At 40.0% G+C, this 271,430-nt stretch overlaps 13 protein-coding genes across 20 annotated transcripts; 5 read left to right on the forward strand and 8 right to left on the reverse strand.

The window, feature by feature from the left end:
* The first annotated feature begins 3,161 nt into the window (after nucleotides 1-3,161).
* Nucleotides 3,162-16,829, forward strand: LOC102777759 (uncharacterized). Its single transcript, XM_087847275.1, has 30 exons — nucleotides 3,162-3,310; nucleotides 4,183-4,262; nucleotides 4,865-4,939; nucleotides 7,257-7,327; nucleotides 7,415-7,680; nucleotides 8,469-8,508; nucleotides 8,591-8,628; nucleotides 8,709-8,839; nucleotides 8,927-9,005; nucleotides 9,141-9,199; nucleotides 9,817-9,867; nucleotides 9,977-10,044; nucleotides 10,163-10,206; nucleotides 10,307-10,346; nucleotides 10,785-10,819; nucleotides 10,940-11,073; nucleotides 11,192-11,306; nucleotides 11,416-12,092; nucleotides 12,180-12,384; nucleotides 12,745-12,901; nucleotides 13,578-13,742; nucleotides 13,907-14,029; nucleotides 14,354-14,399; nucleotides 14,486-14,589; nucleotides 14,687-14,811; nucleotides 14,941-15,312; nucleotides 15,424-15,707; nucleotides 15,975-16,076; nucleotides 16,447-16,593; nucleotides 16,693-16,829. Exons 1-30 carry the CDS (start codon nucleotides 3,219-3,221, stop codon nucleotides 16,794-16,796), a joined length of 4,029 nt encoding a protein of 1,342 aa, XP_087703401.1. The 5' UTR covers nucleotides 3,162-3,218; the 3' UTR covers nucleotides 16,797-16,829.
* Nucleotides 16,830-19,766: 2,937 nt separating this feature from the next.
* On the reverse strand, nucleotides 19,767-26,026 carry sms (spermine synthase). The gene is made up of 11 exons (XM_087847276.1): nucleotides 25,885-26,026; nucleotides 24,708-24,828; nucleotides 22,772-22,859; nucleotides 22,369-22,433; nucleotides 22,113-22,288; nucleotides 21,827-21,983; nucleotides 21,568-21,655; nucleotides 21,224-21,338; nucleotides 21,050-21,129; nucleotides 20,712-20,827; nucleotides 19,767-20,187 (listed from the first exon to the last, which is right to left on the reverse strand). The coding sequence occupies exons 1-11, from the start codon at nucleotides 25,928-25,930 to the stop codon at nucleotides 20,157-20,159; spliced, it is 1,083 nt and encodes a 360-aa protein (XP_087703402.1). The 5' UTR covers nucleotides 25,931-26,026; the 3' UTR covers nucleotides 19,767-20,156.
* A 6,488-nt stretch (nucleotides 26,027-32,514) lies between these two features.
* On the reverse strand, nucleotides 32,515-35,587 carry LOC118454848 (uncharacterized). The gene is made up of 5 exons (XM_087846830.1): nucleotides 35,473-35,587; nucleotides 34,440-34,698; nucleotides 34,156-34,189; nucleotides 32,987-33,161; nucleotides 32,515-32,896 (listed from the first exon to the last, which is right to left on the reverse strand). The coding sequence occupies exons 1-5, from the start codon at nucleotides 35,585-35,587 to the stop codon at nucleotides 32,553-32,555; spliced, it is 927 nt and encodes a 308-aa protein (XP_087702956.1). The 3' UTR covers nucleotides 32,515-32,552.
* A 266-nt stretch (nucleotides 35,588-35,853) lies between these two features.
* On the reverse strand, nucleotides 35,854-89,006 carry LOC102781775 (ryanodine receptor 1-like). Of its 2 annotated transcripts, XM_087847277.1 has the most exons (107): nucleotides 88,849-89,006; nucleotides 84,239-84,358; nucleotides 84,050-84,148; nucleotides 83,895-83,915; nucleotides 83,660-83,734; nucleotides 83,490-83,568; nucleotides 83,291-83,403; nucleotides 83,109-83,208; nucleotides 82,939-83,035; nucleotides 81,814-81,888; nucleotides 81,574-81,730; nucleotides 81,305-81,469; nucleotides 81,100-81,221; nucleotides 80,793-80,979; nucleotides 80,537-80,672; nucleotides 80,327-80,422; nucleotides 79,989-80,107; nucleotides 79,726-79,859; nucleotides 79,388-79,629; nucleotides 78,693-78,885; nucleotides 78,359-78,575; nucleotides 78,182-78,286; nucleotides 77,980-78,083; nucleotides 77,813-77,896; nucleotides 77,549-77,708; nucleotides 76,988-77,135; nucleotides 76,656-76,861; nucleotides 76,402-76,576; nucleotides 76,110-76,318; nucleotides 75,661-76,019; nucleotides 75,430-75,559; nucleotides 75,082-75,242; nucleotides 74,810-74,972; nucleotides 74,535-74,621; nucleotides 74,192-74,418; nucleotides 73,669-74,107; nucleotides 72,973-73,542; nucleotides 72,680-72,880; nucleotides 72,328-72,439; nucleotides 72,101-72,244; nucleotides 71,559-71,832; nucleotides 71,338-71,452; nucleotides 71,095-71,227; nucleotides 70,902-70,996; nucleotides 70,692-70,827; nucleotides 70,390-70,576; nucleotides 70,194-70,305; nucleotides 69,995-70,115; nucleotides 69,629-69,798; nucleotides 69,310-69,530; nucleotides 69,137-69,227; nucleotides 68,906-69,046; nucleotides 68,585-68,748; nucleotides 68,415-68,493; nucleotides 68,157-68,246; nucleotides 67,932-68,072; nucleotides 67,757-67,834; nucleotides 67,608-67,683; nucleotides 67,397-67,520; nucleotides 66,742-66,857; nucleotides 66,583-66,650; nucleotides 66,370-66,491; nucleotides 66,177-66,226; nucleotides 65,929-65,989; nucleotides 65,714-65,840; nucleotides 65,518-65,629; nucleotides 65,137-65,218; nucleotides 64,921-65,051; nucleotides 64,510-64,830; nucleotides 64,181-64,421; nucleotides 63,951-64,038; nucleotides 63,770-63,862; nucleotides 63,313-63,327; nucleotides 59,997-60,167; nucleotides 59,830-59,889; nucleotides 59,586-59,720; nucleotides 58,572-58,684; nucleotides 58,271-58,367; nucleotides 58,082-58,191; nucleotides 57,919-57,970; nucleotides 57,739-57,813; nucleotides 54,816-54,915; nucleotides 54,665-54,744; nucleotides 54,501-54,577; nucleotides 54,337-54,410; nucleotides 53,571-53,588; nucleotides 50,662-50,742; nucleotides 50,479-50,567; nucleotides 50,135-50,263; nucleotides 49,949-50,053; nucleotides 45,885-45,966; nucleotides 44,468-45,789; nucleotides 44,279-44,361; nucleotides 43,812-43,971; nucleotides 43,632-43,718; nucleotides 43,244-43,516; nucleotides 41,328-41,458; nucleotides 41,171-41,213; nucleotides 40,957-41,090; nucleotides 40,813-40,873; nucleotides 40,584-40,730; nucleotides 40,368-40,502; nucleotides 40,127-40,283; nucleotides 39,853-39,917; nucleotides 39,680-39,780; nucleotides 37,402-37,453; nucleotides 35,854-37,304 (listed from the first exon to the last, which is right to left on the reverse strand). In XM_087847277.1, exons 1-107 carry the CDS (start codon nucleotides 88,894-88,896, stop codon nucleotides 37,209-37,211), a joined length of 15,249 nt encoding a protein of 5,082 aa, XP_087703403.1. In that variant the 5' UTR covers nucleotides 88,897-89,006; the 3' UTR covers nucleotides 35,854-37,208. The 2 variants fall into 2 exon arrangements, with proteins under 2 accessions (XP_087703403.1, XP_087703404.1); XM_087847278.1 differs by lacking the exon at nucleotides 53,571-53,588.
* Nucleotides 89,007-90,249: 1,243 nt separating this feature from the next.
* nfrkb (nuclear factor related to kappaB binding protein) lies at nucleotides 90,250-99,101 on the forward strand. Of its 2 annotated transcripts, none has more exons than XM_087847280.1 (26): nucleotides 90,250-90,339; nucleotides 90,677-90,808; nucleotides 90,919-91,120; nucleotides 91,217-91,344; nucleotides 91,429-91,600; nucleotides 91,786-91,890; nucleotides 92,042-92,115; nucleotides 92,203-92,284; nucleotides 92,710-92,905; nucleotides 93,030-93,141; nucleotides 93,227-93,353; nucleotides 93,460-93,537; nucleotides 93,630-93,706; nucleotides 93,853-93,899; nucleotides 94,043-94,103; nucleotides 94,200-94,374; nucleotides 94,475-94,581; nucleotides 94,780-94,903; nucleotides 95,389-95,468; nucleotides 95,570-95,763; nucleotides 95,886-96,153; nucleotides 96,248-96,427; nucleotides 96,791-97,519; nucleotides 97,993-98,099; nucleotides 98,268-98,403; nucleotides 98,533-99,101. In XM_087847280.1, the coding sequence occupies exons 1-26, from the start codon at nucleotides 90,250-90,252 to the stop codon at nucleotides 98,668-98,670; spliced, it is 3,921 nt and encodes a 1,306-aa protein (XP_087703406.1). In that variant the 3' UTR covers nucleotides 98,671-99,101. The 2 variants fall into 2 exon arrangements, with proteins under 2 accessions (XP_087703406.1, XP_087703405.1); XM_087847279.1 differs by having other exon boundaries at nucleotides 90,252-90,333; nucleotides 90,667-90,808.
* A 33-nt stretch (nucleotides 99,102-99,134) lies between these two features.
* tmem45b (transmembrane protein 45B) lies at nucleotides 99,135-103,556 on the reverse strand. Its single transcript, XM_006799980.3, has 6 exons — nucleotides 103,431-103,556; nucleotides 101,534-101,731; nucleotides 101,248-101,454; nucleotides 100,955-101,139; nucleotides 100,263-100,405; nucleotides 99,135-99,392 (listed from the first exon to the last, which is right to left on the reverse strand). The coding sequence occupies exons 2-6, from the start codon at nucleotides 101,721-101,723 to the stop codon at nucleotides 99,281-99,283; spliced, it is 837 nt and encodes a 278-aa protein (XP_006800043.1). The 5' UTR covers nucleotides 101,724-101,731; nucleotides 103,431-103,556; the 3' UTR covers nucleotides 99,135-99,280.
* Nucleotides 103,557-103,655: 99 nt separating this feature from the next.
* On the reverse strand, nucleotides 103,656-105,951 carry gng8 (guanine nucleotide binding protein (G protein), gamma 8). The gene is made up of 3 exons (XM_006799981.3): nucleotides 105,865-105,951; nucleotides 105,043-105,140; nucleotides 103,656-104,114 (listed from the first exon to the last, which is right to left on the reverse strand). The coding sequence occupies exons 2-3, from the start codon at nucleotides 105,124-105,126 to the stop codon at nucleotides 103,986-103,988; spliced, it is 213 nt and encodes a 70-aa protein (XP_006800044.1). The 5' UTR covers nucleotides 105,127-105,140; nucleotides 105,865-105,951; the 3' UTR covers nucleotides 103,656-103,985.
* An 8,490-nt stretch (nucleotides 105,952-114,441) lies between these two features.
* brd8a (bromodomain containing 8a) lies at nucleotides 114,442-133,505 on the forward strand. Of its 3 annotated transcripts, none has more exons than XR_004843915.1 (20): nucleotides 114,442-114,851; nucleotides 115,239-115,335; nucleotides 115,841-115,910; nucleotides 116,086-116,135; nucleotides 116,248-116,370; nucleotides 116,461-116,541; nucleotides 116,677-116,741; nucleotides 117,928-118,070; nucleotides 119,269-119,451; nucleotides 119,853-119,943; nucleotides 120,329-120,478; nucleotides 120,693-120,856; nucleotides 120,981-121,428; nucleotides 121,538-121,581; nucleotides 121,714-121,982; nucleotides 122,517-122,609; nucleotides 122,692-122,760; nucleotides 122,849-123,181; nucleotides 129,550-129,594; nucleotides 129,740-129,804. XR_004843915.1 is itself a non-coding variant. In XM_006799982.2 (20 exons), exons 1-20 carry the CDS (start codon nucleotides 114,833-114,835, stop codon nucleotides 129,797-129,799), a joined length of 2,547 nt encoding a protein of 848 aa, XP_006800045.1. In that variant the 5' UTR covers nucleotides 114,442-114,832; the 3' UTR covers nucleotides 129,800-133,505. The 3 variants fall into 3 exon arrangements, 2 of the variants coding, with proteins under 2 accessions (XP_006800045.1, XP_087703407.1); XM_006799982.2 differs by having other exon boundaries at nucleotides 122,849-123,131; nucleotides 129,740-133,505; XM_087847281.1 differs by lacking the exon at nucleotides 129,740-129,804 and having other exon boundaries at nucleotides 122,849-123,131; nucleotides 129,550-129,678.
* Nucleotides 123,191-127,030, forward strand: LOC148100888 (uncharacterized). The gene has a single exon (XM_087847282.1). It carries the CDS (start codon nucleotides 124,833-124,835, stop codon nucleotides 125,520-125,522), a length of 690 nt encoding a protein of 229 aa, XP_087703408.1. The 5' UTR covers nucleotides 123,191-124,832; the 3' UTR covers nucleotides 125,523-127,030.
* On the reverse strand, nucleotides 130,889-141,038 carry dnajc18 (DnaJ (Hsp40) homolog, subfamily C, member 18). The gene is made up of 8 exons (XM_006799984.3): nucleotides 140,550-141,038; nucleotides 139,689-139,857; nucleotides 137,652-137,797; nucleotides 136,937-137,143; nucleotides 136,595-136,707; nucleotides 136,212-136,321; nucleotides 135,922-136,094; nucleotides 130,889-134,117 (listed from the first exon to the last, which is right to left on the reverse strand). Exons 1-8 carry the CDS (start codon nucleotides 140,674-140,676, stop codon nucleotides 133,993-133,995), a joined length of 1,170 nt encoding a protein of 389 aa, XP_006800047.1. The 5' UTR covers nucleotides 140,677-141,038; the 3' UTR covers nucleotides 130,889-133,992.
* Nucleotides 141,039-144,238: 3,200 nt separating this feature from the next.
* Nucleotides 144,239-174,800, reverse strand: LOC102778048 (protein phosphatase 3 catalytic subunit alpha-like). Its single transcript, XM_087847283.1, has 14 exons — nucleotides 174,409-174,800; nucleotides 169,258-169,458; nucleotides 163,989-164,113; nucleotides 163,780-163,891; nucleotides 163,171-163,316; nucleotides 162,941-163,080; nucleotides 153,487-153,564; nucleotides 153,262-153,356; nucleotides 151,154-151,279; nucleotides 150,973-151,050; nucleotides 149,551-149,635; nucleotides 149,287-149,384; nucleotides 147,284-147,334; nucleotides 144,239-144,958 (listed from the first exon to the last, which is right to left on the reverse strand). Exons 1-14 carry the CDS (start codon nucleotides 174,461-174,463, stop codon nucleotides 144,780-144,782), a joined length of 1,569 nt encoding a protein of 522 aa, XP_087703409.1. The 5' UTR covers nucleotides 174,464-174,800; the 3' UTR covers nucleotides 144,239-144,779.
* A 9,098-nt stretch (nucleotides 174,801-183,898) lies between these two features.
* cxxc5a (CXXC finger protein 5a) lies at nucleotides 183,899-204,368 on the forward strand. Of its 3 annotated transcripts, XM_006799986.3 has the most exons (4): nucleotides 183,899-184,192; nucleotides 191,632-191,734; nucleotides 191,829-192,641; nucleotides 202,702-204,368. In XM_006799986.3, the coding sequence occupies exons 3-4, from the start codon at nucleotides 191,847-191,849 to the stop codon at nucleotides 202,744-202,746; spliced, it is 840 nt and encodes a 279-aa protein (XP_006800049.1). In that variant the 5' UTR covers nucleotides 183,899-184,192; nucleotides 191,632-191,734; nucleotides 191,829-191,846; the 3' UTR covers nucleotides 202,747-204,368. The 3 variants fall into 3 exon arrangements, with proteins under 3 accessions (XP_006800049.1, XP_006800048.1, XP_006800050.1); XM_006799985.3 differs by having other exon boundaries at nucleotides 191,632-192,641; XM_006799987.3 differs by having other exon boundaries at nucleotides 191,632-192,641; nucleotides 202,705-204,368.
* Nucleotides 204,369-254,702: 50,334 nt separating this feature from the next.
* On the reverse strand, nucleotides 254,703-269,897 carry zgc:100829 (uncharacterized). Of its 2 annotated transcripts, none has more exons than XM_006799989.3 (7): nucleotides 269,432-269,897; nucleotides 265,396-265,540; nucleotides 265,088-265,190; nucleotides 264,149-264,187; nucleotides 264,011-264,052; nucleotides 262,371-262,662; nucleotides 254,703-256,187 (listed from the first exon to the last, which is right to left on the reverse strand). In XM_006799989.3, exons 1-7 carry the CDS (start codon nucleotides 269,616-269,618, stop codon nucleotides 255,964-255,966), a joined length of 1,032 nt encoding a protein of 343 aa, XP_006800052.2. In that variant the 5' UTR covers nucleotides 269,619-269,897; the 3' UTR covers nucleotides 254,703-255,963. The 2 variants fall into 2 exon arrangements, with proteins under 2 accessions (XP_006800052.2, XP_006800051.2); XM_006799988.3 differs by having other exon boundaries at nucleotides 264,149-264,190.
* Between the last annotated feature and the right edge of the window lie 1,533 nt (nucleotides 269,898-271,430).

The raw sequence follows: 271,430 nt of genomic DNA on the forward strand, positions 1-271,430 counted from the left end.
AGGGATATTTTCTGTGAATTAACTGTTGTATAATTACTGTCTTAGCAATGAGTTACAAAAATGTTTTCTTTAATTTTACACAATTATTTCTTAAAATTTAAGCCCAAAGACTCATGCTGACAGGTTTCTTTCATTTACTACAGCAGCATTTCTTTTTCATGTAGAAAAAGTCACCTCCTTTTGTTATATTAAGATATCTGAAGAATCTGCCCCACTTATGATCAAACTGGGCTGTATAAATGGTAAATGGCCTGTATTTGTATAGCGCTTTACTAGTCCCTAAGGACTCAAAGCACTTTACACAACCAGTCATCCACCCATTCACACACTGGTGATGAAAGCCTGTCCTGAAAGCAACACAGGTTTTTCTATACGAAATGAAATATCTTGGGTAATATCCAGTGCACAATAACTGCATGGAAATAAAAGAAAGACATTTTCTGCCGCTCCCTTATTCACAAGGGGTCACAACAGCAAGCCATGCCGCATGTTTATTTTGGTGCAATTTACCTGACTTCCTGATGTAACCCCAAAGGGCTTTGAGTCTCCAAGGCAATTGCATGGAAATATGTTAAATGTATTAGTGGATGTAGAATGTGGGGGGGGAAATGGAAAAGGTTCACTCAGTTGCATAACAGTGTGCTGTGGAACAGAAAGCCAGCAGGACACCAGACTGATAATACCTGCAATGGAAGAGCTCAGCAGGAGGCATCTTAATTCAAATTATGTCTAAATGTGACCATTAGATATTAAAGCTTTAACATAAGAGCCAAAGCAATTTCAAAAAAAAAAAAAAAAGCCCTTCGTTTTTTTCCCCGTAAGTTTTATCGCAATAGTTTTACATCTATCTATCTATCTATCTATCTATCTATCTATCTATCTATCTATCTATCTATCTATCTATCTATCTATCTATCTATCTATCTATCTATCTATCTATCTATCTATCTATCTATCTATCTATCTATCTATCTATCTGTCTATCTATCTATCTATCTATCTATCTATCCATCCATCCATCCATCCATCCATCCACAGTCCTCACAGCCTACTGAAACACACTACACCTGAGCTCCATGAATATCAAAATCACTCAGCTTTTCATCCCTCTTGCTTGATGTCTTATGTTATTCAGATCCGAAACAGAAGCTCTGACAATGTCAGCATTTTAAAGCTATACCATGAATATTGTGCAGTGCTTTCACCCACATTTTGAGGTTGTAACTGTATTTTGCGGTGCGTTTCCTTGTTTACAGTTTTTCTCAGTCGCTGTGGTGCTTTTCTCACATCACTATTAACATTTGCACAGCAGTTAGTGTATTTCTCAAAACATTTGGTGCAAACCGCAAAACCTAGTGGATAACCTGCAAAAGCAGGTCACTTGCTCAAAATCGATAATCCATTCCTCAAAAGCAAGTATTCATGTCAATGAAACTGCCGGTGTCATCAAAGTGAGAAGTCTTGACACCATCTTTATGAACAAGATAGTCAAATGGCTTTGTCGTGTTTTCATTATGACAGTTCACAGTATTCTCTCAGTGTTTTCCAATGCAAAAAAGGTCAGAACTCGGTGACACTACCTGAAAATGCTCAAGACAGCACTATACACTTTTTGTACAGCCATTTACAGTAAAATCTACAGAAAAGTTAGACATTGCTGTAGTTAGGGAAGTAAGTGAGTACAAGACACTGAATATGTATGTTTCACATTTTTACTGTGTAGGCTGTTTGTAATTCTACAACATTGTGCAAAAGAAAAATACTCTACAGTCACTTATTTAGAATAAACATAAGAAACACCCTTTTGGTAGAGCTGTGCACAAATGTGAACAATATAACAGTACATATTGTAACTGAACATACGTAAATCATTCTGGCACATCCAGACGTCCCTGTCTGTCTGACCACATATTCTCATCTACATCACAGCGGATATCATCCCTTGCAATGCAATGAGGACAGTATCTCCTGAAGTGACGAATCCACCCTCTGCATGACTCTGCTGTGATGTCGTCACATGTTGCATCCACGGCTGCTAGCAGGGCCATTTGTGCATGTGAATGCCGGTCAAAAACCTTCCGCCTCCAGACAGAGAAAAAAAGGGTTCATGGGATTGATCCATGAGTGACTGTGAACAAGAGGCTTGTCATTGGTTACAACTAATACTTCACACACCTCCTCATCAGTGAAAGCTGAAGTTTACCCGAGAGAAATTGTTCAATTTCGGGGACATTTCCAGGAAAAAATCATTTAAAAAAGGTATAAAATTTGCTTGACAGCATTTGAAAACAAATTCACCAATTTTGTATGTAATGACTCAAGCAATGAAATGAAGACTATTAGAGAACTAATAGTCTTTCAGCATCCAAAAGTATAGTTCATTTTGACTGACATGACATAAGCAAATGATAATGTTGTCGACCGCAGAGAATTGTATGAAAGCAATTGATACATGTCCAAGAGCATTTGCAATTTGTTCAGAGGAAGGAGAAATTGGTACCATAATGTGCACAAATGACTAAATGTTATGGAGGTTGCGCTAATGGTTTTGAGAATTATTATTCTGATCTGAGAAAAGCACCAAAGCGACTGAGAAAAACTGTAAACACAAGCATAAGAGGCAGAACAGAGAAGGAAATAAGAGAGCGTGCTCATGTGGTGGTGTGTGACAGACAGACTCTGACAGACTGCTCACAGTCCTGAAAAACAGGCACTTACAGTGTAATGGCGCGTGACTTTTTTTTTTTTTTTCGTAGCAGTCACGGACACAATGTTAGAGGCCTGCATTGTTGTCCTGGAAACACTTTCAGTCGTGTCTATTACTGAAAACACAGGTTTATGACACACCCTGAGGCACACCTGTAGTGACAAACAAAAAAGAAAAAGAAACACACAAATCTCTTCCTTCCAAAAACCTACAGGGAACTTTGAAGGCAGACGATCGGACTGTGTTATTATTTTTGGGTCTAGTTTTACAATCAGACAGCTTCCTCTTTGGGTGGTGTTGAAATGTTGAACCAAAGGTGCCAGAGCTGAAGAGAATGTATGTGACGTCCACCCGCTCACCTTGACGTCTCATGGGCGTGCCACGTGTGTCAGCTATTGATTGTGCATGAGAAAGTGGTGGAGAATTGACAAAGCACACAGCCGAGAGCACTGGCTAGATTTGTGGCTGTTAATGTTTGTTGTTGAACGTTTTACTTCGCCCATCGGAAGCTATGTTCCACAAAAATGAAGACAGAGTCATGAAGGATCCAAGGATTTCTTCAGGCAGACTTCCTTGCCAGCAAATATCTGCTCCTTTAGTCAGGTAAAGTGAGATGGTGGCGGTGAAGGTGGTGGAGGTGGTGTTGGTGGCAGTGTATCTCCTTTTCCTTAATGTGGAGGGAAACACATCTTAACTCAGAAACAGCAGCTGGATCTGGTTTCAGTCAGGATTATTAATCCAGATCGTTCATACAGATACGCTCATATCTATAAATCACTTCCTTATGCGGCTGCAAACCTCTGATCTGCATCAAATAACATTAAAGTCATTTTTTAAATCACAGAATCGAATTATTTACATTTTTTATTTGTTGTTATTTTGTATTTACAAAGTAGTCACGCATTTTTTAAGGACTGATGTTACTGGTTATATAAGAATATAGGAGAGGATGCACCTGATGTGCCACTAACAATGACGCTTTACATGGATGTGAAAGAAGACATTTAGTTATACAGTCAGTCCACTTACTCACTGTTATTCTGCTTGTTATTTAAAAAAAAAATAGGAAGCAAAGTTTGGAGAATTGTACATGCAAATTATTTGCTGCCTAATAATAAGAGATTCAAATGAACATGAAAAAATAACTATTTGTTCATGGTGTATGTACTCCATACATCATGTGCGCTTTGAAGGTAATGAATTTGTTCTATTAGACCGCGTTCACTATCTTGAAATTGTTCAAGTGTTTCATTTGGCATTACACATTTGTTAACAACCAGAACTGGAGATAAAACCTTTAAGACACATTTTAATTACAGCCTTTCAGCATTTGTTAGCATGGGTGTGATGGTAGGGCTTTTCTAGATTAGTATGACTCAGTCTGACTCTTTCTTCTGTCACATGTCAGAATAAATAGAATAAAGCTTTAGCCCCCTGTGTTTATTTACTAAACTTAAACTTCTTCAACTTAACAGGGTGAAGAAGCCAGGCTCGCTTATCAGATGTTTCCACTTGTTGCAGACACACCTGGTGGTCATCGTTGTCCTCTTAGCAGGTATGCTCTGACATCAGCTGTGACACAGAAGACATGAAAAAACACAAAGACAATTGAGACAGACAATTGAGCGGAGGGGGCTGTTTAGTGGACCAACAGCTTTGAACCTCTAATTATAACCTGCAATGCATGGCATGCACACGCACACACATACAGTACGCACACAAATACCTTGAACTCTTTCATAATATACTGTAACCTGTTAGTCTAGTTTTGTTTATTAGTCATACAAAAGACTGCTATTCTGAGAAAGGCACAAATGGAGAAGACTAAAAAAGACCACACAGAGAACAGGAAGTGAGGGAATGGAAATGTATTTCAATGACTTTGTGCAACTACCAGAAAGTGCATTGATTTTTAAAGTGTTCTGTTTTTTAAAAAAACAGAGTTTATGTGCTGAAAAATTTCAGAAATCCCATTTTCCAGCGTGTAGGATTTAAAAACCACATTAGGAACTCTGAATTTGTACACTGAAACTGGATCATATTAATGTCCATCAACGTGGTGTCTAGCGTTCAATACACACGATTGGCTTTTGGTCCCAAAACTCTCCATGAAGTTGCCAACAGTGGTAACTGAGAACTTTTTTCTTTTCCAATCAGGGCAAGCCTCCTGCAACCAGACCACTACAACTCCTTCCCCTTTTACTGTTTCTGCTACAGCTCCACAAATATCAGGTAAATGAACCCTGATAAAATCTGCTCACCCCTTGGCTTTGTAGGAAAAACGTTTGTTTAATCTGTGTTACTGATTTGTATGTCACTCAGTGAGATAAGTGTTTGATCTTCAAGCAAAACTTGAATACTTGGTTGACTTAGTATTTGGTTGAGAAACAAGCACAGAGATAACAAGTTTACTGATAGCTGGTCACAAGGTTTGCACACACCTCAGGAAGGATTTGGGGCGACTCCGCACGATATGCGGAGGCAGATTGTGTGGATTCTTTTATGTGAGGACCCATATGCAGACCACAGTGAGATGAAAATGGTGTGCCATTTATTAAGGCAGATACACCAAATGGGGGAAAAACATAAATAACAAACTAAACAGAGGTACGCCTGAACTGGGGAAACAGAACACAGAAGAGCCACGGGGGTCAAGCAGACGCGACGACAAAGGTCAGGGGAAAACTCACACTGTCAAGAACCTCAGTGTACACTTACGATAAGGACCCTGGAAGTAGACTCAATGTGCAGCCACTCAGAACTATGTACAGGTTTATTAATAAACAAAGCAACTTGATGAAAACAAGGGAACCAAAACTACAAACTCAAGCCAGGGAAAAACTGGGAACAGAAAGCCCTGGAGCGCCGTAATCTGGACTGAGGGAAAACTGCAACAGAAAGGAGAAACACAATTACTAGAGTACTGAGGAATGGCGTGTAACAGCCAGAAAAAGTTAAACGTCAGGGCTTATGATTAGAGCCGGACCGTGAAACTCAGAGGGGGAAGAGTCCATGGAGGGAGTCCGAGGAGGCAGGAATGAGGATGGGAGGCAAACAGGCATGGGGACAGGCAGGTGGCAGGATTCCAGCGCTGAACGTCGTTCCCTAAGTACACAGACACAAGATTAAGACAAATTCCGAAGTTCTCCAGTAAATGCAGAACTTACGAAGAGCCTAGTTACCACCGAGGGGTGACTAACGGACTGGCGAGGAGCAGCCATCTGCGCCGGGTGAAGTAGTCCCCCGGCGATTACCTCGAATGGGGTGCAGGTGTTTAGGAGATGGCGCAGCCCGAGGGTGTGGAGCCCAGCTATGCCACTCCATGACCTTAATATGCTTCTTTAGCCACACCTTTGTTCCTCTGCAGCATATTTTAAGTCACTGTCATGTTGGAAGTTTCATCCATGACCCGTCTTCAGTATTCTGTCTCAGGGAAGAAGGTTCTCATCCTAGGTTTTATGGTACATGACCCTGTCAATAGCCGCTCAATGCAGCGAAGTCCCCTGTACTTAGCCCAAAGCATGATGTTTCCACCTCTGTGCTTGACTGTGGGGAGATTTTCTTTGGGTCATACTCAGCATTTCTCTTCCCTTTTGGCTTCATCTGACCACAGCACTTTCTCCCAAGGCTTATCCTCCCCCAGGATGATAATGTAGATCTACAATCTTGTCCCTGACATCCTTTGACCGTTCTTTGGTTGTGCTCATGATGGTGGAGAGGTTAAAATGAAAGAAACTGATTCTGTGTGCTTTATACACATAATAAATTGAAAGCAGGTGAATCTGCACTTGATTGATCGATGTATTGAAATCTGTGTGTCACATGGGAACGCAGTCAGTCTGCGGGAGCCGGAATTCTGGTTGGGTAGAAAAAATGTTTAATTCTCTAAATGACATACAAATGAATTCATAACTTTTATGTTATTTTTACTTTTTTTTTATTTATTTGAAAATTAGAGGCTGTTCATTTTTTTTGCAAGTGAGCACTTACACGTCCAGCAGGGGATCAAATAATTATTTCCCCCACTGTAGTTGACTTGTACAGGTAATAGTATTTAAGTAAATTAGGCTAAATAAAAATACAAAAAATTCTCAAAACTGGGGCACATTTTTGAATGGCCTGTTAACATTAACCACCATGAAAGCCATATAATTTGGAATGTAACAGAACAAAAGTGCTCCAAATGGCAAGAACAACACAAACAAGCTAACTATCTAAAACTTCACCCCTGTTAAGGGGTGATTACCCCCCATGTGGGGTAATCAGGTTGTTAGTTTTTAACTGTTGCAAATCGGCAACGCCTGCCTCGAGAGGGTTAAAATTACCACAGAGCAGAATATTAGCCATGGAAATTAAATATATAGCTTGACATTTAAAATGAGCAGCCAGCTTCAGGTGGCTATGTGAGTCACTTCATTTTTGGTATTTCTATTTTTGGCTCCCTTTCTCAGCCCTTAGATTGCCTCTTGGTTACAAGCAGCTGGTATGTTGTCCTCTGTTATAGAGTTTAGCAACTTTTGCCAATGATTCTCTTTGCTTTGTACTGCAGTATACTACTTTGTTGACATTACGGTGGATGTCACTGGACAGAGCAAGAACGAATCTGAAATCATTGCCTGGGTATGTAACATGTACGACAGCAGGCTTATTAAAACACCAGATGTAATGCTTAAATCCTGTCAGCAAACTGTATGCTCTTTTCCTCAGCTCAAGCAGGTTTTCAGCACCAAGCTGGAGAACTGCGTGCCTCCAAAGCCTCCAGAAACTACTGCCACACCGACCTCCCCACAAACTACACCTGCAAGTACTGTCAATGAGACGACAACTGCAGTAACCACATTACAGAGCAATAGTACAGGTGCAACATCCACGGCCTTAGAAGGCAACAGCACTACAGCAGCGACCAAAAGTAAAGGGAAAAGAAGCTTGATACGTGTAGCTCGGGATGTTAGTGGCAATGGGACACAAAGCAGGTATGAGTGCAACTATTTCTATCAAATAAATGAACAGATGAAAAATGAGATTATGAATTTTAATGGAGCATTTTCTGTAATATATTGTGGCAACTGTGTTGTCGAACCCACACTGTGAAGATTTGTTACGTTTATCATTTAAGGTGAGATTACATTCAGAGTTATTGTAGCTTTGTATTTTTAAAATGTGTTTTTATTGTTATTTCATTTTCGACTTTTTGTTTTAAATCAGTTTAGTTTCACTTAGTTTCTTTGTTTTTTCATTTCAGTTTAGTTTTTGTAAAAATATTTTGTTTTAGTTTAGTTTTTATTAATTTCATTCTTAGTTTAACATTTTTACCAAACTAAAAAAAGCTCAAACTAAGAATTTTTTTTATTTTATTTTAGTTCAATTTCCAAGTTAACAAAATCTTTTCAGCTAGTTTTTCATTTTTTCACATTTTTTACTTTTATTCTAGTCATGTTATAGTTTATTATTGTTAACAAAAAGGTTTTTTCACACCTGCTTTTACTTTAGTTTGAGTTTAGTTTTAACTTTGATTATTTCCTTTGCTGACAGCAGCCAAAAGTTGCAGTTGATGAGATGCCTGCACACTGAATTTCCAATATTTTCCCCTTCTTGAATCCCCTTGAATAAGCATTAAGCAAAATAAGCAACGCTTGTTTGACTTTTTCATAAAGCTGAAGATCATATGAGCAGTTGCACAATCAGTCCTAATTCCACTGAGATGACGAATCATATCAGTTAGTCCTGACACCCATTAACGTTATCTCCATTTACTTTTCAGTTCGAACACTAATGTCATAAATACAACGGGCCTATTTCAAGTGAGTGAGCACTTAATTGTATCCGTAGGTTTCTGTAAATGAAAAAGACCACATGAATTTAGCCTGATTTGTGTTTTACCAGGGAATGGAAGTGTCATGCGTGACAAAAACTGAAATAAGGTAAGTGAAGTAAAGACATTCAAGTCATTGAAATAAGCATATCTCACGATCCCTACATTAACACTGATCTTACGCTGCAGAAACACCACGTGCTCTGTGATGCTGAAGCTGAGTCAGGCGGTGTCTTCATGTTGTATCCTCCGCACTCTCTGCGTAGCCACTAACACTTCCTCTGATTTTCACGTGCTGGGGAAAAAGGCAGATAGAGTGGGTGAGTGATGCATAGTTACCTACCTGATACGTTTGCAGGATGTTATAAAAGTAACAATGTAATAAATCCTCTGTGTCGCTTTAACAGGTCAGCTTAAAAATGTGTGCAATAACAGCAGCACAGTGGAAAACAGCTGCATTTATACTGGTCAAGACAACGCAGCATGGTAAGATCCTCAGTACGGGCAGTCTGTGCTTTCCCAAGTGCTAAATGTTAACTGATTAATCAAAGATAAATTATACTTTTTAAATTCATACTTTAGTTTTGTGAAATTTCATGTTTGTTTGTTTGTTTTTTACAGTAACAAGTCTGCAGCTGCATATGTGGTTCCACCAAGTAATTCAACTAACTGCAGTGCAGGTGAGCTCCAAACTATTCAATGTAAGCATAGTTAAGCTCAGTTTAAATGGACCAACATCATTGCATCAATACATGAATTAGACTGTTACTGTTACTGAAACCTGATGAAGCAACACACTTGTGTTAAAAGACACCAGGAAGTACTTCAGGGCATGTCAGGAAACACACATTTCAAAAGAATAATATTAATTAAGTCTCAGTTACAGTTAACATTATACCTGGATACCAAATCGTGTGGACACGCTACAGAGCACTTGAGGATTATATAGGATTAATTGTTCTGTGAGTGTTTTAGCAGATGCCTAAAAATAGAAAATGGTTAAAAACCCTGTTCTGTACAAAGCATCTGGTTAATTTAGCTTATCATAATAACTGGAAACATAAGGAAACTCATTTGATTGCATGCCAGGCTAGCCAGCAGCTCAGGGTTGCTTCATACTTGCAATACAGACAATTAAAAACTGAACAAATAAGATTGTAAAAAAGCAAAATGCACAAGATTCTTCTTATAAATATTTTTTCTAAATGTATTTTTCCCCTAAAGTGTAAAAGTAGAGTCTTGAAGGTGCCTTGATTCGATCCACACTGTAAACCATCATGCTTTGACTTTGTTTCAGGCAACATCACCACAAGCAACTGCAACTGCTCCGACTACTGCAGTGGATCAGGTTAGTGTGATGTCACCTATCAAAACCATTTGCATTATGACGTAAATCACACAGTCTGAAAGCTTGGTGACTTGATTATCTTTCCTTTTTTTGTTTCTTGGTTTTTTAGATGCGTACTACACTTTTAACATTTCCATACAAGATCCCAATATAAACTATTTAAATGTCACCAACCTGGTAATCTTCCATTCACACAGAACACAAATACATATAAATAAACAAATCACTAATGTAAAAATCATATGAATAAATTCTTGGAGCATCAATGAATCATTAATATCTTCAACTTTAACAGAGTTCTCAGCTGCAACAGCTTCCACCTTGCTCCCCAAGTGCAATGTAAGTCTTGTTTTTATAACCAGCTTTTAAATAAATAAATACATTTTTATCACATGTAAAATACAAAAAATAATAACAATCTTGTAATATTCCCTTGCAGAGGTCTATGTCCAGTGTCCATTATTGCATCTGAGTACAAGGTATTCAACCACCAAATTATGAAATTTTTTCCTTCATGTTTTTCTGTCTCTGCTTTGATGATTTAGAGCAAAACCAAGTTTTCAAAATGTAAGTAAGGCATTTAGGTTGCATTTATTTGACTTAAAGGAGATACAGTAAAAACATTGTTATGTATTCATCTAGATTAACATCTTTTGAGTTTTTCATTTTTGAGGATATCAGCTGTAGAGATGTCGTTTTGTCAGTATTGTCATTTTGAAATTCGACAGTAAATACTCCAGTTTCACATGACAAGAAACTCACCATGTAATGGCATCCCACAGGAAAAATATAGTTTATGTCCAAAGGAATTTGCATTTCATGTGTTATTATTATACTAACATGTTAAAAATGTTTTAGTAGTTTCTTTTATTACATTCATTTAAAGATATTTTTCTAAAACTGACGTTTCTACACAGGACGCAAACGTGGCATGTGCAAACACGTCAACAAAGTGAGTCCAGTTATGTTATTTCAGAACATTTGTCTAAAGCTCACATTAAATCTCGCCGATGCATCTGTTGCATTTGAACACTAGGCTAAAATTGTTGTTGTTGTCTTTTTGTTTTTTCAGTTATAGCCTTCAAAGCTGTACCGTGATTTTGGCCTTTGCCCGTGAGGTCCCCGTCTGTGATGTAGCAAATGCTGTGGTGTATCTGCTCCAGTCTAAGAAACAAATCAGTTTCAACGGGCATGTGATCCGAGCGGGTGTGTATACAAACCAAAATAAAACAAGATGAGGACTGAAATATCAGCTCAAGCAGTCAAAAAATAAGTGTCGACTTGTGCTGCAAAGCTTCTCATTGGTGCTTTTGTGTTTCCACAGCAATTTGTGGAAATTTACAAGCCAATGTCAGCCTGCAGTCTGAGTTCACATGGGTCAGCACTGACATAAAGCCTGCAGATTTCTGTGCTGCAGCAAAGTCTAGCAGCCTTACTTGGTTTGTATGACCTTAATATCCTGCACACTAACCACATTTATACAAAATGTGCTGCAGCAGATCAAAAGGATCCAAAATAAAATGTTTCTTCTTTATTTCTTTTTAATAGTCAAAAACAAAACAATGTGGTTATGCAGCTGCAGGACAGTTGTGATCTTCAAAACGTGTCTACCACCACAGCCAACCCAAATGTGACAACCGTGCAACCGAACAGCACCACTACCACCAGCTCTGCTAATAGCACTTCAACTGCTGTAAATGCAACTTCAATGCCGCTGAATACAACACAAGGAGTGAATCTAACCACCACCACCAGTGCTGCTAATAGCACTTCAACTGCCGTAAATGCAACTTCAATGCCGCTGAATACAACACAAGGAGTGAATCTAACCACCACCACCAGTGCTGCTAATAGCACTTCAACTGCCGTAAATGCAACTTCAATGCCGCTGAATACAACACAAGGAGTGAATCTAACCACCACCAGTGCTGCTAATAGCACTTCAACTGCCGTAAATGCAACTTCAATGCCGCTGAATACAACACAAGGAGTGAATCTAACCACCACCACCAGTGCTGCTAATAGCACTTCAACTGCCGTAAATGCAACTTCAATGCCGCTGAATACAACACAAGGAGTGAATCTAACCACCACCAGTGCTGCTAATGCCTCCGTGCCAGCAACAGTCAACAGCAACACTACTACAACTACAACTATCACTACAGCCACCACAAATCCGAACACTTCTGTGACGACAACTGGAAGTACAACAACAAATTCGTCAGGTTTGTGATCACTTCAGTTGCGTGCACAACTCTGTGGCAGTGCTTTCCTTATCATAGCGTCACTGTCTCCTCAAATTGTGTTGACAGCAGCTGAAGCCCAAGCCAACGCACTGCTTGACGAGACAAAAGACGTGTCCAAACTGAACTCCAGCCAGGTGAATCAGCTGGTGTCTAAGCTGGAGGATCTGTTATCAGGCCCAAATGTCAGCATAGGGCTGGGGAACACATCAGTCAACATTGTCAGCAATCTCCTGGGTGCTTCTCCATCTGTGCTGTCACAGTCCTCCAACAGGTTACAGATTTATTTATTTATTTATTTATTGTGGTCTTTTTACATTATTATTTCATGGGGTGGACAATGCATTTGACCCATACTGTTTTTATTTACTGTTCAAAGTTGAATTCTTGTGATAATCAACTCATTTAGAAACAACCAAATCAATACAAGGTTCAAGAGCATTTTCACAACAATAACCAGATATGGGCTCTAAAGAACACCAACAAAACCCCAGTTTTCCTCTTCCATCCATAGGAGGACAAAACACCTCAATTACAACTCTTATTTTCATCTTTTTTTTTACCCAGTAATATTGCTTCTTGTTGTAATTAAAGAAATGACATGTACTATTATTTATTCATTTATTCTCACCAGGATAATGGGGATCGTTGATACAGTGGGGCTCAAGCTGGTTGTTGGAGGGACGGCTCAGACCATTTTGTCCCCGGCTGTTGCTCTATCAGTGAAACCAGCAGATGGCGCCAACTTTCAGAAAACAACTTTTTCCATCTCAAGCCCCACCAATGTGGAGGTAGGGAAGAATAACTTTTGTACAAGTGCTTTGTGTCTTATATAACACAGCATTTCCAGCTTTGTCTAGAGAAGCCTGTAGAAGATATTTAGTGCCTTTTTACTGTCGATTTAATTTTTTATGGTTATTTTAATAGGGAAGTTGGAGTAATTGTTTTAGGTTGTAATTGGCATATTTAAAAGAAGAAGAAGAAGAATATACTAACACAGATTTTGTGTATTTGCATGTGTAGTTCAGATTAAACTAAATTTAAAACTAAATTTCTTTCTTTCAGCTTTTCAGAATAAAGTGGTTCAGTCAAAAACAGGATCAATTCATAAATTACAACAAATTGGTTTAATCATGTGACCCTTTTTTGCTTTTAAAGACACAACCAGGTGATCTAGGTCAGAAATTCTGACGGTTTCTTTTCCTCACAATGATATGACATGATTTGTCAGTAAATCCCTGGATTACACTTGTGAATGTGGGTGTAATACTAAATGTTTTGAAGAATAAGCAGCCATTTTGTCACTATTTGGAAGAGCAAAGCTGCTCCTCCAAATAGTGATCTCTAGTAGAGAGATGCCAGTTGCCCCAAATAGAAAACAGGGTAAAAAAAAAAAAACCCCAAACAAACAAAAAACAACTCTCCCATGATCGAGTCTGTTAAGCTCGAGGTCCATGTGTGTTACAGGTCCGTGGGAATCCCAGACTGAGAAGGAGCGTGACAACAAACTCCTCGATCCCTCAGGGCTCCGTCACGCTGCCTGCCTCTCTCACTCAGAATCTCACATCTCAGGAACAGCAGCAGGTCTCCAGAGTTCAGTTCAATTTCTACCAGAAGAGCACCGTATTCCAGGTCTGACAGTTCAACCAGCAGCCCCCTTCTTATTCACCACTAACAAAAACACCTACTTTTAAAAAAAAAAGGCTGAAATATTTTTATTTTTAATGTAGTGTTTTAAATCTGATACTTACACACTCTTTACAAACTTGTTTTGTTGTCTCTAAATGGCTACACAGGACAAATCCCTGGGAGTACGCAGGCTTAATAGCGGGATCCTAGGAGCAAGTGTCGCCAACCTGTCAATCACAGGACTCCGAGACAATGTTATAATCACCCTAAAAAACCAAGAGCCTATTCCGGTAAGCCTGGTTTCGCCAACTGTCATTTTTATGGCAAATTAAAAGGCAATGGTTGTGTCCTCATAGAGAAATTATACTTCTGGAGGAAGCATTGCCTAAGTGCTTCGGCTACAGGTTTAACCAGACAAACCAAGCCAGTTTGTAGCAGCGCACACTTGCCGGAGCTATACGACCGAGCTACACATGTATGTGTGGTTGAATGTAGCAGCAATAGGCCACAAACATGCTGTAAAAGCAACACATCCTTAACAGAGCGAGAGAGAGATAAAGAGAAAACTATCATGTGCAATTAGAGATGATAAACTTTTTTTTCTCAAATTACAGGCAAATTTTGCGGCAACGTGTGTCTTCTGGGACTTTGCATTAAATAGTAAGTTGTCCAGCCATGAGTTAAGAACTTCAGTGAATACAAACAGATGTGTAAAAACACGACTCGTGTTTGTTTTCTGCCCACAGATGGATCGGGAGGCTGGAGTTCAAATGGCTGTTCTGTCCAAAATAGCACGGACAGTGAGACAATTTGTGGCTGCAACCATTTAACCAGTTTTGCCATCCTGCTGGTAAGATCATCAAAATACATTTTGTCATGTATGTTGTCATGTTTGGTTATTATTCATTAGAATAATAACACTTTTGGGGGGCATCTCCTTCATAAAGGACCTCTCCAGGCAGCCTATAACCAGTCGTCTCCAGAGCACCATCCTTACCTTCATCACATACATTGGCTGTGGAATCTCTGCTATCTTCCTGGCTGTCACCATCCTCACCTACTTGGCCTTTGGGTACGTATAGAAATCCAGAAAATAGATGATCTAGATCTGTTATTCATTACTTATTGCTAAAGCTCTATGCATTTTTTTTGCTCGCTGAGGTATTTTATACATGTTGTCATCATAATTTTGCCTCCACAGCAAGTTGCGCAAAGACATCCCATCCAAAATCCTGATCCAGCTGTGCTTTGCGCTGCTCCTGCTGAATCTGGTCTTCCTGGTGGACGCCTGGCTGGCGCTCTACCCAGACGCCGTGGGCCTTTGCATTTCCACTGCCTGGTTCCTTCACTACTTCTTGCTAGCTGCCTTCACATGGATGGGTCTCGAGGCCGTCCACATGTACGTGGCACTTGTGAAAGTCTTCAACGTCAATGTATCGCACTACATGCTGAAGTTCTCGCTGGCTGGCTGGGGTATCCCGATGATTGTGGTCATTATTGTCATTGCAATTGACAAAAAAAACTACGGTCTCGTTTCCTATGGAAGGTTTAGCGATGGCACTACTGATGAGTTGTGAGTACTTTATTCGTAATCTCATTATTGCACATTATCCTACATAAAATCCATGATATAAAACCTCAGAACAATAAGCCAACCTTTAATTCTCCTCCGACTCTCCCACAGCTGCTGGCTGAAAAATGACATCGCCTTCTACGTGGCAGTGGTGGCCTATTTCTGCGTCATTTTTATATTTAACTTCGTCATGTTTATTGTAGTTATGGTCCAGCTGTGCCGGATAAAAAAACAAAACCCTCAAAATCTCCAGCACCGCAGCACACTGCAGGATGTGCGCAGTGTGTTGGGGATAACTATCCTGCTAGGCCTCACGTGGGGCTTTGCCTTTTTTGCCTGGGGGCCCGTTAACCTGCCGTTCATGTACCTCTTTGCCATCTTTAACTCCCTGCAAGGTGAGCTGACATTTTCTGAGCTGGTTTGTGAAATAATGGTGATTTCACTAAAATCTGGTCAGTGTACATAGTAATTCTGCTGTTTTCCTTTCTTTTGTCCTCAATTTTAGCCAGTTTTTATTGACGTCATCCTCTTCTCTTATTTTAACAACAAAAATACAATCACATCTTTTTCTCTAATTGGTTTTTAAATGCTCCTCTAAGTAACAGTGCACAGTAACAACTGCACTGTGAAACGTGGCATTAACAAACACGCTTGTTTTGTAGGTTTCTTTATATTCGTGTTCCACTGTGCAGTGAAGGAAACCGTGAGGAGGCAGTGGAGGATCTATCTGTGCTGCGGCAAAATGAGACTATCAGAGAACTCAGGTTAGCGGTGTTCGTTTTATACTGTGTGCCTCAAACTGGTGAAGGTTCCTCCTTTATTTGGTTTCTAACTCATTTAAGAAATAAGTTTACTGACTGTGTGATTGCGTGGGTTCTCTCCGGGTACACGTAGACATGCAGTTAGTGGAGTTAGCTGAATTGGTAACTCTAACTTGTCCATAGGTGAATGTGAGTTCAAATGGTTGCCTGTCTCTATGTGTTAGTCATGCAACAGACTGGTGACCTGTCCGTACCCTGCCTCCTGCCCTAAGACAGCTGGGATAGGCTCCAGCGGAAGAGAATAGATGGACTGTGGGATAATTGCAATTCACAATCATGTTTACGTTCATCATATGGGTCTTTTTTTTAACAGAATGGAGTCGCACTGCAACACAGAAGACTGCAAAGAAGTCATCGCTGACCAACAACACATCTCTTCATTCCAGTACCTCACGTGGCAATAACTCTTCCAGCTCCTCTTTCCTCAACAGTGACATTTCAGAACAGGGTGATGGGATCGGTACGAACTGACATTTTTGCATTTCTTCTTTCATTGCTGCAACTCTTAGAATATATCAATTTCCCTTTTAGAAATAATGACAGTAGCACTGTTTTACAGGTGGTCCATATGCAGACAGAGTAATCACAGCAGATGAAGACTCAAATATGGATGTGGTCCTCAACGAGATTAACATGCGGCACAGACACTCACAAACTTCTTGATAGTGGAGGGACAAAGCCGCCTCTCTCAGCGCTCGTATATATGTATGTATGTGTATATATATATATATATATATATATATATATATATATATAGTACAATATAATGTAATTGAACAGAGTAATTTATGTACAAGCTATTTGCAGGCCATATGTATTAGCTAAATGACTTTATAAATGACACTTACTGTTTTAACATCTTATCTCCCCTATTGTATTCTTACAGATATTCTGAACATTAAAGTATTATATATTATTTATATTCAAAGTAAATTTCACTAATGTAACCTACTAAATCTTTCACACAGACCTACATTTCTAATAAAAAAAATTAAAACAGTGTTTAAATGTATGCATGCTTACATAATTGCTCTAATGGACTAACATACAAATTTAAAAGCACCTAAAGTAAAGTAAGATGTTTTGATGTGTTACAGCAGGGGAAGCATAGCTGTATTAATCATGCTGCATTTCCAGTTAGTCTCCAAGAGAGCCGTGACAATGTAAACAGCATGCACTTAAGCAGGATGTCTGGAAAAGCCATTGGAGCGTTTACCCTTGATTGGATATTTGGTGGCACATATACTGTCTTTTACATTCAAGTGAAATGAAAGTTTTCACTGGTCTCTATTGCAGTGCTGTGAAAAGTCCAACCTTACTGCTTCCAAAGAAACTAATAGGGCAAATATCAGCCAGATGCTATGAATCAAATGCACTTGATTAACTGGTCATCAGAAAGTGAGCACCTCCATTAAAGCAGAAGCTAGGTCTCTTTGCTGGTGGGGCAAAAACACTCAGACTGTACAGGCGTCGGTATGTTCAGGTAATGACAGTACAGTTAGAAAAAAGTCTGAACCAGTATGACTTGTTTGGAAGAGTTCCTGAGAGGAAGTGTGTTCACTAGAAAAAGAATACAGCAACACAGCTTAGGTTTACAAAGTTGCATCTGGGGGGAAAAAAAACCCCCACAAGATCTGTCCTTTGGTGCTAATACGCCGTGTTTGGTTTTCACCAGAGATGGCACCGTGTGTTATGGCCAAATACCTCATACCGTTGTCAAGTACGGTGGTGGAAGGGTGATGATTTGGGCTTGTTTTGCAGCCACAGTACCTTTGAATCAACTATGATATCCTCTGCATATGTTCAGGACAATAGAGAATACAGCAGAATAATGAATTGAAATCTAATCTAAGGAAGTATTCACCAACAGCAAAGATGGTAGTAAAAGTAAAAGTTCCCTGGAGGGACCTCCCAATGTCAGACCATGCAATACTCAAACTGTGAGAGAAACTTTAAAAATAAATTAAAAAAAAAAAAAAAAAAAAAATGGACTCTACAGGCCTCAGCATGTTAAATGCTAAAAACTGAACAAGTATGGCTTGTTTGGAAACATTGCTAGCAGAAAACTCTCTCTGTAAAAAGAATATGGAAGCACATGTTAGGTTTGCAAAGTTCCATTTGAATGAATAATAAGAGTTCTGGAATAACAATTACAGTACCAGAGTACTCTGGAGTCAAAAAACAGATAACCCAGTAGTTAACTAGTGAAGTTTAAATGGTACACCAATTAAATTAAACCAGTTGGTAGTTACTGATCTTATTTACCTGAGTTTTCCTAACACACCACACAGCGGCACTAGTATGGCATCTGTGTAAACTAGTGGAAAAGTGGCAAATGGCGCCAGAAAACTAGTACAAAGTAATTCCAAGCTAGCGTTAAGCACTAACAAAGACCAAAATATGAGAGGAAACTAAAACCTGATGTAAAGGACAGAATAAATATTGAATTTCTTACTTGGACAGATTTTGTTTGAAGCAGTACTGAAAACAACAGTCATGTAGCTTCAGCCAGAGTCTGTAATCATTTTGTTTTTTTAGTGTAAGTAGTCAAATCACTTTTAAGAAACAAGACTTGAGAAGTGATGAAAGTGAAGATGGTTAATCTTATAGCCTCATGCCACAGAATGAGAAACACAACACACTCTAAGCAAATGCAAAAGCTGCTGCTGCAGTTTGACATTTTTAACCTCTGCCTTATTTTTTTAGATTTGATTACTTAAGCTTTAAGATTTTGACTGACAAACTGGTACTTTAAGTTTTGGACAAATATTAGTTCTTACGAGGAAAACAGTCACATTTTCCGGTCTCTTGCATTTTTCTTAAGATAACAGTGCTCAAGAGGAATGAGTCAAACACCACAGGTACGTTTCCCCCAAAAACAGTTTAATCATAGATGGTCAAAATCATCTCAAGCAGGAAAGGACAGCATTTGATGAAATAAATAAATAAATGTCCCACAGGGTAGATCAAATGTGCATTGTACTGTATATGCAAGCTACATTCACCGTCCTTTACGTGCACCTAATACAGTCTTAACAAAAACTTTATATCAGGAAAAAACAAAAAGGTGCCGATAAAACATGACAAAACAGCACAAGCAGAGGTGGCAGTAACTTCGGAGAAATAGTTTCCCTTTTAAAACACTTTGATTTAAGCCCCTCAGTCTCACTGGGCATGACCACCTTAACACACCCTGAAAGAAATCACATTTGAAAGGCAGCAACAAAAATTAAGCATAAAAGTGACACTTTGGGTATGCTGCACCTGTGCACTGGCTCACGCAGAGGCACGTTCATTCAACTTCATAACTCAAGATTACAGAAAATGAGTACATATGTATGGGAAATGAGTTAATCCACATTATCAGTGTATATAAAAAAAATAAAAAAAAAAATAAAAAAAAATCAGTGTTCCAACAGCTCCTTCAGAGCACATGCAAGTGGACAAGTAACAAACAATACAACTGACAAGTTGTAAAATTAAAAGAATGGGGATGATAAAACTGCAATTATGCCTCGAGGAGAACTCAGTCAGCTATAGAAAAAGACACACACACACACACACACACACACACACACACACACACACACACACACACACACACACACACACACACACACACACACACACACACACACACACACACACACACACACACACACACACACACACACACACACACACACACACACACACACACACACACACACACACACACACACACACGCGCGCGCTTGACTGGTTTAAGCTGGAGTGTTTTTTAGTCAGTGTTTGTTAACCGAAAACAGCAAATTAGTCAGTCAGTCGTCTTAGTCAGTCAGCAGAAGCTCACCAATGTGCACAGAGGCGTGTGAACAATTCAGACTTTGGAATATCTGAATAGTTTCTAACATTTAAAACTAAACTGAATTTTGTGTGGCCTCCAATTTTCAGGCTGCATTCAATTTGCGTACAACTGAGGGGTACAGAAGAAATTAGGAGCCTTCACATTCCAGCTGCTGAGAATTTCAGGAGATAACTTGTTTACTTTTTCCAAGCGGTGTAAAAAACCCATCTGATAGTCGAGTTAAGGACTACACATGTACACAAAAATAAATAAACGTTCGACTGGATTGAAACTGAGCTAGATAGATGTGGAAGACCATCTTTATTCATCTGCATGTGGCTTTGGTGTGTTAGTAGACCGTTTTTCAATTAGATCAGTGGTGTTTAGAGTGCATAGTGCTGCAGTGCGTGCAAGCGGCACCTGCAAACAGACGCTTAGACTGGATTATTAAAATCAGATGGTCCTAATGTGCCTGCTAACTAAACTACAATGGCAGGATCAGGTGACCACAACAAGCAAATATCCCAATTTTAATAATCAGCCCATATGCAATGGTGACCTATGACAGTGCCTGAATGTCTGGGGTTTGTTTGGTTGTTTTAAAGCAGACACTTTCAATTTCTCCCTCACAGTATAAGAACAAAACACCATTATTTAATTTCTCTTCTAATAAAGCAGAAATGATAACCTAGCCTTAATACTTCAATTCAGTAAACATTTTTATAAATTATGGGACTTGATAGAAAGGATACTGCTCCAGGTAGGAAGGAACACACACCACTTCTTTGCGGAAGTCCACTGGACACGAGAGCCTTCCCAGCCGTTCCTCAAACAGATTCAGTGCCTCAGTCAGATTTGCGCTGTTGCCCTGATGGCCAGTAGCAGAAAAGATTCATGAGACTCATACAGATAAATAATTAGGCCCTGACACAGTAGAAATTATGCGTTCTAATGCTTGGTCATTGTTTCCCCGTTATCCACTTTCTCACAGCATGAAGTCTTTCAAATAAAATATTTAGTTCACCTTTAAAAAAAGTATTGACAAAATCCCCCAATGATGAACTGTATGGTAAATTAGGAGCAGACTCACCTGTGTGAAATACTTCCCACTGGGATGCAGCACTTTTATAGATAGATCTAAAATGAGACGCAGGAACTCCCACGTAGAGTCTACAGAAACCAGACAGCATGTGACAAGTTAAACATTTCTTCACACTGCACCTGTGTGCCACCTTTCCTGATGTATGGCTATTGTTATCAATACCTTCTTCTGGCAAGGTGGATATTGGGATTGCAGTGAGGTCATTAATAACATAATCAAATGTCCTTCCTTCCTGGACATACTTCTTCAGCAAGGGAACACAGTCCTGAATTAATATCTGCAATCCATGAGACGAGGACATTATTCAAAATGCATCTTCAATTTACCCCTGCTTCAAAACTCTTGTCACTGCCTATTGCTGCTTTAAAAATAAATATTAATAACGCACACTAAGATTAAAGACTATGCAAGCAACACGTTTGTGCATGGTATAGTCATACAGAAAATACATTTTGAGCAAATGCGCACACACAAAAAAACAAAACAAAAACCAATTCAGCACTCACTTGGTAACAGTCTCCCTTCAGGTTATCCAGGATATCACCACAAGTCTTCCTCATGTATTTTTTGCACCCATCTATCACCTTCTGGTCAATGTAGAAGCTTTATTAAGGAACAGTCAGATGCACACACAGAATTACACTGAGAATAATGCAAATCTAAGCTCCTTGAGGTAGCCGCTGTTGTGATTTGGAGTGATCTAAAAAAAGTGAATGTTTGCTTTAATATGAACAAAGTCACTCAAATAAAAGCCCAGTAAAGGATATCTCCACCATGGTGATCATCTTTGGCTTTTGTTTGACCAACTCAGCAAGTATTCCTCCATCACCTCCTCCTAAAATCAATACTTCTTTTCCAGCGTAGTTTTCTTTTCCACTGCCTGTGATGGCCTGGGTGTAGGCAGAGTCACTCTCTGCAAGGTCTGCAAGAAAAATTTGTTTTTAAAGGCAAAACAAATAATTCTTATTAGACTGAATCTACTACGTTAAACAGTCATTTTGAAAAAACAAAATCTTGTGTGCAAGCAACATGCCATGATTTATATACTTACTAACGTCTCCATCCAGAACTAGAATATTCCCATACTGCTGTGAGTGCAAAATCTTTATGTTTTGGTATTCAGAATCCTCTTCATACACCACCTTGTCAATGTCATACTCAATTAGTCTGCCATCGGCTGTGGGCCAGTAGCGGTCAACTTTTGCTCCTCGCAAAAGGGCTGGAAGCCTTTTGGGAGGTGGGGGGGGATAAATAATACTGCACCATGAAGTACGATACATTTACGAGAACAATATAGTGATACTTACTTTTTAATCCTTGTAATATTGCCATTTAAGAGAACTTTTAGCTTATTTTCCAGTGCATTCAAAAGCTGTGGAGTAAGAACAGATGCAGCTTAAATGCCACTTTCACCAAATTTGTGAAAGGTTTCATATTGCTACACAGACAACCCTAACGCAAAACACATAGGGAGTAAACAACACCATAGTTGGTGTAATTTAACCCTCCATGTATGCACTAGCATTTAGGGATGTGAAAGTGTTTAAATACAGGAAGCCAGTACACAGACAGTAACTGTAAGCATCTTTTGACAGGCACTAAAGAGGCCTAAGGTCAAAAAGGGTTGGGTTATCATTATATAGTCCCAGAGATGTTTAACCTTATTAGTTTCAATGTTGGTAAAAACAAGAGCCCTGTGTATGCTCTTACGTTGTCTAGCTGTGCAATGTCGTCATCTTCGTAACACTGCAAATCAACTGTGACCAGCCCCTGGGAGTGCACACGCAGGACAACAAACCTGAGAATTGATGTAGGAAAGAGAAAACGATGCAAAACAAAGTTAGAGGAACACTAAACTAAAAACAAAAAAAAGACACCCAATGTGTGCAACGCGAACCCTCAGAGGAAGCTGTGAAAAGTTCCTCTGTTGCAAAGAAGTTTGAAGGGTAATATTTTTAAAGTTTGAAGAATTAACTGAAACATTCCTGCAATGCTGTCCAACTAGAAGCATGCTCAGGATTTATCAGGAAGTCCATCAAGAAGCCGTACACATTGTTTAGAGAGTCAGACAACAGAAGTTTTAGACCTCCCCAAAGACCCAAATTTGGTAAAAACACATCCTGGCTTTGGGATAATTAGTACACTTATTTATTAGGGGTGCAACGATACACAAAATTCACAGTACGGTTCGATATTTTTTTTCGATACAAAAAAAAAAAAAAAAAAATGTTCATCCTTTTTAATTTGTCATTTATTAAAATTATAAATATATATTTTAACTCAAAAGTACAGTTTTTAAATTTAATGTTGCTGAAACAACAAAGTAATAAAAAAATAAATCTCTGATTGAGGAATCACTCATCTTTGGAAAAGAGAGTTTATTACAGAGAAATGGCTCTTTCCAAAATAAAAGCTATACTATACGATTCTTCTGGGCTATATTCTCAGCAGCATATTAAACATATCAGGTCCCCATAAGGAGAATCATGTGCTAACGGCTGTCTAAATCAGCGGTCCCCAACCCCCGGGCCTCGGACCGGTACCGGGCCGCGAGAGTTGAGGCTCAGGTGTGAAATGTATAGTTTTTAATCGGTTTTCAGCGTTATTTTGTTATCGTTTACTCTGTTTTCCTTGGTCTTTTCACGTGTGTTATGAATAAATTATTTTTTTCGGTACCGGTACTAGTTTTATTTTGTTTTATTTATTCGCCACACCTTAAAGGCCGGTCCATGAAAATATTGTCGGGCATAAACCGGTCTGTGGCGCAAAAAAGGTTGGGACCGCTGGGCTAAATGACTCGGGTAAAGTTTGTAGCATGCGTGCTTGTTGTTTTTGTCTGCTTCCACTTGTCTTTGCACTAGGATGATGTCGGAGTAAATGTGCAGTCATAGTCGTTGTGTTCCCACTAGTGCTGTCAGCGTTAAACTCGTTGAAATGACGTTAACACCACAACACGGCAAATCTCCGTTAACGAGCTACCGCGGATCGCCCCGTGCGTGGGGCTGGACGGCCAACACGTTAACGAGCAAACTGCGCTAATGCACTTGTTCCCACCAATGTAACTGACAATTGCGTGGCACATCCAACATACCGTTTTACTTTTGTCCATGACGCGCTTACCTTCAGGGTCATACGTCACATGAAAACCAAAATAGTTTCAAACGGCAGATCTGAATTAGGGTGGGTAAGGTTCAATTTGCCATGTTGCAAGGAGAGCTTAACTTCTGTCTCGCTAGCTTGCCCTGCACTCAGTGAATCTGCGTTCGATTACTCCGCCTAGGCTGCACTGTCGAGCACAGATCCACTGAGCGCTCAACACAAACAGCATCGTCAGAAGAAAAGTTGATAAAATAAATTAAAAATTTTGTATTGTTCGATACATATGCGTACCGAACCGAAAGCACTGTATCGAACGGTTCAATATCAATATGAGTATTGTTGCACCCCTATTATTTATTTATACAGACACAAATCTGATTGAAGAAGAGCCAACAAGTACATTACGCTAGCCAGATTAGCTTTAAGTTATCACATCCTAATACACAAAATGTTTTGCCCAATTAGGATTTAGTAATCCAAGTTTTACTGCTACAGAGTTATAATTAGACTGAAGGAGTCACTTGTTTGTGAAAAATATTGACCTTACCTGCCATTCTTGCCCACAAAGGTAGCAAGGTAACCATGCCCATCTGTATCATGAATAGTCTCCGTCAGTTCCTGTTCATGAAATATAGACAGCAGACCAGACACTGTCGAGGCAGGGTCAACTGAAAGAGGGAGCAAATAAATCTGATGTGAACAAAAATATATTAATCAAATACAGCTGCACTTCACTTTCAGTATCATATACTTAATTTATTATCTGTGATAAACTTTGGTTCCTCTAAACAGACTTCTGAAACAAAGGGGTTTAAAAAAAAAAAGAAGAAAAAAAAAAGCGCCTATAATGACAGTTTGAGAGAATCTTCATAGCTTCATTCTCACACCACTATCAGTTAATGGTAAAACCACAACAATGGCAGAAATGCACGTCTTCCTGGACGATTTTATTGGACTATAAATGTCTGGCAGAGCCCTCAAAGCGCACGGGTGCCAATTTACTACATGTGTTTAATGATTATCGAGTGTTAACGGGGTCACAGACTTAGGTCGACGAAGAGCGCGTGCTGCATGATTAAACAACGATTACTCACACTTGATGTTATAATTTATACTTACGAAACAGACACACCTGTATAAGTCCTATAAGTCATAAAACATATCCGCATTATATTAATTCAAGCTGTACTTTTCGCAACTATTTGATGAGATCGCTCGGGCCCTCTGTTATTGATTATAGAGACTTGCTAACACGGCTAGGCTAATCATAGCCATGCTAGCCAAAGCTAACTGAGCTTGAATTAGAAGCTTATGCTGCACTGACAGTGATGTGACTTTGGTTTCAACCGTAGTTGCTTGCGCTGCATTATCCACAAAGATGCCTGCTAAACAGACATTTACGCTGACCTGTAAATATGTGCCATTGACATTAAATATGCATACTGATGTGACAGTTCACGAGCTAATAGTGGCCTACCAGTGTCAAGCCGTACCTGCCTACGGACAGGGGTTTGTACTGGTGGGCACAAGCAGCATAGCACTAGGGCAAATGCATATAGTGCCTAAACATGGGCAACGTACCAGTGGCACTTTATAATCCTGGCAGTATTGACTATCAATTAGCAGGCCAAAATTAGCAGGCTAGCAAAGCATGCAGCCCTGATGCATAACGAAATGTAACGAAAGACCCTCCTACAGTCAGCTATGCATCACCTTCCTCCTACCTGCTGTAGAGAGGTTGAAGTCGAGAGTGTAATGTCGCACTGCCATGTCTCACTACAACCGTCATCCATGCCTGGGATAGCAGACTGCGACCCTTTATCTGCAGAGACAGGGGGCGGACCCTGTTACCGCTACAGACTGCACTTGCTAAAGTGGGCAGGGCTTCTGCAATGACCGTGAAATCCTATTGGCTGCGGCTGACGTCAAGGTGGGCATTCACGACATCACCATGCGTTAATCAGGACAAGTGGGAATTTTGATTTTAATCTCATTCAATCAGCGACTGTTAAAACGTTTCACAGTCATTGCATTGAGCGCATGATGTTACACATCCTATAATCAAACACATCTGCAGATATTGTTACCATCTGTCCCACTTCGTGTGTGACTGCACAGAACTTTTCTCTTTTATCATGTCCTACAACGCATAATGGAAAAGTATCTTGTTTTTTAACTGACTCTAGTTTACAAAAGGGGAGTCTCATACATGAAAGATGGACATAGTTTCCAGATCTGCAAAGTACAGCCAGCAAACCTGAATCTTTCAAACAACCAGCAAGCCCTCTGTAACAAGGCCCTGGATTATAAGGAACCACTCTTGTACTCTTATGATTATTCTATATTTGTTTTTACTTTATTTTTTATCTTTATTTCTTTGTATGTTCTGTTCAACAATTTCATGCATATTAAGTACAGTGACTAGTTTTAAAGATATATTTCTTTTTTGTCACTTTACACATCATAAAAACACAATACTGAGCTACAAAATACACACAGGACTCCTACCTAAAGGTATTGCATATGAAAATGTGCGTGCACGCATGTTTATTCTTTCTTTACAAGTTTGTAAAGAGGGCTGATCTGAGATATTTAGACAGCCCGGGGGGGGGGGGGGAGAAACTGTTGCACATGCGGTGCCGTGTTACAAATTTACATTTCCATCATGAGGGCAGATATACGTAAACAGATGCGGGGTATTGTACTTGGAATACTTCCTCAGAATGCTGTAGGACGAGACTTTGTATTTTGTAGGCTCTAACTGGCTGCCAAGAAGACTGTACTTGTCAGCAAAGCTGCATATGACTATTGACACATTTCTTTTAAGATAGACTCCTGACTCCTGTCAACAAATTTAAAAGACCACCACCCAATGTGAGGCTTATGCCACAGCTGAACTGACAGCACTGGTAATTGCTAAAAATATATATTTATTTTTTGTTGCTGCAATTTCAATTATGATGCTTCAAATTAACGTTTTAGTTTTAAACAAGTTTTTAACAGATTTGTAAAAGATTTGTTTTCTTGTTTTTGTGACAGGCGGTCTAATAAATTTGTTAAGCACTACTTGAATGCCAAGCCTCTAAAATAATAAAATAATATTGTTATTGTATGTTCAGAAAAAAGGATGTGAATGAAAAAGACCTTTGTCAATGCTTGTTCAGCCAGTATACATCATTTATATTATGTTATTATATTACCTTTATATTACTATTATTATTATACATATGTGATTACACAATGTAAATTCGCACATGCAGTACAATCCTAAGATTAAACAAGACGTCTTTTCTTTGTCACTTTACACATTACACACCTTAAAAAGGCAATATTTACTTATAAATGTACACAGCATTCAGCATTCATGAATGAGTGTGTGTGTGTGCACGTTCACTCTTTTCAAGAGTTTGTCAAAAGGGCTAAATGAGTCCTTAGTATAACAGCCTGGGGGGAGAGACAGTTGCACATCTTGTTAGCTTTCAGGCTCCAACAATTTATTTATTTATTTTTTTTTTTAAAAAAGCCTTCTGGCCTCTAACTGGATTTGCAGTGGTGATCATCAAAATGATTCCTAATTTATTTTTGCTGTCATGAAAATGATTTTATTGATATCATTTTCATGTTTTCTGTCTTGTTTTAGCAACCAAATTTGCTTTCTTTGCTATGTTTGTTTTTGGTGGTGGTTTTAGACATTTTATTGTTATTTATAGTGTCTATTTTGTTGTGTACTTAAGTTACACAGACTGCTGTGATACTGATATTGTTTATAAGTGCCCAAACCTCTCTCTGAAGATATTTCTGTTTGTAGACGTTAAGAAACCATGGTCATGTGTGCTGCTAAATTAGTAAGCTAAACCTTAGGTGTCTTTAAATGCAGGCTAATTGTCTAGCTAATCTGGCTGATTTATGACTGTATGGCTGGCTTAGAAAATTTAAAGACCTGAATCCTGATTCTTCTGTGACTTTTTAATTTTGTTAAAAAGAAAGAAAGAAAAGATTTTGGTTGCTACCAGCAATTGTAAATAATTGTTTTTATGGATTCACAATAAAAGTACCTTTATTTTGAAATATTTGAGGGACTAGATTAGTTAATAGTTTGTTTATTCATTTTTTTTTAATCTTCTTCTAGTATTCCCAAGTCAGCTCACAGTTGCAGGAGACTAGGTGAGCACACCAGGGGTCTCTCGTTTCTCCCCAGCAATAGATTTCAATTTGCTGGAAACATTGCCAGGCAGGATTTTCCAGTTGCTCCATAACTTGAGCACATAGTAATCCCTCAAGCAATCTACAGCTCCAGCTGGTCATGCCTGGAAAACCTCCAAAAGAAAGTGTCCCAGATGGTATTCTAATCAGACGCCCGAGCCATCTCATCAAACTCTTTCTGAGCAAAGGAAAAGCAGCTCTATCCTGAGCTGTGGATGTGCCAGATCCATGGACTATTTGTAAGGCTGGGTCCCACCACCAAAGCCAGGTAAAGTGTTTAAGAATCCCTCCAGACCTAATTAGTAAAGTGGACGTTTGGAAGGCAGATTGACTGCCTGCTCAGCATCCTTTCTGTGACAGTTTTCGGTGCCTCACTGGTCTACCTGTCCAAAGGCCTCTCAGAAGGCAGCAACTCACTCACAACCCAGAGGAAGCAGTCCACCGTTTTCCAACAGTGAACCATGGCCTCAGACTTAACACTACTTTAAGACTTAACACTCACTTTCATACTTTATACTGTAAGCACATAGAATAATTTCCACTACGAAAAAATAACCCTTAAAAAAAAACAGAGGCATGATGTTGTTCTTAAACTGGACACTCTTTTCACCCTGGCTGTGGCCTGGGTTCATATCACAAACAGGAGCAGAGTGGAAAGTTTGGCAGACTCCAAGCACATGCTGAAAACCTGACTGACCTTGCGTAGAGAATACTCACAGATTTCACTCCACTGCAAGTAGGACAGAGGTACTGATGATGTTTAGTTACTTTTTTTTAACTTAAAAAACCCCAACTTAGTGCATGAACAAAGAGAGAATATTAAGAACAGTGTTAATTACAAACTCTCGTGAACCTTGGCTCTATATGGGTCTATAAGGGTATCAGTGAAGTCACACACAGGCTTTTATGACTGTCTTAAGCTGCTGCTGTGCCAGGAAGGTGATTAAGACTGCATGCATTTACACAAATAGAAGGAATTTGATTTCACTTCATAAGTGACTTGATTGGTGAGCAGCTACAGTGAGAGAAAAAAAACAGTCTGTTGTATTTAATTTAAATAAGAGAACAAGAGAAAACTCAAAGAGTGATGATGTGACCCATGTATTACAGTAGTTACCAAACAGTGTTAAAGCTATTTTTCTCAAGAAGCATAGCTTTGCAAGCTACCTCAAAAATAGTCGCATCACTGCAAAGCTACACTAGGAAGAAGTCTAGTTTGGTTAACTAATGCTTCTTATTAAAAGCGTTTTAAACTACAAAAGAAAATAATGGACAAAAATGTACTTTTAGTGCCTGTGTCACTTTAGTAACTATGTAATGATAAAAAGTATTAACAGTATTAACAAAAAAGAATTAATATGTGTTATTTAGTTTTCAACACAAATTACTGAAGAAACTGTATATACTTTATGTATTGCATACGTAGAATGGTTAAATTATTTTAGTTATAACCAGTGTTGGGACTAACGCATTATTAAGTAACGCGTTACAGTAACTACGTTATTATTGTGATAACGAGCATGGTAACTAGTTATTATGCCAAAATCAGGAACATGCTAGTCGTTACTGGGATTTAGATAGGGTCGTTACTCGTTACTTCGTGTGGTGGCTATCAGAGCTTCCACAGATTCAGTAACATTAGCAAGTGGTGGAGGCAGCAGGTGGATGAGAGAAAGGGGAGGCAGGAGGAGGAGCAGAGACCAGAGGCAGCCGCTGGTCCGAGTATCAGGTGCTATGTTACTGATGTTGAACTTTATTTTGTTCATAAGGTTAATTATTAGAGTTTCCAACCATCCTTAAAAAACAGAATCGTCTCGTATTCAGAGAAAATATTGCGCGTTTCGTATTGAGGTAAAAAGACACACAGTTTGTCCCGGACTTCAGCTACAATGAAAAAGACACAAAGCTGGAGTTATGCTGTGTCTTTGCTGCACAGCTGCCTCTTCTTCTCTCATCCTCCCCCCTCCCTCTCCTGTTTCTACTTCAATCATGAAAACTGATCAATGATCAGCTGATCGGCTCTCTTGTTTGTTTATCGCCCACTTTGCGCCAGAAAGAAACCAGCTGATGTCGCGCTAAACAACAGCAGCACGTTTAAGCTTGATCAGCTGTTGTTAGAATTTATTTAATATTCATTTCTAGTATCAGCTGATGTTTGCTGGAGCCACAGCTGTAAAGCTGCTGGTCTTGATATCGGTTTGGTTATGTGGTGAGAGGGAAACATGATGATGAAACCAGGAGATGTCCTTACTGAATCATCAGAGCTGAACAGGTCTACCTTTTAGGTCACATAAATGAGTTGAAGGGAAGTTATGAACTGTTTCTGAGAAATAACACCAGGATCCTTTTCTATGTAGCTGACAGCTGGTAACTGTGCAGGGGCGGATCTAGCAAAGTGTTGCCAGGGCGGCAGGTAGGGCATTAACAGGGAGAGGGGGGCACAAAGAAATACTTTTCTTTGTTATGTCATTTAAAATGTCTCGCTTTTAAAAAATAATTATCTGAATCTTACAACAAACGATTGATAGATTGATGCATATATATACCATCAAGACAGTGAACATCACTGTCACAACAGCGTTTGTTTTCATTCAAAGGCTTTATGATTTTTGCTATAATGGTGGGCCAGTCTCTAGTCAAAATGCCCGGGATGATTTTTTGTCCCAGTCCAGCCCTGTATGCAGCTCATCTGCAGTCTGGTGTTGCCTACATCTTCCTACTCGGAAGTCAGAATTTCCGAGTACAATCAAAAGCATCACGACTGCAGTTTTTGTGTTGGATGTAAAAAGCGCACATGATGCTGTGACGTAGGCTAGAATCATGGCCGCGGTCAACGATGGTCCAGGCGTGGGATTTCTCGCGTGGAAATATGCACGTTATTATTATTTTTTCTATTGGTAGGTGGCACAGTGCACTTGTTGCAAGTAAGCAAGCTAGAAGACTGTCAAAGTTATGGAAGCAACACATTAACAAGAGAATTCTGAGTAAAACCAAAGTTACTTTCCCTAGTAACTAGTTACTTTGAAAGTAACGAGTAACTTGAAGTAACTGAGTTACTTTTGATAGAATTAACTAGTAATGTAACTAAGTTACTAATTTAAAGTAACTTACCCAACACTGGTTATAACTTATAAGAAGCACGTTGTGAGCAGGGACCTCACTCCTGCCTTATGTGTCACACCATCAGGTGTCCTCTGACATAGCTTTAGTTCAGGTATTACCAAACTGCCAGTCACACAGTATTAAACTAGTTTAATGTTACTCTACTGCATAGTGTGATAATATGTATCCCCATTTGGGGTGGGGGGTTATTGTCTTTTTTCATTCCCTGCTCCTTTTTTTGTTTTAATTTCAATTTAATTTGGCTTTTATTGAGTTTCTTGGTTTCAGTTGAATGCAAAATGGATATTCTTTATTAAAAGTATTTGCAAGAAATTCAGTTTAGGTGGTTAGTAACTAACTGCACAAAGAGAACAAGTAAAACACATTTCCACACAAAGCTTTTATTCATTTAAAGGAAATGAACTCAGACAGAATTACTTTGAATGCAACATAAATCCAAGGACAATTAACAGCTGAATGTTTGAAAGGAACACAGTACTTGAAAAAAGATTAAGGGGAGCTCTAGTTGTTTGTCCTCGGTCAAAAGCTGAACACTGTCAATGTATCTATTACAGATGGATTTTAATCCAATCTGGGTTATTACATAATTTTTAAGACTCTTTCAACACTACGCACAAATGGTACTTAAGTGTATCATGCTATCAGTCTTCAATTAGTAACCATAATATCCAGAGCCTCCATTAAACACAGAGGAACATTTAAACCAAAACAGCACACAATATTCTTCCACAGGATGGAGTCACATGTGTTATTAAAGTTGCTGTAATTGATGTTTTTTATGATAAATGATAGTGACAAAATAACACAACAATAAAATGATGAACCTCAGTATTATTGCCTAAATGCACATCATATTTATGTCAGTGTTGAATTCACACTCACTGCCACTACACCCATGAGCAACAATGCTATTATTGCAGGTTTACTGACTGACGTTCAGGGTTATTTTATTGATCCCTTAATAAAATATCCTCACATGGTTTTGTCATTTTGACAAAATATGTGGGAACAACTTGTTCAGTACCATTAAATATATCCGTATCCACAGTCTCCAACGAGCAGATTATTAGAAAGTAAATCCACCACAATCAAAAGCGTCAAAATCAGAGTCTGCCACTTCAAAGTCAAAACTGTTAAAGTGGGGGGAGTCGAGTGCAGGAGTGCCAGTGTGGTACCCTCCTGCTGGTCCCATGCTGGAGAAATCTGTGCAGAGTGGCAGATCCGGGGCTTTGGCTTCCAGATTAGAAGATGAGCATGTGCCTAAATAACCCATGGCAGAGGAAGCAGCAGCCCCTCCCATCAGCAGATAAACTGCCTTCATTGCTTGGGCATTATTGATAGTGCCGTGACGCAAACAGCCTGCTGAATATGCACCTCCTTTATGATACTTAGTACGGGAAGAATTCCTGCCTGTTGAAATGAAAAGTTTGAAAAGCATGTTTTAATAAACTATCTATGCAATATTTTTTACATGAAAATAGAAGAAACACCAGTGCTCACCTTTCTCCTTCGGGGAAGCGCCAGTCATCGGCCCAGGGGAGGATGACTCTGTGTCGCTGACAGGTGGAGTTGGTGGATCTTTATCCAGGATTTGCTCAGGCACAAGATCTCGGAGAGTAATACGTGGTTGTGGCATCTGATGTCGCTTGCAAGGACTGAGAGGTGATGAGAGACTCTGTGGCAAAGAAAATGAAGATGCTGTTAAAGAAAAATAATGTTCCCAACACAATGTCTACCAGGAATTCAAAGAAATGAATTAATCGACTGATTACAACACCAAAAAAAAATCTAAGGATTAAAAGATTCTCTGAAAGTGCAGAGCACATTCTTTATGTAAATCAATCAATCTAATTTTCAAAGACTCCATAGTGTAGTGTATAGTCTGTGTGTGTACAGAAAATATGATTTTGCATGCTAATAGTGATTTTTCTGAAAATATATTCACACTTTTTCGCCCTACTGACTCACTGATTCACAGCCTTCTTTCTAACACCACTACAAGGTCTACATTCATTGTTTCATGTTAAACATCTCTTTGATACATACATTTAATGAATAGCAATCACATACACCAGGCAGAAACATTTAAACTACCTGTCTATTGTGTAGGTCTCCCTTTTGATTTTAAAAGCTTTGACCGTTGTGACATGGACTGCCTACACAGGTGCCCTAGCAGGCGCTTTCAGTATGTATCTCTAAGCTCTAGTTTTTTTCAGCGCTTGCAGATACATACTTGACTTCAGGAATCTCGATTTGGGGAATTTTAAGGACAAGTCAGCACATTGAACTCTTTTTCAAGTTTCTCATCATTTTTTCCAGTGTGGCTAAGGAAATCCTGCAGCATCCAGGAGTGTAAATAGTCTGCAAGAAGGTTTGATAGGTGGTATGCACCAAAGTAGATGGGGTCACCATGGCTACTCTGACCAATCTGCCATACAAAGCATGGTGTGATGCCCCATGTTCTTTGACATGGGGCATCACATCATTTCTTTTTTCATTAATGTGAAAAAAAAACCTGCTGACGGTCCTACCAAGTTCATCTATTTTGTTTGATAACAAATTACAATTATTAATAATGATGGTAAACATAGATGGTGAACATAGTAAACATTATTGGTAAATAATTATTACACATAATTATAAATAATATAAATATGTTATTAACTTACCTTTTTCACTTTTTTCAGCACGTTCACCCAATGGCTGAAAGTGAAAAAAGCGATTGTTATTACCTTTATGCAAGACATAATGTACATAAATTCATGTACAACAATGGAATAGCTGGAAATTTTGGAATGCATAGCTAATGTGTCTTTCACCTGACATATATGTTTCAAAATAGTCAAAAAGGCATATTCCCCAAACCACTCAAACTTTGTTATATTAAACTTAAATGTGTGCAGCATTAATCTAAAACAAGGCCCAAGAGTTAGCAGAGAAAGCCCCACAACACCTGCACTCTGCAGAGGTTTCCGCCAGCAGCAGCAGATATTTATTCTGGGGCAGGATCAGAGCAAAGCAGCAATCTCTGCCCCTGCCAGAGGGTAATTTAGGTAGGTCCAAGATCTCTTTGCCTTCCACAATCGCCTCACAACTGTTTTGCAAGAGTACCAGCTGGCTGGGAGGGGATGATGCATCATGGCACACCAGGAGACTGCCTTCAGCAGTTATAAGGAGAAATCTTTTCTTCCACTGTTTGAAAATAAATCCACCTGAACCAGAAATGCAGAGAAAAAGTCAACAGTCATTGTGTAGAAAATGCTTGTTGACAAAATGACAATGTGATAAACAATTCCAATCAGAACCACAACCCCCCAGAGGATACTGAGAGTGATCAAGATTGCAGAGGGAGCATTGTACACGTGGATTAAAGAATGAACACTGTGTCATTCCATCATCCCAGCAGATTAAAGGCAGTCAGATGGTTGGAGGATCAAGCATAAATCAGATCCTGTTGGCCACCGTGTGCACATCATATAGTGTAATTGCACGCACACTTTGTGTTTACTTGTTCTATATGCAAACGGTAAACAACATATGGGTATTAAAATACCAACTGTCTAAGCATCTTTTTAGCATTTTTTTCAAACTACAGCTTTCACGTTACACGTTTCTATCAGCATTTGTCACAGCTTTGGATTTTCAGTGAAACAATGTAAATATAGATTCGTCTGTACTTATTTGAAGAAAAACTCATAATATGGTTGCTATTAGATACAAAGATGAGAAAACTGATAGGTTTCTCTTATTAAAATTGTACTCAAGAGCATTGCTAACTTGTCCTATTTATCATCCTTTTTTTAACACCATCTCCATGCCATGATAGATAATGATGGAAATTATACATAAATATATAAACAAAATCTGCATTTGCAATAGCATGACAGGAAGTACACAACAAACTGGGAAATTACCATAAGCCCTATAAAAAGCAACACTTGCCAACCACTAGAAACACCCACACCTGAGGTAAAGATCCAACTCACCATACATCCTGAGCATCCCCTGATGTATCCCCGAGATGTTCATGTTTACAGTCGATGTGTGACTCCAACGGGCTGAGAGAGAAATGTTTGCACACAGAATGGCGAAAAAGCACATGAGGCTCAATGTGAGTTTTTAATGCTCAGCTTTAATCCCCAGTCAGCTGGGATGCTCCACAGAGTCAAAGTTCAGCAGCATGGTATGAAAATGGGCTGTGATGAGACAAAGAGTGCTGTAGTGCGTGCAGAGATACTGTGTAAATCAGGATGATTCGATTGTTTTTGAATGTTTGTTTTTAATACCCATTTGCTTTTACATACACCAAATGGATATTACAACTGAAAGTCATTTTAAATCATCAAACCATCACCAGACATCCATTTCTTTTATTAAATACACACCATGAATAGTAAGCCAACAATATAATTAATCTTCCAGAGGTTTTGTTGCTGTCATGAAAATAAAAATAATGACATTTTGGGGGGTTTTGGGGACAATTTAGTGCATTGTCATCTTAAACTGTGAATATTTATCAACCCGTGTCTAATCAGACAATAGTTTTTTTGCACTTACATTTACTTAAAAAAAAGGCCACGTTTAAAAAAATTGTAGGTTTATTAGAACCTACCAGGGTTTTAAATAGCTGGTTTTAGTAGCTGAAATGCAAACTAACTTGCAATGACTTTGCAAAGTTGCCAACAAATAATATAAATGTTGTTATCCTTTAATCGACTTTTATTATATAATCTAGTAAAATGCATCCATTGAAAAATAGTTAGAGTAAAGGTTAACTGGTGGGATGCACACTTGGGGATTCGGTGACAGCGAATAAATGCATTTATCATTTCAGGCTAAAGAGGATTACTGTCTAATGAATGTTGAAGTGCCTGATAAAACTGAGAAACTTTAAAAGCTTAAAAATGGTTAAAGTGAACATTAACCTGGTTTTAATTTTTCTGTCTTTTTCATTCTTTTTGAATTGCCGCTTTTGCTTGCTGCATTTTTGTGTGTGTTTATTGTGTTAAATACAATAACAAAGGCTACTAGAGTCACCGCTGATCAAACTCATCTTTATTACACATACTGTTTAATGCCAAGTCCAAGATCAACTAATAGTGATATTTCAGTCAAGCTTACCCTAATGTAATGTACTCTAATGTTTTCACTATCCCAGACTTTTAAATTAATTTAGGAAAAAAAACAATAAATAAAATTCAACATAAATACTGTAGTATGTGAAGAAATTAAAACTGAAAATATCAGCTGTTCTAACAAATAAATATGCTAAAGTTCCAATGATGCCACAACCACAAAAGCAATTGAGACTGAATAGTATGTAAGTACAATTAATACGCATTTGTGATATGTGTGGTAGTCTGCTTGAGTTACTGCACATTAACTGGTAAGCTGCTTTCTTTGAAACAGGTTAACTGTGAGTGACATTAGAAAACTAATGAGCAAAATCCATAAATTCTCTAAATTTGCGTCTGAGGCAAAGCTTTACAAATAAGTAGCTAAATGACTAAACTTTACAAAAAAGACTGGCATGAATTTCCCTTCTAGGGCAAATTATTATCCCTTCTTATTCCTAATTATCCATAGAAATGATTAAAGTTTTTATTAATAGTCATCTTAATAGTTCACAAACAGGATTTTCTTGATTTTTCTAGACAATTCCAGTTTGCTGTGATATGAGTGACATGACAACCTCATTTGTAAAATATTTGAAGGAAATATTTTAAGAGAGCTGATCCTCAAACTGTTTTCTGAAACAGTCTCCAGCTGGGAAGAAGTCCCAACAGCGCTCCTGGTACATCTTCCACACATATGACTCCTGAAAAGACACGATATAAGAACACAAGAGGTAATGTGAGGCCTTGAATGGAGCACACTAACTAAAGAAAAACTGTAATAAAAACCTTCAGACTGACCGGCCCGGTGTGCTCGGTGTCATCTTTGTTGATGAGGTACATTAAAAAGAACCTGAAAAAAAAAAATCCTGTTAATATCCATGCACAGATATACTACAGTTAAGCCCATAAATATTTGGACAGAGACAACTTTTTTTTCTAATTTTGCTTCTGTAAAATATCACAATGAATTTTAAATGAAACAACTCAGATGTAGTTGAAGTGCAGACTTTCAGCTTTAATTCAGTGGGTTGAACAAAAAGATTGCATAAAAATGTGAGAAACCAAAGCATTTTTTAGCACAATCCCTTCATTTCAGGGCCTCAAAAGTAATTGGACAAATTAAATAACTGAGAATAAAATGTTCATTTCTAATACTTGGTTGGAAACCCTTTGCTGGCAATGACAGCCTGAAGTCTTGAACTCATAGATATCACCAGATTGTTATGTGAAGGCTGTGTGCACGCAGGGGTGGTGATATGAAGGACCCAAAATGCAGACTCACAGAAATCAAAGGTGAACTTAAATACAGCTTTAATGCTGAACTCCAAAAAAGTAACAAAACTGAGACTCCAAGGTAAACTTTACACAGACAGAACACACAGCAAACTAAGGGTAGATTGCGACAATGACAAACTGAAACACAGGGCTTAAATACATAGAGGGAGCAATCAGGGAATGGACAACAGGAGGGAAACACAGCTGGGGCAAATCAGAACTGACGAGACAAGGAAGCATAAACTGAACACACTGAGATAAGACAGAGACCTTCAAAGTAAAACAGGAAACACATAACACAGACTGAACAAAAGACACAGACTCACATGCAGGCTTACAACAGAGGGAACAGAGACGTGGGACCAGGGCAGACACAGACACTGACTGGACACGGGGATATAGCAGACAGGGGAGACAGCAACTAAGGATTACACAGAGACAAACCATAAGACATAACTCTAACGAAAACCCAAAGACTAGAAATTATAAATAATATAATAAACTCAAAAACCCTGGGTCAACGACCCAGGCATCCTAACACAGATGCTGGGTTTCCTCCTTTTTAATGCTCTGTCAGGCCTTTACTGCAGCAGCTTTCGGTTGCTGTTTGTTTGTGGACCTTTCTGTCCAAAGTTTAGTCTTCAACAAGTGAAATGCAAGCTCAACTGGGTTAAGATCAGGTGACTGACTTGGTAATTCAAGTATATTTTACTTCTTTGCTTTAATAAACTGCTTGGTTGCATTGCCTATATGTTTTGGGTCATTGTCCATCTGTATTACGAAACGCCGCCCTATCAATTTGACTGCATTTAGCTGGATTTACATAAACAGTATGTCTCTGAACACCTCCGAATTCATTCGGCTGCTTCTGTCCTGTCCTGTGTCACATCATCCCAGGGCCACTGGGAGCCATGCATGCCCACACTGCCTTAGCCGTGTTTTAGATGATGTGATATGCTTTGGATCATAAGCCGTTCTACAACAAGGTTTCATTTGTCCAAATAATGTTTTTCCAGATCTGTGCTTCCTTTTTTAGATATTTTTAGCAAAGTCAAATCTAGCCATCTTAAGGCTTATGAGTGGCTTGCACCTTGCAGTGAACTCTCTGTATTTACTTTGATGCAGTCTTCTCTTGGTAGACTTGGATATTGGTACGCCTATGTCCTGGGAGGAGTGAAAGAGTTTCTTTTTAACATCGAAATGATTCTGCAATAATCCACAACAGTTGTCTTACTTGGACGTCCAGGTTTTTTGCATTGCTGACTTCACCAGTGATTTCTTTCTTTCTTTCTGTCTCAGGAGTACCAAACTGTAGATTTTGTCACTCCTAATATTGTAGTCATTTCTCAGATGGGTTTTTCTGTTTTTGCAGCTGAAGAATGGCTTGTTTCAGGTGAATGGAGAGCTCCTTTGACCGCATGTCGTCTGTTCAAAGCAAAATCTTCCAAATGCAAACACCACACCTCAAATCAACTCCAGCCCTTTTATCTGCTTGATTTATATTGACATAACGAAAGAATTGCCCACCTCTGCCTTTGAGTCAATTGTCCAATTACTTTTTTGACACCCTCCCTTTAAAAAGACAGTAGCACATGCTAAACAGATGAAACTCCTAAACCCTTCACTCAATTTAAATGTTCATACTCTCAAGTGAAAGCAGATAGTCTACACATTATGCCCACACCCATAATATAACTCAAATATGTTTTAGTAAATAGGTAAAAAAAACAAAACTTTTGTCAGTGTCCAAGTATATATGGACCTAACTGTATACAAGGTAAGACAGAAGAGGGGCACTCACATGTAATTGGCCAGGTTGTGTTCATCAAAAGTGTGGGTCTCAAAGCCATGTGGCGTTGTATCAAAGTAGTCACTTCCAATGCCACATATGAAGCATTTCGTCTGCACAAAAAAACAGTGGTCAATGTGGCATGATAAATGTGTGAAAAACATAAACACTGAACACGACTGTACCTCCATGTCTTCCTTGACTTGCTCTTGTTGGTCTCTGAGTTCTCCAAAGGCGTCAATGATCAGACCTGCAGTACACAATAACACAATCATCACACATGTGTATAAAATCTGAACATGTCCTAAAATCACTTTTCTGTGCCAACAGTAATCCAGATGTTCCTCACACTGTCCCATTGTGTTTCTTTACTTTTAGTTCAAACCAATTATACAATTATAACATTTGCTGAGTAATGAAGGATTTGATAAATGTCTCCCAGGAGAGGATTTTCTGTACCCTGAATGATGGCCAGCAGGATAACAATGACGAAGAAAAAGAAGGTAATATCAAAGACCACTCGATAAAGCTCGTATTCATCTCCAGCTGGGTCTTCAATCTCATCTCCAATGCCTCCGCCTGCTCGGACACCCACATACATGTGGAACAGATAACACTGTAAAGTAAAAAAAAAAAATGTGGGAAGTGGCAAAGTTGTGAGAGGAAGTACAAAGTTTGTTTATCATCCACAATCACGTACAGTCATCATATCGTCACATTTCATATCTGGTTCGTCTTCATCTTCACTCTTGTTGTAAAACTTGCGGAAGAAATTGAAGGCAACTACGGTGTAAAGATACACCACCACGGCCAGCAAGCCCACTGTCATCATGAGCTAGCAGGGAGAAGAAGAAAGAAGAGTGAGCAAAGTGAAGCTTAAACAACATTAGTGCAAGTGAGTATTTCCTGCTCTTGCCTGTTTGCCATTGTGTGTGACTGAGGACAGGATAGTGCGAAGAGTCTTGACACCCATCGCAATATCCAGCAAGTGACAGGCGAAGAAGAAGTTGTTGTAATGCCCAAACAAAGACATCACCAAGTACCAACAGAGATAAAGAAAAGTCTACAAAGAGATGTGTAAGTATAATTTAGTACAATGTAGTGCAGAAATAGTATAGTATGATATAGTATATAGGTTTGCTTACACCATCTGTGAACACCACACCAAATTTCCAGATCTGGTACTTGATGTCAATAGAAGTCACCCTAAATAAGACAACATTCTCTTTAATGTGCTTGTTTTAGTTTTCAGAAATCATGCCAAATGTGCATCTGACTGTATACGGTACCATGCAAACACAGAGTTATCTGGTTCTTCCTGTTTCTTCTCATGTTGTTGACTCACATCCAGGGAAGCTAAATCAACCCCCAGGAGCTCAGCAATTCTTTCTCTTCCATAAATGTCTCCGTATTTATCCAGAACCTGGACATGGACATGCCATTACATATGAACATGCTGTACTGAGCTCAAAGTTAAGACCACTTGAGTCAATCTTAACTCACCTTTCGCTTGACAAATTTATCCCAGTAGTTGTTTGGGAAAGAGCTGTAGGGAAATAGGATCATTTGTCAATTACATTACGAAAAAAGCTTTTCAGAATTTTCTTGTGAGCCTGCTTTATCTTCTCACTATTAAAAGCTGTTTTCTGTATCTACGTACGGTGTATTCAGGACTAATCTGTCCCACTGGCCCTTGATGTCATCATCCTCAGGTTGCTCAGTGATGTAGAGGCCATCAAATTCCAGCTTTCTCGCAAGTTCTTTCTCTCTTTTAAAAATAACCAGAGGAATCTGGCAGAAACAATAGCAAGTGCTGTTTCACTGAGGTATGCAGATGATTCAATACGATTGATCAAAATCTGTCAATATTTATGAAGAAATAGAGATGGGAATTGATAAAAAATTTGCAATTCCATTCCATTTTTTTTCCATTATCGACTTTCTGATTCTCATTTGATTCTCTCTGACTTTGCTTTGAGAGTCACCACAATTGCTAAGCAGTATAATTAATTACTCCCAGGTTAAAATGATTTATTATACTACTCTTTATATTACTTTGCTTTCTCTGACCTGAAACGTGCTGGATCATAATTACTATTTAACAGCAGACCTAACAACATACAACCCCATACACCAACACAAATCCCAATCCTAATGAGGACACATACATGATCTCATTATTTAGGTATAAACACAAAGCTGACAGCACAAAGCAACATTGAAAACCAGCATCAAGAGACTTTAAAGCCATCGCCACAGTATTTCTGCTGTAAAAACATGAACAGGTAGTAATGGAGGCTTCAGCCTGACTACTCTTTATCATCACTCTGGGTTCTTGGCTAGCTTAGCATTAGCGTTGATTATTATGGACCTTAGACCATGAGATCCAGTATTTCAAATTCTTATATGTAATTTTGCATATTATAATGTTTAATTAAATACTATTCAAACTACTGCCTCCTCCTAGACTAGCTAAGTAAATGCAACAACAATCATGGAGAAGACTACTGACAGTTCTGCAGATAACAAACATCAACACCCTCCACAGGAAAGGTAAGCTGCATAAGGTCAGTGCTGATATTTTGCAGCGCACTGCCTATTATTGATAATGTGCTAGGAAGAAATGCACAAGCAACTGCAATCACTGAAGCCTTGAGAGAGCTCTTAATAAAAGTCCACTCAAAAACTTGGGAGAACTTCATAATGAGTGAACTGAGGGTGCTGTTAATGCATCGAGAGCAACCACACACAGATGGCTTGGTAATGAGCTATAACTGTCACCTTCCTAATATCAAGCCACTCATGAACTAGAGACATCGTCAGAAATATTTAAACTGTTTGAATTGTCTCAGCTGAAAATAAATGTTGTATTTCATTTGGAAATTGGATCCCAAAGTCTGTAGGAAGAATGCAGAGGCACAGAAACCAGTATGTGTGAAGTCCAGTGTAGTTTCTGCCATCTATGATGATTTGGGGTACCATGATATTTGCTGGTGTTTTTGGTGGTTGGTCCACTGTGTTTCATCTACTCCAAAGTCAATTTAGGCATCTAGAAATTTTTGGAGTAATTCATGTTTCCATCTGCTAACAAGCTTTATGAAGACACTGATTTCCAACACGTAACACCTATCCATAGTACCAGAAGTACCAGGGTTTTCTGATCATGTTATGGATTGGCTACCCAATGCTGTCCTGACCTTCCTGTTAGGAGGAAGATGAGAAACACCTGAACCAAAAATACAGATGAGAGGAAGGCAACTATCAGAGCAACCTGGGCTTCAAAAAAAGACGTCAGCCGTACTGATGCGGATACTTATAAATGAGTCTCAGACAAATATTGAGTAAATAAATGAACATACTTTTTAAATATTGTAATTCATTTTAGGAAATATTCTAATAATTTGAGATACTGGATTTCTGACCTTTGTGATTCATAAAACCTGAAAAATGTATTTTACATGTAATGATTATAAATATTTGAAAATTTGCCTTTCTGAATTAAACAAAAATTTATTTTTTTCTATGTACTCATTTTTTACTATATACTAGTACATTTAAAATGTGTGTCCAGCCTACCTTCAGGCAGTTGTAGCCAATGATACAGATGAATGAAATGACTGTGTGAAGGATCGCAAGAAAGGACAAAGTAGGCTGCATGTATCCAGTGCTCTCCTCTAAATAGAAATAAATTGGAACATCTTCCTCATCTTCATCTCCTCCATCATTAATTCCGGATCCTTCAAGCTCTTCGCCTGAGCCTTCAAAAAACGCAGACCCTTCAAACAGCCCACTTCCCTCAGATAGTCCAGAGCCTTCCATCTCTTCACCCTCAGGCGGGCTGTCCGACACCTAAGAGTTGACAGGGTAAAATGATCAAAGAACAGACAGAAGCCACATTAAACAGATTCATCCCAGTTTCCAGGTAAAAAAAGGGATAGATTAAATTAAAGGTATTTCTTCTTACCTTATAGAAAAGAAGAATGAAGTTCAGGGCAAATGCAAGGAACAGAGCCAAAAAACGCAGGTTGTAGAAGTTTCTGGAAAGATAGTTCTATAAAAGACAGATAAATATTCTTCAACTGATCAATCACTTGATACTGACATTAAAATTGCACAACAAAATCACTTTTGACACAAATACTACCATAAATTTATTCCTTTGGGTTTCCAGCTCAGTCCAGATTTGAAAACCTCCATCCTTTTTCAGCTTCTTTTCTTTTTTGGCTGCTGATTTCTTTGGTTTTTCTGGTTCTACTTCTTCTTTGCTCTCACATTCTTTCTCTGTTTTCTCTCCAGTTTCAGCACTAAAAAATAAACAGTCTTGAGTTAATGTAATATCAATTCATTCCATCAATTTAAAAATCATGGTGCACTAAAACTTCCATGATCTTTTTCTTAGCTCGGGAAGTTGCTTCAATGCAATGAAAACCAACCCTTTTAATAAAAATGTGCATTCGGATAATCATTAACCTCCAACTGTTCAAAGTTGTTTTTTGTAATCCTCCTGGATTGTCCTGGCTAAAAGGTATAACCTGATTTAGAGCCATGGAAGGGAGAGGGAAATGCTTGAAGCACATTAGTATAGACACAACACCAACTACAGAGTCTTACTCAGCCTTTTCAGGCTCCGTAGGAGGTTCTTCTACGGGAGGAGGTTCTGGTGGTTTCTGACTAGCATCAGTCTCTTCTGGTGCCTGTAGACAAAAGAATCTACTGCACAAGACCTGATGTTTTCTATCCACATTTTTGGTAGATGTATAATCACAAACGACTGATAGATAAGACCAAGCTACTCCTTACCATTTTTCTCTTTGTTATGGGAGTTCCTTCAGGAGTTGGAGGTTCAACTGGTGCCTCCACACCCATATCTCCAAGTCCACCTGGACCATCCATTCCTGGTATCCTCCCACCCTCTTTTTCTTGGGTATCCTCCTCTTCTTCCTCTCCACTCCCAGTCTCACCAGTATCTGTTACACCTCCAGTGTCCTGTTCCTCCCCTGTCCTTGGCTCCCCTGGTCCATCGCCATGCACATCGTCCTGGGTGGGATCTGGCATGCTGGCTAAAATCTCAGTGACTGTGATATTTTTGGCTCCCTCTACCAAGCCACCTCCAAACAATGTTTGCCAGATGATCATAAAGATACCTTTGCATACATTGTAAATGAAGTGTAGTATAGTCATCAGTATGGTCCAGAAAAAAGTGGACAAGGCCACTACAATCTCCTTGAAGGTCATTTTTCTCACTCTACGATACTGTCTGCGAAGGTTGCGGAAGGTGAAAATGCCGAGGAAGCTTAACAGGCTGTTTATAAAATCTACAAAGGCAGAGGTTGATTCATGTGGACCTTCCCTTCCATTATTATCCTCATCTCCTCCTCCATTTCCTTCCCCACCTCCTCCACCCTCACCTCCTCCTTCTTCCCCTTCATCTTCTTCTTCCCCCTTTTCCTCTTCCTCCTGCTCTGAAATTTGTGAGGCTATATTCATCTCAAAGATGGTGTCTTCACAGAAATTGACAAACATCTCCATCTTCTCTGATTCGCCACCCTCATTGACGACATCAAAGATGAACTGCCGTTTGGACTCTCTTACTTGAGGCATCTCCCACTGTCTGCGGTTAACCTCACTGATTTCAAAGTAGATACGTTCAATCTTTCTACTGGCTCCCATTATTTCAATACGCCCCAAGAACGGACGGAAGTAGTTCAGCACACTCTCTGCTTGTTCCAGGAAGTTCTGTAGCCTGGTGTCATGAGGGACGTGCTCAGACAGATTGGTGAGCAGCACGGCAATGTTGAAGCCAATGTCTTTGGCGGGTTCCTGGAAGCGACTGGCAAACTCTTCATAATTGATCATGTCATTTTCATCTGCTTCTGAGCAGGACAAAAGAAACTGAATCTCAGAGGGGGAGTACTGCTTTTGACTGTCCATCGCCTTCTGGAAGTCCTTCTTTGAGATCAACCCTCGAGGATCTGTCACATAATCACGGAAAGCATCTGAGGCCACGATATCTTTCAGTTTGAGGAACATGTCAAAGAACTTGAGTATCATCTCCACATTGCTGGAGGACTCTACCAACATGTCTACCATCTGGCGAGCGATTGTACCATTTACCACATTTCCTGAATAAATACAAAGCAGAATTTAAAAAAACCTGAAACTGGAAAAGGATAAAAAGATGAAAACTGACATAAAAGCGATGAGAAAGTTATTTTACCCTCCAATAAAGACAGCAGCATAACAACCATATCTTTCTGTAGGTCAAGAAGCTCCTTCAGCAGACCAATCTGGCTGGAGTCCTGTGACCATGAAAGAAAAACAAGACCTTACAGTAATGACAACAATACTGTCTTGAAACATTAGAGGTTTACATAAAGACACAGTCTTTGATAAAGTTGAAAGCACAAGTTATACTGTAAGTGTCAGGAACCCAAAACCTTGTTATAATAAGAAGTGGACATTCAAAATACTGTGTGTTGTATACAATCACATTCATAACAAAGGAGGGTGTTAATGAACCAAATCGTCATGCTGAGAGAATTTATCAAAACGTAACAATGGTTTTTAAAGATGCCATAATGTGAACATTTTCCCCCATTTTTGTGATAAAACAGTGCTTAAATGTCATGTACCCCTTTGTGAATATTACATTTCTATGACAGTGAGCATTAGAAGTTAAAGCAGAAGCTTGTGTGTAAATGTAGAGTTAGGTCCATAATTTACTGGACAAAGATACCATTTTTGTAGTTTTGCCTCTGTGCACCACCCCAGAGAATTGCCATTTTTATACACAGCTACTCAGATACTCAAAAGTAATAGAACTAAGGAATATAATTTAACATTTAACAATTGATTATGATACCTGGATTAAAATAATTTGCAGACAATGACTCTGTTGCACTGTTCTTGAGTGTAACTAGTGGTAACACTTAGTTGTAAACTCTCTGTATTTACATTCAATAAGGCATCTCTTGATTGTAGAGCTTAGGAATAATGCACTGACTGTGAGTGTTCTTGATTTGGTTAGATGTTGTAAAGTTGTTTTTCTTCATCAATAAGGAAATGCTATCATCATTCACATCAGTTGTCTTTTGTGGTCTCTCAGGCCTTTTGGTGTTGCTGAGCTTGCCACTGCATTCCTTCTTTGTAGGTTTGTACCAGATATTTGATTTGGATTTGTCCTAAAGGATTATGTTATTTCTCTGATATGTTTATTTTTTCACCCTAATGATAATTTTACTTTGATTCAAATCAACTTCAGATATCATATCTGTTACATTTATCATGGAATAGGGAAGGACCAAACCTCAGTTGGCCATGAAACTGCTTGTCAGGTAATTATCTAGTAAATTTTGAGACAAAGTCGGGACTGTGTAATTCGTCAAGAGGTAAATCCAAATTGTTGTAAAACCCCTTGAATTAAAGCTGAAAGCCTGTTTGATTTAAACTGCACTATGGTGGTGTACAGAGGAAAAACTACAAAAAATTCATAGATATATAGTTATTTTAAATCGAAGCAACACACAAGCCACAGCTCAACACACTGTAAATGAAAAAGAAAAAAGTCAAAAAATTGTAATTTCTGTTAAATGTGTGCACACGAAGTGGATGTCACATTAAAGTGTATATACAAAGACAAAATAATTTTATATTAAAGTGTATACTCCAACAGTTGAGGTTAAAAGTCAGGCCCTCCCTCAGGAAGTTTTGTAGTCACCTGCTTTTTTTGTCACAAACTGCCTAAGTATAAACTATGTTTATTTTTTAATTATAAGGCTGTTACTTTAAAACCCATGGTGCTAACATAATTCTGAAAATCGCTTTATAGGATAAAAACTAAAAACAAAAAGACTATTGCAGTGTCTGAAAATATACAGTTTGCTGTTCATGGGGCCTAATGTGCTACAGAAAGGTTTAGTTCACTGTATAGTGTACTGAAAAAAAATAAAAATAAAATCTGATATATATATCAAACTGTTTTTCTATTTCCTCAAATGACTCAATGTGCTAGTATGTCAGTTTTGTTTGGAAATACACTGTAATTAGCATTGAGTAAATAGTGACTCTTACTGAGTTCTGTTTAAAGCAGGTGGATATAAAACAGCCTGATAAGAGAAACCAACACTGAATAAATGAAAAACTAGTAAACACAATACTGCATTAATAAATAAAAAAGTAGATACATACTTTACCCTGCAATGACCATGTGGAAGACAATTTCAATAATAAATAAATTATTCAGGTGTTAAACAAAATACACTCACATATGTTTTTTACATTTTGTGTGTGTGCTTTCTTTCATTCGACAGCAAAACAATGCACAAGTTTGATGTAGACTTTGAAACACAATGATAAATGTAAAACAGAGAAGCTGACTGTGAGACTATCAGCTGAAAAGCAAAAGCACATGGTAAGGTAATTTGTTTTAGGTGTGTAATATCTGTTAAAATATGCTGAGCTGGGAACTTATTGATCAAGCATGGATCATCTCTTAATCTGGCCACATGTTTAAAAAGATTATGCATGCAAAAGCTATCAATGATAAATGTTATTAGCCTCAGTTATCTGCAGAGGATTAATGCACTAAACAGAATGGAAATGTCTACATATGTAAATATTTTGACCTTTTGTTTATAGCACTAGCATCACAAATAGCTTTGTGGATTTTAAAAATCATCCAATTAGAAAACGCTTTAACACTGTGTATAGTTATAATAATTCAAAGCAACAGAAAAAAAAATCATGTTTGCTCATTATTATATAAAATTTCATTTGAAACTCCTGGTGCTAAACATACCTCTGGCAATAACCCGATACATTTTTAAATGCAGAGCTGCTTAAGGACCCAAAGATCTTCACCACACGACTGGTTTTCAGCTTTGTCTCTAGTGTACAGAGATGTCTTTGGATTCTCTAAAACTTTTAATGCCATTATTTTCTGTTGATAATGAAATCACCAAATTTAACACACTATTTACACACCAGCTATTTCACTGACTGTTGAACCTTTCTCTAACTTATTAAAGTCTGAAAGACTTAAGGAACACTCTCTGTAAAGCATTTCTTTTCCTTTGTTGGACAACATATAAATTAAATAAATCATATTATAAATAATTTTTTAAAATCATAGTATTTGATTTACAGTTTCCCTTTTCCCATGTTTTGAACAGTAGTCCAACTTTTTAGTACTTAATTCATAAATAAGTGACTGACCTTTAAGTTCATTTTAAAGTATAACTATATGGTATAGTTTTAAATTAAAATAGTAAATCGTATAGAATCAACTGGGCAAGTCTTATTATTAAATCTCTTAATGTGTATTATATTTAATGCTGATGAACTCTATTTTTTACACCAGGCAATTCACAACAGGAAAAAGTGCAGGTAGTCAAATACTGATCTCCCAGAAAGGGAAACCATTGTCACGGAGAGCCTGCATAAATAATACCATAACCCTGAAATGTAAGCAGTCACATGAAACTCACAAAATTATAATTTAATCTTTTACACTAATACTTAGGCAACATGTCAAAATATGACCAAAATGACCAATCAAATACATAATGAAATAAAATAAATATTTAAGAAATTAGAAATTGTAATATTTTCTGTAATATTGAGGTGTACTGTAAGGTGCTTCTGTCAATTGTTTCACAGAAACGTTTATGTGTTTACTGCCAGGTTTATAACAACAGAGCTTTTTCAAGTGCAATAAAGGAAAGAACCGTTGTAAAGTATAAAACCAGGGGAGGTACTTCACGTCTACACTGAGTACCAAAGTTTAACATACTATACAAACATCATCAGTGTAACGCTAAAGCTTTTTTTTGTAAAGCTGAAGCTTGATTTGGATTTATGCAGAACATCTACGTCCTAACTTAGGTAGTAACCAGGAACTCATATTTATCCTTACACTGCAACCTTCCACGCCATTTAACTCGTTGTAGTATGCATCCAGCAGACGTGTAGCTACATTTCTCAAAAGGCGCACGTCAGGTTACGCAGAAAGTTGTGGCATAGGGTTAAAATGCGGTTGCATTTTATGGCATAAGTTACAGCATAGATGTGATGCAGAAGTATAATTCACATGTAATGGGCATCACACCTTTTATGTTTACCACTGACTTTCTTTCATGGTCACTGAAAATAAAATGCAGCATGAGAGGTCAGGAGGTCAATTGATGATGTTACAGAACAGAGGCAACACTGTCTTCACCTCTACAGAGAAATTAATACATTTAATTTGGAATTAATTCGATTGATTGAATTATATGTACATACCTGTGCCAGCTTCATCATCATGTGGGCAAAGACATGAAGAAAGCCAACAATAGCATCCCACAGCCTGCTGTGGGCTAGGGACTGTTGGTTGCCGTTGCATGGACCCTGAAATAAGAGACTATGTGTTATAGGCAAAACAGCAAAAGCATCCACTCTGTATAAAGGTCTGATCTGCTCCAGTGTTACCTGGATATATTCAGTTAGACTGTTGAAAATCTGTTTTGCCACTGTCATAGCTTTGGAGAAATTTTTTTTGCCTGGGTCATCGATGACATCCTTCCCAGAGTAATACCAGTAGAAGTCACTTATAGACTCCTTGAATGAAAAATAAGGGGTCATTAGAGAAATTTTGATACCATACTGCAAACACACTTTAGAAGTAAAATTATTGCACAGTTTAAAATGCAATAATGTTTAAAAGAGAAACTCATTTTACGATATGTGTGGCTTCGCAATATCACAAGTCCCACCATAGCCTTAAAACCTTTATTTTCAGTCTGTATATGGTGCACTAACTGCAGCCAGTATACCTGGAGACGGAGAAGGTAGTCCACTGTACAGATGATGACATTGATGGTAGTTGTGCTGCCTGTTTGAGTCCGCAAGTAGTTCTGAAAATCTGCATTAAAATAGACATTTTGAATAAGAAGATATGTGCTTCACGAGTGTCTCAATTTATTGTTACTCTCATTTGACACATGAGTAATTCCCACCATTATTGTGACCTTCACAAAGCAACTGCAGGAAACGGAAGAGGTCACAGGTGAACTCATCATCTGACATCACTTTCTCATCTAAAAAGATGAGACAACTGAATGAATCAAAGAGATACATTCGAGCTAAATCAGATTACACGTAACGGTAAAAAAGTCTAACAACTTATCTTAGTATAAGAAATGTGAGGATAATAACTAAAATTCATTACTGAACTTACCATCATGAATACAAGGATTTTAGTATCAGGCACCTCAATAACCACCTCTGACTGAGTGCTGCTCGTTTCAATAAAATTAAGGATGATTTTTTTTTTTTTTTCAAATTCAACCCCATTTCCTAAAAAACGTGGGAAGCTTTTTAAAATGTCAGGAAAAAAGACCCTATACTATTTAATTGGTTTACTTTACAAAACATATGAAATGTTGAAACTGAGATTTTTTTTAAACATAATTTTTAGCGAACCCTTCAACTTAAGAAAACACCAGCAAATAGAAAAACAATGCAAAAGCACACAAAACACAATGGAAATTTAATAAAGCACAGTGGAAGTAGAAAAATACTGGTGGCCGTCAGTTCTACACCTCAGCGTACTAGCAGATACACGTGTGGTATCCATTTCAAAATCCTATATCACATTGTTCTCGAGTTATCGGATTCACAAGATTTTCAGAAAACTTGACCTCTGACCTTATTGTCATGGTTTGTCTGTTAGGTAATTGCTTTGGTGTATTGTGAAGGCCAATGGGGATGGCCTTATCAATAGGAAAAGCTGTAAAATAAAAAGTTCTAAATCTACAAACTTCTTCATATTCTTAAAGTTGTCCTGCGGGCTGAACTGGAGTCTTTGCTGGGCCAATTCTGGGCCCTAAGCCTTATGTTTGACACACCTGCCATAACGAAATGTGTGCTCTGCTTGCTAGCCATTGGCTTGTTACCTTCACACTTCTGTGTATTTTGTGAGGTTTGTTTTGTGCACTTTTGCAGCTTGTGTGTGTGTTTTTTAAAATTTCCATTGCTTTTATATGCTTTTTCATTGTTTTTCTATTTAATGGTAATTTCTTAAGTTGTAGTGTGTTTGACCTCTCAGAGCCACCATACTTTTGGATGTCATGACTGTAAAAGCTTTGATAGAGTTTAGCAGAAATGTTTGTCACAAGTAACAGATTTTATTTTAACAGTTTGAGTTTGGGAACTGATAACATAAATAATTTTGCATCAATTCAGGATCTCCTTCAATTGTCTATAAAACTTTTGTTCTTTTTTCATAACATGCTTTCACTGAAGTGCACCCGACTCTAAAACTGAAACTGAAAAGGAACATCTAAAAAACACTGCTGTCTAGTTGGCAGCATTGGCTGCTCCAAATTTGTAAATATTGTTCCATGTCACTTTTTATTTTATTGGGGGGGGGGGGGGGTGTTTAAACATGGTTGGGTTATAACTAGCATTTGTAGGTTCAGTTCACTGACAACTGTTTTCAGAAATGCTTCTGAGCTCTTGCAGTGACTTTCATTACATAATCACGGCTTCTATTAAAGCAGTGTTGTGTAATCCATTGTCACCCGAGGGACTGAAGATCACGTCCATTCAATCACAGTTTTGACCCTTGTGAACAGAGTTTTGTGGAGAGTTGCGAGTTTCAATGCTTTCCCTTGTGTTCTCGGGATGCTTCAAATCTTTGAATAACATTAAGTACTGCGGATGATAAAATCTTTTTCTGATAAAGTATCTATCTCCATTTTCTTTAAGTTTCTTTAGTGATATCATGCATCTTTTTCAGCTGTTTATTGTTGTATTCCAACTTTTTAATTTATTTATTGCTAAAATAAGATTCACAATGAGGATTTTAAAAAAAGAATACAATTTCTCAGTTCCTAAATTTGATTGCACTCCTTTTGTTTCAGTGTTTAACAATATTATGCACACTGTCCCAATTTTTTTGGAAACGGGGTTTTAATATAAATCAAAGAAATACAAATGACTGCGGTTTGACAAAGTCTGACATACAAGCACATGTCAGGCACCATACACGAGGCATCAGCATCACATGCATACACTAAATTTAAAGAGAAAAAAAAACAAAAAAAATTGAGACAGTAACAAACATTTGGTCACAACATGTATAAACTGAGACAATGATAAAGGACTCTTGTACAGACAGAAACAAAGCAATAAAGTGAAATGTTAGCAGCAGTCAGAGGTGAACCCGCGATATTACTTGATTTATTAATTTTCTCTTTCCTTTTCAATTCCCCGTTCACCGCTGGCTACATGGAACAAGCACACAAATGCAGAATCATGCAGCATATACAAGCTTTTAACGTAAATGTCAGAGAGGTTGGGGTTTTGTCCAACAAAAGGCTGAAGGGAATCCAGTGCATGATAGAGTACATCCGAGAAACCACACATTTCTTGTCACATGAAACTTAATTTGGAGGAGATATGTATTTGGATGTGCCACATTTATTCATAATTTCGCAAATTGAAAAAAATAACAATCGAGGAGACTTTAGCTCAATATAGTTTCGCTTATAGCATCTTTTGTGGCCATGTTTCAAGATAGGAATAGCCTCTTTATAAGTCATGTGATTAAGAAATGTGCAAGAAGGTATTAGGGTTGAGAAATGCGGAGCTCTATCACTATTCATGACAAATATCGTTCATGAAGGTTTCATTCCCCGTTTGAATAGTCGTTCATGGGCAGAAAAGACCAGATTCCATTCAAGGCTTTTTGGAATGAACAAGACACGTGAAGAAGGGTGCGAGCTGTGAGCATGAAAGATGGAGAGGCATCCAATCCTCTCTTCAATGTTAGAAAGAGAAATGAGGGAGCAAAAAAAGGACAGGGGAGTGAAAGAGGAGCAGCAGTAGGACAGAGAGGCAGATGGACAGAAACATGATTTACCCCGATCTAGGTTCAAGTCTGAGGGCCATGAAAGGAGGGACAAGGGAGAGGTGGCAGTGATCGTGGGGAAGGGAGAGAGGATCAGTGTGTTGACAACAGAAGAGGACTAAGAGATGAGGAGGGGGAGATTAACAACATTCCATGGCAAATTCATTCAGCTAGAACTTTAAATTAACCTCCAGAATTAGATGACAAAAGTAGGTGAAGCCCAATAGACAAACTACTAAACATACAGAGGAAAACATTTGAACCAATTTAAGTTAAATCATGAATATGTAATTCTTTAACAGTTATCAAAGGGTTAATAATACTTTATGTTAGGGAACTAATCACTCAATAAATGAAAATTTGTACAGTAATGGCACAGATGGATTTAAACAAAGATGAATTAATAGATGCTTAAAATGTCTTAAAATGAACAATGGCATGAATTGGTACTCACTTATTCTTCAGTTGAATTACAGAAAGTGATTTCTCGTGACCTTTCAAAACTCCTTTGAGTCTTTTTTACTTTGCTATTGTGGTTTACACAGGAAAAGAGTCTAAAGTATATGCATTTAATTCCTCCAGTGTCTTTTTACTACTCAAAGCGTATATTACTGTGTAATGCGATAGTATAACAGCAGTATTAACACCAACACCATAATCTGCATTTATAAATGATTCTGATCATCGACTATATAACAGCAGCTGCAGTGTAACAGCTTTTCTGCTGTATCTTCAATGTGAAAAGGTGATGCTTAAGAAAAACAGCATGAAGACTTACTGGTGCCTTCCTCTGAAACCATGCCCAGCCCCTCTGCCTTGTTCTGCCTCTCAAAGGCATTTAGATCCAGGACACTGCACAGAATATAAAGCTTTTTTTCCCCCTGTTTACTATTAAAAATTATAAACCACATTTACACTTTTGTTGAGTATTTGAAAACTGACCAGCAAGTCTGCATCAATGCCTGGACACTCAAAAAGAAGCCCACATCCTTCTTGTCCTTTAAGTACTCCAGCATTTTCTGTCAACAAATAAGGGTAATTCAATAAAGGGTCTTCTTTAGAGGTGGAAGTTTATAATTACATGTGTTTATATTAAAAAGGCATACCCGCTGAACCTCACTGTTCCCACCGTTAAGGATAGAAATACCCAGCTTGAGGGTTGTAGACACCATTGGGCCCGTTTCACCTGCAGGAAACAGGAAGCCATGAACACAATGCGGGTAAACAAAGCTGACCAAAGATAAGGATAAAGACTACCTTTGCAGGCACTGATCATTTGCAGGACCATTTCTGCAGCGCCACGATTATGCAGTCTAGACTGCTGGTACAAGAGTCTTTGTTTCTCCATTTCTTTTTCCTGCGGTCAACACAAACATTATGAGGATTTGCTCCCATTATATGTCACAGAGAGAAGGTAAAACGATAGGATGGACTATAGAATCAAATTACAAATATATATACAGTGCTGAACAAATGTCTTACACCCAATGTAGGATTTATGCCACAGCTGCTCTAACTCAACAGTATTATTAATTACCAAAATATTTTTATGTTTCTATAATGGTTAATCCACCAGTATGCACAAGCTCTTAACCTGAAATTACATTTTTAATACAAAATTATAATTATTGTTGTTTTCAATCGACTTTTTTTTAAATGCATGTTTTTAGAGAAAAGCAGAAAGAATAGTAAATTGTTATTAGCATTTTTATTTATCTTTTTTTACTAAGATGCCAAATTGTTATATTGCAGTATTGAAAAGAAACACTCGTTTTACTGATTGACTGTCATTGTGATTAATATCTGACAGTTCAGTTTGTTTTTTGATTAATAAATGTCCACATAATATTTAGTTTTAAACAATTTTTTGACAGATTTTTAAAATATTTTTGTTATCTTTTTTGTGTGACAGGTGCTAATAAATTTGTTAAGTGCTGTATATATTTGCTAAAAGTCATAAAACACTGGTTCATCAAAAAAAAAAAAGTCCATTCTATCAATTAAGATTTACAATTTAATTTCACATTCACTTGCCTTTCACACAAATCCCTACCGCTTTAAATCATCATCACCAATCAGTTTAACAGTTGTTTTCACTCTATGTTTGTAGAAAAATGAATGTACTTCAAAAAGAAAATCTACATTAATCATTAACCTTTGTGAATTATCAATTAATTATTAATGTCCTTTCATGGATTTTACAATAATTTTATCAAGATTCAGATTTTCAGTGTCAATTCAAAACCTGACTCTTGCACACATTCTCTCAATTCACTTCATTAGTCACAGGGTTGTTACACTACTTCTTCACGTTTGCTGGCTGGAGCAAGCGTTAGACTACAGGAAACAGTTCCACTGGCTTAGCATTTCAGCCATGTAGATACCCAAAGTTTCTTAAATGCAGCGGTCCTGCAAAGAAGATACTTTGGATCAAAGCCTTTATTCCTCTGTATCAGAGATATTTCTTTGGCTTTCCATAGCAGTCTGTGCTTACTTTGAGAAATGACTTCAAATATTAATGCAAAAACATAACATTTTTCTTCAGCCCTTCTTCTTCTTCTTCTCTCTTTTCATCTTTAAATCTAAATGTCTTTCAATATTCATCTTTATTCATAACACTGAGCCAATCGCATATTAAATGCCATTTATGGAAAAGAAAAAGAGCAAATGAATATCTCTGAATCCAGAAGGCAAATTGACATTACTCTATCTATCAGCCACGTTATATATCAATTTGTATCATAGTGACCCTAAAACAACAACAACCACTGCTCCCAAACCCCCCTCCCTCCCTCCCTACTCCCAACCAGCCTCCCCACTCCCAACCACCCTCCCCGCCACCCACGTATGCCTAGCCGAGCTCTACCCGCTATGTGTCGTGCAGTTGGACCTCAAACTTACCCTGCAGTCCCTGACTCTCTAGTGAAGCCTGACTGTGACTTGTGCACTATGTGAATTAAACTTTAAAGCTACGACTATGTGTACGTAGATACAGCTTTTAGTGTTGTATATTCTACACTGGCTTTCACTGTAGTCTGTCAGTATGCTATGTGAGTGGGGGAAGGGAACATTGAACACAAGCATTCAGTTAGCAAAGACTGGTGTTATGAAGCTGAGACCAATTAGATGGAACAATGAGGAAAGAGAGACGGAGAGAAACAAAACAGACAGCTATATAAACTGGGAGGAATGACAGTGTTATAAAATGAGTATATGTTTTTTTAATAGCCATTGGAATTTAAGAGGACTTTAACAGGATATCCAATGTAATTTTAGGTCCAGTTTCTGCATGTCTGACTCCCCAGTTTCATATAACACCTCACAAGTGTTTTGGAAGGCATTTTTGAATATTATATACAATATTTTAGTAGTTTAAAGCAATGATACATAATGATGAAGCACAACATCAATGAGCAAACAAACACAGCTCACTGGAAGTATGTAATGGTTCAGTGGCAGTTTCTTCTAAGAGCACAATCAGCACTGGGGTTTACAATGAACTACTGTGTCTGAGACGCTGTACACAACTGGATGCAATGAATGTAGTAAAGCCTGCACAGAGCAGCTGCTACTGCCTGTCAATGTTTAAAAAAAAATCCCAGCTAGCCTACTCTAATACTGTAGCCTTTATAGAGTACCAGTACCAGTACTTGATCTAAAATAGGAGGAATTGTTCATCAACCTGAGCCGATAATGATTTAAAAATAGATTAATTAACATCATGATTGTTAATTTGAGTTACAGTTATTATTATTGTTGATGTTAATTTTACATTTATTAAATCTAATTAGATCCAATCCAGGCGCAATAAATAGTAAATGGTGCATGAAAGTGACTGTAGTTGAGGTGTTTTAAGTTGAAGCATAATAACATTTTGTTGCTGATGAATTTAGGGAGTATACAGTAATTTACACAATTAACGCATACCTGGATTGGAGCTTTGAGTTTCTAAGTAAAGAAACTCAGAATGAATGAAGCTTAGCATACAAACAAAAGAAACAGCAGAGACAGAACATAAAGAAGCAACAAGGCGATACAAGAGAGAGACACAGAGACAGAGAAATGTGGTTGTGAATAAATGCTCCAATGATGAGGTCACTCAATGCGTCGAGAGCTACCGCTCCAATGTGTTCCTGGTCCCCAGCCCCTGGCCGCCCATTACCAGTTCTGACTGTCGCACCTCAAAGGACATCTCATCCTCAGCATTTTCCCCCATTTCCTCTCCACCTTCTTCTTCCTCACCAATATGACAACTCTAAATACACAAAGAGGGGAGAATAAACATGAGTGTTTCAGAGTACACAATGCTGTAGTTCTTTGCAAACTTCAGCGCACTTCAACACCTTCTGCGATGACTTACCTTTGCCATAATATCAGCATATGCCATATAAAGATGATCAGTATCCAGTTTACTGAAATGACAGAAGTGCAGATCACAAATTAGAAATAACATGCTGATTTTTTTCCCCACAGGTGCAGCACGTCTCTGCAGTTCACTGCTGTTGTATCAGTGAGGATCTAACCTCTTCTCTGTAAGAGCAGTACGACTAAAATGGAGAATTAGCTGATGAAGGGGATCTGGCTTTGTTTCCTTCTCCTCTTCCTCATCTCCCTCCTCTTGCTCCATTGCTTTCTGGAATGTTCAATAAAACAAAAGTGTGAGTAACGCTAAAAGGAAAACATCTGTAGATGAAACTACATATGGCACTCACAGATAAGTCGTCTATCATTCTGTCTTCAAATGAGAAGCCTTCAGGATGAAGCCAGTTGCGCCTGTATCCCTCAAGGAACATGTTTGAAGCTCTGTGCCTGAAAAGCAAAAACCAAAACAAAATAGACTAGATATAGTGCCTTGTGGTTGCATGGCTTCTCCAATCACTCAGATTTAGACCTGGGTCTTTTCAGATTCACAAACATAGAGACGACTTGGATGGACTTAAAATGGATATTTATTGTATTTATACTTAGCTTTTTTTTTTTACATACATGGCTCCATAGCAGTTGATTTTTTACCTTGGAATGTTATATAGTGGTGTCATCCTAAAGCAAGCGACCACAGCTCTGCGTCGTTGCTTGGACAACAGTTTGTGCCACACCATCTTCTTGGATTTAAACGGATGCTCCGTCTATCAGAAAAGACATGCACTTGTAAAGTGATCAAAAAATTTCTAATGGTATCTGACACTTCCAATTGATTTATATTAACAATATACTTTTTACTTTTTTCCATAACATAGAAATTTCTAAGGTATCTAACCAATTCTAAGTCTGACAGAATCTCTTCTAAATTCTGACCAATGCTGCAGGGCAGGAATATAAAACTCATTTCACATTGTGGACCGCATGCATCCCACTTTGATTGTAATTGGGCCAGACTGGTGATAATCCCTTTTCTCTCAGAATTTTAACTGCGTATTTAATCTCTGCAATATTTCAACAGAAGAAAATGAAAGAAATCTGTTATCACAACTCGTTGGGCTTAAGTTGTAAGTAAGTAAAAGTCTGACACTTCTGGCCTAGACTGACCTGTAATTACAAAAGGTTTTTTTAAGTTACAGAAAATGTCCCATTTTATTTATTAAACTTACTGTGGATGTATTTTAAAAACTGTATTTCCTATAGCAGATAATAAAAAAACTGGAACTTTTCTGTCATTTAATTGTTCATCTATTACTTCCTTATATTGGTGTAGTTTGTAGTCTTTGCCAGACCGGTTATGTCTGACACCCCCGCTACAGGAGGAGTAGCAATTCTTTTTACTTATGAAAGGATGGATGGAAACCCGCAATGCCATACCATAAGCTTACCAGTATTTCACCCACATAAGCTAAAAACTACTGAGACTAGTAACACCTAAAATTGTTTCAAGCCTTATGCTTTCTTTTCTGTTAGGACATGCAGCCTCTGTTATCCCTGTATTCATATCTATGTAGTACATGCTGTGTAGACATCTTTGTTGTGTGTATTTTTGAATATCTATATTTGAGACATAGTGCACCTGCTGCACTATAAATTACCAACACTCACCATTTCAAGGTGGTAGAGGACCGCAGAAACCTCCTGCACTCTCTTAACAACTTTCGGTGGGGCATCTGCATCTTCAGCCTTCCCTGCCATCTCCTTGTACAGCGCCATCTGCCAGCGCATGGATGGGTTGTCCACCTTTTCACAACATATGGATACAGAGTTTTCTGAAATATCTTGAGACTGATTATCTGTAGTTACAAATCTCATCCCTGCAGCTATTTTACTACCGGTTCTTTAAGTATACCTTGCCCTGTAGATGCAGGTTATTCTGCAGGAACTCTCTTACTTCTTCATCTGTGTCTCTCTGTAAAGTAAAACATTTTAGCAATTGTTTTCCTCCGTGTATATCATAATACAAATCATACTTCGGATGTTTACTAGAACCAAGTTCAAAGTGAGAAAAAAAACTACCAAAGAGTATCGGATCTTGGCCAAGTTGATAAGCTCCTGATCAGCAGGAGAGCACATGTTTAGGCCTATGGGGAGCATCTTTTTCAAGGCAGCCACAATAAGTGAGGTCTGGACTGAGTAACGATCTCCCCGTTTCTTCTTCTTGGTACGCTCAGTATCTGAGCCTCCACCCTGTGAAAAGGACGATAAGGCAGAGAGCATAAACAATATCTAATAACGTGCCAGCAGTACAACAGCTCAGACAAGGACTGATAAGTTTGAATATTTATGTCCTGTTAGGATTGACACTAACTTAACAAACTGATTTAAAATACTGTCTTGAAAAATTACAAAGTATTCTGAATATAAGGCTGAATAAAAATATATAAAATGATTGTGATGATACAGCCAGTATTCTTTACAATTGTGATGTGACTGAATTAATGCTAAATACTGAAAGTCATTCAACATTAGCACCAGCTGAGCAATACACAGTGCTGGAAATGTTTTTATTATGCACAGTAGGTCTCTCCAAGTAGAAACACACTACTACATCTACTAATAATATAATTTATAAAGATGTTAGAGTCAACAATCGGCACTAAAAAGACAAGTGCCCATATTTAAAGGTCAGAATCCGGTTGTTCCCCAACTATAGAGTTATTTTTTCTCTGAGCCCAGACTGGTAAGTAGAGGAGAGAGTGAAAATGTATAAGAAAGTGGGAGTATTGCTGCTTTTTTGAAGGGGAGGCTGAAAGGAAATGGGTCTTAGAATAAAATAAATCAGTCATATTGCACTAACAACGTGCAAGAGAAAATATTTCATTCAAGTCACAATCCATTCAAAATTCCATGAAAAGGACAGCTAAACAAAACAAATTCACTTTATACTATAATTGTAAATGAAATTTTCTAGGAACTGTAGCCCTTGGTGAAAACTCAAAATATTAGATGATGTTAAAGAACAAGATCCTCAGAGTTAGACTTATTAGTAGCATGCAGTTAAAATCACACAGCTACAATTAAACAAACTAAAGGAAATGTCTCTTCCCTGTATTTGAGTTCATGCTCTGCTTCTGTGAGAGTTCAGTCCTTCTGTTAGCTGCTCTTTCTAGAGTCCTCCAAAATGTGCAAATGGATGCTATTGCATAAAGTATATAAATACCTTTCATAATATTAATGTTTACTCTATTACATATTTGCTCTAAGAATTCTACTTTACAGGGTATTTCTTTTTGAACCACAAAACTGAACTGTGTAGATGATTCATATTGATCTTAGCCATATTATAGAATCTGTTTCTAGGAAGACCGCCATCATTGTGCTGGTGATTATTTATGTAAACCGTTATCTTGCCTTGTGAAAATAAACGATTGATTCAAAAGACTTGAGCCATCCTTCATTTCTTTCTATTTTACTTTCAAGATGACTTTCTTGTAATTTATTGTAAGTGGTCTGGAATAATAGTTCTCTAATAATCATCTGAGGGTCGTCCAATTTTTTGGGGGGGCAGTGGGTGCTTTTTCACTTATTTTCAGAAAAACTGGTAGGCCTAAAAAAAAAGCTACTGTATCTACTGTATAATAACACTATGTAAATGTCATGTCCTTAAGAAATAGGAAAACATTCAGCAAAGAGCTGACACAGGACCTGAGAGATGCATTTTATCCTTCAGTTAATCAATCTATTGTATGTAGATGCATATGGAGGTCAGGAGAGAGGCACAACAGAGCCCAGATCTCAACATTATTGAAGCAATGTGGGATCATCTTGATAGAGAATGGAACAAAGAGGCAGCCAACATCCAAACAAGAGCTTTGAATGTCCTTCAAGAAGCCTGGAGAACTATTCCTGAAGACTAATTAAAGAAATGACAAAAAGGTTTGCCTAAGAGAGTTCAGGCTGTGTTGAAGAATAAAGGTGGTCATGTCAAATATGGATTTTCAAGCTTGTTAGAATTGCACACTTTTTTGCCCTATAAACTGTATTTCCATGTTTACACATATATTAATCACCTATTTTCCTAGCAAAATACATAGAACTGAGGGGTGGCTCGGGACTTTTGCACAGTACTATACATAAAAGCTTAAATCTTTTTATTAAAGGGGTTTTGCTGAGGCATCACGGTTAGACATTAAAGTGGTCCCAGATTTTTTTCTTTTTTAATGAAATAAAAAACCTCTAAGTGTAAGGTGTATGTTTGTTATGGTGAAGTAGTTTAGAGGATGCAAAGTGTTTTGGGGAATATTTTAGGAAATAAGTGTGAATTAATATGTTGGTTAGGTTCATGGTACTTTGAGCACTTTTAAAAAGAGAACCTAACAAATGTTTCAGTAAATCTGCTTCAGTAACATTTAGCGTCAAGCTGTGTGTTAGTGTGGGTACTAGGGAGCATAAAAAAAACTAAAACAATGATGTACCATGGCATTTTAAGGGAGGAGATAAGAAAGAGCACAGAGAAGACTAACACCATCCCCTAGTGGACAAAATGCTACATTACAAATACCTACAGCTAAACCATCTTCCATGAAGTGAAACAAAAGGCATACTAGAAGACTCCAACTCAGCTATGATCAAAAAAGAGCAAACTCAGTGACAGCATGATGGCACTGTGCTCCCACTTCCACTTTGATATTTGTGTAAAGCCCAGTGCCATGAGCCGAACTGTACAGCTGAGTACTTTCATCAAACGCCTCCAGACTCCCCCCCACACACACTGGCAGGACTGGGGAAAGCCCGCAGGTGGGGCCTGCCCATTAGTCCAGTGATCCTTTATGAGAACTATATGAGTATATTTTCCCAGCTTCCCTTATGAACAATTCTGCACTAAAGTCTATGAAGAGATACAATATAAATGAATGATTTTGTGTAAGATATTGTACATTGTACTGACATTGTGTCAGTGTAGACTTAAATCGCAATATAATAAAGTTAATGCCAGTGTAAGTGTATCCAAACCAATCAATAATGAAATATATGGCTAAGACCTTGACTTTTAATTATATATAAATGACCAGATATGTGTAGTAATAAATTCACACCAGTTTTGCTTCATCGCTAAGAGGCTGCAAATCAAGACTTTGCAGAAACAACTACACATAGAGGCCCTTGTCAGTGGCAGTGAATTAATTCCACATCTCGATGATTAAAATCTGCAGGATTTTTTTGTGTGTTTCTGTGTACACAAGTTACGTGTGTTCACATGTGTTTGTGGATATGTAGTGAGTGTACTTGTGTGGATCAGATGTGCCAGTGTGCTGGGGAGGTTGATGAAAAGCTCCCCCAAAGTGAGGTGCCATGCGGTCAGCACAGCGGTCGTGCAAAAACAAAGTCTAACCTCTGTGTCCCCGCCCTGGAAACCCAGCCGCAACACAAAAGAAGAGAACAATGGACAGCCAAAGAGAGAATATCATTAACACAACTGCGAGCCTTCGCAAAGATCTGAATTAAAAATCAAATCTCAAAGAGGTTACAGCAGCTTTCACTATGTTTAAATAAGACCAAAAAACAAAAAATGGTGCGTAAGTGTGTTTTTGTATTAGACTGCTTCCCCGGCTTTCAAATAATTTTTTTTCCCTAAAGCTATTACCATTATGCTAAGAATAACAAAATGCTTATTAAATGACCAATTATAAGTGACTGAAACTGGTTGGTAATGTCATGAAATCTTCAAATTATACCATAAAATATTGCCACAAGGGAAGGAAGACATACAGTTGTTAAACAATATGTCCTAAAGTTGCCTGATTTGACATGTGGTCTACACTGGCATGTGCAGCCTTTCACTAACTCACCTTGCTCATTTTACTCTTGCTGTCAGCGGTGAGGAATGACATGTTATTGATCTCATTCATCACCACAAAGTTTTGTTCCTCTCGCTTGAAGTTCTGCAGGAGAGAAACAGAAGCATAATTATTGGATGGATTAAGTTTTTATAAACGCTTGCAAACAAAAAGGCCAAGTGAACATACTCACATGAGATTTGGACCAGAAAATAAAGACTTCTCCAACCATTCGGAAGAGCTCTTCTGCATCTGGGTCAGGACATGTCAGCCACCTCGCTCTGTAGCAGAATAAATTATTATAAGGCTAAACTCTCTTTATCACAAGTTTTGATAATTAACAATATATAAAAAGATTTATATATTGCAATTTTGTCAATATGAGGCAGGATTCATAGCTTGGTGACTGTAACATTATTCTACCTGTTATTGTCCACATAGCGAATAAGTAGAGGGTAAAGGGCATACAAGTCTCTACAGAGGACAGCAAACTCATCACGTATAGTGCCATCTTCCTCATCTCCCTCTGATTTTCCCTCCATCCTTAAATGGTCCTCCTCAGCCACCACCTTTGATGTGCGTTTCTTTAGTTTCTCCATAGTTGGGATGAAGTGAGACTTAAGCATTTCTGGCTTTGCTCTGCTAACAATGGGCTGTGAAAACACTAGTGGAGAAAAGAACTGGTTTTAACTTCCTTGCAGAGGAAACCAAAAAAACACTGGTATGTGAGCAGAGTTTAAAACAGCTCCCACCAGCCAATCTCTTCATCCAGGAGGCTTCATCTATTCCCAGGTTGTTCACTACAATTTTCATGATGCTTCCTAGCAGCTGATTAAGTTGTTCTGACGTGACCTCGGTGCACAGTCGGCCCTCCATCTCAGGAAAATTTTCAAGTCCTCTCTCCCACCAGCGAATGAGGTAGTTACAAAGCATGGGTAAAGTAATTTCAATCACATGAGGCATCTCAGTGTAACGAGCCCCCGACTCTGCCAAGTCCCCAATCTCCTTCAGCAGAGTATCCAGCTCTGGGATGTCTGGACATAATTCCTGGACCTCATTGGGAAGGCCCAAGACTTTAATCCAGAAGAGAAATATTGAAAGATAATTCAAAAACAAGACTTTGCTAGATTTAAAAAAAAGTGTGACAACAGTATTGCACTCACTGGCTCTCTCTCTGGGAGTCTTTGTGGTGTACACAGAGAAAGCATTAAATTCATTTAGATGGGGTTCTAAGTAGGCCACCGGCATAGCTGCTGCAAGGTGTGCCAAACACTCTCCAAGAGCTGGCCTCTGCCTGTAAAGGCAAAAGAACGAGTGCAGCAAATGCTCCAAAATGATCAGTAGTAAATTACTTTACATCTTAAAAAATATGGAGTCACCTCTCAACATGTAGATTTTTCACTGTCCCCAGGGAGTAGATGCTGCACATGATCCGATAGCATGACATCTGCAGATCATCCACTGTATGCAAAAACACAGAGAGACCGAGAGTGTCTGAATTATTAATGAATAACAACGAGGCTACAAAACACATGTTGAGTCTGAATGTTCTCCCTTGGCCTGCGTGAGTTTTGTCTTAACTTCCTATCACTATCCAATAAAGAGTTTAAAGTGGCTGTAGGTGATTAGTTGTCTGTCTTTCTTTAGTAGTCCTGTGATAGACTGGCAACCTGTCCAGTGTCACTTGAATTGGTCACTGGAATTGGATAAGTGGTTAAAAGAACAGATGGATGGAATATAAAGCATGAATAAGCACTCACAGATGACATCATCTCCAAATTGGTGCTGAGCAATGTGATCAAACAGGGAGGTAAGTACTGGGAGCAGTGCAATGGTGGTGTAGTTGATGTTCTGAGAGACGCCTTTCACTTGCTGGAAAAAAGAGAAGCAGCATATGATTATGGACTTGGATATATGAGTTCTAATTTGTGAATGCCCATATTAAACATCATGTACCTGATTGCCTTTCGAAACTTTGCCCAATTTGAGATTTTCAACCATCTTCTCAATATCATCAGCAGCACTCTCAAAGAACGATCGTAGCCCTGCTTTAACAATCTCAGGTCCTGACTTCATTACCGTCCTAATGAGGCAAACACAAAAGGTAAAAGGAAAAACATGAAAAATAACTATAATACAGTTTTATAGTGTTATTAAAAAAACAAACAAACCTTGCATCCAGTGATCGAGCCAGAATGTGAAGACAGTTAACAATTGCTGGGGCATCCGTTCCTGCAAATATAGAAATAAATCCACATCATCAGCTACTGTATATCCATAAAAACATGGAGCAATGGCATTTAGGCTAACCCGGGTGACAGAATGGTGCATTGCAGCTCACAAAATACAGAAACACACATAAACAGAGAAGAGAGAGAAAAGATTCAGAAAGAGTGGTGCTGCAAGTTTGCCATCTTACCAAAGAGAGAAACTCTGTGCCTCACCAAAGCAGACATTTTACAGAAGATACTACAAAGTGAAAAAAAGGAAAAGGAAGAAAAAGAAAACTCAAGAAGAAATAAAAAGCTCATAAAAGGAGAAACATAATATTTGAATAAAAGATATACAAATATATATATTTCTGTGTCATATTTATAAAACAGAGACATCACCTTGCAATCATCTCCTTCTCCTTATTGGAAGAATGCCCGCCACTACCCAGGACTTTTGCAGGTGTAGACAAAAAGTAGAGGCAGTGATTTTTGAAATACTGGTTTATTAGAGGCATCAAGATCTGAGAGAGAGAATTCAGAGGGTTTTCCACATTTAGTACAGAAATAACAAGTACAAGTATTTTACATTTTACATTCACACAATAGTCTCACCTTGGCAAAGAATTTGATTTCCTGCTCATGGGGAGACTTTTCCACTCGTCCGCTGCTAACCACAGCCTCTGTAAAACAGATTGCAATATACAATATCACGGACACAGTGGCAAAAATTGAATGTACACCACACTATTTTTCATCTTTGCCCCACAATACCAAGATGTGCGATGAACTCCTGTGCGATTTCCATCCATTTCAGCAGTTTCTGAAGGAAACCATACGCAAACCTCTTTTCAATGGATGATATGTCCGACTCCATGTCTTTAAGGCCTCTAAAGTTGGGGAGAGTTTATATCTCAAAAATTGATATATAATAACAATGAAAGACTTCCTGTTCAGAATTTGTGCCATAATAAAACACTATTTAAGGAGGCCGCAATAATGCCATGTCCATACTGGTTTCTTATAGTGAAAGAATTAATGCTCATAATGCTCATGCTCTTGGTCGTACATCATAATACAGTCAGGCTGTTATGCATCAGTTTATTTCAGTCAAGATGAAGCCTGCAATTAATGTTTGTTTTATGTTGAAAAGACAGAAGATCGAAGTCAGTGGTTAAACTTTTTCTGGTATGCCAAAGGATGCTCACGTGCCCTATCGATTATTTTTATCAATCTACACCAAAAAAACCCACAAAGTTGAATTTTAGCAACAGCAATAGCAAACTCTTTGCTATTGCATGTAATACCATACAAATCAATGCATTTTTAGGAACTACTGATTCAAAAAGTCTTTTGAGTAGCTTGGATAAATTTTCTTTATTTTGAACCAAGGTTCAATGTTGTCCATTCTCAACTATTTTATTATTACCTTGTGACAGCGTATCCATTAAGCTGCAAGAACTTCAGCAGCTCGTATGCCTTCTCTCTGTCTCGTGCCTTTTCTTTAGCTGTCAGGGTATCGTAGGGCACGAGCAGAGGATGTGTTCCACCTCCTGCACAAACAAAAGCACATCCAGAACTATTTGGAAAAGACAAATCTTTCCTTCTCTATATTCCACCCTCAAAAGAACTAAAATCACCTTTTGCTTGCAGCTCCAACTTTTTCTTTCTTCCCCAGGTGTTATGGTAATTTTCTGCCAGTTGTTCTGCCATTGACTATAAGCAGATATAAATATTAGTAAGATGCTAAGATTGCAAAATAGAAGGATGCAACATTTTAAACCCATACCTGCAAATCTCTCGAAAGAGCCATATGGGAGATATCAATGGGCTGTGGACTATAGCCATGGCTTGGATCATAAGTTGCCTAGAACAGAAAGATTGTTATGCACTCTACTGTACAACAAGCAACATTATTATTAAGTATTAATGCAGTCAGTCAAGGGCTCTAAACAACTGTATACCTGTGCAGTCTGTGAGATTTTTCGTGATGTTGCCTTCTTCTTCTCTGACTCTTCCTCCTCTCTAGCTTTCTCAATGTTCCATTCCCATGCAATCATGGCTTTGATTGACTCTTTAATTGGCCATCGGTAGATCTCTTTGTCCTTTGAGAAAAGCCAGTGTGAGCAGAAACAAATACACACACTACATCAAGATTCAAGATGATCACTGCATGTCTGTGAACGTACCTTCTCTGAGAATGTCTTGTACGGTCTAAGCATGGGGTGGGTTTTTGCATTTTCATCCAGTGCCTCACCGTATGACCAGTTATTCTGAATCTGAAACATACATGGCCATATACAGCATGAATTACAGCTGTCAGTCATGCTTACTAGGATCCCTTTGTATTTCTTTAGAGTTATATATACTGGTGAATGTATAGCTGCATCAAATTAACCTAATGTGTTGGTCCAGATTTAGCTAAAGACTTATAAACAAAACTTTACCTTTTCAAAGGCCCATTTGTCATGAGTGTATTCAGCATATCTGTTAATAAAGGGATCCAATCTCTCAGGGATGATAGTGCTATGGTTGGAAGAAGCATCAGAGTAACATTAGCTTTAAGTACAAAAAACAGAGAGATGATTAATTTCTAGCAAAGTAAAAAGCCCCTCACTTTGTTGTATCCACAGGTTTAGGATCAAAGTTTCCCTCTGCATCTACTGATGCCTTTTTCTCTGTCTTGGAGGAGTAGCTGGCATCTACATAGTCAGGAGGAATGGCTCCAGCAATGGCGCAGATGCATGGCATTGAAATTTTGAAAATTTCAGCATCAAATTTCTGGAATCACAATAAAAAAATATTACAATATCCATCCATCCATCCATCCATGCATCGTTCCATCCATCCAGGATTTAGGGCAGCTGGAGCCCATCCCAGCTGTCATTTAATAAGCCAACTAATAAACTGAAAAAGCAAAATAATTTGCAGGAGTTACCTTGTGAGCTAGTGATTCAAAGATCCCCCAAAACAGTTTGCGTGTAAGATGCAGCTCCTCTTCTGATGCAACTCCAAAATTAGCCCAACCATTAGGGAGGCAATAATATTTCCAACAACGCTCATAGTGATTGGTTAAAAGCTGCAGAGCGCAACATAACAAAAGTGAAACAGCTAAACTAAAAGAAAAATATTCTGTTAATAGTGAAAACATTTTACAGGGTCCTCATACCTTTAGAGGCATTTTGGCATACTCATTGAGAATGGGCACATCAAATACCAGCCGCCTTAGCAGATGCTGAAGCATAGATGGACGTAGATGCCTGAAGAAAAAATACATTAACACCTAATCCAAACCTGGCAGTATTAAATGACATGTAAGGCATCCTATCATGTTAAACTCACTTGCACAGAGCCATGAGGCACTCTTCAATAATATCTCTTTGGGCTTTTGTGAAGGCTCGTCCACGAGACAGCCTGTAGATTGTGTGCAACATGGAGTCAATCATTATGGCTCGATGATCACTGCCAGCAAAGAGCGGGGCACACTTGGTGATGAGTGGCAACACAGCTGAGCAGAGGTAGCGGTTCAAAGCCAAAGCCATCTCAGTGGTGCTAAAAGCAACCTGTTGACAAGAAATCTTAGCAGTTATCTTAGTCTGTATAAGCTTTCCATTGTTCCCAGAGAAACAAACAAAAACAGTGTGAACTGTTTGAGCCTTACCGTATCCAGGGAGGAAGCAGCTCTCATGTCAGGCAAAAAGCCCACCTCCAGCACATGGAGAAGGAAATCTTGGTTGTCAATACCATAAACTCTGTCCAAGAACAGCACCATGGGAGCCTTGTGATCTGGCACAAAGCTAGCAGACATCTTTGGTTCAATAACGCTGTTGTCTAAGCACAACATGAAGAAAACATTTGGGGAAAGTAATTAAAATGACTGAAAACCCAGAGAGAAAGGACCTATTAGCACGCAGCTGTGTACAATGTAGGACAACCAGTAAAACCAGTAATGGTTTTACTGGTTGTCCATTATTGGGATAATTTGTTGACTGACTGAATACATAACTAATTTATTATGAATTTTCACCTTTTCCAAAAGCTGGAATCTGAAGAGGAAGACTGATGACTCCCACCAGATCTTCTATAGGGACCAGAGACCTCAGAATGGCCCTGATCCTGAGAGCCTCACCTTTACCAGCCTGGATCAACTGTAGAGACAAACACACTATAAACTTTTTTTTTCTATAAAACTAAAACATTTGGATACGTTTAGCATGGCAGCTTACATGCATCTCTGGAGCACATCTTCCCAGCAGGTCAATAAGAGCAGAGTAAAAAGACATAATGGCATTTCCCAGGTGAACCCTGTTCTCCTCGTGCTGTTCCTCTCCTCCAAACCTGTCGGTAAAAAACATGTCTCTATCTTTCTGCAACACTAGAGCGGATAATAAAATCCTTCCAATGAAGCCAAAAAGCTCTTACATGGGAAAGCGTCTATCTTTCTTAACACTAGGGCCATCCCTTGCAGGGTCCTCTGATATTTTGATTGCCTCCTCAATTGCAGCCAGGAGTCCATTGCCACCCTCCCCTCTCAAGGCTGGACCAAAGCACTCAGGCCTACGGATGAGGAGGCGCACCACCACATTTGCATTCTCCTCTACACTTTCTCCTACAAGAAATAGAGACCATAGTTCTTATAGGTTATTGATAAGATCGAGAATCAGAAATAATGAGGAAATTAAAATGAAATGTTACAATGAAATGTTGAAAAAAAAAAATCTGACCATTGACAAAAACAGCAAAACGAAGAAAGTCAAGATATTTCTCTCCACCACAAGGATTCCAGCCGATGTCAGGATATCCTTTAGCCAGTAGCATTGGACAGCTCTGAAGTCCACATCCGGCTAAATACTTCACTACCTGGAAAGATTATGAGTGTATTCAAGTCAGGTTAAAAAGCTATAGAATTTTGAACAGATTAAACTTTGTTTTACCATTTCAAGATCCTGCTCTTGAAGAGCTAATGCCAGCTCGTTATTGTCAATACAAGACGCTGCAGCCACATCCAAGGGGGTGGAGCCACGCATTCCTAAAGTATACAACAAACGCAGTGGCCAGGTTTATCACAGTCCATGTATGAGAAAGAAATCATCGAGACTAACATTGGATTTCAACAAAGACAATCACCAAGGCCAATGCCACTGTTCTGGAGAAGGTAGCTGAGATGGTCAAACATGGAACGCTGATTTTGACGACTGATGCGACAGAAGTAGCAGAGGAAACGGCAGCAGTTTGTCACCACCCGAGGAAATCTGATCTCCTGTAACAGAAGAAGTAAGTTAAATAAAGCAGTAGATTTTATTTATTTTATACATTTGTCTTTCCACAAGAAGATGTTTACAATGATGATGAATGAATTAAAAAACATACTTTTGAGTCCCCACCACCAAGTACATTGACCATGACCTCCATAACAGTTTCATGCATGCCCAGAGCTCGCATCAAGTTGGGGTGCTGATAGAAAACTTTGTTACTCATGATGTTCCTAAGAAAGACCAATTAAATTTAGCTTGTATCACACAAACCTATCAATCATTTATTTTAATGCAAGATACTGAGAAATGAGAATGAAAATTTAAATGTCATCAAACCCAATGCTTTGAATTATAAGTCTCTCCTCTTCTGGACCCATCTGGACAATAAGCAGTGAGCGGATCTGGCCCAAGCACTCCAAGAGGTCCATGGTGTCCTGAATGGAAACTGCATTGATGGTGTAGGCCTTAGGAAGGGCACGCATGAGCTCACCGAGTCCATCATACTGCCTGTGAAGGAGGCTGAACATCATACGCACGAGCTCAGGGTTCTGGATAAAAGACTCCTGCGCCCAGTGGATCATAGTATGTGAAATCAACTCCTGCAATGTGCCTGGTGCAAAAAGACAGAAGGTTAAGTAAGAATGAGAATGGTCTTGTATTTAAGTGGCCCTAGTTTGATTTAATTTTGGAAGACAATACTATATATACAATAAAACTCCTGGGAAAAACTGCTTTAATAAAATACATTACTGACAAATGACAGACCACAAATCCACAAATTGGTTATCGTTATTTGCAATAATCATCGTTTTTGCATTAAAACATGTTGAACTTGGTAATAAATACTAAATTGCTTGTTAAAAGCAAAAAAGGCTTACTTGGTTTTTTGTCTTCTTGTGGCTCAGACTCCACCTCCTCCTTCTTCTCACGAAACTTTTTTACCCTTTCCAGCAATCGAAGGAGCCGTCCACGGACAGAATTATCCACTTCTTCCTCTTGTTCCTCCTCTTCAATGTGAACACCTGAGGTCAATGTTTTAAGTAAGTCAATGTAACGGTAGGGACAATTTTTCAATGCACACTTGATGCAGGAAGTGAAAACTGACCACAATGAGTCAGCAAAGCATTGTGAAAGGCAACCAGAGATTCGCGGACTTCATCAGGAATTGGGGACTCTTCATCCTCAATAGAGTTCTTGAAGTTCATGAGCATGTTGACCTACAGTGAGGTTAGAAACAGGCAAGTATGATCATTTTTTTTACTTTAAGGGATGTTTCATGGTAGTACATGAGTAGCTAAGTCCATTTTATATCAGGCAAAATTATTTTTCCACTTTTCTGTTGAAATAAAACACAGACAAAGAAAAATGTGTAGAAATGTAGCCAGTTTTTAAAAAATATTTTTAGAATTTATTTATACAGTTTAACAGTTAACAAATGTACTCTGTTTTCTTCGTACTTGCTCCTGTGGTGGGGAACGAAATTCACGGGTCTTGCGAGCAGTCTCGGCAGCACTCATGGTGAAGGCCTGCATGAGTTCATTGTAGCGCTGCCTCTGGTTGGACTGTATCTGGTTGACAAACTGGTCGGAAAATGCAATGATGGCCTCCACTCTATGACGTAGCTCACAGTCACAGAAATACTGCAGCAGAGTGCACATCTAAAGGACAAAAGCAAAGTGAATCAGCATTAATAAAGTTAGATATCAAGCATTCGGAAAGAGAGTTCCTCTGAATACACAAACTGTCATACCTGTAGTTTCACAGACTCTGGTAGCTTCATCTGGAAAAGTCCTTGCTCTAGATGTTCTTCTTTTCCCTCCCCGCCCGTCTCTAAAGGTTTCACCTCTTTCTCTGTTTCCTCAGCTCCTTTCTCACCATTTACCGGGTCTGTCTCAACCACTGTTTCCTCATGTGGCACAATAGATTCACCCTCCTCTATTGCTTCTTCTTCCTCCAGTTCTTCCTCTTCTTCTTCATAACCCAACCCATCATCCTCAAATTCCTCTTCTTCTTCCCCCAGGGCTTCCTGCTCCCCTTCTTTAATCGCTGCTACTTTGGGAAGGTCCTTCTCTTCTTGCACCTTGGCATCCCCCTCACCAGGCTCCTCCGCTTGCTTGCCTCTAAAGACTGTGGGCTCAATCATCTTTAGGATGTGTGTGACATCTTCATCATCAAACACACCCATTATGAGAAGGGTACTGATGAGCTTTAGGATTGGAACGAAATGAAACTCAACACTGCCTCCCACAGGATCTCTCATGGCTTGACCTCCATCCTGCACTGCCTCAGTCAGCATGTTTAGAGCTTTGGTCTTTAGCACCTAAAAATACAATATGTTGATTAAATGTAAGGTATAATGTATATAATATACAGTACAAAGCATGTAAAATTGTGATTATTAATAAATTCAGAGTTGCCATTAAGTGCAAAGACACCTCAGTCTTACCAGTAAGGGAATGACTGGACTAAGTGTGTAAATATCTTGATCTGTTCCCACAAACCCAACAGAAGAGAAATGAAGTTTTGGACGTAGACATGTAGTTAGGCCGACGCCAGGTAAAGCATGAGACTTGTCGGAGTACAGAGTGATACTACGTGTTTCTTCTGTCATTGGAACTATGAATTCCTTGTTGGTCCCCAGACGATTCCTTTTAGCTGACTCCAGGTGCATGCTGATGAGCAGGTCATAAAAGCCACTCCTCATTGGTCCAGGTAGGTAGGTGTTCTCTATGGCGTAAAAGAGCTGCGATTCATCCACGTGGCTGCACAAAGCATGTGCCACACGGTTGTTTCCCAGTGCACAAACTGAGCTGTATAGCTTCAGAGTATGGTAGTGGAACTTCAGCAAATCCATCCGTTCAGACAGCTCCAAGATGTCAATACACCTATTTAAAGTAAAGAGATTTGCTGAAAAAAACACATCTTAGCATCTTCTAAGAATAAAAGATGAATACAGCAGAGATGCTGACCTGTTTTCCTCGGGGATGTGAAGGGCCATCATAGTGAGTGGCTCCGTACACTCCACCATCCAGCCTAGTCTCTCACTAACACGTCCCATCTCTGGAGCTAGGAAGTTGTTGGGCATTCGGCTCCAGATAACTGGAGTTAACATCTGGACATCCAGTCTAGGAGGACACTGGGGGACTGGATTTTTGCGTTCACTCCGAAACATTGCGGCTGAGATCGGCATGATGTTCTAGCAAGACAAATGAGGCATTAAGAAGAAAGGCTGTTACACAACACAGCCGATAACTGGAAACTGTATTTCCTATTTTGAAGGTTGATTAAATGCAGCAATTCTTTGCGACTGACCTTGAGCTTGCCTAAATCAAACTGAATCATATTCTGACTGGAAGGCAGAACAAAGACAGCTGGAAACAATTTTGTGGTTGGCTCCACCTGAAGGAAGATAATTTACGAATACAGAATTTAACCAGGAATAAAATAGAATAGCTCATTATTGTCATTGTCCATGTACAATGAAATTGTGGGTGCTCCATGTCTATATGAATAGTAAGACAGCAGGAATAAACAACAATATATACAAGCAAGAGGAAGGCATAATATCAGACTGAAAATTATCTAACCTGATAAAATGTATTGATCTCTTTTCCATTTCCAGTGAAAGTCATTAGTCCAGTGTCCAAATCAATGAGACAGCCAATCACAAAATCCTCCTGACTGACTCGGGTCTGCTGGGAGCTACTGAACTCCCCTCCCCATACAATATAGCAATTGCTGCGTTTGATACTGTAAAAACAAAGAAGAACCAAGAAACCAGTTGTGTATGTTTATCATATTCAACTGGAAACACAGGCTTTTTTGGGGGGGTGGTGGGGTCTTTCCATAAGTAACATACCTGTCATGAATGTTGCCTTTGTCATCACCTACAGTGACAGTTACATTTCTGACTTTGCTGATATCAAAATGTGGGTCGTACTGGTGATAGTCAGGTGTTATCCAGCCAACCCACACGCCACTTAGCTCCTGTCCAGCAAACACTCGTACTGAGTAATAGTACTGGTGAACGAAGGAGAAAAAGAAGCACACAAAAATTATTTAATGTGAAAATCACTGATCATCGCTGTTAAAAAAGGCAGTTTTCTTATATAGTTTGTTAATGATTACAAACTGGCAGTAGCGCCATAAATGGCAAGTTTAGGCATGAACTTTATATGTTTAATGAATATAATAAGTTCAGACATACTGTAGTGGTATTGAGGATGATGTCCATGTCATCCCTGTCATCTGGTACTACATCTTCCACTAAGCGGGGCATGGTGGGTACAACAGGGGTTGGAGTTATTAACGCTGCCTTTTTAGCCTTGAAAAGGAAACTGCAAAGAACAACAGTAATTACACTACTGCTCACAAACACAGTATCCCATCGATAGATTTGACACATCCACTTCTAAAGTGGTGCTATGTGATTCCATACCCTTTCTTTTTGCTTTTCTCAGTGGAGGCATCCTTCTCGTTTTCTCCATTTTTGATAGCAGGCGTCTCTTTAGGAACTGAGGTTTCCTTCTTCTCTTCCTCCTGCTCCTTGCGAGTTGCAGACTTTTTGAGTATTTCAAAATCAGAGCCTGGGTCCACCTCCAACACTTCATCCTCAGGGATGGTCAAAGTGCGAGTAAGAAGAGTGGTCCCTGCTGGGATTTTAAAAGTCTCATGAAACTCAACTGGCATGCTGAGTCTGAAGAAGAGCAGATCTGTGTTGGCATTCTGAGATCCAAATGTCTTGTGGGTCGCTTTAATACAAGGGGGGGTATCAACTGTCCCATCAACGCGTGACACCTAGTGCACAGACAAACAGGTTTTGACTGTGATCTTGAAATTACGTATTCAGCGTGGAAACAAATCATTGTAACAGGTGATGTACAGTACCTCAATGTGAGGATGATCAGCTGGGACAGGAATAAACTGGGGAAGGCTCTTGCTGAACCACATGGTAATGTCTCTTTTCATGTTGATAGCAAATGGTTCAAACCCTTCCTGTAGGCCACAGATGGTAAAGTATCGAAGACTGCTGACGTTCTGACCCAGGTTGATCCTGCCAACCTGAGACAGGCCCAGACTGCACACAGGTATGAAGCCTGGAGGTGTTGGAAACATGCATGAACACACAAATGAAACATGGAATACACATGCAAAGGTACTCACTTTTTATTGTACCTACCTTCTCCTATCTCAATATCCTTAAAAGCCATCTCTGAGCCTGAATCACTGATCAGCATTTCTCCATTGAGTGTGAACATGATGTTCATCTCAGTGAGGTCAATCATACAACCCACCACATCACCAGATTGCCACTGACGGCCAAATGGCTCATTTCCTATGTGCCAGCGTTGGGCCTAAAAACATTATAACTTTGTAGTTTAATACCAGACAGATGTAGGCACCCATCATAGTGTAGAAACTATGGTCTCCCACCTTAAAGCCATTGAAGACATACGCCAACTCATCTGCACCAAGTTCAGTGTCTGCACGAACATTGGGCCTGGACCAGCCCACTCTCATCTCTCCAACTGTCACAGCTTCAAACTCAAAGTACCACTTCCCCTGTGTAACAGCGTAAGATTTCTCTGCTCTGAACACTCTGATTTTATCTCCACGGGAGCTGCCTGGTCCATGTCCACCTATAAAAGCACAAACCCACTAATGAATATGTCAACAATTAAAAACCTTGTACATTTCTTTAATAAAGGATCTTCCAAGATGACGTTAAAAACATGATTTACTGCTTTTAAATGGTGGAAACTTACTGCTCTCCTGATCAGGTGGTTCTATGTTGTAACCGTAACCAATCAGAGTGCGAACAGCAGCACAAACCGTGTCTCTGTTGGTCTTTTTTGTCTTTTCATCCAGGAGGTTATAAGGAACCAGACGAGGATTGCGCTTGTTCATAATGTCCTTTACAAAAAAATAATACCAAACATTAAAATATAATCACACACATTTCAATTATTTTTATTATTATTACTAGTACATCCCTGTGTTACACGTGGGAGAAGGGGGGCATTCTAGCATGCATATGCTATGACTATTATAGTACGATGATATGGAACATTATATTGTGACACATCTGGCATTTTATTTGGAGTCAGTTAGGAGAATTGTTGCAACTTATCTCTCAAGTGCACAAATATAAATAATTTTGGAATTTCTATAAAATATTTGAAAATAGATGCCACAGACAGATTGATTTATTCGTCTGGGAGGAGATTGTGAACACACACACATCAGGAGACATATGCTACAACCATACTAGTATGATGATAATGATGATTATCATTTTTGTGAGTCCATAGAAAGAATGGTGGTACCTGGACAATACTGTATGTCCATCCCTGGCGGACTCGGTCTCTTGCCCAAACATTGTGTCCATTTTCTGCCAGTCTCTCCACTAGAGTGTTTTGATTAGGAGTCAGCTTGACATGGTTAAGGTCCAAAGGGGCCGGCTTGTATCCGTTACTCTGCATGTACCTAATTAACAATGCTATGTGATCAAAATGGGTCCTGGAGAGCCTTTACAGATTGTTATAAAAATAACTTCATGAGTTAAGGTTATTAATGTTTTTGTGGCTCACGTTTTAGGGAGTTTGGTCCTTTTGAGATTCTCTTCTGCTTTCTCATCTCCCATTCCTACATGACAGCCTAGTGCCAACAGAGTCCTGTGAAATGAATCACACAAAACATTAGAAACACAAACAGATGAAAGCCCAGTGCTGTTAATTAAGTGAAGAATCCACCGTACTTCAGTGTCTCTCCAGACATTGCTAAATTATAGTTCTTCTCAGGTTCAGGCAGACTCTGGAAATCTACCAGGCAGGGGTGCAGCTTCTTGTTATCGTCACGAAACTTTTAACAACAAAAAGTGCAAAGATTTTTAAAACAAAACAGCTGATGTATACAACAATATGTTCTGTGGGAACCATAACCAGGACCGAATCACTCACTGGTCCATACGTCCACCCTTGTTCAATGCGGGTAACAGCCCATAACTCGTGGCTATTTTCTGCGAGCTTTTCTCGAATGCGCTCCAAATGAGGTGGAAGCACAATCTGAAATGATACTCAAAAAAATCAGCACAGCATGAAGAAAAGAAAATGAAAGCAGTAAAAACTGGATTTTACCTGTATAGTGTCTACTGGACAAGGTGTGAAGGCTGTATGTGAAAGGGACTGAGTTGGACCCAGCAGATTCCGGACGCCATCAAAGTCCTGCTTATACTCTTTGATGGGCTCGATCCGCAAACGGTCCCTGGGTAGCACTGCTTCATAGCACGGAGCGTAGCCTGGAGGTGGGAGAAACTTGAAATGCCCATGACGACCTCCAAGAAGAAATCTCAGTCTTTTGGGGGAAAAAAATGACAGTAGCTGGTTTACAAAACAATTATTTAAATACCTATAATGCAATTATTAATAAATAAAATCATAATATTTACTCGATAAATGCACAATATCCTACCTTATGCCTGCAGAGAAGCTCACAACTGGAAAGAACAGTCCATCTAGGTTGAAGTTCTCAAACATTCCCTGAACAGGATGGCCATTTATACGAAAGGAAATACTGGGCACGCTCAGATCCAAGCAGCAGCTGACCACATCCTCTGCTGCCAGGAGGTGCTGATTTGTTGTGGCGACATGACGTGGAACACGTCCTGCAGACACATAAAGCGAGTAAAATTATATTTTACAGTTTACTATTTCTGAAATTCATACAGAAGACTAATCAGCAAAAGTCTGCACAAGAGTTGGTGCTGAAGATGCAAAAAACTTCTGAAAGTGTGTGTATGGGGATGTTTTTAGACATAAGGGATTAAGCTGCTTCCTTTCATTAGACTCTTGATAGGAGTGCCACCAGAGAGACAACTGAATGGTGTTCTTCCACTCCTATAAGGAGCTGCACATGACTGCACAAATAAAAGCCTTGTGGAGAGTCCTCTTGGATTTTAAGAGAAAACCAAAATGGAAGCTTATTTGGAAACTTTCTATTAATATCCAAGAACAATCTACCAAAATGTTTATGAAAAAGATTAGAAATAAGGCAATTTTAAGTAAACAAGGATCGGGCAACTGGAAGTCAAAATACAACATGAACAATGGCTGGAAGGGAAAGGAACAATCCTGTGTACATTTACCATAAACCATAGTAGATTTTACCTGACCAGAGGTGAAGCCCGTCAAAACCATAAGAGTAGAGATCATCTCCAACCCCGTTACCCCCCCAGCCTTCTCCTCCGCCAGGATAAGGACTGTAACCCTCTGTCAGAGCCCAACCTACACGGAGATGATATGGCTGAGCTGTGAGAAACGGCTCTACGTGGTCCACCATCACCTCAAAATACCACTTCTTATACTGAGTGGATCCTTCGCAAGTTCCAAGGAAAACATTGGGTCTCATGCTGAGGTAAGATTACAATAAAGGAGGAGTCAGAGGAGTTGTTTCGATACTTTGGTGAAATCAACAAAGATGAAACATTCACTATAATCTGACCCACCTGGTTACATAGTTGATGATGTTAGTTTGAAGTAGAAGGTCACGTCCTGGTAACAGATTCTCTGTGATGAGATTCTGATTTGACCTTACAGCGACCCCATTACACACACAGAGGGAACAAAGCACATCCAAGACCTGTCAGGAAAAGGTTTATAGAATCTAAGACTCACTGCATTTTATACAGTAAGTATGTCGAGAGCAATAAGTTCACATGCTGCAGGTTTTTGCAGTATGCTCAGAAAACATCGTTGCAGTGTTTCTGACCTTGTGATTGCGTCCATGCTTATCCAGTAGAGAGATGATTGATTTGATGTGATTCTCTTGAATAATATTCAAAACCTCCGGACTCTCAATCAGGACGCAATATAAAACCTCCAGGATTCCTATTCTCGTAAAAAAATATGACAATATATGAATACACTGTAAAGTTTTGGGCTTTATATTAAATTGCAGAAGACCAACACAGTAAATGCATATGTTCTCAGAAAAAAAATAATAATGCAAATGAATACAGCACAATAAGTTCAGTTTTATCAACCCTCTGTCGTTATAAAACAAAACCAGTTTCCATCAGCTAATAAACAGATTCATGTCCTAGATACCTGAAGATGCTTCCAAACGATCCAGTTTACTGACCAGCCAGTCAAGGTTGTCGCAGAAGAGGGCGCAGTTGGCACGGTTACCTCTGATCAAAGAAGCTGATCAAAGAAAAGATTAGAAATGCAACAGACTCACAAACAAGAAAAGTGTCCAGATGTGGTAACACTAATGAAAACAGTGAATGAGTGAAATAAACCATCATCTGCACATACCTAGCAATTCATACAGTAAGTTCACAATCTCTTTCCATGACTCAGCAGCTTCTTCCCCAGCATACTCTGAGAAATGGGCTGCTGTGTTGTACACATTGAGGCGATCAACGCAGTCCAGAACAAGCGTAATCATTCCCTGTTACAGCAATCAAAACCGAAATAAAAGCACTGACCAAAGATTTAATCTATCAAATAAAATGTTAATCCAGAATTCAGCTGTTCTCATGAACAGTGAGTTCTCATTATCCAAACTAACCTCTTCCTGAAAAAGGTTCTGTCTGTTTTTTAAGGAGCGGAGCTTGAACTGCTTGTCCTCGTGCTCCAGTTCCTCTTCAGGGGGTCGGAAGTAGAAAATGAGATCCTGCAACGAGAGCACCACTGTGTCCATAGGCAGAGACGGGGCATTGGCAGATTTATTTTTTCCACTTAGAGCATCAAGTCCTCTGGGAACATAAAGAGAATACAGAAGACATGAGAATACCACAACAAATATGACATATAATTTAAAAAAAAAACAAGAAAATGACTAATATAAAAGATTGAAATAACATATAAAATGCTACTTGATGAACTGGTTGAAGAGGCCTGTTGTGCTGTAAATCATCCTGGCAGCTTGAGACTCTTCAGTCTGAGATCGAGCAACCGTGAGGGCATCATCCATGTGACCTTCTTTGTGGAGTATGGCCTACGAATCAAACATGGGTGTTCTTCAAACATAAGTATATACTCAACACTCATAAATAGAAGAGTAAATGCTTTCTGCTTTACCTTTCGCTTCAGAGGACCTAGACGTGCAGATTTGGCATCAACAGCAGCATATGTAAGCCACAGGCCAGATGAAACATGCTGTACAAAGCACATGGACTCTCCATACTTGATCTCAGGTATGCCCATGCCCTCCACATCTCGTTTCTGGGTCACTTCAATTTTTTCCTGTAGTTTAAATAAAAAGTGTTCCCTTTAAAACTGTTATGAATATCTACACTTGTGCTGAGAGACAGACACTGCCTTTTATAGATTTCATTTTGTACAATGACCTTTGAAATCCTGAAGCAGAAGGCTGACATCTTGGAATTTGCCTTCTCTGGGTCCACCAAGAGAAGTCCTTTCTCCTCATCCAGACAAAGGTATCGGCCTGTTGTTATGTGACGTATCCGGAAAGACTGGCCCCACTTAATGTGGCCTCCACTCCAACTACCAACGGGCACACACAAATGAGCATCAGCCACAACATGAAGTCACTCTAGTCATTCCTGCGAGGGAATCATCATACGTACGCAATACGTAGTGGCTCAAGTCTCCATAAGGATCGAGCATGACTGCATACTGGCCCTCCTTCGTAGTGAGCAACTCTGGAAAAAAACATGACAGTCAATGATGTGCAATGTGCATCAGGAAATTTCAAGCTTGAAAATTCCAAAATATTAGGATTTTTCTTATATGCAGCAATCATTTTAGTTCATGTGCACAGTATGACAGTTTAAGAGCTTTATAAAATCATTTCAAGATCAAAGATCATCAGTCCAGACCAATGCAGTCTTGACTTCATAGTGCAATTTTAAAGTGTACTATGAAGCATTTTTCATGTAAATGTTTTACTATTGCCAACACGTAAAAACTACACTTAAAGAGAAATGTTAAAACTGACTTAAGTTCCCACAATCCAAGTTTCCTCTGACTGACTGTGGACTGATTTATATTAAAGGTGCTCAAATTTGCCTATACAATGGATGCCACATTTATTCCTACTCATCAATACCTTGCCCCAGTACCCTAAAAGCAGCTCCCTAACAACAAAAGCTTTTTCCAGCACATAATAGACTGTAAAGGGGCATCCACACAGGAAGCAACTAGCAGTGACAATGCAACCAAAGACCACTGAAAGTCAGCGACGGGAGATAGGCAGTCTGTATTTACATTTTTGGTCAACTTTGAGACCAGCAATTTAAGAGGCTACCAATAAGAACACAGGATACCATTGATTGGCATTTGGCTGGGTAGTAAGAGGATTACCTAGGCAACCAGAACCTGGATTGACCATCTGTCAAAGACGAAGCAATGGATGACAAGCAAAACTTCATATATGGCCAAAAGCTCAATACAAATAATATTTTTCTACCAACAATGTTAGCTAGCTAGCTGCTATCCTGTGAAGCTAGCAGTTCATCAGTCTTAGCAGGAGAGACAATGTTAGCTAACATTAGCCATAAGAAAGACCCACGTTGGGGCTTTCAATATATAATATAGTCTTATAACGCCACACGCTACTAAAAAACAGCAAGCCCTAAAGTCTGTGACAGAAATACAGACATGTAAAGCTAAAACAATTAAAACCTATGAGTATTTGGTATTTATGTAGTTAATATCGGATTGCATGTACTGCCATGAAAGACACTGGTCACCTGTGCCGGTCGTCCCCTTGGTCAGCTGCTGGGATTGCCAAACACTCGTCCATGTGACCATGGAACAGCCGGAGCACATATCCTCCAGTCAGAAAACCTAGAGACAAAGAGCTAGGTTAGGGTTAGGTTTATTGTTTTGTTTTATTTTTAGCAGAAAGAAAATTACATACCTTCAGCTAGTTCACATCCAGACATTACAGGGGTCATGGTCCACAGAGTTTGCATGAAGGAAGCATCTACCATTAAATCACCACTGGCATAGGACAGGTGCTGCAAAGAGTGCAGATGGTAATATTAGTAATACAGACTGTAAGCTCTGACTTTTGATGCAAGTAAACGCAGTCGTGGTTACCAGGTATCGCTCTGAAGAAACACTGACAAGAATGAGGTCATCTCCCACTCTGACCTTCTCTCCTTCAGACCTTTGCTTAGAGGCTGGATGGATGGTCCACCAGCAGGCCTCTCCTGTAATGGATATACAGATTTCAAAAAAAAAAAAAAACCTACATCGGAGTCTGATGGACATGTTGAGCAAAAATGTTCGTAGTCACCTGTGGAGTCTTCCTGCAAGCCCACATCAAAAGCCAGTTTGTCTGTCAGTGAGCGCGACGTAGTCAAACAGCTCAAGTACTGAAGTGGAAAGACAGAGATAACACTTCCAATCAGCTTTAAGAAGACGATATGATGGAAAAGCAACCACAGTAACTGCAAATGTACTCACCATGCTGGAGTGGGTGTGTTTCAGCAGGATGGCATGACCATACAGGAGGGTTCGATGACCCCCACCTTGTGACGACTGAGTGGAGAAGGTAGAAGAAGATTCAGTGGTTAATGTATTAATGAGATAAGTTGATTGTAATATTGTGAGCAGGTTATCAACAACAACTTCAATAAATTATGACACACTGAAAACTCAGATTTAAGTACTGGACAAAAGGAAACCTGGGCAAACCTACCCATTTGTCCAAATCGACTGCCTATGGTTGGCAAGTGGGAGATGTATAAAGTCAGAAAAGAAACAACGTGAATATAAGTTGACTGCAGCAAAAGATTAAATCAAAGAACTTGTATGTATTATATCACGTGTAACCTTGTAACCTCTAAATCTTACCTCATCCACAGAGGAGTTGGACAACATCTCCTGTAATGCTCGCACAGACAGGGATTGCTCCAAAATGAAGCAGCAGATGGCGAGGTCTGGAGGGACATTCTGAAAGACACAACAACCAGTCAGCTTGGTGAACAGCAGCAATGCAAGCTCTCAAAGAAGTTATATCATTGCATTGTGTCCTTTAAATACCTGAGCATTCGATGTGGTCTCGAGAAAGCACAGACGATTTCCAAAACCTTCACATGACAAGCACAGCTTGATCTGTTCCTTAAGAATAGATGCAGTGCACTGCAGCACTACATGGTCATCCTACAAGGATAAAATAAGCTTGAAGCAGAGTAGGAATTTTGACAGGAAAACATGCACAGAGGGGTCTGTCAAAATAGCCTTTGAATCAAAGAATAGTTTGGATTTCAAACGAACAATTACAAAAGCAAAGTGTTTCGGATTAACCATTTCTTCTGAAACATTTTTGTTTATGTAGAAAAATATTACAAATGAGCATACACCACATTCTGTCTTTTGAGATTACCTAATTTTCAGTTATGCTAGTAACAGCTAGTTTAGTGTTCTGGTATTGATGTAACAGACATCTATAACCTCACATGCATTTAAGCAAATCTTAGATTTCATGGTGCATCTTACTTTTCATGGGTAAGCATATTTAACTTTTAATTAGTCACCCCGATCGGTCTATATTGACTGTACTATATTTATAAACAGTGACGTAACAACCAAAACCAGAGGTGTCAAACATATTAAGAAGCAACGTAATGTAAATGCATGATTTTTAACACCATATAAAAATTTATATCATTATGTATGTTTTTCTTTTCTTTGACTCCCAACTCCTCCTACACCATCAGGAGTTGGGCAACCAAACTTGGCACATAGGTGCATCATGAGTTCTTATTTATATCGTTTTTTATGACATCATCATATTGCCTAGCAGCAGGCTAAAATAACCTGCTTTTAATCACTTTTAACACCGTATAGAACAAATGTAGTATCGTTTTTATACAACAATTGCAGCTAATTTCTTTCCATAAACCTCAGTTACGCACGATAAAATATACTATTAACACCATCAGGCTTCCTAGAAACCACCTGGCAACAGGCTAAAATGGCCTGTTTTTTATTCGCCTTTACACAGCTAGAATTTCTTATTAAAGCATCCTATTGTTTTATTATCGTGTCATTTTTAACTACAAAAGCTGATTTATACTTCATATATTAAGTATAAAGTATTAAGTGTATTAAGTACATGCTTTTATGAGGTGTTATAGGTACAAAAATACTTAAAATGGGTAACTTTAAGCATTTATGTGGCTGTTACACCTTATAAAAGCATCATGTCCTTTTAATTTAATGGCCAACAGCACAAACAGGCTGAACAACACTGTAGCGCAGGTATGTACTGTTTAATTTAACAAACAACTTGCTTAACAACATGAATAATAAAGTTGAGACAAATGAATCAACCTGCAATAAAATGTGATTTTTCAAGCTACTCCCCAAGTTTGAGCCTCTGTGTTGTGTTACTTTTCAGTGCATGTCACTGGCCACAGATCCCTAAGCCCTGAGACCCCAGCACAGTTATCTATTTCAGGCGGCTGCACCTGCTGTTCACACATCCCTTTCTGGAAAGCGAAAGATATTTAGGATTTGACAGCCAGGAAGAAAATCTCCCCACATTGCACTTGTTCAGTAACACAATTACTCATGTTTTCAAATGAGAGGAATATATAAAACCTTACTTTGAGGCGACACAACTCAAAATTTCACACACTGCTGTATTTAAAAATTGCTAAATTTCTTTCTCCCCCTTAATCATAGCACATGCTTACAACAAAGAACACTAAAAGGAGTTTATTGATTGTCAGAATGTGAAAAAAAAAAGTCTGAAAATTGATACTGGTATTTACACTACTATACATCTATTGTAGTGTTGGAGCACCCTGACTCAAGTTAAATTTTCATTTATGGTGAATTCTGAAAAAAACAACAATAATTTAAACTAAAAACATAAATCAATAATGAATAAAGTTACTAAAGCTTGTTGGTATTAATAGTCCAGTACAGCGATGCAGCTCTAACACTGTAATTCTACGTTTTCTTTTTTTAAATTACTCAGTTTTAGCATGACTTTAAGATAATTATAACATAATATCATATTAACATAAAAATACAGTCTTATTATTGTCAATTAATTTTATGATCTGATCACAGTCTTTTCATATCTTTAGCCTTTGGCATAGTCAAGTCAAGTCTGTCATTTCCAACCTTAAAGCAAAAAATACTGTACATCTTGGAGACGACCTTAAAGACCGTTCAGCAAAATATTATAGAGCCTTCATAAACTGACAGTCCTACGGGAACCCTGCAGGATCACAACAGCAGTTTTGATCAGGGCAGCTATTATGCATTTCCCCTCAATGTAGTAATATACCTACACTCACTAGTCATTTTATTAGGTACACCCTACTTCAGTTATCAGTTTGCGCCCCCTTTTGCCTTGAGGACTGCCCTAATTCTTCATGTATGGATTCAAGGAAGGTGTTGGAAACATTCCTCAAAGATTTTGGTCGATATTGACAGGATAGCATCACACAGTTGCTGTGGATTTGTTGGCTGCACTTCTATGATGTGAATCTGGATTGATGATCTGGTCACTGTGGAGACTATTTGAGTACAAGTAACTCACTGTCACTATCAGGAAACCAGACTAAGATGATATGAGCTTTTTTATATGAGCTTCGTGATATGGCACGTTGCCCTGCTAAAAGTCACAATGTGGTCTTCTTCCACTATAGCCGATCTGCTTTTAGGTTCAGTATACTACATGCAGAAGAGCATCTTCTTTTGTAATGAATGGTTATTTGAGTTACTGTTACTCTCCTATCAGCTCAAAGCAGTCTCCTCAGCAAGACAGTTTTGCTGGCGGAACTACTGCTCACAGGATATTTTTTCTTTTTTGGACCACTCTGTAAACCCTACAGATGGTGGGAAAATCCCCTTAGGTCAGCAGTTTCTAAAATACTCAACAGTCAAAGAATCCTCTCCAGACACATAAAGAAGGACACTGTAAACCTTTAAGCATTTATTGCTTATTATTCCTTTTAGAAGGATGAGTTTCTGCCTGGCTGTGTGGGTGAAGTTGTGGATGATTTTACTTCACTTTTGGTTGAATCTGAAACTATTCGATCTAGGAAGCACTTCTGTCTGATGTGTCTCAGCCTTCATTTTAACAACCAAAGTTCAGTCGTGGCTACAGTGACAGTGACAGCTATATCTCAGTGAACCTTGGCAGTTGTCGGTGTGAGAGCTGTTGAGATTTAGCTTCTCTACTTCTCTTTGAAAACGTAGTGGTAAAACACTCCACTAAAGAGCTAGCACTACTGTAGTAATGCAGTTCTCAAATGGACTGAAGTAAGCAGGTGCTGAAATGGGCCAAGCTTTGAAACTGTTAATCCTCACGCAGTAAATTTAGACCTCAGCTGAGTTCAAGACGAAAAGCAGCAGACTGACAGTGTCACATTGTTGCCATATTTTACTTAGTGCTCTGTTTCAAGGCGCGAGACAATATCAAGTGAAAATGTGTGCTTCTTAGAATTATGTATAGCAGCTGCAAGGCAAAATATTTACAAGAAAACGCATTTAAATTTCAAAGAGTTCACATTGTTCCAATTATCTGTTAAGGGCACCTGTTTAAGCACAAAGTAGCAGACTGCAGAACACACATTTAATCAAGAAGGAACAAAAAAACTGCAAAGATGAGAAATTCTCATAACACAGGATAATGGATAATCAGCATCTGGTTTGTGCTATTTTGAAGGCTAGAGTTACTACACTGCACATGTTCAACCACTATGTTAAACAAGTGCAACATATACGGACCATCCAAATAAAGAGTGTTACATTGAGTTGTCTGATTGCAAGGCCACAATGCCCTTCTGCAGTCAGCTTTGGCCCAGAGATCTAAGAAGGAAATCTGATAGCCCAGCAGAGAGTACTGTAGCAGAGATAAACTTGTTTAAACTAAATACTTGATATAACTATAGTACAGTCAATTATGTAAGAAATCCTAAGTAAAATATACTAAAAACCTTGTAATGTAATAAAAACAAAACAAAATCCAATGTCTGAGTGGGATTCATTTATATCCACACAGCAGTAAAAAAGAGATTACACTTCATAATGTAATAATAATCATCAATAATGAAATAATAAACACTAATAAAAACTGCAATCTTTCAACTGGCAGAAGAGCATTGAGTTTTATTTATTTATTCTGTAGGAGTCAAAGGACTAAAGAAGTATTTAATCTTGAAGGATACTGGGCAAAAATAAAATGAAAGTGCAACGGGAAGAAGTAACAATTGATGTTTCATGCCTCTGTATCACACGGGAGTCATGAATCAGTTCTTGTAGCTCTATAGCCAATTAAATAACAAAAACATAAACATTCCCATAAAGCCAGTGGGAATGGGACGATGAGACCGATATGTCTACGTGTTAACTGTCAACTGGCACCAGACATTTTCTTCTCTGTGACAAAACAGTTGTATATCAAGTAGCCAATGGGATATAAATAGGAAACAATGCTAACAAAACCAGCCACCTGTGCCTGTCTATCTGTGCTATGTAAAGAAAGCTACCGAACACACTGAACACTTGTCTAACTATCTGTTATAAAGCAACCACATCATGGACAAGCATAGCCACTACCATTCATTGTTGATGAATAAGTTTACCAACAGTTGACAACTAATCGAGAACAGATAAGGAGCATCACTCACTGTACGCAGAAACTGAATCTCTTCCTCTCCATCTGCACCTTCTGCCATCCTCCCAAGGAATTAAAGGCAAAACCTTTGAGAGAAATGAGAAAGTGTTGGTTTCACAGCTCTGCCACTCGTTGTGCCTGCCACATATGGCAGGACAATGTTGGTGAAGACTTCTGAAGGACAGAGTGTGTCTCCTGCCTCTCCCGGGCTGAGTTATGAGGCAGAGGGATTGACTGTTGATTACAGCATCAAAAAGAGGTGGAGCAAAAACTGAAGCAGCATTTCACATGTTCATATATCAATGCAAGGACACTAAAATAAAAACTGAATATAAATCAGGAAGAAGTTAGACAAGAGTTCATCAGATATGACCCCTTATTTGTTTTTTTGCCATTATTTTTTTTCTTTTCTCCTTCTTTACGTTCAATAAAAAGGAGGGATCTTCACAAGTTACAGGGGAGATACAATTATGTTAAGTGTTTATTTGTTGGGTTATTCTACAACTAGAATACAATTTAGGCTTCATAAACTTTACAAATAAACCCCATACCCTTTATTTTATAATTAGCTGTTATGTATTTAAAGAAAATGATAAATAAACCATAAAAAATTTATTTTGTTCAGCTCAAAGAAAAAGATGTTAACCATGGAATGTTAAGGACTGTGAAAAGAATGTAGTTGTATAGATACATAAAAATTGAAATGAATTAGCCTTACGGAAAAATGAGCGTTACATTGTTTACAGTAACACACTCAAACTGGTCATAAAAGATTGGAAAAATACAAAATACGTCAAACAGGACTAAACTTTGGTCCACCTATGGCGTTAGCACATCACGTGACCATGTGTTTTGTCGCTTCTTTTTCCAGACTAAACAGGTTTCCGTGAAAGCACTGCACAGATGTGAGTCACAAAGTAGACTGAAACAATTATAAGAGGTATGTATTGAAACCATAATAGTTAATTTATAACTTATTATAATTGTCATATTTACCATGCAATTTGACTAGCAAGAGAAAAACGCCATTTTGCGGGAGTTCTCAAGAGCTAATTTGTATTTTAAAGAATATTTTGGATCTATTTTTTCAACAAATAGGTTTACATTTTGCCTCCGGACAGGTGTAATTTACACAACTATTGTTTTAGAGTCATTTTTAAATTTTTGGGTGGAACAGAACGCTCCTTACCTGTATGCAATAAAATTAGACGCAGACGATTTTATAAGCCGTACTATTAATTCGAACACTTCCATAAAATTAGACAGCTAATTCTGCACAAATAATGAATAACAGTAAATATGTTATTGAAATTACAATTCGGCAAAGTTATTAAGTTTTATGTTTGGTACAGCTACATACCAAGCACATACTTACTAATTTTCTTTAGAGGGCGGCAAAACCTCGGGGGCGAGTATGTCATCAAATATCAATAGAACAAGAAAGCAGTGCGTCGGTAAAATAGTTCCCTCTTCATTTCAAAACATAGAGCAAAGTCAGGTAAGAGCTACCAACAGTTTTTAATCACTTGCATCTATATGACCACAGTATTTTTCCATTTTGTTCTATTAGCCAGCATACTGCACAGAGTACTATCATTGGTGGCTAAGCTAAATACCAGCTTAGTGAGTAGAGACCGTATATAGACGCGTCATATTGAGCTTCCTGCTAGCTTAGCTTAGCACCTTAGCGTAGTTTGTTATGAGGTGTTTCGTTGCTGTGGATGGTTTTGCTTGCTTGCGCTACAACATTACCCCAAAACTATTTAATGAACAACGTGAATAAGTGAAAAGACGTATTCCGAGGGTTTGTGGTCATGTGAAATACTTGAAGGTGGGAACAGAGGAGAATGGACGCCCTTGCACACATGCTTTCGGACCCTCTTGATCCAAAAGAAGAGAACGATGAGCAAATCACCGAGGAGTGCATGCTGGGGAACTGCAGAGTGAGCCTTCCAGAGGACCTCCTGGAGGACGTGAGTTGTTTGGCATTTAGTTGCGAAATTATCCTCTTTTCTGCTGTTTCACGGTTCATATTTTGCTTCACATATCTTCATATGTTGCTGTTCACTTCTTTTTACGACAGCCTGAAATTTTCTTCTCTGTGCTGAGTGAAAGCACTTGGCGTGAAGTACTGACAGATTCCCAGCGGCAGCACCTTCGTCAGTTTCTGCCACAGTTTCCTGAGAACAATAGTGTGGAGCAGGACAGTACCATCAGTGACCTATTCAATAATAAAAATTTTAACTTTGGGAACCCCCTTCATCTTGCACAAAAACTATTCAGAGGTGCTTACCACTTTACTTTACTGCTGAGAAGAGTGAATGATGCTGAATTGATTTTTGAAGCAGTTACTCATCACATCTCTTGTTATCCCAACCCAGATGGTTATTTCAATCCTGAGGTGGTCAAGTACAGACAACTGTGTGCCAAGTCCCAGAGGAAACGACAGGTGCACTGCCTTCAGCAGTATTACCACAGGCTGCTGAAGCAGATCCTCGTCTCCAGAAAGGTATTTGTGTTTTTTAAGTTTGTGGAAGACTGCACACAGCCTCTTAGCTTCTGTCTGTGAGTTTTGATGTATTTCTTGTTGCAGGAGCTGCTGGACTTTGCAGTACAAAATGGTCTGGACTTTCCACATAAAAGAAGGTTACCAACGAAAACCCATGCCGAAATGCGGGAGGCAAGGGTGACAAGAAGATTGAGCCGCATAATGAAGGAGGTCAAAGCTGAGTGTGGGGACAGCAATGCTTCATCTGATGATGATGGTTTGTCTGGTCTTGGATGAGTGTTTCTAATGCTAATAACATTATTTTGTAATCTATGAAGCACTTCACTGACAGCTAACATGAATATGAAAAATTGAGAGGAAACTTAAACATACAGATTGATTGATACATCAATTTGAATCATTACAAGACTGACCATACCAGTTCCTTTGGATGCCTTCCAGATATATCACCATGGACTCCGGCACCTCAGTCACCCTCTTCTCCAACACCCACGGTCTCAGTCAGAGTGCTACCAAGCCTCTCCACTCAAGACATGAAGAGTACTGGTACGTGATCTGTCATGTCATCACATGTCATCACATGATGTACTGAATAATGTTACTGTGTTGTTTAAGCACAGGAAGTGTTATTTTTTTTTCTTTGTTACATAATTTGTTATCATTATTATTATTATTATTATTATGATTATCATAACAGAAAAAATAGAACTTGGTGAGCAGGACTTGAAAGTCATGCTGCAGAATCATCGTGAGAAGAGGAAGCGACAACCGGTAAGTTGCAAGAGACGGAGACAAAACGCATGATTCTGATAACGTTTGTTCACTATATCATTAATGACTTTTTTTTTAAATTCCTAGGACCATCCAGACTTGATAACCTCTGATATCCACCTTGGCGACATACTTTCAAGAGCAAACATGGGTCGTAAAGGGACTATGCGTGAGTAAATGTGTTTAAAATATCCACTTTTTAAATTTTTTAATGAAACATTAAAAAATTGATGACCTTTTTTGTTAGAAATCTACAAAGAGAACTCCAAAATTTAAAAAAAAAGCAACAAATAGGGGTTTAAAATTATATCGGAATAGAAGGCCTTAAATACTCATATACAGTCCACCTCAGCTTTCACAGCTTATGTCACAATGAAAAACATGAGTTGTACCTCGAGCTTCAAGAAAGACTTATGTAATAGTGAACGTCTGGGGAGGTATACAAAAAAGTAATGAAAACCTTTATGTCATCCATCTTCCTTAAAAGGGAGAGCATTGGAATGTGGAAACTTTGATACAGAATGTCAGTACTTTCAGATTACACTGTGACACTGTGATAATATTGTTTTTCTTTGTTTATTTTAATTGTCACAGCACTCTTCGATCTGTCTTTGCCTAAGAAGAAGATCAGAGATGAGAGAAGGAAGAAGAAAATGAGGACGATAAAAGTTGAATCCGAGGACACCTGTGACACTCTTGCACCTGCAGACACCCCATCAGCTCCACCAGCAAACATAATCAACTCCCTGCCAGATACACCGTCTACCCCGCTAACCAACATTAAAGAGGAGTGAGTCTAGGAAATTGCTGGCATCAAAAATTAACTGTATAGTCTGGCTAGATGATGGATCCTCTTCTTCTACTTATCAGTATTATTATTATTATCATCATCATCATTATTATTATTATTGCAGAGTTGTGGAGGAGTATCTAAGCAGTCCCGTTCCAGTTGAAGAAATAGTCGCCAGTTTTTTCAGCTTGCTGGAAAACATCTTGAGGACAGAAGGTCCTGCCAGTACTTCAGTGGTAAGTGCTAATTTCGGCCTGCATACATGTTTAAAGTTTTGTAACATCCCTGTAGAGAATTTAACACCATAATTTAACCCCTCAGTTGGAGGAGAAAGTTCAAATATGGCAGTCATCTCCAGCAAGTTCCATTAATGCATGGTTTTCTTCAGCCTCGTGCTGGTCTGACTTGGTTGTTCAAGCCCTGCAGTTTCTTGCAGGAGAGACTAAAAGTAAGTAGCAATGGTTACTCATACTAAAACAGTATTTTTTCCTCCGTGTTGGAGTGGGAAGAAATATCCAAGTATTTACCTCTGCACTCTTCTGTTTGTAAATCAGATGGCATGATGGCACTTCCCAGTGGCTTTTCTCCATTTGTGGAATTTTCTGATGAATGTCAACAGTGGAGGTGGATAGGTAAGCACATTCAAACCCAGTAATACCTGGCCTGAAGTAGTGCTTGGTGTTGGTGGTCGTTAAAGGAGATTAACATTCACAATTTCTTTTAGGTCCCACTCAGGATACAGAGAAGGATTTGAGTGCACTGTGTCAGTTGTGGTTAGACTCCAAAGATTTCATTGTCAAGGTAAAAAACAAACAAACATATATATATATATACTACAAAAAATGCAGTGTAAAGTGTGACTTTACAGTTTGTACAATGCTGTACGTTATTTGTGTTTTATCAGTTTTATCTCTGACAATATTTAAAAGGCTTTTTATCTTCAACAGACAGAAAATGAAGAAACATTAGAGATGACCTCTCCCACACCGAGACTGTAAGCTTCAGCAATTTATGATTTTATTGCTAATTTCATGTTTTCTGCTTGTTTCTTGAATTATCGTGACATTAAAGTTATTCTTAAGAAGTGTAATACACATATATGTAAGTTGTTAATTTTTTTGTCCCCCCTTCACACAGTTCAACTGATTATGTCGTGCGTCCCAGCACTGGAGATGAGAGACAAGTGTTTCAAGTCCAGGTTTGCTTTTGTGCTGCAACGTTTAAAGTGATCTGCACATCTGGCCTGACATACCCTCTCTGAAGTCCACATACTTTTATCCTTTTTAATTATTAGGAGCAGCAACGGTACAACCAGCCACATAAGGCTTTCACGTTTAGGATGCATGGCTTTGAATCTGTGGTGGGTCCAGTTAAAGGAGTGTTCGATAAGGAGATGTCACTAAACAAAGCCAGGGAGCACACGCTGCTGCGCTCAGACCGACCACCATACGTCACCATTCTTTCTCTGGGTTAGAGCTTCTGTTTTACGTGGATTCCATTGATGTGGGGACTCACTGCTTTAGCAGCAAAGCCATTCGTATGACTTTTGCCTCTTTTCTTTTTTTCTAGTACGGGATGCAGCAGCCAGATTACCTAATGGGGAGGGAACGAGGGCAGAGATCTGTGAACTGCTGAAAGACTCACAGTTTCTTGCTCCAGATGTCACAAGTGCACAGGCATGAAAGAGTTTTCCCTTCTTTTTTCCCCCTTCATTAAGTTTTTTCTCTTTGTCCCTTATCATTTTTCATAATTACAGAGGACTTCTTTGTTGTGTTTGATTATAAATTGACCACTTTTCAGAGACAGACACTGGCTTTAAACTTTAGCCTTTTAGTGACATTTTCCGTGAGTAAGGAGCTTTGCTTTCCATTTAGGTGAATACAGTTGTCAGCGGGGCTCTGGATAGACTTCACTATGAGAAAGACCCCTGTGTCAAGTATGACATCGGCCGCAAACTGTGGATTTACCTGCACCGCAATCGCAGCCAGGAAGAGTTTGGTAAGCCACAAAGCTTATTTCAAAAATATTTCTGGTTTATGGAGCTGCCTTAAAGAACAGTGTCTTGTTTTTACTCAACATCAGGATAACATTATCAGAAGACATTAGGAGCCTACTAAAATCTTACCCTTTCTTGCACAATATCTTACTTGGTTGGTTTGCTGGCTCTTTGCCCTGTCCACGTCTCCATGAAGTGTTACAGATTAACTCTAATTATCACCTTTATTGCACTTGTTGTCCTCGACTCAACTAACATTAACTGGTTTATTTCCTGCTTGATTCTGCTCCTGTTGTGTGCGTGAGTCATGGCACATTTAACATTAGCATCAAGCAAAATGAACTACCTTTATCATCTCTTTCCATCTGAGAGAAAATACATATTTCATTTGTAAAAGCCTCTTTAGCTCTGTTAGATACAGAAAATGACTTAATCACTGAGCAGTGGAGAAAAAAAACTTATTCTTTGGTTTATTTGTCCTATCCAGAGAGGATCCACCAGGCTCAAGCTGCAGCTGCAAAAGCAAGAAAAGCTCTACAGCAAAAACCAAAACCAGCAGCTAAACCTGTAAGTCCACAGGACAAAAAACAAACACCCAACAGCATTTACTGGGGGAAATAACCATTTACCAATTATTGTTTTGATTAATCTTTGTTTTTATGGTTTAGAAGTCTGGAAGCAAAGATGGAGGCAACAAAACTGGATTTTTGGAAGCAGGACAGGATATAGGTTCTAATCCCATGTCACCAATCCCGACGACACCCACTCCGAACACACCTGGAACCCCCAAATCACCCTTACCCTCCACAGTCACCACACCAACAAAAACCAGAGTCCCAGATACAATCAAAACCAGCCCAGGGTCAGTGTGCCATATGATTTTTTTTTTTCTTATTTATATTGTCTAGAACATACGTTTTAAATCATTTGTGCAATTTCAAATCAACTCTTGTCTGTTGCTTCTGCTCCTTCTTGTACGCCTAGTGTTCTTCTTGTGTCCCCTCCATCGTTGCCCCAGCTGGGAACTATTTTGCCCACAAGTCAGGCTTGTCCACCAGCTTCACAGCCAGTTACATCCCACGCAGCTCGTATAGTGAGTCACCTGACGGCAGGTTCTCTTCCACAAGTACGAGTCGTTCCTGCTCAGCCTGGCCTGGGGTCATCGGCAGGAAGTCAGCAAGCCACACTGGTACATCAGACCCCTCACCAGATCCGGATGCCAGTGTCAGTGTCAGCTAAAGGAATTTCACAGGTACCAAAAACAACTAGTAATTTTTAAAAGATGGATGGATGGTTGTTGGAAATGTACAATTAATTCTGTCTGTGTTTGTCGTGTATGTCAACAGGCTGTGGTGTCTGTGCCTTTAAGAAGTCAACCTGCTAGCAGTCCAGTCCAGGTTCCAACTACATTGTCTGTGTCAGCTGTAACTGTGGCCAAACCTCAATCTGGATCACCTGGTAGCCCAGCTAACAACCCTGCTTCTCCAGCTGTGCTGCAAGGAGTCACCAGCCCAAACATCAAACAGGTCGAGCATTTTCTTTTAACTGTGTATATATTTGGGTATCAACTATCTGAAGGGCCCTTTAATGAAGACGACTACAGTGCAACAGTGTCTCCGCCAGGCTGATAATCTTTGGTGAATAGTTATTTACCGCATAGGAGAGATGTTCCCTTAAATGTCAGATGCTTACAGATATACACATGAATAAACAAATTTCACTCCTTACAATCTCAGCGCAACAACTATAGTTGAAATGTAGTTTAGCTGAGTTGTATACAGGAAGAGGATGGTGACAGGAAAAAAATCCTTGAAGGCCGTTTACCATTTAATGATCCCATGATTTATTATTTGTATAATTATCATTATTATAATTATTATTATTTGCAGGTGTCTATCACAGGACAACTGGGAGTAAAGTCTCCGGGAGCAGGAATTCCTATCACAGCTACAAACCTTCGCATCCAAGGCAAAGATGTCCTACGCCTCCCACCATCGTCCATAACCACAGATGCTAAAGGCCAAACAGTGCTGCGGATCACCCCAGACATGATGGCGACACTTGCCAAATCCCCAGTTACGACCGTCAAGCTCACTTCTGACTTTCTGGGCTCTGCCTCCACAGGCGGCAAGAGCATATCAGCCACTCTTCACGTGACACCACCCCACCCTTCACCTTCTTCGGTGTCCAGTGCTGCATCCTGTACTGGGGAAGTACAGACCACTAAAGCAGGACACGTTGCCTCGACCTTGTTAAAGGCTGCAGGAGACACGACCATTCGTTTGATGCCCACGTTGGCTGTCACTGTGGCCGACCAAAAATCTAGGACCTTCTCCACTGTGACTTCCCCAGACAAGACTGGTGCCACAATTCGGATAATGCCGGGCTTGGGTGTAATTCCACAGAAACCAGGTCAGACCATCACAATGACCACCACCACTGGCAGTAAACCTCTCACAGCAAGTACATGTGCTAACGTAGTGACCATGCCTGCCAATGTTGTGGCCGGTGCTAAAGGGATCACAGTGGCTTCTGGAGCTTCGGGGTCACCTCTGACGCTAGGAACAGCTACAGCTACTGTGCGACAGGTCCCTACTACAGTTGTCACCACACAAACGGTTAGAGAAATATTCAGTGTTATTCAGTCAGTCATCACTATAACACACTGTTGAATCCAACAATGTTATCTAATGCATGTCTTAAGAAGGGTTTAAGTGTGAGATTTAACCAAACAGCTTACAGTTACTGAAAAGATTATCCCAACTATGTGTAATTATCTGTTAAAACTAGAACAGTTAATGTTTTAACAGGTTGGTAATTTATTGATTTACATGGTTTCCTCAAATGAAAACCAGGAACTGATAAGCAAGGAATGCATCCACCTGTTCCTCGCTTTCTCCAAACTTGCATTCAGCAAGTCATTTCACTGCAGAATACTTTTTTTTTTCTTTAGTGATCTATAATAGGATATTCTCAATAATGGGAATTTTGAATTTTACCTTATTTAAATGATTGCTTTAAGTGTACTGTAAAACCATCAACAACAGTGTCTCAATATGGCCCACACCATTCTGTTCTTTGAACACTGTAGGGGAAGTTACCCGCACGGATCACAGTCCCCCTGTCTGTCCTCAATCAGCCACTGAAGAGCAAGAGTGTTGTAACGACACCCATTGTGAAAGGAAGCCTGAACACAAAGTAAGGCTGCACAGATTTAGACTTTTCGCTTTCATTTTATTGGGAAGGTTAATGCTCTAAGATATGTTATTTCTGCAATTTGTGTGTTTTCTTGACATTATAACAGAAGTGCACATTTTTGCAGTTGCTTGATCTATATTTATACATTTCTCTCTCCCGTGCGAGCAGTATTAGCAGCCTGGGCAGAAACATCATTCTCACCACCATGCCTGCTGGCACGAAGCTGATTGCAGGAAACAAACCTGTCAGTTTTGTCACAGCGCAACAGTTCCAACAGCTTCAGCAGCAAGGACAGGCCACACAGGTTTTTGTAGATGCTTTTCATTTTTAGCACATATAGGGATTTCATTTTATAGTTTCTGTTCAGATCAATTATCTGTTTTAGTCGCCTCAAACAAATACAGAGAATTATGTACCATCTTTTCCTCTTCAGGTTCGGATCCAGACAGTTCCAGCGCAGCAGGTTCAGCACATGGCTGCAGGCTCCCCCAAATCGGTTTCAACAGTCGTAGTTACAACAGCACCTTCACCAAAATGTACACCTGATACTCCACCGGCTCCACAACAGTGATCTCATCCTGTCAGCCTACAATGACTCATAGATCAAGGAGGCTATATATGTACCAGGATTGTGTTTGTTTTATCCAATATTTATCAGAGTTTTAGTTCAGTTTGCAAGTTAAAAAACATAAAAGCCAGAAACCTAATTCTTCCCTAAAAACCCTGTTGCCTTTTTCTCCAAGTTGTAAGTATTACATGAAAATTTTGGTCATTTATTAACAAAATGTTACCTCCTGAATTTGTTTCTCCACATTGTTATAAACAAAATATATCATAAGAAAATTCAGCCTGTTTATAATCTTTCCATAGAAATTCCAGGCGCAAGTTTGTGGGAAAACTGAAAAGTCTCTTGATAACAACAACTTGTCAGATTGTATTAAAGTGTACTAATTCAGTTTAATATAAGCAAGTTGTGATTTGTTAATAAAATATTTCAATATATTGCATTTTTTGTAAAACCAGGCGATACACAAATATGAATTGTCCTTTTTAATATTTACAAACATGATAATAGTTAATTCACATGGATTTCAATCTTATTTTCTTTAGACATGTTTTTAAAAATAGATAAAAATAGATCAACATTTGAAAAACGAAATCAAAGTGCCATAAACATGCCTTCATTCTTCATCTGACTCTTGAAGCAAAGCTTTCTGAGAGGTCAATTCAGAGGATGTGTTACGCATTCCGATCTCTATGTCTCGTCCCCTTGCTGAGAATTGCACCACAGTCCTGTTGGAACAAACAGGAAAGTGTACATGAAGATTACACAACTAACACTGTCATTGTTGCCTCCTAAAGCTAATGAATTATTAATGACTATTAATTATTAATGATAATTATTACCGAAGGACAGTAAAATCTAATCAAAAGTTCCAAATGGAGACGAGGTTTAAACGTATCAGTGCCTCTTAAACCTAAACCTTTTTCTACCAACAACCGCAAGAGGATCCATAGATGCAAGACATCACCAGCAGTCAGTGTAAAATGTTACCCACCAATAACAGATAAAGACAAGTAATGCAGATTAATACAGGTTATAAGTTACCTGTATTTATCCATCTCCTTAAGGGTTAAGAACTACTAAAATAAGCTGCCACTAGCTGTTGGGTATTTATGAGAAATGTTGAATGTAAACAAAAACATGTTGCCTATATAAACATCACCTCAAAAAGCAGGTTTGGATGTCAGAATTCAAAAAAGGTGGCTTTCACCAAGCTTACAAAATGTTCAGGAAGTGATTTATCATGAAGTTTACTTGTCCTTGAAACCGTCCCCGAAAATCTTTGCTTCAGCTATTCTGAAATGTCAAGTGAACTAGTGATATCCCATTGAGGCACATTATGCTCTAATGAAAAATCATTTCAGAGTAAAATATGCAGGCTAAACCCTGATCAAGTTGCATTTTACAGGGAATAATAACCCGAGTACACGTATCATAAATGCAGGTGCACATGTTGTTCTGCCATGTTGTGACAAGATTTTAATTGTACCTGTTTTGCTGAATTCCACTTGTTCTGTTTTCTAACCAAGTCTGTGCAAACTCAGTTATTACACTGATCTGGTTGTAAAATTTGTGTATGTAAAGGATGAGATACTTACAACCAAACTACAGCTGAGGTGGAAGAGACTAAAAGCAGGGCCACAGCTAAATGCCAGCAGAAGCACATTGTGACGAACATGACGTTGGCGTGCTCGGTCAAGTTCCATTCCACTCCACTTGGTGGGTAAAGTACGAATCCAATCTGAAATGACAAATGTGTGATGAAGAAGCTAACTACCTATAATCATTATTAGCAAATGAATAAAAAATGTAAGTTAACGAAAAGTTTTCACAAAGGACAGTCCACACAGATGGCACCGAACTGGCCCTGATGTGTACAGAAATTAATTAAATCTACTGCTTGTCTAGAAAATGTGATTACACTATACAAGTAAATATTTTAAAAAGTGGTGTTGGTCCTCTAAGTGGTCTTTGTTTTAGTATTCAAGTGCCATGGCGATGCAGTGTTTAGCACAACGAGAAGGTTCCTGGTTTAATCCTCCTGGGGCATTTCTGTGTATAGTTTGCTTGGTCTCCCCACAGTCCAAAGACGTGCTTGTTAGGTTAATTGGTGATTGTAATTTGCCTGTCAGTGTTTGTGGTTGACTATCTCTATGTGATGGACTGGCAGCCTGTATAGGGTGTACCCTGTCTCTCATCCTGTGTCAGATGGCTGAACTGGACGGGTGGATAGATGTTGCTGGGTGTATAAACGAGGTGTTCTGCATCAGGCTCTCGTTTGGCTAATCACCTGGTAGAACCATGAACCCTGTAGGATGAACATGCATGACCCGAACAGCTCTAAAATAATGTTGTCTCTTATGAACATCTCCAGCATGATGCTGGCTGAGCCTCCAAACACCGCCACCAGGAGCAGGGTGTGGATGTGGGCGTCCAGAAGAGGTCGACTGTGCACATGGTAGTAAAACAGAAACCCTGTGTGAAATAGAGTCAAACACAAAATATAGCTCAAATACATGTTAGCCACTAGGAATTATGGTGAAAAATATTGTGCAACTAAACCCTGGCTTTCTTACAGCTTACCTTCAACAAAAAGAGCTAACGAGAGACCAAAGCGACCCACTCCTCTTGGCACCAGTTGGAATTTTGTACTTAAAATCAGAGCTATTCCAGAAATCCCAAAGAACAGATACATTGTGCTGTGCTGCCAGTTCATCAACTTAATCCACCCGCCGTCGTTGTAGAGATGAGCATGTGGCCCGTCCACCACAAACTGCTCAACCATAATACCTGTGACAGGACAGCATCAGTGAAATTAGAACAGGTGGACGCACACAACTGATGAATATATATTTACAGAAAAACTGACCAATAAAAGCAGCAAATATCTGGAACCCTCCTTCAATGTAGTCCAGTCTTTTAAAGATTGGCGGAAAAGTCTGCCGTCCTTTTGGCTGGTTTGTCCTCCAGTAGTGTTGGAGAACATATTTCACTGTTAGCCAGAAGCCATAGAGCAGGAAAAAAGAGCCAGGAATAGCGTGTCCTCCAAAGTTGGCCATTATCAGGCCTGAAAAAAGAAGAAATGTGCCTTAGTCATGTCATACATTGGGACTCAAACGTTCCAAAAAGTTAAACGTTTCTCTCATCAGTCCACACAGTAATTTCCCAAAAGCCTTGGAGATCATAAAGATGTTTCTTGGCAAATTTGAGACAAGCCTTTGTGTTCATTTTGCTTAGCAGTGGATTTTTTTCCCCTCCTGATGTCTCTTTCTTATTGCTGAATCATGAACTCTGACCTTAACTGAGGCAGGTGAGGCCTGCAGTTCTTTCCATGTTGTTCTTGCTCTTTTTGTGACCTCCTGTATGACTCATGAATGCACTCTTGGAGTAATTTTGGTAACACTGCTGGGAAGGTTAACCACTGTTCCAAGTTTACTCTATTTGTATATAATGGCTCTCACCGTGGTTCACTGGAATCCCAAAGCCTCAGAAATGGCTTTGTAACCTGTTCCAGACTGATGGATATCAATGACTCAGCTGTCTCTTTAGATTGCGTTGTTGTTTTCTGAGATCTTTTAACCTGCTTCACTTTGTTAGATAGGATCTACTCGAGCGGTTTCTTGATCTAACATGTCTCACAGGCCTGGGTGTGGCTAAAGAAATTGAAGTCAATAAATGTTGTAATTAAGGTAATTCAGGATTTCACAAGGGGAGCAATTCCTCACACAGGGCCAGGTTGGGCTGCATAGCTCCCCCCTTTTAATGAATGAAATCATCATTTTGTATTCACTCCAGTTATCTTTGACTAATATTAAAATTAGTTTGATGATCTAAAAAAAATAAGTGTGACAAATATGCAATATATTAATACACCAGGATGAATGCAAACATAGTATATACGAAATGCAGCGTTGAAAGTTCAAAGGTATTAGCTTTGAGGTTAAAGTGCAGGCTCTTAGTTCCGCTTTATTGAGATGATAAGAACCTGGCATTTAAGGGAACGAAATCAAAATAGATAGCCACATTCACAAAAGGCTTTTTCAAAGCAGCTGGCATTACATAAAAACAAATACAGTGCTGGAAACTGCTTTCTACATACAATAGGGGGAAAGCAGCGATTAATTTATAACATGTCCTGTCTGATTAGGGCGGCGCCTGCTGAGCGTGTTCTTTGGTCCGGATGACATTTGTTTTGCAAAACTGAAATTCAAATGAAAGAGGGTTTTTTGATAGAAAACGTGCAGCCTTTCAAATCGGAAAAAACAAAACAGTATTAAAAGCTTAACAAGTAATACTTTAACGACTAACTGAAGTTACTAAGAAAATGGGAAAGCGCAATTATATTGTTTTGGCTTAAATTCTGCCGCTGACCCATTAAAGTGAAATCTAAAATCAGACGCAGTGAACATGTAACACGGGCTTTTTTCACTGCTCAAAGGGAAAACTTCTTCCCCCTGCTTTTAATGTTAGTGTTGGAGACACGGGTGTGTTTAAGATCCGCGTGTTCGGTTAGTCAGACAAGTTTTTCTTGATCAGCACTGCCTGGCGTGATGTTACTGAACACTTTTCACACATTGTCCAACATTTCCAACACTGTCGACGTGTATGGAGGCAGATAGCTCTGAGACTGTGAAATCAGCTAAGTCCAAATAATGTTTCGACACAATAAATACGCGTTTATCTAAAGTCCAGTCAGCCTATGGAACATCAGCATCTGTACCGAGGTAAATCTTCAACTGAGTACATGCTTGATAAAATCAACATACCTTAATCTCTGCGGCTAATTCCCAAATACAACAAATTAATGTCGGCAAACCGCCTTGAATGAGAGCTCCCTGCTGTTTGGAGACCTGTGCACACCTGCTCCCTGCACCTCTAACCTGCACTGACGGATCACACAGAGCCCCACCCCTAGTTTGCATAAGTTTCAGTGACCAAGTGACATCTCCCTGAGAAACGGGCAGAAAAACAGAGGCTGTTTAAAGACGGTGAGCTTTATTCGGCTATTCATTTGACAACAAAAAGATTAATACCGAGATTAATAGCGAGCAACAACCCGGTGACAACTTAAATATGCAGTTTTGTTAATATGTAAACTGTGTGCACAGTGGGAGATGCAGCAGCAGTGGCTTGTTTAAATGAACTTTGCACTCTTTTCAATAAATCTTTATTGCCATTCTTATCGTGCTGAACACACAGTCATTTGACATGTGAGGAAATCGCTACCTAAATGAAAAACGGAATGCTGTTTTAAAATAATCCTAATAAACAAAGTGTTTGTCATTGTTTAGGTGTGTGTGTGTGTATTTTGCACAAGAGAGTTATAGGATTTCACAGAACAATTTCTTCTCTCGAAACGGGTTCTCAGATGAAGGCACTGGAGTCACCAACGGGTCCTCTTTGGCATGAGCTTCACAGTAGGCCATCAGTTCAGCTGCTGCTTTGGATACCTGTGAAAGCAGACTGTGTTTAAGTGAGTCAGTGATCATAAAAGGGCAAGATAAGATGTTAAGTATGAGCTCATCTGTTCCAATTGTGTGTGTGTGTGTGTATATATATATGTATATGTATACATGTATACATTCTCCTAAGAAATTAAAGTTAGTGCATAGAAAAATGTTTGAAAAACTAATGATTTCACTTCGCTTACTACACAGAATAAGAAAGAGAAGTGGGAGGATCTCTGCATAACTAAGCAAGAGGACAAGTCGATTAAAGTCTCTGGATATCAGATGGCAGGCTCATTAAATGGCACTCATGAAGTCCCTCCAGGATATCTGAGACTGGCCAATAACAGTAAGAAAGAACAAATAAGCAGGAAAACACAGATATTGGACAGAGGCAAATTGGAAAAGTGCTATACACAATGATATCTGAAGTCATTTGAGCGAGGGGCTGGAAGAGTGCTTGATATGAGGAAGCGTGATGATTTGATGGTACGTGCAGTGCCAGGCTGGAGTGAAATCATTGAACCAGGTCATATAGCTCCAAACTATGCAAGAACTTTTTAAAAGGAAGCTGTCAGCTGGTATTCTGTTAAAAGGAGTGGACAGTACCATCATCAGATCTAAACCCTGGTTGAACATTTGTGGGTCTCTAAGCAAGAGCACATATCTACAATAATAAAGATTCACACACCTGTAGTTGCTGCAAATAAGCGGTTCTTTGTCAAAAGTATAAATACATAAATACATCTGATAAATAAAAGCATGTAAAATGTAACTTTTTATTGAAAGTTTCCGAGACACACTGAAGTACAAAGGAAGAACATGTGGTGCCATAACTGAAGTGAATACTTGCTCATCTGAAGACTTTTCAATTCACACCGCCTTATTTGTGCCCTTGCTTTGTTTCCAGTCACTGTCTGTGTGGACTCACCATCATCCTCTCTATGTTGACCTCCAGTTTCAACTGCTCTACTGTTTTTCGAGCATCTGCAATCTTGGCCATGTTGTTAGACATCCTGCCCTCTCCCGCTTGGATCAGCCATCATGTAGCAAATTTAAAAACAAGACACAAAAGTACAGATTTACCAATAAAGAAATGTGGTTGTAGAAAACAAGTTTGCTCTTATAAAGAGCAATATAAAGAACATTGTCACAAATGATCAATGTGAGACATTATTGAAGGTATCTGAGGTGCTGGTTAGAGTCTGTTTCAATTTGCTTGTTAATTCTGCTCCCTGGGTCTCAGCTGCAAGAGGAACAGGGAGGGTCTCAAAGGAGAAGGGCAGGGGAGCGGAGGTAGCGCAGCCCTCCCAAGGGGGTGGCATCCGCTAGCAGAGATTGTAAATACACCTTATATTAACATGTTGCTCTTGCACAATATATCTGTCATAAAGTTCACATTTAGTTGTTTTTCAAATCTCAGCTTTTCTTTATAAGTAGATGCTGTTATGTTTTTTGAGTTTAAAAGACACATTCAAGTACCATCTTTATGATCCTCATAATAGGCGAGTAAATAAAAAGCCAGCAACAGCAGGCCTTTAAAAAAAAAACTTTGTTAGAAATAATTAAAAGGAAATTCAATATAAGTCATTTCTAGTGCTAATAGAATTCATGCAGCACATAGCAGATGTGCCATATAATTCATGTGTGGAAATATTTGAAATAGGCTGCATCTGTGCATCTGTATAAAATATGAGGATGATGATGATAAAGAAAATTTGCAGTCACTCATAATAGTTCCAAACATACTCACAACAAAGACCGACAGCAAACGACTGGCTCCTGGAGCGAAAGTACACTTGTCCTCCGCCACAGCAACTTGTAGCTCCGAATGAAGTGAGATGAATGGCAGAGACGAAGTGGATATCTTCACTGGGCTTCCAACCTTCACATAATTAGCGATGGATCTGCCTATGGGATGGGCTCAGTGCAGCAGTGCAACAGTTAAAGGCAACATGTGGTATGACCTTCATTTCTACACTCTCTATCACTCATACATCTGAGATTACACCGAAGACAGAGAGTTAAATGTAGCTTTTAAAAAAGATGGAATATGGCTGAAATAACAGTTGTGTGGAATAAAGTGTATTTGATCATAACACCTCAACAGAACAGACAGTTATTTTCCGTGACTTTGCATAACATGCTTGTGTATAAAATATCAAAATATCAAACCTTAAATTCTTGGAATGACTGAGTACATTAAAATGAGTTGGACTGGGATTGTTCTAAGACAGGATAATGTTTATGAGAAAGGTATTAAGTCAGAATATGTAAAATAAGGCTTTATAAACTTTTATTTGAAATTCTCACATGTGCTTGTGTTTAAAGAAGCCATGCAACAGAAAACAATTACTAATTAAGTTCCAAATAAATATGTTAAGAGTCTAATTCTATCACACACAAGAACACTTGAATATAACCTCTGGTAAATTTGCATGTTCAGTGACAGAGTTTTTGTCAAGGGGAGGATTTTCTCAGAAACAGAGTTATTTCTCTCATATTTTAGCGATCCTCTTCAAGGCTGCCAGTCTTTCCGGTAGAGCTGACTATTATTCCACAGAGCAGCAGGGAGCAAAGTGGCAGTGTGATGGAGTTAAATGTCAGATGCCTCATTAACATTTGTTTCCCTGTAGTAATTGGTCTTGCTTCATGGACGATATAAGCCTTTATAGCAAAAAGAGCTTCTGGTTCACTTATCCCTCCTCTGTCATTTAAAAAGTCTATACAGTAATGTGTGAAAGTCTTGAGTCACCACTCAATTCTTTATTTTTGTTACAAAAATGGAAAATAGGTACAGCTGTTTATCAAAATGTGAAATCATAGGGTACATGTAAATACAGACTGAGTATTAGTAAAACTGAGTTTGTACCATTCTGATGAGCCCGAAAGTGAATGATTTGAAATGACCACCTTTATTCTTGAACCAAACATTTCACATTTGGATTCATCACTCAATAAGACCTGTTGCCAGTCCAGTTATTTTGTAATTTCACACCTCAGCCTTTTATCCCTGTTTCCCTTCCTTAAGAATGGCTTCTTGACAGCCACCCTCCCACTGAGATCATTTCTGATGAGGCTTCAGTGAAAAGTAGTTGAATCAACTGAAGGTCCAGATGCATTTCTTGAGTCCTGTGACTTTTTTCTATTACTTAAGGACATGACTTTTAGATATTGTTCATCTGCTGTAGTTAGATTTTTTTTTTTTAGGCCTGACAATTCTTCTTCTGTCCTCCACTTGTCCAGTTTCCTCAGTTTTTTAAGGGCACACTGAACACCATGCTCAATGATGCCAAGGTTTTGGAATCACCCCCTTGGTGGAAAAATACAGTTTTAATTTTAACATAACTGTGTTATCTTTGGTATTTTTAAGATTCAGCTACACAATTTGAATGTTTTTCAGAATGGAATAACATGTTTTTAACACAGGCTGCCAGTAACAAAGTGCCTCAAGGTAAAATTTTAAATTGGCTGTCTTTTATGTGCAAACACACAGTTCTGGTTCATCTCTTGAGTTAGATATTTGTTTTATAGATCAATGTTAAGTGGCTTAACAAGCAAACAAAACATATTTATCTGAAAATGGTCGGTTTAAGGACTGGACAGAAAATTTGTTAAAAAGCAGCTAATCTCCAAATAATAACTAACAAATAAAAGCCTGAGAATCAGATTCTGTTGGGCAGCTAATCAGTGTTTGCTGGGCAGCAAGGTGGAGCAGTGGTTAGCAATGTTGCATCACAGCAAGAAGGTCCTGACTCCCTCACCTGGCCGTGGCCTTTCTGAGTGGAGCTGGCATGCTTTCTTGTTTGCGTGGGTTCTCTCTGGGCACTCCAGCTTCCTCCTACAGTCTAAACACATGCAGTAAATAGAGTTAGGTTCACTGGTGAATCTCAATTGCCCATAGGTGTGAATGTGAGTGCAAATAGTTGTCTGTCTCTCTGTGTTAGCCCTGCATCAGGCTGGATGCCCCCCTCCGCCCACCCCAATATAGCAGCTGGGATAGACTCCAGCCTTCCCTGCAACCCCAATAAGGACAAGCGGAAGAGAATGGATGGATGGACAGATTCTGTTGTGCTTCTTATGAATTCAGTGACAACATTTGTAAACTCAATCCATCTGTCCAGTCAACAAAACAACGTGTCTCTTCTGACATTCTGTTCATTCATAATAGATGCTACACCATATGAATGAAAGCAGAGAGGAGATCTATACACAGCTTCAACTAAGATGTTTTTAAACTCATCTAGAGTTAATGTTTATAATGTGTTTTGACATAGAAATAAGAGCATGCATTGCCAGCTAACCAAACATAGCGAGTGTGCCATTTACTATACAAACAGTAATGAGTTTGGGCGTAGCTGCTGTTTTCTCCATATAAATTGTTGTCTAAATTGTTGTCATAACGTCTGCTTGATTCTTGTAATCTCTGCTGATTGTCCACAGAGGTCCTCACGGTGACTTACGGTGTGCTGTACACATAAACAGTTCTGTTACACATTCTCATTTTCTTTTGTAACCTTCATTAAGGTCAGTGTGGCTAGGAAACAAGACTGTAAAACATAGTCTTTACTAAGGCAAGAAGAAGATCCAGAAATGACCTATTTAGAAAATATGAGTACCTTGAATTCATGATGGTGACTGTTGTAAACATATCTAAGCCAGACCAATTTATAAAAAGAGACCCAGTCCTCCTGGATGTCACGCACGATGTATTTTTTGTCATATCATGCTGAAAACAAACCGGTTTTTCAAGTTTGTGGCTCTGGCTGCATGTGTGACACACTCATCTGTAATGCAGGTAAAGGGCTACAAAAGATTCATAACCATCATTTTCAGGTTTGGAAATATTTGGAAACCAAATAGATTTTTCTTTTGTTCTCGTGTACTTGTTTTTATTATTATTTTCACAGAAAAAAAGTTTAAGTAAATAACAATAATAGAAAAAGGAACAATAGAAATTAATAAAGTGTGTGTGTGTGTGTGTGTGTGTGTGTGTGTGCGTGGGCGCTGGTCATTCACAATCCCTCCATTTGTAGCATGTTGACATATATATGGCAGGCAGTCAGACATGCCCCATCTCCTGAGATGTTCCGCTTATAGAAATTTGGAATTACAGAACCGAAGTGGCTAAAGTAAATGTTCCTTACTTCACTGAATGATTTACATTTTAGGAGGAAATGTCTCACTTTTAACCTCACCTCTCAAACAGTGATCACATGTTCTTCTAATCTTTCAGTTGCCACGACCTCGTGTGTCTTCCTTGTTCAATTGCCAGTTTGTGGTCCTACATTTGGTTAGGATTTGACTCTGTTTTTCTGTTTCTGACACCTAAGATACATTCTGCTAATTCATACCTGTTTTTAGGGCCAGATAAACTCTTCTTCCCAGAGATAGATTTCTTTTCATTTTGTTAGAATTTGGTTTACACTGATAGGTGTTTGGAAAGCAGTGTGGTGAGACAAGTCTGATTATGATTGGCAGAATATCTCTTAAAGACAGACAGTCTCAATACCAACTGACATAGGTTGCTTGTTTCTGGCCTTATCTCTTAGGCTGGGAGAGCCTTGAATTAGAGGGATTCTTAGGGCTGGATGCAAGATTATAAAAAATGTTCCAATTCTGTTCAGCAGGGGTTTGTTAGTGTTTTCCTGTGTACATGTAAACTGTATCTGTAGACAGTCTGTTGGGCGTTTATCCCAACAGGTGTGGCTCTGATGACTCACTGCACCCTTTACTTCTCTACTCTACAGCACCGTGGATAGGATGACACTATCAGATATTTTAAGCCAGATTTTAATTATAATTTAGAAGTTATCTTAATTGCATTTGCGGCTCTTAGGGCTTTTTGTTTTAGTTTTCTTTCACTTCCATGAAATTTCCTAATCTTGTTATGGTTCAGCTCATCTGTAAATCATTTTGAATAACTCACCCACCTAAGTGAAAATCATCTAAAAGTGCTGTATACTGCCAAACACAACCTAAATGGCAAGAATAAAGAGGACAAAGTAAGTCCACCAGAAATGAGGAGAAATTCTACAGTGGGGCAAAAAAGTATTTAGTCAGCCACCAATTGTGCAAGTTCCCCCACTTAAAATGATGACAGAGGTCAGTAATTTGCACCAGAGGTACACTTCAACTGTGAGAGACAGAATGTGAAAAAAAAAATCCATGAATTCACATGGTAGGATTTGTAAAGAATTTATTCGTAAATCAGGGTGGAAAATAAGTATTTGGTCAATAACAAAAATACAACTCAATACTTTGTAACATAACCTTTGTTGGCAATAACAGAGGTCAAACGTTTACTATAGGTCTTTACCAGGTTTGCACACACAGTAGCTGGTATTTTGGCCCATTCCTCCATGCAGATCTTCTCAAGAGCAGTGATGTTTTGGGGCTGTCGCCGAGCAACACGGACTTTCAACTCCCGCCACAGATTTTCTATGGGGTTGAGGTCTGGAGACTGGCTAGGCCACTCCAGGACTTGCAAATGCTTCTTACGGAGCCACTCCTTTGTTGCCCGGGCGGTGTGTTTTGGATCATTGTCATGTTGGAAGACCCAGCCTCGTTTCATCTTCAAAGTTCTCACTGATGGAAGGAGGTTTTGGCTCAAAATCTCACGATACTTGGCCCCATTCATTCTGTCCTTAACACGGATCAGTCGTCCTGTCCCCTTGGCAGAAAAACAGCCCCATAGCATGATGTTTCCACCCCCATGCTTCACAGTAGGTATGGTGTTCTTGGGATGCAACTCAGTATTCTTCTTCCTCCAAACACGACGAGTTGAGTTTATACCAAAAAGTTCTACTTTGGTTTCATCTGATCACATGACATTCTCCCAATCCTCTGCTGTATCATCCATGTGCTCTCTGGCAAACTTCAGACGGGCCTGGACATGCACTGGCTTCAGCAGCGGAACACGTCTGGCACTGCGGGATTTGATTCCCTGCCGTTGTAGTGTGTTACTGATGGTGACCTTTGTTACTTTGGTCCCAGCTCTCTGCAGGTCATTCACCAGGTCCCCCCGTGTGGTTCTGGGATCTTTGCTCACCGTTCTCATGATCATTTTGACCCCACGGGATGAGATCTTGCGTGGAGCCCCAGATCGAGGGAGATTATCAGTGGTCTTGTATGTCTTCCATTTTCTGATGATTGCTCCCACAGTTGATTTTTTCACACCAAGCTGCTTGCCTATTGTAGATTCACTCTTCCCAGTCTGGTGCAGGTCTACAATTCTTTTCCTGGTGTCCTTCGAAAGCTCTTTGGTCTTGGCCATGGCGGAGTTTGGAGTCTGACTGGTTGAGGCTGTGGACAGGTGTCTTTTATACAGATGATGAGGTCAAACAGGTGCCATTCATACAGGTAACGAGTGGGGGACAGAAAAGCTTCTTACAGAAGACGTTACAGGTCTGTGAGAGCCAGGGATTTTCCTTGTTTGAGGTGACCAAATACTTATTTTCCACCCTGATTTACGAATAAATTCTTTACAAATCCTACCATGTGAATTCATGGATTTTTTTTTCACATTCTGTCTCTCACAGTTGAAGTGTACCTCTGGTGCAAATTACTGACCTCTGTCATCATTTTAAGTGGGGGAACTTGCACAATCGGTGGCTGACTAAATACTTTTTTGCCCCACTGTAAATGTCTTCACAGGATCTGCGCGTATCTTAATCAAAAAGATTGTGCACAGATTTTACCTTCATGGGAGTTGAGCCAGTGGGAAGTCCATTATGAAAACTAGAGAAAGTCAATACTGGATAACTGCCAGTCTCTGATTTGACCACAAATTCCTCTTGAATATACTGAGAAGGTATCTGTATGAAGGTTAAAGTTGAACCATAAACTTTGGGGAAACAATACTATATGGAAAGTGAGGGACAATTTTATTAAGTTTAATCTAAAAACTATGGATTGGGGTGGTTTTAAATGTGCTTAAAGCTTGTTTATACACTGACTGGATACTTTTTAGGTAATTCAATTCAATTCAATTCAATTTTATTTATATAGTGCCAAATCACAACAAATGTCGCCTCAAGGTGCTTCATAGATACAGAGAAAAGCCCAACAATCATATGACCCCCTATGAGCAAGCACTTTGGCGACAGTGGGAAGGAAAAACTCCCTTTTAACAGGAAGAAACCTCCGGCAGAACCAGGCTCAGGGAGGGGCGGCCATCTGCTGCGACCGGTTGGGGTGAGAGAAGGAAGACAGGATAAAAGACATGCTGTGGAAGAGAGACAGAGATTAATAACAGACATGATTCAATACAGAGAGGTCTATTAACACATAGTGAGTGAGAAAGGTGACTGGAAAGGAAAAACTCAATGCATCATGGGAATCCCCCGGCAGCCTACATCTATTGCAGCATAACTAAGGGAGGAGTCAGGGTCACCTGGTCCAGCCCTAACTATATGCTTTAGCAAAAAGGAAAGTTTTAAGCCTAATCTTAAAAGTAGAGATAGTGTCTGTCTCAGTACAGCTTGGTAGTGCCGAGTTGAACACCATTTTGCTTTCCAAGCTGTCATACTTTGTGGCATAGATTCAACAGGGTGCTGGAAACATTCCTCAGCTCATACTGTAATCAATGATTTCATTATTTAGGGGGAGCTAGTATTTGGTTTCCTCATATCTAGGGCATTTTTGGGGAAAATAGTGATCTTATTATTATTATTATTGTTTAGTACAGAACTTCCCAAAGTGTGGGGCCCGCCCCCTAGGGTGCCAAGGTAGGTCTCCCCTGCATAATTGCTTTTCCCTTTGTGGGGAGCATGCGCTGGGCTGTTCAAATCACAGACAAACAGTATCCCACATTCTTGATTTTTAGTTCACACACACTTGTTGTAATGACTAACTACTCCTGACATTTTAGAGATGTTAGCTCTTTATACAGTAAAGTTACAGTGGGCTACAAAGAATGCAGGCTGATCCTGCCACGGTTTGTTCCCCCTGTCTAAATCACGGACTAACAGTATCCCACAGTTGTTTATGTTTTTAAACCCATTTTGCACAGACAGGCATTTTTTGAAAAATATATTGATAACAATGTTGAATATTATTACACAGGAAAAAAAACAAATACAAGTAAAATAATTACACCGAGACGCCTCTGCCTTTGTAAATAGAGGGACAGTAACTGCGTGTGTATATGTAAGCGTGTAAAACCTGAAGATAGATACAAAATACTGTTAATCTGACTTGCTGCCATTCTGCAATTCATCTCATGTAAACAATAACGTGGCGCACAGCGTGACGTGAAAAAAGGCATATACCTTTGACGTTGCACAACGAGCTCTGCATTTACGTGTGGAGGAAAGGTCCAAACGCACAGAAACAATTGTGTTTTCAAAATTACCCGTGTAGGTGTGGACGTAGCATAAAAGAGTTAGTAGTTTATTTTCTTACTACCTGTAATTTATTGCAGTTTACTTGTATTTGCTTAATTGTTTACTAAATGTTTGAGATGTGAAATAAACCGCAATGGAGCACAATATGGGTGTGTGTGTGATTGGAGGATGTATTTGTGTGTGTGTGTGTGTCCGCGCGCGAGGGGGGGGGGGCATTTTTGTTGTAAAACAAAGGGGGGCCTAGCGAAAAAAGTTTGGAAACCACTGGTTTAGTACAAGTGTCAAGTTCTGATATTATTTTCTACTGTGTGTAGCTGTTAATGTAGTCCTTATTTAATAGGAGACAGCATAAGGAGCGTAAATTTCAACATTTCAACTCAGAGAACTTTTTGGAAATCATATAGTTTAGCATTATTTTTATTGACTGTGCGTGTTTGTTCATGAAAGTACACTCAAAAAATGATTCTTGGCAATTTTGAGTATAATGCAACTGAGATATATCAAATTAAAATGTATTTGTTCAAATAATTAATAATATAGGAAAACATGCTTGGAAAGGACTGAATGTACACAAAACAAATACATTTTATTTGACTGGATTCCATTAAATTTAATTTTTGGCACAAATATTTTTGAAGTCTAATGTTATTTTAAGGTACATGAAACGGATAACAAATTAATAGAGAATGTAATATTATTATTTTTAGTAGTAGTAGTAGTAGTAGAACATCTGCGCAGCATGCTACATGTGAACCTAGCTAGTTGTGTGGAAAACAACTTGTGTACTAAACTTGTTTGTGCTTAGTGCTTTTACCCAGTTATGTGGAAAAAAGAAGTGCTGGACTGACATTTATACATATAATTATCATTCTACTGACACAAGTTAAGTTCCATCTTTACATAAAAAACAAGCTATCCTGATTAATTATGAAAACTCAGCCGCCTGCAGGGTGGTACATTATTATTACTGTGGTGGGCGTGTACGAACACTTCGCTGCTAGCTAGAATGAGAAATAAGGTTTATGGCTACAGTAAGCTAAATTTTTTTCTTCGTCTGGCTGCCTGTCGCTTGGTAGCATAAACTCTTTCTAACGTAATTAGACCGTTTTTTGACTCTTTTACAGACGCAGTCTTTACATTCTAGCAAACTGGTTAATCCTTAAATTACCAAAAGCTTTGGCATACCAGACTGAGACTAACGGGCAACAGCGGTGATTCAGCGTGCTAGCTAGTGAGAAAAATCTTGAGAGCCTCCACATCCAGCCTAACATCCATTGATGTTAGCCTATGAGTATCGCCTTCGCATATCGCCAGCGTTGTTAATCGCCGGGTTTCTATCTACCAAGATGTACGGGATGTTGGGATGACAGGAAGATGGCAAACGGAGCTGGAAGTGAGTAACGCTGGAAAATAGCAAATGTCATGACATGCTACCCGTTAGCGTGTGTGTGTGTTTGTGTGTGTCGTACTTGGATCTTATCGCTTCTAACTTCTCCTCGCTCCCTGCGTGGCAGCCTGCACGGATTATTGGTTGTCATCACGAGTTGACGGCTCTATTTACACTGGTGGTGGCTGCCGTTTGCTATCAGTTATATCAAATACACTCTCTTTGTGTGTGCAGTTGCATGCTTAAAGTGCCGGTACTGGTGGTTAGCTCGATCATAATGGCAAAAAAAGAAGAAGAAGAAAAAAGATCCAGGCCGGAGACGTCCAGCAGAACACAGTCTGTATTAAAAATATACTGCATAAAGTATATGTTATGTTTCGTCCACGTCTGCAGAACACAAGCTGCTTGTCATTGGACCAACAGAACCATGGTCAGTGAGGGAGAAGCTGTGTTTGGCCACATCTGTCATGAAGAGTGGGGACCAGAACTGGTAATGCATGCCTCTTTCAACTGGTTTCAGCGATTCTGTATTATGTGCTCAATAGTGTGAGTCATAATCTGGCACATTAGATGTTAGTTACACATGTATCCTTTTGCTTATGATTAGGTTTTAAGATAAGATGTTGTCACTTAGGGTGGTTCTGTTAGTATTCCTGTGCCTGAGTACTTAAAAGGGTTGCTGGTCTGCTTTCCTGTTACAGTACACAGTGATATACAAATAGGATGACTTAACCATGGTTAGCCATGTCGTTCTTTATCTGTTACACTGGCATACATGATGCAGCCCAGTGCTGGCTGGCTTTAATTTAGTACCAGGTTTGCATGAAGTAACCTGGTACTAAAAGAGTAATTATAAATGGGAAAAAAATAGATTTAATATAATTTTGTTTCTGAAATATAAAGATAATAAACCATTGCATAAATAGAACATTGTTTAAGTCTAATAATCTTTAGAACTGTATTTATCTTGGGGTGTCTTATGCTTTTTTCATCAGGGTATCGGTCAGTCGTGCCATAAAACCATTTGCAGAACCTGGGCGACCACCTGACTGGTTCTCTCAAAAGGTATGACCAAAGCACCTTATCACAGGGTGAAAGACAGAGAACACCCTGTACAGGTTTTCAGACTATCGCAGGGCTGCTTTCACAACATTAAAAACTTAATCCATGATCTCTGCAGTAGGTTTCACGCACTCTATTTGAATGAAGTTGTTCTTGATACTCTTTTGGATCTTCACAGCACTGTGCCTCCAAATACTCAGAGCTCCTGGAAGCGACAGAGGCCCCAAAGTGAGCACATAAGTGACTTCAACTTCAAACATGCTTGCGTAGCTTTACCCTGTTTGATGAATGCATCTAGAGGATATGCAGCGTTACGAGCTGATGCCTTTGTTACCTTTAGGCGGAAGCGCGGCGAGAAAGGTGAGGTGGTGGAGACAGTGGAGGATGTGATAGTTCGCAGACTGACGGCTGAGAGGATCGAGGAACTAAAGAAGCTGATAAAAGAAACGCAGGAGAAGCACAGGTAACTAGCATGAACACATTATTCGTCTAAAAAAGACACACACCTCAAACTGCGTCAGTGAGATGAGCTGACATACTGCTGTTTTCATAGGAAGCTGAAGAGAGAGGCTGAACTGATTCAAGCTGGACATCTGGATTCCAAACTGAAAGAGCTATGGGAGGAAATTCTGCTGTAAGAAGCAACAAATCTATCAACCCTGTTTGTACAATCATGCACGTCTTTTTCTCCTGCAAACCTTAAACATTGGACTCATTGGACTCTCTTTGTAACAACAAAGGAAATGATCTTTTGTTGTGCATCTGTTAGGAAGAAGAAACTGGAGGAGGAGGAAGCAGAGATGAAAAGAAAAAACACAGATGCTGCTTATCAAGGTATTTCTTTCAATTTCAGGGGTCTTTTTTGAGGAACACATCCATAAAGAATTATATTTCAGTAATTACACAGGTCATCCATAAATAATGAAAATAAAAAACAATGAGATTATGATTATTAAACTGAGATAACTTTGTGTAGCTAAGTTGGCCTGCTAGTAATTACATGAAAAGTAACTTCTTAGATATATTTGTGCTTAGTGCCACTGAAACCAGAAGAGATTCTTCATATAACAGACATTGTGATACAAGTAACATATACTTCTGTGCAAAAGTCATGAGCCAACCCTCATTTCTATATGTTTTGCTAAGAAAATGGGAAAAAGGTGCAGCAATTTATTGAAACATGCAGCAGAGACATGGGAAAAATACGGTTTGTGCACTTCTAACAAGCTTGAAAGTCAATACTTGGAAATACCACCTTTATCCTTCATACCAGCTCCCCTGGTTAGTTCAAAAGTACAATTCTATGCCTGTGCCTCAAACTATTATCTGGTTGCTAGCTTAGCTCCGTGGGTGAGCAGGCGACCGGCCAGAAGGCAGTGGCCGTGTTTCGAATCCGACCTGTGGCCCTGTCTGTCTCCACTATCAAATAAAGGCAAATGACAAAAAAGTATAAAAAAAACCCTGTTTTTTAAACTAGAGAAATGGGGATAATTTGGCTTTCATGATTTATTGGTCAGTTTTATGTGGGTCAACAAACAAAGTAAAAGTTGTCTAAAATTGGTCAGGTACTGAAAATGAGAGAAAAAGCATGTGAAGTCCAAAGAGAAACTTTGAAATTTATTAAACTGATGATATTGCTCGAGAAAACTTTTATAAATTAGAAGAAAGTCTGGATTCTTTTAAGGAAAATATGAAAAACTGAGATGTGTCTGACAATTAAACTGGGTTAAGAATGGTCTTACAGAAAGCTCATCAAGACTTGAGTAGAAGTGTTGCACTCTGCAGGAACTGTTTGACCAGAAACTTTAAACTGCTGTTGGCACTAGAAAACATGGGAATAAACAAAGAAAATATCCTTCATTTCAAGGTGATCACCTGTCAAAAGAGATGTCAGCATTTTTCATACTCAGGTTGAGCCAATTGGACAGCCCGTGTAGAGAGCATTGTTTTGAAAAGAAAAGCTTTGCTTTTGTATGACTCACAAGAAAAGGCTCCTCTATGCTGCCCGTCCCTCTTTCAGCCAGACAGGTGGCAAAGAACACACCCAAGCGGATACCCAGTGTCACCATGCATTCGCCCTCAGGGTGTAGCTCCCCAAGCCAGGAGTTCTCCCCAGGTGACCAACTCGAGTGCTTGACACTGGATCTTACATCTACAAAGAATGTAAGTCTCTGAAGACTCAGAGTTACTTATGACAATGCCTGACATTTCACTTATCCTGCCTCGTTTTCAGACATGTAAAAGTGTTTATTAGTATTTAATAATGGTGTAATGATTCTATAAATATTTTTCGTTTCTGTCATGTTCTTTTAGGGAGAATAAGAAAAAGCATAATTGGTAAATTATTTTTACCCCTGGCATTATCATTTGATCATGATTGGGTTGTAGACTACAAATAAACTTTAGTATTCTATTTTATTTTTAAATTCACTCTCCACATATAAAGTCTGTAAAAATTGCAGTTTTTATCAGACTAAAATAAATCTTAAAACCAGGCACTAACATCATAGCCAAAATGAACACATGGCTAGTTAGAATGCAAAATACTGAAGCTGTCTTAATCACTAATACCATTGATTGAAGTCGTTTGCTTCCAGAGAGCTCAGATTCAATAGCCTTGAGTGACAGGCTGTTTAGGTGTCTTTGTGTTATCCTTAATTAGTTTATAACATCCTGAACATTGCAGCAGTAACAGACCCTTTGGCAGACACAGACAGGAAGTGTCAAATATGCTTAATAGAAGGAATGTAATCCACATTCAAGTACCTTTTTCCTTCACAGGAAATGTCAGAGGTCATCAGCTTAGCATTGCACCTTGTCTGTTAGTGCTAGCGCACTGCTCAATCAATCAATTTCTCCTCATTAACCACCTAATTGAAATTTGATTTGTCATTGTGACTTAATTGGCTAATTTACAAAACATTCCATCTATTTTATCATCAAACTAGAATTTTAAAATCCCTTTTAAACAAAGTGTGCTATGAAGAAAAATCGCTAAATAGTCACAAATTTAAACTATCTATTTCACCACAACACTCAGCAGATATAATGTCCTTCATTATATGTCCAGTATGTACCTAGTAGATGTAATGTAATGTGTTTCTTGTGTGCCACAAATTTAGATTTGGTAAAGTCGGACTCATAATACCTAAAAAAATAAATTTTAGGTGTTTAGGTGTAACTTACCAGGAATGCTATATGGGATGTAAGGCATAGAAAATGACTGTTTTTGTTTTGGAAATGAGTCTAATACTTTTGACCATTCCCTTCAGAGACAAAAAAGAAAACATGTTAGAGAACTGATAACAACTACATCTGTAAATCCTAATAAAATGTCATGTTTCCCTCTGTCTGTCTCTAGGCTTCTGGAACAGCCAGGCTAATGACATTTGCTGAGCCTTCTGGTAATGATGACAGCCACGGGTCCCTGCTAGAGGACCCCACCCAAAAGAAGTTACTGTGTCAGAAAGCCACGCCACCACCATCTCCCCTCCTGTCAGAGTTACTGAAGAAAGGCAGTATATTGGCCACAAATTCCAGATTGGTTTGTTGAAGGGCTTTAATATATATGCCAATAATTAACTTGTATAAGACTGCAGGGCAGTCTACCTTTATATGATCACGTGAAGAATTCTTGTGCTTTAGAGGGTGTCTAATAATTTGGCTATTCATTCTGTCTCCTTACAGTTTAAATTTGGATTCTGTTTAAAATTACTGTATATATAAAATTCACTTCACATATCCTGGACTTGAAGAAGAAATCATTTTGGCTTGTCTCTTTATTGGCACTGGCCTTAAAAATCCAGTATTGATCAGACACCACTGATGGGATAAAAAAAACACCAGCTATGCTGCCCTGCCTGTTAATGAGTAACAGATTTATTATTAAACAGCACTGCTTCATGTTTTAGACGTGTTTGATTTGTGTATGCATCTTTATCTCAGATTGGAGATGGTGACGTGTCCACAGGTAATGTGTCAGGAGCACATGACTTGCAGCTGGCTCCACCTTGTCAGCCTCTCTCTCAGGCAGCAGGTACAGATGCTGTGTTTGATCACTGTTGATCTCTGTTAAAATGTCTTGAGTTTTGTATGTCTTACAAAAGCAAATCTTACTGTTCGGATTTCGATTAACAGAAATGTCTCACAAAGCAACAGATTACCATACCAGTAAAAAAAAGCATTCAGTAGAAACCCCCTTTGACACAGGAAAAAGCGTCCCATAGGTCTTCTTATCTTTAGCTCTTTGAACATGTTTTATAATTGTTAGTTTTACTCTTGAACTCTGAATGCATGGGTGCTATCTGGTGATGCCGTTGCCACAAATGTTTGCTAATACTCTGACCATCTGATAGCCTGAGGTGCTTTGTTAGAGCTCTGCACTTCATGTGTTAATGCTTGCGTGAATACTTGCATGACAGGTGCCCCGATGTTGTCCCGTCTCCTGGAAGCAGGCCCCGCCCAGTTTTCCCCTCCATTAGGTTTTATGGTCAGTGTAGATTCTGCCTCCAGTGTTCCTCTCTCTGCCACCACTCCTGTTCCTGCTCAATCAAACATCTCAGCAAGTGCAGGTCTGTCCACTTTCTGATCCAACACCCTCACATTCTTAATATCACAAACTTTCCATTTTATACAGAGGATTTAATTGTGACCTGTTGATCAGATCTGTTCTTGGCCACCTGCTCTAAACTAGCAAAGATGTAATAATGCTTTACCAAATAAGAATTTATATTCATGGTGTTGAAATATTAAACAGTTAGTAAATCAGTTGTTGCATTCATGCAGAGGTAAATGTGATGGTGCCATCTGTGGCCCCTGGATGCCAGCCTGTCTCCTCTATGGTAGAAGATAAGGTGTCAGAGCTCAGTGAGGACGATGTGACTGTGTCACTGTGTCATGAGCTGGACCTGAAGACAGTGGGGGACATCATCGCCATCATTGAAGAGAAGGTTTTAAAAGTCAACAACCCTTACTGTTTAGATTACATCAAATAATTTATGAGACCTGTTTGGATTTTTATTTATTTATTTATTTTTTACAATATGAGTATTCGTTGTATGCTTCTTTTTGTAGGCTGATGAAGCCGCTGATGCTTTGGATGCAGCTGCAGTTGAGGCTGCTCTGTCCCTTTGTGAAGAAAATGGCCACGCTCTGTCTGCTGCCTGGGATTCTGGGCCTTTCCAGCCTCATGAGCCACACAACCCCACAGTGCCCACTGGGGCTGTACAGTCTTCATCTCTTCACTGTAGCTTGGAGGAGAGGACGGAAGCTTCACTCTCTTCTTTTTGCAACAGTCAAGATAACCATCTTGCAGGATTTCCTGTGGGACTGAGGAGCATTCCTCCCTCTTCCTCATCTGGATGCGACTCAAAGATTTTGGAGCACTACCGCAGTGGAACGCCTCCACAGGCTGCAGCAGTGAGAGAGACTGGAGAGGCGGTGCACTCAAAAACCCAAATGTCATCCATAAAATGTGAACGTGAGAAGTGGGCACAGCAAATCCCTGAAAAAATCCACGCAGGTACGAACATCCATGCTTAAGCATTTGTACTGCCTTGCCACGTAACATGCAGTTTGCGTCAGACTATGCATTTTGCAAACCTTATTATTCATTTCTACTATCTTGACAGACTCGGTATTAGAAGATAACCCACTGACAGAAAGGCATCCAAAGGTATAGCACTGTATGAGGACAAAGCGAGCATGATGCTTGTAATTGCTGAACTAAAATTTGCAGTGTGCTCCACAGTAACCCGGCACTTTCAGTTTTGTCTGAATCTGTCTGTGCCTTTTTACATTTTTGCAGGAGACGAAGAGGGAGGACGCAATAACTATTGGGGGAGGAGAGAAGGCCTCGGGGACTAACCTGCAAAACAAAGTTAATGGGCCAGAGGTGTGTGGAGAAGAAGTGGGAGATGGGGTGGAAGAATTCCTATCAGAGCCAGACGGCGAAACTGAGCTAGAACCGGCGGCCAGTGAGAGTGAGGATGGATACAGCCTCCATACGGCTTCCTCTTCACTGCAGCTCCACACAACTGCAGACTCCATCCCCAGCAGCCCAGCTTCTTCGCAGTTGTAAGTGAAATGCATTTATACTCTAGATCAGGGGTCTCAAACTTAAATGAGCTGTGGGCCACTGCTGGCGCTATCATCTCATTGGAGGACCACTTTAGTGTTCAAGTAGTACAAAACAAACAAACAAGAAAACACCCACAAATATTTCTGAAAATGTGGTGTTTTGTTTGTTTTTTAAAATGTCAAATATTGTATAACAAGAAAAAACTGCAAATGCGAATGATTTTTTTTCTCACTGAAGCCTTTCACTGAACTACCAGATAAACAAATTGGTACTCTCTTTCTGGACAGACACGTGGCAACACTTCTGCTATAACTTTGTTTGTATTTAACAAAATAAAAATGCAGACATAAGTGTACACATTAGTCAATATACAGGCTGCAAGTAGGGGTGACACAAGTGGGGCAAGTGGCCCCCGGGCTGCGAGTTTGAGACGCCTGCTCTAGATGGTGCTGATGATATAAGAATACTGACTTTGCAGCAGATTAGTTTCTGCATTCATACAACTTTTTTTTTTGACCTTCAACATGCAGTTCTGTGTGCAGTGAGGATCTGGAAGCTCTACAGGCTCACAAAATCTGGAAGAAAGCCATTATGCTTGTGTGGCGAGCAGCAGCCAATCACAGGTCAGAATCTGATTCATAACTTTAACACTAAATGCACAGTCTCCGATATTTTTCTGTAACGCGTCGTGTAAACCTGTTGTAGGTATGCAAATGTCTTCCTTCAGCCAGTAACAGAAGAGATTGCGCCTGGATACCACAGTATTGTGCACAGGTAAGCAAAGAATATTTTTGTATCACTTTACTGGAGCTTTAGAGGAAAAACATCTCAGACAGAACTGTCTTCGCTTCTTGTTCTCCAGGCCCATGGACCTGGCAACCATAAAGAAGAACATCGAGAACGGTCTGATACGGACCACCGCCGAGTTCCAGAGGGACATCATGCTGATGTTTCAGAACGCAGTCATGTACAACAGCCTGGACCACGACGTGTACCACATGGCTCTGGAGATGCAGCGTGACGTCCTGGAGCAGATACAACAGTTTCTAGCTACCCAGCTGATCATGGAGACGTCAGAATCTGGTATCAGCGCCAAGAGCCTGAGAGGCCGTGAGAGCACGCGCAAACAGGACTCTACTGACAAGGTGCTTCACTAGAGTTTTGACAAAAGCAGAGTACAGAAGAAGAGAAAAGGGTGAGACAACAAAAGTAGAAGAAAGTGATGCCAAACTATTTTATGGCCATTTTCCAAAGCATGACGTTTGATTTTAAATCAGTTCTTCTCAGGTAGCCATTGGCTTCGTATGCTATGAAAATCAGGTTGTTCTCCTTCAAACATTCGATTCGGTGTCTCACTATGGGCGACGCTCTCTCAGCGTTGTCCTCAGAAGCCTCTATGTCATTACTCCAGCCAGCATTGGCTGGCAGTCGTGACGCTTGCGTCAGGGAGGGGCCACCCTCCTCTCTATCCAGTCTTTAAGTAATGACGTGATGAACCCTGCGTCCAAACTACTCTGCGTTTAATAAGGCTGCGGTGTTTTTAACATGTTTTAATGCTTTGTATCTTGTTCTATTTAATCTCAACAGCCCCTAAAAACAGTCAGTGATCACTGTCGGCCTCTCTTGATTTTTATTACCACTAATCATTTTAAAGCTCATTTTTTAAAACCTTACATGTAACTACAGCTCAGCCCATGCAGTAGTATTTTAATGGATAACCTTGTATTGTGGATGGATTATCTCAGTTTTTCTCCTGACTGAAGTTTGGTCCGTTTACAGGATCCTGCCATGTAACTGCATCTGCCCCTAACCTTCAGGAACCCTCATGTTAACTTTTATCGAATGGAAAAAAGTCACCAGCTATGCTGCCCTGCCTGTTAATGAGTAACAGTAACATCATCACTGTTTATATTATGCTAACATAGCTGTGTTGCTAGCGATCACGCAGCGCATCATTATATACCAGCTAGCCAAACTTCGGTAACCCTACAAACATCACTGCTGTTTACTTTCCTGTCTTCATTTATGTCAGAAGTGATAGCAGAGCTGTACATCTTAATTTGTTTCAGAAATCCCTCAGTCAGAACATGGTATGTTATATTTAGATGGAAACTAGTGAGCTAACTTCCTGCTAACCTCTAACTCCGTTAAATTTCATAAATTCTGTTTTCATGGATGCCTGGATGTTAAACTTAATTGTTACACCTGGTAGAGTATCCATACTAATCATTTTATTACAGATGAAAAAATTTTAGACAGTTTTTCAACTCTCAGTAATGCTGGGGTGATTGTTTGACTTAGGGAGTCGGAGTTTGGGCCCAGGCACGGCTAATGACGTCAGACTTAAAGACCGGATAAAAGGGTGTGACACAGCGTCACCCGTCATTCAATTTCCTCTTCTCGCTTCTTCAGAATTTGCCCCTGCGGTTGCAAAATCACAGGCTCAGATACACATGACGCTTCTGTGATGTGCCCCGGGCTGCAACACGCCCAAGCGGCTATTTCCACACCGGGTTCATGACTATTTGACGTTGCAAAACGGGCAGCTGAAAAGCTGGCAGTCCCATGGCCCAACGTGACAACGGAGACCTCCACCTCACGATACGAGGGTAAAAAGCTCCCCAGAGCAAAGCGCACTACTAAGGAGGTACTGCCGCTTTTCCCCGAATGTGTGGACGAGGTCACACGCTGCTGGGCAAAGCCATTTTCGTCACCAAACCCCGTGCAGGGAGCGGCGGCATATGACTGCGCTGGAATGAAGGAGAAGGGCATCTACCAAATCCCCACAGTGGAGTGGGGATTTGGTAGATGTGACTTCTCATCTCCACCCAAACCAGAAACTTTCCATGTCATCTGGTCCATCCCTGCCCTTCAAGGCCGAACGTCTGCAGTCCTCCCTGGCTGACAAAGAGTATAAATCAGTTGCCACCACCGTGAGGGCATTGAACGCCTCATCGCTCCTGCTAGCGTACTCGACGAAGCTCCAGGACCAGACTGCTGCGAAGCCCGATGCTAGCGAGCTGTGGGAAGAGCTGGGCAGTGTTATGGACCAGTGTCTCCACCTCACTAGAGCAGCAGTACAAGCGGCAGGCAGAGCTCTCAGCATCATTGTCCTGCAGGAGAGGGCAAGATGGCTGAACTTGTCGGGGCTTTTGGACAGAGAAAAATGTGACATTCTGGATGAAAGCATCAACCCCGCTGGCCTTTTCGGGACTGCCGTTGCCACCATACAAAGACGGTGCGAGGAGAAAAAGAAAGAGGGAGAGGCCCTGCAGCTGTGTCTCACTAGGAAGACCCAGGCTGCGCCCTCGTCTCCACCCCGTTGCCGCAGGTTTTCTCAGATCACCAGCCGTCCACTCGGCGTGCCGACGTTTAAAATCCCTCGCCACCCAGCCCCGCAGGTCGCGGCCCAAGGTCCCCTAGGATCGCAGAACCCTAAAACCCACTGGCCCAGGAAACATGTCCCGCCTGCTGCTGCTCAGGGTGCCCCACCACCAGCCAAGCAGTCGGACCGCAAGAAGAAGCGGACTGCCTAACATCCCCCACGTGGAGATCTTAGCGGGACCAGCCCGGCCTCCAAGTTCACTTCAGGGCTCAGTTCCGAAGCCCGTTTGGAGAAGTGTTCTGCCGCCATCTTTCAGCGCTTAGGACTTGAGTTGGATCCCACAGAGTGCATTCCAACAAAGAGACGACGAGACACTGTTCAGCTGAGTCAAACAGATATGTTGAAAAACATAATGTCCTCACAACCGTAGACACCACCGGGGCCGTTTTCCTCAGTGGTGTCCGGCAACACTGGTCAAGCGCAGCTCCGCCCGCACATGCGCAGTCGGGTCTGGCCCGCAGGACCAGTTTCCACCACAGAGAGAGAGCCAAATCCCCATCTACTGTGGAGTGCCTGACTTTGGGGCTGCTGTCAGCAAGAATAGAGAGATGGTGAGCTCTCGCTACGCCAGAATGGATTGTGAGGACATTCGAGCGAGGCTACCATTTTTTCTCTTGCAAAAGGCGAATCAGCCAGGATTCTGCAAGAAGAAATATCTACCTTGCTATCAAAGGCTCCTGCGGTACGAGAAATACCGCAGGAGCAGAGCCAATGCGGCTTTTACTCAAAGTATTTTCTCGTGCCCAAAAATGGAGGGGGACTGCGTCCGATACTGGACCGAAGGGCTCTAAATCAGCATCCGAGGTCATACAAATTCAGGATGTTGACAACCACCACTCTGCTACATGGAGTTCGCCCAGGTGATTAGTTTACATCAATAGACCTGAAGGACGCATATTTTTACATCCCTATTTACCCGCCTCACAGAAAATTTCTGTGATTTGCGTTTCAGGGCAGAATGTACGAGTACCAGGTCCTGCCGTTTGGTCTCTCACTGAGCCCTCGGGTATTTGTGAAATGCACAGAGGCAGCCATAGCACCACTGAAGAGGCGGGGCATCCGCATAGCAACATACATAGACAATTGGCTGCTGCTATCAGAGTCAGAAATAATGGGAAGAGAGCACACGAGGTTGACAGTGGATCACCTGATGGCTCTGGGTTTCACCATAAACTATGAAAAGAGTGTCCTGCAGCCAGCTCAGGTCATCTCTTTCATAGGAATAGCTCTAAACTCCACCTCGCACAGAGCGTGTCTCTCTGTGAATAGAATCAAAAAAATTCTATGACATGCCGGCATTTTTCAGGTGGGAAGATATCTCCCATTCAGAAGATGCCTGCAGATGCTGGGATTAATGGTGTCTTCACTGGCGGTCATTCCAGTAGGCAGACTGCATATGAGGGAGTTTGAGCAATGGGTTGCATCACGGAGACTGAATCGAAAGCACCATACCCACCACCATATCAGAGTGACAGCAGATTGCGCTGCGGCACTCCACTGTTGGAGAAATCCCACATTTCTCACTTTGGGGGTGTCACTGGGGCTTTCACAGCCAGAAAGGCGGTGACCACGGACGCAAGTCTCACGGGCTGGTGTGCCACTCATGAGGGCAGAGCAGTGAGCGGCAACTGGGACTCACGACAGAGGGGTGTTCACATAAACTGGCTACAATTGCTAGCAGCATTTAGCACTGAGACACTTCCTTCCACTGTTAAGAAACCACCTTGTTCTGATCAGAACACACAACACCACTGTTGTGGCGTACATCAACAGAGGGCGGGTTACAGTCCCGTCCTTTGCACATGCTGGCTCGCAAACTGATCATGTGGAGCAGCATCAATCTGTTGTCACTGAGAGCTGCTCACATTCCAGGAGCTCTGAACTTGGGAGCAGATTTAATGTCCAGGGGGAACCTGCTGTACGGGGACTGGACCCTGCACCCACAGGTGGTGACCCATATCTGGACCCGCTTTGGCCAGTCACAGGTCGACCAGTTTACCTCGAGGGAGAAGGCTCAGTGTCCACTGTATTTCTCCCTGAGGGACCAGGAGGCTCCGCTAGGGGTAGATGCATTAGCTCACAATTGGCCACATGCTCTGCTTTATGTGTTCCCTCCACTGGCCTTAATTTCTCCCACTCTTAACCAGAGTGAGAGAAAGAGGGCTAACAATAATATTGATTACCCGAAGGTGGACGATGGTCCCATTGGTTAGCGGAGATTATGCCCCTCTTGTGGAGCGAACCTTGGCCTCTCCTCTGTGACGAGACCTAGTCTCCCAAGCCAGGGGGGAGATTCTTTTTCACCCTCACCCTGTGGGCTTGGCCTGTGAGAGGTTGAATCTGAGTATGGCAGGACTCCCCCAGGGTGTTATAGCCACTATTCAGAGTGCTAGAGCCCCCAACAAGTGGAGGGTATTTGAGGAGTGGTGTGGAAAGTCTCACACTCTCTACTTTCTGTGCTCTGTGACAACAATTCTCTCCTTTCTCCAGGAACTGTCAGATAAAGGAAAGGCCTTTTCCACAATTAAAGTATATCTAGCAGTCATTTCAGCCTGTCATGTGGGCTTCGTGGATGGCCCAGTGAGCCATCACCCACTAGTCCGCTGTTTTATGACAGGGGCACAACGACTCCACCCAGTTTCTAAACCTCTCGTCTCCACATGGGATTTATCCCTGGTGCTGGGGGAAGTTTCACAGCCACCATTTGAGCCACTAAGCCAGGTGGAAATAAAAATCCTGTCTTTGAAGACTGCATTGCTCCTGGCTCTCGCATCTGCGAAGCATATCAGCGATATTCATGCACTGTCAATACACAAACAGTGCACCCGATTCATGTGGGATAACTCTAGAGTCACACTCAGACCAAATCCGGCCTTTGTGCCCCAAAATCCTTATCTCCAATGCACCCCATTGGAGCTGGAAGCTTTTTGCCCTCCTCCTTTCTCCTCCCCTGAACAGGAGCGCCTAGATGCTGTCTGTCCAGTTAGGGTTTTATGTACCTATACGCATTTCCCACTGGATTGCTGAGGCAATCCAATTGGCTTATTCTAGCATAGCAACCTCTTGGGCCCTTTTTAGGGGTGTCTCTATAGAGGAGATATGTGCAGCAGCGAGCTGGGCTTCACCTTTGACATTTGCAAGGTTTTACAGGTTGGATGTCACTGCACCATCTCTAGCCCACACTGTGTTAAGTGTGGGCTAGAGATGACCCCACGAGACCTAAGTTGGCAGTCAGTCGTTCAGATGGGCTTATCTGGCAATATGGGAGTCTGCATATCTTTGATAACATGAGTGAGGTGTCTCACCAGATACCCCTCCTTGCACGAAGCGAGGAAGAGGTGAGCTTATTTTACCTCACTCATGTTATCAGAGAATAGAGGTTACTGAATAGAGTAACTTCAAGTTATTGTCTGAAGCCTTTATGTACTTATAGTTTATCCAAAGCATTCAATGAGTGTTTACTAAGAAAGCAGACTACTGGATATTAGGTCTAATGAATTGAAGCTACTGTTCAATCAGCTTTAGTTTGATTTATAAAAGATGTTTCCGTGACAAAAGCACTGCATAAAGAACTGCTAAACTAATAATGATTTTAAAACACTTATGCTACAGACCATACTATATAAAATACATATTTTTTCATTTTTAACATTGACTTTCAGTGTTACTTACACCCAAAGAATTTGGTGAAATAAAGTATTTCTCCTCCCGGTCATCTAGTCTGGCAGAATGTCTTTTTCTGTTTCTTTAGATATTCTGATTACAGATAACCCATTTGAAGATAGGAAAGTTTAAAGAGTTAAATAATGATGGGTCATAGCATACTGATGTTAATGGGAACCTCTAAATCACTGAAAGGTAGGAGATGACTAAAATGTCCTGCAGTACCTTGAAAAGTGTCTTGACAACAGTATTCTGTATATCTGTAGCTTACATGATATAAAGATCCTGAGCTAAACATGTGGCATCGTCCTGTAACGCAATGGCAGGGCAGCAACAAAACATAGTAAATGTAGTACTAATGTTATAGCAGTTAATGTGTGTTTTTAAAGCTTGTCTCCAGTTTTCCTCTAGCTGAATGTACTGTGTTGTCTCTCTCTTTGTATTATTTTGCTCCTGTTTGAGATTTTCAGCACACTACTGAGTTGCAGCTCTTATCTGTCATGTTCCTCTTACAGGACACTGTGTCCATGTCTTCCCCTGCCTTCCTTCTTTCTCTTTTTGTAAGTACCCTCCTTACTACCTTTAAAACTGCAGTTACATATATTCAAACAAAGAAGACAAACAAACAAAGAAGGTTTTATTAAAATACTTCATTTAGTCTCTTAAAGCTCAGACTAAATGTTTTTTCCCCCACTTCCACTGCAGGATGGAGGCACCAGAGGGCGCCGTAGTGCCATAGAAGCTGACCTCAAAATGAAGAAATGAAACCATCAGTATGATATTGTATCAGTATGGTGTCCCTGAGATAAAGTGAAAAGACTGATCTCATTGTCTCTCAGTTGCACAGATTGTGGCTCTGCGTATGGTGCAGTGTAACCTTTGCTTGCACTCTAGATTAAAAGGATAGACTGCAGTGTGGAGATGCTAATTTGTTCTGAGACAGCCATACAGTCGTGGATTACATAAAGTATAATCCCAGATTAGAGTGGGAGCATTCTGAAAGACCATGTCAGACCTTTCATAGATATAGCTGCACATCACTCAGACGTAACCTGCTCTGAAGTTCATGGGGATGTAGAGAGGTTTTTAAAAAAAAATGCTCCTATTATACAGTCGGGCTGAATATTGAATTAACTGGGCTTGAAGTTGATCCCCAGATTAGCGTCCAGAAGGCCAAAAGTCTGGCCAGAGGGGCAAGTTGATTTCAAACAGAAGCGTTTTCACTGCAGGTGTAAAACAGATTTTAAAGATCTAATTTTAAGACTTTGATATCCTTTTACTGTAATGTTTGTGTTGGATTTATTTTATCAGTGTGACACTTTGGTGAAACAGTACCTACATGCTTATTCTACTACATACTCAGTGCTTTTGATTAAGTGTTACATTTCTAAACTGTTGTTTACTTTAAAGTCTGTAAAAAAAAAAAAAAAAAAAAAGCTGTTACGTTATACTTGAATTTGCACAAAACGTTTCCACTGTGCCAACCCAAAACCGATCACAGCGGTCACTGTTCGAGCCAATCACAAACTCTCATGCAAGCTACGTGCGCACAAATCAGTGAGAACAGTTGGCGCTTTTTTTTTTTTTTTTTTGTCAGTGTGAAATTCCCCTTTTTTGTTGCAAGGCTAATGTTTCATGCACTGTAATTGATTTTGGAAGCTTTTAGTATTTTTCAGGACTGGCTTTAAGGAACTCTAATACTAAACCCTGTGTGCACACCGAAGGAGATGCAGCGTTTTTCACAACGTTCCCACTTGCTTTTCTTCAATCATGTTCAATATTAATGACCCAATGAATAAAGCTTGTAACTTTTATAGAACCCGAGCCAAGATATTTCAAGGTTAAGTAGCTCATGATGCCTCTCTGTCCTCGCTCTTCCCTGTAAATATGCAAAAGCAAACAAATGTTTGTTTTTTATGTAATTCAAAGTTTGAGGCGTTCTCAGTTTGTACATATGGTCTGCTTAACAAACAAGTTGTCTTAGATAAGTGTTTACAGTGCTTTGAGAAGATTTTAAGACCCTGTCACTTTTTCCACACTTTTTTTAATTTTCAAGATTAAAAAAAACAAAAACCCATCAATATACAACAAATTTCCCATAACCAAGTAAAAGCATGCCAGATTTCTTTCCCCCAAAATTTGTCTAAAAGTAAATCACAAGTATTTGATTTTCAAAAGCCTTTAGATCTTTTACTCAGTGCTCCACAGAAGTTTTGTTGATAGCTTTAAAAGCTTTTTATCTGTTTGGCTAAGTCTACAGACTTTGCACACCTGGATAAAGGCAGGTTATTCCATTTTTCCAGGCAAATCCTTTCAGGCTTTATCAGATTGGATAACTGCCATCTCTAGCTCTCTCTACCAGTGTCATGAGCGTCACATCTGGGTTCTGGCTCAGCCGCTCAAGGACAGTCAGTGGACTGAAGCCACTCTGGCTTTCCCATCTGTGAAGATTACGTCTGAAACTGTTGACCATTGGGCGCTCGGTCACGACCTGGATGAAGGCCCTTCTTGCTGGGCTTCTCTGTTTGGCTGTGGGGCGAACTCCAGGAAGAATCTTAGAGTTTCTACAATTTTTCTATTTCACAAGCGACAGCTCGAGAAACAGTTCTATACTTTTGTCACTATTTAAGCCTCGCCACAATTTTATCTAAAAACTATAGAGTTCTTTGAATCCACTGGCTTTGTTTTTAATCCTGACATGAAGTGACCTGTGGGACCTTTTACCGTTTATGCTTTTGTATAAAGGTTAGAGTGAAGAATGATGGAGGAAAAATACAGCAATTCAAAGTTATATTACAATGAAATAATTTGAAAAAAGTGAAAACATCTGAAGACTATGAGTCCAGTTTGAACAATTTGCATCACGGCTACAACGCAAATTAGGTTCGGACCCAGTAAACAGTGAAGCTGAAGCTCACCGTTTGATATTTTTTGTGTGATATAGTTTTTAAATCCATGATTATTAGCTAGAAACTAAGAGCTGGTTCTTAAATGGCAGCTTAACCTGAGCTTGAGATAAATTTAGGATGCGTTATTCCCCTCTATCATTTTCTAGTTTAACAAGGTGACCAAACTAATGATCCATGCAAAGAGCCACCGCGAAAAAGAAACCAGACAGAAACCAAGAAGATTTTCTGATTATTCTTTAATTTTGTGGTATTTTTGGCTGAAAGCTTAACTTTGCAGTTCTAACTCAAGGGGTATGTCCGCACTGATTAATACCAAACCCTGACTCGTGTGTATCACAGTAAATATAATGTCATTTACATGTTTGTGACTTCCAGTGTGGATCAGAATATATTCTGACAGTTTACATTTATAATTTCAGCAGTTATGAAGATGTATTAGCCAAAAAAAATTAATTTGCAACTAATTTAAAAAAAAAAAAAAAAAAATCACAAAGATGCATGCAACAGTAACAATATGGAGTCACTATGAACTTAAAAAGTGCTTGAGGTGAACCTGAATATTTCACAAGTATGACAACAGCTAAGGCAGTCTGGCAGTCCTAGTGCGCAGCAACAAGTATTAATGTCTGTATAGGGTTTGTGTGAGCTGAGCTTTTTTATTTAAAAAAAAATATAATAAAAATAATATAATTATATATACCGGTGTAAAAAAAGAAGAAAAAAAAAAAAAGGCTCCATAAGTTAGAATCCCCTTAGTGATGACGTGATTTGATCAGAACATGGCAAGTAAAAGTCCCAATTTTGGTTTCTGTCTGGATGAAATGATCATACCCACAAGTTAGTTGTGGAAAACAAAGTCTCCAAGGAGTTTAACAGTCTCCGTTATTTACAAAATGACACCGGGAGGCAGCAGTGCATCGGAGGACTGCGACTGCTAGCACAAAGAGACATGCTTGTTTCTTTGAAAAACTCCCAGCCACTACTGACTGAAGTTACCACTATTGGATTAGGCTGTCTAATCATAGCCATTCAATTCTTATATATTAAGTTTTTCAAAACATTTTCTTGTTTTGTTTTTTTACGTTTATTTTTAAATTATCATTATTGTTATAAAAGATCAGAAGAAATTACGGGTATTGGATTTATAAAATATCTAGATTTGAGCTGAAAACCCATTTTTCTGGAAGCATCTGAGCTTGCAGTTATGAAAGCAAACAAAAAACTGTATTGCAAGCCATTTAAACTCCATAAAACCATACAAACTGCTTATAGTGAAGATTCCCCATATACAGCAAGAAACACTGTGAACTGCCTTTTCTTTCGGCTGAAATGCCATTTCTAAATGACCAACACAATAAACACCTATGCAAGCGCTGACGCAGGGAGCCTGAAGCTCTGCTGTAGGAAGCAGCTCCTTTTTTTGGCAGCACAAACAGAAAACAGCATATTCTGTAAAATATTACTGTGCCTCCTATTGCTCGAGGTCCAATTGAGTGATTTGTCTATGTTTCAATCATAAATAAAATGTTGCAGACTAAAAATAAAAGACTACAGTACACTGTACTTCATTTCTAACAGGAAAGAAAATGGATGTTTCTTCTATCATCTACTAAATAAATACACCTAAAATTTGAGCAAGGACACAGAAACATCCAAAATAAATACAGGTGAACTACAAAACCCAACCAGATAAAACATGTATGCGTGAACATACAACTGCCTTTGTAACCCCAAAGGGAGCCCCCTTATGTCATGCCATTTCTATAAGAAAGTTTAAAGGCTCTGAGACGTCGTTCACGCTTCCACAGTGACTGCGCACCTGTCACCGCTACCACCACAGCTAGGGCCGGCAGCTAACATGCAACTTCACTTTCTACCATCGACACGAGGAGAGAAGGCACATCGTTCCCAGCGGCATAATCTCCCACTGGCTGTGCTGTACCCAAAGAGATTTCTTCACAAAGTGGCCAGATTGGATAAATTACACACTTAGGTAAAATACATTATTGTAAAGTCTGTAAAGAAACACTTTCTCCTCTCCGACAGTCCTCATTTTCCTCTCTGACGCCCAACCAATCGATGCAGTTTCTCACAGTTTTCCAGCCTCATTGTCTCCGCCTTCTGCTTTAAGCGGTCGTCTCGGTACAGCTGTCCGAGGTTTGCCAAGTCTGATTCTGCAAAGGAAACAGAATGACAAAAATGAAGCTGCAGCAGACTGATAATGTAGCTTACCATAAACAGAGAAATAGATGGAAACAGTTGGTTTTATCCTGCAGTCAGAAACACTACTAAAGATCGAGAGCAGGACCCAAACCCCCCCCAAAAACTTCAGTTCCTCAAATGGTCACTTAAGGCTGGCTACAAAAACTTACTTTATAACAACTGTAAAGGAGATTCATTTCTATACCACCTGCTAAAGGCTTTCAGTTATGAATGTTGAGGGGTGTGGCTGCTTTAGTGACAGGGAAGTACAGGCACAAGCATCTAAGTATGACTGATCAGCATCACCTAAGCTAATCTGATTCACTGCCTTGAACCCTCTTGACCATGTTTTTGCTGTTGGATCATTTTAATAGTCATCTGACGACAAAAAAAAACAAACAAACATGGATTTGAATGTGGTTAAGCCTGCTCTTAGTTTTTGTCTCTGTGAAATGTATCTTACATGTCAGCACTAATTAGCAGGACCCTATGTCTCTGCGAGGCATCCGCGCCGTCTATAGATGCACCAAACTAGCTAGCATTAGCTACGTCAATCTTTTATCTACAGCATGGGAGTGTGGCAGAAACTCTGGGAAGCAGATACAATCCTCTACCAGCAAAAATCTCTGCAGCTGTTGAATCATCACACAGATATGGAAATTTAGTCCCATTTTCAATTTGATTTATATAGTTTTAAATCACAACAACAGTTGCCTCAAGGCGCTTTTATATTGTAAGTTAAGACCCTACAATAATATAGATGTAGAAATAAAATGACACCCTTTGATTAAGCACTTGGCAACAGTGGGAAGGAAAAATTTCATTTTAACAGGAAGAAACCTCCAACAGAACCAGGCTTAGAGAGGGGCGGCCATAAAAGACAAACCCTACATTTTCCTGGGCTTCACATTGTTTTTTCACAATTGAAACTGAATGCAATGTTGCGCTGTTGAGGATGTTAAGGATCTGAACTTTAACAAATTAGCAGTAATGAACACTGCCCCTCCCTTACAAAAAAGTAAGAGGGCCTTCCAGATGATTACTGCAGTGATTTGTATATTTGAGCTTGCGGTAGATTATTAAACAAACTATTGCACTGAGTATTTTCTTATTTCTTAAATAACAGCTTTGGAAGACATATCTTGAGGTAGTGGAGAAGATGATACTTCGTTTCAGAAGAGTCAAATTATTGCCCTGCATACTAATATACTAAATAAAATAAAACAACAACAACAACAACAACAATCTAAAATTGGGTCAAGAACTGTCCAATCATCATCTTTGAGAAAGGAATGGGGTCAAAATAAAAACATTTAAATAAATTAATCTAATCAGAGATTACTTAAAGTGTTAGGTGAAGTTATTAATAAAAAATAATAATAACAGAACTCACTGCTCAAATAATTATTTAGCTGTGTAGCCTTAAGAAAACCACTTATCCCCAATCAATGGCCCCCATTTCCTGATGGCACAGGTATACTCCAAAATGGTAATACCAATGTTAGGCTCAAGGTTTGAAAGCATGGCTCAAGAAAGCCCACATAGTTGTCCGACTCTACCATCATCAATCCAAGATTTTGGGGAAGAAAATGAATGCAACTCTGGATGGAAATAAATATCTTAACACTGTAAAAGCTTATCGAAATTTATGCCACAGCAAATGTGGGCCATCACCAAAGCTAAAGGCAGTCTAATTAAATATTAAGAGAGTGGGGATTTTTTTTTTTGGCCCAGCAGTTTATACTCCCCATCCAAACAAAGAACCTGCTTGCTTACTTTGCTGTTTTTCTTTCCAGCAGCTGCTCTGCAGGTGTTCAATATAGTCGTTCTCGATGGTTTTCTCGAGCTCCTCCAGTGCAGCGCCACGGTATTCCTTCTCAAAACCCTTGTCTACATAGTATGGTACACCCATGTGCTGCGTTTCCCTGGACACCACTAGCCCCATGGCTCTGAAACCAAAACCAAACCAAATTAATTCAGTGGATTTACAGCGTCAAGCATGTCAGAACCCTTAGGATGGCTAAAAATCACAGTAGTGAGACCTATATGTTGTCGAACAGACTCACGGCTTATAGAAGAGACTGTAGGGTGGGTTAGTGGCCATCATCTGAGTAAACACTGATATGAGGATTAGCACCAACACGGGGAGAAGCTGCAGAAGAGCTGTGAAGGTGTTCTGTGGGAAGATAGAAATCAGCACAGTTTACAAAGCATGCAATACTGTATGTAGGCTGCAATGATTACGCCGCACTCATGCCAGCGTGGTATTTCAACGTCTTTGGAATATGAGCAGAAACAATCACTTAAGGGATACAGTCATGTTAAAAAGGAATTCCAGAACCTTTCAGTGCTTTTCTGTAGACTCATGATCAAAGAATTAAAGACGACAACAACATAATATTGAGGCTGTTTAACAGGGATTTCTCCTCATGCTTAGTGAGTCACTGACCTGACTCTGATTTTCCTCCACCACCTCCTCGCGCCTTTCATGAGCACGTCGACGACGAGGCTGATAAAACTGAGAGTAGGAGGCTCCCTGGTTGGTGTACACGTGGATATTTCCTGTAGAGAAACACAGTGCTATGGAATCTGCACTTAAACATAAAAAAAGCACGTAATATACCTACAATATAGCAGCCAAAATGAACCATAAATACTAATACTGATGCTCACTGTGTTTTCATTTGTTGGAAGCTCTATTGGAAATATTTAAATTGCAAATTTATTACAAATTGCCCACTAAAAGCCACCTGGAATAGTGACCTTTTCAGTTACCTTCCTCCTGTCATACCTGTGGGAAACCTTCCTCCGAAGAACATGTTGAAGAGCTCCTCGGGGGAAATGTCGGCCTCGAAGTCCCTGTGGAAGCTGCGGTAGTGTCCGTGCCGACTGTGGGTGGATTGCTGGGGTGCGTTCATACTTGCAGACTGATCTCCATACTGATCATACTGCCGCCTCTTCTCTGGATTGCTCAGCACTGCATATGCATTACCTATTGCTGTAGGGAGAGAGGGGAAAAATTTGCGATGCATGAAGTCCAAAGCAAAAAAAAGCAGCAACAGAGCTGGGAAAAGAGCAAGGCAGCGGATGCAAATAAGCAGCTCCTGTACTAATGGCCATAGAGGCTTAATAGTGAACAAAATCGGTGCCGATTCTCATGCAAAGAGCTACAAATTTTTTTTTCTTGGATTTCCAATCAGATTTGACTTTAATGTTCATCTTTGGATCAATATCTGCAGTGTGTCATGTCTCTCCCTCTGCACCTCACAGTCAGAAATGAATACAAACTGCCTAAAGAAATACCAAAAAAACCATTTAAAAGCTGCAAAAACTTAAAGCCCTGATAAAATCCATTTTAAAAGAGACACTACCTGCACGAGGTTTCAGCTGCTGAGCGGACCACAACCTCTAACTTTGGTGAGCTTTCATAAATTTCTGCATTTGGTAGAATACAATGAAGTGGGCAATAAAAGCTCGTTTTGCTTTTTTATCGCCAAAGCTCGTACCTTTGAAAGCATCTGTGGCTCCCGGAGCAAAGTTCTTGTCAGGGTGAAATTTCAGGGCCAACTTCCTGTAGGCCTTCTTCAAATCTTCATCGCTGGCACTTTTGTGCACACCGAGAATCTCATAAAAGTCCTTACAATTCTTTATCCTACAAAAGGGGGGAAAAATTTGGAATGCATATCAAATATCTCCAGGCTTCTTATGACCTCTTCTTTCTGTTACTGCATATCTGTTCCGCTTTGAGTAAAACATAATACTTAGTCAAGTGACATGTTTTGCCAACAAAGCATTGTTTTGTAGGATGGAGACCAATCAATAGCGCATGGTTAAGCTTTGATGAGGAGCATATAACTAAGAGCTCTGTTACTGGGAATCTCCAATGAGTTTTAGAAGGAAAATACACTATATTGCCAAAAGTATTTGCTTCTCTGCCTTCACACGCTTATGAACTAGAGTGAAAAACTATTCTTAATCCATAAAACTTAATATGTTGTAGGCACACCCTTTGCAATATCTTCAACTCTTCCGGGAAGGCTTTCCACAAGGTTTATGAGTGTTTAAGGGAATTTTTGACCATTCTTCTAGAAGCACATTTGTGAGGTCAGACACTGATGTTGGATGAGAAGGCCTGGCTCAAAGTCCTCACTCTAATTCATCCCAGACGTGTTCTAACGGGTTGAGGCCAGCACTCTGTCCAAGCCAGTCAAGTTCTTCCAAAACAAACTTGTTCATCCACGTCTTTATGGATCTTGCTTTGTCCACTGGTGCACAGTCATGGTGGAACAGGGAGGGATCATGCCCAAACGGTTCCCGCAAAGCTGGGAGCATGAAATTTTCCAGAATGTGTTGGAATACTGAAGTGTTAACAGTTCCTTTCACTGAAACTAAGGATTTCTGGCAAACCCCAAACCCAGACTTGTCTTTTGGATTGGCAAAAGAAGAAGTGCAATTTGTCACTCCAGTGAACGCATCTCCACTGCTCTAGAGTCCAGTGGCAGCGTGCTTTATGTCACTGCATCTGACGCTATGCATTAAGCTTGGTGATGTAACGCCTAGATGCAGCTGTTTTCATGGAAACTCATTCCATGAAGCTCTCCACACATTGTTATTGAGCTAATCTCAAGGCCACATGAAGTTTGGGTGTCTTTAGTGATCGACTCAGCAAATAGTTGTAGACCTTTGAGGACTCTTCGCCTCACGTTACATGATCCCTATGTGTCCTTCCACTTCGTGGCTGATTAGCTGTCATTCACAGTCACACAGCTGACTGCTGAATATATAGTAAGGAGGAAATTTCATGACTGGGGTTGTTGCACAGGTGGCATCCTATCATGGTATCATGATGGGATTCACAGAGAGAAACCCATTTTTTCATAAATGTTTCGAGTAGTGGTCTGCATGCATGAGTGTTTGATTTTATACACTTATGGCAATGGAAGTAACTGGAACACCTGAATTCAATTATTGGAATGGGTGACTGAATCCTCTCACCCTATGGCAGGCAGAATGGCAGTGCAGTGGTTAGACTGTTGCTTCACAGTAAGAAAGTCATGGGTTTAAATCCAACATCTGGCAGGGGTCTTTCTGCTCGAAGTCTGCATGTACTCCCCATGTTTGCGTAGGTTTTCTCTGAGTATTCCGGCTTACTCACAAAGCCCAAAGACATGCAGTTAGGGGGGTTAGGTTAACTGGTGATTCTAAATTGCCCAAAGGTGTGAATAGCTGCATGAACACTTTTGGTAATCTAGTGTATAAACAAGAGCTCTGTTACCAGGAATCTCTATAGATTTCAAAATGAAAATATGCAGGATCTCGCTGCAAAGGGACAAGATTTTTGGTATTGGAAATGTTCCGTTTTCTGACTGAGTAATCATACTTGAGAACACTTCACCTGCCAGGTAAACAATCTGAGTTGTAAGCCAAGGAGGATTTTATTTACCAGAAATGCAACAATTTACTTAAATTCACGTGTGTTTGCAAATAAGACCAATTGATGGCAATTGAAATGAATATAGAAGTTTAAAATAGTAAACAGTCACCTGAGAACCCCTTGGCGCTGCTCCTCGGTGTAGCTCTTCTTCTCGTCACCACTTGCATTATTTGTTTCACTGGTTCCAATGTCCTCATCTCGCCATCCTGTCGGTGGGGGCACGTGGTTTGTTTCTGGAGCGGCACCGCCTCCATTTCTCAGAATGGCATCTATCAGCACTACAAAACAGCAGCAACAGTTGACAATCAGCTGAAAATCCAGATAAAGGGAAAAAAGAGAATAAAGAAGATGACACATGTAATTAAGAGGTACATGTAAGGTAATTTATCTCTAAGACTCCAGGGGGAAGGAAGGCCATCTTTCCTGCTGAAATTGATGTTTTAAAAATGAAGGTGCTGTTAGTGGAATCCCTTCAAAATCTGCCACAGGGTTTTAATGGGAGAACTTGAAGGTCACAGTGTTTGATTTACAGTGTTTCTTACCTTGTTGATCTTGGTCTTTTCTTTCGTCTGTATGTGAGTAGGGTGACATTACCTGTGCATCGTGCATAATGCTGCAAGATGGGCTGTCATATATATATATATATATATATATATATATATACATATATATATATATATATATATATATATATTTTTTTTTTTTTCCCCAGAGATTTTTTTTCTAAACACATTGCTGCCCCATAGTTTGAAGCCCCAAATCAGCATGCATCAATATATAAAAAATATCAATATATAAAAAATATCAAAGGTAGGTGGCGAGTCCTAATCTAAAATAGCCGTTCTGTGCATCCACCCATCCATCTAAATATATATTTACTACAGTTTATTGGTTGGAATAAGTGAAGTACTGGGACGAGGTTAGCAAATAATCTGGCCATGACTGCAGTATGCGCGTCAGCTAATTTTACCTCTGGCCCGGGTGCTGGGGTAAATGTTCTGCGCCTCATATAGCAGCTGCAACGCCCGATCTTTCCGTCCTGACCGTAAACACAGCTTGGCCTTCTCTATCAGCCGGTCTGCTTCTTCTTTGTCCATGTCAGCGGTATTGGGCTATTTAGCGGAGCAAGTCGCTGTCTGCCCAGGTTTGTCCCTGTACACTGAGCGTCAATATCATATGGCAAAGCGGAGCCGCTTCAGCTAACGTTAGATAGCCGACTAGCTTTGGTTACAGACAGCAGCTGCGTAACGTTAGCAAGGCGCAATCCTGCAGTCACTCAAAGTCCTTCTCTCTATCCGATTAGCAGACGGTGGCGGTAGTTGTGAGGCTGCAAACAGGCCTGCAGCTTCGCCATCATTTAAGCTGAGAGTCTTGAAATTGACTGTTTTTCTGTTTTATTGGCGTTTAAAGAGCCACCTTATCAAATTAAAGGGATCTCTCCGTCCAGTGATGGACAAGCGACGGGGGCGAGACCGTGGTGGCGTCATATCCGGTGTAATAAGGTTTAAAATGTGCCTTTAAAAAAACATGTAAGTGTATATATACACAGACAAGGAAAAGCTTCTGAAAAAATAACTTCTGGTAGTCGAGCTTTTTGATTAATCTGCATTCTGAGTAAAATCCCATCCCATCAAAAAAAGGTTCAACACACAAAATTACATATAATTGTCTATATGTCTGAGACAATGGCTCACTATCATGATTGCTTTTGTTTATGGCATAAAATAAGGCACACTTAATTAAATGTCAAGAAGCGTAATCAAATACTTTACTGTACATACAGTACTTTTTTTTAATCTGGTTCATAAAGATAAATAAATTGACTTCAGCATTCTGGAGCATTGACATAAAAAGGCATACTGAGAATCTGCCTAACATTTGGAACAGCTGTACAGTACTTTAACACATTTTACAGTAATGAGTTGTTTTTGACAATATGGCAACCAAATATTTGATATAATATTATATAGTTTCTATAGTTTATATTATTCTACACTAGAGTAATGTAATATTTTTTCAGTAAAAACATGTTGTAGATAACAGTGGGTACACTGTAAAATAAGTCTTATACTGGAAAATTACAGAAAATCTTAACAGTAAATTACTGTTATGGTGATAAAGTATGCCTTTAGGATTGGACCTCTTCTTGCTTTCATAACTGCTTTAATTTTATGTTGTACAGATTTCAACAAGGTGCTTGACATATTCCTCAGAGATTTTGGTCCATGTTGACATGACACGATCACACAGTTCCTGCTGATTTGTCGGCTGCACGTCTATGATGTGAATACATTACGGTTATCGAGGTATGGACATGGTCAGTAACAATTCTCAGGTAGGCTAGTGTATAAATGATGCTCAGTTGATATTTAGGGGCCCAGTGTGTGCAAAGAAAATATCCCCCACAACACTGCATCACCAGCAGGATTGAGCCTTGCTTTCATGGTCATGCCAAATTCTGACCCTACCATCTGCATTTTGCAGCAGAAATTGAGATTAATCTGACTACGCAACATTTTTCCACTCTTCTGTTGTCGACTTTTGGGGAGTCTGCGTGAATTGTATCTTCCAGATATACCTAATGAAACTTTTAAAAGATTTCACAGGTTAAAATGTACTTCCACAGTTGAGATATAAAAAAAAAAATGACATCACACATTTTGTTCATGCATATTTTATTCAAGAGTAAAAAAATGTGATTTGTCCCATAGGGCATGCTTACAATGTGTGTATTATTTAGGAGGTCAAATGCCCAAACATATTTTGATAGATAATAATAATAAAAAAATGCTGCAAGATAAAATCCATTATATTTGTTTGTTGAAATATGCATGTAGACCATACAAGACCCAGAAACAGAGGAAGGAAAGTAACCATAAGCTAAATTGTAACAATAATAATATCTGCAGTAAATATAACCAGAGTACAATGTTTCCTGTTAAATGTAGGTGTGACACATGATTTTCTTTGTGTCCAGTTCATTTACATCTGAAAACCATGCTATCATGCTTTGGCAGCCTGAAAGTTGCTTTTCACTGAGATTATATTCATTCACACTACTGAACATGTTCTGTACATCAGTACAACAGAAAAAATTTAAAACACAATGCGTAACACCTTAGAAGGGCATCTCTGCATACAATAAAACTAATATAAAATTAAAAGCAGTGGTAATTAATAACAGAATGAAAATAAAAATATATGGACCAAATCAACTAAAGGAAGCCTATTTATAAAATGTATAAAACAAGACAAATAAAACTAACAATAGAATTTCAAAATAAATAAATTTAAGTTTACTATTTGAAACACAACGATCACAATTATAATCTCACATAACAATTAGGAACTTAACTGCATGCATTGATGCGTTCCATACCATAGATGCTGTGTGTAAAAATCACTTTTTGTTCATCCTTAATTCACATACCTTTATCATTAAATAGAAAGATGGAATATAAAGTAGAAAAAATATTGATGTATGATAGGAATTTGTAGAAATGTATATAGTAAGTGTTGGGCGTGACTCTCCCAGATTTCGAAGTGTTTCTGCTTAAACTTAGTTACTTACTTACTTATTGTTGGCCATGGGAATCCATTTCATTGAGATCACATTAAAGATTTTCTCAGCCTGCTTCCCTACTCTACTTAAATTAGAAAAAAACAGATTAACAGATTCATGTATTTAATGTCCAACAATTTGATATCCATTAACTAAATTCTGGTCAGGATTCATCATCAAAGCAAATCATGTCAATATGTTTCAGTTTAGCTCCAAGCCTGCTTGTTTTAATTGACACGATGGTGTGGCTTTTAGAGAAGCTTTCAACAACACATTTGCAGAATTTCTTCATCATATACAGTTCAGTGTGTGCCATGAAATCTCACTGAATTTGCAAACTCAAAGGGCGCTGGTTTCATATTTGACTGCACCAACTATTTTATCTTTAGCAATAAGCAGGTGAGAAATGTCGAGTGGCGTCTGATAGCAGGCTATGTCCCACAATTTAAAAACCTTTCTTCTGAGGTCCAGAAATTAGTGTTAATTCCACAATGTTCATAGCGATAGAGAAGAGATGAAATACCCGTGACACTAAGCATCCTTCAGCAGAGAATGCTCAGGTGTAAAATGTCCCAAAAAGTAACTGTATAATTTTTTGCCCTTTTCTCATGTGAAATGTGTAAACAGACAGTGAAGAGAAAGTAAATAACTCTGATACAAGCACATAAAATAAAACCCTCTGAGATTTACCTACAAATGTTGCACTTTCTGAACTTCTGGGGTAGTGTGACATTTTCGGACTGTATGTAATTTGTGATACTGGGATATCTACAGTAAGAGGTGGAATAAAAATTTCACAATGCTCCTTTCATCCCCCTCCCTTTTCTTCCCACATCCCCTCCAAGTTGTCTTGCTAGGAGACGGCTGACAGCGAGGAAGGTGAGGAAAGGAGCAGTGCTGGAGACTACGGAGACATACGCAAAGTGGAGTTTGATCTTTGGTGGCCGGGCCAAAGCACCCTGTCCTCTTTCCCATGCAGGACAACAGCTTCTTACCACAAGGTAAATCAATAAATTAAAGTTCAACAGTAAGATTGCACTGCAGGTTTGAAGAGGTACGCATTTTGCTTTTTTATTCTTTCTTTCTTTCTTTCTTTCTTTCTTTCTGATGAAGTGGTGTGACCTAATACTAGCAAAACATGTACGTAAACAAGATCATTTTCCTCATCAAGTGAATTTGTGAGTGATTCATAATAAACACCTTATAAAACAGTTAAAATGATTTGTGAGGCATGGATACTGCAATTATGTCTGCTGTCAGGCCCTGTGATGAAGGAGCAGACACGTGTCAGCGCTTAAAACAAAACAACCCCCAACAATTCAGTCTGTAATTGAATTGAGAAAGGGAACAACAGGCAGACACAACTTTCAATCACTTGACTTTTTTTTTTTCAGTCGTGCTGAAGCCTGCTCATCTCTCCTTATGCCTGCCCTTTGCCGTGAACCCAACTCCCCCCTCCCCCAACCGTGCAATGACATAGTGTCATGAAAGAAATGACCTTTTTGCCATTTTAGATTTGCTGCAGATTTCATTTTCTATCTGAGAGCCTGTTTTATTTTATGTTCAGAGGCCTGAATTCAGGATTTAGCAAAGTTCTTGCTGCGCAGCCACCGGCAGTTCTGAGGCTCAGACAGCACATCACTGGATGTTGCTGTTGTCTTCTGTGCCGTTTGCCTCTGACATATTCATCTTTCCAATGGAGTGACCCACATGGTTCACCCCATCTTTGCGAGGAGGCATACGCTCATTGATGCGGTCCAAGCCCTTAGCCTCCTCAAAGCTGGTGATCTTGTGCTGGGGGGAGAACCCACGGATAGCTGAAAAACACAAATAAAGGGATCAGGATCTTCACGTAACTCCGCAATTCCAGAGTGTTCTTAATATGATACTTACCCTCCCAAGACATGAACTGCTGCTGTGATTTCCCAGGGATTATAACTAATGAAGATGTGTAAATTCAGAATGTGAGTCGTATTAGGAATCAGTGAGCTTATTTCATTAAATGCCTTGTATTTGTATAGTGCTTTACTTAGTCACTATGGACCCCAAAGTGCTTTACACTACATTCAGTCATTCGCACACTGGTGATGCTAAGCTACATTGTAGCCACAGCTGCCCTGGGGCGCACCGACAGAGGCGAGGCTGCCGGACACTGGCGCCACCGGGCCCTCTGACCACCACCAGTAGGCAACGGGTGAAGTGTCTTGCCCAAGGACCCAACAACCGAGACTGTCCGAGCCGGGGCTCGAACCGGCAACCTTCCGATTACAAGACGAACTGCTAACTCTTGAGCAACAATCGCCCCTAATTAATGGATTAGTATACTCTTTTTTATTAAAGTGCACATGGTCACATGCTGTGACATGGCAAGCATTCCTCGTGACAGCTGCTTTCTTGTAGTTAAACTGCCCTTCCCTCAACTGATGTTCCTTAGACCTCAGTCACACAGGCCTAGAGACTGGTCAGCTCCCCCTGACAACCTCTGGATACTAGGGAAAATCATGACTGGTGAGTGGGTGCCACTAGATGAAATCAGTCACAAAGATGGTCTCTGCACGAAAAACCATCTCGCAATTGCTTTGGTTGCTATCAGATTGCCAGGGTTGTGTGTAGTTTGTATGGAAGGTGGCCACTTGCATGCAAACACTTGCTAACTAACCACCAAGCAGTAGTGAAAAGAAAAAGTTTAATGCAAACCAGAAAGTGTTTGCCTTAAAAGTGTGTCTTGCTGCTGAACCCAACATGTTTCCAAAGGTAAATTTTCACTTTGAAAGCAAACAGCCTACATTTCCTGTTTGCATTACAGCAGTAAGTAAGTCTTTGCAGACAATTTAGCATCTTCCATGCAAAGTACATGTAACCGCAGCAGTCAGCTCGCAGAAAAATCAGTATAATGCAAAGAAGGTTTTCTATGCAGCACTGTATACATCTTGGCAATGTCACCTAGCGACAGCAAGTAGCTTCCTGCAACTACTTGTCAGCCATTCAGGGAATAGACATGTTTCACTAGCAACCAGTGGTTACCGTTGAGTCAGCTACTGGTCCTTAGGCAACCACCAGCAAACACTCACTGGTAGTTGTCAGGCAGTTTCCACCAAGTTTCGAGGCCTACAGACCTAGAGGATTAAAAAAGGTCTACAAAGTCTACAAGTCTGCATGTTTGTTACTTCAAGCTGTGGTATACCTCTTTTTTAAATAATCCAGTCATAAACTGCATGGTAGAGAAAGTGACCTCAGTCAATGGTTTGTAATCTTGCCCTTTTTTCTCAATAAAACAAACACCACTTCTAAACACTTGCTACAACGTCCCTTGGCAGTCATCCTGCTACTTTAGTTTTGTTTAAAGTGCACAAATAATGTGTCGGATAAACAAAGCTGTAAACCTCTTACTCTTCGTTCATGAGTTAAGATTACCTCAGGAACTCAGACACAGGGGCGCATATTTCATGTTGATGCGCTGGGCCGTTTCTTGTTTTTCTGCATGCAACACTTTTTAGTACCAGATGGAGGCCATTTACAAGCCAAACCCAAAATAATGGGCTTTAGTCATGCATCTCTTAGCAGCACTTGACTTTGCAGTGTTTTAATTTATCATGAATATATATACCTTAAAAAGTAATTTCTCTCTTTTAAGTAGTGTTTTTCTCTTTCTTGCCCACTTTCTAATTACTAAATGCAAATGTATGCTGCAGTCACTGTGGATGCTTATCAACGTCTTTTCATCTGTCCATAAGGAACAGGAATACTGCATTAGGTGTGAAACAGTTCCTTCCAACCTTAGTGCACTGACTCAAGAGTTACATGAACATGATACCACACCAGCCCCCCACCTAGCAAACACTGCCAGTATTTCCCTGCGATAAAAGAGTCTACATTACACACAACTGTGTTAAAACCCAGCTCACGGTCCTTTATAAAGTTCCATCTCTTCTAAAAGTTTAAATCCAATCATCTAGTTGGTTTTTCTTTTTAATCTAATCTCTGCAAAGTAAAGTGCCAGCCATACCACATTAAAGAGTTATAAGAGTGGAGGAATTATTTTGTGGGCTGTTGTGCACATGAAAATGTTAGTGGCAGGTGGCCCCTACTCCAGGAGAACCTGATGATATACTGAGAGGGGTGGGAGATGGGTGGGGGTTTACCTTCTCCGTCCTCATCATGCGTCTCGATGGCTTCAATGGCTTCAATGGTGGCTGAGGGGGGAGGAGGGGATCGGGTTACTCCTGATTAAGCCATGCAAATGTAAAATGCAGCCCCAGCGAAAAAGGCAGCTCGTGTTAGGCCGGATGAGATATTGGCAATGCAGCCAAACTCAGAGGAGCGCCATGCATTAGTACTGAGAGAAATAATGTCAATCTGGGGTTAGAAAAACTGTATGAAAAATTATTAAGACAGAGGCATGAAGAAAGAAACTGTGAGGGACAATTAGATGGCAGAAGTAGTAGGCTGAGAATAAATAAATAAATATATATATATATATATATATATACATATATTAGATAAGATGACAGAAATAACTTGTAGTTGCTTAGCACTATTTTCAATTCCTTTGTTTTTCCTGATTTAATGATAAAATGAATTTTAAAGTTTAAATATTTATAATCTTATACAAAAAAAAAGAGAAAAAAAGACAAGTAGGGTCATTTGTAATCGTACACCGTGAAATAAAAAAAATTCAAAGACCATGCCAATTGTTAGTTTGGGAGTGACTTCAAAAAGTGAGACATTAGGCTTCACATAAATGTGCACGTTGTTTTGTTTCTGGAACTAATACATTTGCTGTAACAGCTTGGCTGTGCCATATGACAATCTGAGCTCAAACACCACCTTTAGAAAGCCAAACTTTCAAAATAATGGATAAAAAGCCTGTTAGGTGGCATCATTGTCATATTTCTAAAAAATTATAATACTTAGTTTTGAGAGTTTCATCTCTGTTTTCTTAAATTAATTGTTAAATGTATAAACAGTCTGGCCCCAAAGTGTATTCCTACCAGGGGCGTAATTTCCAGGGGGGTTCGGGGGGGTTATGCCCACCCCCCCACCCCCAATAATCAGACCCAACCAATATAAGCCCCCCAATAAAATTATGAATTATCTTGCATAAATAGGCTACATTTAAAGGAAGGAAAGTAATTGGATTTCTAGGACTAATTATACTATAATTTCATAATTATTTATATTTTTGGAATTTATATATTCATATATTTAAATTATTTATCTGTCTGACACTATATTTTTCTAGTACTGTATTGCCATTTAATTTAATTGCACGCTGTAAATCTTTACAGTCCTTCATGGGCATAAAAGCCCAAAGAGGGACATTGTTTTGGAAATAAGCAATGTCTATAAACAGGGGTGCACCAGCGTTTGCGTACATAAGATTTTCTGGAGGAGGACAGACATTTGTTTAGAACTTTTAAAGATGTCGAAGACGCAAGCTCCTTTAAGCAATTACTTTGGTGTTCCTCCACCTCCAAAGAAATGTCAGAAGGAGTCCGAACCGCAAAAGAAGCGCGTATTCTCGGAAAAGTGGTTGCAGGAGGTGAGCTGGCTTCAAACAAATGATGAACGCACAGAGATGTGGTGCAGAATGTGCTGTGAAAATCCCACACCAGCGGACAAAAACACTACCTTTTATATGGACGCAAACGCGCGTTGCAACTTCTTATCTGGTGCGCGTCTTTGATTTTGACAGCGCATGTGCACCTGCGGACCACTTATGTGCACCCCTGTCTATAAACTTTATTTGCATCACATCAGTTTCGAACAAAATAAATAAATAAATAAAATAAAAGTGGTGTGCTGCTGTGAATTAGTTTTTCTGTCACCTATAAATAAGTCTCAAAAAAGCACAGCAGCTTAAATGTTAGGTCTTGTTCTGAGCACTGATGCAGTTGTCTTGCATATTTGTATGACTGACATCATGTGAAACTATTAAAAAAACTAGAAGACTGGACCTTTACGTTAACTTAGGCTCTTCAGTTAAGAACGTCAGTAAGAGGCTAAAACAAAGCTAACTTAATTTAAGGTAGAGAAGAAAAAAGACAGAAGAGAGACAGTTTGAAAGATAAGAGTCATGGAGGGGACTGATGTCGGTCATGAAGAAAATGATGGCGAACAGGCTTAGGCCCAGCCTCGTACTCACCACTCTGCAGTGTCTGTCTGCCTCCAGAAAGAACCCCGCTTGGCAGCATGCCAGTGGGCGTCAGGCCCTTAAGCGTCAACACATTTTCACTCTCCTCTCTGCAAGACAGACAGAGGCCAGCAAACAGATCAGAAAATGCAGCTAAACGATTTTACTGGATGCCCCGACTCTCATAACAGTAGATATACATACAGAGTGCACTCCAGATTGCAAAAAAAATAATTTTTTGGAAATCATACCTCTACACATGTGTAAATAATGTACCTGAGAACAGAGAACATTTTGGCCATCTTCCCGATAGCGCGGATCTTGTTTCTGATCACCTCCTTGCGTTGTGCAGCTGCGTTGGCTGCAAAGGAACATGTATACGGTCATTAAAGGCTTTCTGAATAAGAGATGGTGTCATAAAGCTTTACAGTGCATGAAAAACTAGTTTGAAGCCTTTAGACACAAAGAATGTTCTGTTAATTATCTGTCACCTGATAATAATGTGTGATATTATAATAGGTTCTAGGTCACTGTCATGCTTTACAGCGAGCTTTCTCAAGGTTTCAAAACAGAAACAAATACACATTTTTTAGCGAGCGTTCATATAAATATGCTCAAACCATTTGAGTACATGTGATGGGTTTTTTTTTGCTAGCTAATAGCTTTTTAGCTGTGAATTTAAACAGTGTAATGATGAGCTGTAAAGGAATGAAATGTCCAGTAAATTCATTCCTTGCTAGAGTCGTGGGCTGCATAAAATCATAAAATGTCACTAAAGGCCAGCATTGACTGCCACTGTCCACATTTCACTGGGAGATTTACAAAAGGGCGACAAATCAAAGAAAGGCCTCAATCCTCGACCCCTACAACGAGAGGTTTCATTATGCTGTGAAGGTGCATTTTGCTGGCATGGTTTGGGTCCACTTGTCGCCTTCTAGAGAAGGGTTGCTGTAAATCAATAAGCAGCTGCTCAGAGTCATCACCTTCATCGTATTGACAAGTTTAAAAATAGTGTAAAACTGCAACGGCCATAACAGTCTCCACATCTTCAACCCTTTCTGGAGTTTTACGATTGACGTGTTAGGGCATTTTCACACCTGGAATTTGTTTACTGTGGTCTAAATCAGTCAAAGAGTTTGTAAACTTGTAGCCTTTAACCTGCGCTTTGGTTACTTTTAACACAGAGGAAACTAAAAAGCAAACTGCATTACCTCAATACAAACCACGTGAGGACATTCAGTCCACTTATTGGCCAGATGTGTCTAGGGTGGGACTACGAAAAGTAAAAGCAGGAAAAAGCCGCTGTGTTCTGGACTGGAATTTACCTTAATTTCAAGGCTTGTTAATACACTTTGTGTGCACTGCACCTCTATGGCATTCTGCTGAAACACAGAACGCGAAGTTTACCTGGCTATAGGAAGTCTTTTGGTTCAGCATTCACCCGCTACAAGCAAGTATGTTTGAAATCAGACATACACTACCTCCTCCCCAGCGTCTCTGTGTGGTTGTTTTTGTCCACAAACCTGTGATTACTGTGTTCATCAATCAATGTTAATGTTACCATAATGAGATACAATATGTTAGAAGTTCCTTCAATATTTCACACATCTGTAGTTTAGTGTATGAAAAGTTTAAATGAACAATAATAAATACTAAAAAAAAAAGAAAAATGGCATGTTTATTTACAAAACATCTTACCATCAAAAATCTCATCTTCATCATTCATGAGTTCATCATCAGAGCAAATGCTCAGCACGTTCACCAGCATTTCTGTGACTGGGATAAAAAATAGAGAGTGCAACAAAGGTAAAGTCACTGAGCAATGAGCCATGGAGAAAACTGACCCCCCCCCCAAATAAACCCAGACAAATACAAATACCTTTTTCTCCAACAAACGGCAGAGACCAGGTGAAGACATCCATGAAGTTGGGCAGCCAGTAGGGATGGGGTGAGCAGTTGAACTGTCGGATGTTCATCACATTATTTTCATATTTCAGTACAGCAGCTGTTGGGGCAGGTGAGACACAGAAGAGGAAAACTTTCCATAAAGTCTCATAACATTTTATGGCATTAATATGTAGTTATAGGTCTGATGAAGGCAACATAAAATTCCTTTTACATAGATCCATAGAGCAGATATGAAGTATTCATATAAAAGAGAATAGAGTTCATTAAATGGTCTAATGAATAATTTAATAAAATTCCATTCAAGTGTATTTATATGACATCAGATCACATAAATGGTCGCCTCAAGGAGCTCAAGGAGTGCAAGGTAGGGAGAAAACCCCAATAATCAGATGAACCTCTGTGAGCACGCAGTGATTTAATGGCATGCTGCAGTGGTATATAAATGTGAGAAGAGGTGAGTAGATATGAAATGCTTAGTGTATCATAGGAAGTCCTGCAGCAGTCTGAACCTATAGCAACATTACTAAGGGAGGGTTCAGGGTCACCTGATCCACCCTAACTGTAAGCTTGATCTAAAAGGAAAGTTTTAAGCCTAATCGGAAAATTAGAGAGTGCATCTGTCTCCCGAATCCAAACTGGGAGCTGGTTCCACTGAAGAAGGGACTAAAAGTTAAAGGCTCTGCCTCTCATTCTACTTTTAACTATCCTAGTACCACAAGTAAGCCAGAAGGCAAAGGGGAAAGTGCTCTATTAGGATAGTGTAGTGATACGGGGTCTTTAAGGTATGAAAGGGCCTGATTATTTATAATCTTGTATGTGAGGATAAGGATTTCTAGATTAGAATAGCAAATTTATCTAGATTTCAGATTCAATAGTGCCACTGCTGCCCAGTGAAAGCATGATGTAGCGAGTAGAAAGCCGATATTTAACATATGGTATGTTAAAACTCTAGTGAGTGAGGTAATCATTTGTAAACTTTCCAGCTACATACAAGTGAGTTAGAGTTAAGACACTGCTTGGCACTCTGCCTCTGTCTGTTCAGCTGTGATACACTCTGCTACATGTGTTGCTCACAGCCCTGACAGCACTGTAAACAATGGAGTCGGAGCAGTTCTGCTGGGCAGGGTAGTAACTTTATTTCTCTGCATCTCCGTTGATGCATAGCAACTATGGCATATCACAGTTGTGATTAAAATCATTTAATGATAATAACTGTGACATAACCGTGTCACCACGACTCAAGCAGTTATAGAATAGTTTTAATCTTGAGTATTATTTGATTTAAATAAGCCTATTGTAGATAAATTTACATACTTTTTTTGTGTTAAAATCCTGCTCCAGAATTATTAAGATTCAGTGTGAGATTCATTCTGACGTGTCCTCAGAGGAACCATAACATGTTTATACTCAGTGATGTTAACGAGAGGGGAGAAAAATAAAAGAAAGTCAGCCACTAGATGGCCTAGCAGAGGCAGGGGACTGCTGACACTGTTATATCAGGAGGAATAAAGCCACATGGAGATAGTCAGCAATGCCGACAGTCCCTCCCACGTTCCCCATCTAACATAGCCTATGGCAACCAAGACACAGATCTGAGAACACAAACAAACGGGGCCTCCCTGATGCATTTTTATGCCTGCACACAGCTACATGCAGTTGCACTAACTCGTGCACTGCAGTTTGTATTGTTAAAAACATTTTAATACGTAAGTCTGAGGAGCCTATTGGCAATCTTTTTAATCAGATGTAGGGCCACGTTTTAAGGTTTATAAAATGCCAAAATGTGCTTCTGATGATCTACAAATATGTTATTTTTCATCAGTTAGTTACAATCTAGATTCAGCTAAAATGCCGGGGGAGGAATCTCTCTCCTTTCCAGCAGCAGACTTTACTATTCTCTGTTGCAACATTTAATAAACGAACGTGTTCATTCTACATGACGTAATATAATTCGGACCCATATTTGTCATTCAACAGCAGCAAGAAAGCAACACAATATCGCACACAGGAAAAAACCCCCAACAGAACGGCACGTGATGATGAAAAATGGGGCCGAAACAGACGAAGAGATATTCTGACCTTTGTTATTGTAAACATCCAGGTAGTTTGGCGCTGAGAAGATGGTAATGAGGGATGGGAATCCAGTCGTCTGACTTTTACGGTACATCCGGTAGCTTCAAGGCCATTACGTGGAGGTGAAGACAGAAGAAAAGCAGAGCATTGCTCTTAAATAGGTAAACATTCATTTATTTTTGTTTGTGTGCATAGGTGTGTCTTTCCGTGCTTTTTGTAGTGATTACATACCCAGCATCTTGTGCTTCGTGCGCTCGGATTATGGATAATAAGTTATTGCTCTGTAGGAACTCACATACAGCTGGATAACTGAAAGATAGTCAATGAAAACTGTGTTAAGAGGTGACAACACGAGGTGCAAGCAACAGAGAATGGGAGTGACTTGGTATAATTGTATTCAAGGTGTAACTAATTTCATATCTGGTTTCACTCACCGGGTCTGTCACTCTCAGATTTCTACGAATTTTGCACGGGTGATGCAAGTGTGTGAAAAAGCACCTGATATCTACCTGGTGTGATAAAATAAATATATAAAACCCAGATAGCGGCAGTCAGACCTTCCTGCCTCTCAGCTCCGTCCTGACAGGAAATGTGCTGCTAAAGACTGTGGCTGCTTTGTTTGTCTATGTAGTGCTTCGCAAAAAAGGGCTGCTCCACCTTCGTATCTTTGTGTGCACTGTTCTGTATATCAAAGTTCAATTCCTTATAATCATTTCACTTTATTGAACTGGAAGTGTTCGAGGTATTTCTGTCGACTAGAATTGATATTTTCACTCTGCCATTACTCCAAACAGCTCAGAAATTATAACAAATGTGGGGTCTCCCAGGCAGTGTCGGTGAGGGAAAGCATCTGCTTCAAACATTTTGGTGCTGGATAAGGTGTCCTCAGAGGTCTTGAAAGCAGGCCAGAGCACAAAAAAGACCGACAGCATATTAGGCAGGAGTGCTCATAATGTTCAGCCTATTAGTGTATGTGTTTCAGCTACAGCTATAAAAACAACAACAACAAAAAAACGAGTATATGAGTATAATCTGAAATGGAACCTACTTGATCCAATCCTTGATTTTACTGTCACACAACCTCTCTAGTTCTGCTTAAGACACGTTCATTTCCAAAAAACAAATTAAAATGTGGTTGTATGCCATAGTGGTATTCCTTATTTGTTTATGTATTTTTTTTTTCTAGCCAGATGGACAAGGATATGTCCCATGAAGACTAACAATGCTAACACATGACTTCCAGTGTTACAGTTCAGGCCAGAGTTTTATAGCCATGAATCATGGAGCAGTGCATCAGGCCTCCCTAACACAGGAGGGAGAAATAATGAGAAGTGGATCACCTTCAGCTACCAACCACAGTAGGGTACATTTAGCAGCTATCACCTGAGATTTGTAACACCCGAAAGGTTGTCATTCAAAAATCACATTATCTCTTCAAACTGAGTCTTGTAGATTTAAAAGAAAAAAGGATTTTAGAGAACAGTTTAATTAGCCCTTTTAAATGCAGCAATTACTGCCCTCAATGCAACATCACCTCAATCTGTCACTTCTCTAAAAAGTTTTTTTAAAGTCCTTTGTGATCTCTTTATTTCAGCTGCTGCTTTCAAGAAGTTACAAGAATGATATATTTTAGTCCCTCAGTTCCAGCTACACACCTCGCACACATCGCAAACTAGGCTGTTTTCAGTGTAATTGATTGGCATACACTCTCTCTTACCCTGATGTTCTTCCACTGACCTATCACAGACAACAGCTGTAGATACCGAAGGGCCTAACATTACAAAACAGCTCCAATATATGGACCCCAGATGTTGGTGATTTCAGCTTTTCATACACGAATGTTCACCAAATGCAGTTCTTTTTAACAACTACTACGAGATGAGGGGTGTAGCTGAAAACGACATCCTGACCTATTGAGGTTTTGTAGACATGTGACCACTAACTTGTTGGCCATTTTGAACATGACAATCATGGCGACAATGTAGGCTCAATTGAATAAGGCATGTCTACAAGCACAGCAGTTAAACTACGAGCTGAGCTGTATTAAAACTTGAATAAGTGTAACATTAAATGGAAACAATTTGCCTTTAACCTCCTAGGACCTGGGGTCCATATATGTGGACATCACATTTTGGGTTATTTAGACCAAAATACTCAATTTTGCTCTACAAGGGCCTAATATCCACTTACAAGGACATTATACTGCCACTGATCTATCGAAATTTTAAACGAATGTCCTCATATGTGGCTCTTGTTTTTCTTAAAAAACAAAAATCAGGTTAAAAAAAAATCTGGTAATTCTTTGTTTTTACATTAATCAGGTCCCAATCAGCCCAAATATCAAAGAGAAATTAAAAATGCATGCCGTGAAAGAGTTTGGGTCTTAGGAGGTTAAAGTAAAAGCTGTGCTTTTTAAAACGTTCACAAGCTCTGAAGCACAAATTTTACTTTGAAGGTTATCCTTCTCCACTTCCAGATCACCTTGCACTTTTTCAAGTTTTACTACTGCTCGGCTGATAGATCGAGTGTTTGCAGACAACCATGGCAATCTGCTGGGAGGTTTTTGGTTCACTGCCTTCTTTGCAACTGATTTCACCCAGTGAGAGCCAAAAACCTCCGGGAACTACTGCAAACCAATTGGGGAATGTTTCCCTAACAACCAGTGGTTGTACTGCATCTAATCTGGTGAACAAATCTCAAACAATGTGCACATAAAGTCATGGTATGAAACCTCAATAGCAGTCTAAACAGATTTTGACTTCAACTTATGAAAAACTTTGCTGGTGATTTTATGGTCTCAGTCACTCATTTTGGGGCCTGTTGAATAAAACATGAAGTCCATTATATAAAATCTCCTTACTCTAAATGTCAGAACGGATGTGTTTATTGGCTAACAACTTGTGATCAACAAGTCATTAGCCAATGAACAGCAAGATCAAGCTCTCGCTCATCACATCCAGTTTCAGAACACAGAGACAGCGAAAACGCTCATCTCAGGGACTTAAAATGGGACTTCATTTAATCTGACGTTGGCTACATCCATGTTGTACTATGTAATATTTATATTGTTAGTTAATCTCTCCACTATGCTTTGATATATAACTAGTTAGCTAGTTTTGTCTAAAATAGAAATATCTTCACTTTACACTGACAATCGTCAGGAAAGTAGCTGCTTTGAAAAGCTTGATTGAAATTATTTTAAAAAATGTAAACATAATCGCTTCAGCGCTTTCATCTTTCTCCGAATCTCTACAACATAACCCTCCCCAGCAACAATCCTCTCCTCCTCCACTTCCCTAAAGTCGCTGCCATCCTTGGACCCATCAAACTTTCAGAAGTGTTTAAAATATTTAAGCCCTCAAAGGTTTGTGCCGGAAGAAACAACAAGGAGACTGCTGTGCCCTAAGCACCTGGCGAAACTATGCCATCCACCATATGTAAGTAGGTCGCACGGGCAACCCTCCTTTAGTGGCCAATATACAAACCACAGGATTAGCTTGAATGTGTTGAAACCCTTTCCCTTATTGCTGCACTGTTACCGATCTGCAAAACGCTGTTCTCAAAAAATGTTATATAACAGATTCTATTAAAAAACACATCCACAATGCATTTCTGCAGTTTTGCATCACACATACTGAAGATTAAGCCTGTTACAGCTGCAAACAGCATTTTTCTGTTTTGTTTTCTTTCCATGTCGTGTAACAAGATAAAAATAAAGAACTCATCATGCACTGATGTACTTTTTTTTTCCTTTTCTTTTGTCCGCTCTATCTATTGATTACTGCAAAGGAAAAGAATACCCACACAATGCCTGCCCGCAGCTCACATTCTTTTTCTTGCCTTTGTGAAAACACACAATAATGTGTCGGTGAGCCTGTGAGTGAGAGAGCGCGAGGAATCTGACAAGTGAGTATGAGCGAAAGAGACCGAGAGAGAGATGGAAGTGGCGTGTTGTGAGTGTGAAACAGAGTTTTTTTTTTCCTTTCACCTTAGAAAATCCATCTGCCAGGCTGGTGGTCATTAATCTCATTTCCCCCCCACTATAAAAGCTATGAAATCATATAAACATATCCATAATCACTTAGCTGACTCACACTTTTCTGATTGCACCTTGGCGCATGAGAAATGTTTAGTTAGTGCTTTGATATCATAATAATAAGACTGACAAGAATAAAAGGCCAAGGTAAACAAACATACGATGTGATGTATTTGCCTATACTTTATGAGACAACAGATTTAATGCAGAACCTTAAATCATATGCAGCATTACTACATCACATTACTGAACAAGATAAGCCTGCACTTATGCATTTCATCCAGGGCTGAAAAATGAAGTCAATGTACAAGTGCCAAGAACTGCAATTCATCACAGGTCACTTGAGGAACAAAAAGGGATCTGCCTGCAACAACAACAAAAACAACAGAAGAAAAAAAAAGAAGAAAATTTCCCTGTATGTGATAACTGTATCACAGAAAAGCCAAAGGCAGGCATGCTGTTCCAAACTATGGGAAAAAACAATCTAATTGCTAACTGCGTTACATTGGGGAAGTCTAATAATTATATGTGCAAAATTATTTGATCCCCCATGAAATTGAAAGATTTTGTCTAAATTTTTAAGTATTTTTTTTAAACAGAGAAAGATATTTTTCTTGATTTTTCTTACTAATTTTCTTTAGAAAGCATACATTATTTCTATTGGCAAAGAATAACAGAATGATTTCAGAAAAACAAAAATTACCAGGGTTAATCTTATTAGCCTCCCTGAAAAAACAGACCTTTTTATTGAGTAACTGCACAAACTACTGCTGTGTAATGATGTGCTTTAACTTTGTGATGCTCAAAAGCTTGTGAAATAAAACCGAGGGGTTATCTTCCAATTTATACAGAGTATAAAAACTTCAGCGAATGTTTGAGCTGTCACTTGAGAACAAACAAAATAAATCCGTTTTTACTTGAGAAAAAGAATTGTTGATGCTCACAAAGCATGAGATGGTATCACAGATACCTTGTGAGAAACATCTTCAAGAAATACAGAGAGAGCAGGCCAAAAGGCTTTGGTCATATCAACACTGCTTATGTTTAGAGAAAGAAGGGAGAGGTCAAAAGAAGACCGACCCCACAGTGAAGCACGGTGGTGGGTGTATTATGCTGTGGGATTGCTTTAATGTGTCTAGCATACAAATTCTCATCAAAGTAGAAGTGATCTCCAAAAAAGAAGGACATGTGAAGAAAGAAAACATAAATCAGTCGCTTTGTCTCCCAACATGACAATGCCCCAAAACAAATGTTGCTCTTTGTTCAGAAGACCAAAGTGGACGTTAATGACGGGGTGATTCAAGCCCTCATTTGAATCCCATTGAACGGGCATGAACTGAAGACCAAGGTCCATACCAGATGACCATCAACTCTGGAGGAGCTTGAAACAGGGATTGCTAAGGAGACATGTGTGGCAAATGATTGCAGCCTGTTATCCAGCAAAAAGGATACACAATTAACTGTCAGCATCAGGGGAGATAATAATTTTGAACCCTGGCAGTTTAAAAAAAAAAAACTTTTTGTATGCAGAGTAACATAATGTAAAAAATGTGGGCTGATAATTCTGTCCTCATCTGTACCCGACTGCATCTTCGATACTCTGCTTTTCTTAACCTGCTCGATTTCTATTACATTTTTTGTCATTTGTCAATAATACAGAATGAGGTTCTCTGTATAGCACGCATCCTGTATGCTTAGCAAGAGTCATAATGATGGAGAGGTATGTTTGAGAGTGAAGGCAGGAACTAAGCCACGGGGAGATAGATGACTATTATAGCTGCAGCCTCCACACATCCACAGAATAATCCTCACTGAGCTCCCATCTCCTGGTGAACAGCTATCAGTGACCGTTTAACAGGAGTGAAAGGAGAAGTGAAAACACTTTATTGGCTTCTCTTTGTTCATCTTCACTATTCTCAAGCACCTGCGTTGTGCTTTACTCTTTTTTTGGGGGGGGGGGGGCTAAACTGCTATCCATTTCCCAAAGAATAATATATTGAAGTTCACCTCAGTTTTGTAATATAATCAACACCTTCAGACATCTGAAACTTGCTTTATAAGAGAATTCAACCACAGTAAACAAGTTTATCTTATTGCTGCAAAGGGATCTCATATGTTTAATTGGAGTGTGGTTTTATCCTGCAGGGAAACATTAATACAAAAATCTGAAAACCTCTGCTCCTGCAGCAAGGTGATCTCCGAAACAGAAATCAGTGTTCTTGAAGCTCAAACAAAAATAAAAAATAAAAATGAAAATGCTTTGGGAATGTTGTAAATGCTATGCAAATTGGACTCTAACACACTAATATACACAAAACTGTCAGAACGGTTTTAAGTTAGGCCTCAGAAGCAGATAACACTTCTTTAAAACTGTTACAACTGTACAAAAAAGGACACTTTCTTAGATATTAGTGTCGGTGCCTGAAAATACACAGGAATTAAATTAAAGATGGGTTATAATGGGAACTACAATTATCCTACACACTCTGTCCAGAATGCCATTTACTCTTTGGTAGAAGAGCAAGTCTTCATGACTTTCTGTGATTTGAGCAGATCTGCAGCTCCCACGCATGGCTCTGTGCTGTTCTGAACCTTCATTAAGAAAACTCTCACCATAACTGCCACCTAATCTCTTCTCCTCACCACCACCTACTTCCACGGCTCTCTTCCATCTCACAACAACATTAGGACAGCGCTCACTCTTCCTCTGCCTTCCTATCATCTTGATACGTTACCAGGGCATCTTTTCTGCCTCAGTTTTTATTTGACATATTTACCGCCCCTTTATCACCCACGCTAACCTCAGGACATGGGGACTCCTTCACTGATAGACACTGTAAGGGTCAGGGATACGCTTATCTGTCTGAATCCTTCTGTGTTCATGTTAGCTGTGTCCACATTTGATTTGTGCTCAGGTATAAAAAAAATGTTTGATATCTATTAATAGTTTATAATCCTAACATCTATTTTTGCTATGAAGAGCTCATTTGCATGGATTCTGTGCAACAGTCAAATTTCACCCAACATTATCCTTGAAAGATTAAATGAGATCATCAACACTGATAACTAAGGGTGTTAACTTTAAATGCATGTCATCCCTGTCCTCCCATCTTCTTCCATCTCTTAACTGTACTCCAAGTAGAAAGAGTGTGACATACACACAATTGATGAATAGCCACCTACTTCAAGATCAAAGCACATGCGCTTCTATCTTTCTTTCTTTTTTTTAAAGCTTGCCCTATTTATATCAGCCTGGATTTATTGTAGACAGCTTCACAGTGTGAGCTGCAGTCTTTCCTTTAAAACTTACAATTAGAGACCGGGGGTCATGTTCAACATACCAAGGATATATTTTTTATTATCTAATTTTGCTAAACCTCAACTGTGATCAGGACTCTGTAAGTGGTTAAGAGATTTCTCCAAATAGGGAGATGCTGGCTGCAGATAACCAATCTAGAGCAATATAGATATATCCTGTTCTTTTAAGAACAATCTGTGACCCCAGTTTCAAAAATCTTGGGATGCTGTATAAAAATAGTCTCATAGACCCACATTTTAGTCACAATACAACACAGAAAACATCAAATGCTTAAGCAGAGGAAATGTAACATTTTAAGAAAAAAATGTGTCATTTTGAATTTGATGACATCAGAATATCTCAAAAAACAAAGTTGGGGCAGGGGCATTTTTAGTACTGTTTAGCACCCTCCCCTCTTTAACAGTAAGCAAACATGGGCATTTTGAGGAAGAGTGTATTCTCATTAGGGCTGCCACAAACGATTATTTTGATAGTCGACTAGTCACTGATTATTTTTGCGATTAGTCGACTAATCAGATCATGCATCCATTGGACATAAAACGTACAGCTTATTGCACCTGCATGCATCTGCTCTTATATAACTATCATTAGCTTACAGCTTGAAGTGTTTAAGGTATGTGCTAACTAAAAATAAAGACAAGATGATAGTTTATTACATTTTAATGAAATTTGCATTTTTGTTTCAGTGAAGCTTAATAAACTCAGCCGTCTGCTCATTGCTATCTAAAATATAACAGGACTCCGGAGTATATTCTCGAGCATCTCACACTTCTAATAATCAGCTGTCTGCTTGACGTTTATTCATTTATAGCTGTGTAAAAACTATAACTTTAATCTCAGCCAAAACAATTTACTCAGGAACAAATAAAATACTGAAAAAAGCCAAACAATAACATCTTTAAGTTATTTAAGTGACTAACTTAAGTGACTAACCTGAGTAGTGAAAGACGGCGGTGGGTTTGAAAATGGTTTGCCCGGAGTCCGGTGTTCTCACGGGCTCTAGTGAGCGTTAAACCCCGGCTAGCTATCGAGCTAGTGGGTAACAGACGTCTCCGAAAACGTCGGACTATTGAATCAGTCGTCGACGATTTTGATAGTCGACGTAATCGTGACTAGTCGACTAATCGTGGCAGCCCTAATTCTCATTCTTGTCTGATAAAGCTTCAAATGTTTTCAGTTGGTGAAAGGTCTGGATTGCAGGCAGAGCAGTTCAGCACCTGGATTCTTCTAATATGAAGCCATGCTGTTTTAATAGTTGCAGTATGTGGCTCAAATATCCAGTCTTTCTTGAAAAAGACATTGTCTGGATGACGGCATATGTTGCTGTATATACCAGTGTTCCTCTCCTCTTTAGTCCAGATGAAAAAATTCAACATTTTGACTAATCTGACCAAAGGGCAGTTTTCCACTTTGTCTCATTCAATTTTAAATGAACATAGGCTCAGTGAAGACTGCGCTTCTGGATCAAGTTCACATATGGATCCTTCTTTGCATGATGGAGCTTTAACCTGTATTTGTGGATAGCACCGTGAACTCATGCTGAGCTCATGCATGACGGTCATTCCTGTTTTAAACACAGTGCCATCCGAGGACCCAAACATCACAGTATTCACAATTTCACATTGACAAATATTGACATAAAGTTGTTCCACAATTTGTAGACACAATTTTGTATAGATCGGTCCTCTTTCCATCTTTATATCTGAGAATCTTTACCTCACTAAGATGCTCTAAATATTCCTTCACCTCTTTCTTTTTAGTAAAACTGTCCCAGCTTTCGAGATGAGAGTCACAATTTTGGAATTGTGGTTGTACAAGCCGAAACTAAGCTTTAAGGAATGTAAAATGTGTAAAAGAGATTAAGTGATACATTTGGTGCAGCCACAGTCAGGAAAGACAAAAATACAGATGCTGTGCTAAGAGATTTATCATTATAACTGTCCCCACATTAAGACACAAGTAGATGTGACTATAATTACAACTACATATTCTCCTACATATTCATATGACTTAAATATTTTTCTATGGCATTTATGACCATTTTACTACAACCTTTTCAGCTTCAACCTTAACTGTATTAAAAGGTCTTCAGTGCAAGTAATGAACATGTATTAAATTGTATTAAACATTATTCAAACCAGCAGGCTGCTGGCAAATCTTGCATAAAGTCATTAAATAGGCCATAAAGCTGAAGCGCTCTCTGTTTTAAGATTATGTTGCTTCACTGAGACCTCGAATAAAATAAAATATTGCAGCAAGCGAGGAATAAAGTTCCCTCCACTATGAAACATCATCTGAAGTTGCTGCAGGTAGCAAAAGAAAAAGCTCACCTGTAGAAGTAAGAGCAGCCCCGCACTGTGTTGTGGCTGAAATATTCCTGGGTTTTCTCATTGCCAAAGTCTTCGAGAGGGTCGGACCACAGCAGGTCACACATGGGCCCAAAAGCCGGTGGCTCCTTGAACCGATCCAACTTTACACACGGATTCAGAAATTGATGTCAGGCACACACAAAGAAAGCAGAGTGGGATATGGTAGTGGTGAGGCGTGACTGGACTGTTACCTTTTTAATGTCGTCTAAGTTGTGTATTTCAGGTGAGAGTCCACCGTGAACACACAGAAACTGTTGGTTCATGAGCGCAGCCAGGGGAAGGCAGTCAAACGCGTCCATACACGAGTCATACACCTGCTCTGAGTACTTGATTTTACCTGGCACAACACAAAAAGTAATGGTTTGGTTCAATGAGTCACCTTTTGAACACTGAAATGTTAGCAAGTGGTAATTATTTGGGTTTAACTTTGGCTGGTAGGCATACTTTTAGTTCTTTCAGTTTTAATTTGTTTAACTTGTTGCATTTGTAGCTCTTCATTTTCGGCTTCTCACAGGCAATTTTATTTATATAGCACCTAATCACAACAACAGTCACCTCAAGGTGCTTTATATTGTAAGGTAAAAGCCTTACAGCAATACTGAGAAACCTCCAACAATGAGCGAGCACTCGGCAATAGTGGAAAGAAAAACTCCCTTTCAACAGGAAGAAACCGTCTGCCATGACCAGTTTGGGGTGAGGTGAATTCCATTCCCTTATATACCTTGATATAGCATTAACATTAGCTCCAGGCTACGCAGGACCGTAGTAAGACAGAGAAAGAAGAACTGAGAGGTACTCACATTCTTGTTTGAAGGTGAAATATTCTGTCAAATGTCTACATTCATGATTTCCACGAAGTAAAAATAGTGTCTTTGGATAGAGGATTTTCAGCGACCAAAGGTATAAAACACACTGTTGAAACAAGCACAAGAAAATGTTACTTGTGATGTTTTTTTTTTCCTATTTGGATTCCTGCGTGGCGTTCTTAATAATATTCTTTTGGATTTACCTCAATACTGAAGTAGCCACGGTCAACATAGTCACCAAGGAACAGGTACCGTGTTGTAGCTGGCGATCCTCCCACTTCAAACAGCTTCATAAGATCAAAGAATTGCCCATGGATGTCTCCACAGACTGAAAAACACCCCAAAAAGGCAGATGTTATGAAACCGAAAAGAAAAAAAAAAAACCCCCACTGAAAATCCTTTTCTCTTCTTTGCCAACATGTGCACGCATCTTTTTCCCGTCTGCTAGGATAAAAAAAATGCAGTAGATTATCATTTCGGTCATACCTACTGTAGCCTGTAAAACCATTTGCAGCCATTGCAGTGCTTTCACGAAACAAAACATTCAAGATTCGATACTTCTGACTTCATCACTGTTGTCTTTTCACACGACAGTGATGAGTTGTGAGTTTCTATATGTATCGCCTGGATTTCCAGGCTTGATATTTATTGTTTTTGAAGGTTTGAAGAACAGAAGATGAGAGACAGACAGTAGAGACCACTGTGACAGGAGCTCATGGCGTTACAGAATAGTACACTTTGTACCAGAGGTGTGTGTCTTCATTTTCTGCATGCAGGTTAGCTGCATAAATAGACAGCCAGGCTGTGCAGCTGCATGGAGATGCTGCTGTTTGTATCGTGACTCTACTGATTATTTGCATCTGATAAAAATGTCTCGCGTTTGTTTTGTTGTGTAATACCTTTTGCAACAGTTAAGAATGCAGCTGTAGAACGGGCTCTTGTTAATAATGCAATATTGCGTACAGGGAAATATGGATGTAATGTAACTATAAACAAAGGCATAAATAAAAATAACTACTTATGCCATAAGCATAAAGATCTGAGCGTATTCTGTGTGAGGTGAAAAATATGGTTTCACCGAATGGGCTCTCTGGATTACTCCATCTACTATGTGCACTTTTCTTCTCTCCACCCATGGAGAACTCGGAGCACTTAATTATTCACATTGTCACTGGAAGTGTTCTTCATTCTTTTAACTCTTTAGCGCTCACATATAGAGAAAGCACGGCCTGTCAGCAGAGCGGCATGTTATGAGAATAATATTCATGCATGTGCATCTGGATCTGATGGATGCCATGTTAGAAATTCTCCCCTCTTTAGGTGTCGCTGTATTGAGATATTTCTAAGGGCTCTACTCTAGCTGAAAGGCTTCTGTCCTCTGCTTCTGAGAAATGAGACGCTCACGCCTCCCAGAGTTAGAAAAATCTCGAGCCCCCAGGGAGATATATACTTTTTCGTAGTGAACACTGTGGCACTGGAGTGCAAACCTACATCTCATTTCCTCGCTGCCTTCAATTTTTCATTATCATCTTTCTCTGTCTCCTTCTCTCCTACTCACCCTCCATCTCCTCTCGCTTTTCCGTCTCCCCTATCAGCTCCACAGTGGCCTTCGCCCACTCAAAGCTTAGAGCAATGTGAGTGGGAGACTTCTTGTGTGACTAAAGCAATCAAAAGCACACATGCGCACATACATGCAAGCTCATGTGCAAACACCCGTAAAACATGCGTGCAAGTAAGGATTCACATGCATAATCGGCTGCAGAGACATTCAAACGCTGCTTGCGCTCACACAGATATAAACAACTGTGCAGACATAATACTTAGTTTGTCATACATATTTCATACTTCGTACATAAAGCATCCATTTTGCTGATGCAGGTCGAGCTGAGGCCTTCTCCTGAAGTGCATTTGTCATCTTTGATGACATTAAGCTGATAGGAAGCTAGGTAAATGCATAATTACATGTGCATTCACATTTATGTTCAATATACACTCACCAACCACTTTATTAGGTACACCCTGCCCTCCTAGTACCAGGTTGGGCCCTGTTTTGCCTTCAGAACTGCCTCAATTATACCATAGCCATCGATTCAACAAGGTGCTGGAAACATTCCTCAGACACTTTGGTCCATATCGACACGATAACATTACACAGTTGCTGCAGATTTGTCAGCTGCACATCCATAATGTCAATCTCCTGTTACACCACATCCCAAAGGTGCTATTGGGCTGAGATCATGTGACTGTGAAGGCCATTTGAGTACAGTGAACTTATTGTCATTTTCAAGAAACCAGTTTTGGCGATTTGAGCTTTGTGACATGGTGAGTTATCCTGCTGGAAGCAGCCAGAGGATGGGTACACCGTGCTCACAAATGGACATGAACACAGTCAGCATCAATACTCAGCTAGGTTGCTATGTTTAAACGATGTTCAGCTGTTACTAAGGGGCCCAAAGTAATCACTTAGACTGTTAGATGAGTCTGACAGAAGGTAGGACATATCCATGCCCTACCATCTGAATATAGACAACTGAGACTCATCAATCCAGCCAGTCTTTTCAGTCTTCTCTGTCCAATTTTGGTGTGCCAGTGTCAATGTTAGCCTCAGTTTCCTGTTCTTAGCTGACAGGAGTGGTTTTCTGATGCTGTAGCTCACCTGATTCTGCAAATCTTGGTTGTCATGAGTGGTTTTTTGACTTCCTATTAGACCCCAATATTGCTGCTATTCTGGGCAAAATGAGCTATTTGTCAACATATCTGTCTCTGTATTTATAAAGGTTGGTAAATGAAAATTTAAAAAGAGAAACACCTTTTAACAATGCTATGAATGTTCATGCTATGCTTCCAGAGCTTTGAACGCCACAAACACAACAACCAGCTGATGTGAGCCGAATCAGCCAGAGCTTAAATGAGTACTCTGTGACTCTTTGTGGCAATCAAACAAGATTCTCTTAAAACTGCACCGTCACATTAGCTCAGTACGAACTAACAAATGACCGCACATAACAAATGTTTGGGAAATGTGTTTGTGTCTTGTATGCCTGGGAAAAAAACAGAATGACCAATATATTCGATTTTTTTAAAATAACCAAACATGTGAATCAGTGTTAAAAATCCTATATAGGTTGGACTATGCTTCCTATCAACTCAAAGCAGTACGGCCATTCTCCTTCGACCTCCAGCATCAACAATGCATTTTCACTTAGACAACTCTTTCACTCTTTTGGACCATTTTCTGTTAACTCTATAAATGGCTTTTTCGAAAAACAGTGTTTGTTTTTTTTTAAACTAAGAAGTAAGAAAGCAACAGACAGAAAATAGGGAAAGTTAGAGAAATTACTTGCAACAAAGGTTGAAAGCTGAAGAGGTGGGTGTTGTAATTATACAGTATGTGTGGTAAGCAGTCGACCAGTGAGAGCCCCAAATAACCCCTTTATCATATTGGCGACAGAATCATGTTAAATTTAGCTGAAACACAACCGGCTACAACAGAGTCTGACATTTCACTAGTACAAGAAACAATATTGAGTTCTACTTTAAAATTCATTTATAATAACAACTTTAGTAAGATAAAACTGGCTAAATGGATGATGCAAAAGAAAAAAAAAACAACTAAGTCTCTTAATTAAATTTTCTTGATGGGAAGCCACGGTTGAGTACACAGGATACTTTTGTGTCGGGCTGAGGCATGTTAATATTTTAGAGCATAACTAGGACACTCTGCAGGGTGTTCAGCAGAAAAAAGATTTTATCTGTTTATACATGAGAGATACTTCAGGCTTTTAGAAACTCAGCATTTGTTTTAACTTTTATACTCTCTAATTACATCTAAAGTAAATATAGGTTTAAAGTTTTGACTTATATATATATATATATGTGTGTATATATATATATATATATATATATATATATATATGTATATATATATATATATACATATATATACATATATACACACACATATACATATATATATATATATATATATATATATATATATATATACACACATATATATATATATATATATATATATATATATATATACATATATATATATATATATATATGTATATGTGTGTGTATATATGTATATATATGTATATATATATATATATATATATATATATATTATTCTTTTTTTATTATATATTATATTTTTTCAAACTACTGTTTTCCAACCCGATTAACTGGCTGCATAGCAAAATGTAGACAAAGAAGGAAACATTATGGGATTAACATCTTCCTAACAGACCAGAAATTTGCGCAGAGACAGTGCTTCTGAGATACTGCTGAACTACTTTACATGGACTTATTTAACAAGATAATGATGATTCTGCCTGGTAGTGACAGCTTCCTGCTGTATTCACATGAATTCTCCTTTATCTATTTTTAAAAATCACTTGTGCTCTCTGTTCTCTTTAAAAAATACTGATCATAAAGGAGCAGAAATTTGATCCAAGATCCCTCTCACAATTTATTAAAATGTCTTAACTTACCTGACAAATAAGGGTAATAGCATCAGCTGTCTTTTATGCTAACTAGCAAATGTTAGCATGTAGCATGGTAGACGTACTTGGTTAAGCTAGCTCAAGTTTACTGTCACAGAGCTGCTGATGACTTTATCATCAGTTTAGGAAATTAAAGTTAGGTGCTGCATTTTTTTTGTCAGCTCTCACTTTGTCTCACTGACAGTTACTTGTAGACAACTTTTAATTCAAAAAGCTTAAAGTTTTTTTTTTTTACATAATAATGTGGTACTACAATACAGAGTCAAGACAGTTTTAACTTAAACAGGACTCATTGTTATACGCTTCGTTTGAACAGTTTCCCTGGCAAATATAGTCCAGATCAAAAATAGCCTGAGAAATTGAAAAAATAAAACAACAAGACATTATATACCTTGGTTTTGCTTTACTACTTCTGACTGCTTTCTTAAAATATTTTATGAATTAATTAAAAATCTTTTGTCAATCACTAAATGATGGATGAATTCTGATGATGAAAGTTAAAAAGACAAATTTAATTCTATTTATCTACACTTGCTTCCGGTTCTTCTCGAATATCAGCTGTCCAATAAAATCAAGACAGAGCAGATCCTCTAACTTCCTAATATAAAGGATATTAAAACTAGAAAATTTCATATGCAAGCTCAAATTCCAGCCCCATGTCATATTATATCTGAGCAAACATTTTAGCTTGGCATCAAACTAAAGTAAACTAAATTAGCAATGACTGTGCTCTAGTCAAGTGAGCTTGCTCCTGGCTATTGCGCAGGCTGCCTCATTGTCATGGTTTACTGCAGCACTCAGCAGAAATGAGCCAACATTAAAAACACCTGTTTCTTTTCCTGATCTACATCCAAACAGATCTACATCTTTAATCTGAACACTCAGTCGTTTCAAGCTCCAGGCTCGCCATGCTGCAGTTTGACTTTAAGTCTCAGGTAAGTGTCTGTGAAAGATTTCATACCTGTGACCGGTGCCTCGATGTCTAATATAGTTTTCTCCTGACGCAGGATAGCTGCTCCCTCATTGATGATTCGGAGCGCCACGGCCTCCTCCACACGACCTTCCTTGGTGAGATGGGCCTTCAGGAGATCCACGCGAGGTTTCCCTTCACAGTCAAACACTTCCTTCATCGTAAGGCGGTGGCTCAAGGGGAAGGGGACAGCTGAGGACAGAGCACAGGAACGCAGCGACATTTAAGCACAGGGACATCATGGTCACTATGACTACTCTTAAAGAAATCGACACAATTTCCGACTGTTTTGTTGCCACTGTGCTGCATTATTATAGTAAACAGCCCTCAGGAATGATACTGACAACATTTTATCAAAGAACTCATGCAGCAATCATAAAAGAGAAAACCCCGACCATGTTTTGCCTGCAAGCAATACTGCACAGCTGCTTCATTCCATCTTTGTTGATGGTGTGTGCACTTTGGCATGAAGAGCATTCTTAAGAGCACAGTTTTCCTTAAAACAGAAAGAATCTCCCATGAAAATGCAAGGACTTCTCTATCTATCTTAGCATACTGACAACTGCCCTTTATGTGGTTACTTGTATTTTCTGAGTGCCAGATAAAATATCTAAGCCATCTACTCATCCAACACTCTCCCTGGATTGCTAAAGCCTTTGGCCATTAAAATGCATCAGTCACCTACCAACAGACAGCCTGTGAAACTGTGAAATCCAACCACAGATCATTACTTCAGTGGCAGCAAAGGTTATTTATTAGACCTGGTGCCGAGCTCTGTGTACTCTAAATGCAAGCTATCAGGACCTGTGTATTTACGTTAATCTACACCTCTAGCTTAACAAAAATCACATGAGGTCCAGTGGCAGAATTCATTTGAAAAGCTAGACACAAACAAAAAAGCCTGCCAGATTTGTGCAGAGAATAGCAAACAGAGCCACTCAGCAGTGCCAAATAAAAAAAAGACAAAGGAAGAGTCTCAAATCTCAGGCTTATACTGAACATGACCAACATGCTCTTCAATAATGAATGCTTGACTAGAGGAATCTCAAAGTCGCCGCTCGTGGTATAATGAGGCAAGCCCCAGCGAGTGTTTTTAATGGGACTCAAAATTTTCACAGTGTGCAGCATGTATCTGTGACGGCAATGTGTACTTTGACACTTTACCAGCAAGTACAAACTCAGCACAGTCAGCACGGAGAGGAAGCGAAGTGAGCCTGTGGGGTATGTGGACAGTGCTCGCAAAGTATCTTTAAACGCCCTACCTGTTTATCTACAGGCTTTCAAAATGTCTGCATCTCCTGAATGTACTGGAACTAAGTAGCACTTGTCTTGTGGTGAAAAACTCAGCAACAATGTCTCCTTCCAAACGATAATGTCCCAGTTACTTATAAAAAGAAAAATCCACAAACCTTAGCGTGAACAATTTCAAATACCAACTATTTACTTTTATACTAAGGTAGACGCAGTCTACCTCTACCCATGATGAGGGGCTTGCGCTCGTGGCAGTATTTAAAAATTAACAGCCTGATGTGCTACAAGTCAGTGCATGGGTCGACTGTGTGATAAGTTGCAACGATATTCTGAAGTCTCGGTCTGCAGTTTTCACAGACTGCACTTGGGTGAATCGGAATGCTGCAAGCTAAGGCTGTGTGCACATGAAGTCAACCCAAACACCAGAAACCAACCAAAACAGACTTGTAATTTGTTAGTATGAAAGTACTATCTACTGCTGTCCCATCCACTGCCCCTTCAGAGGACCAGTTGATGGTTGGAAGTGCTTTGAGAATCACCAGTTGAGTTACATCCACTGCCTTATAAACAAGAAAAAGCAGACATTGTTACAGGCAGGCCAGATGAAAATATGTCATTTTGATTTAAAGCTGATAATTACCATAAGTCAGTGTAGCATATCTGACAAATGGAAAAGATTGAAAACATAACCTGTGTTGAAATACATTGGCGTAGGTGCTATTATGTACCTTACATAACCGTAAAAGGTAAATGTGGTGCAGGAGCCCAGATTACTCAGGAACCGTTCTTATTTCATTTTAAACTTCAAACTAGCAGAGCAATTTGACTGTAAAATGAGCTGAAACAAGCCTCATGTGGATACTTCAAAAGGAACATTACGCTTTGTTTTTTTTTTCTGTTTTGTTTCTTTTTTTTCTTTCTTTTTTGTGTTTTTTTTAGCCGACTATCAGAAAAACCCAACAGAGATTATTTTGAGATAATCCTCAACGGCACATTTTAAAGAAACACACATATGTTGACACAGACATGTGAGCGGTCTGCTGATATAGATGTATGGCGGAGAGATGAAAGGCTGACTTCTGCTCAGCACCCGAGCAGAGTTGAACTATGAAATACTGTACGTTGCCGGGCAACAGCAGCAGCAGCTAACTGTTGGAGTAGAGCCAGTAGCTGTGCTCCGCAGAAAACTGGGATTTGCATTGGGGGTTCACGTAGATACAGTGATGCAAATGCTCACACAGTGGTCAAACCTTAAGCTCACAGTTAAGAAGCCTCTGTGTGGAGTTAAAAGACATTCAGCTAAAGACGGCTAAGAAGAGCTGTCTCTCTGCACTGTTCAATTAATAATAAATGTATGGTGGGTTTATGTGTTTGTTAACCATAGTTTGTCTTGTTAAGTGCAGGATGGTTTCACAAAAGTAAACAGTGCAATTAAAAGATCCATAAAATAAAATAAAACAATGACATAAGTATTCTGGTTTATTGCCCATATTCTCTGCTATAGCTTGCTTTGTATGATATTCAGTGTCTTACTGTATGTACCACCTGACTGATGTTTTTATTTAGATGCTATCAGAGCAGGTCTGTTCTGTCGAACCTAACTACTGCCGCATCATGGCCATTAATAAATTACTAATGCCAATACAAGTATTTGTATGGTGTTACCAAAGGCTGACATGAATGTGACAAAGTTTTACACTGACATATTATACCTCGGGGTGAAATATAAGAGTGCACCTGCACTAAACAGCCTGTGGTGACGGTACTGTAGCAAGCAAACTGCACAGCCCAGCAGTTACTGTTACTCTACCACTTTAAATATGCTCTGTCAGATTAAGACATGTAAGACTAAAAGAGAACCAGCGAGAAAGTGGCTGTGGTTTAAGTTGAAGCTATGTACACAGCAGGGATAAAAATAGCTTCGAGTAGCTTGTAGTGTCAGTGCTCGGTAGTTCACTACAAGCAGCGCACACAAAAACAGCAGGAAACGTCAGTCTTCTGGCTCAAAATTTTCACTACCTCAATAGCTTCCTTTGATCACCTGATGGATGCAAGATTCCGTTTCTTCTTTGTATTTTTTTTCTTCCAATTTCCAGTCTTTTGGGGATTGTAAAAATGGCTTTTACTTCTTTTTCAAAGTGGTGTGCAAGAATAGGAGAGCAGATACAAGTGACAAAAGACACATTCAGTGTCGGCCAAGCAATAACAAACCTTTATAGCACCTTGACAATTCAGAGCATGGAAAAAAAGAGGATTTTGAAAAATTATAATTCTTTCTCTATGATCAGCCAAATTAATCTTTATTAGAAATCACAGGTGAGGCTATTTAACAAGTATCCAGGGCACACAGCCTGAAAATGAAAGAAAATACAAAATATTTATCAACTCCTAAATCCTAAAGTGTTACATGACCATGTTACAAAAGCAGAAAACTGAGTCAGAATTCTTGGCTGTGTTACGTTCGCTGATATAAACCTTCTGTTTGACATATTTTTGAATTCCTGGGTGTCAGTGAAGCTGCGCCAGGAAATAACCACAATGGTTTTGTCACTGCTTTAAATTCGTGTTCAAATGTGTAGAAAACAGCACGGCAAATCAAAACCAACTTCTGCCTTTTATGATGGACGGCACGGAAACAGAATTCTGTTTGAAACCGAATATCCTGTGAAAAAGATGAAAGTACAGTAAAAGTATAATGAAACGAAAGTGTCCGCAGCATGAGACCGAAGCTATTCAGATGGCCTGTTAGATAAATCTAAAATAAAGCTAGAAAACAATATTGTTCAGGCAGCTCAGGAAGAGTGTCTTTTTCCTTTTTTAAATTTTCTTCACGTGACACAGTTCATGTTTTGTAATCAATGACAATTTAAGGCTCGTTTGTAACTGCTAGTGCACGCAGTACATTTGTGCGCCTGCAGTCACTGTCATGTAAGTTCATCTCACAGTGCAGATTACTGTTTCTAAAACTCTGGAGGCTAAAGGACAAAGTTGTTAATGCTGACTGAGCTGCTCGGCCATTATGATAATATACAGAATGTGGATACACACACACACACACACACACACACACACACATATATATATATGTCTATATGTATATATATATATATATATATATATATATATATATATATATATATATATATATATATATATATATATATTCAGGCAGAGTGCTGACTGTTGGAAGAGGGAGGGGGAAAAAATGAGCAGGGCTAAGTGAGTTATGACAACCGTGGGCACTTTATCATCCTCCATTGATCCATCTACTGATTCAGCTTTTGGAATCCCCCCACACACCGCCACCCTTTTTTTTCTAATCAAATTAAACCCTGACTCGAGCCCGGCATGAAATAAACCCCCCAATAAATGTCCATTTCATGCCCTCTCCCTCTTTTTGCTGGCCCCCATCTAAGCCCCTGAAATCCTGCTGCATCACTGCTCCAGCTTCTACCACAAGCTCGGCAATTCAGCTGTTTTTTCCTCCTTCTTCCGCCTCCTCCTCCTCCTTCTCCCCCCACACTCCCCCTCTCCTCCCGTCGAGAGCGAAAGCAAGCGTACAGTCAAATCATGACAGATACGATTAAACATAAATCAGCGGGCACAATTAAAAATGTATTACACTTCATATTTCTTGGTGCTGCCCGTGTGCTCTGCTCGCTCTCCGCGGGGGCTGTGCAGCAGAGGAACCCGGATTGTTTATCAACATCAAAGCTTCACTTGCCCACTACCAACACCAACACCACCACGAACACAACTTGATGGCCGCATATGCACCATTAATGCGCGACACGTTCATAAAGCCCGCGTCCAGCCGATCCGCAGAGAGCTAAACACCGGAGGTGTTATGTAATACAGCCATAAGCACGCAGAAAATATAGGGTAACTTACATTTCACCATCCGATCCGTGGCGTTTAAGACGATGTCAGCGTTAGACATCTTCATGGGCAGTTGCTGTCTTCGAAGCTGAAGCTTTTTTTTTTTTTATCTTCTGTTTCAAACTGCTCCCTCTCCTTTAGGATGTACTCTCAGTATTTGTTGTCGAAATGCGGCTGATGCTGTGGCATCACTTAGATGATGCGCCCCCTCCGTGCGTCGGTGCTGCGCCGGGTAGGACTGCTGCTCCCCAGGCAGGGATGGATGCTGGGTGCTGGATGCTGTAGGAGCTGCTTCTGCTGTCCTAAGCTGTTAATGTGGGGGAGGATGCGCGGAGAGAGAGGGAGTGAGAGAGTGAGAGTGAGAGAGAGACGTGCACTATCCCGACATGGCGGTGAAGGGAACTCCCACGCAAATGTTTCACGGGACTGCCTGATGCTGCCATCAGATGGAGGCTGAGACGGGGTTGCCCCCACGCACGCACGACGCGCCATGTTTCGGTATTCTCGAAATTTATACGCCTGATAATGACAGCGCGTGGACCTCGGCTTAAACGTGTTAGACGTTCATCACAATCAAACCGGTTTGATTCCCGCAGCGCGCACACGTGTGCGCCAAAAGCAGCAGTCGGGTGCATATGTTGGCGGAGACTTTTCACTTGGTGGCGACAAACCATCAGGTTTTAAGCAAAGTAAGCAATCAAAGTAGCAACTTAGTCCACGGATCTTTCAAGGAAAATGTTTAATATGGTTAACTGTGGATCCTAATGATGAGATAATCACGTTTGGACACAGGAAAGGTAAATTAACGCGTTGTGTGGTGATTACAATTTGCGCACTTTAAAATGAATGATATTTAATACTAGTCGTCTGATGCTCAGACTCATTTCCTTATTACGAATTGTAGTTCAGTTTTTAAGAAAAAAAATCATCAATCTATAAATATGAACTCTTCACATGAAAATACCAGACTGTAAGGTCAAGTGTGTTGTTGCTCTCCCCACATCACCACACTCTACTGTCAACCACTGTCTGTATTTTCATCTAATCTCGCAATTTAGTCTAGTTTCACATTTAACTCTGCACAAATTGTAGCCAGAACAGTTAGAGTTTTTTTTTTAAAAATTGAGTTAAAATTATTTTCTAGTTTGGTAACACTTAACACGGGTAAGTGCATCATTTATGGCGCACATTAGCATGTACATTAGCATGCATGTAATTTATAAATATAGATATTTTTGTTCTTGATTGATCAACTAATTGTTTGTGAGTGAGTTAATAAAGGTTTTATAAATACTTATTTCACATTTTAATCCATGGTTAATTCAGGCAGTTACTAGTTGTTAAGTATTTTTGTGTGACCTCATTTAAAGTGAGGAGTATTTTTGCCTTTTAAAGTATTTAAAAATGAAAATTAAAGTACCCCAAGACTCGAGCAAGTCTCAGCTATCTTCACAACAGAAAAACGACTCACCCAAAGCACAGAGAGATACACAACACTCAAACATTTATTGCCACCGGAGGTTTGCACAATACTGAAATCTAGGTAGGACCAGAGTCCGAGTTTGTAAGAGGTGTTTAAGAGAAAGAGATGCACTGAGCTTAGAAACAAATCTCATATCTTAATCATTATATGTATATAAATGTAGATCTAAATAGTTTGTTGATCACTTACTCAGACTTTGAAATGTTACCATGAGCACATTATATACAAGCTTATTAATCAAGAATAAACATTTATAAATGCATTTATAAATGACATAGGCTACTAAATTGTATCACAATGAATCTGATAACATAGCAAAAAGCAAAAAAAACAACAACAACCAGCAAACAAACAAAAAGCAAATCAAAGATGGAAAGGGGCATCATTTTTACTTTACTTGTCAGCAAGCAATCTGATAGGGAATGTACAAACAAGCATACATACGCTATACAATCACTATAGTGTGATTAAAAATAAATGTTACTTATTTTCTTTATAGGAAATCAAGTGAAGGATTTCACTTGAGTGAATGAGGATTATTCCTTTAGTTGAATCCATTGTGTTAGGTCTCTGCTTTCTGAAACATGAGACCAATTCAGTGTTTTATTTCATTGTTGATGTTGAAGTTCGTGCTGTTTCTTCCTGGTTCACCTTGGTTTCTCGTTATGTGCCTTCTCTGTCTTTCTACTACATCTCTGATAGTTTCCACCTGTATTATGGTTTCTCCTGAGTTGTTTGCCCTGTCTTAAATACCCCCTGTGCCCTCTTCCAGCCCATGCCTCACTGGGCCATCAGCCCTCTGTGTGCATATCTGTGTCTTTGTTAGAGTGTCTGTTTGCACTTCACGTGTCTCCCAGCGTTCTCTTTGCTCCTGTTGTAGTTTCCTGTTTTGTTTCACCTTTTTCTTTCTTGGACTTTGTACTTCTCTGGATTTTTGCAACAGTCAGATAAAAGACCCACTTTCTCTTCAGTTCACCTGATCTGGAATTTTGTCCTCTCTTGTGAATCTGTGACAAAGTGAGGGTCGTCTCTTTAGATTCTGAGTTATGGTTTCTTCCCATAATAATGTTACTATTTAATAGACTGTTGTTAGTCCTGGCTTATCCAGCTCACAGTCCACAATTCACAGATTATTATAATGTGTGAGGTCCACAAAGAAAGTGATACGTTTTCATGTTATTGTTTGGCTACACTGCACAAACTAATTAGAACTAAAATCCAAACACTCCAGTGAGTCAAAGAGGCTTGTGAACAATTTTGGCAGAAATTAGACTGTTTCATATCAGGATAACTATGATTCTAGTTTTGTTTTTTTCTAATCAGTTTTACTTTTGACTTTTAGTTTTCAGTTTAATTTTAATTTAGTTCCAGTTCCAGTTTTAGCTTTTTTAAGTGTTAGTGTATTTAGAAAAATCAGTACAAGTAAAACAGAAAGAAAGAAAGAAAGAAAGAAAGAAAGAAAGAAAGAAAAACAGAATTTTTTCAAAGCAGCTGACTCACAATCTTGTAAGCATTTAAAGTGTCAATATACACAGAGATCAACGCCTCTTCAGGAAAGTTCTGATTTGATTAGTTTTAATAAATTAACAAATACTAAACCTAAGGATGTTTCCTCTACATTTTTTGCTTTATTACCTCCAAGATGGATTATGTTTTTGGTGGCGTTTGCATGTGTGCCTGTCACTCTGTCTGTAAACATGAAATGTATGCATCCACCAAGGTCTTCAAGGTCTACTTAATGATTTAGTGGTTGAAAAGTGACAAAAAGCCTTATGACTTTAAAAAAAAAAAGGGTAAATATATTAGTATAAAGATTTCAAATAACATGTCACATTTGACCTCTCTTTCAAGGTCAGTAGATTGAGCTGAAGGTCAAAGGGATAATGCTATAAGGAGCTATTTAAACCTTTTTTTCTTACTGCCATTGTTTGAATTAACAACATATAGGCATATAATCAATGATATAATGATGCATTACTTTGGACCTCTGACCTTTTCTTCAAGGTTAAATAAGGTCAAACTTTCCTAAAATATCTTTTATCTTTAAAATTATGGTTAAAATTCTACTACCTTTGTTTGTATTGGCAACATTTAGTGATACTGGGATATCTGCTTTTTAAATATCACATTGCCACATATCGTATATCATGTCAGCTTTGACCTCTGACCTCACTTTTACATTTTATTTCTGCCAGTTATGTCAGGCATATTGAAATAAATTTCAAAAGGGCAAATAAGAAAAACCCACACTTTGCATTTGTTTCTAATGCACTACAAACATCTCAAAGTTCATTTAAAAAGAACAAAGAAAACAAAATACAATAGTATTCCATTAAATGTAAACACTACCCAGGCAGCAGTACTTGGCACTCTTGAGGTGATTCTTGTTTTATTAGTTGTAATATATTTTATTTTAGGTAGTTTTCCAAGTTTACAAAATCGTTTCAGGTAGTTTAAAGTAATTTCAAAAGTCTTGTTTTTTTATTGTAGTTAACTAAAATGTTTTTTTTAACTAGTTTTGGTTAACTGCAACCTGTAACTAACCTTGTTATGACCACATATAGCCTTAAAAAGCATGAAAATATGTGGTGCACTTCATAGCATTTCTTTGCAGTTATTTATTTGTAAAAAATGTTTGGAATCATGTATGATTTCCGTTCCACTTCTCACGTGTGCACCACTTTGTATCCGTCTTTCACGTGGAATTCCAATAAAATTGATTCATGTTTGTGGCTGTAATGTGACAAAATGTTCAAGGGGGCCGGATACTTTTGCAAGCCACTGTATAATCTGTTGGTCCCCTGATTCATGGTGACAGTGTCAGCATTATGTATCTTCTGCTATGTTAAGTGTTTATTTTATATTATGGTTTACATTTTTTTTTTATTATTGTTTATATTTGTAAGTATTTTGCTGAATTTCTATCTGTAAAGGTTGAGGGTGAACTTGAAAGATTCACATCATATGGAACAAACAAACTGGAAGAAAGTCATGGGACACGAGAGGTAAAGAAATCTCAAGTGAAACAGAGAAACAGAGTTCACAGATGTCATTTTGATTCATAACATTTTGAGCTGGATGGATGTTGATGCCAATCTCTGTCCAAGACAAGTTTTATTTGGTTTAGACGTGAAACTTTATGGTTGCTTATACAGTCGTCACTCTGAAGACTTACCACTAGATGGAGCTCTAACCTTTATTTTAACTGCAGCAGCAGCAGCAACAGCTGGTTCTCTGGTACTGTTACATGAGGGGCAGCATTTGCTGCTTTGCATTATGAGACGTGATAATTTGAGAAGGCAGTGACACCGCTTATTTAGTGGCACAAGCTAAACAGTTGTTGATGTGATTTTGTCATGCTTTTTTGTCCTAAAACTGTCAGTCAAGACAACAGAGGCACTTCCTCGCTGACAGATGAGGCAGAACATGTGATGAGTGGAAGGATGAGTAATAAATCTCTAGAAATGGAACAAGTGTTGCTCATCAGGCAGAAAGCCTTTGCAGCTGTCAGGCTCACACAAGGTGTGACTGATTTAGGCCTATTCAGTGGGACAGGAAAACACTTCACACAAAATCCATACCACATTAGAATCTGAATTTTTTTCAAAAGTCGGTCCACTGCATGTTGGATTTGCACATGGTATGTCCTTAGAGTTGTCATTATTACCAGGACAGAAAAAAACAGAGTGGAGACGGTTTTCTGCCAATGTTCCTGTTTTTGCTTCACTTAAACACAAAAAAGTAACAAATAAAAAAAAAACACCAAAATGAAAAATAGTTTTTCAGAAACTTAATGCCAATCCCGATTTACTGCCTAAAAACATTACACGGTCTTGTAATGACATATCCTTGGACGTGCAGAACCTAAATATTATTTTTACTGGCGTGCTGTCCTGGCGCAACAGTAGGAGAAAACGGTACAGTGAAAGGAGCTGCATTATGTCCTGGAGTTTATCCAGCTGTAAGCTCCCACATAACTTGCTCTAAGTCATTTTCTCACAATCACATCACTAGGGCTTTCTGGCACTACTATCAAAATGCAGGGAGGAGAAGGGGAAATTACCAAAAGGGGGTCTATTTATCAACATCTCAGACATTATATATTGTAAAAGTACAATAAAGTTTTCAGTGTACTACAAATGTTGCTGGAGTTTAAGCATCTTTGGTCATGTCACCACACAGACAGTTCATCAAATCACAAGCCATGCTGCATGTGACTCATACGGATCATAAACTTGCCTTGCTTCATAAATACTATTGATTCCCAAGTTTAATAAAATGCTGATTCCCCTGTCTCTGTCTCTCTCAGTGTCATCCCAAATAGTTTAAAGAAATACTTGTGTAAATATATACATACATATACATGTTGTTTTATTTCTGATAGAAAAGCTGTGTCATCCATATGTAATGCTCCAAAAACTAGCCTTTAATTTGGCTAAACTTCCTCACTTCCATTTTCTAAAACCACAGTACCACTATAAATAAAAATGTTTAATTATGCCTTAGGAGTACCTTAAAAAATCTCTGACCAATAGTCACTAGGGTGTTTTTTTTAACCATGAATTACATGAGTATGTTGACACCACAGGCTCTGGCTCAAGAGTTGTTTTGTGCATCAGCTCTTGAGCCAGAGCCCGAAGGCACTTAGTTTAGTTCAACACGACGATCAGGAGCAAGAAGAAAGAGGGAAACCACCAACCTGTCTTTCTCCGAGCCCCCAAAATATGCCAACCTGCATCTCCGCGACTCACTAATTAAACATTTGTAACTGATAAACAACAAGAAGAGTTGGCAGCGAGAACTGCTTGTCACCATGGCTGTAGTGACTTCTTGGAGTCTCTGATAGGACTCCAGGCCTGTTGAAGCTAGTGCATAGAGATAAGGGGCACACTGCAATTGACACATAGGAGTTTTTACTAAATAGATAAAGTAGTCTGTGACATTTTACAGCTGCTTGCATGTGTGAGAAAAACCAAACAACTGGGAAAAAACAACAATAATTCAAAGCATTTCCACTTCCTGGCAAGGGAAAAGAAAGAGCTATTGGAACACTCCGCTCTAACAACTGGTTAGTTCTGGTGACAGATGATCTGTGGTATTTTAAGTGACGTCACCTGGCACCAAAGACCAGTCAGTATGAGAGAGCTTTGTTTCCAGTGGGTCCCATGGAGACATGAAAGTGTGCTTTTACGACTAATGTGAACTGCGATTATTAGGTGGCATAATTACATGTATTGATGTGGATATAGGTGAGAGGTTAAAGAATCCATATCTGAGAGAAAAAAGAAAAACTTGTATATGGTAACATGGGAGAGACACTCGACACGAAGCCAGTCTTTCAGAAATACCGTAGGTGGCATGTGTGAAGAGCGTTACAATGATTATTTAGGCAGTTTACAGGGCTTGTAATTGGAAAAAGCTGATGTTCATGCTTTGCTTGCTCCCGTCATCACTTACGTACCTCTTTCTGGGCCATCACTGGGGGCTTTCCTACAGCGCTGGTCATGTGTGCAGCTGGAGATGGAGGCCATGCAACGCTAATCCTCCACCCCAGCTCAGGAAAGTACCCGGCCTCCCTGTGCAGAGTGAAAACAACAAAGGGCTGAGTGTGGCTGCAGCCTCCGGGGTTCAGTGCACCCACCAGAACATGTCCAAGAGTCACAGCTTGCTGCTCACTCCTACCCATCTATCCATGCATGACTCTCCTAACCCATGCTTTCTCTCTTTCATCCTCTTTTCAACCCGGGAAAAGCACGTATGATTGCGGGCTGCCGTGTAACGATCCAGCCTTTTCCGGACACAAATAGAGGACTTTAGAAGGTTAAAAGTGAAGGACGTATGCTACAAAAGAGTCCAAGAACATGGTCGCTTCATTTTATCCTACGTGAATGTAGAATAGCAGTGACATAGTCTGAAACCCTGAATGCAGAAAATGTAGAAAAGTGAAGCTCTAATCAGTTGTTTTAAAATGGAACTGTAAATGTGGACATTAATGAACCATATCATATCTAAGTTATCTGGAAAGTTAATTAGCCACACGTTCACGTGCTCACATGTATATTCATCTAACATTTATATCTGCATTACATTTTGTTAGTCATAAAAAAACACATGTCTGAGTAAGGAGTCATTAATGCTGTATACATAAACACCATAATTTATGAAGAAAGCAACGGCCTCTCTTTAATTTAATGTCTACTCCTCGAGTGTAGCTACAGTATAATTATCACGTGTTTAATCAAAGTGTAAGCAGGTTTATTGAAGCCAACTTTCATTCACTGTGAGTGCAATCATGATCATGTGGAACAGTGGATATTCAGTTCATTTTTGGGCAGCCTCAGAGAAGATAGACACCCAGATCTGGATTTTTTTTTTGCCACCATAGCTACAGCCTTGAGTTCTCGATCTGAACCATGTTGCTTGCTTTGATGAATTGTTCATGTTCAAAAGAGGGGATAATCTTTCAATGACTAAACTCAAAAGCAATAAGGGGTGTAAAAAGGCAGAACGTAAAAAATATAGTGTAAATATATAATTTTATATATATTTGAATCCCCATGTCACCAGAAAACGTGTGTTGAAATGTGTCTGCAATTAAATTTGGTGAGTACTGGGCAAAATGATTACATGTGGTGTTTAAGTGCCGCTTCCAGGTGTCCACAGTAGATCCATTGTAGTTTTGAAAGTGACTAAAAGCGGAATGTATTAAAGATGCCTTTAATTATATTAATCCCAAGTCACATTAGGGTGAATCCCCGCTGCATTAATATTTCTTTGCTGAAGTGGAGACGCTGTTAATGTCAAAATAACACACAGACACGCACACGTCACCCAACACTTCTTGAAGGGGATTTAATTTAATTTATGAGGAGTTAGAATGCAAAGTGAGACGCTCTTTTAAACAGATTTTCTTTTTTTTAAAGGAGCCAATCGTTTCCTGGCATTTTATTTCAAGTGTTTCCTGCTCGGAGAAATGTGTTTCGGAAGTATTCACGTCAGAGTCATTTCATCACGAGGCAAGTACTGTGGAAAGAAGCGCAAAAACTTCAACAAAGTCCTTATTGTCAATGTTTTCGCACGCACAGAATATGGACTAGCCTGTGGGTGGACACCTTTATTGTGACCGAGTTTAGAGCACAAATACCGTGCGTAATTACGCATGTGTCGGCTTTTTGACTTCAGTGTTTACGAAGTGAGTGTCATGTTTATGAAAGCCGTAGCGTTATTTGTTTGCAGGGAGGTTGGCTGGCTACGGGCAGAGTTAGTCGAATACCCCCTCCTCTCCTCTCCCTCCCTCCCTCTCCCTCTCTTCAGCTGCCGCGATATTTTCCAGCTCTGGAGCCTCAACCGCAAAGCTCGATCGATTCGCATTGATTGTCCCTGACGAGCTGCTCCACTTTCTAGCCAATGTCAGCCAGTCTGCGATCGGGAAGGAGAGAAATGAAGGAAAATCTCTGCCGCCCTGGCGGTGTCATTTCCACACACTTGGGTTGGCCGCCTGCCAGCAGACAGGACAGTCGAAAAAGGCGGACTGGACTCTGGAGCTGAGGGAAAGGAAGAGCAACCGGGGATGAGACTGATTTATGTCAGCGTCAGTCCTGCACAACCTCCAAATAAATACACTGGTGAACTGAGGTTAACCCCGTTTATTCTCAGCTACCTCTGTTATCCTTCGTGATAACAGAGATCACTCTTTAAATCCCACAATTAAGCCCACGTGTCTCTGCTGTTTGGGCAAAAAGCAAATAATAATTGTTATGATGTCGGAATACTATCATAGCCAATACCGAGTATCTGAAGACAGGATAAACACAGCAAGTAATCAGTCGCGTAGATTGGTGCTGTCAGCTGTGTTTATTTATTTTTGACACAGCTCTCTCTCCACAGTTGTCCTGAAATCACACCAAACCCTCGCTTTCGTTTTGTTGTTGCTTCGGCTGAAGTGCGCGCACCGCCGAAAAGTCCAGGTCGGTTTTTCCGCGAAGCTCCAAAAATCTATGAAATGTGTTTGCATGTTCCTCTCCGCAAGCGGGGATGTAGAGGTGGGATTGCAAGGACCGAGAAAGCTCTGGGAACCCACGCGTTCAGCCTCTGAGAAAGTACGCTTTTCCGAAATAACTGACGGTGAATATTTTTTTTTCTTTTCACATTTACCATTAACAGAGAGGCACTCTGTAGGATTGTGTTCTCGGAGAAGAAGCTTTTTTGCCTCCCCCTGCCCTCTTCTTTTTTTTTGTCACCATTCTGCACGGCAGGCTGAGAGACGGACCGCTCGGACTGTGGGAGCCCTCCCCTCTGCTCGGATCTGCTTTGGTAGGTGCGAATAAAATGGGCCCGTGTTTGCAAATATGCAGATACATAGAAAAGGAGGGAGGAGGGGTTGGATGGAGGGGGGAATCACACTTTGTTGAAGTGTGCTGAAAGTTGGGATGTCATCTTTGTATAGGATCAAGTTATAGCAGGGTGAACCTGGGAGCTTCTGTGTGACTGCAGAGCATATGCTGGTACCGTAGATAGGCTACTGTGCTCAAACAGAGTCCGGGAAGAAGCCAGTTATTTGGATCTGTTTAGTGATTAAATGATGAAGGGAAAAAAGCTGATGAGTTTAATGTGATAGGTTGAAGGAAATGTTTTACAAGCTTCTCCCAGAAGCCAATGTCAACAGGATTCATCATTTGTCTTTATTTAACAAGTCGCCCTCAGCGCCGATACGGATCGCCACACCACCGGAGCAAAAAGTCCGCTGGTTTATTGTGAATCAGCTGTTAATGATGCGCGCCAAACTTGACGCTTACACTTAATGAAAGAAATGCCTGGAGTCAGGTCACGCTTATATTTGACATCAGACTGTCTGTTTATGACTGAAACTTTTATTCAGCTGTCACCTCAAACCATTAACCGCAAAACGAATATCACAGTTTCTCACTGAGACCTGAAGAGACTGTTGTTTCTTTTTTAAACATATACTATTCTTATATCTCTTAACCCCCCCCCCCCCCCCCCCGTTCTTCTCCGGGCATCATTAGAAAGTTCCCCGGCAGCGTTTCTCGAGCTACCTGCAGATTTTACAGTCAACCCTCCCTCCTCCTCTCTTCCTCACCGCCTGCAATCCGCCACCGATGATATCGCAGCTCCAAGTCCTCCATATGCTGGCGAATAATTTGAAGTCACAGTGTGCGCGGCGTGGTTGTTTTTCTCCTCTAACTTTTGTGTGCATTGCCTAATTAGGGAGAATAGAAACGCAGCAGGTTGTGGACAATGGATGAAGCCTTGAGTCTAATTATTGTCACCAGGCTTTTCTAACTCCCCCAGCCTTTTTGTGCGTGTGCGCCCGTGTGCGCGCGTCAGTCGATAGGAGGTAGGGGAAATAGAGTGTGTAGCTCACCGTGGACAAATAAAGAGTCCGCAGACAGCGCGTCTGAAAGGAGAGGTAAGGGAGGGAGGGAGTGCATTTGCGTCGCGCATCGCTTGAACGCATTAAGCATTCTCTCTGGAGGTCTGGAGGTGTAGTCAGCTGCTCCGGAGTTCGTGGGGGGACCAAATGATTCATAACCATGCAGGAAATCACACAATATCCCCCCACCTCTGTCAAAAAGCTCACCGCGATTACCTGACACGTGCGCAAGCAGTGACGTCAGTGACGGAAACTTACCTAGGAGTTAGCCCACTTCAGATCCCGTGATTTACACGCGGACGTGTGCACCTGAATGTGTCACACAGCTTCGTTTTGTCATCTTTTTTGTGATTTTTTTTTCCAGGTTAGTTGTTTTTTTCACTTCAGTTTTTAAATGTGTAAATCAGGGATGATCACTGGATGACGCAAAGTGCCGTAGAGATTCACACCTGGATAATTTCACGGCGCAGCTCCAGAAATAGTGGAAAAGAGAGACGCACGCTGGCCCTAAATGCTCTCTTCCTTTCCCCCATCACCCATTGATCCCACTGGTCAATGACTGAACCAGCCAACCATTCATCCATCAGTCAGCTGGCTGTCACTGTTTTGTGAGCCGGCTTTCATTTATATACACGGATCTCTTGGTATCCTCTCGCAACAGCTGGTGTGTAATCGGAGAAGAAAAAACAGTTTAAAATTGTGTCTTTGAGGTGACAAGCCAGTCAGGTTTTAAGCTGTAACAAGCTGAGAGCAGCATCTGAATGTTAAATGAGCTGTTTATGTTCATACAGCAGTGCTGACAACTAGTCTTCCCTTTTTTATGGCGCTGTTAAAGTGCTCCTTCATTCACAAATGATTTTCAAGCCTGAAAGTTTTTTTTTTTTTGAGGTTCCAAAAGAACCTGAAAAACTCCACTTGGTTTGTGTGCACCAGATTTTTGCTGATCAGTCATACACCTGACATCATGTGGGCTTTTGAATGGCTTTTACAACGCTTTGACACAGTGTTATGGGCAGCTTTGCCTCAGGTAAGATTGGATTGTACTGACCATGTGTGGCCCAGAAGAAAAAAAAAGTTTGACATTTCCAGAAATGTACTTGTTTGCTTTCTTGCCAAGAGTTATGGGGAGACTGATATCATTCTCACACACACACACACACACACACACACACACACACACACACACACACACACACACACACTCCTAAATATGAAGCTAGCTCTAGCTAAAAGTCATTTTGCCACTTACGTGTGTTATTGATCTTTTCTTGGTTAGAAAATCATCCTGGTAGATAACATCCACTTTTTTGAAAAGAAGTAATGTTTTAAGTCATCAGCTTAAGGTGCAAGTAGGTCACTTTTTGAACCTTTGGTCTAAGTTGCCCGCTGTTTCCAGTCATCATGCTAAGCTAATAATTTCCTTGCCTTAGGTTCATAATTACCCAACCATGAGGGATATTTTTAGCTATTTCTCAGCAAGAAATACAGTTGATCTGGAACATGTTTAGTTTGACTGTGAATCTAAGGTCACTGATACTGAGCTGTGAATTTAATGAAGATTGTTAGATCAGGAATATCTGGATTAAGAAAAAAAAATCATCTTTACATGACGCCCTGTGTGACAGTGCACAACAGCTTCTCTTTGTATCACCCTGTCATGTTTATTACAGTATAAAAGTATAGAGTTCAAATCAGTAGACTGGATCGGCCGCTGATGACGAAGCGTGCACATGGCTCTAATTAATGTCCAGATTTTTGCCATCTTTTCTGATTAAACAGCAACCTTTATAATCACATTAAGTGCCCCGTGTCGTACCTTTACAGGCTAGTAAATATTTTGTCAGCTGCACTAAATGATTTACCGACCACTGAAACCAAAATTTATTCTACACTCATGTATGCTTCCCCAGTTGTGCAAGAAGAGCTTAAAAAGGTGATTCGGTTTTGACTATAACAGTGAGGGTGTATCAAAAGCAGCTCAAAAACACACTGATGTACAGTGAGGCTTCTCCTGTTAATCTGAAAGGGGCCACACCGGTAGTTGTCGAACCTTATTGATCATTTTTATTCACACCTTTATCCGTAATTCCTGTGCAGAATGTTGCGTGAAGATAGATTAACCAAAAAAAGGAGAAAGAGAGCAACTCGAGAAGACGACAAGCCACATTTTACTCCTCTATTTTATTCTGAAGGAGCTGGAAAGGAGGAATCTGACTCATTCTGGTGTTAATATGTTACTACCAGTTACAGTGTAGGGGTCATGCCAAGTCACAGAAACTTGTGGTGTAAAGTTTTAATTCATTCCCCCTTAAAGATAACATTTGACCTTAGTATATATCAATAAATCTGTGGTTTGATGTTCATTAGAGGAGGTTATCCCTACTAAGCTGTATAGTCAGAGATCAGCTTTACTAACTTCTGACGCACACCCGGTCATTTTGTTCTGGAAACAGGCTTGAAACGTGCCAGAAACGTGTTCGTTTAGAAAAGAAAAACAGGGGTTATTCCTACTAGCCGTCCATAATGTAAATCACAGCAACAGGCCAATAAAATCACAGGAAGTTGAGCTGTATCATAGTTACTCAGTAGAAGATGCAGCTGTGGCTCAGCAGACAGTTCACATGAGGACATAAACCTTTTCTGTAAATGATGCGGTGAGGGGATCTGAAGAGCCATGATGCTGGAAGTGGAGGAGGATGATTAGCCAAAGACTATATGCCATGCTCAGGGTTTATGGTGATGGAAAGAGTGTGACTGATAGGGCAGTGAGATGGAAGGCAGATGTGTACATATATATACACACACATACACACACATACACACGCACACGCAGTAGAGGAGAATGAGTGTGAGTCTTTAGATAGGTGCCCTTGCTGTCATTTCTTAGATAATGTGGTTGACCAAAGTAATAAATGTGCCTCGGTGGGCAACACACATCCTTTAAACATGTGAAATATAAATCTACATACATGTGTTTGTCATTCCGGGTTGGTTTCCTTAACGTCATCGATTTTTTTCCTCTTTTTTTTGCCATTGCACGCCATCATATCCGAATCGGTTAAAAATTAGTTGAATAATTGATTCCTGTGTTGCAAATCTTAGGACAGCTGTTGTCCATTATAATAATTTAACTCATATTTTACTGATTATTCTTCCATAGACGTACCAAAAGTTTGCATCACCCAGAGCTAGAATTGTGGTTTTAACCATGCTTCATCGAGGGAGACGATTTAGCTCAAAGCCACGCTTGTCAAAGTGATATTTGAGCTAGAGTACAAAAAGAACTTATGCTTACCTACGAATCCCTCTTATTAAATATCGTTAGCCGTTTCCTGTAAGGCGGCTCTGTAGTGTAGTGGTCTACACATTCACATAAAAAGTAAAAGATCCCTGGAGGAGACACAAATCCCTTGGAGGTTGAATCGGGAAGGACGTCCAGCATAAAAAATCTGGCAAATCAAATATGTAGAGTGACACCTTGTGATAAAGGAGGAGCTGAAAGTAGCTTATTGAGACTCTAGTATCAACATACTGTATGTGGGTGTTGGAGGATAGGGGTGCTCAAGTACTCATGAAAGGAATTGTGGTATATTTATTACAACTGAGCTCCTGTTTGAAACAGCCAATGTGCTATCTGAAAGACTTCCCTTTTCTTAAAAAAACAACAAACTAATGGTATCATCGACAGGCCAGTTACTGGAGCTGGTGTTCTGGTTGGGTTGCATCACGAGTGATCAGAAGCCATTTTCATGCGTAATGATTTTCAGCTCGAGGACTCATTTATTCCAGCAATTGAAAAACGAGCCAGTTCATTAATTATGTGGGATACTCAAGTCGTTTAGCATATTTACTGTATTTAGAGCACTGTTGAAATAGATCAGCCCCGATTAACCAGGAAACTCTTCAGTTTTACAATAAGCTGTTTATATTTCATTCGGGATCGTGCGTTTAAATTCTCGCTGAAGAGTCACAACTGACCTCTATCATAACTCTTCAGTGCCAGTATTTCATGAAAGCCACAAACCTCCCATGCACTACTCTGATGAGTTCACGTGCTGTTCGCACACAGCTGAGCAGAGGTAGCGGCGGTGAGGGGATGCTTCTGGGAAACTGGACCCCGGTCAGTGCTGTAGTGGGAGAAACTGAAACTATGGGGCTGAGGGGCTGCGGCGCTGGCTCTGGTTCGCTGGCGCCACATCCCCCTGAGCTGGTGAGAATGTGGGGGCTGTGCTCTTGCCTTTGAAGCTTTACCTCCCACTAATTCTGGCCTTCCAGTTTCCACACACTGCACAGACCCCCCCCCCCCCCCAATCCTCTTCCCCTCCCTTTCCCTTTGTTTCCCTTATAAGGACTTGCCCGGCCATTTCCTCAGCTTTTCTGTGGGAGGTGGTGTGCTTGTTTGTGAACACGGACAGGTCAGGAGAACAGCGGCGTAGTTTTTTTTCTCTTTTCATAGCAGTCACAGGAGTCTTGCACTAAAAGCTTCTAGATGCATGTGTACTCATCCACTTTGTAGTCTGCTGTGAGTGACCCTCCTCATATCTCTTACCTGCCCGTTTGATAATAACACTTTGCCAAATTTTACTGCTCCACAGTTTTGGTCTTTAACAACAACAAAAAAAAAACCCCAAAAATGAAGGGATGCTCCGATGAAAAGGACGGTCATGACAGAAGCCTGGACTTCTGGCTTATTTTTTATCAGCAGAAACACCTGATATTGAGCTGTGTGAGAAAGTCTGATAACACAGATATTTATTTTCTCCCATATTTTGTACTAAATTGCTGTAACTTTCAATAAATCCAGTCTTTTCTTAAATGACTAAACTGCAATTGGGTCAATACATGCTATTTGACTTTCACTGCCAGGTTGGTCTTTAAACGCACCGGTACTTACATAACAAAGGTAATGATCAATTCTGGAAAGACAACAATCACATAGAAGTATAAAATAATATGACAGAAGTCACAACAGTGTTGCACCCAATGCGGATCAACAAGTCGACTTCACCTGAGCACCGTTCCACTGTAGGCAATGATGACGACATGATGATTCTGAGTTTATTTACATATATTTTCAAAGGTCTCCAGAGTATTTAAGGTGAGAATGAAAAAACAAGAAGGTATAATGAACCTTTGAGTTGCAATTTGTGTTGTTTACCAAAGAAATTTCTGTTCTTAGCACAAGTTAATTGGACAATAATGAGATAACAATAAGATTTGGCTCCCTACCTTGTAATTTCTTTTTGTCGCTAACCAATCAGAGAATCTCCAGGGGAGCCGGTGTTTCTTCACCAGCCCAAAACTGCGAGGTTTGATTTTTGTAGTTTGTTAAGAAAAGAATCAGAATTAAAGCTGATTTACTGAGACGAAATTTTGGTCCCTCTCGATGGGTGTTTTCTTTTTCTTTTTTTTCTGCCTCAACTAAAAACGAGTTGGCTGTTTTCATCCGAGTTTTAATCCCTGCAGGTATTCATTTATTTATATATTATTAGAAGTGTTATTTATTGTCTCATAAGCTAATTACTATGCATCAAAGCAGCAGAAGTATTGGAAGACCAACAAAAATAGTTCACATTTCAATAATTAATTCAATTATTTGCACAATATTACACTATACAGCATTAATAAAATCATTTTTCCTGTCAAATTTTGTACATTTTTATCATGTTTTGCGAGGCCTGGAACAGGATGTGAGGTTTGTTATTTTTCTAATTTATTGATCTTCACCTGATCTTGTGTGAACCTGATGTCTTTAATGTAACAATAACATTTTTTAATAAAAGCACAAATGATTAAATATAAAATTGTAACGTGAAAAGAGCAGAAGAATCTAAAAGGGTTCACGAGTAAGCCTGAACGAGAAGAGCCACTCAAATCTGTTGTTCTCCTTAAGGAGCTTTATGCTGAGTTTCATCTCATTTCTCTGCTGTGTGGCCTACAGTGCCGCCGTTTTGGTTTCTGTTAACATCATTTCGTCCACACAAGGAAGCTGGGTTTTTTTTTGTCTTTTAAAGCAGAAATTCTTTGTGCACTCCCAGTGCAGTACTGAGAAACACACTTAGCTTCTAGCTGGTGAGCAGTGCAACATCTAGGATTTGAAGAGATGCAAATGGTGCAGACAAAAGGAAAAGCGCGGTGATTGAGCGGAGAGTAAACTTCTGTTCATCAAGTGGTCAGAAACACAATCAAATGACCTGAAGTGAAAAAGAAACAGTTGATATGAAATGAAGTGTAAGGTGCTATTATGTCAATATTGTTTCCCTCCCAACATACTGGTTCTTTGTACTTTTGAGTTGATTTGTGTTTCAGAGAAGTGATCATCAATGCATAATGTACACATTTCTCTCCCTGTCTAAAGTTTCCAGATGGCTCATGGAAGAGCGTGGATGAGGGCTGAGCAGTAGTGGGGACAGAGGGCTTCGAGGCCTGCCTGTCGTCGCCTGGCTGACTGCTCCATCGAGGTGAGGTACCGCTCTCACTGGGGCACAGAACGGACCGAGGAAAGGTCCCTCCTTACTCACCCCTGCCCCCTTTCCACCCTCACCCCCAACCCAGGCACATACGTTCTGGACCATGTCTAGCGGGCTATCGGAGGGTGGCCAGACAGAGGACCTGGAGCGGAGTAGCTGCAAACAGGACTCTCCTGTTATAGAGCGCCGAAACCGCAGTGGCATCATCAGTGAGCCCCTCAGTAAGAGCCTTAAGAACTCCCGTACCCTCTCCCAGTATACAGCGGTCTCCTCTGCCACCACCAATGGACACACAGACAATAGTGAGACTAAGAGCCACCCGGCCAAGCCTCAGCCCACCCCGCAGCCCCAACCCACTGTCTCTGCACTGACAGCAGCCAAGTTGGACCGAACCCTAGAACAGGTTCTGGAAGGACAGAATGGCCTGCTGCACTTTGCCCAGGCAGCAGCACTGTTAAAGCGAGCCGGTATGGAGCACATGCTTCTGCCTGGGGGAATGGGAGTGGGAGTTGGCGGTGGAGACGCAGGCTCGGGGGCTAGCGATTTGGAGGGTACGTCTGTCACGGACGCCGTAGGTGGTCCTGTTGACTTCCCATATGGAGTAGGGGGTGGCTTCCCCTTCAACCCGGGGCTTTTCATCATGACGCCGGCTGGAGTGTTTCTGGCGGACAGCGCGCTGCACATGGCCGGCCTGGCCGAGTACCCAGTGCAGAGCGAGCTGGCCTCTGCTATCAACTCCGGTAAAAAGAAGCGAAAACGTTGTGGGATGTGCCCACCTTGCCGACGGCGGATTAATTGTGAGCAGTGCAGCAGCTGCCGGAATCGAAAAACGGGCCACCAGATCTGCAAGTTTCGCAAATGTGAGGAACTGAAGAAGAAGCCCTCTGCTGCTCTGGAGGTAAGACAGTGTTTGTTATGATGTGCCATTGCTTTAGGAGGCCATTCTGATGCAAAAGGTCACTAAAAAGCTATTTGGACGCATTTACCATTCATTATCTGTAAAGGTAAAGAAATATGAGACACACAGTTGTAATTATTGGCTTTAAGATTTGTAGCTGGGAAGTTAGCAGGGAAAAACCTCTGTAAAAGTTGCCACAAAGGCTTTTAAACTTTACAAACAAATCTGAGACTCACACTGGAAGGCACAAATGAGATTCATACCTGAATGTCCTTGCCCTTTAATGTGGATAGTACAGGGAGGCTTTTTGGTGGGGTGATGGCTCCACAAGCAGGAAAATGACAGGTGGTGAAGAGTGCGGTGGGTAAGTTCATGCCATGGGGTCTCTTTAATCTGTTCACCATAACTAACAAGCGCTGTGTCCACATTTCTTTACTGGAAGACTGATTCACCGGCTAAAAAAGAAGCATGTCATTTTAAAATGATGCTACTTAATGTAGTTCCCTTTACTAGAGCACTTTGGATTTGATCCCATATAAAACGGCCTTGTGTGTTCCTCTGTTTAACTGCCAGGAAATGCAAATAAAATGGTGTGTGTGGAGGCAGAGTGGAAGTAATTGTGAATATGTGTACAGTATGCATGTAAGCATACATGTGTGGGCATTTTTGCGTATGTGTACACATGTAACAAGGTCCATCTGGCTACAGAGCTGTCATCTGGAGCACCAGGTGTCAGCGTGGCACATGCGCCCCCACCTAACCCCCCATCTCCTCCCCCCGGCAGCCTTCACCGCCACTGTCCTTCTCTCCTGTGACACTCCTGTTCATCTAAATGGCACTCTGAACTTCCTGTCCGTTTCCGCCGTCACACTCAGCAGCCTAACTAACTCTGGCTGCAGTGACAGAATGACCAATCATGAAATCCATCTCAGCAGATGTTCCATCTCAAAGGAAATAAACTTTTGCGATCAATGCCTAATAGTGTCGCTTTGCCGTTACATAATGAATTGACAGATATGTAACCCTGTGAACCAGCGGAGAGGCCGCTGGTGTAATTGACACAAACTGGATCTATGATTCCAACTGGTTATAGCTTTACCACTTTCGCTTTCTGATGTTGATTGAAGGTGACAGCTTGACCTCATCCTAGCAGGCTAAAGGTGTTCAGTCTCCACATACTGACTTTGACCATCCAAAGTCAAACTTGATAGCATGTTCACTGGACATTTTGAGTAATGCAGACATTTTTTAGCTTGTGTGTACACTTTAATGTGATTTTAGAAAGGGATTAGCTTAGTTTAGCTTGATTAATGTAGGTTAATATAGCTCTTTAGCCCTTTAAGATTATGTCTTGCTAAGCAACCAACATTATAATGTATAAGTAATATATAAATATAAATATAAAAAAGTGCATAGAATCAAATTCTATTAACATCATCTTTACATTGTATCACATTCATAAACTGTGCTTTAGTATTCTTTAAAAATTTCTTTACTGACAAATAATTTAAAGTCTTGCACTACATTCATTGTTCCTATATGATGGATGTGAATTAAACTTTTGCATATAGTGCATTTATTACCACTTTGAAATAATTGCACGAGGGGATAATGTAACTTTTGTCCAGTATCTTGATCATTTTCTGGAAACAGTCGTTACTGTGTTTAGTGGACACACATCTATGGCCAAAGATAGATATTTGGTGATTTCAGTGCATCTCCGTGAGCTGGATACGTTGACACATCGTTGCGGTTGCCTTTCACAGACATCTGAACTGATGCTGGGCGATTTCTGTTAGCAGCAACAATACGTTGTTTTTCTTGGCTTTAATTATATGCATTAAACGCTGCAGTTTGTGGTGGCTTCTCAGGCGCTTCAATAAGTTTGTTGTGTTTCTTTATGGGGCAGACACACAGCGCTCTGTGCATGTGATTTCTTTCTACTTAACGTCACTTGTGCTAAACCCAAAAGGATTTCCAGAAAACGGCCTGCTGGATGTTTGAGGTTTTTTCCCTGTCGTTTATCTGTTTTCTTGCACTGCTACTCGTCCAGACGAGTCCAGGTAACTTCAAGCGACGTGGTGCAGGGAACATCTGTGATTGCAACGTGTTGAGCGCTGATAATATTGCTCAGTCACGCTCATTGAATGGTGGGAAGACAGAACTGTGATCAAGATTACAGTTGGATTGATTGTGTGGCCCTAATTTTGTCTGTCTAAAGCAAAGGATGAACTCATGAATCGTTTTTTTTCTTCATTCTTCCCCCTTAAGTCTGCACAGAGAGGTACTACTACTACTTATTTCCTATTTCAGGGCATCACAGTCAGTAATGCTGTCTCTGTCTAATGATCTCAGTCTAACCAAGTGCTTTTTATTATAGCCATGATATAGAAATACCTAAAAAAAAAAAGAGAGAAGAAGAAGATCAGAGTTCGTCCATAACAAGGTGGAAACCTCCCCAAATCCTATCCATTGCAATGCTTGTCAGCATGTCAGACTGAAAAAGGGCTTCTACTGTATGTGTAATTTGAAAGAATAGTGACTCAGCATTGATTTGATCTTATTTATCCTTAGAGGACTAACTGATTCTGTCAGAGTGGAGATTGTGCCTGGTTTGACTGACTTGGAGCTGGAATTTGTAGTTTGACAGCATCCTTGGCAATAGTTTTTACGCAGCGTGTAAATAAATGTAAAAAAGGAAATAACTGGGAACATTAAAAAGTTTACAGAAATGCTAATGGAGTAAAAACCTTTTACAAACACGCCATAACTTATTACTGGCCCTTCCGTGAGCTGAAAGTGTGAAACTAACCTGGTCAGACACGACCATTGTTAGGGGAAAACAGCCAGATGTTCCCTGATGCTGAAAATCAGACTGATCTGTATGAATATTATCATTTTGCTTTTGCCTCTCGCATTGTTCAGATTCAAATTGATGAGAAGATCCATTTGTCTTTGTCGATGATTCACCGAAAATGGTGAAATGTGTCAGCTTGCTATGTAGGTGGTGCGGCTCAATGTCTCTTAGAGAAAAGGATTTAATTTTAATTTATCATTTGCAATTGATGTTGTCATGGCAGTTAGCCTAACACCAGTTGTTCACACCACGGATGCCAAACCCGAGGGGATTGGAATAATCACGGTAGTTGACGGAAGTCGTGTTGTTTGGAAGGGCGCAGCCCGCTGATGTTCCTAGTGACCACCTCATATGAAAGAAACACCAGCATAAACCTGTCAAAGCTTTAAGTAGAATCGCACTGACTTCAGTAATTGCTTGCAACTAATTTATTTAATAACCCTGTCAAACTGTTTCCTCTGTTTTTTCTGACCAGATATGGAGAGGCTAATCTTTTATTGCCGCTTAATTAAATGTGAAAAATAATACAGCAATACAAGAATAATGAATATTGTCAGCGTCTCCTATTACATCATCTCATGATAGCATCTGCAGAGCGGCGTAGTTGACCAGAGCACGCCGTGTGCTTTCAAAGTCAAGCATTGCCTGACCTAATCCATTAGTAGCTGGAGTAAACATGAAATGTTGTCACTTTTCACTTCACTGAATATGCCACAATAAAGTTGGCCGGTACATCAGATATTAAATAGAACAACAAGTGCTTTGTTGTTGTGCAACAGATGAAGTCTGACTTCTGTTGAACAATGCTGCAGTGCCACCTTGGATGTGTGAGTATTCCTGCAGATCCACAAATGCAGCAAGGCTACATTTGGGAAAAGGTGGGAAACGTTCATGTTAAGGTGACTGGCAGTCTAACAAATTCACATTTTTTTTAGGTAATCCCTCTGATGCTGCTTTATAAACCTAGTGGTCTTATTAATTCAAAGAGGTCCGCGAGCTGTTATGCCTTTGCCCTGAATGTTATTTGATATCTTTTCCCTTGGAGCAGAGCTCTGCCAGTACTACAAAAGTTTCATTTTTGTCTGTCTTTGTTCTTAAGCCTGCAGATCTTGTTTAGCAGGTGATGAGATCACAGATCAAAGCCCGAACTGCACTGTCAGAGTGTGATGTCATCAGTACATCACACTCTGAGACTGAGATTCACGAGGGGGAAATCGTGTCAGAAGAAAGAGCAGAGACTCAGCGTAATTCACTAATGTCTGTACCGACTAGATGCTGTGAAAATGTGTTTCACGCAGTATTTATTTAGTTTTTAAACACGGGCTTTAGAAGAGAACTTCCTACTTTCCATTAATGCATATTCAGGGCAACTTGGGAAGCACCTGCGCCAGAACAGAAGATCCTCCTGGCTTTCACAGTCCACAGTGAGCTGCAGTGAGGCTCAGCTGTAGCTCAGACAGCCCCTAAGTGTCACATTTCCTTCCAATCAAAGATAGTGCAGCACATCCCCGTCTGCTGTGGCTTTAATACTTGGCGCACAGTTTCTAAAGGAGCATTATGTCTTATTTAACACGTTGCGCGGTCAGTTTATCAGATGGTTTTGACTGTTTTTTCGGCCCGTCTATGTGTGCGCGCAGCTGCAGCTAGAAAAGACTGACAGAAATATCCTGGCTTCGCTTGCCTGAATTTGCATTGAAAGGTTTTTCTTCTCGTGTTTGTACCGAGCCTATGAGCGTATACACGTCGGTACACAAGTGCAGTCCAGCAGCAGTGTGCTTATTTTAAGGGTGTTGACGGTTTCCATTGAAAGCTCATGGCAGCTCAAAGAGGAGCGTAAAATTGGCAAGTGAGGGGGAGTCAGTATGCTGAGGCCTTTGCCACCTCATAGCTCACTGGCTGAAGGTGTCTGGATTTATTCTGGGAATGTTACATTTGATAGAAATAAGTGGGACGGCAGTTCCTTTCTGTGCTATGTCTGAATACCCTCAAGTGATGTAAGTCTCAGCGATGCTGTTTGGCATAAAAAAAGTAAAAGGAAAGACGGGGTTAGGAAGTGTACCTTGTTTTTACTTGAATGTCATTGTTGGGATGTACTGTACTGGAGTGTCGGGACTACTTAAAAGATAAGACCAGCTGTTTTTTTTGTTGTTGTTTTTGTCTACTCATAGAAGAGCGTGTTCTGTTATGAAATTCAGTGGTTGTGTGCTTCAGATGCAGCTAACACCTAAACATACAAGTGTTTTCCATTGGGAGCCACTTTGCCAGTATCAGACGCTGATATGGGAGTAGCATATTCCCTCATGGTCTTTCCTGGCTCCCAGACACTGTACATCAGGCAGTCAGGACAGCAGCGACTCACACAAAGTGACAGGCATGCAGACTGACACAGAGACACATGGGTGTGTGGGCAAGTTGCTGGGCGGGCAGAGGGACAAGTCAGAGTGGACAGTCAAGGGAGAGTTAGGTACAACGAGAGAGACGAGGTTTTCAGGCAGCCAAGGTGTCGTACTCACTGCTGCTATAAGCGAAAAGGACCCATGAGGCCCCGGGGGGCAAAAAAACCTCTTGAATTTCACAGAATATCCCAGTTACTGCAACTTTAAGCCACATTTATTTTCCCTGAACTGCAGCATTCTCTTTCACTTTAACTTCACAATACAACTATCTGACTGACTAATGGGCAATAACCCAACCAATATGCTGGCTTCTTTCATACTTAAAAAAATGGTCTGATTGCCTTGTAGGCTGTATTTAACATTTTATTAAGTCAATCGATAATATTGCTTCTGCTGTAGCATTTCCCACTGAGTATTCTTTTAATATAAGATATAAAAGGTAGATTTAATCAATGCGGCGTAGTATTGTGTGCATCCATTGCTATAATCAGTCTAAAAAAAACTATAGAGATGTCTGATTGGGCTACAGAGGACGGACGTCTAAATTGATGGTTTTGCAGTCAGATCTCTATAAATATTGTCAAAATTGTACACATCGCATACAGAAAAAAATCGGACACTTTATAACTTGATGTTGGTCTAATATTTTTTAACTCGCGATGAATGATCAGTACGTCTGTGGTTGTAGTCGGCTGTAAGTGTAAATTATGCATGGCTGATATTTCTGAAGGGCCCGTAGTAATAGAGGTAATGTCGCCTTGCTTATATCAATGTCCAGCTCAAAAATTTAAATACAGTAGTGTTAAATATTTATAAAATAAATGCTGGCTGGTTAAAACAATTTTAAGACATATATTTTATACACAACAACACAACAAAATCTTCAGGTGTCTTACAGATGAATATTATTGTTTAGAAACACTGTTGAAAGAGCCACAATACGTAGAGGCCTCTAAAAATCTTTCAGTTTGAACGCAGCTTTAAGATAGATGTCCATGTGTCTTTTGATCTGGGATTAATGGCCGTGGGTCTGAAGGGTTAAAGTTAAGACGATAAAGTGATACGTTAGATGATGAGTAGAAAAGTAATCTGCAACTATTTTGCAACAAAAGGCAATTTAACCACGGTACTTTGGACCGGGTAACATTTACATATAATTTTCAACAAACCACAGGTGTGAACTGCATTAAAGGATTCACGCACAAGATTAAGATATAAATCGTGGTATCTGCAAATCTCTCCTGCGCCACCTCATGAGCTGCTCGGCTCACTACGAGACATGATTGTTTTGGAGGATGCCCCAAGCAGCATGCCTTCAGTTGGCATACATTACAACTATTTGAAGTTTGCCCCCCAGACGTTGTGCTTTAGTAGTTTCACATCTGTTAAAGTGACATATCGGTAAAACACAACCTTTAGGGTAACATCTTTACCAAAATGAAGACGGGACAGGAGACAGTCAGTTGGCGGGAGTCCCCTGGGCTTTTTTACATACTTGCAGGATCCAACCATGAGAGTGGTGCACATTTTCATATGTAGCACAGACCTGAGAAAATATTTGATAAATTAGTCTACCCCAGACATGGAGGCAGGATGGATGAGGATCTAATAACAAATGTGACACTGTGTAGTCTCAGAGCACACAGCTGTTAGCTACAGTTAAATTGCAATCCTCAGTAAAGGTTTGATGTGTTTACTGAACTCTAGTAAAGTGTCTTTGAAGGCATCGCTAATAAGACAAAATTAACTATTAAAATGACAGAATAACAGTTTAACTGAAGTTAGCAACTCCATATTCCATGTCTGAAGAAGACTTTGGTCGCATTATACAATTAATAAGTAACTGAGATGATAATCGGCAGACAAATCAATGAAGACAACAACTGATTATGTCAGTGCATGTGTATGGTTTAATAATAAATAATAAATTCAAGGCCTTTGGGTTGATAGATCAGATTGTGTTTGTGTAATTACTCCGGTCCTGGCTGCGAGATGTGTTTAGTGGTCAAGTAAGAGGAATCGTATCAAATGTATTTACAATCAATCACAATCGACTCTTAGAAGAGAGCGCTTGCTTAGGAAAATGCATCATCCCCTCAGCCAGACAAACAGTGAATCTTTATGCCAGCTGGAGGTCATTCGCGGTTTTTGACTCAGTTGTTTTAAAGGTTCTTTTCTTTTCCGGTCGTTGTGAGCTACAGACGCTGCAACATCCCACATGTGCAATTGTGTGCAGAGATGCTTTGTGTTTCGTTCCTTTTTTTTTTTTTGTGGGTGTCTGTGAAAAAGTAGTGAAAACTGTTGATGATAAAGCAATGAGAACAATAGCCAGAACATTCACCGGTGCCCTGGGGCCAAAACATGATTTCATGATAGGTTAAACTGGTTTCCGGGGATCAGTAACAGATAACAATAAGCAGCGTAACCTGAGCTCTCTTAAAAAAAAACATTAATTTCATTTAATTTTTGTGGTCTAGTCCACACCGGTAAGACAAATGTGCATGCATTGTTTGAAAAAACACATCCATCGATTTTTAGTGATTGGCCACTTCACACCCACAGATCCCATCTGTTTGAACCTTTGCAATCAGTGTTGGTGAAAAAGGGGTTTTATATTCCTGAAACGCTGCCATTTTTCCATTGATTGCACATGTTTAATAATGAGGAAAAACGGCGTTTACAGTTCGGTCGAGGGATGTGTTGTTTTTCCCTCCGCACACATTACGTCATGGTCAGTCTAGCCCCTACCAGATTTTTGACATCTGCGACAGTGCCAGATGTTGCTGTGTCCTCTGTCTGTCTTCTTAACAGCTGAGTACCACCACAGAAAGGTCATCACAGAGATGGATGAGAGGCTAGCACACTTTAACACACGGATCATCAAATCATCTTAGATGTACATTGGCTGTTAACCTCTGGGTTTGTGGATTGTATTAATATTCATTTGAGCCAAAAAGGATTTGCTGACAGGATCAACTGAAAGCTGTAGGGAAAATTTAGGCTCTACTCAATTCAAACCTGCATCCGTAAACATGAGAAGTTGAGACGTTGAGAGGCAGAGCTACGAGCAGCGCTGTGATATTCTGTCATATTATTCCTGTTTGAGTCAACATCACAAATAAAGCACAGTGTGGGTTATATTTGGCTGAGACCACCAGAATAATTACCTTGTTTGAATTCTTTTTACCCAAGCAAAAGTGTTTTATTTTTGTCAGCGGGAGTTAACTTTCAAAATGAAAGTACACGAAACCTGTGGAGCACGAACCCTGCTGTCATTCAGTTTCATGTCCAGATATGAACAATAGCAGTCAAAAGAACACTGTACTGCTGATTCAAGGGTAGAGGAATGGTTTAAGTGGGCCTGAAAAGTAATTAGAGCTGGCATTGTTTCTGGTTTCAAACAAGCTTCTTGAACTAATGGGCCATTTGCTGCCGAGCTGCCTTTGTTGAAAAACTTATAATTTCACTGCAGCTGTGAAAAAGAGCTGCACAACAGTTTACCGAAAAAAAAAAAAAAATCAAGTCTGATTATGTTCAGGTTACAAATAATTTTTTAATTTGAATTTCATTAGAATAAAAAAAAATTGTTCTGAGGGGAACTATAAATATGAGGCCGGTACACACCTTTAGTGCATCTTTTGTTTACTTTTCCGTGTCATCACGAGCACGTGTGTTTTTGTGTTTGCACTCGCAGTATGCATGATTCCTTATGAAACCTTCTGCTGTTGAGTACTGATGGAGAAGTGGAAATGAATCCAGCGTTTATGAGAATTTTAGTTCAACGGTCTCGCTGTTTGGTGCGATTTCGGGGGTGTATTGTGAGTGTCGGTTAACGTGCCGCTGTGTGTGGAGGTGTGTGACTGTACTTGAATACATATTGGTTCGGTGCGAGAGTGTGTGTGGGTGCATAAATGTTTCCCGAGCTCCTCCTGCCTCGCTCCAGGCAGAGCCGGCCTAAAGGAAGAATCCGTGCTGCAGAATCGAGTTGCACTTTACAGGACGCCAGCCGTGCTGCGGCTCCAGGGACCCGAGCTGCTCTCTATCTCCCGACTGGCAGGCTGCTGCTGAGCCCTGCAGCTGCATGCATGTGTGCCACTCCTGCTCAGTTCAATCAGGCACACAGATAACCACAGCGAGCGAGAGAGAGAGTGAAGGGGTGGGGGAGACGGGAAACGGCACCATCATTGATGGTGGTGTGGGAGAGCAACGCGTGTGGTGGCTAAATAATAAATGTGGCATATTGGGTTTTGTGTGAAGCCAGGACTGAAGCCTGTTCCTGTGGTGCTGCCGAGGATAAAGATGTGAAGATTTCAGACCTAGTCATCTAGGGGTGGGGGATGGAAGTGGTGGACGACTGATTAGCTGCTAAACTTCATTTACATTAATCATTCCAGTCAATTGTCAATTGGAAATACTTCATCTCAAGTTTTTTGTCCTCGTCTTTTGTATGACTGGTGTGAGATTGCTAATTGAATCTCAACAAGTTGTCACACTATGGCCTCTGGTAGCAAACAATTTTACTTCATGCATTAAGCAATCACTGTTTCATTAACTAATCACTGGTTGGTGCCCAAAAATGAGGCAGAGGAACTCTCTGTTAACTGGAGGGAAACATTAGACACGCCTCGATTTTCAAGTTTCGAAAAATGTTTAGCAGTTAAGTGGTGGACTTGACGTTATCTTTGCAACGCCAAATAGAATTTGCTGCTTTTCATTAACAACTACACCCGCATCTTCTCTCTGCTCCTCTCCTCTCCCATCCCCTTCCCCCCCTTTTTCCTCCCTCTTTGTCTTCTGTTTCTCCAAGAAGGTGATGCTTCCTACAGGAGCGGCGTTCCGGTGGTTCCAGTAGGACTCCTCCTCCTCCTCCGCTCCCTACCCAAAGCTCTGCCATGAAGTGCAATGCCAACTCCTGGATTGTCTCCGGAACAGACACTGGCTAATAAACAAGCTAGCAACAAATAAAATTATAGAAAAAAACCCCAACAAAAAACAAAAAAACTAAACTAATAAAAGCAGAAAAAAAGAGGAAAAAAATCAGCCGGATAATGGATGCACCTACTTATTCCTTGAACCAAAAATGAAAACGTAAAGAAAAGCATCTATGGCAACTTTCATTCCCTTTTCTATGTTTCCATTTTGGTACCTTTTGTCCTTATCCCAGCAGGTTTTTTCTGTCGCTTAAACATGGAACTGCTCATTGCCAGAAACAGAAATGACGGACTGAGTGTGGACAATCAACTAATTTCTGTGTTTGGTGTTAATGTTGTTCATGTGTGGAAAGATAAAGTACTTGTGTAGAGAATGTAAATTTACAGCTATATTTTAAAAACTAGTGGCTAATGGTAAACATTATTGTAATTCTTCACCATTATGTTACTCAAAGCCCTCGTTTTCTTTATGATTTCATTTTACTTTCCAGAAAGATTTAAGTGGTTGTCCTTTGACAGTCAAGAAAATGTTTCAAATTGTGGTGCTGTCCATTTTGGATTGTAATGAAACTTTAAAAAAAAAAGAAAGAAAAAAAAGTCATGTTAATGGGCAGATCACCTGAGATTCTTCGCTGGCTTGAAGATGTTGTTCGCCAGAGCCGTCACTACTGTAATCTCCTCAATCAGCCCTCCTCTGCATTTCCAAACTGTTCCTTTAGTGAAACTGGCAGCCTTGTTACTGTGGCCCTACTGAGCATGTGCCAATACTGCTCAGGGCAAAAGCACTAAGAGACAGCACTTGCTCTGAGTCTACCCTACTGAAAGCACTGGGACAAGCATTTTTTTAAATTTATTTGTTTATTTGTCATATTTTTATGATTTAGTTATGTTGCTGGGTAGCTACAGCTTTTAAAAATAACCAATCTTTGTATTTGTTTAGAAAATTGGACTGGTTTTGTGAATAAAAAGGAATGCATGTATTCGTGTCAAAATTTACAAATCTGATGTTTGTCTACTTGTCTATTTGCATGTTTTTTTTAACAGCTGATTTAAAAAAAAATGGTTGGACTGACAAAATAAATATTAAGGATACATTTTCCACAAATTAGAAGGAAAAAAAAAAGTTTCCTTTTCTTTTACAATTGGACGCTGCAGCATAATTTTGACTCAAACACAGCTCATTAAAGTAAATCAGGTGGTGGTATGAATCGCTAAGATGTTCTTGGGTTGACTGAGATCTCTTTTTTACTGCCTATGTAATACACTATATGGACAAAAGTACTGGGAAATCTACACATGAACCCTACAGGAGCAGCTAGGCCGTGAAGGCGCGTGCCATGAAGCTCCCGGCACACAGTGTTTGTGCTGATGTTAAACCCAGAAGAGATTTGGAGCTCTGAAGTTATTGAACCAGCAGATCATTGGTGACTTTTACCCACTTCTTACACTTTATACTTTTTATATCAATATTTTTGCCCATATAGTGTATCTGCCTACAGTGGAACAATGGACCCTTGCTATGCTAAAATGTAACCAAAATGATTTAAATGATGTTTGAATAAGATCTTTTTGTTTGCAGTTTTTCTTCAAATTGCATGAAACCTCTTGAAGCTCCACGTAAATGTTTTTTTTTTTTTTAAATTCTGCGAGGATTTTTCTTTCTCAACAAGATCTTTGTGACATTTGCCCAACTTCTTGATATTTATAGTCAGAAAACACAAGCAGAAGTGAAAATTGATGATATTTGTGGATGGATGATTGCAAGCTCTGTGTCCAGAGCTATTTAGGCTGTGGTGCTTAACGCTGATAGTATCATGTGTACACAGAGTTTAAAAGTTTGGGTCTCAGCACTTCCATGTTAGTCCTTTATTTATTTATCCAGGTAAAAATCTCATTGAGATTAAAAATCTCATTTCCAAGAGAGACCATGTAGTTCACAATGTACTCTGCATACATGCAGTATGTGAATTTAAACACACTAGTGTCATCTTTTAATGCAGCAAGTTGTGTACTTTCTGAGAATTGTTGCGCTAGCATTTTCCTGTAATACATAAGTCACTGTCTATTTGCTTGCCTGCCAACTCCTCTATAAACAGTTGGAGTTGAGCAACTTGGCACACAGGTACTTCTTAGGCCCGTGAAGGTTCTTATCTATATCAGATATTATGATGTCGTCACATTGCCTAGTAACCACCTACCAATAGGCAAAATTGACCCATTTGTAGCATTTATGCACCTGTAACACCATACAAAATCATCATATGATTTTCATTTCTCTAAAGTAACATCTAGCAACAAAACCTTTATTATGAAGGGTATATCATGATCACATGTTGCCTAGCAACAACCTGTCGCATGGACATTTTTCTTGAAAATTTACAAGTTGTCAAATATGTGTGTGTGTTTTGAATTTTGATTAGAGGGTGTAGTGCTTTGATCAGGTAAGGCTAAAAGCGGTATCCAGAGACTGTCTGTCTCCAATGCACAGCTATCTACTAATTAATGTTAAATAACAATCCAATAAAATCCAAGCAGACTCTCCAAAACTGGAGCACAGATTTCTTGGATGGGCTGTACCTCACAGTGAGCCATATTATTTGGCAGATAATTCCTTTAAAACTCCAAAAGTCACCAACACCACACACCCGTCTGAGAGGTCTGGTTCTGTGACTCAAATTAGTGAAGTAGAAGCCCAGTGGAAAGCTCCCTGTGTCAACATCTTTCCCTCAGCCAACATGGTCTAACTTTTAGGATAAAATAAGATGTAAACAGCTTACAGAGAATTTGTTTTACATCAGGCTGTGAAGATGGTGAACACAAAAATCTACGGGGATTGACTTGCTTTTTGAGTAAGCCTCAAGTGGCCACTCCAGGAACTGCAAGATTATGAAGCTTCCACGTTGGCTTTCGTTTCCAGCCCCAGAGGCTGGCTCTTGGTGTGAACACACTTATGCACTAAAGATAGCGAGAATAACGATGGAAGCGTGAGACTCATCTACGGATACGAGAAGGCAGAGCTGATCACATTGGTCTTAGTGTAATTACCGAGTTGATTTCCATTCCCTGCTATGCAATGATTCTGTGATTAATTTAGTTTTACAGCTTCATACTCACTATCTCTTATCCAGGTGGGGAAGTAGATACAGACAGCCAAAGTGCGGAGTGTTTTTAATTAGAAAATATCCGTGGTGGAAGGCCCAGTATGGTGGGCTTGTGTACGAGCTTGTGATCAGCTTGGTGAGCAGAGACTTGGAGAGCATAGCTATATTCCCAGCTTCCCCCCCGGTGACAGTGCTGGGCTAGTGCCATCGCCATGGCGATGGGGGGAGTGTGTGTGTATGTGTGTGTGTGTGTCTGGGGGTGGTGGCTGAGGCCTTTCATTATTAATGTGCACCGCGGCGTCCTTACCTCCTCTGAGCCCGCACAGCTCACTGCCTGACCTGCCATCCAAGGGAGAGGGAGTGGGGAGGGGGGACTGAGAAGGCAGAGATAAAGAAAGAGAAGTGAGCCAGAGAGAAAGAAAGAGACAGCACGACTTGTGTACAGGGTGCAAGCGTCTGAGTGTAACGTAGAAACTGGATTTTACATTTAGCAGATTTCAGATTAACATCTTTTCACTGTGAGTGCTGAGGTTCTGGGTGTGGTTGCAGGTGACAGTGGCTCCTGCCTGCTGAGTTGTAGCAGCCCAAGGGATGGGGTGAGAGGGTCATGTGGTGGAGGTTGCGGTTGTCTCCATACAGAGGGGTGTACGGCTGGTGAGCAGGCCTGTCACATTGGGAAAATCCTGGAATCTTATCACCGCCTCACAGACACTGAGCTGCACTGATCTACTCACCCTTGTTGCCAGCAGACATGCCCTTCCCCCATCCAAATGCCCCTGCACAGGCTGGCCCCTTCTCAGCTCAGTCGCCACCTTCTTCGAATGGGGAGATAGCAGCGACTGATGCAGTCCAATTGTTGAGGAGGGGAGGAATGTTGCTTGTAAAATGTGACTAACAGGAAGAAAAACACAAGCTCCTCAAGTAAGTACAAGGCGCAACCCTGGTTTTAGTAATTGACCGAATGTAAGTCAAGTCACGGTAAAAAGCAGAATGAGGTAAAAGAGGCTATTTAAAGAGACATATGTCCTTAAAGTTGTTTTTTAAAGCACAATCTCACCAAACAACATTGTTGTTTTAGAGCTGTGGTGTAAAAAAACAACATTATCTTTCATAAAAAATAGTCAATATGATGCCCCATTAATTGGACTATTTCTATATTCTGTTAATGTAATGTAGGGGGACTGTAAACGGTTTTAATAAAGCGATTCTATCTTAGGCTATTTATCTGTTTCAGCGTATTGCAGGAACGTGGATGAAAGATTGGTCTCAGGGTAGACCATTTCTTTGTCTCACTGCATACTCTGCAGAACAGTTACAGCAGCAACAAAGGTCATTTATGATACAGCTGTGTTAGAACTTGTATCTCCATCCTTACAAAATATTCAGTGACTTTTTACATATTAATATTAAATTTGTTCACTGGAAAAAATGATCCCAGTGTTAGATGCTCCCAAAACATTTGTTTCCTCTTACTCGAACTGTTGATTGCTATTGAAAAAAATTTAATTAAATTTAGATGTAATTATATAGTGCCAGGTCACAACAACAACAACAACACTCCCTCAAGATCCTTTTTAATTGTAAAGGTACAGAAAAAATAGTCTTCAGAGAGTTTTCTTCCTCTGTGCACGCCTTTTTGTAAAATCCTCAAAAGAAGCTCCCCTCTGAGTCTTTCACTACACAACCATTTTTACTATAGTTATGATTAGGTTATATTAGTAAATAAGCTAACTTACTAAGTTAAATTGATTCTTCACTTGTGTGAAAACATGTACAATAATAAAAACCTTGTATAAAATTCTACCTTTGCATTGATGCACCTGATTCAAGTAGAAAGACACAAGAAATCTGATGAAGCTGACGTTTGTTTCTCCAGTGCTGCCTCATGAACTTAGTGATAATGCTAACGTATGTATGTGCTAATATATATCCCTACTCAAGGAACAAATTCATGATGAAGGAAGCAATGCATGATTACAGTTTAATCTTGAAACCCTCGGTCATAGATCAGAGCAGACTACAGCTATGGTGAAATTAATCAAAGTGATATTATGTCAGCCAGCTGAAGCTCCAGTTGTTAAATGTGAGTCTGGATGTTTTCTAATTATCTGTCTCCACTGTCTTTTGACCTATTATTATTTTTACTAGAGGTCTATTAAAGATATAACATACAGGCTTAATGGTAACACTGAAAGCTACGATATGACTCATAAAGAAACTATTTCAGGTATTTAGATGACATTTGTGTCTTAAGGCCCATCAACCACCATCCCATTTGAGCTGTTGCTCATATTCGTACTGAAGAATAACAAAAGCTGTCAACAAAAGAAGGAAAAGCACAGTTAATACATTTTATACTTAGTTTTTTTTCTTCATCATGCTTCTTTTAAAAAATGATTATTATGTCCATGCAGTAGTAAGTAATAATCAAGTCACCAAAGACAATGAAGCAATAACACAGAAAAAACCTTCGTGAACCCCAAACAGTTTAACAGCTTTCTGATATTTGGTGAAACCGAACTGCCTTAAAAGCGATTAGAAAGGATTTTAAAGTTAGTCCCATTTTTATTTATTTATTTATTTTTTTTACAGAAAGCTGATGTGATGAAATCAACACTTTGTCACCAATGGAGTGCAGCTGAATCAATCTTTCGCAAACTACCTGCGTGTGTGAAATAATAACTCACACAAATAAACACATAAGATCAGAGAGGAATCAAGCATAGCGAAGGATTCATCTCATTTTGGGTATGAATGAGGAAAATAGTCACTTTCTCCTTTGCCACCGCAGCCCTGTCCTCTTGACACCTGTGGATGGAACAAAGTTACTTTGAGCTGCTTCGACAAGTATTGTAAGTATTGCTCACTAAAGGCCTTATGGCGTTTCCTGCTGAAGTCTAAGTAAACTAAATATAAGCCAACAGCTGCGTCTTCATAAATAAAAATGATGCGTTAAGCAGAGTCTCAATTGTTGGAGTCAGACTGAAGATCCGTTGTAACTTTTTAACCTGAAACTCTACACAGATGGAATCAGGGAAAGTCTGTTTGTGGGTGTTTCAGCACAAATGTCGTTAAAATATGAGCTGGTGGCTGAATTTAATGGAGCACTGTGCAGTATTTTTAACTTCTTCTGTTCTAAGTGGTGACCAAAAACCCCCCCCAAAAAACCACCACGCTGAGCTCTAAATGAAACCTTCCTATTGAAATTATTACATTAAAAGCTACTGCCACAAGAAGCTGTAGGAATACTTCATGCTGCTCTGCTGTAATATATAATCAAACTTCATTCATAAACTACCTTTGAATGAATCACGACATTTCTATATAAGGCTTGAGACTTGTTATATGAGTCTGCTAATCCAATCCATTCTGAGTAATTACAGAGAATGGATTGGATTATGAAAGTACGGTTCATTGTTATGTGCAATAAATGATCTAAAAGCAATTTTGATCATCAGATTTATGCTTTCATTTATCTAAACCTGGGAAGCAAAAGAACTGAGTAACTAAAGTTCATCTGTCAAAATCTCACCAGCAGTTTCTCAGATTTAAATATATTATTGATAACCAGAGGGCTGACTAAGGGCATGTTCATGATTAGGAAAATTACAGAGGATCGGCACAATTTAAAGTGACCTTGCTCAGGGGAACCTCTAAGTCATTTTATACTTAAAAAAAAAAAAAAAGTTAAAACAGTTAAAAACAAAACAATTGAGGCTACAAATGTATGACATTCTTAAGATGACACACAGACCAATGACTCTGTGACACTGGCTAGACTGTGAGATTAAAAAGGTTGGGGGTGAACAGGATGTGAGTTGAACAACACTAGGCCAGATTTTTTACACATAAATATCTGTGAATGAGCACAGTGACACAATCTTGCGCAACCCATTACAATTTCTATCTAACTTTGAAAAAAAAATCCTATTAAACAGGCCCTAAAGACATGTCCATGTCAACTCTGATAGGGACACTGCTCGGGACAAGCATGAGGATAAAGCCATCTCTGTGTAAAGCTTTAAAATGGAGTTTTTTGGTATGCTTGGGCAGGTTGGGATGTACTTCTGCACGCTGCTAAGATCATGCTCCAGCAATGATATAAAAGCCACAGAGTCTGGGTCAGGCCTTTTCTGGTTTTGGTGTTTTCTCTGAAGATAGAATTGAATCCTAATAAAAATGGACTTGATATGTATTTATGATTTTTTTATACCAACTTAGAATATTTAAATTTTTTTTAACTCTTAACATGAAACAATTCAGTTTAATATAACAGGCCTATAATATACACCTGATGTATTATATACACATACATATACTTTTGAGCATGCACAACCACTAATATACAAACAGAAATATACAAATAAACACACAGTTTTGAGCAGACACAAAGACAGTCTTTTTTTCTTTCTTACACACACACACACACACACACACACACACAGACACACACACACGCACACACCCGAGAACACGTAGGAACAGATTAAGTCCAAATCAATGGCTGTGGCTGGACTGGGAGAGAGATTTCACCCAGGGTTCTCGTTAAGGTCTGACACATGCGGCAAAGGCTCGAGGGAGTGTTATTACCAGGGTGATGGTTGATAAGACACTCGTTTCTCCACGGTGCGTCCTGCGGGAAAATGCATCGTGCAGCCATGGAAACCATAAGGCTAGGTGTTATGCTATAATTGGGGCAGCGTTTTTAACGGTGCAGCTGCACTGCCAGGTATGCCACTGTCTTCAAATGAGAAATTACAGTGGAGCCACAGCAGAGGAGATGCAACTGATTTTCAAGAATTCTTTGTTTTCTTCCCGTGTGATTTCTTTTTGATTTGTTTGATCAAACGCACTCCCACACAGAGACCGGGACAAAGATAATTCTATCAGACAAGTTGGAACATTTAAATAAAAAGCCTGCGTTAACCATACCTGCCTGCTCCTACGTGTTTTTATAATTTTTTCTTGGTGTTTACATTGTGCAACCTGTTTCAATTTGCTGACTAGCAATTATTCTTCAGTCTGGGTAAAACCGGCATCAGGAACCACAGCATAAGATGGAGGAAGAAGAGGAGAGAAAAGAAAGGAAGAGGAGGGACTGTGAGGAGAAGAGGGGAAAGATGGTCGCCGGCCAATCCCTGCTCAGTCTCTGTAACTTGGTTGATTACAATCAATTTCCTTGGTATCGATGGCCTCCCTGGCCCCGAGCTGCACTCCCTCCTGCACTTTGCATGGTACGTGCTTTGTGTACCATGACATGACTCACACTCAACCACGTCCAACACCCCCACCCACTCCAACCCCGGGCTTTTACCACCTGCAGTCCTCCGATCCTGGCCTTGAGAAATGTCAACAGCTGCGTAACTGTGTTCTGGAGGAGGGGGTATAAGCGAGCATGTGAACGACCCAAATGTTTCCACACCATGCTCTCTTTTAGAGTTGGTTTAAACTCTGGGCTGTGCAGCATTTTTATTAGCTGGCGAGCTCGCGAGCGTGATAGATGTGAAGCAAGCTTGGGTGGTGCTCTTGCTGCAGTGAGGAGGAACTCAGGAGAGACGAGGTGGAAATGATGGGATGAAGTTTGGTCGTGACGCGTTGGGCTGAAAGCCCCCCAAATCTGTATTTGTTCTGGGGAATGTGAAACTGTCCTCCCTCCGGCATGTGCGAGGGCGCATCCCGCTCGCTCTATCTCTGCACACTTGGCACGCTCCATCCGAATTAATTGCATCTCTGTGAGGGAGAGAGTGAGATGGATAGAGAGCGAGAGGGAGAGAGGTTTAGTCCTTCTGTTGGGCTAGTCTTGCTACAAGGGGAGTCATTTAAAATTCTGCCTCCCATGTGGCTCCTGGTTTTCACTTTAATGACCCCCCCTTCCCTCCACCTTTTCCTTTTTCTTTTTTTTTACCCCATGACTTTCCTGAGTTTGGAGCCCCGAGCACAGAGTCCTATGCCTGCATGATGCTGATATCATCTTATTCATTCATGTATGCAAATTTAAAAAAAATGTTGTGTTGACTGACATCACAGCCGACGGTGACAAAATACTGTATGCACCTTTTCTTTGTCACCACACGTCTCCACCCTCCTTCACCTCTGGAAGCCTACATTGCCGAGATCAACAATGCTATAGCTTATGCTACAGGTTACCATGGGCGGTTTTTCCTGCCTGTTTGAGCACCACATATTCCCAGTTACTGCTTCAACTGTGGCAAAGATAAGTGTTCTTTAAATTACTTGCATTTATATTTGACTAGAGACATTGCTTCGTTTTGTAACACATTAGAATAAAATCCCCCACCTTCTGTTTACAGTGTGAAAACTGCCTGCTACTAAGTAATGAACCATCAAATCAGGATCATAACAAATACTGTATATTGACCAATTTCAGCGATTTTTCCGAGGTCCAGCTCTACATACGGACATGTCTGGGTGTTTTTGTAGCAGAGGCAGCAGAAGAAGGCCCTTGCGGACTGTTATCTGCTGCCGTGTTTCCCGGCGTTACAGTGAAGATTCTTGAGAGACACGATAGGAAATGGCCTCAGTAAGATAAAGCCAAGCTTTCTGCATGGTTCTCTGCAGGGGCCACTGCCTCTCTCTCTCACACACACACACACGCACACACACATTTTCTGTTTGAGGTGGGGGTAGAGTGGTGTGGGCTGTAGGACAGCGACGGCCCACAAGGTCAGAGTAGGCAGTGTATATGGTTGTTTTTCTCTGTTTTTTTTCCTCTCTCTGTCTCTCAGCAGTGGAGCTGTGTGCTGCCTCCCCGGGTCTCTCCTCTATCTGGTCAATACCACCACGCAGCTTCTGACGATCAATGGAGGGTCAATACCTCTCAGACGCCTGCCTCTTTGTGCTCTCACTGATTTAGCAACCACCTACCCTGGCCATCTTTTTTTTTTTTTTTTAACTTTTTCTTTTTCACTCCCAGTTTTTTTATGACCCCAGCTCTCACTTAAATACATGAACCTCCTAAAACTGGAGACACGCCGCAGTAAATCTGAAGGAAAGCGCGTACGCTTTCTGCCAGATAGCATAAACCTTTTCCCCTCATCACGCATGCAGATGAACGTATAGTGGCCGATTGTCTGCGGAAACGTCTTCTCATCTTTACATTGTACAGAGACGCTATGAATCACAGTAGTATGAAGTACAACTACAGCTAAACGCAGTCTTTACTCAGTGATTACTGCATTTAATGGCTCTGGCTCAGGCCACCGACATAATGAACTTCGCTTCGCTTCACGTGTAGGTGGGGCCAGATTGAGTTTAAAAAGTCCACTCTTGAAAGCTCAAAGTCAAGCTTGAAGCAGTTCATATAGGACACTCAGTCATGCATGCTATCAGCTGACCCATGAGCAGCCAAGTTACAATCAGACTGACAATAACTCGGTCTGTTTAAGCCAACGTGGCTCACACTCATTCCTGAAGCACATTCACGCTGCTGCTGCTCATGATCGGTTTTTGTGACTCTTTCCTGCACCATTCCACAAAAACAGTGTGTTGGTGGTATCTGGTGACTTTTGGACCAGTTTTGTCATTACAATATATTTCGCATTGTTTGTAATCCTGGAAGGCTTTGAGCCCCTTGCCATTTCTTGCGGGATTGCACAAAAAATACTGCAGTGGGAAGAGGGACTGGGTTTTAGAGGAGGTCCTGGTCTTTAATACTCATTTCCAGCATCATGTTTTTATGCTTGATTGTTACTGGAGTAGCTTTTCTGGTCCAAACTAATTCTAACGTTCCCATTTCAGTCACTAAGATAAGAGATTTTAGCTCCCTTCCCCGTCATTTAAGGTCACTTTCCTTCGATTGGCCGCACTTCACAAGCAAAAAGATTTAAACAGCACATGAGTGGGGCTTCTGTACTCATAGCTAGGGGTTTGTGCCTCAGTTGGCAATATTCAGAACATCTTAGCAGACATAAGAGAGCTAAGATGCTAAACATGGAGCTGCCAGGCAGGAGGAAACGAGGAAGACCACAAAGACAATTCATGGATGTCGTGTAGGAGGACATGCAGAGGGTGTGATAGAAGAAGATAGGGATTGGGTGAGATGGGGCAGATTGTCCACTGCATTAACCCCTAAAGGGAGCAACTGAGAGGAGAAGTCTGAAGCTGAGCATTTAGAGCAGAGTTAAACATTAGCTTTTGTCTAACAGGGATTATTTTCTGCCCATTTTTAATATGAACATCTAACACTGTAAGAATACTTGTATCCATTCATTATCTTTCCAATTGAGGGTCTGTCCCAGCTCTCATAGGGTGATACACCAGGATACAACAGTCCATAGATTGCCAATCCATCATGGGGCAAAAACAGAGAGACAGACAACACCTACGACCAATTTGGAGAACATATAAACTCTACACATAAAGGCACTAGTAGCAAGACCTTCTTGCTGTGAGGCCACAGTGTTAACTACTGCAGTCTGTGCTGCCCAGACTTGTACATGAGTATTTCTATTTAAAATAAAATAAGGAAAAGCAAAATAGGCCCCACTTAAAATCTTATTATGGATCTCTTGTTATGCATCATAACGTTGTAAAGAATCCAGGTATAATACACAGCGAAGGACACCTAAATCTCAAGAACGTGTCTTATACATATACTGTACATAAAAGTTTGAGGTTGGCTACAGCTGCCTGTGCTGGCATCCAGCTTTCAGGTGATGCAGCCAGAAGCAAAACTTCAAGCCAAGACAAAATTTAAAGGGTTACTTATTGAAAACATCAATGCCTGATTAGTTTTTATTAAGGGGTAAAACATGAGATATTGGTGTTGAAGTATGTGTAAAAGCGTCATTATAAAAAAGATGCTACAGCTGTTATGCTAACTATAGCTGCTGGATATGAGCACTTGAAGAAGGACTTGGTCAGCGAGCTAAGGTTAAACCTGTGTTACAGTCTTAACTTTGGCTACTCTACTTCTAAAAAAAAAATCATATTATTAGCTGTAGCAGTTTTATTCTATTATAAGAGTAACAGTTTTTACCACAATGCAACTCTTTTTGTAGAAGTAGGAAAGAATCTCAGCAGCAGGCGGCTCACACCTACCCACCAGATGTTAATCATATAGAAGAAATAAAAGGAACACAAATATTAGAAAACAAAAGTTTATTCTTTGCATTTCTAATTAAAACAAACTGAATCACTGTAATGCACGACAGTACTCATGAGACGGGGAAAAGTAGAAGGAAGATTGATTTTTTCAACACTGAACAGCAAACACAGGCCAAACACAGTAGGCTATTAAAAACACCCACAGAGCCATTTGGCATTGTTCTACTGGAAACCCAATATTCTGCAGAGAAAAATCAAGTGGGGATAAACAAACAAACAAACTGTATTAAAACTGTATTTTGACTATATTTTGACCCCTCAATAATAACGACACTAAGCGATCTGTGCTCTGTTTTTGTAACGGTCACCTTGCAGTTTCAGACATGCAGATTTTCAGTAAGGTCAACAAGTTGTTGGACAATGACACACCTTTTAAAATTTCCCCTCTCTGCACGAAATATAATTAAAAAAAAAACAAAAACAAAAAAACAAAAAAAAACAACCGAGATGTGATTGAAGTCCAGACTTTAACTTTTACTTCAAGGGACTTAACACAAATTTTGAATTAAATGTTTAGGAATTACAGCCATTGTTATACACAGACACAAGTTTTCAGAGGCTTAGAAGTAATTGAACAAATTGGCATTGTTTTAAATATAAGAACAGTCAATGACTGAAGTCTCGCTCTGTCTTCCTATTTCTTCAGTAAACACATGTTCTGTTGGGCTGAGATCAGGTGAATGGCTTAGCTATTGAAAAATATCTCATTTCTTTACCTCAAGAAACTCTTGGGTTGCTTTTACAGTAAGCTTTGGGTCATTATACATTTGGACTGTGAGCCACCATTTGATCAATTTTACAGCATTTGGCTGAATGTGAGCACAGAGTATTGCACTGTACAATTCACAGTTCATCCTGCTGCTTCTATCAGCAGTCACATCATTAATAAACACTAGTGAACCGGTTCCACTGGCAGCCATATATTCTCATGCCATAACACTGACTCCACCATGTCTGACAGATGAAGTGGTGTGCTTTGGATCATAAGCTGTTTCTCTCCTTCTCCATCCTTTTCTCTTCCCATCATTCTGGTAAAAGTCCAACTTGGTCTTTTTCAGATCTGTGCCGCTTCTTTGAAATGTTTTCTGGCAAAGTCTAAGTGTGACCTTCTTTTTCTTGAGTGTAACCAGTGATTTGCTTCATGAATGTACTTCCATTCATGAAGGTGTTTATTGGTTGTAGATTGAGACAATGATACATCCACCTCCTCAAGAGTGTTTGAAACTTGGATAGATTTGTGAAGTCGTTTTCCTTAACCATGAAAATAATTCCATCATCATCCGCTTTAGAGGTCTTCTTTCAGGCCTTTTTGGTGTTACTGAGCTGGCCAGTGCATTCATTCTTTTTAAGAGCGCACTCGATTTTTCCTGTATCGAGAGTTCCAGTGAACAATTACCAACAAGATCAACACTTAGAATCAGCTCCACATGTTTTATCTGCTTAATAGCTTCATTTAATAAGGAGGAAACAGGCCTCACCTGACCATGAAACTGATTATCAATCAACTGTCCAATTGATTTTGAGCCTCTGAAAATGGGAGACTGTGTTTAGAAATTCTCAGTACAGGTCACAAGTCTGCACTTGAATCACACACTGAAAATTTTTACATTAACTATGGTTGTGTCTGAAAAAAAAGTACACAAAAAAGTTTCATTGTCAAAAATCATACGGTCCTAACTGTAACTATTGAAGTCAATGCAATGAAAATTTGCAAAGAATACTCTTCAAATTCCAGCCTAATCATCAAAAACACATAAAAAAGAATTTTTAAGTCAGACAAAAGTTTCATAAGGTTTCGTACTGGGAAAGTGGATAACGTTTGCGGCCCTTGACCATTTGCGGTTTGGATTGTTTTGTAGGTTTTCGACACCTCCCCAAAGAAATTTCAGTAATAAATGTAGCAATTTCTTTTCTGATGTTTCAAGGTGACTTGTTTGGTAACATGGACCTCTTCAGCAGGGGTTAAAACATGCACCGAGCTTAGCTTATTGACGCATAGAGCATCCGCATGCTCTTAAGAGGTCATGCACGTCAACACTGATTGTTTTAACCCCCTTAAACAATTGATCAGTGCTGTCATTTTTCTGATGACTCTGAGCAATAAATACATATAAAATATAGTATAGTGTAGTATATAGTAAAATAAGTGTGTTTTTCTTGTAATAGAAGAAGAGTATTTGGCTACTTTGTGAGTCTTTAAGGTCTTTGAAGTCTCAAAGTCTTTGACATTGAGACAAACCATTTTCACCTCCAGAAAGAAAACAATTAAACAAACAAAGGAGAAGAACACAAACAATGCAGGACAAAAATAATTAGTAATAAGAAAAAATATCGATATCACTGGCGTCCTTCTTTCCCAGAGGCTGCACGTGGAAATGAGTTTGTAGCTAAACGTAGTGCGAGCCATTTATTTTTCTTGCGAGATTAATATATTTTTGGGTTTTTTTAAGGCAGCACGCATGTGTGTGCATGGTCGGTATAAAATCTGGTGCACCCTGGTGATTAAGAAACAGGTTTCAGTGCGTGAAGGTATCATAATCAAATACACTGTTGCACCCTTTGAATCTCTGGCAGCAGCTGACTAACATCCCCTCTCCCAAAATGACAGATGATTGGAAGGCCCCCGCAGAGCCTGGTGACATTATGGTAATTGTCATTACTGGGGTTGGAGTGCGTGCGTGACTGACGCCATTAGAGAAAGTGCAATTACAGTAGGCTTTGGTGACCTTGCTGACTAGTGGAGGTCAGGGCTTCTCATTAGAGTGTAGTGGAAGGCAGCCCAGTGTCTCCACTGTGCCAATCAATAACAGCATAGCTTGGTCCGCGCTAATCATAGCATTGACGCAACCTCACGCCCTCCCACCCCCCTCCATCGCCACACAGCTCCACCTAACCTTCCTCTGTCACACCTTTTAGCTCCTTAATTCCTTCCGAGCACTAAACACACATATAGAGAGCACATACAAAACACAATAGCATTTTTAAATCAGTTTTTGTGATATCTTAATCTTACACTGTAGTATTTTCTTTGGATTTTTAAAACAAATTTTAGGGCTTTTTATGCACAATTATGGGTTTGTACCATAACTGTGTAGTTTGGATGCATATTTAATATTTGGGGGTTGTTATGTATTGTTTCTTTTGTTTTTATGTTGTTCTTTGTCACATCACATTACATAAAATTGGGAAATGTACATTTTTAACTTATATTTTAGCGGTCAGGAGGAGAAAAAAAGGACCAAATTTACCAAAGCTTTGGGTTTTGTAACTTCGCTGGGTCAGTTCAGGTGCAGTCTATCATTTCCTTCTATTCCTCAAGCTTTTATTCACTGGCCTAGACTTCATAACCTGTGGGTGGTTTTGAAAGTTCCTTTCAGATAAGACTGAGTGTGCAATGAATGATGTATGACCAGCAGTTTTGACCACAAGGTGCACTGAAACCAAAACTCTGACAAGGTAAGATTTTTGACGTGCTTCTCTGTTTTAGATGGTCAGGTTATGTAATGTATAGACATCCACGTTTAACCCCCTAAATGCTGACCAGTTGTACTGTGGGAAATACCTGATACATGGAATTTTCTCATTTAGATATAAGCTTTGAAATGTGAGAAAATGTGTGCATTGATTTGGGTTTATTTATATCTCCCCTGCAGCAGTTACCAGCAAATCTATCTATTTTTGACTATAGGGTCTGGTTGGAATTGTAAATGACTCTGTCCTTTTATCACAGCTTTTAGCATTAGCTGTTCCTCAGTCCAAGGATGCTTCGGCGCGTTGCGGTACTGGGCATCGAACCTGCACCACGTGAGCCACAGCCAGAGGAGGTGAAATACATGTATGAGACCGGTGCAGGTTTGCACGCTCTATCTCTTGATTTACTACATGTATTTAGTTGAGCTAAATACATGTAGTAAATCAAGTAATAATAATCTACTCTTTTCAAGCCTGACATGTAAGGTCTATTTTAATGATGGCATGAATTAATTGCAAAAAATATTGTTGTTTTTTTTTTCAGCTGGGTTAAATCTGCAACAGTTAGAAGCAATTATTTTTGGGATAATTTAGGGATAACACCCTTAAAATAAATTAATATGGTGTGACTTCTTTTGTTATCACTTCTAATGCTGAATGGGTGAAAATTGCCCTCCAGCTGCTTATCTTATTGTGGCCTTTGACTGTGCTAGACCAATGTCTAGCAAGTTGTATGTGATCCGGCAGTACTGTACATCATATGTAACCCTCACTACAGTATGCTTACTCTGTGCATTTGGCTAGCCTAAGGTAGCAGCTCCATGTGCAGTGAAATCCAGCTTTTGTTACATATCAAGTCCATGATCTTCTATATTCTTCAAGTTAAAAGGTGCTTTGATGGGGAGTGAGCATACAGCTGCAAGTACATGGCCCCATATAGTTCTGCAATAGCTGGTATTATGCTATAATGTACCTGATGAGGTTTCAGGAAGGAAGTTATAGATGCTCCTTCATCTGTGCTGTGCTAAGTCTACTGTAAGGTTAGAGGGTATCACATCCTATTTGTAGACTGAGTAAAGGCTGCTCTGTCACACGGTAAGACCACACTAAGGTGTACGCACCTGCGGCTGCTGCTGCTGCTACACTGATCACATAAAACTTCTGGTCTGTAGCCCTCCCTCTTGTCAATGAAGGGATGAAATCTTAATATGGTGGGGAGCTGATAATGGCGCTGTGTTGTGAATGTGTGTAGCAGAGTGCACCGCACATGGTGGCAGGGTGAGATATGCAGTGTGGCTTGGGTGCAAGCAGTCAGGAAAACAGGCTGTGAGCTAGTTGCTTGGTTGTCTACAGAGACAGGGAGGGGAGGGGAGGGGAGGGGGGGCTGGTCAGGAAACTCCAGATCTGCCACAGCTTTTTCTTCACTGTTTGCACTCCAGTGGTTTAGTCACCAGACCTGCCTATTAAATCAAGGGCCTCCTTTGACAAAGACTGCCAATTATGCCCCGATGAAATGCCCCCTATCCTGTTCTTTTTTGTGTCCCCAACAGGGTTTTATCATTCTCTACTCCGTTTCAACTCGCTTCAATTCCTTTCTCGCTTGCTCTGTCTAACTTATTTTTCCATGTCTCGCTCCAGTGGGAAAACTGTGTGTTGCATCTCTGGCCTTTTCCCCGTGTCTGTGCAACTCTCACTAAGGCCCTGTGAAGAATGAAGAAAGACTTATGGAGGTTTTTAGTTTGGCAAAGGGAGCACTAATTGTACCTGAGGTGTAAAAATAACAGCCAGAGGCTGCTGGGAGGTTCTGCTGTTTTGTTTGCTAACAAACAGGTTCTGTCAATTTCAAGACAAGAATGAGATCAAGATCATGGCGGGGCTTTGGGGAGGGCAGTGTCCTTTCCACTATGCTGTTGAAAAATCTCAGACACATTTTTCATGCCCATAAACTTTAGTACAGACAGTTTGTATGCCTAACAAAATGAATTAGGCTCATATTTGTGTAAAAATACAACAATATACAAGCAAAAAATATAGTTACTACTTCTACTACTATATGGCTAACTGGCCTTTATAGAGGTAGGCACTGATTATAAGAGGTTAGCTGTTTTTCCAGCGTGTGTTTTGCAGAATAGATAAATAATTTTTGAAGATATGATGTATTTATACACTCACAAATTGTGACTTACCAAGAAGAGAAATTACTGAAGCCTTTTCTTTCATATAAGAGAAACATAAAATACATTTTATTTCTGCTATTATTATAAATATTATATTTTTCTGATGACTCTAACCCTTGGCCCTTTGACAGACTTGGCCTGGTTCATTCCAGCATCAGGAGGAGAACTCATTATCGAACTATTTTTCATCTCTGTCACAGCAAAACGAATCACATGAGTCAGAAGTTGAAATTAGATAGCACAACATTAAGTGTCGACTCACTTTTAAAGTATAAAATCATGTTAAATTGAATTTTTTCAGACATTGTATTTATTATTTTGTCACACTAAAATGGAAAAAGAGACATGCTACAGACACCTTTGTGCTTTTTGTGGTTGAAAATATATTGTAACCCCCCCCCCCCCCCCCCCCCCCCCAAAAAAAAAACAACAAAAAAACAAAAAACCAAACAAACAATGAGACATTTTATCATCTGTCTGTATCTTTGGATTTCCTACCTTGCCCACCACACAATGAACCATGACACATATAACAGACAAGCAATGGACTTTTCTAGATTGTCTTATTTTTGAGTATTTAAACTTATACTGCTCTAGGACTCGCAACACTACATGACTTCACAAAAAAGTAATAAAGTGTGCAAAAATCAAAATTGTGAATATAAAGTCTTTCAATATGACAGATAACACACAATGTATCCATTCTAGTTTCTCTTGCACATGCTGCACTTGTTGCTTTGAAGTGAGACGTGCATGAGTCAGAGCATTTTTTTTTTTTAAATAATGATGCAATAGTCACAATCAATTTTATTAACAACAAGAGCCCAGCAGGATTAAATAGTGCAGCGAAGTTCCCAGAGGTGTGAGGTATTATCTTATGATAAAGCACTCAGATACAAAACAAACCCAAAAGACTTCTTGTTACACTGCAGTAGCAACAATTCATGCCCTAATGATATACTCACTAATATACTTATAACTAGCCTGTGATAAATGTAATCTTCAGGAACATTTATATGATCTAGTAAGCCTTTATGGGTATCAAAATAATACTGTGTATTGAATAAATATCACATTTTGCATTTTGTTTTAATCAATTTCTGTGTGAGCATGTCGAATTTTTTTTAAAAAAGTCCAAATTCATCAAATTTTATCCGCAGGGCTTTGCCGGACTGCACAAGCTTTGGCAATGAAGCCAGTGAATGAAGAGCTTCTCAAGCAATCAGATAGTACTTGGTGTCACATTGGGAAGTGGAGTACTGCTGAAACAAGATAGGAAATGTGTGATTTTGTGGGGGATCGTCATTCATTTGCTGGAGTAGAGGACCTCACGCAGTTTACAATACTCACCCAAATGAAGCTGAAAGCTGCAAATCAGATTTTTTACATAAAAACATTTAACAAAAAGGTCAATAATAAAAAAAATTAGAGTAACTGTTTTTGAACAACACTACATGTTAAGAGGCCACTGCAGATCTTATACCTAACGATGTTGTACATAGCAGAGATATAATCACATTTTTGGTGAAACGTAGACTGGCAGACCTCGCTGCTTCCTGTGATGTCGATTTCTGTGCATCACTCAATCCACTGGCTGCCTGTGGTTCGTTCGTAATGGATTGTAAACCCTGGTGCAGGCACATAGTGCTGCCGAGGCAGCCGCACCCCCCATACCTCCAGGCAATGCTCCAACACTGCACACTGCTCGTACTCCACGCTCTGCTTCCCTCTCTTGCCTGGCCCTTCCTTCTCTGGTCAGCACTCCACTGAGCCCTGGCTCTTCTATCCTGCTTCTCAAATGCTCAAATAACCTTCTCTCTACAGTCTGAACAGCAGCCACGACCTGCCTTCGGTTCTTAGAGGGGGGGAAAGACATATTACAGAAGCAAGATTTACCCTAAACAGCCCTACAGTATATTTTCTTCTTTACACTTCACCATCATTTTTTTTTCTGTTGAATGTCTCACCCTACATATCTCTGAAAATTAAGGAACTATAGATTTTACGCTTCAATCAAAACAAATTTGCACTTGTCTTGATACAAAGATACAATTACCTTGGAAACTATTTTTAAAAATCCATAAAGCGATTTCAAAGACGATAAAATGTGACATTCACCACTTCTTCCACAGCTATTAGCGGGGAACTTAGAAACCTCATGAATATCATGGATCAGGCGCTCAGGAGAGGATATAGTGAGAGCGCCACCATGCCAAAAGCGAGCTCAACAAGGCAATCAGACTGGAGAGTCGGGTTGCCAACAATGACTCATACTACAGGAAAAGACTCAACAGTTCTCCTTACCCGCACTCTCCAACAACCTCAACCCCCGTTACTGTCTTACGGAGCAATAAATCTCTCCTCTGCCTCATTCCAGTCCTTCTCTATGCAAATGCAGACAATGTAATTTGTATCATCGGTAGCAGCATGTTTACATGTGTGTCACACGTATGCCTTCTTCATACAAAGGCATGCAGGTGTAGCTGAAATGCAAACTCCAGTGCAGTTTACCACCGCAGTACGCTGCCTGACATTTGCACTGACAGCACCTGCGCTGTAATATAACATGCTGTTATATAGATGCTTTGGTAGCACTCCGCAACAAACCAAAATGATTTATGTTGTGATTTAGGGAGTCATTTTCAGTACTTATAAAACCTTACCAGGCATTAAAATACAGTAAAGGCAAACTGTGGAAGAGCAATAAATGCAGCATTAAAGGAAGTCTAGTCTAGTCTCGTCACAGTTTTCACCAGCACTGACAGCATGGATGATATTGTTTTCACCTCTTGAGTCTGTCTGTGTGCTATCACGGCACAATCGCGCATTAGAAAGTGGATTAGTGTTTACTGATATATGCAAGAAAAATGATTTTACTCTGGTTTGACCAGAACCTTCAGAGATTTCCATGTCTCACTCATTAGACAGAGCGAGACTTGCGTGCACTTCTCGAGACTTGTGTTTAAATCTATCAAGTTTAAAGTTTAATACTGTTCAGGAATATATATTGCTATATATCTTCGTAGCGCTCGATGACGGTGACCTTGTGACTGAAGTAGGCGGCACTCAAGCGGTTCATTTTCAGTGGAAGGAGAGTAAAATGACTTGTAAAACACCCCCCTATTTATGTGAGCGTGCACAGAGTCTGAGAAAGAAAGCAGCCGTTAACAAAGAAAGTTTTCTCTGTCTGTAGTTTTAGGTTTTTTCGACAAAGGAAACCTGCTGATGAAGATTTCGATGACTTTGATTATAAATTTTCACGATTCTTCCCCCCCTCCCTCTGGAGTATGAACACGTGTAATTGTCAAAAATGGGTGTGGTCATTAGACCCCATTTAAGAGTAATATAAATATAGTCTGAGTTACTTGTTTTCTGTGGAATAGATGGGAAAAAGTATTAATGTTTGTCTCCTAATATGTTCTTAAATTTTTTTTCCTTTTGTTTTATTTTCTTCATGAATTGTTAGGATAAGCTTTAATGCCAAATCTTGTATGTATTATAGCCACTGCATCGTTGGGTATGTGGGTGGAGGTTTCCCAGCTGAGACAATGTGATTATGGAAATTAGCTTTAGTAAGTTGTCTTCCAAGTTATTTTAGATGCTATCTGGTGCATTGATGATACTGTTCTTTGTACTAATACTACAATGTTCCTAGTAGCTTATGGTTGCTGTTATTTGAGATGTCGGACCACGAGTGAAATCGTGAGAGCAGATTTAATAACCTTGATTTAATACAGAAAATTACATGTTTAAAAAAAATCTGAAAGCCCCCCATTTTATAGATATACAGATATGGGATTGCATTTTATGGCTATTACCAAAATAAACACTTTTACCTAAGCGTTTGCTGGCTTGTAACCTCTCAGCTAATGGTTCGTTCCTTTACATTTAGTGCGTCTCACCGAACTCTAGGTCATGAAATGTTGACATATTCACTCAATCCCTTATACTTTACAATAGTCTGCTTTTGCTGTGAGTTTACATTCCTCACTGGTTCTCACTGGCCATAGTTAATATAGGAAGGAGGTTTGAAATCATATTCCAACAAGATAATCAGACTAAATAAGAAGGGAAGTGAACTCTGATACTTTTGAAGGACGGGAACTTTTTACATAGTAGAAACTTGGTACCACTGTACTTCTTGGAAATATTAATTTAGTTCTTTCTTAAGCATCAGAGGGAGTTTGAGTTACATATGTGTGCTGTAACTGGTAAAGATATGAAAGCATATTGTTTGGACAAGCACATAAATAGAACACTGGCAATTTCCATTAATTAAATACTCAGACATCAATGTTGCAGTAGCTCATCCAGCTAATGAATCAGAATTCACAGGTTATTCCCTGTAAAACCACAAATGTGACCTTGACAGCTTTGTTTGGGTAAAGAACCATTAGGTGATCACTTTGTGTAAGTTTCACTAAAATCTGACAAGCGCAGTTAGAGGAATAGTGATTCTCTTGAAGTGTGAATGGATAGAAGGAAGTCGGATGCCTCTCAGTGACGTTAGATCATCGGTCCTTCAGCCAGATGAGTTAAAAAGTGTAAACATTGGTAAAACATTAGCTGTGTAAGCAGCAGGCCATTAACCTCTGAAGATAAATGTCGGAGCTGGGAGTGACGTCACTCCTGATTTGAGCGCGGTGAAGAAGACAAGAAAAATCCGGATTTATTTTGCTCCTTAGAAAGGTAGAGGCATTCATGTATTACTAACAATACAGTGCACTGCTTGCTATTATGTGGTAAAAAAAAAAACCCACAGAAGCGCATTTACGAATAGACCATGGTCAAATTTTTGCATATGGATCATTTTTCCAGTCACAAATACACAACAGTGCCCAATTTTACAATTTTACTAAGCTTTACCTGCTCTAACATTCTCAGCTGAAAGTCCATCTTCCAACGGGGCGTTTAAGTTGTAAAATTCTGACTGGAAATTTGGAAATTCGAACTTCCAGATCTAATGAATACACCACAAAAGCTGGTTGGAGTCTTAGCTCAGCTGGGCCTATATATAAAACTCTTTACTAATTTTCCCCCAACTTGCTACAAGGCATCCTGTGCACAGCGATGAGATGTAGACTTGAAATGAAACAAGCTGAAACAAGAAAATAAAGGAACACTAGCAGAGGTGAGATTGCATTTCAAAGTTCCTATTAGTGGTGTAAAAAAAATAGGGGGGAAAAAGGGGCTTGGAAATTATTTAGTTCATGAGGGACCTTCCGTGTGGGTACTTATTCCCAGGTAGTCCCCAGAACTGTTTGTTCCAAACCCCCTAAGAAGTGTATACTCCCTGAAAGCATATTACTCCAGATAAATTAATAACAAATGGTAGTTTGTTCCTACGGTCTGAAACATCTTTGTAAGCACCCCTAAAAAGACACATAGGAGTGTTTCCACTTTAAAAGGACAAAGCCAGTATCAAGCAGCAAGTAGTGTAGAAGCAGCACAGCAACACACCCAACTTTTAACCAGGTTAGCATTTGTAAAAGATTGCTAACCAGGTTAGCAATGTTTGGTTTAAAATACAAATTTGTTATGACCTATGGATGGATTTACTTAATTCATTCATTCATTCATTAGTGGACATTGGTTGCACACAAATGTTTTGCTCTGGAAGCAATTTAAACAACTGAGTTAAATTAACACAAGTTATTCATATTCATAAACCTGTGCATTTTGTGTTGACATAAAACTTTTCATGTGGATCTTTTTTCCCTCTAAAATTCACATAGTTGTCACTCCATCCATCTGCTTGTCACAAAAGCTGTCACAGGGTCAGAGGCAGGGTACACCCTGGACAGGTTGTCAGTTTATCACAGGGCTAACACAGAGAGGCACTCGCATTCATTAACCTAACCACGCTAACCGCATGTCTTTGGACTCTGTGAGGAAGCCAGAGAACGCAAACACAGGGAGAACATGCAAACTCCACAGAGAAAGGCCCCGGCTAGTTGGTGGAGTTGAACTCTTGATTTGATCTTTCTCGCTGTGCGGAAACAGTGCTAATCACTGCGACACTGAGATGTCAATCCATACTTTAAAAAAGTAGGAAAACTATGATTACCAGGGTTGATAGAGAATTCTCTTTATATTTTGTCACAACAGATTAAACAACAATAACTTAACAGTGTGCACGTCGTGTGTGTATGCTTTTCCGCCTCTTATAACCCCAGTAAGTCTCCTGTGGTTTGAAATCTTGTGTGATCTTGTGATATCGCGAATCCAGGCAACTAACCACTCTTGCTAGATTGTATCACGTCATCGCAACAAGAATAAATTAAGCTGTTTAATTTTATACAGATCCTACATGATATAATTATGTTCACCATATAAAAATTTAAAATATTTGTTCAAATTACAAACGGGACTCTTGTAATTTCACTTTTTTAAGTGTAAAAACATGGTCTAAGTTTTAAATTGCAACTAGTTTACCTTTACACAGACCTTACATAAAAAACTGAATGTTTTCTAGGTGAGGACAGCGTCAGTCCTGTCCAGGCCTCTAAAAATCATCCTGGAAAACTTTACCAATAAACAACCAAAAACCACTAACTAACCAACAACAAATCAGGGGCAACCAATCAGATGGCAGTGCTACATGGCAGAAACGAACTGAATGTAATTGAGTACACAAAAAATTAGATCATTACTGAAAAAAGAACAACTTGCATAGTTGATAAATCCTCTTAAATATTCGCATTTGTGTAACAGTAAGGAGAGGGGTTTAAATACCACTATGACTTCTCTCATCTCTACATTATAGCCATTATAGCCATAGGCTTATGGGAGATCCTATGTTTTTACTGTCTCCAGTTTGACCATTTGCAGAATCCCAGCTTAAAACTCACAATGAGAAAGAAGGGAAGAGAATTGGCTTGGTCTGAGTGAGTTTGCCTTTCACTGGGCGAGACAGATGCTTGTTTACTGGCCTCATTATGTCAGCAGCTGTCCTGAGCAGGTCACTCTGTGGTCCTCTGTCCACCTACTGAGACACAGAGTCCAGCACCTGACAATGGACACACTGTAAAATGTTTCAAATATGAGAAAAGCTTGAGAGGCTCTTATTAAATTTAAGTCACTTGGCATCTGTGTTTATATAATTGAATGTTTGGCTTCCACTATAAATGGAGGACACCTCTTTCAGTGGATTAACTCTAATTAAGATGGTGTACCTATTATTAAAAATTTAATGTTTTCACACTGTGTGCAAAAAAAAAATCCTGTTTTTAACAAAACTTTTTGTTATACAAAAGGTCCCTTGAAATTGATTCATTCGGTGCTGGTTCTAAAACGGTCCACAGATTTTTACATTCATATTGTAGCTACAACAGCAGACTGAATGACTGATTCCAGGATCTTATATTGCTTTTTTGATGGCACTTTTAACCCAGATTTTTTTTTAAATGAGACCATTCTCTATAAGTCTTAAAATTATTAAGCCAAAATGCTTTCTTGTGTGTACACTGCCTATTTGCAGCCATGTTTTTGCCCCAAATGTGTACATGAATGTGTTGTTTTTCCCTCTCTGCAGTCCCCACATCTATAATCCCTTTTATTGAAATCCGTGTCACCTGCCGCCTGCGCAGTCCAGCACCCTGAAGCATTAGACGGCTGGCATAGTGACGGGCACTGCAGTGAGAGGAGAGAAAGGGAGAAACATGCGAATAAAGTCTTTCATTTAGTTTCGTTGATCGGCTTTTAAAAATAATACAAATTACTGGTTTGTTTCATGTCTAAAATTAACCGGGAGGCAACAAGCGGCGCATCAGCAGGGTCTTCAAAACATACGAGGCACTAAAAGCAAGTAAATTCTCACTGACAGTGCTACCAAAATCCACTGCGAGCTGGATGTGCCCCCGTTGTTATGGCAGCACACTGTCACCCGGACTGCCCACGACTTTGGTCAGAAAGATGGAGTCATGGTGGGCATCTTAGCTGGACGCTTGGTGCCTCTTTCCCCACGAGTGTATTAACATTTCATCTTCCCTTGAGGCACACAGCAACACCAGAGTGTTGTGTTTTGAGAAAGATTGAGATGGAGAGGGTGAGGTAGCCAACGCCACGAGGGAGGTGGAGGAAGAAGACAGAGTGAAGGAGAAAAGGAAAGCCAGAGGGAGAGAGGAAGAAGGGAGGATTGAGCAGAGGGAGCGTGAGGCAATTTTGCAAACCTGTGACACATTAATTATTAACAAACTCGGGCTAAATGCGTAAACTCTTCCTCCTTGTTCATTCTCTTTTCTCTTTGCTTCACTCTCACCTTCTGCGGAAAACAGTCGCACACCAAGTGTGTGCATACAGACACGCACACGCACACAAAACCTAACAAGGTGGCATGTGACACTCATAATATGAAGTGGAGCATGTCAAAGGGCTGGGGAAGGTGTCAAGCATAAGACCCACAAAGGGTGGGAGACAGGGGGGAACATGCCAGTGAGGATGAGGTAAAGAAAAGACCAGGGACACAGCTATAGTATGAAAAAGAAGTACGAGGCACAAGGAAGATAGAGCTAGAAAGTGAAAGTAAGACAAAGATATAAACAGCAGGGTAATGAGAGACTGCGGGGAAGAAGAGTAGAGCATTGTCCTTAAAGTGTGTGTGTGTGTGTGTGGGGGGGGGGGGGGGGGGGCTGATAGGACTGATAGTTGTATAAAGCAAAGAAATACAGACAGGAACATGTGGTCTCACTTAAAAAAAGATAAAGGGTGGAAGAATAAGGGTGTTGCATTAAAATGCAAAAAAAGAAGGAGAAGTGTGAGCACTCACAGCAGTCAAACTGAAATCACCCTTTGTTTGGAGAGCAGCATATCCTTCACACATATCTCAGTTTGCTGCTAATCATTAATAGGCAGTCAGTCCGTTAGGCATTCATTGTTGTCTAATCAATTGGCTAGGATGTTGCAACGGTCTAACATGAACATGCCTCTGTGTGTGTGTGTTTGTGTGTGTGCAAGTGTTGAGGCAGGCACTGCTTGAGCGGTCACTCTGCCCCTCAGGCGATGGTGTGTGTTTGGAAGGGAATGGATCCTCCCCCAGGAGTGCAGGGAGGAGATGCGTGTGAATGTCCCTACAATACTTTTGCTGCAGTCTGTCCTTCCTCACAACAGTCAGGCATCCATGAGTCCACAGTCAAACAAAGAACGGCTGGCAGTGAAAATCTCAAGGAATTGCCAAGTGAACAGAAACGCGTAATTATGGTTTTGTACTTGATATGTACCTCGCCAATGATCACGTGGAATTTCTTGAATGACGCAACGAGACACAATTCAGAATTTGATTTTCTAATATGTGTTTCATTCGTTTCATGATAGACGAAAAAAAGAGCCAAAATCAAAATCATATTGCAGAGTGTCCTACTTAGTCTCTTTCACTTCAAAGACCTAAGGCCTACATTACCCACAATGCAACCTGACCACTGATAACTCAGTTGTTCTGTGATAGAAGCACCTAATGTAGCCTCTGGCCTCAAGCAGATAAGAGGAGCAGGCAACTGAGTTCTGATAAGCTCACACCTTTCTGACTACTCTCCTTTTTCCATTTTAGACAAACGCTGAGAGAACTTAGTCAGCTGATCAGATTTGTTCAGCTCCTTCTGGAGCAACAACAGACAGAGCCGTGCAACAATTTCCCATGTGGATCAATTTCAATTCAATTCATTTTATTTATATAGCACCAAATCACAACAGCCGTCGCCTTAAGGCGCTTTGTATTGTAAGGTAATGATCCTATAATAATACAGAGAAAACCTCAACAATCAGCTGACTCCTTATGAATAAGCAGTCTATCTATCTATCTATCTATCTATCTATCTATCTATCTATCTGCAGTAGAAACATAAATACGGGGATAACATCGCCATGAATCACTTAGTGCTACAAATATATTTCTCAAAATCAGATACAGATGAGGCAATTGACTGCTTGATTTTTAATTAATTAATCATAAATTATCAGTGCAAATAAATCTAAATCTACTCACAGATGTAAGAGTAGCACCAATCTTTTAAACTCTCTGCAATTAAACAAAATATAGCAAGTTTAAATGTTGTAAATCATTTTTAAAAATTTACATGTCGTAAAATTGTATTAATAACCTTGATTTTGACATGTGTTACGCTTGCATCCATCTGGCAAATTAATTGGAGACTATATATTTTACACAGCTGTTTAACTCCAGTTCCACTGGTCTTGTTTTTGTTTGTTTTTTTCTTTTGTCATTCTGTCTGAGGACAAAAACAAAGAAATGTACTTGTTCTTGCATATTAATGCACGAGCAAATGGCCATACAAGACTGCATGCACCCCTATATCACAATGGATAACTTTACATCACAATGGGCACCATTAAGAAGGTGGCTACTTTGATGCTTGAAGCAGGGTGTTTGACATTTCTGTGATTTCAAGAAAACAAGCACTTTGTTTCCAATTGAGATCAGCATAAAAACGATTTTGTCAGGTTGAATTAGTACTTGGCCTCATGCTGGGCTATGCATATGTTGAATCTCAACATTGCCCAGTTTGTGAAGTCTGCTTTCTGTTTCACTTATAATTTCGATTGTGTAGCCTTTTGACACTATATTAATAGGTTAAGTGGAATTGTATTCAGTATTACTCTGGAAAGTGTCTATGACCTTTGAAACCACTAAAAATACATGAAACGCAACAATCAGAATGATGGGACACAGATTTTCATATATCCTGTGAAAAAATCTCCACTTGCTTTTGTAAGCTCATGTCAAAGGCTGTTCCACACACAGTGCATTAGTAAAGTATTCACAGCGTTGTTTCACTTGTTCCACATTTTGTCACGTTATAGCTTTATTTAATCCAAAATGGATTAAACTCATTTTTATTCTCAAATAAAAATGAGTTTAATTACAATACCCCATTCTGACAAAGTGAAAAAAGACACAGCCATTGCTCAACATGTTTTTCAAGCACTTTTGGCAGCAATTACAGACTCAAGTGTTTTTGAATATGATGCTACAAGCTTGGCACACCATCTAGAGTGCTCCGCAGCAGGTTATCATCAAGGTTACCAGGTTCCTGAAGAGCCTGACTAGTCTTCCAGTTCCCGCTGCCTAAAAACATCCCCACACCATGATGCTGTCACCACCATGCTTCACTGTTGGGATGGTATTGGTCAGGTGATGAGCGGTGCCTGGTTCCGTCCAGACATTCAGGCCAAAGAGTTTAATCTTTGTGTCATCAAGCCAGAGAACTTTGTTTCTCACAGTTTGGAAGTCCTTCAGGTGCATTTTGGCCAACACCAGGTGGGCTGTCATGTGATTACTTTTACAGAAATGGTTGTCCTTTTGGGAGGTTCTCTCCACAGAGCAACACTGCAGCTTTGACTAAACCCCTTCTATTCCTTTCGTTCAGATTGGCTCTAGGAAGAGTCCAGGTGGTTGGAAATGTATTTCACTTATGGATGATGGAGGTCATTGTGCTCACTGGGGCCTTCAATGCTGAAAACATTTTCTGTATCCTTCTCCAGATCTGTGCCGATATAATCCTGCCTTGGCGGTCTTTAGACAATCTCTTGGACTTCATGACTTGGTTTGAGCTCTGACCTGCACTGTCACCTATTGGACCTTATATAGACAGGTGTGTGCCTTCCCAAATCACAACTGTACAATTTCGACAGGTGGACTCCAATTAAGTTGTAGAAACATTGGACAGACGATCAGTGCAAACCAAATGCCCCTGATCTCATTTTTGAGTGTCAAGGCAAAAGCTGTAAATGATTATATTACATATGTCATATATTTGTTTCATGTTTCTAATAGATTTTCAGTGATTTCAAGTAAGGAATTTCAAGGTGAAAAATTTTGGAATAAGGCTGTAACATAACAAAATGTGGAGCAAGGGAAGCACTTTGAATACTTTCTGGATGCACTGTATGCTTACAAAAGGGCCGATGCCTCAGTGAGTCACTGTTAACACTTTAACTTTATCATCACATGATAAGCGAGGCTATCAAAAGATCTCTTGGAGTTTATTAAACTTGATTTTATAAAATTGGAAGACATGCCCGATTGTTATAGCTTCTTCTTTTTTTTTCTTATGTGGCAAATAGAGATGATTAGTGAAGAACCTTCAGTCATTACTTGTTCCCAGTCCAGCTGCACTGCACTGCAAGATTTTGCACATGGTAGCAGTTGCCATGTTAATTTTTACGCATCAGAAAGCTTGGACGGTAGCCAGTTGTTCAGGCACGTCACATCACCTGAGAGCTTCATATCACAGCTTAACTAAATAGAAAAACAAAAAGTGTGTGTGTGGGGTGGGGTGTACAGTATATCAAGATTTTATATGCACTTAAAGGTCTATGTGAAAGTTATTAGTCCTACAAATGTCAAGTTTTGCCATATAAATTAATAAAAGGAAGACCACACGTGCAAGGTTATGTGTAAGCAGTTATCCTTACAAACGTGTTCCAAAAAGTAAAACAGGAAGTATCTAAAGACCAAACAACAAACAGTGAAACATGGAGACAAACATGAAGAACATGTAGCACAGAAAACAGGAGAAACATAACAAATATAACCAAAAATTAAAAACCCGGAACCATGACAAGTTCAGTCTTTATATAATTAATAAAAAACAATACACTATATCACAGCACTGGCTTTTTTTTCTCTAACAGAGGCCTTTAGAAGATATTGTGCGACTCCACATTTGTGACAAACGTGGCAAAGTGAATAAAAGGACAACGCAAACTTACACTAGGATGTTCTGATTTCTGAGAGGAGTTCTGCAGACACGGGGCTACACCCTCTGCAGATCATGGCTGAATAAAGAGGCAAGAGGATGAGTCAGCATGAGTCATGTTTTAAAGTCTTGCCAGAACGGACAAATTTCACCTGAAATTGCGATAATGTCATGTACTCAGTTCTCGGCATCTTTGTCATAGCATGTCTAAATCTGACGCACGGGACACTGTGGCTTCTCACCAGTTACAAAGAGTCTGATCTGACAAATCTTCATGCTGTTACACGGAAATACTGTGAGAGGGTGCATCAGCAGCAGCTACAGCTTCAGACGCTTTGCACTCAGGCTGTGAAGTCTTAAATAATTTCCACACTAAGTGACAGGCTTTGTCTGATTGACGAGAAACAATGCAGTTCCATAATATCATGACAAGACCGCCAAAAGTTTCTGACTTCTGATTGAAAGCCGGTGAAAGTTTCAGTCTCACTCGCTGTTCATTTTATTTTTCAATCAGAGCCACAATAGTTGGGTGGTATGCGCTTAGCTCTTTTTTCAGAGGAAAGCAGATATGTCTCGAGAAATCTCAATCATCAAACTTCAGCAGAGCACAGCCTGTTCCACTGACCTGGCTACCGAGAGCCAGACTTGATATCTTTTATATATTTTATTTTATCTTCTGCATCTAAGGATTAGGACAGCATTTAAAAAGCAGTGTGCAAGGAAGTGTTTGAAATATTTTTCAACTTGTAACTAACCTCAAGTTTGCTGTTCTACAGTAAAGTACTTGAACCCTACAATACTGTGCAAAAGTCTTGAGCCCCATTTCATTTTCTTATATAAGCTAGGAAAGGTGCAACAACAAACCACAATTTGTACAATTCTTACAAGCTTGAAAGTCAATTCTTGGTATGACCACCTTTATTCTTCAACACAGCCTAAACTCTCTTAGTCAAGATTCTTCTAATTAAGAAAAAAAAATCTATTCAGGAAGAGCTCTTCAGGCTTCTTGAAGGACATTCAAAGCTCTTCGTTGGATGTTAACACACTTCTTCAATAATTATGATGGGAGGCTGATCCATAACTGATAGTGCTCCACTGTGTGTTTTTCTATTCAGGTATCCTTTAAATAATACGCTGACAGAACGTTTGTGGTTATTGTCATGTTGAAAAATGCAGCTATAACTAATCAGATGCTTTCTGGATGGTATTGCATGGTGGGTGAAAATTGGACGGTATTTTTCTCTGTTCAAATAAGATTCCCAAACCAGTGGCTGAAATGGAGTCCCAAGCCATGACAGAGCCTCCACCGTGTTTTACAGATGGCTGTAGACACTCACTGTTGTACCTCTCTCCTCACCTGCTCTGTCCATATTGAAGACAATTTGGAAATTTGGTTTCATCACTCAAATGGATTTTCTTTCTGTTTAAAGCCATGACTTTCAGTTACTGTTTATCCTCTGCAGATAGCCACTTCATCTTTTGTCCTCTACTTGTCCAGTTTCCTCTTTTTTTAACGGCACGCTACCCATCATGCTGAGATACAGTAGACTAAGTTTCAGCTAATAGATCTCTGGGAATCACTTACTGGTGCAAAAATAATATTTTATGCCAATATTTGAGAATATTTTATTCTCAATATTTTTTTTTATTCCAGCTAAGCAAGAAGTTGTCTATCAGCAAGATAATGGATACTGGAGTATTGTTTGTGGGCCTAAGGGGCCAGGGACCACCCGACAGGCCCATCCTGACTGCCCATGAGAACCATTAGTAGTATTAGTAAGCAAAATACTAAATGTGTTTGTCTTTCTAAATAAGTAAACAGAAAACCTATTAGGTTATCACAGGCAAATTCTGACCAATCGCAACAAGCCGTTTCACAGTGACCAACACCTGCTACATCTGAGCAAACACGCCATGGTTCAGAGGTGGCTGAGGATGAAAAGTTCCTTAGCTTAATTTGCACTGTATACAGATGTCATTTCCCCAGTTTACACCATTTGTCATGATAATTATTACCAAATAGTTCCACTGTAATTATTATTATAATTTTGTTTTATAGTAGAAATATTCCTTCAGTTTCTGGCTGCACAGAAGGCGGGTAATGGTTAATCAGTGGGGATGAATTCACTGATTGCAGCAAATAGTCTTTTTTTTTGTTCAAAGTAGAAGAACCTATAGAACAGACAAGAGTCAGAGCTGCTTGTTTTACTTTCTCCTTGAAAGCACAGGTGGTTTCTATTGAGATTAGTAAATGAATTTACAGCACAGTGCATCACTCTCTCTCTCTCTCTCTGTTGATATGACACAGTGTCGCTCATCCAACAGGCTCTTTGTTTCTCTCATCTATGTGACAGTAATCCTGCGGATAAGATATCTACTTAATTACAAGTTGCATTTCAGCATTTAAGTGAACAGATAGCGTGTACTGGTCTTCACAATCCACAGCAAAAATGGCGATGATAGATTGGTTGTTGTTTTCTTAATTTATACATACACTTTTACCAGCAATAACATATAGAAGGTGTAGGATTAAAAGTATTAACGTCTGTAGTTACAAGGCCTGGCCCAAATTATTCTGCCCTGTCCATAATATGAATCCTTGTGTGGATCATGCTGAAATTTAAAAAGCTGAATTTCATGAAGTCGAGCAGACATGCAGCTGGGTGAATGAAAGAACCCATTAGATTTGAGTACAGATTACTTTCTGTATTAAAGGGTATTAATTAGGCCTTGGTTAAACTACAAGCTCTGTCCTTCTTTTCTTTCTTTCTTTTCGATTTTTAGTCTTGTTTGTATCTATTTTCCTTTTTTTAAGCAGTGTTGTATTAGTACCCTGTGTAATGAATCTTTATCTTCCAGAAATACAACTTGCAGGCATTAAGTTAAGAGTTCAACATTTTGGCATATATACTTAAATGAACATTTGTGATACCTCTCTAATGTTTATGTGTAGTAAAAATAAAGTTAGAACCTGCAGCCAAATGTTTTTTTTTCTAATGTACAATGATCCGATTTGAGGGAAGAAACTGGCTGGAGAAAGCTGGCCGAAAGACAACACAACAACACCCACCTAACAGCAACAGATTTTCATATTTAACAAATTAGATGTTATTTATTCATTAGTCAGCTGTAAGATACTGCTAGATGAAGTTTGTTACCGTTGGACAAACCAGGCTAGGTGCTATCTGGAGTCTTTTGTTATGCTAAGCTAACAGCTTAACTATGCTAAGTCAAACTGCATAGTTAGCACACAGACATGAGTGGTGTCAATCTGCACATCTAGCTCTTCAGATAAAAGCAAATGAGGATATTCCCCAAATGTCCAACGAATCCTTCAAGTATTTGCTCATATTTGCTCACTACCCTACCTTCTTTGACAGCCCTCAGAGAAACAAACACCTCGTAAGATCCCTCTTCCTTAGCCTGTCACACATGGATGACTTTAGCAGACACGTTGTTCTTGGACACTGTCACTGTGGCTCTCCATAGGCTCTGCCTCCACAGCACTGTTCCCAGTGGACATGATCCCTGTGGACGTCTCACTCTGTCAGCTGCTGTGTCTGAAGAAAGGAAAAAGGAGGAAGCACAGTTTGAAGTAGCTATTGGGTTTGAACATTACCGCTACGGCTGTTTCTCTGTTGCAAGGGTTTAAACCTCACTGACACATATTCACTATTTGTGAATATTTGGGTAGAATAAGCACAGACAGCATGCACACACCATTTGCATTACCAGTAAAGTCAGTTGCACTGACCATGAGGACTGTGTGGATGGTCTCTCTCAGGGCCCGATAACCCAGCTCACCATGGCAACACTTCCCACTGTGCAGGCCCTGCAGCTGCATTAGTCTTCTGCACACAGCATGCAAACCAGGTCTCCAGTATTCCTAAAGAGACCCTAAAGAATGCATACACCCACAAACACATCTTTTTCACAAGTATGTATGCACATACAGAATTAGAACAAAAACAGCTGGCCACAGTGACATTTAGTTTTCTCAAAACTCCATACTTATCTCTGCTGTTGGCAGTTATTATGAGCGGGAGTTATTTCTGTGGAATTAATTTCAGAGTGAAGTTTTGTTTTTTTTTTAAGCATCAAACAATAGGAATTCTTTTAAAGAGCTTTAGTTTTCAATCTTGTGATTCTCATGAATTTATCTTGTCAAAGATGAAGGATAAAGAGTTGAATCAGTGCTTTGTACTTTGTTCAAAGTGCTTGGGGTCTTTGGTCAGTGACACTGAACAAGCAGCTGCCTACAAGCCATACTACTGCCTCTGCAGTTCAGACCAGAGGGGCCACCTGCTGCTATCTGGCCAGAAAATCATTAAAAATCCGTTACCTTTTCTCTAAAAATGTAACATTACGAATAAAGTCACCTTTAAGGTATTTGGCCTTGATTCTGCTTATTATTGTGGCATACTATGCTGTGGCAATATCTTAAAAATCTCATTTTTAAGCCTATACCAGCTCAATTATGTGCTATATCTTCTGTGGTGCTCAGCAGATGTGTGTGCTCAGCAGTTCTTACACTCTTCTTCCATACATGAACTAAAATATGCACTACAGTATCTGCATGCTCCAGTCTGGCTTTTTAACAGCAAGCTACTTCACTTTTCTTTCATAGCATTAATCAGTAATGTCATTGCAAGTACACGTTTGTGGCCTTTATAGGTAGAATTACAAAATGAGCACTATCTACTGGGTTTTGTCATATAAATGTATTGTTATAATGGCGCCTAAGCTGTTCAGAATCACACGGAGAACAACCTGGAGAGCAGAGCACATTGCACCGACATGAAGGCTTTGTAACATTTTGTGCAGCAAATGGCTCACAACATGTGCTCCTGACTTAAAGTCTATAATTTGTATCAAAGATATTTCACTTCTTTTTCCAAAGGAGATATTTTAGCAGTGAAAAAAAGGGGGAAAAAATACCAAAAATACATCTTGGGATCAAATTCTGAGTAAAAATGAGCAGTATTGTGCAAAGGTTTTAGGCGATCAAGATGCTTAGACTCTGCCAGTACAATCAGGGAGAAATCTGATTGATCGCAAATGAATTCTGCTGCATGAATGCGCAGCAAGTCACAGAAAACTATCTTCAGCAACAAGAAGAATAAGTTGTCCTCCGAACAGATGGTATGGATCCAAATAGACCCCTTGTCTACTCAGTGGGTGGGACTAATTATGTGAAGAGGCAGAACACAGCAAGAAACAGTAAGAAAGCTTACATTAAAAAAAAGGACAGTTCTCCAACAAGCTTGGAACAATCTACTCGCTAAGTACACTGAAGAAATGTGGACTTGGAGAACTAATAGTAATGATCATGTAGTTTCTCTTGATTTACTGCACTCTGATTGGAGTTAACTGGTAAATACGTAAATAGGCACCTGATATTGAAACCTAATTAAACTTAGAGTTCTTAAAACCTTGACCTAAAGCACGTACACATCTGCTATGTCTTTATTTGCAAATTTATCTTACTGTTCATGCCTCTTTAACTCTCCTTTAGAGAAGAAAGGGAGTCATCAAGTAGTCATAAATGTCAGGCATGAAATCCAAAATTTTCACATTGAAAGAGTCAAAATGTCAACAGAAATCTTTCAAACAGCGCCTTCAAACTAGCCACTCTCCTCCACAAATCTGTATGCTCAGCATGTTCCAGATGGAAAAAAAATGTGACACATTTATAGGAACGGTGTTTGAGATTTCAACAGAAGCAACACTTTTAGCAGGACAAAGAGTTCAACTTCTCTGCCTATTGATTAAAAGATGATGCTTTCATTCATCTCCCAAAATAATAACGCTGCCAATTCAGAGATGGCTCAGCAAAACAACACTCAGAAATAGTAAAGCGCATCTTACAATAATGCAGGAAGTAACAAATAACCAGCACAAAGAAGACTGTATATAGTGAACACTCCGAGAGCTCATGCTACCGCTGAAAACTGTATAAAACACATGATTCTGATTAACTACATGTGTGACACAGTGTCAGCTAAACTCAGCCAACCTATTTGTATGAATGCTTCTATAAAGCCTCTTTGAACTTCTTCAGATTCGTTTTTTTTCTCTTGAAAACACATTGGTAACATTAGAAGCTATTCAAAGGAGACAGGCAGGGGACAAGGTCATTTTTCCAAATATATTGATCACGAACCAAAGCTACAGTCTCTGCCAGGTGCACAGGGTTCAACAGTGGTTTGAACTGGTCTGTCTGTTTCATTCTGTAACATATACAGTCACTTGAAAAATATGCGAATGTGTGCCTCAGCCAGAGTGGTGTACGCAGTCTTGTGTGCGATCGATTGCAAAAAAAAAAAAAAGTCTGTCAATTTGTATACAGTCTTTATTGAAATACACAAAAAAGTCAAAAGAGATATTCTGTGTTTACTGAATCAAGTGAATACAAAATGCCACAAATACAAATAGTGCAAGGATTACAGAACTAAGAACCACCACCGCTGTCTGATCCAAATAAGCTCATTGTACACAATGACAACTGCAAGGTAAAGACCCTAAAGGTCACATAAGGGTCAAAGTATAACTTTAAAGTGAAATTTAAATAAAGCTCAAATATATTCTTTTAAATATTCTAATTAATCCAGGCTTAAAGTTTGAAACTAAGTACTGATCGTGCTTTAAAGAGCTTATGAGAGACATTAAAGCATTATAGTACATTTACTGCCATTTCAACTATTTTTAACGAGCGTAAGAAACTGATCCTGGATGATTTTGTAGACCTGCAATAGCATCAATAGAATCACGACCATCAAAAAAAGACGGTCATCTGATCCCAACTTTTTTCTTTTTGAAGTCGACCAACACTCGTGTCCCTCCATTAAAATTAATTGGGCCATTTCCACACCCTGTTGGATTACACCTGAATGATGTGATTTTGTATGTCATCTTGAATTATCGATTCAGCAACATGTCCAGGATACAACATTAAGAAGGAAAGGTGCTTACAATAACAACGTTTAGCATAGTAGCACAGTATATAAATGTACTTAATGTACTTTCATTAAGGATTCATTAAGTTGTTTTCAGTTTTAATGTCAAGCAGCTGCAAGCTGACTTGCGATCCATTTTTCTTGCAAAAAGCCACAGTGAGCTGGAATAACATGGCTGCAGCATGGAGTGTGTAACCTGCCTGATTAGTTGGATTTCTGCTCTTATGGTGCATCAGATGTAAATACATACATACATACATGAACAACTGCCAAGGTCCTCTTAAAGTAGCTCAGATACAAACACACGCACACGCACACGCACACACACACACACACACACACACACACACACACACACACTGAGCCCCTGGTTTGTCCCCCTGCCCACTTCCTCTGCAGCCTATGGTGTTTCCGCTGGGGTGAGACAGTGCCAGCTCCCTCCCTCTGCTTCCCAGTGGGGTCCTGCCTCCCGGCATCTGTCAGGGCAGCTGTCTCTCCTCTCCACTCTGCACTGCACCACACTATGCCAGGCCTCCACACAGGATCGTGAGCCACACATGCACGCTAGCATTAAAACACATCAAAACACGATGGGACGTGTCTTCGTAGTTTTTAAACAAAAAGGTTTTCACGAATGGTTTAATCAGGTGATGCAGACCACCGAATTGCTCCGACGGCAAAAGACGGCAGTCAAATGAAACACATATGTGAAAGCGAGGGCTCATTAAATCTTTCTCATGTATATTTGGTGTTTCTTAAAAATATAAACAGCCCCCAGTGATAGCAGAGTACGCTTATACATCCATCTTCGTAAACTGAATCTGTCCTGTCTGTTCCAAGCCCTCTACAAGCATTTGTTTAACGGACGATTTTTAAAAAATGAATCTGAAATCAAGTTTGGTTCTTTTTTTGTTTTTTGTGGAAGCCTGCAAACACTGTCTGGCTTTATATTATTTTATTTGTTAGTCATATGAACAAAACCGGAAAGGGATTTGCGACATAACAGCCAAACACAGGGAGAAGAGAAAAAAAACACAGAGAGCAGAGATGAAAGAAGGAGGGGTAGCTCAGGTCCAGGTGTGCCAGAAGCTTCAGGAAATAAATATACAGACACTGAAATACACAGGTGCTGAAAAATGACCCTTTTCCTTGTGAGGCACAGCAACCCAGGGAAGTGTGCATATGTGTGTGTGTGTGTCTGGGTATGTGTTGGGGGGAATGAGGTATAGCCGAAACTGAAACTGGATAAAGAGGACAGTGGACCGAAGAAGGTTACCCATGACTCTAGTTCTGACTGCAAGGCTAGAAGAAGCCTGGCATCAACAACCTCCTCCCATCTCTGCTGATAAATACAAAACACACAAAACCCCCTTCGCTCCCATGCAGCATACACACTGTGCACTCTTACAGGTAGTACACACACACACACACACACAATGCATGTGCATTTACAGACGAAAAACACCGTCTCTGCTCCACCCCCTCCCCTTGGGGTAGAGGTCCATCCAACACAGATGTAGCCCTGATTAATTGGGCGCAACGCAGGGAAGTGGGTCTGGAAACTACCTGGCAATTTCCTGCAGCCTATCCTCCCCCACCACCTTCTCTCCCCAAAACACCCCCCCTCCTCCTCAAATTTGGATCACGTAAGTCAGCAGGTGGGCTGCTGGGAGGAGTGTCTGCCGTGTGGCGTTGATATTCTGCCTGCGTCCAGCTCGCTGGGCGCCCTACATTGCAGGCACTCCCTCTGGCAATGCTTGCCTTGGCTCTGGGCTGAGTGCTGGAAATGCTGAGAGTCTGACAGACTCCATGGGCGCACATACAGGTACACACACACACACACACACATACACACACACAGACATGCAGAGAATGGACCGCTCTCCACTGGCGAGCAAAGCACATCATAGAAAGAGTGAAAAAGGGAGCACCAAAGGGAAAGAAATGGCAAAATAGCGCAGAGGATAGACAAACAGAATTTACCACACACTTTTTCAGAAAAGCATGTGGATTACCCCAGCGAAACACGGGGAGGCTTTTTAATGAAAGCACAGGAAGGGGGCAGCAGCTGGTGGCATGTGTTTGAGCCGGGAGGATAAGACCCTTGCGCCAGCTCCCCCTTCCTCTCTTGCTTTCCTCATCTCCTAACGCCTCCTTCATCCTATAACCCCCCCTCATACACACACACGCACATCCAGTAGAGAATGAAGTCCTTTGTCCGCTTCACCACTGCCTGTCCTGGAGTTGGGCCTGAGCTGTGGGGGCCTGCTGGTCAGCCAGCACCAGAACCAGAGGAGAACCAAGTTGAGCCCCTCACAGTGCTGGCTACAGTCTGTCTCCACAGACCAACACAAGTCCCCAGTTACCCGGTGTTGGGAGAGGAAAATACAGAGAGAGACATCAACAGAATGGTCGGACAATGCCAATAACAGAGATGGACAGCAGAAAAGCATGGTCAAAAGTGTGGCCAAAATGACAAGGAAAACAGGATATTTTTCACAAAGTCACGCAGTGACAAGATGCCTCAGTTCTTTTTTTTCCTTTTTTTTTTTTAAATAAACAGATAAAGTGTCTGAGGATGGGGAAAAAATAATTGGGAAATTATTCAAAAATAAAGAGAATTGAAAGGAAACACAAAAACATAGATATCACAAATATTCAAACAGTGAAACAGAAATTGCAGTTGAGTTAATTATGTCAGAGTTGAAGTAAGAACAAATATGTAACAAACAAATGATTCAAACCCTTGGGGTAGTTGTTAAATTAAATAAAAGTGAAGTACATGGTACAGAATTTATCCAGAACTGCTTGTGATGAAGGACTTTTATGTGTAGTTAAGTCACTGAATGAATAGTGACAATCAGCAGTTATTGCCTTATTTATTTCTTTTAGTTGTAGTTATCAGTAGAAGTACATAACAGTGTACATAACATACATAACATACATACATAAATAAATGTATGTATGCATGCATTTAGTCAACTTTTTGTTAAATCTTGTTTTTTCAGCTCTGTTAAATTACTTTATTTTGTATTAATTCCTACCTTTTTTAAGCTTTTTTTAAAATATTCTTTTTTTTGCCTGTGCTGAGGGGTCTGTTGGCTGAGAAGATGTCCTCTTAAGAGAAGAAGTTGGGCCTCAAAACAGGAAGTGTTAACTGGGACATGCCAAATGTTGCTACACGGCTGAGGGTAGTGGGGTAATTTGTATACCTTAAATTATGTTGCTCATTTTCTTTTACTTTTAAGTTAGATATTTTCTTATTTTCTTGTATTTTATAGCTTTAAAGTTGTAAAGTAAATATTTAACAGATAAACGTGATTAGTTGTAATTTGTTATCTACTTCAGTCTGATTCAAGCTTCTCTTTGACTCTTGTTTGTCTGGTCTGTTGTTAGTTTTGTTTGAGCAGTTTATGATGAAACTTTTGTTTCCTGTGTTGCCATGACAACTTGAGTTTAGTTCTGTTTAGGGATGGGAACTGATACGAATTTAGTGATGGATATCAAATTGATATCACTTACCGATTTGATTCAATATCGATTCTCTTATCGATTTTCATTATGTTATAACTGCCTCTGTTTTGAGAGCGGTCACCATCACTAAGCAGCGTATCAGTGACATTATATTCATGCAAATTAACTTCATGCTGTGGGTGAAATGTTTGTCCGTCTTTGAGGTATTTTCCCGCTTTCTTGTGATCAGTGTTGGAGTCGTTACTCGACAAAAACAATTATTACACATGTCACATTTACTTTCATGCTACTCTGTAAAGTAGCTGAAAGACATCAATATAACCCAAAGCTACTGCCGCACACACCAACATAATTCCCTATCCTAATGAGGACACACAAATAATTTTTCTCTTAGTATTTAGGTATGAACACAAAGCAAAAATAAAAACCAACACAGAGACTTATTAAAGCGATGCCCACAGTGATTCTACTGTAGAAACATGAACAGGTAGAAACAGAGGCAGCAGCCTGTCTGTTCATCGGGCTGGGCTGGGATCAGCATTCACTCATCTTTAACATCATTCTGGGTTCTTAGGTAGCTTAGCATTAGCATGCTGTCTGTGCAGATGCTTACAAGGAGCTGAAGTTGTGTTAGCAGCAGAATGCAGCTGTTTCTGTCTTGCATGCAGTTTCCACTTTACCATCACGTTCTTTTCCTTTTGTGCAATAAAAATAAAGGTTATGCCCATATCCACGCTGCAGACTGAAGACCTCCTCCTTCCACACACAACTGAAATCAGCTGATTGGAGCCCAAATGCAAGTGGAACTGGTAAGTGGGATCGTTGTACATTTTTTCATGAAAAAAAAACGTAGTAATCTGTAAAGATATTAGTGTGTACAAGTGTATTAAAAAGTGGGCGTATATTGGGGTTTGAGCCTACCTCAACTGTAGTCTTTGATACTTGGTTCATGGATTAAATTTTAAGGCCCAAGGTGGTCACTTGCTAAAACATGTTTCTCTGTTTGTAAGTTCAGTACATCGGGCTCTGAATTAACCCTTTTTCCACATTGTAACATTCCTTGCTTGTCTTAGTCTTGGCTTATTATTTTTTCTCACTTTTAATCTGGTCTTCAGTGCCTGTTACTACCATTATAGAAACTATTGTTCATATTGTATTTTCAGTTTGTTTATGCCTGACAGAGATGCCAGTAATGTCATTATAGTTATATAAGTGCACTATGATGAAAGTCAGGGCTGGACTAGTAATCTGACATACACCTTGTGGATGCCAGGACCAATTTTTGTCCCAGTCCAGGCCTAATGACAGTGCTTACAACATGTTAGTGATTATAGTTAGTACTGTCATTGTTCACGAGTGCCACGTTTGCTTCTTTATTCTGGATGCACATCTGCACACATATTTGCAGTAACTACTTCTTGAGATAATATTCCAGTAACAATGCATTTTTCCTGTCTACAGTTACAGTCGAAGTTTTCAGTTCTTCAGACACAGCTAGTGTTATTTGCATTAGGCTACTTCTACAGTGTTATGTGCCTTCAGTAAGAGTAGATCTTAAAAATACTACTTATTAGAAAAAGACTGAGTAGATAAAATATCTTGTTCGTTTTTCATAAATGGATCTGCATGACCTTGTCAACCCATTGACCCACCAAATCCATGTTTGCCTCCCAACCCCTCTTATTTACCTCCTAGCATTTAATCTGCTATTGCAACACGTTCGAGAATCATTTTAGAAAAGCAGGCCACAACTTTTCTCTCACTCATTGTTCCCTCAAAGCTTGCAAGGTTCTTGCCGCTCACTGCATTTAAAGAATATCTCATTTGACCCATATTGACATTGTTTTTGTTGTATTGGGGCTGTTGAAACTTACCTTTCTGCAGGTAACCAGTCTGTTCATTTGCTTGCTCAAGGTGTCTATGAGTGTGCATGATGAGGTCTTGTATTGATTTCAAACAAACAGCTGCTGTTTTTTCTTTTCTGGTAATGTAAGAGTTCTAGTGCAACAGAGAGGATCGTTCCCAGAAATAAACGTGAACTGTGTACTGGATATTAGTTGTTTGTTCAGAACTGCAAAAGACACAATGGTTAAAGCTTAGCTGAATGGGCTATTGTTGTGTTAAAATAAGCAGCCTTTAAAAACTGAAATGCAAAAATTTACAACAATTAGCCCAACTCTAACCCATCAGGACACAGAAAGCCAGTGGTGGTGTCTGGGACTGGGACTTTAGGAGGTTGAGAGATTTCATTGCTGTGTTCCTTTAGCTGTCCCTGAGCAGTATGGTGGCACACACTAGGGATGTTCTTGATTTGCAGCAGTCTTTAAAGTGGCTGGTATGTCAACATCACATTCACATGAATGCCTGAAAGAATTTCTAGATGTAACCTAGTGGTGAGAGGTGTTGAGGTTAGTGGCCTCAGGAGCTCAGCTCTGCTTTTTTGCAGATGATGTGATCCTGTTTGATTGATCATGATGACCTCCAGTTCTTATGCACCTGAGTTTGAAGCAGTGTGAGCTTCAGATGGGGAGAGGAGCTTGGTCATTCAGGAGGGTCTCAGAATAGAGCATTTGTCCTCAACAGCAAAAGGATCCATTTGAGGTAGTTTGGGCATCTGAACCAAATTCCGCTAGGTGAGGTGTTTCAGGAATGTCCACCTGGGGAAAGACTGTGGAAGAACCAAGAAACAGTGGACAAATTGTGTCTCTCAGTTGGCTTGGGGACACCTCTATGTCCATTCATAAGAGCTTGTGGAGATTGTTGAGGAGAGGGAAGTCTGGGTGTCTTCACTTAAACTGGTCACCTAGATGGTGATAGATGGATGCATCCAAGATTTCCCAGAGTATTACTTTGTTTAGAAAATGTGCATAGTTTTTACATGGAAACTGTATATCAAACTACTACTATTACTTAAATTAAAAAAAATAGACTGAGAAGTGAAATCCTTGTTGATGATATAGTTCGACTACAGGGTTAGCTGCAGTTGGCGGTCTGTTTGACAGCAGAAAGGCTTGAACCTGGCTGCTCTGGTTGTAAGACTTGCTTCACAACCAACTCTGTACACTGACTTTCCTGAAAACCTATTTACAGTAATGTGCAATATAATTTAGTTCCTGTGAGCCTGGGTGAGTGTAAATATCATTACAACCCATGGAATAATTATCTCTTCAGACAGAGAGACACCCCATCGTATCTGCATTGCTACGCTATGGTGCAGTGTTTTAGACTGATTATTATACACTCAGGTTGTTTGCTGCTGTAGAAACAAAGTAAAAGCTTCATATACCTTAAATATAGAATGTGAGCGTGATAAACCACAAACCTCCAGAGATGGATGGGGTAAAAACAGGAATACAATCTTGAGTAAAATGTAACGTATTTTGTAACTTTCTATATTGTTGAGCCAGAACTTTTATACCTTGCTGTGTGTTTTATGACAGTCTAAAGCCAGAGCCAATGACTGGTGATAAACAAGCCCGGCTAGTTTTTTCTCTGTCATTGCCACTAATAGCAGCACAGCCCGTGCCCATTAGGCAATTTTCAAGCGACTTGAATTCATTCTTTCTTTGCACATTGACACCTCATCCTCCATCCATCTAATGAACCATACACTGGTCTAAGGAGGATGGACTGATCACCACCAATGATCATGTGTCTGTGACATCCTTTTTTTTTTTTTGCAGCTACACATATTGGACTGGTCACATTTCCAAGGGGGAAAAAATCTGGCTGAATTGGTCCTGTGACTCAGGTGGTGAGGGTGCCCCCTAGAGACAGGGGAAGTCAGTACCGCTCTTGGATGATGCCGATGGACCACAGGTTTTGTTTTGGGGTTTTTTCATGGCTCTTAAGGTCTTTTTGAGCATGCTGCCTGAAAGTGCACTGAATCCTTGTTCTCCTGTGTATTCGAATATGGCAGGCAACAGCCTCCACACATGGCAAAACACCAGCCCGAGAGCCATTTCCTAGCAACGTAGGTCTTCTGCCCCAGGAGGAATCTGGAGGCCTCTGCTGTAGTTGTACCATGCATTTCCTGGAGGGCAATCGGCTTTTTCCTCATCTCTTCACTGACTCCCTCACTCCTGGCCTATGTCTTTGTGTTTCTCTTGTGAATATTCTTCATTCTAACAATTTTTTTTGATAGTTTCTCGTAAATAGCTTTGGAAAAGGAAAATATTAACAAAAAGCAAAGCTAAGAACATAACTAATACAAAGCCCAGGCTTTCCTGACCTAAAATCTCTTATTTTTGATCACAGGTGGCTGTTCTTGTCAACATTGCCTCACTTTTTAATTGTTTTTTAAACCTGTACTTATACATTACTTTTGACTAGCACTTAATTAAATCCATTTCAGGTCAAAGGTAAGTAAGAACCCGGGGACAGCATCGACCTCAGAACCAGTGGGCTTTATTTGAAGTCTGTACCAAAAAACACAAACACTAGAGTAGAGCTCAGAACAGCAACCGTAAACGTCCCCCTGTGGCCTGTACACATGGCAAAGGTGTACACTGCATAGGAATATTATATCACAAACTATTTATTAAATTGGGTAAAGATGACATTTAAAATAAATCTTGACAAAATAAATAATCTTGCAATACCTTAGCCAATTACCAGCGATTACTCAGATTTAATGTATAAAACAGTGTTATGTATCCTGCCAAAAGTGAAGTTTCCCATGACCTTGCATGACCTTTTATATTCTGCTCTAAGAAGCAAACCGAAAAAACAGAACAAACTCCGCTGAGCTTTGGTGTGACAAAAGGTACTCAGTGAAAACAGCCTCTGCATGCAACTGCTAACATGCGTGTACGTTTCCTCTCCGTGCTAGTCTCCTTCTTCCCAGCTCCATCACCACAAACCACCGTTCCCACAGTATTCCCATGACTCTCTGCTGCTCCCCCTCTCTTCCCGCGAAGGGCCCAGACTTCACCAAAAGGCAGGAGGACTGCGTTGGCGAGCAGCAAGCTGCTCTAGCCCACCTTCCTCACATCTGAGAACCTCTGTGAAATCCTAATCCCCAGAGCAGGGTGAAGCGCAGGCCCAGCTTGCCTGACCTCTCTGGTTGCCATGGATACAGTGCACTATAAATAAAACAGAGGGGGCTTTTTTTTCAAGCAGTTTGGCAGGGCTGTGTGGCCTGCTCACTGGTGGGGCTTATTTTCTCTCTCCCTCCCTCGTTCTGTCTCTCTTCTCTCTCATTCTACTCCCCCCTTTCACTTACTCTCTCAATCACCGAGCGCCTGTCCTTTCTCTCTGTCTTGCGCTTCCTCCCTCTCTGTGTCTCTGCGGCTCATTCAGCACTTTCATACCTGTATTCAATGAATCCTTTGCAAAACACTTCAGCACTTTGAACGCGTCATTGTTCAAAGTAAAAGCGCAGGCAGGCTACTCATTTGGCTGGTAGCTGTTTACATCTGGCAAGTAAACACATGCACAGACCAAGTTGGCAAAAGGAAGACCTATTTTCTTCGTGGTGGCAGAGAGGCAACAAGAGACAAGGGAGGCTGAGTGTGCTCCGCACCGATTCAGGACTGCGCTGCAGATTTTTGTCTGGCAAGGCGAATCTCGGGAGGCTGGAAAATAATTTGGTCATGGCTGTGGGAGGCTGTTGGGAGTGGGAGGCATGCGGGTGATGTGGGGGAGAAGGTTTGAGGGGTGACTGGTTGGTGGGAGGAGGAGGGGGTAGGGTTTTGACCGTCTCGCTGTGGTGAAAACATGCTTGACACTTCATTCCTTTCCAGTTAATGTGGAGCGTACTGCAGGATGTTAACCCTCTGCCTGCCTTTTGGTACTTGGTCTCCACTGTTGCACAATACCCGGTCCTCCCCAACACTTCCTGCTTTACAGCAGCCCAGGGCTTGAACATTCCTATGAAAGAAAGTGCTGTGTACCTCAGGAAGGACGGTTACAGTGTCTCCATTAGCCGAAAGCGTGGTACTGAGAGACAACACAGACCTGCTGTACTGTCATGAAGAAGCTGTCACGGCTATTTGAAAATTTGACCACTTACACGCCAGATACTCTTAGGGAGAATTTTAAAGAGCAAGCCGCATTTCTTGGACCATCTGCTTCATGTGAATTACGCAAAAAGACAAGACCAGGAAACATCCGCAATGTTGCCTGGGAGACAGAGGTCACATGAGACTATGACTCACCGAAACCCAGAACTACCTAGAAACCAATGACCCTTGCATCATGGTGGTCTTTACAGTTTGGCAACATGCAGAAGGTTTAGTGTCGTGTCAGTACATGAATAACATGTGAGACGCTGCCCCTTGGCCGCAGACAAATATACAGTTCAACTTTCAGAATCAGATACCTCAACAGGAATCTGCTTCACTGCCACTCACTATTCTTCACACACACACACATGCATGCACACACACTGCATTGTGTGGTTAGCAACCTGTATCCCTGCCATGGTTCAAAAGCTGGTGTGTGAGTTTGTGTGTGTGTGGGTTCGTGCAGACCTGGAGAGTAGGGAGTTAATGCAGGCAGGGCTGTAGCAGTCCTCCTGCCCCTCAGCCAGATTAATCATGCAGGAGAGACACAGCAGGCCCCCGTTCATTCTGCCTGGGGGTGAAGCTGTGCCCGCATGCTCTCCATATCACATGGCCCTGGCCCCCCTCTCTTCTCTCACTCTCTCTCTCTCTCTCTACTAGGGTTGCTGTGGATGGGGCTGGTGCTGGAGGAGTGGGGGAGTTATTGGTGGTGTGGTGGAACGCCACAGCACGCAGTATAGCTTTCTTTCTTTCCTCCACATTGTTCGTTTTTTCCCCTCTTTCCTCTCCTCTCTTCACTTCCCCTTGTGTGAGCGTGAAACAAGTGAGGCAGAGAAAAAAAAAAGAGAAAGAGAGAGAGAGAAACAGGCGTCCATCTCTCCTGCAAGGAGACAACAACAGCTTCTTTTTTATCTCCCATCGGAGGGCCCTGACGACAGCAGTGGCCGCGCTCGGTGGATGAAGAGAAAAGTGTGTGTGTGCGCGTGTGTGTGTGTGGGGCCAAGGGGGGTGGGGGGCATACCAAGGGACTCGCCACAGATATCTCCTGGAAACTGCTCGACGATGTCTCTGCGCATCAGAGAACAGCCACAGCCATTGTTAGGCTCATTGAGGGACGGAGATCTATAGGCGGCATTGCACAGTTGCGTGCTTCAGCACTTTCACTGTGTTGCACAAGTACCTAGAGCGTGAACAATAGAACCTACTATGCATGCTACATGACGTGTTGTGCTGTAAATCCTAAAAGACGACCTCGGTGATGAGACCTGATTGAGGAGTACATTTGGATGTGGACTCGCAGGTCGTTTGTCAAGTTATAAAGCACTTTCCTGCAGGAGAGAACACTGTTGCCCTCTGTGTGGGCCTACGCAGATACAAGATCCACACCAGTCTAGACAGCAGTGTTTTGTTTGCAATGACTTTGCAGTGCCAGATGGGAATATTAGAGTAGCTCATCATATCATATGAAAATTATCTTACAGTCATAATCAGGAGGAAAAAATTGTTTGGTTCAAAAGACATCAGGTGAGAACAGATGCATACGCAAAGGCCTAAGGCTATATTTTATCCGGTTTCACAAAATAGTCACATTCTAATAAATATTAGCCCTTATCTAAATAAATGAGATGAGAGCCACAACTTAAATTTCAGTAGTCATCAGGCATAAAGACTATGTACAGAATGATTATCTGAAGGAAAAATGCGTTTCAGAAGTTTCCTTCTGAAACGCAGCCACAATTTTGTCTTACTACGTATCTGCAAAGGATAATGAGAAGGAAACTTAGCTACTTCTTCACTACAGAAACAAGCAGATATGCTTGCCACTGCTTAGCTGAAACTGTCATTAACCTCTGCTGTGTGCATGTGTCAGCGCAACAACACAGGGGGCTTGCATGTTTATTGGTTCAGCTGTTGCATGCTTTTTGAGGGGTGGGCCATCTTTGCTGTCGCAGAGTTTTCCAAAAGATTTCCATTCAGGAATTCATGCTCATCTCCTAAAATATCCCAGATGGATGCAAAAATCATTCTACAAACACAATGACATGAAATGCATTTGCCAATGGGTGACCAAGACTAGGTAAACATGAACTTTATTATTATATCGTCAAATATTCTTTAAATACATATAAAGAATATTTTTTTACTTTAATATTGTCACTTTTTCATACTATCTTAATTACCTATGCTTATCTAATGTAATCATTCTCTACACCAGTGGTTCCCAAACTTTTTTCGCTGGGCCCCCCTTTGTTTTACAGAAAAATATTTGCGCCCCCCCCCCCCCCCCCTCGCGTGCGCGCACACAGGCACGCGCACGCACGCACTAACACATCCTCCAACCACACACACCCATATTTTGCTCAATTGCGGTTTATTTCACGCCTCAAACATTTAGTAAACAATTAAGCAAATACAAGTAATCTGCAATCTGCAGTAATCTGATAGTAAGAAAATAAACTACTAACTATTTTACGCTACGTCCGCACCTACACAGGTATTTTTGAAAACACAGCTGTTTCGTCCACACGTAAACGGCATTTCGAATCACCGAAAACGGAGATTTTTTAAAACAAATTTTTTGCGTTTATGTGTGGACGAGGAATACAGAGTTCATCAGGCAATGTCAAAGGTATGTGCCTTTTTTCACGTCACGCTGTGCGCCACGTTATTATTTACGTGACATGAATTGCAGAATGGCAGATAGTCAGATTAACAGTATTTTGTCTCGATCTTCAGGTTTTACATGCTTACATATACACACGCAGTTACTGTCGCTCCATTTAGAAAGGCAGAGGCGTCATGGTGTGATTATTTTACATGTAGTTGTTTTTTTCCTGTGTAATAATATTCAACATTGCTATCAATACATTTGTCAAAAAAAATGCCTCTCTGTACAAAATGAGTTTAAAAACATAAACAACTGTGGGATACTGTTTGTCCGTGATTTGAACCGAGGGAACAAATCGTGGCAGGATCAGCCTGATATTATTTGTATCCCCCTGTAACTTTACTGTATAAAGAGCTAACTTCTCTAAAATGTCAGGAGTAGTTAGTCATTACAACAAGTGTTTGTGAACTAAAAATCAAGAATGTAGGATACTGTTTGTCCGTGATTTAAACAGCCCAGCGCTGCTCCCGACACAGGGAAAAACAATCCTGCAGGGAGACCTACCTCAGCACTTGTGCAGGTGAAATCAAAGGGAAGATATGCTTCACCATATTTTCTAGTCTTTGGCTTAGAATGAAGTTGGTTTGGAAACATATTCAGCGATGCTTCATCTCCTGCTTTGCGTTTGTTTAGGCTCCCCATGCTAGCAGTGTCCAAGCGTTTTTGTTTTTTTTTTCCCTTTTCATGCCGCGCCCCCCCTGCAATGGCTCTGCGCCCCCCCTAGGGGGCGGGCCCCACACTTTGGGAAAGTCTGCTCTACACCAACATTTTCTTATCTTCTGTCGATTACTGCATTGCTGTTCTTAGATTAAGTGATTAAAAGACCAAGCAGTGTGTACGGCAGAGTGAATGCAGTCTTCCTACATTATCCATTTTTGTAACAGTTTTAAATTCAAGTTAATAAAACCCACAGCATACACACACACCTACTATCTGAAGTCATCACAATCATTAAGGCAGAAGCTGGTCTCTCCAAGGTGTTCAGGGATCTGAGGCACATCTGGTTCCAGGTGAAAAACTCTTACGTATTCAGCGTAATTAATACAATAGCTTGTAATGAAACTTGTTAAAATGGTGCCAGTGTGCGCTTGTGTTTGAAAGGAGTCTCGATCAATCAGCAGCGTCATGACACTCTTACACTGTGTCTTTTGTAGAGTATAGAGCTAATGCTGAGTCATGGGCTCTGCTTTGTAGACCTGTGCATGCATGTTGCTGCCTATCCAGACATTACAAAAACATAAATTCTGTCACCCCAAACTAGCGTGCTATTTTACTTCCATCTCATGTGCTCCTGTGACTCCTCCTGCCTTAAAATCCAGTACCAGACTTTATTCTGCTGGACAAAACACAGACAAAGACCACTTCCTGTCTAAATGTTGTTAATTATGGCACTGTAGGGCATCAGAGGGCAATTTGCAACTCACCATTAATAAGTGAGTGGTGCATTAACTTAAAAGGTGCTGGAGTGTTGCTGTTACTCACCCCCCAGTTGGCTGATTTGTTACAGGGGATGTTCTTTAAACAGATTAGCCAGGTGCCAAACATTAGCCAAGGCAACTGCAATCTGCAATGGAAATCGCAGGTACAAATGGGAAAATATGCCTCAATTTTTGCAAAGATTTGAATTTCATCTGCAGGCTTGGAGAGCATTACTGGAAATTAAGCAAGAAATGTCTGAGCACAGCGATACCAAGTGTGTGGGTGTATCTGTTGTGCTGCTGAAATTAAAATTTTACACTGACCCTGGTGAAGCATGCAAGTATATTTGCTGAGGCTGGACATCTAAAAAAAGGCAGATATTCTCAGTTCACCAACCTACATGTTACAGAATCTTTCTTTCTTTCTTTCTTTTTCTTACATTAAATAATATAATTATTTCAAATGTTTTGCCCTCTGAATGGCACATGAAACATTTCTTTTCATGTGTCATGTGTCTTTTTTATTGGGATTACAGTGATGAAAGTTAGCTAAACTATAAATTCTATGAACAGAATTATCCAGTATTTCAGAATTAGTAGGAAAGGGACAAGATTATTTGCTTCTTGATCTGACTGGTTACCTGTTGTAGCTAGTTTCTAGTTCAAGTTCAACTGACCAATCACATTGGCGCAGATTTAAAAAGAAAAGCTTACATCAAAAAGAGACTGAACACAAACTTTCATTAAAAGTGGTTGTTTTTGGGTTTTTTTAATCTTTGCAAACAATGACTAATGGACAGCATTCTTGGCTTGAATATCTGGTGGCTACATCAGAACCCCAAAAAATTGGCTGTTGCTCTCAGAGGCTAAGTCAGCAAATTAGCTGAAGGATTGCCAGATAGAACAAACAGAGACAGAGTGAGAGGGTTTTTTTAAGAGAGTGAACACACACACACACACACACGCACACGCACACACACACACACACACACACACTTTAAAAGACTCGGGTATACAAGTTATGCAGTTTTATTGTTTCATTGACTGTACCACAAAACCTTGACATCAAAAAAGAGAAAAAAAAAATGTCCCTCATTTTATAAGTGAACATTGCTGTAATGTTAAATATCCCATCACAAAATCTCACTCCTCATATAGAAAAATTTAAAAAACAAACCAAAAAAAAAAAAACAATAAGCAAAAAGTACAGTCACACAGCTCAAAAACATGAAACGCTGGATTATTTGGCAGCAACTGTCTAACTTGCCAGGATTTGATCCACTGGGAGTGACAGATGAGTGCATTTGGCACTGTCATTGGTCCACAACAGGTCGCAGTGAGCCTCCTGCCAGGTGGCAGAGGGAGACATACATTGCATTATGACAAATAAACAACTCTACACTATTCCCAGGGAGGAGACAGCAAGATAAAGGAGGCCCCTACTGTGCCTTCTTTCACACCCTCATGCCCCCCCATGCCCATTCTTTTGTTCAAGAAGACAGAAATAAGGAGGAAAAACAGAACCAGGCATGCGTGCACACCAGCAAATGTAAACTGTCTTATAAGCAATCAAAAGAAAAGGCAACGTGTCAGTAAATATCGTGTGCGCGGGGTTTGTGAATTAGGGTAAAAACTGCGTTTTAGAAAAATAGCACATTTTTTCATGCTTGTACGAAGTGGAAAGCATCAGTAACAAGTAAATTCATTTGAAAATATCTGCGCCATATTTTTCCTGGCAAAAATGTTTAAAAACTTTCAAATGCAATCCACTTCTTTGGAATTCTTTTGACTTAAAGAGTGTTTACAGTACTGCAGCATCAAAAAAAATAATAACAATAAAAGAAAACCATTACATTCAAGCATTTCCATCACTGTGCATTCAGAGTGACAGCAACAATGCAAACATTACCACTTCTAAACCACCTTTGGAGTCCATCCCATTAAGCCTCTGAATGAGGCATCACAGTAGGTGATCTGAATCACAGGGATGCGTGAAGCTTGGGTGGGTGCCTGTTCACCAGTGTACGGATTACCTGACAGTAGGTGTGCTCGTTTGACGCAAGTGGCTAGGTTTTGTGGGAAGGGGTGGCTTAATCCCACGGGAAGGGGTTTGTGCAGGGTTTAAAGCGGTATCGACACTGAAGGTTTTCATCAGCTGAGCCACGCGGCCACGCCCTGCGCAGACTGGTGCACTCCCTGACGTCCAAGGCTCCTCTGAGCTAGCCTTTTGAAGCTTTTCTGATTCGCCGATATCTGGAAGAAAAAGAAAACAACACACAACAGTTTATGTTTTGCCTTTAAAACCACAGCAACACGATCTCTTTAGTTCCCTAATGCTTACAAAGCTTTGTTAAAGGAGAGATGATGCAACATGGTGGTAAACATGCTACATGTTCCAGGTATCAAGTTTAGAATGGAAAAAAAAAAAAAAAAAAAAAAAAAAATATATATATATATATATATATATATATATATATATATATATATATATATATATATATATATATATATATATATATATATATGGATGTTTGTGTGCGTCTTCACAGTTTTCAATTAGATATAGGGGCTTAAATGCTTTGCAAATCACTTATTTAGGATTTTATGTTCAGTAGCTGTTGGACAAGCAGGAATCAACCACTATCCTTCCCGCAATGCCATGTTAGCTCGCTCTTCACCCTTTTCTGCCTTTTTTTCTCCTTTTCATTCGCTTTCCTTTATCCCGCTACGGCTGAGCAGAGGTCATCCTCAGTGGAAGTGTAGTAGGGACACAGCTGGGTGTAGTTTGTGCTTTTGTGTGCGTGCGTGTGTTGCCGAGGTACTGTGTTTGGAAGAGGGTGTAATTGAGGGAGGAATGGAGGGAACAGGAGTAACGAACGAAGGGGAGGGAGGGCCGCAGGGACGGGAATGGAGAGCAGACAGACGCTGCTCAGACACCAGAAGGCTTGAGGAGCCACATATTTTTAGCGTCATCCCCGGGGGACAGAGATATGTGAGAGCACCCGTGTGCGTGACTACAGACACACACACACACACACAAACGTGCGCACACGTAGAAAATAGAGTGAAAACACACACACAGGCGTGTACAGAGTTTCTAACAGCTGAATTTCAAAAGACATGCACATTCTCACGTTACGTTCAAGTCCGTGCATGCTCTCACACACATAAACACTGATTCAGACCCCCCACCCCCCCAGCCACTGCACATGGATTCAGTCACGCATGCAGCCATCGCTGACTAACGCCACGCCATAGTGTGCACACACACAGACACACACAAAGAGGTGAGGTACAGCCAAAACCACATGGGCACTCCTGAGGCCAGGAAACCTTTAAAGCTCTTGATGTCTTGCAGGCATGAAAGGGAGAGACCTAAAGTAGCCTTTAAGGTTGTGTTATTGTTTATTGCTGTTTACTCTGCTTTCGCTCCTCTTTCTCATTCTCTCGTGCACCTCTCCCCGTGGCTCCAACACCTCCCCTCTACCTTCCTTTTGCCCTGCCTTCCTCTGCCCCCTGACCCATAGTTCCTGTGTTAATGTCCTCTCGCTGCGTTTCGTGGGCTTGCCTCTGATTGTCTCGTTGTGTTGTGTGGTCACCACGGAAACCTTGGATAGGCTCCAGCAATTGAGGCTGACACACATTCAGGCACGCACCGAACACACACAGATGCACACACACACACTCATGGCCAGAGAGTTTTTTGAGCTCAGAGCCTTCCTGCAGGTCTGGAGTGGAATGCTTAATAGAGACAGAGAGATAGAAAGAGCAGGAGAGGGAGGACTGGTGTATGGGCAGGGACTAAATGAAACTCTCCTCAGCAGCTGCACCCCGAGCTCTGTCCGTCCGCCGAAACAAGTCATTAAAGCTACCTGCGAAAACACCTATTTAAATTAAAGAGAACCTCTGCAACGAATTGCTTGTTGAGATTGATTAATCTCCCAATCGAGCATTCAAGATGCCACCCATCACGTCCCGGGGCAGCTCGTAAATGTACAGAGAGGACAAAGAAGAGGGGCGGGAAGAAGTGTCAATGATCAGGCTAGCACAAAAATTAAAGACTAATCCATCTCTTTAAAGACGTCCACATGTCTCGCAGAGAAAGAGGAGGGGTGCGTGGGTGGAGGGCTTGGGTGGGAGGTGGGGGGCAGAAGTGGGGCAGAGGGCAGAATTCCCCAGCAGCACGTCTGTGGACTGAAGGGTGGGGAGGAGGAGAGGTGTAGGTGCGCTTGTTGTGTGTGTGTGGCGTGTGTGTGTGGCGTGTGTGTGTGGCGTGTGTGTAAGCGTTGGGGCAAGCTCCTGCATGGGGGCTGGGGCCCCTGTCACTTATCAGCTCTGGCTGAGCGTCGCCCAGGGCTAGAGTCGGAAAGCAGCGCTGGAATGTGTGTCCTTCCCTCTGAAGGTGAAGCCAGAGGAGAGCGGACGGAGACACAGGGAAGAGTTATAAACACAAAAACACGCGTGCATGTATTAGCTGCAGAAGACTTTGATGTTCTTGAAACTATCCTCAAATCATATGGACTGTCTCAACATATATAGGTTTATTTCTTGCACCGGCTCTGTCATCCTACCTTCATTATCTGGAGTGTTAACAGTTTTTATAACTTTAACTAAGAAATAAAAATCTCAAGATTCAGGATTTATTTTTGCTGCCAAAATGGGCCTAGCACATAAGAGGAGAAAACCCACGCGATCACAGGGTGAAGCTCCACACAGAAGGACAGGTCCAAACCCAGGAACCTCTTTCTGTGAGGCAACACAGGTTTCACTTTTTGTGCAGAGTCCCAGTTAACAGTAAGACTCATTTTCAGATTTACAGGCTTTCCGTGTTCACGTTTTCAAGCATGAACTGATTTTCTTTTCTCCACGCAGATGTTACACCTGTTTGTTTCCAAAAAAGTCTGTTTCCTGCCAAAAGAAACTGAAGAGAAAACTGGTGAGAAATATGGATTTTTCTCACCAACATTAATTACCAGATTATTTGTTATAAATACATCAACACTGTGAAAAATACCAGGGTTTAATTGCCATTTTATTTGTTCACTCGCAATTTCTGCCAAGAAGGTTTTGTGGTTGGTTTGGTTTCATTGTTTCTCTGTTTATTAGCAGGATTACTCAAACATTTTAGCAGAGGTGGAACTTGGCCCAGAATTTCATGCCACATCTTCACAGGTAGGTATCTAATTGAAATATGGGGGGGGTGGGGTGGGGGGGGTTGGAAGGGGGGGGGGGGGGGGTTAATGTCTTATTATTGTTTTCAAGAAAATATCACAAACTGATCTGCATTCATATCCTCTTGGATCCAGGAACTTGATCCATGTATAGCAAGATTTTCTTTTGCTTTTCTCGAGATATACAGACTTGGAAACTCTTGTTCTTACCCAACCTCTTACCTGACTAATGTAAACCCTTTAATTTTTTTAAGCCAAACATGGGATAACGGCAATATCCAGAACCTGAGACTTTTAAATTGGATTTCGTCTTATCCTCCTGGGTTAGCCTAAACCATACTGGCTTGTCATGACATCCAGTCTACTTGTGTAAAACATTTACAGCATGAATGCTCCAGTGTTAGATTTCAGAGTTTTATGTTCCTCGTTGCAGCTGTAAATCCAAATTTATACTGTCACTAATACAAAGTTAGTTTTTCTTTGGGAAAGCGAGGCGTGAGCCACGGTAACTGCTCAGGATGCATGAACCCTTGTCATTACCCGCATTCAAATGAAAACAGCTGAGGCATGAGCCTCATCTTTGTTGGCCTCCTCCTCCTGTTGGAACAAGCTTCCTGCCATTGTCAAGGACAGACACTGTGTCAGTATTTTTGCTCCGGAGTCAAACACATTTATTCAGCACTGTGTTCAACCCACCTCAACTCCCACCACACCAGCTATTCTTTTGGGTTTCCTTTCCCTTTCTTCCCTCTACATTTTGCTCTTATTCACTGTCGTGCTAGCGCCCAGGGAGCATAGATGTAGCCACTAATCTAACCACCAAAGTGGGTGAAGACACACATGCCACCAAACTTCTACAATACATCTTTGCAGCCAGATCCACATTTAACTAAAAACAAACAAGAAAAACAAAAAACAAAACAACAACACACTCACTCATTCTCACGAGTGTGTCAACCCATGTGTTTGGGTTTGACCGCCAAAAATCTGTAATGAACTTGAATGTTTACAATAATCAGAAAAAAAGGGGCGGGGGGCAGGGGCAGGAAATATTTTCAGGATTGTTCCCACCCCCATTTTATATAAAATGCTAAAAACATGTGGCTAAACCAATAGACAGTCACACAGCTATGAGGAAGTTCCTGTTAAGGTGCTAGGAACTTGGTTTTGTTGTATGGCTTTCTAAAGGAAACTGACACTGTCGACATCTGCCTGGTATAAACTTAAGTTGACCCAATAAAACTGCTGCAATCACCGTTGAAAGGAAAAATTGGATTTTATTTAGGTTTCTTTGTTTCTTCCAAATTTAAAAAATGGTTCTGGAGGAAGCCAGCCTTCAAGTTCATGTTGCAGTGAGCGTGTAGTGTAGGGAGAGCATATTTCCAGCAGAGGGACCTTTATGGAGATGAGATTTTCTGCTCAACTGGACTTTTCTTTCCCTACAGTATCACTGATTTCCACTGGATGGTGCTAACTTCACCCTTACAATGACCATTTTTATACTTAACTGGGTCACTGTGTGGTACATGAGCTTCCAACAGGTATATTAGATATTACAACGATAACGCAAGAAAGATTCAAACAAGAAGTTGGTTCATCTCTACAACATAAAAAAACCTCCCCATTTTATTTAACACTGGCACAAAAGGAAAGTTGCACGAGAGGAGCAGGCCCATAAAAGACTAAAAGAGAAACAAAAACACTGATACATTACCCTAACAGGAAGACCTCATCTCAGCCCAAATTGAAACAAAATTAATATAATATACAATACTGTGCAAAAGTCTCGTTTCACACCTTATTTCGTTCCATGTTGGTTTCAACAAGCCAGACTTCTCCATGTTTTCTGGAGGTCTTTTAAAGCTTTTATTTGAATGATGAATTTTAATAATTTGCTGAACCCATTCCCTTTTTTCCTAGAAAAATATAAAGAAATGACGACTGACTCAAGACCTTTGCACAGTATTGCAGCTTTAAAGAACAACCTTTGCCAAGATTGACACAAGAAGATAGATTGGGCATTATTTACAAAACCCTTTGTTTTAATTTTTTGACTGGTATCCTTTGTTATTACTAAATTACCACTTAACAAAGGCATATTTTTACCCTTTTACCCACATTTATGTTGCCTCCATGAAATAACACAGAAGAACAAGTTGAGTTTTAAGTAGTCATTCTAGGGAACTAATATTTTAATTTTACTGCTGGGAGATAATTCTCCTTCACATTATTCCTTGACCTCATGATATTTTCCATCAAGGTCAAAAAATTGTTTTCTTCTTTTTTGTATTTGCTCACAAACTTAGCACGACGCTCTGAAGAAAAGACTGGAGAATAAAGGATCTGGAGAGGAAGGGCTAGGGAGAGGATGGAATGAGAGGCAAAAAAATGAGAGGAGAGAAGAGCAGAGCAAACACCCCTGCTGGCCACCAATTTCCATCAGGAAATTGGTTTTCACATTTAGATTTTTTTTTTGGGGGGGAGGGGGAATTGGACCCTCAAATCCAGCAGATTTGGTCCCACCAAATGTCGACTGCATTGCCACGGCTGTTGACAAATTAATTGTTGACAGAAACTGATCACAATAGAGACGCTATCAAAAGAGCAGGTGTGCACCAGCAACATGTTACAAGGGGACAAATCCCAGTCGCGTACGTTTTTCCCCTCTAGGCAGGCCTCTTTTACTCTGCCAGTCCATAAAGATTCCAGGGGGCTGAGGCACTATTTGGCGAGCACATTGGGTTTCAGGAAATAAATCCTTCTTCCTTGCTGCAGCACAGAGAAATTTATCTAGTATGAACTTTGTTCAGACTGGTTCTGCTCAGCTCTCCAAAGCTATTATTACTCTTAGAGAAAAAGCTGCGGCTGGCTCAGAGAGCGGTGGTGATTGTCACGTAAGGCAGTAACCATGTTGTGAACTCAATTTTAAACCCATATGTTTAAAACTGGAGTCCAGGCTTTCCGCAACAAATGAAACTTAGCCAGAAATAAGAATCATGGACTTCCCACGAATCTAGATTAGTTTATCCACGGTGACACTGATCATAATCAGTATGGCTGCTTTTGCTTATTGGATTACAGGAAAACCGAGAAAATAAAAAGGTAGAAGGGGTCTAAAGCCCCTCCCACCTGATACTGTGAAAGATGGATGACACACCATACAGTTTTCCCAGTACATCACAGGGGTTAAAACAATACCATGTCATCAATTCGCTCCAACCTTAGATCTGTCATGTGCTTTTAACTCTGAGTTAAATTCACTCACCTTTACCACCCGGTGACTCCTGTGGATTCTGGGGTTCTTTTGACTGCAGGCTCCCTTTGGTTGATGACGTCATGCCAGAGTCTATTTTGACAGCGCTGCTGGGAGAAGAGTATGGCACGGCGGTAGCCAGCCTCAGATTTGTGAGGCCAGGTCTTGTGTTGACATAGTCTGGTGCTGCATTTGCAGAAGCCGGTCTCGTCTTGACAGCGTTACCTCTCATGGGAGGCCTGGAGCAGATGGAGGGCTGGGGAACTGACTTCTCCTCGGTTGCATTGGCTGACTTCAACTCGAGCTGCAGAGTGAGGAGTGACAAAAGAGAAGCGGGGAGTGCGATCGGTGTTGACAGCTAATTCACATACAGTGGAATTACTGTCATGTTTGATTAAATCATTGGATAAATGATTCACTAAATTAGAATCCTCCAGTGACAACATGGTGCCGGAATGAAACAGAACTATGACCACTGATTAAGAGTTTAAGGATGTTTGGAGAGAAAATTATAAGGTGACTTGAAAATCAAGCAGCCTTGCTAATCTTGCCTCCCGATCTTACGCCTTCTTAATCAACAATCTCACTCTCTCCTCCTCCCTCACGACGACTCCTTCGCTCTCTAAATCAACTGGAGAAAAGCTGCAGCGGCGTTAGCAACAGCCACATCACCAAAGCGCCCCCGTTTCCTTTCTCCTCCAGGAACAAATCAATCTATAAACAAGGCATTCAACCAAATTATGAATCCTATAAAGAAAGGCTTATGCTGTGAATTCTTGGCTGTCACACTTGCCAAACCTCCTAAGGTGTGAATGCTTTCTTGCCACGTGCACATGGGGTGGGCCAAAGATGTGCTGAGGCCTGTAATGGAGAGAGGCTGGTATGGATATAAGATGTGAGGGAGAGAAATTTCTGTCTGTGGCAAAGAGGAGGGGAAAAAAGAAGAAGAAGAAAAAAATGGAACAGAGGAGAGCTCACGCGCCCAAACCTCCGGAGACTATCCCACAATCCCATCCATCTGCGACTGACGCATTCTCTATCTCTGGCGTTTTAATTCCCTGATCAAGTTCATCAACCATCTGTTCTAGGGCAGTCCAGAAATCCTGCCTTGTCTCTGTGATTCAGCTGTTCTTGCAAAGCGTGTCACCTGCACACACACACACACAAACACACACACACTTGTATCCACATAAACGCAGAAGAAGAAAGCAAGGGGATATAGCAAGCCTACTCCCCAGACGACACAAGGCTGGAGCGGCGATGGAGCTAGTGGGAGGACAGGACAGTTCAGCTGTTCCCCGGAGAGAGAACTGTGAGGGGTGCGGCAGCTTAGACAAGCGGGAGGACAGAGAAGGAGAATGCTGGGAGAAAGATGATCTGCAGAGAGGCTGGGAGCGAGGGGACAGCTGGCCCCAACCACCATTTCCTGTGACTCAGAGGGTGGGACTGCCACAAAAAGTCATATAGGGACTCTGTGGTGGTTGTGCTTCAAAGAGCTAGAGATTTTACTGCACATCGTATACAGCACCTTGCTGAAACATGTCTTTTAAAGAGTTTTTCTGCACAGGTATGCAAACATTTCTTTTCTTAAAAATATTTCAAAAAGCTAGAATGAGATCAAAACACCTGCAATGACTTTAATTCACAGATACCTTTGCAGTTGCTGTAGGCGGTGAATGCTCGCTCACTGACACCTGTGGGTTTAACAAAGACATTACATGAGTGATCTAGGCCATGATGCAGTGTGAGAGCACACAGCTCTGTTAGTGCAGGCAGCTACTCCAACTCACCGGCAGAGGGAGTAAAGTGCTCACCTCCTCACAATTCCCCTGCTGGGAGAGAAAGAGACACAGTTAGTACTGATGGCGACACGTCATCTTCCTCAACTTTTAGAGTTCAGAGCTTGGAATAAGTTCTTAAGTCTATACTTAAAGGAGTTTAAGAAATAGAGATGAGATAAAATACTTAATTGTGTGAATATATTTCAAATTAAAAGTTGCTTTTAAGAAAAAAAAAAACATCTGTGCGGTGGTTTTGTTTCTGCAGGAAAAACAATGATAGGCTCTTATTTCCACTGAATGAGCAGCAAGCGGCTTTAGCTTTAGAGAAACATCATGGTCAGGCCAGATGAGACCATGTACGCTGGCTCGCTGTGGCTCAGTGTGTGCATGGTTGCCATGACAACACAGCAAATCTCTTTTTGAGATAGCATGGGAAAAAAAAGGAGGCACCCACCAGCACCCCAACATGCACTCGTACACACACACACACACCAAAACGAATGCACTGCTGTGCACATACACAGACACCTAAAATATCACCAGGTCAGAAATCATCAGCACATTATTTTGACACAGAAACAGGGCAGCAATTGATTTTCACCAGCTATGCTCAAGAACCTAATAGAAAGTTTCCACAAACTGCTCTGCGGGTATGAGAAGTGAAAATGACTCCACCACAGTGTTGAGATTGAGATGGAAATATTGAGTTGAATGGATAAGAGATAAAGAGCACCGTGAAACTTTATTTTATGTCGATCTGAAAGGCCACTCCATCTCAGTCATTTTTATTATACACAATGTTTTAATCAACTTTAACATATTTATTAGGTGTATGTTTTTATTTAAATCAAGAGGCGATAGCAGTGTTTAATATTAAAAAAAAATTATGACTTTTTTTCTCCAACCAAAATGATTTGATTTTTAAGGATCACAGACAGCTACACACACCTTTAGATTCAGGGAGACGTCGGGTTGCGTTTTAGAAAGGAGGTTCTCCCTCTCAGTCTTGACAGGTTCCGTGTTTTTTCTGTCCTTCAGTATCGTTTGATGGCTGGAAAACATAAACAGAATGTGTCACGTATAAAACACAACCAAATCAAAAGTCTGTTAGCAACACATGCACACAAAAAAAAAACAAAAAAAAAAAAACTGAAACACGGATTCTTCTATGCTACACATTGTTCTCTGCCTTTAATCTTAATTATTTAAAAAAGCAAAACCATCACTGTCTGTTTTGTATTACAAATGTGTATTACCTCGTGTTGTTCTGCAGGCTTGGAGTCTTCTTCTCTCCAAATCCTGAGCAGATGAATTTGGAGCTCAGCTCATCCACCTCCCCAATCACAACAACCGCCACGTCCCCATCCCGGCCGAGCTGCCAGCTGACACTCTTATTGTTGGCTGTTAAAAACACGAACACACTTAAACATTACAAGTCAACTAGCTACTGAAACAAAACTGAAAGTGCTTTTGAATTTCCCTCAGTGAACCTGTCAAAAAAAAAAAAAAAAAAGTGTATAAATGTGAATGTGGGATATGCCTACAAATCTTTTAAGGCTATATCAAAACAACACAACAGAATAAATGATGAAATATTGAATAGACTATTTAGAAGGCCCACCCCTGATTTTTCAAACGATTACTCTGAAATGTTTTATTAACATTGATAACTAGTGATGAACATAAGCATACTTTGACCCTCACATAACAACTTCTAGTGCTGGTTAAAGACATTCTTAATCACAGTCCAGTCTTGGTGATTCTCCTTGTGGTCTAAGGCCACAAGGAAAATAATTTATAGATTTATAAATGATTATTTATTCATTTATTTATTGATTTATAATGTTCACTCTGCTGTTTTGCTTTCTAGATGGGGTCAGCGGCTTCCAACCAAATATAATATACGCCTGAAAAAAGAAAAGTCTAAATATACCTGATTGTGTTGTGTGGTAACGTGGCTCACTTCAAAGATCACTAGTAAAAGTTACCTGTGATTATCTCGCAGCTCCTGACTTATCGCTTTGTCTTCACTGATTTTACTGCAGCTCTCTGTTATTGCAGTGATCACAACATTTAACAGACTTGTAGCGCTTACTTGGGATGGAGATACATATTTGTGTGTGTGTGTGTGTGTGTGTGTGTGTGTGTGTGTGTGTGTGTGTGTGTGTGTGTGTGTGTGTGTGTGTGTGTGTGTGTGTGTGTGTGTGTGTGTGTAAATGACAAGTCTTTCTCACACGATAAAAGGTTATTAAGCTGCAAACACTTACACTTGTTTTAGAACTGATGCTTTTCATCCTGTACATGAGCTCTTTAGGCAACATTATAAAATTCAGGTTGCCTTCTTAAAGACCTCATAGTTCATAGAGCCTGGTTCTGCTGGAGGTCTCTTCCTGTTAAGATGGTTCTTCTTCCCCACCATTGGCAAGCGCGTGCTCATAGTGGATAGTCTCATTTTAGGCCCTCTCTTTCTCTCTAATATTGTCTAAATTACAATACAAGACTTGTTTGTGAACTGGTGTTATATAACTAAAGCTGAACTGAAACGCACATTATTCTCACACTCATCAACCCACTCACTGATCCTTTATGCCCTGGGGCTGTCTTGTTATCCTGGAGTCGAGACTGCTATCAGAATATAAATGATATTCGTCACAGGCTAAATGTGACCACTCAAAACAACAACTTTGTATTGATTTGCAGTCACCCATCTGTTTAAGGGGAAAACATGGACCCACAGTGAGCCAACCAAGAAAACAAAGACACTGGATTTAAGTACACGTCAAGAGTTGGGTTTTTCCTTTAATTTGTCATCGGTCCATATGTCACATCCTTGTAACTATGTTTGGAGCACTGAGAAGTTACTTTCATAGTGAACTGGTTTTGCCAGCCAACCCTGTGGATCACATTCCAGCGGGGCATACCAGCATGACGCAACCGTCAGAACATACCTCTAAACACATTTCCAACAAAAACTGATAGCAGAAGCCACAAAACAATCGTCAGACGCACATGACATGAACCCAGTCATCTGAGTACAAGGATGCTACATTTTATGTGATGACAGAATGTACAAGAGGCATTTCCACTGCCGTCACCAAGAATGTGTTGCACTTTCTTATAAACAGAATATATCTGTATTTGAAATAATCTGTTGCTGAAGAACAAGATCATTGATTCTAATCAGTTTTTCCCGCCTTGTGTAAATGTCACCCGTCTAAGTACAACATAAACAAAGGCACAGAAACAGGGCAGCATAAAGTCAAAGTCAGCACATAAACACCCATTACCACGAGGACAACCTTGTGGTAACCAAAAAAGTACTTCCAGAAACAGAATTGTACTTAGAAAAGTAAAAAAATAGCAACGTCTTTAGTTTTAGTCTCTCTCAGTCTGACGTCAGAACAAACAGCCCAATAAGGCACTGCTGCGTGTGTATTATTTTGGACTAGGATTTATATGTGACTGTGAGTCATGTGTTTGTATTGTTGTATTGTGTTAATGTACTTCTGTGAGCTTCTTTAATCCTCCAGTCTGACAAGTGCGCTCCTTGTCACAATAAGACATTTCAAAAGTGCCACCAAACCGAATTAGACCTACGACAACAACAAAATCAAAACAAGCACATCCTGCACTGGAAACTAACCAAAACTAACCTGAATCACCAGGCAAAACCGGAAAACTACAGAAAAACAAAAACTAATGGAAAACACAAAAGTGCAGGAGCAACTGCTGAGTGGGCTATGAGCTTCATTTTGTGGCTAAAAACCCATTTGGCATTTCAGCTCTCCCACAAGACCATCCAGATAAAAATCAAAGTCTCCATTTCTTTTTCAAACACATACATTTCCTGCTAACTTCCCATTTCAGACTCTGCTAATTGTTTAAAGGCCCGAGTCTTGACTCATGTCCTATTTTTACATTTTTACATCAACTATCCACCATTTCCTTTACACGCAAGACAGAAAAAGAAGAAAAAAAAAGCCGTGTTTGTGCAGAAGAGTGGTAACCATGTGTTCTCAACCTACAGCCTCCTAGAGATGGCTGCACTGGTCATTAAGACACAGTGCATTGTTCTCTCGCTCTGTACCACAGTTGATAGAAAGTGCTTTGATTAACCAAGACCAGACAGAACACATCACTGTGTCAATCATCAACTGGCTTTAAGTCATGCTGTGATATCACTGTGGTTTAAGTAACTGTTGCACTCATCCAAATAAATTAACTTTGCCCCTGTTGTTCGGATTAAGGTGATAGAGCAATTTGTTATGTTCGCGTCGTTACGCAACGCCCTTCTTCCAGAAGTCCTTAATACAAAAGACGTACAAGAGAAAATGCAGACACACAAGATTTTGTCAAACCAGTTTCACGACAGGCTTGCAGCTTCCTGAGTTTCTGCTTGTTTTGTTTTTCCCATGCATACTCTCACCACCTAGGTTGAGCAAAAGAATTTACCAAATATGAGGAAAAAGACAGTATTTGTAATCATATCTTATGTAAGCACCTGATAAACACATGTGCTCTTCGTTTAACTTGTAAATTTCCCGACAGGGCTGTTATTTTGCCATCTCCTCCTGTCCTGTGGATGTTTTCTTCTGACATTTATTTGCCATCAACCACAGAATTCCAGATATGAGCAACATCTGGGACCTCACATTGCAATGTTTCAATTGGAAATAAAATGATCTAATTTAGAGTTTCTGTCTGTGTGAATGAGGCTCAGAAGACAAGGAAATTAGACCATACGGTCAAACTATTTTCACCTTGTGGAGGGTGAAGCATTTAATAAAAAGTGCAATTATAACAGATATTTAAATAAAGATCTGCAATAGTTTAGGACCTAAGCTGTAGAAAAACACCCCCCCCCCCCCCCCCCAAAAAAAAAACAAAACCCCCAAAACAAAACAAAACAAAAAACTTATTTTGATGCTCACTTCATGTTTTGACAAACAGCTGTTGAGATAATATAATAAACTCCAGCAGCTTAGGATATCTGTCACAGCCAACGTACATATGCTTCAGTGGTTCCCTTATCAAGCTTTGTAACGCTCTATCGGGTAATTCTCAGCCCACTACGCAAATATCTCAACTCCAAGGACTCCTAAAGCGCTTGCTCAGAAGAGAACAGATGGTTTTCTGTGGAACTTTTGTGAAAACGTGACAGTCGGAGTGCCTGAAAAACCTGAAGCTGCAGGGTGCAGCTTCAGGTTTGAGATAAACAGGAAGAGGGCAGGTTAAAAAAGGTGAGGTGGCGGCTGTGGTTGTTGATGAAGAGTCTTTACTCAGTGTGGTTACCTTTTCTTGGCTTTGCTCTCTTGGACTCTGCGTCGCCCCCCTCTCTCTCCAGTTTCTCCTCCCGCTCTTTCCAGCGCCGCACCTGCTCTTGGCGCATTTTCAGGAACAGTGTCTTTTTCTGCTCTTCGTTGAGGGCTTCCAGCACCTCAGGGTCAATGTACATGTCCTTTAAGATCTGCTGCAGCATGTTGGTGGCCAAATGGTTGGTGCGTTAACCTGGTACCACTTGGCAAGCAGTTGAAGCTTGCTTCTCGTAGTGCACAGTGTGTAAGGATGATTTATGGTCTCATGTCAGCAGAGGACTTTTGTAGCTTCTTGTTTGTCCCTAAAGTCACTCTTGAAGTCATGAATTAAGGTTCTTGCTCTTTCTACACATGCTTTTGTACAAGCTGTACTATCTCACTCATACAGACTGTCTTTCTCTCTCTCTCTCATACACACACTCTCTCTCTCTCTCACACACACACACACACACACACACAAATCCTGCTTCCTTTCTATATTGTGTTCAGTTTCCCCATCAAGATGTCAGATTTCTTTGGCGGTCATCTTTGGCACAATCTATGAGAAAAACAAAACAAAGCACACAGTAAAGATCATCTTGCATGATTTTCAAAGCTGCAGTGTCTTACATATTTTCTTAAGAAACTTTTTTTCTTATTTCGTAGAAATATCTGTTTAAAGCAGTTGTCTTGTCCTTCCCTGCATGAATACGGAAGAGCCCAAAGCCAATTTCAACACTTTACAGAAAGTCTGCTACCCAGAATGGGAGGAGATTCCAAAGGAATGGGACTGCTTCTGACATCAGTGTCCCACCCTGCTCCTTCCTCTCCCCAAAACCATGTTCGTTTCTCTCTAAAACTCTCACAAGATAGCGCCCCCCACCTTTTTTTTTTTTTTTTAAAAACATGGCCAGTGTCTGGTTGTAATGAGGGATAAAAATCTGGGTCATAGCACTGGACAGCGAGAGCCAGGTTGTCTAACAAGAGGATTGAAATGGACTCCTCCAGTCACAGTGGGTAGTTAAACAATGGCTACCACATAGGCAGCACTTGGAGGGAAAGAAAGCTCGTCTCAGACTGAAAACTATCACACTGGTGGAATACAGATTGGTGTCTGCTAAACACACCGCAGGGTGCAGAGAAGGAAACCAAAGAAAACAGGGGGGAGGGGGTGAAGTGGAGAAAATGAGTGCTACAAAACAAAAAGGGAGTTGTAAGAGAAGGTTAGAATTTGCTGAAGTACTCACAGTGGGATGTAGACAGCCGCTCCACAGCAGAGTATGCTAACTGAGCTGAGGGAGTCACAGCGCCTGTGGGTCCTCCTCGTCTTTGTGTGTATGACTGAGCTGATGACATCACAGCATTCCATAATCTCTTTACCTCCCTCTCCCTTCCTCTCTCTCTCTTTCTCTCTCTCTCTCTCTCTCTCACACACACACACACACACTAAAGCTACATTTAAGGCTACATTTCAACTTCCTGAGTTGGTCTCAGGAAGTTGAACTCACACTTTAAATAGCTAGAAAGAAAGGCATGCGTTCATGCTCATAACACACGTATTTTCCATATATTCAAAACATTTTCGCTTACACATATAATTCTACACAAATAATATTAAAAAAAAATACAGCAAAGAAAAATGAGCTCTCTTCCTCCTGTATTTTCTTCCCTTTTAACGACGCCTTTTAATTAAGAAATGCTATTTGCTAACGTTCGCGTTTAGCATTACCCAAAACTTCTAGCACAGCTTCTAGCATTATGTGAAACAACCGATGTGCCTTCTAGCATTATGCAAGTAACTGTTTGCTGTTTAATTTACCATGTCTTCTGATAGTTTGCACATTCAAGCCAGAGGAAATTTTCTCAGCTAACTGTCCTCCTCTGCTTATGAGCCATTCATTTTTAGGTAAAGAGCGGCCTCTACTGGTTAAGGCAATTGCTGTGATTAAAAAAAAAGAAAGAAAAGGAGCCTGCCATGGATTACGTCACCATCCAAG

Source organism: Neolamprologus brichardi, chromosome 10 (assembly GCF_056152115.1).
Source record: "Neolamprologus brichardi isolate AB-2024 chromosome 10, ASM5615211v1, whole genome shotgun sequence".
Taxonomy (NCBI): domain Eukaryota; kingdom Metazoa; phylum Chordata; class Actinopteri; order Cichliformes; family Cichlidae; genus Neolamprologus; species Neolamprologus brichardi.

Bases quoted from the DNA above. Each gene is read 5' to 3' on its own strand.
- LOC102777759 (XM_087847275.1), top strand. From the start codon at position 3,219: ATGTTCCACAAAAATGAAGACAGAGTCATGAAGGATCCAAGGATTTCT. The intron at 8,509-8,590 runs GTGAGTGAGCAC...GTGTTTTACCAG, and splicing joins ATACAACGGGCCTATTTCAA to GGAATGGAAGTGTCATGCGT. The intron at 10,207-10,306 runs GTAAGTCTTGTT...ATTCCCTTGCAG, and splicing joins CCTTGCTCCCCAAGTGCAAT to AGGTCTATGTCCAGTGTCCA.
- sms (XM_087847276.1), bottom strand. From the start codon at position 25,930: ATGGCAGTGCGACATTACACTCTCGACTTCAACCTCTCTACAGCAG. The intron at 22,289-22,368 runs GTAAGTATCACT...ACCTCCCAAAAG, and splicing joins AATATTACAAGGATTAAAAA to GCTTCCAGCCCTTTTGCGAG. The intron at 20,828-21,049 runs GTGAGTCTGCTC...ACTGGCCATCAG, and splicing joins GTGGGAAGTATTTCACACAG to GGCAACAGCGCAAATCTGAC.
- LOC118454848 (XM_087846830.1), bottom strand. From the start codon at position 35,587: ATGTGCTTTTTCGCCATTCTGTGTGCAAACATTTCTCTCTCAGCCCGT. The intron at 34,699-35,472 runs GTGAGTTGGATC...TTTCTGGTTCAG, and splicing joins GGGGATGCTCAGGATGTATG to GTGGATTTATTTTCAAACAG. The intron at 34,190-34,439 runs GTGTTGTGGGGC...TTTCACTTTCAG, and splicing joins GAAACCTCTGCAGAGTGCAG to CCATTGGGTGAACGTGCTGA.
- LOC102781775 (XM_087847277.1), bottom strand. From the start codon at position 88,896: ATGGCAGAAGGTGCAGATGGAGAGGAAGAGATTCAGTTTCTGCGTACA. The intron at 78,576-78,692 runs GTAGGATATTGT...TTCCCCCAAAAG, and splicing joins AGCTTCTCTGCAGGCATAAG to ACTGAGATTTCTTCTTGGAG. The intron at 58,685-59,585 runs GTGAGTGTTGGT...CTTTTCTGATAG, and splicing joins TCCTCTACCACCTTGAAATG to ACGGAGCATCCGTTTAAATC.
- nfrkb (XM_087847280.1), top strand. From the start codon at position 90,250: ATGTCATCAAATATCAATAGAACAAGAAAGCAGTGCGTCGGTAAAATA. The intron at 92,285-92,709 runs GTGAGTAAATGT...TAATTGTCACAG, and splicing joins GGGTCGTAAAGGGACTATGC to CACTCTTCGATCTGTCTTTG. The intron at 96,428-96,790 runs GTCGAGCATTTT...TATTATTTGCAG, and splicing joins CCAGCCCAAACATCAAACAG to GTGTCTATCACAGGACAACT.
- tmem45b (XM_006799980.3), bottom strand. From the start codon at position 101,723: ATGGCCAACTTTGGAGGACACGCTATTCCTGGCTCTTTTTTCCTGCTC. The intron at 101,455-101,533 runs GTCAGTTTTTCT...GTCCTGTCACAG, and splicing joins GATATTTGCTGCTTTTATTG to GTATTATGGTTGAGCAGTTT. The intron at 101,140-101,247 runs GTAAGCTGTAAG...TATTTCACACAG, and splicing joins GTTAGCTCTTTTTGTTGAAG to GGTTTCTGTTTTACTACCAT.
- gng8 (XM_006799981.3), bottom strand. From the start codon at position 105,126: ATGTCTAACAACATGGCCAAGATTGCAGATGCTCGAAAAACAGTAGAG. The intron at 104,115-105,042 runs GTGAGTCCACAC...CTGCTTTCACAG, and splicing joins TCAACATAGAGAGGATGATG to GTATCCAAAGCAGCAGCTGA.
- brd8a (XM_087847281.1), top strand. The intron at 122,610-122,691 runs GTCAGAATCTGA...AACCTGTTGTAG, and splicing joins CGAGCAGCAGCCAATCACAG to GTATGCAAATGTCTTCCTTC. The intron at 122,761-122,848 runs GTAAGCAAAGAA...CTTGTTCTCCAG, and splicing joins TACCACAGTATTGTGCACAG to GCCCATGGACCTGGCAACCA.
- LOC148100888 (XM_087847282.1), top strand. From the start codon at position 124,833: ATGTCATCTGGTCCATCCCTGCCCTTCAAGGCCGAACGTCTGCAGTCC.
- dnajc18 (XM_006799984.3), bottom strand. From the start codon at position 140,676: ATGGACAAAGAAGAAGCAGACCGGCTGATAGAGAAGGCCAAGCTGTGT. The intron at 139,858-140,549 runs GTAAAATTAGCT...GCTGTTTTGTAG, and splicing joins CCCCAGCACCCGGGCCAGAG to TGCTGATAGATGCCATTCTG. The intron at 136,708-136,936 runs GTATGACAGGAG...GTTTCTCTACAG, and splicing joins CGGAGGAAGGTTTCCCACAG to GAAATATCCACGTGTACACC.
- LOC102778048 (XM_087847283.1), bottom strand. From the start codon at position 174,463: ATGAAGATGTCTAACGCTGACATCGTCTTAAACGCCACGGATCGGATG. The intron at 149,636-150,972 runs GTAAGATGTTTT...GTTCCTTTGCAG, and splicing joins TGAAGATGAGATTTTTGATG to CCAACGCAGCTGCACAACGC. The intron at 149,385-149,550 runs GTACATTATTTA...TCTGTCTTGCAG, and splicing joins AAAATGTTCTCTGTTCTCAG to AGAGGAGAGTGAAAATGTGT.
- cxxc5a (XM_006799985.3), top strand. From the start codon at position 191,847: ATGTCTAGCGGGCTATCGGAGGGTGGCCAGACAGAGGACCTGGAGCGG. The intron at 192,642-202,701 runs GTAAGACAGTGT...TGTTTCTCCAAG, and splicing joins AGCCCTCTGCTGCTCTGGAG to AAGGTGATGCTTCCTACAGG.
- zgc:100829 (XM_006799988.3), bottom strand. From the start codon at position 269,618: ATGCTGCAGCAGATCTTAAAGGACATGTACATTGACCCTGAGGTGCTG. The intron at 265,191-265,395 runs GTAATACACATT...TATGTTTTCCAG, and splicing joins AGCCTGCAGAACAACACGAG to CCATCAAACGATACTGAAGG. The intron at 264,191-265,087 runs GTGTGTGTAGCT...TTTCTCTCCCAG, and splicing joins ACGTCTCCCTGAATCTAAAG to CAGGGGAATTGTGAGGAGGT.